Raw genomic sequence first — 237,164 nt, 5'->3', positions numbered from 1 at the left:
AGTATACTTATTACATAATTAAAATATGCTATGGGAATCATAGAATAAGGATTTCGGAATTCAAAATAAGCAACACTATTTCTGATTAAGAGAAAATGCATTAGGCATTCCTTTTCTTCCTGTTACATTAAAAAAAAAAAAAAAAAAAAAAAAAAAAAAATGTCTTAGAAAAACTCATTCTCACCGTCTTTTGCCTAATATGTGACTCAACACAGAGCATTTTGTCGAATTTTTTACCAAAACATTTTGTCGAAGATAATGAAAAATAGTGTGACTTTTGAGGAAGCATCTGCTCTCCTAAGTGACATTAATAAAGAAGATTAATTTATTATTATAAAATTAATGAAAACATTTTACAGATTTAGTTTCAGGATTTCAAAGAAAAATTCACTTAAAGGTTTTATGATTCTTGTTGTATCTCATGCTAGAAAAAAATTAAAGCTCGGAATATCGTATAACCAAAGCACAATAAACTTCTTGTATAACCAAAATTACATCAATTGTTTTATATTGAAACGAGGTTCTTTATCATTATAAAGAAGTCAGTAAATATAATTCTAACATGCTAAAACTCCCAATCATGGTAATTAACCTTGAGTTGTTTCTGAACTAAAGCAATTATTCGCTTATCAGTTCATGATGTTCCTACACACTTAGCTGTTATATTAAGGTTGGAACCCAACAAACTAATTATTTTTAAAGTGAAAAATGACGAGGATTAATATGTGTATATATCACATATACAGCTGTTGCTTAATTTTATTTAAAATCCTTCGATGCTGTATAAATGCATTATTGAGCTGTGGGGATGATAAAAATAACTTATTCTCAACATAGATCTGAAATTTTTAATGGGCAGTGCAAAGCAAGGAGCAAAATATTACGGCCAATTTGAGAAATACTCTCATACTTTGGAAATCAAGATTTAAATATGTAGTCCGATAAAACAGTAGTAAGGATAACATTGAAAATTCAGAAACTGTGTTTAAAATTTTAAAAATATTGCAAGATTAATTTATTATTTTTTTATTAATTTATTATTTTTTTATTAATTTATTATTTAGTTTTGTTCTAAAAATGTATGAACTCTCTCTCTCGTATGGATGAAGAGCACTTTAATTAATAAGAAGACACTACTGTATATAAGAAAAGTAATATAAATCTGCCTGCTCAGAGCTGTTTCATAGTTCCATCATTCATTCCAATATTCTGTATGTAATATATCAAAATATTTGTGTATTCAGTCACGTGACTCACGCAAAAGGCTAACTGGGTATAAACAACTATAATAAACAATTAATGAATGTCAACTTCATTGTTTCTATGTATTGATATTTTAAGAGAAAATAATTTTCTAATACTTGCCATGAAATGAATTAATACCTCTCTCCTCCAGTTAGCAAAAGCATTATTCTCGTTATTATTCTGCTTATGTTATTACATTATGCTTTTAAGTACATATTACAGTTTCTTAAATCATTCAGTCAGTTTTAGCAAATGTGTTGCCTTGAATATCAGTATCCTAATATATCAGCTATGTATATAGCTATGTATGCATACAGGGTAATTCAAACATATAAGTATCTGGCAGAAATGTGAAAGCAGATAAAAAATTAAAACCATCATATTTTATTATGGAATATGTATGCGGATATGGCGAGTTGAGATGGTACAGTGTGCTGTCGAGAGATAGGTAAATGCACTATGCTGGCGTAAATGGTCATTTACCGTGTGACTTTCGATTGGGATGCATTACTACATAAAAGCGGAGATTCCCAACATGCATTTTATCTACAGGGTTGCGGAACAGCTACAGATGCAGAGAACGATACTCGAATATAACCTTTGAGCATCTGCTCCGCTCCTTTCCGCAGCCGCAGAAATGAAATGTATGGCGGCTGCGTTCGTGTATTGATGCATTTAGCTCGAATCCACTCCGTAAATAACGATTTACGCCACCAGAACTCTTTTACTTACAGCTCAGATGCAGGCTGTACCGCTACAATGCGCCATCTCTGCAGACACATTACAGAACCTGATTACTTCGGTTGTTCTAACTGCCTTCATATTTTCTCAAATATTTTTGAATCACTCTGTCTATATCACATATATATCCTTAATTGTGTATGACACTGATACCTTTTACAAATCATCCCTCGCCGTTATCACTCGTGTACCTGTTAATACAAGTTTAGCTATTCATATCTGATACCCTTTCCCCCTGTTCTTCAAACGTGGTTTGGTCGTTTTCTGCCCATAAGATCGTCAGCTATCAGGGTATGTTGGCTGTATGGCTAGATGCTGGTTAGTGGGGTTAAGTAATTGTTTATGCATTTTAGTAGATGATAATTTTGGGATTAATAAAATATAATTTCTTCTTCCATTTTTGCAGGGTGATCCAAAAGTTGGACACGTAAAAATTTTAAAATTTGTGGAAATTCTAAAATTGACTTTAATGACAAATTCTTTCAATGGATGATATTCCTGTACTGTTACATCAAGTAATATATAACTTGAAATTTCAGTTGCGGTTTATGCTGTTAGCTTTTAAAACCATTTATTTGGTACAAACTAGAGATGAGTTTTCTCAAGAAGAACATGCAGCGAAATAAACCAAAAAGTAAAATTATTAAATTTGACTAAATGTAGAGTATTTTAAAAAACCACTGCTGTATTTTCATAGATGAAATGAATACAAAAATGCGAGATTGTTCAGCAAGCATGATGAGGGAAAAGGCCTAACTCAATTTGCTTTCGGCTGTAGCAAATTTTCAGATCCTTTCTTGCGTCTTATTCAGTGATGAAGCTACGGTTGTACGTTACGATTTGTTTAAAACACACAATTCTCACATTTGGAAGCATGATAATTTACAAGAAAGAACACCAGGAAAAATTCTCCGTTATTGTCTGAAGTGGCAAGGTGCACAGCTACTTACTTGGACCGAGAATTCTACTTAGTCTCTTGAGTAGCCACTTTACGGCATTTTTGTGCAAGATAGTTTGCCGAAAATTCTGTAAGGTATTTTTTCACTCCTTTCCGCATACTTCCATAGTGTAATTAGAAGCACGTCTGGCTAGGAATCGGAAGATTTGTTATTCGAATTCTGGCAAGAACATCGCTGATATTTTTTTCAGTTTCTGGGTTCAAAATAATCAAAGATAGCTTAAGTGGCGCATGAATTAAAAACTCCATTTCTTGGTAATTTAAATGAAGGCTGTTAGTAGGATCACTGAAACTACTAAGTTTCTTTGGAGCAGGAAACGGACCTTCCTCAGATACCGATGCAGATACCATCAGGTTTTATAGGAAAAGAAAACGCAAAAGTTCTACTATACTGTCACAGGAATTTGAACTATGGTGTTCCATTTTTCAGCTGGTCGTGGTAACCACTTTTACCGTGAAGCATGAAAAGTGAGATAATTCTTTTACAGAATGAACTGTAAGAAGGAAATCTTCTTCAAGGCTTTTTAGCTGCATTTAAAACTGAATTTTTTTCTCAATACATTACTTCCTGCACTCAATTCATTTAATCCTCAGTTATGAATCCATTTGCCCAGTTCGTGATTTTGTTATTATTAGTATTCGGAAAGAAAGTATAATATGAGTAGATGAACACGTAGAGTTTATTACGCTTTTTGACGCAGTGCAGGCAATAAACCTCGCCGGTGCAGTGATCGATGGAGTAAAGACAAAATACCTTGTTGGGATTCTAGCTCTGGATCTTCAGCTACAAACCAGACGTACTATGAATTGCACCATGAAGACGTCGAGTGAGGAAGGAGAACTTCCTTTAGCTTTTCGGCCGAAAGCTCCCCTACTGGAAATGTCTTTATAACTTGTATAAACTTGTAGTAAATTTCCCGGATCTATCCTCGGGAGATAAGGCGAATATACATATCTATAGATATACAGCCTGTCAGCTAGTTAATATTCGGAGGTCTAGCTGGGAAGGAGAACATGCCGTAAGTTTAGCTTATCCGAGATTCGTTCAAGAAGAGACAATCATGACTGAATTTGTGCAGAAATGGCAGAAGAATGGGACTAAACTACATTGATGAAATAGAGAGTTAAGGGGATATTTGCAAAAGAGTTAAGAACCGACTTAGTATGATATGTAGGCTTTATATTGTACATAACAACGTTTTAGGCAATTCAGTTCAATTACTTGCACTCACGAAAGAAAAAGCTACTTTAACCCTCAGCTGGAGGGGCTGGCATATGGTACAATTTTAGAGGGGCGGCGTATGAAGCCAGGTCATTTTTCGAGCCTCTGCTTCGTGTTTGAAACTATTTAATCTTATACATGGCATTAATAAGGTGGTTCGTCATAGTAAAAATGGTATAAGGAAAAGAATAACAGAAATAAAGCAGTAAAGATGGAAACTACGAATTTTTAATTAATTCAAAAAGTGGAATGCACTGGAAATGTAATTTAAAGTTAAATAGTATTCTGCATTATTTTCTGTATGAAAATTATAAGAACATAAATCAAATTTACAAATTATAAATATTCCGTAAAGAAAAGTTCGATAAGTAATAAATTTCACAAATGAAAAAATTGAAAACCTTTTGCTACTTTAATCCTCTTCTGATTGTCCCTGTTCACTGCAGCAGGGTTTGCAAAGTTGTACTCTCTTGCCCAGATGATTTTTGCAGGTAAACTTAGAACACTCAGAACATTTTATGGTAGTGTAGTTATTCTTCATTCTACCGCACTCAGCGAAGAGTCCTTTGATCTTTTTTACAGGTGGTTCCTCTTCGCTTTCGGCCATCTTGTCCGCTTCTGTTGTTACCAGCCTTCTAATAATAGCTTTGGACTGCGACAGGAGAAATGGCATTTTCAGACGATTCTGAAGATGTGGTTTCATCAATAATGTAGCTAGATTTTTCAAAAAATATCTTCTAAACTTGATGGTTGCATCAGGTTTCGATAAGTTCAAGAGCACTTGCGAATTTATGCCCGCTACGTTTAGTAGTGCAAAAAATATTGCCATTGTCCACCTCTTGGTTTTTCGGGAGACGGTGAAATTACTATAAAGTTGGTCTACGGTATCAACTCCGCCTTTACTTTTGTTATAATCCAGGATTATTTGAGGTTTATTCGTTTCCTGGTCAATTTTGTCATCATCGTGTAAAGTACTGAGCAGTATTACACACTTATTTTTTTTCGTTGCATATGAAACAATTGTCATATCCTTTTGAAAACCAAACAGTGAACTGCCGACTTCTCTCGTTTTTGTTGGCTGAAATTCATTTGGAATTTCCTTTTTATTTTTTTTTAGCGTGACCACAAGTGTTATACCTTTGATAAGAAGATATTGAGCTAGATGGTAGCTTGTATACCAATTATCGGTCGTCAGGTTACGGTTGGAACCTTACCAATTAGCGTTTTGACCGCACCAATTAGCCTTTTGACAATGTCAATACTTGAATTAGAAGCCTCGTAAGGTCCTGGGGGTTGATTGCCACAGTAAATTTCAAGCTTCAATGTATAAAACGTTCGTGAGTCAACAACTGCAAAAATTTTCAGACCGTACTTTGCGGGCTTGTTGGGGATGAATTGAATAAAAGGGCATCTCCTGCGGAAGGGTTCCAACTTCTCGTCGATTGTGAGTTCGTCACCTGGTGTATAAAAGTTTTGACAGTTCTGATTGAAAGATTAAAAAAATTCTATTAGTGCAGCAAGCTTATCAGTTTTTCTTCGCACATACTTGTGCCTTTATCATCGAATCTAATAGTAGCGCACAGGTTTCTAAATCGCTTGAGACCCATGACTCCCTGCAAAATTTCAATTCCAGTACAGCCCATGCTTCCTCCAAATTGAGTTTTGACATCTTTTTGCACCCTAATAAGAATAAAATTCCTAAAAAGGCCAAAATTTCTGCTCTATTAGTATCGTACATGCTTCACTTTGAGATGTTTTCGAGATCATCTGCAGTCCTGTTACATTTGAGATAAATATTTGTATATTGTACGATAGCATTAATCATATTTGTATTTATGATTTTCTGGAAAGCATAAAGCTCATCATTTATATCGTCACAAGTTTTGGCACTTGGGCATATTTTTTGCATCAAATTTTTTCGAGGCGTTCTGCGAATTTGCTCTTGAGGGGAATTTTATTCCACTTAAAAGTTTCCTTTTCTTCTTTCAGAAACTTTCTACCAACTTTCTTCTTTTTGTAAATTGTTTTTACAAAAAAGTCCAAATATTTTAAATCACTCATGTCATTTTGAATATCGCTAAAATCGTCATTTGTTCAGGAAACATCATTTGAGGAAAGAAAATGAGGATGTTTAGAAACATTTCCCTCAATTTCTGAGTCACTTTCATGAACAGAATGTTCGATGACTTCCGATTCATCGACATCAGATGCGTTATCCATATTGTCGGAGTCTTCATCAACCGAGACTTCTTCTAAAATGCGCAAATAATCTTCAGGAGGTACAATATTCTTTCTGTACATACTTGGAGGGGCGGGGTACTGCGTTTGCTTACGCGACATGCTCACAATAACTGCTTTCGGAAGGAAGGCGAAAACCAGACTGACCGGAAATACCAGGTGCATTGCACTCATGGAATGTTTCTAGGAGGGTAGAGGAAGGGAGGAAGCTCAGGAAGAGCTTGTCTAAAAATTACAGCCCAAAAGATGGCATTGGCGTTCTCTGTACGCCGGCTCCTCCATTGCAGGGTTAATATACACATACAGTTATAGAAATTGGATTGCAAGAGCAATAGCGCCAAGCATTAGGACCGCATAGATACGATACTTAATACAATAATAAAATGCAGTGCTACTAATTAATAATATTTAGGTATACTGCAAAAATACAGTGTTAATAATTAATAACTTATAGGGTGTTATTATAGGGACAAGATTATAAAACTTAAGAATCAAAATTGTAAAACCACATTATCGTTAATTAAAACTATTAAAAATATATAAAGCTATTGCAGTATATGCAATAACGAAATGCAGATATCATGATATTTATACAATAATATTTTCAGATAAATACAGTAAAATTCAAAGTATATAATGAACTTACATATTAATATGTTTATGCAAGATACTACTTTGATACAACATCGACAAGAGAAATACATTTATACGGATAGATCATACAATAAAATGATACATTAATGTGCAATATAGAAATGTACGTAGCTTAGCATGTGCATAGCTCCAGCTTCTACGTAAATAAATGTATATATCTGCCAGTTTTGTTTTTGAAAGGGTTTGCAATAGTCTATTAGCTATACTCTTGGCAATGACAGTAAAATTGCTTATGCGACTGAGTGCATATTTGTTTTTGTTGGTGTCCCTGACCCATAGCTGTATCTAGGTTATGGAGGGTCTAATTTCAGTGATAACTTTTAGTATGCGGATAGTGAAGTAAACAGTGAGAAGGATTACCGACTCTAGTGGAGATGCAAAGGTCATTTATTCCTGAGGTCATTTTTTTCTTAAAATACGACGAAGTAGGAAAAATGAGGACCCTGCCCTTCTAGATATTGGGTAAGTTTCAGAAAGCAACTAATTAAATTCTGATCGACTTTAGAATACATGTTGTGGAGTCTTCAGCCTCTAACGCCCTTGTGTCAATAGCTCTGCTATTACATACAGAGATCAATGTCGAGTGCAGCTTTAGAATATTAGGAACGGCACATTCATTGAACTCATGCGTGATTCATTAACTGAGTTCTTCGTTATTTCGTCAGCTGTTTTCATTTAGGTATTGAAGGTCGGTTAAATTACGTAGCGTAGCGCTATGAGTTATTAACTGCTATACAACTATTTCGACCTCAGTGTTTTTAAATATTTATATATAAAATGACATACTTTTGTAGTAGATTTCTATTGAAAAGATAACAGAAATAACAAGAAGTACTCGGATGATACAGTCAGGTAAGTATTAATGACAATTACATAATTCGAAAAGTACAAATGATAACGGAATTAACAAAAGGTATTCGTCAGTCAAATGGTCCAACTCCACTGCCTAACTTATCCCAATGCTTGTCTCCCACCAGTGGCCAAGCATTAAAATCGCTGAATGCTCGCAATTAGACTCGAGTTCAAGTTTCGGTTAATAGGCCTTGTAGAAAGATTTAATGCTGTTTTAAAGGGAATGGTACATCATACCTTCTGTTTATGTGATTATGAAGATGTAAAAGATTTAGGCTAAAGATTTAAGTTTGAAAAGTTAACTGAATGTTACATCTATTAAATGATTAAGATTATTGAATTTGTTTTGTAGTAACATTAATTTAAAATGGTAAGAATTGGTTAATTAAATTCGAAAATTTCATGAATGTTAGCTTTTTATTTTGTTTCAAGAAATGTTTATATATGGATTGACAAGTCATTGAAAGACGCAATCAAATCTTTTAGAGGGGAGGTGTGATGACTTGATGATCACGCATGCGCAGTTTAGCCGAACGGCGTGCAACGCCTCTGTCTCACGTGACTTACATTAGAAGAGAAGAAACGAAAGCAACGCGCTGTGTGCCAGCGTATTGATAAACGTGGTTCTATTTTGGTGTGTTAATTATTTGTTTTGTTCGTGTGTTAATAAAGTATCTGTGCTGTTAAATGCCTGTTATATGAAATGCCCACATTACGTTAACGGCTACGTTACGTGGTAAATATATATCCAGAGCCCACGCAGAAGTATGTATGACAGAGTCTTTTTTTTTTAATATATATAAATGGAATGTATAGTGCAGTTCAAAAAGGCATCCGTTACTTGTTGATGCTTTGGTTGCATATTCCGGCCTACAGCGGGAACTGATTCCGCTCTTACCAGCGCTTATCACGGAATCACACGAGGGGCCTCTCACATAAGGGCTTATCAAATTGGTCCACCATAAAGATGTGTACCTTAAGATAAAATACGGTAAAAATAAGAAAACATTGAGACGCATTGTCTCTGAAATCTCACTGGCGGTAGAGGCTGCGATGACAGAAGACTAGCCAGAAGACTAGCACTAGCATTGTCCTATGAGAGGTGTGGCGGCAGTTCTGTGACTCCTGCTGAGCTACTGAGTTTTTAAGTCCAAAATTTGCGATAAAATTAATAAGAAGTTTACACATGTTGATTTCGTTTCTTGCGTGTTTGCGCTATCTAAGAGAAAGCTTAGATCACAGATCATCATTCCTGTAAAAGGCTTGCGGATTGTTGAGGCCTTTGCCACGTCTATATTTCTTAAGTTCCTAATGGCATAAAGGTGAGGAAAAACTAACCCGAACAAGCTGAAAGTCTTAAAGCACTGGGTGCCGATCTCATAAGAGAAAGAAGTACGACGCCTTTTAAAGGAAACTGGGCCTTTTTATACCAAATTCCATTTCAGATCACATGACACTTTAATGTACAGGATTTTGAGTTCAGATTTCATCGGTTTGTGCACATTAGAACTGCAGGGAGACAAATTTATTGCTGTTATTTTTAGAATGAAAAGGAAGTTAAAGGGTTATTAATTTATTATTTGAAAGCTAGATTTTATATTTTACATATTAGATATTTATATTTTACATCTCCCTGCAGTTCTGATGCGCACATACCGATGAAATCTGAACCCCAAATCCAACATTAAAGTGTCCTGTGACCTGAAATGGAATTCGTATAAAAGCTTAATTGCGTCACAACTGCATAGCGCACCATCAGTAATAATGCCGAAATAAAATTATGTGTGGAATATACTGTTATGTGTGTTCTTCGAATGTCATCTTGCTAACTATGCAGAAAAGTCTTCAAGTTATGATGCAGTCTTCTCCGACCCATACAATAATAACCCTTAGGATAATAACGCAGCCGTAGTTCAATAATAATGCAGTTTTATCGAAGCAATGGATCAGTATTGTCACATATATATAGACATAAGCTCCAAGGAAATCTAATAAAAATATTTTAACAGTAGTTCATGATACTTTAATTTGATCAATCAAATCTCATATTTAATAATCATAATGTTATTCGCAAACCTTTTTAGAGTAGCGAATGTTTTTCTGTTAATATGCTTCTCGCGAATTCACAGCTTCCATGTTCTGGTAAGAAAAAATTTTATGTGTTTCTTCTGCACAGAAAACTATGCAATTCGGTAATTTCTAGAATCTTCAATCTGCGTTTGTTTCCCTGATTTGATTTTTACGTTTTTTATTTTGTCCGTATACACCTCATAAATCTCACGACAAATTTTATTATATTCGATGTTATTAAAGTGTGGAGATACTAAAATATTTTTTGTTTTCTCGTTTAAAATAAAATTAACTTCTTAATAATGCTTATTTGAAAGAAATAATGCGTTGAGGGCATTGCAAAAGATTGCATTGCGAAGATACAATGCAAAATCACAAATCAACTTCTCTGTTTTGCTGTTTTGGAGGCAACTGTATAATTTTCATACTCATAAGAAAATCTTCCGGGACAAAAAATAAATTATTTAAATCCTGAACTATTCCTAAGACTCTTCCTAGAAATTTCTAGCGATGTAATTTACACTGAAAGCTATTGCATTTTAAATAAAATTTGTTATCAGTGCCTTTAAAACTTAAACAATCGAATAACATTTCCTTTAGTGAAAGACTAAAGTATCCAGTTTTTAAGAGTTAATAATACTATCTGTTTTTCACTCTCTATAAAATTTTATGATTAGTTTTAAACGTATCATATAATCTGCTGCACTTGCTTTAATCAAACTTTAAATAAACAAATGATATAAAAACAGCAAGGTCAATTTTATTAACTCTCTGCTTAAGCGTGCTACATCAAAGGATGGATCTCAAAGGCGAATTTGGCGCAAATAAAGTCGTATCCCGCTAAATAATGCGTGCACAGTTGCGCTACAAATTACATTTCTCTTTTTCATATCCATACAAAAATAGATATTTTTCATTTTATAATAATATAATTCACTAAATGTATCTTGTATGAAAATTTGCATCAGTGTAATTTAACTAATTATACACACTTTACACATTTTTTAAAACACCAGTGCTGCTTTTAGTCTTGATCCTCACTTTTGTTTTTCCATCCATTTATAATAATAAATAAATAGATGTTGCCACCAAATCTTATCGCCATGTATTATTTTTAAGAAATAATATAATGATATAAAAATGTGTGGTAAGACTTAATATTCTACCAGATATTCTAAAGAAATTCTATTTTTAATGAATCTGTGATTTTGCTGTTGAATTTTATCTGGCGTACGGAGAAGAAAGTCATGTTCCATAAATAAAGTCAAGAAGATAAAAAAATAGTAAGAAGACAAAAAAGTTGTTTAATTACTAACAAAAACCTATATCATGCATCGGTATGATAAACTGAGAAAAGAGTGAAAAATAGAAAAATGTATTGTAACACTTAACAATTTATCGGAATTTCTAAAAACATGCTGCTCTTATAAAGGTTGTGGTTCTGCTCTTGAATTTTATGTGGGTAAATGCGAAGAAAGCATTGTTTGATAATAAAGAGACAAATTATATTAGAAGTGAATCAAGAGAAATCTAAATTATAAGCTCAACGAGAGCATAAAAATCCTTAAACCCTCTGGTGCAACTCTCAATCTGAATATTTTAAAATGTTCTTTTTCTTTTTTTAATGATTATCCAGTTTATGAAAGTTTTGCAAATTTAGATGTTCTGTACTATAAAATCAAGTAACTGTTAACATGCATGAGAGTAGCACAGAAAACAATAAAGAAATTTTGCCGTTTACCGTAAAGAAGTAATTAATAGTTGGGAGAGGATTTCTAGTTACATATCTTTCTTTTTATATAACTGAAACAAAAGTAAATACTATGGCAAACAAATCTTCAGTATTTAAAGAGCGTAATTCCTTCAAGATTAATATAAAGCTTATCCTTTGCAAGTTATAGCAATGGTACAACAGTTTATAAGGTATTTCTCCCGCCTTCTTAGCATACCTTCGTGATGTAATGGTCAGCAAGCTCGGCGCGTATTCGAGAGGTCCGTGGTTCGAGTCCCGGGAAAGACGTTGCTCATTTTTAGCACACTCGGCGCGTAATCGAGACGTTCTTGGTTGAGTCCCGGGAAAGACACTGCTCATTTTTTTATCTCTTCTGCTTCCAAAAAATACCTAATGTCACCGCAGTGGCGCCTGAACTAAAAAGAGTGGTGGATGAGTATTCTCCACCCCCAGAATTTGGCAACTGGGTCCCTAATCCAAAGTCACCTTTTAAAAGGAGAAGTATACACTGACTACCAATAAGTATTTCGACACCTATGCAAATGACGATATCTGCGGTCCTAAGGTACGTCACGGACTCCGCCGGTATATATCGTGTAGGAAGCAGCATCGGCTTTAGTGCAAGATGCCTCGCAATTCGGCATGCAAGATGCCTCGCAATTCGGAGCTCTCTGATTTCGAGAAAGGTATAATTATCGGGTATCACAAATGTGGCCGATTCTTAAGGGACATATCTAGCGATCTGAAGTACCCAAAATCGACAGTGGCCTATGTGATTAAGAAGTAGAAGGTGAGCGGTGATTGTCGGAATGTGCCCCGAGTCGGCAGACCAACCAAACTGGGAGATAGAGACCGACGAGTGCTGTCCAGAGAAATTCGGAAGAACCGCACCCAACCGATGACCCCCATTCGCGAGGAGTTTCAACAGGCATCTGGGAGTATTGTTTCAATGAATACCATCCGTAAGGAAGCACATCTGCTTGGTTTTCATGGTCGTGCTGCTGCCCATAAGCCTTTGATCACAACCGCGCTGCTCGGTTAATGTGGTGCAAAGCACATCGAAATTGGACCGTAGATCAGTGGAAACGGGTTCTTTGGAGTGACGAATCAAGGTGCACCCTTTACCGTTCGGATGGCAGGGTTTAGTTCTGGCGTCTACCTGGAGAACGTCTCCTGCCAGAATGCATTGTGCCAACAGTCAAGTTCGGCGGAGGTAGAATTATGGTCTGGGGGTGTTTCTCCTGGTACGGGCCGGGACCCTTGGTCCCCATCCATGGTAAGCTCAACTCCGATGCCTACTGCACTATTTTGGATGACAATGTGCTTCCTATGTTGTGGCAGTTTTACGGGTTGGACCCCTGTTACTTTCAGGACGACAATGCCAGTTGTCATGTTTCGACGTTAACCAAGGCTTGGTATGGTGCCAATGGAGTTCATCGAATGGACTGGCCTGCCCAGAGTCCAGACCTGAACCCTATCGAGAACCTCTGGGACGAGTTGCATCGCCGAATTCAGGGATGCACTACCCGTGCAAAATCGGTGAAGGAACTTCTATGTCTTCTCCAAGGCGAGTGGAAGAAAATACCACTAGCTGTCATACAAAGACTTGTGGAAAGTAGGCCCCGGAGGGTTCACGCTGTAATTACCTCTCGTGGAGGCTCTACCAACTATTGATTTTGAATAAAGTTAGTTTTTCTTTTCTATCACAGGTGTCCAAATGCTTATTGGTAGTCAGTGTATAAGCTATTTCTTTCGCCTTCTGAGCATGCCTTCGTGGTGTACTGGTCATCACACTCGGCGCGTATTCGAGAGGTTCGAGTCCCGGCAAGGGCATTGCTCCTTTTTCATATCTTCTGCTTCGAAATAAACTAATGTCTCTACAAGTTCTAAAGGAAAATATTGGCCAAATTTGCACATCCTTTTCAAGCAGCTGTAACCATCACCAGTGCGAAAGCTTGAAATTTCAGTTGTGGTTGAGCAGATCAGATCCATTATCTGTCGTATTAATCCCGTCATAAGAAAGGTCTATGGTATCGCCAAAAAAACTTTCGTTAATCTTCAGGAACTATTCTGTACTAACTCCGAACAAGAAAAAAGGATTCACCTACCAATTATAGGGTCAGTTCTATGCTATGTTTCCTTGGCCCAGACCTCAGCGTTAAACGCAGACTTCCACAAACTTTAAATAGTACAAAATAAGATTCTCAGAAAAATTATAAATGTTCATTACCTGATTAGAAACAGACTGATCTAGGATGACTTGAAAATTGACCCTATAGTGGACAACATTTCTCAACTGAGTTCAGAAATGTGCGCTTAACTTCAACACTGGGCATAAGTGTGATGTGAATGTTTTCAAATGTCTTGGACTACCAAATCATTCCCAAAGATAATTTGCTTAGACAATTTGCTACCTGCAAGCTTAAAGACCACACTTTCGTAACCTAACTTAGATTGCTAATTTTTGCTTTTTTCTTTGCGTGGTACTACTTTTGTCTCTCATCACTTGCCATCTCATTGGTAACCTTGCATTTCACAAAAAGAATGGTCTTCCGCTTTTTTACGTCACTTTCTTTACCGTTCTCGGAGTTTCACCTGCTTACTTTTGAGATATGCCCTCAGAGGATTATCAATCTTATCAATTTTATTTACGTCCTAATTTTGGTCCACATTCAAAATTCGTATCCGTATCCGCAGATCAGATAAGAGCAGAAGCCTAGAAGAGCAGGCAGAACGGGAGCAGCGCCGTAGAGGCCGTGCATTTCTTAAAAGCCGAGGTGTAGTCATAGAACAGCAGAGAGTTCCATTCCATGAGACAGTGGCTTTATTCCAGCAACCTAGCTGACTCTACGAGAGAATGGCTCTATTACAGAGTAAACAAGCGGAATTTAACCAAGAGTAGCTCAAAGTGTAATTTTGAGAGTATCAGGAAGATAGGCATTCTGCTATAAGAGTGCCTGCTAAGTCATGTTCTCGTTTGTTGAACGTTTTATATTGTGTTAAAAGAAAGTTTCCTTGAGTTAATTTTCTGTAAAGTTTATGCGGTGTTTTGAGGGTTTAAAAGCATTGTAAAATCAGCAAATAAAGTTAACATTTTTGGATAGTATTTTTCAATTCAAATTTTGAAATGATCTATAAAATGGAGAACGGAGTAAAAACTTTCGGAACAGATGTGATTTTTGTTTCAATAAAACTTTTCAATACCATTTTGATTTCAAAAGATATACAGATTAAAATTTAAAACATATATCGTATCTTAAAATTTAAAAGCAATTATTTTATAAGGCACATAAAAATAATTAAATGCATTTATTGCAAAAATTAAATTTTTATAACTAATGATATAAATTGAAACTTTTAACTAATTTTTTGATTTAAATTAAATTTACACTTTTACTAGGTTAATTTTTGTATTATACAAGCAATATTGTGCCAAAAAAGTGCGCAAAATATTACATAAATTTAGAAGCTAGAAAACGTTTATTTAGAGGGGAAAAAGCAAAAATTTCCATTAAAACATTACTCAACACTTGTGAATAAATCGTGTTTATTTTTGCTCTGCTTTATTCTATATAGTGCATCAGAAAGTTAAAATTTGTTTTAATTGAAATTTAAAAACTTTGCAGATAAAAAACCATAGTATAAAGGTTTTATAAAATGTTCTATGATTTCGCAAAGCAGTATTTTTATAGCATTCTGTTCTGTAAAAGCTTCGCAAAACTTTTACCGAATTTTATAGAAAAACCATTTCTGTACGGGGTTGTCTTCGAAGTTCTATAGGAAGGTTTTATAATTCTTGGTCTTTTTAATTATAATAAACTGTATCCAAACTTTACGTAGATTGACATCGACTTATGGCTAATACTAAATTGACCACTGAGACTTGAGATTGGCGTAAAAAACCCTTTGTTACAGCTAAAATGGAACCCAACACTTATGGCGAGATAATGTAAAAATAAAAGCCACTTGAAATTTAAATAATATAGAAATCAAGGACTACACGAATCAGTTTAACGCAAAGTTAGCTCACGACACTAACCGGAGTAGATATTCCAATATCGTCCTCAAATAACGCAAAGCCGGGAAATTGAATCAATTAGAACTTGGGAGAAAGGTAGCATGCGCGCATGCAAGCAGAAACACGATGTGTTTTAGAATATAAAAACGTCAGCTTAAATACTTCAGTTTAAGTTGCATTCTAGCGAGGAAAAGGTAGGTAGAAGTGACAATAAAGATCCAAAACATAAAATAACTGGTTAATGAAAAATAATAGTAAACCTTACAATCTACAGAGCTCTGTCAACCTGTATTACTTAAATATTTGTAAGGGAAGTTTTCTTCAGTAAAGTTATTTTTAGAAATAAAACTTTATCTTATCGGAAGCTCCTATATTTACTAAAACCTATAGTTCGAAGTCAGATAATGCCGAGTTTTGAGACCTATGGCCAACGAATAAATAAAATATAAGTCCAAGTATTTAGCAAGTTCATCTTGTCTCAAACATTCACTAGATAAACATAAATTCTCGTTTTCCTAAAAATCTTTGATTTGTTCCCTTATTTAAAAAATTCTGGACTAAGCGACTGAGCTGAAAGGTGGTAAATTCTATAGAAAATTAATAAAAGACTGAAATAGCAAAGAACAACGTAGAGGATATTCCTTTGCAATAATTTAAACATTCTTTTAATCATCAATCATTGGTGTATTATATTGGTACGTTAAGTAAGACACGTCATATAGGCAATTTTTTATTTTTCTCTAAATAATCTTCGTTTACCATATTTAATGAATTAACTAAAAAACCAAAAATCCTTCTATTACAGACAAATCTAAAAGGAGATTTAATTATTTTTCAGCTTTTTTGGTACAGTTAATTATTCTTTAAAGCAAAAATTCGTACTAGAAATACGAACCTTTATTTGAATTGTGAACTATCAACATAAATTTCAGAAACCTCTGGATAGTTATCTTATTTTAGAATTATTGAATTACATAATTTAATACGCCTGCTTCAGTGGAACCTCGATATACGTCCGATTTCAAATAAGTGCAATCTGAAATACGTCTTGCTTGGACGCGCAAATTTGTACTTGGTATACGATAGTTGTTTGGAATACCATTCGAATTCAATAAATCACGACTGCACGGTACTACCCTTTTTTGTCTCTTTTGAAACAACCTTATGACTACCCATGAGCGTCGACCTCGTAGGAAAACTTATTTGGTCAGTACGGCTGTTTCTACTATTCAATAACTGTTTCGGGATTTTTGTGTTTTTTCGTGTCAAATTTTGCAAATTTGTTAACACTGATCAGGAAAATTAATGCTAAGAAGTATCAAGAAATGAAAAAAAATTGTTAGAAACACCATGGAGGTTAAAAAAGAGATTGTTGAAAAATTAGAAGTTGGCGTACATATCTAGGACTTTACCGTTGCATGTCGTATGCTGAGAACGGCAGTATCTACCATTTTGAAAAATCAATAAGCTCTTAAATCAGGTAACATTGCGAAAGGGATGAAATAAATTACCAAACAAAGATCAGAGACATTGAAACATGTTGAGAAATTGCTTTTGATCTGGATAACCAAAAAAGATGCAAGTACAGTATTTCATTTTGGTACAGTGTAGATTTCACCCATTGTATTTGTATATTAGTATTGAAAAAGGCTTCATAATAATCACAATAGGATATTCTTATTTAAGATAGACTAATAGCTCAAAAGGGGCTATTAGTATCGAAATGAGATTTTGGGTTCGTTCTCTATGAACGGTGTATCACGTTTCAAATTGTTATCACAAAATATTATTACCCTGTATTATTTTTCAAGAAATTAAATAATTAGGAATCTATATGCATGTAAATGTGTTCCTCGCATAACGAAAAAACGACGGTACCTAGAATCATCCAATTTTGAATAAAGTAGTCCTCCTTCCGAACAAATTTTGAATTTCGAATCTGCTTTAGTATTTATTTCATATTTTGTAAAATTTTAATGAAGATTTTATTAACAAATTTAACGGTTTGAGAGCGAGCAGTGACAACACTATTCTAAATAAAATATTTTTTTATCTCCAGCAAGTGAGACTACTGAGGGCGGAAAATGTAAGATAAAAATATAAGATTTAAATCTATCAATTTTAATTAGTAAACTCAACTGTATAAAAGCAATGTGTTGACGCGGCTGGAAATAAAGTACTTCTGTTTTCTATCTGTCAGCGTGTTTCCATTCAGTAAAGCCTAAGATAATTTCAAGTTTAATGTGAAAAATTATTGAGTGATAAACTAAATGATTTAAAAACGGTTTAAAAGTAATAAATACAGTTCTTGAGAACATTCTTGTCTACCTTTTAATGAGATTAATTGAAATAAAGCGGTATTAAAATCATCAGAGGTCTAATTAGAAATTTACAATATTTTTGTAAAATTACATTACTAACTCATTGAAAACAAAGTATATTATTCTGTTTTCTTTTTTGTGTTAACGATTTTACGCGGCTGGCTAGAAAAGAAGCTAAAGTTTAGAGAAATGTTACAGCAGATGTAAAAGTGTGTATGACACTCTAATACTCTATCGAGAATTCTAAAAATATTTTGTGCTTTTGCATTTGAATTTTATGTGGTGTAATTTATTTATGAATTGAATTTTATGTTTTTTATATGTATTTTATTTAATTTTCTTTCAGAATTATTTTCCTTTATTTTTCGGTTGATGTACATCCAGTTTGGTATAAGTCAAAGGATCTGAAACTGACTGATGACGTATATCGAGGTACTATTACATTATGTATCCATACAGTGTCCATACCTGTATTAAAGGCAAAACTGCCTGCGCCGAAGAAGAAGATGCTTTGTTTCCGGAACATTTTCTCTCACTTTATAGAGTTATTAGGTTTCTTTTTGAATCAGAACACTTGAAAAATGTGTAATGCCCTCGCCGGGACTCGACACTGGACCTCTCGAATACGTGCAGAAGGTACTACCGTTACACCATGAAGGCATGCTGGAAGGATGCAAAAAATACCTTACAACTTTAAAATCTTCCTCACGTCTTTTCTTCATTATTTACGCTTTTAATTAAAATATTTCAACCTCTTTAAAATCCGTGTTTATAATAACGGTACATTTTATATCAAATTTACTCAGATCATCCCAGTGATGATAGATTGAAAAGGGAGAATAAAATCTTTTCTAGTGGTTTCTTTTATTCTATTTCTGAAATTATTAATTAGTTTTCTATTTAATATCCGAAATTTGTATGGAAATTTTACATAAATATAGGGTTTAGTACAATAAAGACATGTTGTAAGAACACATCAATTAATTACATTTGCAGAAATAATAGGTTCATTAATACGATGAAATTTATGGAACTATATAACAGTACAGGTTGTAGTGCATCATCTTAAGTGACTGGAATAATTAGAAATATATTTGATTATCTTTAGTATTCTGTTTTCTGGAATTAAATTTTGTCTTTGATTCTACTGCTTATTTTCTTGTTTCCAAATTCCAGATTGCAATAATTATTCAACAGTATTTTAAATAATTCTTTTGGATTATTCAGAACAATATTTAAATAATTCTTTTTTTTTAATCAATGTTTCTTTTGGATTATTTTAAATTATTTATAATTGTGTTCTAAATAATTCCTTGGATTTAATTTTTCTTTGAATTATTTTGAATTGTTCTGAACAATTGAATTGAAACAATTCTTTTGAATTATTCAGAGCTATATTTTAAAACTTAATTCTTGAAAAACTTGATAGCAACTATCTGCCTTACTTCATTTACGTTCACCTCGTTTGAAGGTTCATTTATTCATTTGTTAAACAGAAAAGCATTTGTTGCTTTTTTAATGCATATTGCTACACCAAAGTTTCTGGGACTTTTATTGGCACTTTGCCAAAAGATTTATATCCATCCAATAGAAATATGCCCAGGCAGAAAACTTTTCATCTGAGGGAATTCGAAAAGAATTATAACCGATTGATTTGAAAGGTATGCCGTAATTTAGCCACAGTGGTTTTTTAATATAAACAGAATCTTAAAAAAGAATAAATTCAGGTAAAAAATTTCTCTCACTAATCGTCTTCTATTTGATGAAATACTATCGTTTATCCATGTTCATGCTCACGGTTGCTCTTGCAAATATTTTTTGTAGTCTTGAAGTACTGAAAAAATAATAATGAAATATTTGAACATATTCCAAGAACGTAAGTTTCTTGAACGTTTGAAGAATTTACTTAATTCCAAATGCTTTTCATAGAATTTTTACTTGTCACAGAATTGATATGCAAGTAGACTTAGATAATAAATAAAATTCTACTTCTTTTAGGTAGCACAGTATGATACAAACAACCGCAATATGCAATAAGTAACAAATTAGTATAATTCTTACTTTCACCATAGTTTCGAAAACCCAAAAGCTTAGCGTGTTCAAACATCTTTCATCATAACGTTGTGGTGAAATATGTTTTCCTTTAACCTCAGTTTAACATACATATTTAAGAGATTTTTGAAAGATTTAATGACATTTTAAGACTTAAATAAACCGACTTTTTGAAATAAAAATACTCTAATTAGAATACTCTAGTTGCATACTTTTAAAAACGTGTTAAAATATTCTTTGAAGACTATAAATTATAATTAGATGAAAGACATAAACATAAAAGTCACAAACGAATTCCTGATGATTAAAGATCATATTTGTCAACAAACATTAAAACTGACATGTCACAGTTACATGCTTGTGCTCCAAAAGCTTCATTCTCTTTATAAGTACGCGTTGTAGTTTCTATAACTTGGTTCGAAATATGTGAAAAACAAAAGGCAAAATTTACATATTGCGAAATCATTATGATAAGGATTTTTACCGTGAGAAAAACGTAAAATACTTTTCATCTCAAAACGCCTTGATCATCATTCAAACATTCATTCAAATATCATTCAAAATACATTCATCTCACCCCCCCCCCCAGTGTTTTGATGTAGGATATTTCAAAACGTTTTCAATACATTTCCATAAACATTACGTCATAGTTCTATCTTGTTACTTCTAATGTTTTAAATAAAACTACAGTATTTTATTGAAATCTCATATTTTTATGTGATAAGTATATTTTAAAAGAAAACAAAATATTTAAATTTAGTATATATTGAGTCCAAAAAATGAAACAAAATATTTGATGTGATTACTATTTTTAGTTTAATTCTGTTCTCACGTATTCTTTTGTCATTCTTATTCATAAAATGTTTTGTGAGTGTACGAGCAGTTAAGTGTAGCTTAACCAGATTCGGATAAAAAGAAATCTTGCAACAAAAATATTTACTTTCAATATTATTTAATACATTTTCGAGCATTCAAAATATTTAATTAAGATATAGATATTAATTTGATGGAACAAAACATACTGGAGGGTTTTAGCAAAAATTAAACCAATTACATAAGTTTAGATTTTTCTACTCATTTAAGGAGTCGTTCTATTTAAAATTTGAGAACATATTAAGTTGTAAACAGCAAACAGACTGGAGACATATAAAACCAGAAGTATGTCAGTAGAAGTATTAAGTATACGTAGAATTATAAGAATGATACACAGCAGGAGGAAATCAAAGAGGACAGAAGAAGTCAGCAGCCTCAGCAAGTGTTCGAGAGGAGAAGAACAAGATTTCCAGAGGACATAGAGGGCAGCATAGATCTAACAGATCCGAAACCAGAGGAAACAATGAAACAAAAAAGCATTAAAAAAGGAGCCTGACCACCAGCCGAGCAGGAGGATACGTGTCAGCAGAGTAAGCTGGACCTTTGGGCAGAGTTTCTGGAAAATAGAATGACGAATTACAAGAACAAAAACTAGAATCGAGGCTAAACAAAACATAAGTGAAAATTGCTCTATGTATTTAAAGTTAAAAGTACACAATCTTTATTCTATAGTACTTATCTGAATAGTACTTATCTAATTCTACTGTATACCACTATTTCCACCTAAACTTTAGTTTAGGTGCTTAGTTAGGTGTTAGGCTTTAGTTAGGTGCTTTAGTTTAGATATGGTATTTTAGTACCATATCTAATTCTACTGTGTACCACTATCTATTTCCATCTAAACTAAAGTACCATATCTAATTCTATCTATCCTATCCATTCTATAACACTATCTCATTCTACATAACTATAGCACTATCCTATTCTATCTATTCTATAGCACTTATCTAAAAGTGCAAATAACAGATAATCTAAAGGGAAAAAGTGCAAATTATTTTATTATTTATACTTAAAACTATACATTTTACACAGTGCTTATTTTATAGTACGACCTTAAATTGAAAGATACAGTTAGTTTAAACATAATGCAAATTATTTTATTATTTATACTTAAAACTATATATTGTACACACTCTTTATAGTATGACCTTAAATTGAAAGATACAGTTAGTTTAAATATAAGATATACAACTTCTGAATGAATCAGAAGTAAAACAGTTGCTCTTGTATTTGTGATGATAATTTTACACGCAGTAGCTATTTATATTTAAATCGGGCTGTGCGACATCGTTTCTGCATTTAAAGCAACGTAAAGAAAATTACTTTTTTTTTTTTTTTTTTAACATTTTTATAACTTGAAAGACATATTGTATCTCCAAATGAGCGATTATTTTTCATATATGGCAACCTGCTCCACGGTATCCCGAGGCATTCAATTGTCTCTTAGGGCTAATAACCTGATGGCCTGCTTCTACTTTTCAGTAGTAAAGTGTATTTTTCTTTTTCCGATAAATTCTTTTTTCACTTCCTCCAGCCTTTGGCAGTGATCCTCTTTCTGGATCCGGACACTTCCACTTGCTCAGCAGTCAGCAGTAATAATAGAAGCAAAAATGAAATTTAATTTACGCGACCGTAAAAGAAATTACGCGTTTCATTTTATAACTAATTTTTATTTGAGATGACATAAGCAGCAATTTTCAGTGTTTCAATCTGCTCATCATGTGTGTAATGAAATTTATTTATTTGTAATATCATAGATAAATTCCTTTTTTAAGTAGTTTCATATTTAAAACAATATAAAAGCCTAATTTAAGCCCCTTTCTCAAGTTTGATTGACGCATTAATATGAGTATCAAATGCTGAATAATTTATGACGGCTGAGTATAAGAATAAATTAGATATTATTTAATTTTGGCAAATGCTTGAAGTTTATTTGCCTAAACTCGCTATAGTTCGATCGATAAGGATCGATAAAAGGATTGAGGAGTCCAAAGATACTTTCGTAACTCCCTTTAACAAAAAGCTTTCGAAAAGATTTTCAAATTCTTGGTGCTTTATTTTGAAAACACACTAAGGGATATTGGCGGTACTTTCTTGTAATCGTTTTTAATAATTTTTCCTCCAAGAAACTGACATTTTTAAAGAACATTTTAATAGAAATTTTGTGTCGTCTGTTACAGATGAATGCTAACCAATTCCCTCTTAAAGTCCTCCATGAAAGCATCCCTTCCCGAAGGCAGATAGCCTTCGTGTGCCTTACAATACGCAAATAATCTAACCTAAACTAATATTTTCCTCAAAGGATACGATAATTTAATTCAATAACAGATAAATATATTCCTAAAATTTCTGAATTAAAACCTTATCTTTTAAATAAGCGATCATATATCAGTTATCAAAAGATATTTGATCTTTTTTTTTTAGGGTTAGTTCTTCTGAATTAAAACTTTTAAAAGTTAAACGTGTGTATTTTACTAAATATAATTAAATAAATAATTAATATAAAAATAAATAAAATAATAATAAATTAAACATAATTTTAAAAATATTAAAATTTGAAAGAGTTCCGTTTCGCTCCAGAGTTCGCTTAAAGTTTTATATGGTTTATTAGTAGAGATCATCGCTAGAAATAGCCCAAGTGGAATAGTGAAATATTTTATAGGCTATTAGACGAATATATATTTTGACTAATAAGGGAACGTTACATATCATCTGTATATTTAAAAAGGGTAAAAGTATATAATGTAATTCTATAAAAATATTTATTGCTTTCAATTATATATATTCTGAATTAAATGCATTTTTATTTAAATCAGTCAGACTGAAGAGTAAAAAAAATAATATTATTATGATATGCGTCTATTGCTTTTAAATAGTTTAGTTTGTTAATAAATAACAGACAGACTAAATATAAAAGAATGATATCTTATATTTCTCCGAATGGCAACAGACTCGAATAAAAGTGAAAGCACACAAAATCGCGTTTCGAGACTAATAGTCCTTTTAGGTTAATAAATAATTATTATTGCAATTTTATTTCTTAGTTATGATAGATAACATAAATATTTACAAATATATTCTTATTTAGAAACATATTTAGAGATAGAAACATATTTTTTAAACACAATTTTTTCTTTTAAATCTAATTTTCCAAATTATATACATTAATAAAATATTATTTTATATAATTAAATAATGAAGAATCTATATATGTTCCTTGTACTGTAGAAAAACGACGGCACCTAAAAGAGCAATCGAACTTTGAACACATGTAATTCTCCACCCGAACACGAGCACATCGAAGCCCGAATTTAAAAATCCGATTTTTCTTCTTCATGGGCATGACAGCCCAGGGTAGTCCCTGCCCTTCTACAGGTATCTTCGTTTTTGGCAACTGTTTTCCTGTTTTTGTAAGCTATAGAATATTTAGATAATTTTCAGAACAATCGATCTATCTCACGGGGGGGTTGGTCTACCCAGAGGTATCTTTCCCATGGTGCCAGAAAGATTTTCTTGCACCATTGATTTTCATGCATTCTTGCCAGATGACCAGTCCGGTCTCTGTAGTTTGGAGAATTTCGCTACATTAGGTTGTCTATAGATCTTGTATAGCTCTAAATTAAATCTTCTTTGCCACGATTCATTCACACGGACCCCACCAGTATGCCACGCAGTAGCCTTCTCTCAAAATTCCTCAAAGCTTCCTCATCACGTAACGTTAGTGTTTAAGTTGATTTTTTTATTTATTTCATATTTTGTACGAATTTATTGAATTCCTGATTAACAAACTGCTCAGAGATTTAAAATCGAGCAGTGGGAACACTGCTAGAAATAAAATATTTTTAGCGGGTCAGACTCTTGCTGTTCCACAAAGCGTAAGATATTCATCTTTCAATTTTAATCAACAAAAAGCAATATCTTGCCATAGTTGTGATGGCTACCGATCACGCTTTTACTTATCACATGCCAACGTTTTGTCCTTCTGTCATGCGTATGAACTTTATCTTTCATATTTTGTCTGTCAGTAATAGATTAACAAACCAAGTGATTTAAAAGCAATAAACACAGTTCTTAAGAATATTTTTTCGACTTTTCAATCGAATTGATTTAAATAAAAATGAATTTTAAATCACGAGGTCTCTTACTAGAAATATTGAATATTTTTACGGAATTACGCTATCTGGACTGGTTAGAATCCTTATATTTTTTTTTTCCTTTTTCATAATAACTATTGTAAATGGCAGCTATATAGTAAAACTAAAAAAATCATGACTATGCCTTTGTTATACACATCTTCTGCATAGGAATAATTGATTTCTAGGATTAAGGATTTATGATTATCCCACGATTCTATTACTATGGGAAATTAAAAATAAGAAGCGTGGAAAAACTCAACGTACTATCAAGAGAAAATTTTACTTTCCATGTTTACTGTAAACTTTCCATTTCTTTATCTAAAGGACTTCCAGAGAATGAAACTCAACGTATTATCAAGACAAAGTTTTACGTTCCATGTTTACTGTAAACTTTCCATTTCTTTATCTAAATGACTTCCAGAGAATGAAACTTCACCAAGACAAAGCAAAATGTCTTACTTCGAAAAGTACTTCTGCTTTGATAAAATGAAGACCGATACAAGTATTACATATATACTTATTAAACATATTCCTGCTAAGATGCAAGATGTTTCATTTATGGACAATTGTGACTGGCTCTCAAATTGCCTATTGATGCACTTTGGAAAGTAGTGGAAGACGAATAGAAAACCATCCTGAAAACTTTACGAAAAGCGTTTTCTATCATTCGCGGTGCAGATGTATACTCAGAAAAATGACTATCAGATCGACTATTTAAAAGAAAAAGTATGCTTCACATTTTAAACATTAATTAAACAACCCCAAAATCGTACTTAAAACGTGTAAACACAGTCTACATAGCATTAAACGTATTACAGATGCCAAACTTCTAAGAAATGATTTTCATACAGTATCATATAAAGAGTTCGTCTAACCGACTAGGCCATCTTGAAGATATTACTGTCACTTTTTTAAGCCGCATAAAAGCAGAAGATTACCAGCACTACTGTGCAGCTCTTTGTAGTGAGGAAAGCAACCGTTATCAACCGTTATCAAGGCTGCCATGATACCCATCTTAGTCATGGCAAAGAAGTCTTAGTCAGGGCAAAGATTCATCAACATACACGAAGGTGTCGGTGTATTTTTACAGTGCAATCGCTCGATAAGGCACATCAGTGCCCAGACGTTAATAATCAATTGTCCTGGTACCTTTGCGAAGTTACGGATTGCCAGGATACGCATGCGAAAATCTTAATCTTGCCGAATATTTGCCTATTTGCATCAAGGTTATGGAATCTTTGTAAGATTTATGAAACTCTTCGTTTTATGCAAATCCAGCGATTATGAATTTGCGACAAGTTAACGACGATGAAGAAGTTGATATTAATGCGGTTATCATTCGTTTAGCTTTCAATTATTTTAGAATGTTATGAAATCTTTTTCTTTCTGTAAGTGTATGGTTTTTTCCTTACAAGAATTCCACAATTAATGTTTCATCTTTCAGCGTTACAAACGGAACATTTTTGGGAATTCCCGATTTATCCATTCGCCATTGTTTTAGGTTGGTTTATCGGATTATGGCAAAGCACATGACGGCTGTCTGTCTAACGTGAAAGTTGCTTTCGTGGACAACTTTCTACAGGAAACTGGCCTACGTGGAAAACTCAGCAAAAACAGCGAACACGCCCGTTCACCGCAATTTGAACTCGAGTCCAAATACCAGCGTTTAACACTCTGCCGCGGGTAGACCGGTTACGACTAATTATTTTATCGTTACTAATACAATCTCCCATACTGTTGCAAATGTCTGCGCCTTGGTTCGAGTCCTAAATCCCAGTCCAAAGGAGTGAGCTCTCAGTGTCTGTTAACCGCCTTTCTGGACGGCATGAAAGTTATAAATGAAAGTTAGTTTGGTTTAGAGAAAACAAAATAGTTGTTTTAAATAAATAGTTTTGCTGGCAGTTCCTTGACCATTAATCGCCTATCGTTCGACATTTCCTGCTGAATACGAGAATTATTTTCTTACGTTAGTTCTTTCAAATGTCCAACGTCATCCGAGTAACGTTTTGTAATTATTTTTCCATGAGAAACTCATTTTTTTTCTGTAGAATAAAAAGAAGATGAATTAATATACACTAAGAGAATAAAGTGTCATTTTATTTCTTTGGGATTAAGCCTTCTTTAGTGAAAAGTTAAAGCACAAACCGATACTCGACTTTAAATATCAAGAGCAAACTAGCTCACAATTTCATAAAATACGCAATCAGAAAAGCATGCATAAAATTTCACGAGCGAAATTTTCGTTGTTCATTTAGCTTCGGTACTTCGTATTTGCACGAGCAATTCATCGTTAAATGACTGTTTAATTGTCAGGATAATATTTACTCCAAAATCAATGCTAATACTTTAAAATAAGTATGGGGTCAGAATTTTAGTCGTTGTGATCCCATGCTTTGTCCCATGCCTACTTTCCATATTTTAACGAAGTAAACTAATTTTGGATGCGTCATTTGATATTTGGATTCCTTTATTAATGATATGAGTCTGTTTCCTTCTATAAAAATTCATTAACGCACTCGATGTTTTATAATATGTTTAACTTTTATGCTAAGCGCCTATTTTAACAGCGCTTATATAGTGTAACGATAAAGAATTATAGATGTGTTATGTATTAATTGTTCCTTAACTTCAAGTTTTAAATTTTATTTGCTACTTCTTAATTCATGTTTTGTCAGGAATGTCAACATTCTTGTCTCAATACTCTGCATTTTTTTTTTTTTTTTTTTTTTTTTTTTTATCTTGGTGGCTGGACCACTTTGTCTCCTTCAAATTAAGTTATTATCGGAATTGTTTGTTTTCCTTACACTAGGGGACTCCTTAGTTCTTTTCGGCTTAGTTTTGACTATTGGTTATTATTTCTTATTTACGCGTGTTTGCTGAGTTTTTGGTCTATTTCACTTTTGCTTGCACACTTTTGTATTGATTTTGGTGGATAAGTTTTGAACAACTTAAGATCAACTTTGTATTTTCCATTGTAGTTTACTGATTTTATTTTTCGAAGATGACTGTATTTCGTCTTTGGTGTTGCCTTCTTGTATTTTGATATTTGGGTTGTGTTCGCCGTTTCGGTTTTGGTGAAAGTAGTTGTGTAAGCAAGTACACAGCTCGTATTCTTGTGTATTGTTGTCTTGTTTATGTCGGCATGGTCTTACTGTTTGTTTTGAATATTATGTGGGTACAGCGTTTTCTATTGTTTTGAAATTGTGGGTTTTATTTTGTTACCCATGGTTTCTGTTTTAGTGGTATTCCTTGTGGGAGAATATTGGAGTGTTAAGTTAGTTTACTCAAGCTAATGCTTAGAGTGCTTAAACGTTTTGGTGAATGATTCGTTTTGTTGTTAGTCGTACTGTATGATTCTGATTCTCAATAGAAGTGGTAGGTTAATTAACTATGCTTTAACTTAAGTTTAATTGGTAATGTTTTTAGTCACTTTTGGTCAGTTTAAGAGCTGGTATTTTTTCCAAGTAGTTCTTTTTTCTCCAAATTTTCCCGCTGTCGCCACTACGTAGAGTGTAACTTGCAAAATGTGTTTATAAAGTGAGAGACTATTGATTCTTTTCGAAAAAATTTGTTTTCGGAATGGTGGAGGAATTTGTTATGTATTAATTGTTTCTTAATTTCCAGTTTTTAAGTTTTATTTACATCTTAATTCAGTTTTGTCAGTAACTGAAGTTTATTAATTTTTTTTTTTTTTTTTTTTTTTTTTTTTTTTTTTTAGTTTTAGTTAAAGTAATGGTTGAAAGTAAGTTTTTTTGTAAGCTGTAATTTGGTTAACTTAAAATGTAAGTTTAAAAGCTTTTAAAATTTTCTCTTTTTCTTTAGAGTGAGGTTGTTTAACTTTTAATTTTCTTTAAGAACTTAAATTTACTTATTTTTTGTACTAATAGTACTAATAGTTTGTTACACAATTTGGTGTGTTAATTTTAATAAGTTTGGTTTAACGTTTACCCCTCTTTCTGCTAAAGGTTTCGTGAATATATATTTTCTGACTCTGGTGTAAAGTCGATCTAAGTGTTGAAAATGCATAAAGTTTAGAAACGATCACTCATCCTTATTTCAATTGTAAAAATCTTTTTATTCTGTGTGTATTTGATTGATCTGAATTTGTCAAATATTAGTGCTTAATTTACCGTACATAAATTGTTTAATTTTTGATGAAAATTATATTACTAGTTTTATTTTTCGACCAAAATTGTCGTCAAGGAATTCGCTTTTCTCAGAATTTCCTTATCTCAGGCAGAGAGCGCCCCGAATGCCTTTGCCAAGTGATGTACCATATGTACGTCACTATGTAGAATTTTCTGCACCTCTTATCGCCGAGGCATGCTACATGCATTTGTTCTACGTGTAATTATTTATGAGGGTGGAATTTGTGGCCATTAGGTTTCCATCTATGTTACAATCGTACCCCGATGCGAGGATAGTTCTTTACGTCGCATTTCAGTGGACCTGTCGCTTAGCTTTGAGGAGCAGCGTTACAGTTCAAATGATCGTCCGCCAACTTCTGGAAGCCGGCGAAGACCTGTCTTCTGATGAATCTCTGGTTCGCATTGAAGGGGCTGCCAAAATTGGGAAATCCGTTTCATCTTTACTAATCGCCAAGTTCAAGGTCCCCGCCAATGAAAATAAATAAATAAATAAATAAATAAAGCTACGGTAGCGTGGTTCGAGAGCTTCAAAGGAGATGGAGATCGACGTTTGAGACCGCAAGCTGAGAAGGAAGTCCGAATTCTAACGGAGACATATCCTCACTGAAAATGGCCTACGGAAAGATCAAGTTTCGGAAACATCCGGATAGAATTGCTGTCCAGGGTGAAAAAATGGAAGCCTGACATCGTCCCTAGATTTCTATCCTTAGTTGATTTAATTTTTGTTTACCCCTGTTGTTTTTATAGATATGCTGAGTACCGGTAATTACGCGGGAGGGAAGGTGATTCCGCGCAGAAGAATTGTAATCGTTCCTAACTTATAGTGTTGGATGTTTAAAGTTCAAGAAATTATGTGGGGCTCCACGTTGATGAAAATATTTTCAAATTTTAAAGGTATGTTATTTTGTTGTTTCTACAGTACTAAATGTTGACCAGCCGCCATCAATTTACCTAAAAAAAACTATATGTACAACACATTTGACTCTAACAATATTTATTATATGTTATTCTTTTACATACTTGTTTGTTTTATTTTAAATAATTTTAGAGCACTGGACCATTTTTTAACTACTAGAACGGGTTTTTGCAAATTCCATTTCACAGCGCATATATATGTATGTTAGTAAGGAATGCTTAGTTATGTTGACTTGTTATTTTGTTTCACCTTGGTTTTCGGCACTTGACAATTTCATAAATAACTCAAGAATGTTTAATGTTTACATTTTATATAGAACAGATGCTACAAAACAAATTATTAGTTTAACTGCAATATTATAATGATTTAATGCCACGACTGCTTTAATTAACCGGATATCTAGCAACATTAATAAGAGTTTTAGAAAGACGTATATTTTTTTTCTCAATTTATGTTTCTGAATTATATTTAAGTTCATGAACTATTTTAGTGGTTAAATTAGAAGATATGTATTCTTCAAATTTCTTAACTATCTTTAGGAATATGCAAAATGTGTTTAATAATTGAGGAAATTACTATTTAATTTCTATTTTATAATACCGATAGGTAAACAAAAACATCTACTTGTAATAAACTGATTACTGATAAGTTATACCCTACTATAAATATTTATAGAAACCATTTCAAGAACTAAGATCAAATTAAAATATTGCTTTGGAAACCAATTTTCATGTTTTAAAGATTTAAAAACATTCTTAATATCTTATTCTTCTAAATACACTTCGAATTCAACTTTATTTATTTCCATCAAATTTTCGCTTTTCATTCAGAAATCTATCAATACATAATTTTTAACAGATATTTCGAAATTTGTCAGCATTTTGTTTTCAATAAAAATCTTAGAATTAAAAAGTACGTATAAAAATTATGGAGTACTAAAAAATTTAAAAAAACACATTTAATAAATAACAAGAATACATCAGATTACACGAAGAAGGGGAAACAACACATTTACTTTCCCTCAGGTTCTTAGAAACTTCATTCTTTGCCATCTTAAAATGCCTTCGTATTCAAATGAGTGCTTAATCTCAGCTTAAATTCGCAATCAGAAATTTCTTCAATAATTTATGATACAAACTACTTTTATGCTATCATGTACAATTTAATTACATTTTAAACTTTTGATATTGCAAAGTAATTTATGGTTAGATAATATCCTCAGATAATTCTTCGAGAGTATTGATTGCCCGAAACTAATTCATTTATGCGAAATTTCCTGGCTATTTATAAGAATTTAAATTTGCCTTTTTACGTCATTATTTCTTGGAGGCTTTTTGTAGTCCTGTTTTTTCATAAATGCCTCTCCGTTGTTGTTCTATTCCTTCCCATATCCTTTTAATCGTCTAAAGTTACTCAAAGCTTGTAGCAATTGTATAAAGGAAATTAGATCGTTTAAAGATAGACAATCCATTATAAGCTATCCTTAAGAAAACAATGTTACGGTCTGTTTAACGTAGTTTTATGGTTTTCATCACATCGTGTCATCTACGAAAATAATCACTTTGTGCAATATTTTTATCTTCACTAACGGATAGTTGATATTCAATATTTGAGAGCAAGGGAAAGAACCAAAGCTTTACCGTCAGGTCAATAGATTCTGCTCTTCAACTGCAACTTTCCATGAGTTAATCGCTTCTTCAAGCTGCTTACTTCCTTTAGCATCAGTGCTTGAGCAGATCTGTGAGAACCTTGCATTTTCAATGATGCAATGCTGCGTGAAAAAGACCTCAGGCAAAAGCGAAAAAATATTATCATGATTATTTAAAATTTCTGAAAACACTTACGGATTCAAAATAGATGTTCTGAAATTGATCAATAGGCAAGAAATGGTGCCAGTTATTTCCTGCGCATCAAAATTTCATTACAGAACAATAATAAACTGCAAACTTCTAAAGAAATTCAGACAAGATTTCTTTTAAAAGTTGTTCCTGGCTACAGAATTGTTAGTTACGAGGCACTTTCTACTGTCGCTGTAATTTACCGATATATATTGAAATTTTGAGCAATATTGCAATGAAGGAAAGCATTTGCAGGCAATCCTTATGAAATTTCTTCATGACAGACTTCTAGTTTGTTCTTTGCCGTATGCTTTTAACGTAAAGCCTATACCAGTCGTTGGATATTCCGATGCTATGCTTGACGAATACACATAAAATACAAATACAAAATAAGGTTGGCCTTATGTTGTTGCTTATGAAGGTAAACAAGAAAGAGATTAAAAAAAGTACAGAATTAATCATGCTTTGTTTTTCATGCTTAGTTGCTATGCTTAACCTTGCTGTGAAAAGGATTCAAAATTCTTATAGTTCTTTGAGATCAATGTGCGTTTTAATTGTAGCAAATATTATTAATACAAACAATCAAGTATGAAAATATTATATTTAAAATATCTGAGAGTCAGGTAATATAACTACAAACTATCCGAGTACTTAGAATGGATAAATTAAAATGAGATAATTAGCTAAATAAGAGTAATTGGGACTACGGAGAAAACTTGCTGCTATTTACGGTAAACCAACGAGAGAATTACATGCATCGATAATGCAGATAATATAAAAGCATACAAACAGTCATTTGATTTAATAAAAATAATATGCAACAATGCACAGTTATAAATCAGTGCCAGTCAAGTGAAGGATGGCTAAATTATGTGAGCAAAATCTTTAACGTAACTGAAATGAGATTATTGCAGTGTATACTTATTTATTTATAGTACTTATTTATTTATAGTACTTATTTATTTATAGTAAGTATACAAATAAATAAGTCAGAAATAAATTGCGTATGTACACTCTGTTAGTAGTATTTAGGAAACGAAAGTACAAGAATAGTCTATGCTCAAGGACACCTCCCCACGTGCGAAGCAGAATTCACCTAAGGTCGAGTTGTTATTTACTATAGGAGAACTTTTGGAGAAAGTTCCTTACGTCAATAGTTCTTTAATGGTGACTTGGTGACTTGTAACCAGTGAACTCCTTGGTGATTTGTAACCAGAGAAACATATGAATAAAATTAATGCTTAGCGATTTATCTTAAGAAAGGAAGTTCATTAGAATGATAACTTATAGTTCAATATGGAAAGAATAATTTTCCTACCTCAACGCGGAGATATCAGTATTATTATCCGATTGTATCCGCAAATAATACTTAATAATAAATATCTTTAATTTTGGTGCTTAGAGATATAAGAACTTTCGCACACGGCGCTGTACGATCTAATTTCACAAAAACGCTTATAATTTGAGAAGTTGTAAATGCATAGAGAAAAGTTAAGCGAATGTTAAGCAACTTACACTTACAAGATACACATAAACTTAATTAAAAAACCATCTAATTGTATTAAAATACAGTCTTCAAGTTCGAAGCCCAATGACACAGTGTACGTAGCGCGGTGACTTCCGGCAGGGGTCCCATATAGTTGACAGTATGATTTTACCCACTTCCGTCTCAATTTTGATGGAAAGCACCCGAAGGAAGGAGACGAATCTTCGTGTCTCCTACCCTTCTTTTCCCGTAGTATTAACTTCTGGAAAGGACTTTTGACTCGCCGTGTATTTTGAGTGTCCCATGACGCCCGGCAACTTACTTATAAAACTTCATGCTTTCTTCGGGATTTGAGCCCGAGCACAGCAACAAGGAACACTAATTACTATACCGATTAGAGTAGATTAGAAATCTCTAAATGTATTGCCGTACCTGAAATTTGAACCTTTGAATTCAAACTAATCACCAATGATAATTAATGATTTATGTTGCTTTCCTTATCACCGGGAAGCAATTTACCTGCAGTTTAATTGTTCTTTTATAACATGTGAACTGTCTTTTGTATTTAGCTTGCAAGACATTGAGCAATTTTGCTAGATAATATCAGAAATTATACTCTGATCAATATAAGATAATCTTATCAAGTGTTTTTAACCTAGTGCTGTTTTTTTAGATTATATGCTTTTCATAAAGGAAGGCTAAATGGAGTCTTACGATGTTTATTTCGTAAGTGAAAACTTAATGCATCATATAGTTGATATTAGAATAACATAGTAATATAATCTTCTTCAAGGGATAAATGTAAACATAATATTCTGTCGATAAAAAAAAATAAGGAAATATTGTATATTTCAGTAAACACCATTTAAAGGCGCTTTTTGGAGCATTGTGTCTGTATGTCTACAAAATCTATATGTCTATATGTCTCTCTATATGTCTATAACATATTCCTGAATACACAGAAATTTGAAAAACAACGTGCAAACACCATATTTCAAAACCAATTTTTGTTAATGATCACAATTAATGATTTTATCGCATTTGAATCTTTTCTTGTTTTGAGAAACATGTTAACTTCTTTCAAACAATGTTTTTTCCTTTTATTTTTTATCACTGATTTGTTTATTTCTAGTTTAAAGACATTAAACTTAAAAAAGGCTGAATTACCCTTTTTCACATTGTCTTAAAGATGTAAGATGCACTTTGGTTACAACAATTTGAAAAGTGACACGCCGTTTATAGTGAACGAATACAAAATTCCATTTCAAAGACTAATAGCCTTTTTAGAGCTAAAAACCTGAAACAGGTCTTTTGAAACATTTCAAAAATAAGCATGAAGTAGATGTCCACATAAAAATAGTCAAACTTATAGAATTTCAAAGGAATCTAGAATTATGTAAAAATTTGCGTTAGTCTTTAAGCTTCTCTACTAGTCAGACTGACTGCAATTTAACGCCCTAAATTAGTCTACAAAAATGTCAAGACCGATTAGCACATACGCAAAGACACAAATCCTTGAAACTACTTGAAGACAACAATATCGGAAAAAAACATGAATTATGTCTTTCGAAACAATTTAAAAAATAATCATACTGCAGGTGTTCAGATAAAAGTAGTTAGGCAAATATAATTTCATGAACATAATGAAAATTTTAGTTAGTCTTTAATTTTTCACACTAGTACTCTGGAATAGTCAGACTGTCTTCACTTGAGGAATGGTAATTTGTCAAAGTTCACTGCGTATATTCCGAAGTACTATTTTGTCACTTCATTGGAATTCATTCGATCTACGAGTCCAATACTGTGTCAACACAAGACACTGCTGTCTCGAGACTCATGTAATGGTAAGTATCTTCTTCACTTGTATTTGTTGTATCATTGTCTTCCTCTTCTGCTTTTGTGACATTTGAACGACATCAGCATCATTCTAGCTCACTCCAATCGCCAATGAACGTCGCCTGAACGCCTCGATGTCTTCCTGATCGGTATTTTCGAAGAATTTTACATTTTCAATTTTTCGGCGCTGTTGTTGCCTCAATTTCTTCGCAATTAGATAAATATTCCATTTCTAAATTACGAAGACATCATGCTCGAACATGAACATTTTATTTTTACATACTCTTACGCAAAGCATTGAGCGTGCTTTCGTGGGCGCCGCCACGTACGGAGAATCGGATGTTAGTCTTTGATTTGTAACATTTATTTTAAATTCTCTACTTGTCAAATGATTTTGTACATAAATGTCGAGGTAGAGTTTCCTCAGTATATGAATAAAAAAGATTGAAGAACTTACTCCTCAACATTGAGACAATAATTTGTAATATATGTAAAAAATAACTTTAGAAACAATTTTAAAAACAAATATAATGTGAGTGCCGAGAGTATCAATGCGTTCAACCAAATAAATTTTCAAAAGTATCCAGAATTTGAGGAAAATTTAAAGTAGTCTTTAATCTGTAGCTTTAAACTCAACCTCTCTACTTGTCAGCCTATCTTGGACTTAATCGCTTAACATAAGTCATTTAACTGTAAAAGCATCACCAGTACAAGAATAAAAGCACTTGAAGGAATAATTAATGAATATTCATTAATTCTGATATAACTCAGAATTTTAAAATTCCATTTCATATTACTTATAAAGTTTTTTCTTTATTTAGCCATTAAACAAATTCATGAACGCAGTACTTTTGACTCGTATTTCAACTATTTTTCATTACATCTTAAATTAGAAGGCGAAGATAATAAAATGGGCGCGGCATGGGCACACTAGGGCTGATGAATGTTTACGTTTAGAAAGCGTTAAATGTTGCTACATCTTTTATACATTAACTCTACCATTTCAATTTGAAATGCAAATTTATGAAAATATACAGATTTGCTTTGGATATCTCTACCTCTAAAAACTGTTCTGATTGAATATGTAAAAAAGGGCTCAAAACGTTTGAAGTCTGCCATGTTTATTCACAAAGTTTATACGAACTGTTAACACGCAAAAATACTAACTTAATACCTGAACATACTACACAGAATCAAAATGATTATTTTAATTATTCTTTGTTTTGAAGATAAGGAGGGCAATGTTTTTTTAAAACAATTCAAATGGAGTCCTAGTTTTAAGAATTTTATTTCGGCAAACAGATAAGATGCCATTTTTAAATATCTGAAATTGTGAATTTTAAGATTCCAGTAACACAATCAATAGGAGTTAACTTGGATCATAGAATACTTGAGATTTCTAATGTTGTAAGCAAACTAATAAATAAATGTATTAAAAATAATGCACTAATCTCTAGTTTCTTTTAAAGGTAATGCATTTCAGTTTCTTGCCATTAATAAAACGCATCGAATATTAAAAATACCCTGCACTTCTGAAAATCTTAAATTGTTGTATAAAACTTCATACCATGAATTATTACGAAGAAAACGCACCTTTAAAGATTTAATTTTTAGATGCTACACGAGTGTGAGGTACAATGTTGTTAAACCTGCTTGGTCGCAGTCAAAGTTTATTATAAATGTAATGGTTAGGCTAAATCTCTCCCTTTAAGAATTCCAATGATTGAAAAGCGTAGAAAAAGAATAAGAAGTTTATGAAAAAATATGATTTGGGATATGAAACTACTGTCGAATCCCAGTACAACAAACTTCAAGGGTTCTGATTCGCTATATCCCGGGGCTCGCTATACCCGATGTCAAAGGAAAAAGGTGGATGTTACTGCAAAATAGTGTAAAAATCGACTTATGAATCACATAAAAAGAGCGATTTGTAATAATCACATAAAAAGAGCGATCTTACATCTCCCCAAAAAATTCATATTAAGAGTTAATTACCATTATTACCACGTGCAGTTATTCAGTTTATTTTCTTGTTGTATTACTGTTTGACAATACGTTAATAAGTTTACACAACATAAACAAACCGATAAGGGAAAAAATTCCGAGTTCAAACCCTTCAAGGCGTCTCTGCATTTTCTCTGCATTACTCTCAAAATTTACCGAGCGTTACGGGTTTGCATTTCAGTGTGCCCAAAAAATATCATGAATCAGCAATAATTTCTTGATTATAATTCCAAAATGACCCTTTCACATTGCACATGGACTATTTTCTTCTAATATACATCCAACCCGAAATCGGTTTTATCAGGATTTGGTAGAAATTTTTAGGGGTAGCAAATGAGAAAGCCATCCTTTGATATGGGAATTTACGTCAATAACCCTCAGAGGGTTTTAAAACAGACTTCCCAAGCTTAAATAACACCGTAACTGATTACGCATCCTCTTTCACCACATCCGCCTTCCTGCTGGCAGCGCGCCGCTTACCCTGTGTTACCTGTACCCTTCACTATGTGAGACGTAATTATCTATCTAAAATTGTGGAGGAGGTTTAGCACCCATAGTGTTCTACAAATTAAAAAACCGATGTACTAAAACATTCGTCACCCAGAAACAGATGATGTTTAAATACAAAACTGGTCGTGCTTCATTCAAAATTTCATTCGGTCATCCATTACATGGCTGTTTCTAGCCAAGTGCACAGCAGTTTTCTCGGTCATGACTAAAATGTGAATAGGTGCCTTACTAACCAAGCTGCCATCTAATATCTAGTTATTTACAGCAAATTAAATCATCACATTCTTCAAATGAGCTTGGAGAGAGGGAAAAAAATATGGATACGATGGAATAGTTGTAGAAATAAACTATTCATAGTGTTCGGTGTCTGAAAGAGTATTGCTTGGCAGCATTGTTTTACGCCAAGCAGAGTTTGGCTTTAGTGTAACCCTAAAGTTATTTCGTTTTTGCTGTATTAGTATGAATGATTTCTGACTTGATGTAAGAGCATATGGTTGCTCGCTCTTTAGCTAAGTTACATAGGTAACTATAAGCACATGCGTGTGCTAGTATTCAATAATGTTGTTTTTGTTAAAATAAAATTGTTATTGTTAATATTACAGTCCACTTACTGAAGTTAAGTATCATTAAATAAGTTCGAGCTATCTTCGGCAAGAACAGTTTGGTCTCACGTTAGCCGGAGAAGAAAATGGCTACTAATATTGTTTCATTGAATCGCCAACGCGGCGTAGTGAAAACGAAACTCGGAGCTTTGATAAAATTCCTTGATGAGTATAAAATGGAGGAGAATAAACTCAACCATGATGTTATTATGAAGACTAAATTGGATTCTTTGTTGGAATTAAAATCTCGGGTTAAACAACTCATAGTGGAATATACCAATTTGCCAGAGGAAATTGACTTGAAGGATAATCTAAGCATTACACAAGAATTGGAAGAAAGCATCGAAGAGTTCGAAGTAAGATTTAGAATTTTTCTTTCTAATTGTGAAACAAATAATACAGATAAATTTGAAACCAAAACTGTTTCTAAATCAAATTTTAAACTGCCTGATTTACCTCTTCCTCAATTTTATGGTAAATATGAAGATTTTAAAAATTTTAAAGTGCAATTTATGTCTATGATTGGTAATAATAATAATTTAAATGATACTGAGAAACTGTTTTATTTGAAAGCATCACTTAAAGGTGAAGCAAAAATGTTAGAATCATGTCAGGATACATTTGAGTCGCTATTTTCTGCACTTGAAAGCAGATATGAAAACAAAAGAGCAGTAGTTGATGCCTTTATCAATAATTTGTTGAAATTTGAAAAAATAAATGACTCACCTTCTCAGTTGAGATCACTGGTAGATAATGTTAAAAGATGTTTGAGATCTTTAAGTGTATTAGAATTTGATAGAAATAATTTATCTGATGTTTTGATATTAAATATTTTATTGCATAAATTAAATAGAGAATCTAGAAAAGCATTTGAACTAAACGTAAAATCAAATGAAATTCCCAAACTTGATGAATTTTTAGAATTTCTCGAAGAAAGAATTCGCATTCTTGAAGAAATAAACAAAGTTAGTTTTCCTAAGCAGAGCTATGCTACTAAAGTATCAAATCAATTAAGTCGCTCTAGAAATTCAAAATCCTTGGTAACTAAAACAAACCCTTTTCGAAAGTGTATTATGTGTAAAGAACCACACCCAATTTATCATTGTTCGAAATTTAAGAGTATTTCTGTTTCTGAGCGGTATGATTTTCAGTGTAAGGCTAAACTCAATTGTTATGTCTGTAAGAAAGACACACATCATTCGCTGTTACATAAAATTGACGAAAAACAAAATGAATCATCGAAAGAAAATGAATTAACCTTGAACCTTTCGTCAGTGAATGGGAAAGAGGACTGCCCCTCTCCCCCCCACACAACTTTGACGGCAGCTGCAAATAAATCTAAATTTGTGTTAATAAATACAGCAATTGTTTATCTTCGCGATGTTTACGATGAACGAATTCCTTTTAGAGCCGTGCTTGATTCAGCTTCGACTTCTAATTTTTGTACTGTAGGTGTTATGAACTCATTAGGAATAAAAAAAGAACGAGCATTTATTCCAGTTAGTGGAATAGGCAACACTACTTTGAATGTTAAATCGCAAATAAAGACGCGTTTATCGAACTTAGAAAAGGAAAATGAATGGGAAATAGAGTTATTAGTTGTTCCCAAAATAACTGACATGACACCATCGAAATCTATTGATATTTCGAAATTAAATATTCCGAAAGGAATAAAGTTAGCTGATGATGAATTTTTCAAGGCAAAAAAGGTAGATTTATTATTAGGTGCGGAATTATTTTTTGAATTTTTAAAAACAGATAAAATACGTTTAGAAGATAATGAGTTACTTCTTCAAAACAGCTGCTTCGGCTTTTTAGTTTCTGGAAGCATTAGAATTCCAAATGTAAAAAATTATGACTTTAATTATTGTTTTTTGTCAACAGAGATTAATTCGTTAAATAACTTAGTAAAGTCATTCTGGGAAGTTGAAGAAGTAAATGAAACTAAATCTACAGTTAATTCTGAATTAAATTATTGCAACGAACTTTTTAAAAACTCATTTTACCGGCATGCGGATGGAAGATATGTGGTTAAAATGCCGTTCAAGCCAGATATTGGTGAAAACATACAATTAGGGGATTCAAAGGAAATCGCTGAAAAAAGACTGAATCAATTGTGGAAACGTTTGTCAAGTGATTCTGTAATGAAAGAACTTTATGTTTCATTTTTAAGGGAATATGAATCATTAAATCATATGGAGAGGATGGAAGACTATTCTGAAACTGAAGGAGGATATTTTCTTCCTCATCATGGCGTGCTGAAACCTGATAGTAAAACAACAAAGTTACGCGTTGTGTTCGACGCGAGTGCCAAAACTACTAACGGTTGTTCATTGAACGACATATTATGTAGAGGTGGAATGATTCAAGAGGAACTTTTTTCCATCATGATACGGTTTAGAAAGCATATTTATGCATTTACTGCCGATATTGAGAAGATGTTTCGACAAATTGAAATATTGCCATCGCAGACCAAATATCAGAAAATACTTTGGAAGGAAGATGAAGATAAGCCTATAGAACTATACAGACTCAAAACGGTAACTTATGGCACAGCATGCGCTCCATATTTGGCACAAAGGACTCTTCAACAGTTAGCGAAGGATGAAGAAAAGGATTTTCCTGTAGCATCGAAAGTGGTCTTGGAAGATTTCTATGTAGACGACTGTCTTACTGGATCTTCGAATTTGAAGGAATGCATTCAGCTCCAGAAAGATTTGACAGAATTGCTCCAAAGAGGAGGAATGAAGCTACACAAGTGGTGTACTAGTTTTGATTCTCAGAACTCTGATTTACAGAATTTTTCATTTGATCGTAATAGTAATACAACTGTGAAGACGTTAGGTATGTTGTGGAATAATAAGAAGGATACATTGCAATATAAAGTTACTGTTAATGAAAATCCTGATGTTACGAAGAGAGATGTTTTATCTCAAATAGCGAGATTATATGATCCTTTAGGCCTACTCGGTCCTATTATTAGCAAGGCAAAGATATTCATGCAAGCACTTTGGTTGCTTAAGCTAGACTGGGCGGAACAGTTACCACCACATCTTGACAATGAATGGAATGTGCTTATTAAAACTCTTCAGAGTATAGAAAATATACAAGTACCTCGTTGCATTTTAAAAGAGACCTTTTCAATGCTCATTTTACAGGGATTTGCGGATGCCTCCGAGAAGGCATTTGGGGCAGTGATATATCTTCAAAGCATTACAAGCCCTGGTGAATATTGTAGTAAACTTCTTTGTAGCAAATCTCGTGTAGCACCAATCAAGACTATGACTATTCCTAGATTAGAACTATCAGCATGTCTACTCCTGTCCAAACTTATGCAAAAGGTTTTAGAAGCTTTGAAACTCAAAATTGATGACGTTAAGCTCTGGTCACATTCAAGCATTGCTTTAGCCTGGATCAATACATCACCGCATCTTTTGAAAACCTTTGTGAGTAATAGAGTCTCACAAATTCAACAACTTACTTCTAACTATCAGTGGGGACATGTGTCTTCAGAAATGAACCCAGCCGACATCATTTCCAGAGGATCAGATGCTACAACTCTTGGATCTAACAAGCTGTGGTGGAAAGGTCCTGATTTTTTAAACAAGGACAATTTTCAAGATAAAAATGGACTTAGTGATGAGCTTTATTCTTCAGAACTGAAACCAGTTACGACTGCCTTGTTGACTTTAAAAACTGATTCATTCTTTGATGACTTCCTAAAAATAACTAATGATTTCTTGAAACTAATACGAATTCTTAGTTTACTTTTCAGATTTATCTACAACTGTAGGAACACAAGTGAGAAACGAACAGGTAGTATTAGTATAGATGAAATGGAGCTGTCAAGGAATACACTCCTTAAATATGTCCAAGGTAGGTATTTTGCAGAAGAAATTTCTTTGTTGCAGAAAGGTCTACAGATAACATCAAAGAGTAAGTTAAAATATTTTGATCCCTTCTTAGATGAAAAAGGTCTGTTAAGGGTAGGTGGTAGGATAAAGAATTCTAATTTAAGTTATAGTCAAAGACATCCCATTATTTTGCCTGCCAAGAATAAGTTAACTGAACTTATATTTATTTATTTTCATGAAAAGGATTTTCATAATGGTCCACAATCACTATTAAATTCTATTAGACAAATTTATTGGCCCATTAATGGCAGGAATATAGCTAGAAAGATAGTCCAAAGCTGCATAAATTGCTTTAAGGCAAAACCAATAATTTCTCAACAACTAATGGGAGAATTACCTAAAGAGAGAATTAATATTAACTTTACATTTAATTGTTGTGCTATTGATTACTGCGGACCATTTTTGATAAAGTACAAAGGGCAACGCAAGGGTAACTATCATAAGATATATGTTTGTATTTTTGTTTGTATGGTGACAAAAGCAATTCATCTAGAGATTGTCAATGACTTAACCACAGAAGCATTCATTGCTTGTCTGAAGAGGTTCTTTGCCCGACGAGGTAAACCAAAAAAAAATATTTAGTGACAATGCAAAAAACTTTGTTAGTGCAAATACAGAAATAAAAAAATTAATGAGTATTTTTCTAAAGCAGAATGGAACTTTAGCTAATTTTCTAGCCGAGGAAGGTATACAATGGAAGTTTATACCCCCAAGAGCACCAAATTTTAATGGTCTATCTGAAGCAGGAGTAAAATCCTTTAAATTTCATTTTAAACGAACAGTAGGAAATTCAGTATTAACCTACGAAGAATTTTTGACAGTAACAGTTCAAGTAGAGGGAATCTTAAATTCTCGCCCTCTTACACCGTTAACTTCTAATATTGATGATTTAAATGTTTTGACCCCTGGTCATTTCCTTATAGGTCGACGATCAATTCAATAATTGAACCCAATTTAACAGAAGTAGATAATAACAGACTTAGTTTATGGCAAAAAACTACAAAAATGGTACAAAATATATGGAAGAACTGGACTAATAATTACTTGAGCACTTTGATTCAAAGAAATAAATGGATGATTGCTAAACAAAATATTAAAATAGGGGATATGGTAGTGATCAAGGAAGAAAATCTTCCTACCTGTAAATGGTTGTTAGGGAGAATTGTAGATGTGTTTTATGGGAAGAACAACCTTGTGCGAGTTGTCTCTGTCAAAACCAAAAATGGTATTTATAAACGAGCAGTTACTAAAATTGCTGTACTGCCAATTGAGAAATAATGTACGAATTTTTATGTTTATTTGAAGGTTTGAATTGTAATCCATCATATTTGTTCTTTTCACATTGTAATTACTTGTATTATAATTTGTGCATTAATTTACATTGTTTCATTTTGTATTGTATGAACATTTATTACTTTTTTGAATTTTACTTATTGTATTGAAATTAATATTTCAACGCCGGGCGGGATGTTCGGTGTCTGAAAGAGTATTGCTTGGCAGCATTGTTTTACGCCAAGCAGAGTTTGGCTTTAGTGTAACCCTAAAGTTATTTCGTTTTTGCTGTATTAGTATGAATGATTTCTGACTTGATGTAAGAGCATATGGTTGCTCGCTCTTTAGCTAAGTTACATAGGTAACTATAAGCACATGCGTGTGCTAGTATTCAATAATGTTGTTTTTGTTAAAATAAAATTGTTATTGTTAATATTACAGTCCACTTACTGAAGTTAAGTATCATTAAATAAGTTCGAGCTATCTTCGGCAAGAACACATAGAAAGAGCAATCTTGATAAGTACTAGACTGCGCAACTAAAATACACTCTGAAAGATCGTGCACATTAATTCATTTTCATTACGCTGCATTAATATTTGAAGAATGGATTTATTTTCAGTTTAAATATTTACGCTCGTTTTTTTTTTTTTTTTTTTTTTTTTTTTTTTTTTTTTTTTTAAAGCAGAAACACATCTCGATAAATAAGAAATGTGGTAAGGCACAATGATTTTGCAAATGCAAACACTTATTTGAAGAATGTGATGATTATTTTGCTGCAGATAACTAGATATTAAATGGCAGCTTGATTAGAAAAGGCACCTGTTCACTTTTTAGTCATGGCTGAGAGAACTGCTGCGTTGTTGGCTGAAAATAACTGTGTAATGGATGGCCGGTGGAAATTTTGGAAGAAGCAAGACCCGCTTTGTAGTTAAAAAAAAATTATTTCTGGATGACGCTTTTCTTAGTTCATTATCTTTTTAATTCATAGAACACTAAGGGTGGTATACGCTTACCCCCTCCACAATTTTTGTATATGTAATTATATCAAACAGTAGGCAATAACTAGCAGAAGCTAAGCAACACGTTGTCAGCAGGAAAGCTAAGTGGCGAAAGAGAATGCGTAGTTGCGGTACTATTTAAAGCTTGGAAAGTCTTTGTTAATGCTGAACAGCGGTTGGGCAAACGTTTACAGAAATGCGGATGTGCCCGGGAAGCACAGACGCATTGAATGGGTTGTACTTTCATTAAAAATGAGTAATTTAAAGGTATATTGTCAATTGTTTCAATTACGTTTTATTTGGTAATAAATGTTTCTTCATATTTTCTATCTTATATAGAATATGTATTTTACAGATTACTAATTTGAAAAAAATATTAATTATTAACCATTTAAGTTGTGCAAAATGATGCGAAATGTAATAAATAATCAAAAGATAATAAATAAATTTAAAGAAAATTATTATTATTTTTATTGTATTGATTATTACTATATAATTATTATTTTGATTTGGTTTTGCTTCTGTTCCTGTAAGTAAGTTTGCCACTATATTCGATTTTATTTTTGATATATATATATGTAAAATATAAAAAAAAAAAAAATACGATGGCTTTTCTCTTTGCGAACCAGCAACCTTTAATTACTTTTCTGCAATTCAGGATCGTCCCCTAACCCAGTACCTGCTAGAACATTCACGCCTATTACATAACCTCCTCATATAAATGCTGCGTCATAAGTTTTCTACATTTTTCTAGAAGCTACTCTGTTACATAACCATTCATATAAATGCTGAGTCATAAGTTCTCCTAGACAGATGCCTTCTCGCCTTCGTCCTTCTAACGCTTCCGCTATGCTCCTCTTTATTCGTTAGAACGTTATGATGTATTAAAGTTTAAAGTCAGTCGTATCTAATAGTTCAATTACTGAATAAGTTATTTGATTAACTTCATCTGGAAAAAGTCATCTGCTATAAATTAAAATAAAGATATGCTTGCTGTTAAAAGTGAAAAGTCCTGAGTCGTCATTTTTCTCCGTGTTTCAATCACCCCAGCTTCGTTAACCATCTGCCAGAACGTGTAATGGAATAGCTCACCATTCGCCCACGATGTGTTGGAATAACTGAAAACATTACATATATATATATATATATAAAGTGAGAGAGAGAAACAAACGTAAGAAATTTAGAACCAAATCGAATCCAGTAAAATCCAATATTCCAGAAAATAAGTAAAAATTTGTGTTTTAAAATAAAAATTTGTGCGCAAATTTTATTAATAAAATATTATTTATATACCATAAAATAATTTTAAATATCATTTTTAAATATCATATAAAATATCACAAATATATATATATGTGTGTGTGTGTAGGATAAAAAATATGTAAATCAGCTTTATAATTTAATTTAGTAATAGCCTTTTAATTCCTCTTTTTTAATTTGGTTATTTCTCTTTATTCTAAAAATAATAATAACATTTCTGAATTGCGTCATTCCTAGATTAATCTATGCCACAAAGCTTGCGTAACGTTGATGACGTAATTATTGCGGAACCTAAACTCTGAGAACTGAAACTTTTCTAACGTAAACAAAAATTTTCCCCTTTGGTGAGCTGCCATGTTAGATAAATTTTTACTTCGCTTGTATCTCTGTATAAATTCTTCGCTGTGTAATTTTCCTATCGCAATAATACTAAAAATGTTAATGTTCTGAAAATAGGCACGACTGGAGTGCCAAGTGAACTGTAGCTATAAATGTGAATTTAAATAAAAATGAAATTTAATCTACTTAGACTGCCAACTTTCTTATTCATTATGGATCAGCATTTCAGTATCCTGCGCAATCAGAATTCTTCCTCTTCAGTATGCGTCTACTACGTTCTAAGTTGGTTTTGATTGGACTGGTTAATTTGTTGGAGCATGGCTGGCTCGCTGTTCTCCGTTATTGTTTGATGAGTTGCCCCTGTTATGGTCCGGGAGTTTCACCCCTTGCAACTGCAACAACAACATTCTAAGCTGTCAAATATATACGCCATAAACACTGCTACTATGTTTTTTTCTCTGAACTCATGAATAATGAGTGGGGCATAGTGAAACCTGCAGGCTATGTCCTTGATGCCTAATCATAAATATTGTATCATTATAAATATTGTAAAAACTTTGGCTTTCTTTTCCTGCGCAATCAGAATTCTTTCACTTCAGTATGTGTTCTATTACGTTCTAAGCTACCAAATATCTATGCCATCAACATTGCTACTACGTCTCTTTTCTTCCCATGATATAATGTAGAGAACCATCGTCAATCTGTTAAAGCTTACTCCAAGTCATTTTATTACATTATAAGGTATTTCTCTCGCCTTCTTAACATGCCTTCATGGTCTAGAGGTCAGCACGCTCGGCGCATATTCGAGAGATTCATGGTTCAATTACCAGCGAGGGCATCGCTCAATTTTCACATCTCCTGCTTCAGAATAACCTAATGTCTCTACAGTGGCACACGAACTGAAAAAGGCGGTGGATGATTATTCTCTACCACCAGGATTTGACGATTGGGTCCCCTAATCCCCAGTCGCCCTTTAAAAGGGAGTATATAAGGTATTTCTCCTGCCTTCTTAGCATGCCTTCGTGGTGTAGAGGTCAGCACGCTCAGCGCGTATTAGTTTCCGTGGTTCGAGAGTATTAGTTTTCGTAAGTCGTATTCGTTTCCATTGTTTCACGTTTCAAGAGGTCCATGGTTCGAGTCTCGGCTATGGCATTGCTCATTTTTCATGTCTCTTGCTTCGACGTAACCTAAATTCTCTACAATATATATAAATATATAGCAGTTAAATATGCATATTTATATAGTTAATTTTTATGTGCGTATTTGAGTCTTTCTATGCTATCTGATAGGATTCCGATCGAACAAACTATGACTTCGTAATTTAAAACGGTCCTCCGTCTTTGAATCAAGCAATGTTTCAGCTTGCTTTATGTCTGAATTTACGTTAGAGACTGAAACACATCTTCTGAAAGTAACTTGAAAGGTATCGACAACTTCTTTTTTCTTCTCATCAGAGAATCTAAGCACTGTGCCTGTCCCTGCTTTTGAGTTCGCTTGGTCCTTTGTGTTGCTGTTTCCTAGTTCACCTGCTATAAACAGAGATGGGAAATGCCGTGTTACGATTCATCATGCCCTTAATCGTAAATGACGTGTTTATTGAACTTGGCTGTTCCATAACCGTCAAATATCCTACAGCCATCGCGAAAGCGCACCCATGCTATTGCCTCGGATATTTGAACATTTTTATAATGCGAGCGTCTGATTGGCTTCTGATACAGCTATGGAAGTTAAAGTTCTATTACTTCGTCTCAAGTTTTATTCCCAGAGTTTAATCAGGCTTGGTGGGTAAGGTTTTTCTCACGCGCGACTTACATATAGTTCCCAAAATTTGTTCTCCAGAAAGGCATGTATTCCCATAAGCAAAGAGCTCCAGAAAAGGAAATATTGTACCTTAAATTGATTATATTATACCTTCTAAATATAAATATGAAATAATAACATTTGAACAATTTGTAATTTATTTTAGAAAATATAGAATAGAAAAGTACTGGAAAATTTTCAGTGACATTTTGCCACAAAACGTTTTTAGTTACTTAGTTTCAGTCAGTAACAAAGCTGTTAGGTTTCTTACTTTTCATTTAAAAACGATTAATTAACATCCAAAGTGACACTAAAGACAAAATTTTAAAGAAAATAATTTTGCGAATAAATAGTTGGAAAAAACACGAAAACGGAAATTTAAGTATATATAATTGGCAATTCTTTAGTTTTATAACATTCCATTATTATTATTGCTTTCTGGTTATTTATTTAATTTTAGATGGAGCTATTTTCTTTCCTACTCTATTTTCAAGAGAAATAAGTATGCACGGTACCTTCGGAAGTTATAATAATCTTAATATTTATATCCTTAAATTAGTTCAGATTTTCCTGTTAAATTCTTACGATTATGGCATTTATTCATTTACTGTCGTGTTACTGTAGCCTTGCTTTCAGACGTCTTATAATTTGTTTTAGAATTTTTATTAGCGGAGAAATTATCTTTTCATTTCTCATTTCCTATTTATTTTTTAACCTTTATAGGGTAATAGTTAATCGTATCATGCGATACTCAATAAAAAACGAGTGTAATAATAATTATGGAAGTTTCGAGCTTGTAGTAATACATACACAGTATTTAAGTTGTTGTTATTAAAATATGTAGGAAATATTCCATAACTAATGGTTCAAAAATGCTTCATACTTAAACCAATAATTCAGGTTAAGACTGCTACGTATTCCATTTCCTAGGAATTTTATAATCTTTAACTGAGACTTCTATGTAAACTAATAGCTCAGAAACAGTGGCTTCTGCCTTGCAGTATAGTCTTTTTTTTTTTCATGTCTAGCATGATACTATCAAATATTATTTCACTTTATCAGTATAATATTATCATTTCGAGAGGATGAAATGAAAAATTTAGCTAAACTTCATAAATCTAGTAATAAGCCTTTTTGATTTGAATAATATTTGTATGCATCATAAATTAAAATTTAGTGTTACAAAAGTTTCGATTAATTTATCATCATTAAAAATTAGTTAACATGTAAAATCTTTATTAATGCAATTGTCATATTTAAAAAAATAAATATTCGAAAATCTGATTCATAGTACTTTTTGAGTTCATTGGATGGTGCAAAAACTTTGCGTCCATCGGTCATTAGGGCAGTGTAAAATCGGCCAGCAATCAATATTTCCTTGTAGTATGCTGACCACCAGTTCTTCAATAAAAAATATTGTTCCACGTTTTAAAGAAACACTTTGGTTTGAATTTCAGCCATCGAAAGACTGATTTATAATTATTGGATACATTGCGATCCAGTTTTTAGATCAGCGTTGGCAGCAGTCAGATGAATGGTTAGACATGACGTAGCACCAAAAGAATTTCTCTTTGAAGAAAAGTTAATTTACAGATTTCTCTGTTTTTCATTCTGTAGATTGTTATTAGATACTTTCTTGATAGCTGAGCTTTTGGCCAGTTCTGGAGCAGGAGCTGTGCAGTCACCCATTAACAGGCGCATCAGTGCTTCCACTGGACCATCAAACAGAAAGAAACACGCTGCAGATAGGGCATACGACGTCATGATGTGTCCGAAGAAAAAATATGCCTGAAATTTAAATAAACACGCTTTAGAATTTCAAATGTTATAAAAAATAAAATAAATATGTTTTAGAATTGTAAATATTGTCAAAAATTTAAAATAACTATGTTAAAGAATTGTAGACGTTGCCAAAAGATAAAACGAATATGGTTTAGCGTTGTAAATTCTTTCAAAAGTTAATAAGGTATTTCTCCCGCCTTCTTAGCATGCTTTCGTTGTGTAATGATCAGCACGCTCGGTACGTATTCGAGAGGTCTGCGGTTCGCGTCCTGGCGAGGGCATTGTTCATTTTTCATGTCTCCTGCTTTCTAAACTGCAGTGGCGCCCGAACTAAAAAAGCTGGTGGATGATGATTCTCCACCATCAGGATTTGGCGAGAGTATATAAGGTATTTTTCCCGCCTCCTTAGCATGCTTTCGTGGTGTAAGGGTGGGCTCGCCAGGCATATATTTGAGGGGTCCGAGTCCCGGCGAGGGCATTGCTCATTTTTCATGTCTCCTGCTTCGAAATAATTTAATATCTCCAAAGTAAGATAAATATGCTTCTGAATTGTAAATGTTGTCAAAAATTTAAAATAAGTATGCTTTAAAATCGTAAATGTTGTAAAAGACTTTAATCAAATAAATTTCTATATTTTGTTTTCTAATTTCACTAATAACACAATTTACGGATTTAAATAACAGGAAGTTTGAAATTAAATTTAGAAATGATTTCTTGTGGAATATACAGGAATTGATACAAAAATGTATGCAACTTGTTTTGTTGTAAAATAAAATTTTACGCAATGTCTTGAAACTAAAGTTAAAATATACCGAAGTATGATGATAATGATACGATGGAAATCAGTCCGCAAATTGAATCTGCCCTCTCCAGGAAAGAGAGCATTGCTCCGCTGATTCGGACTCCAGTTCCGATGTTCCCGATATCATTGTAAATACGCAAACCATTTCGAAAGAGGAATCGAGAGACTAATTGCTGAAAATCTGGCATTTATATCCGTTTCTTTTAACCTTCTGTAAGCAATTTTTACATATAAATGCTCCTGTTAGCTCTTCAAAGATCTGCTCATTTAAAATCTCCTTAAAGAAGTCAGGCAGTTAATGCCAAGCACTGGTTCTGGTCAGGAAAAAAAGAACTGAACTTTTTTTATAAGTCCTTCTAGTCGTCTAATGTCGATATTATGTAATATTCCCGATGTTCTGAAAATTACATTGCAAATACTACTAGACTTTCAATGCAGGAAGCATGACAATTCAACTGAGTCTTCGCTAGGATTTCAAGCACAGATTTTTCACTTATCAGTCATACTGCTAACCACTGATATCATAACAGCATGCGTGGGGGGGGAGATTATGCTACACTTAAAGGACAACTAGGAAGACGCACGAGAACTTGCCGATCAAATCCAGGAGATGACGAGTTATTACACTTACGTTACGGGAGCATGTACTGAGGGGATGTAATAATATGTTACAAGATATTGTGGTCCACTTAGTAATCTGTTATTAAATATATAATTGGCTTGAATTATTGTGTTTCGATTTCATTATTCTTTCCTTTAAAAAAAGAGGTGAATTTGTGTTAGAATTAGTTCCTGAAAATTACTTAAATACCTCTTTTTAATAGAATTAAAACAAGCAAGCATAAATTAGTTGCCCGTAAAAGTTTCAGGTAATAAAATTTGCAGTTATGTGTGTCGAAGCAAGAAACTTGAAAAATCATCGTTGACCTACCGGCATTAGAACTCGGCTATTCCGATCGATAGTCATAAATGCTACCACTTACACTATGGAAAAAGGCAGTGGGGAATTGGAAATGCCTTACAATCTCCCCTACATCAAAAAGATTGGTGAGGAAGAAGACCCAGTCACCAAATCCAGGTAGAGACAATTTTTTGTCCACGACATTTTTGGTGAGGGAAAAAACCCAGTAGTGCCGACTACATTTCAGTCGAGCGCCGCGTGTAGAGTCTATAAGGCTTTTTCAAACGACACCGGAAATTCAGTTGTACCCTCTGCGTGGTTCAGACTTCAGATCTTCCGTTTGCTAGCCGTATATACTACTAGTTATGCATGCACTTTGAAGTGGGGAAGCTAAAAATACCTTACAAAGTTAATGGCTAATCGCACAAATTTGTTCTGTTTAACTTAGGTTAAATCTAAACATAGAGCCCTTTATGAATCATATTTAACCTCTGAACACCAAAATATATGGATTGTTAGAAACATTTTGAATCCTCTCGAAAACCTTTCAATATGCTGTTGCTTGCAACTTAGCTTATAGGACCTGTTGATTGTTAAAAAGCCGGCTGATTCAGACAGGGAAAAGATGTATGATCGATCCTACTTACCAAAATAATATGATTAGTCTGTAATCTCTCCCGTATATATCCAGTGAGAATATACTGTATGAGAGGGTGTATAAGGTAAACCATATATGTCAGCCGGCTCAGTGGAATGAAAACCTTCCAAGAAAGTATTCTGTTAATAATACCTGAAAGGAAAGAATATCGTCAAATAAATGTGAACTATTTGTGATATTTCATAGGGAAGATTTTGTAAATATACAAAATAATGTTTTAATGCATATCACTGATATAATAAAACAAACGTGAAAACATTGCTTATTCATTTTTCTTATTATGATAAAATTGTAATGTTAAAAGACTGCCAAAGAAAGGAAGAGATTTACTTACCCGTAAGGTTTTTAAGATATATATTTTAGAAATATAAACATACTGATGACGTTTATGCATTCATTTTTAGTTTATGTTTGATTGCTTTTCAGAATGACGTAGAGTTTTAAGGCTCATTGAAATTTTATGCTTTTTTTAGGGGGGGGGGACTAACATACAATTTAAAAATACAAATTCATTTTCATTAATTTTTCAAATGCATTAAAAATTACTTGGTTGTCAGCTCGTATGCGTATAGTATATGAGCTAATAAGCTTTTCAGCTTTATGAGATGGTTGTTTATACTCAAGCTCAATATTGGTTTGTAGTTTATGTTCTTCCTCTATTAATACAGATTTGTCGCTTGTGCATAAACATATACTTGTAGCCCCGCTGACGGAAATAACTTGAACAAAATAACACACGTATAAATATATATTGTGCTCAAGACGACTGCTGGGGGCAGTGCAAACAAATGCTGGACGAAGACGAGAGTGCATGATGGAAGAAGGGTGCATTGCGGGTGTGAAGAACAATTTCAGTTACATATTTACAGAGTTATGGATAGGTAGTTACAAATACTAAAAGTAATAATAAGTAAAATAATACGTAAAAAAAGGCAAAACAGTGGAAACAATACATAAAATAAGGCAAAATACATAGTTCAAGGTTCATAATTCAAGGTTTTCAGTTCAAGGAGATAAATATATACAGGGAATAAGAAAAGCCGAATAAGCTAACTTAAGATAAAATTAGTTCACTACAGGTACAGAGCATACAGGGGCTGTGCTGGTGACGAGGATGGTGGCTGAGAATTACTCCAGCCTGTCTGAGATTTTGCGTGCAATGTTTATGCAATCGCATATGCGTTTCAATGCATTGCGATTTTTTGAAGTAGCTTCGGCCCATGCATGGATGTGGTTTGCTACTGGTTGCCTAAGATGATATTTGGCGGTCTCTCTGCAAGCGAACAGATAGTGGTCCGGATCTCCTACCATCCTGCATGAGCAATGCTCGTTTTCGCGTCGTCTCAAGCGATGCAGGTAAGTCATGAAGGGACCGTGTCCTGTTAGATACTGAGTGAAGTGAGACGAGCCACATTTTAGAAGCCGGCAGACTTTTGGAAAAAATCTGTAAACTCTTCTGCCGGTGGTCTCTGTCTCCCACAGATGTTGCCAACGTTTGAATAATTCTCTCTCGAGCTCAGCTTTTAAGAACGAACCCGGGAGAGGCACGTCAAGTGTGCGAACGTGGGGGTCAGTTACTGCTCTTTTGGCTAATGCATCTGCAATTTCATTACCCAGTATTAAAGTGTGGGCAGGTACCCACTGGAGTTCAGGCTTATAGTATTTAGGTGTTCTTAGTAAGAGTTTTTGTATGGCCCTGACGAGTGGATTTTTACTACATGTGTCTTGGATTGTCTGGAGGCTAGAGGCTGAGTCTGAATATATACTGGAATAGTTATTTTCCAGTGCGTAGACAAGAGCAGCTTTTAATGCAATCAGTTCAGCCTGAACATGAACATATACTGGTTGGACTTGTGTGTTCTTCCTGGAAACCTTCGAAAAAAATCTGAAAGCCCCCCCCCCAAAATAGGAATGATCCATCGCCAAGCATCTCTTAATTATTAAATAAATGAAGAATTTGCATGCATGTACGTTTCTAGCATTGGCCGAAAATAGCGGCAGCTAGACCCACTAAATTTAAAACATATATAGTCCTCCACCCAAACATATGCATTTCTTAGTCAAAATTTTGAAATTCGAATTTTGTTTTATTTATTTCAAATTATGTACGAATTTAATCATATTTTGAATAAAAAATCAGCGATTTAAAGGGAATGTGTTGCCACTCGGCAAAGTGTAAGATAAGATATTTATATTCAAATTTAATTAGAAACCTCGGCGATTTAAAAAAAAAAAAAAAAAAAAAAAAACACGTTGCTACTTGGGAAAACGCAATACATTTGTCTTTCGAGTTTAATCCAACAAATCTACGATTTAAAAGAATTATGTTGCCACTGCCCCAAATAAAATACTTTTATATTCCATGTGGCTGCTATTCCACAAACGAAACAAACTGCTATTCGATAAAATGCAAAATATTTAATTTTTTCCTTACAAATTTATTCTGCTACTGAGCAACAGCCCAAGCGATATAAAAGCAATAAATATATATATATTCATTTCAATTATTATTAATTACTAGTTGAACTTGGGAAATGACATTAGCTGGATTTATTAAAATCATATTATAAACATTACATATGGATTATAATAATTATTTTAGGCAGCTGGGCTTGCAAGCGGCTAGTATTTGATTAAAAATAAAAGTTGTTAAAACTCCTGATTTGTTATTGGATTAAGAAGGTGTTCTTTCGAGGCACATTGTACTTTCGAGGGTCCCCGACATCTATTTCCTTTGTTTTTAAGGGGGGAACGGTATTTTAGGAAATTATAGGATGATTGTAGGAATTATTGGAAATTATAGGGCATCTGACCCAAAATCTGAGTTCAGCCCAAAGTCTTTTTCATGCTTACAGGTTACACTTAATCTGTTAGTTCTACTTTAGTCCTATAATTCTCACGGACGTGAAGCGAGTTATTGCTGTGTCTGAAAAAAATCGCAGTTAAGAAGGTTATAATAACCTTTATATTTAAGCAGAACTAGGAACATAACTGTGAACTCTTGTGATATAATAACCAAAACTCAAATTTAAATTAAACACTGAACAATAGTCAAAGACTACACAAATAAATTCACGGTGGTTATAATTAAAGTTCCACTTTCAAATGGTCATAAAAGGAAAACTACTGGATCAAATGTTATCAAATTTGGTAATCGTTTTGTCGCGAAAACGAAAACAAAGTTCAAAAACTCACCACCAGGGGGAGAAATGGCGCTGTATGCAATAATGTTAAACGACATAAGGGTCGGAATCTAACTTAACCTTCTGTTACACAGGTTTAGCATGTTATATACCCATAAGAAACAATGGCCTAAACACAATTACTATTTAAAAGCGATAAAAGTCGAGTGCGCCATCCGAATAATGGAGACTTTCGTCCGTGAAAACTACAAATTAGCGATTAGAAAATATGAGATCGCAAATTATTCGCAAAAGTGTGCGTATTCCGGAAATCCTTTTCTTACGGATTTCTAATTTGTGATTTTTTAGGCCTGAATTCGGCCCTAGAACATGAAGATTTGGTTTAAAACGTTTTTAATCGTTTCTAAAACGAAGCTGTTTGTAGGGTGAGGCAAAACCGCAATGGCTTACAGGAGGAAGAAGAAAATTATTTACGCAAATAAATTTAAACAATTTGGCGTAATTGAAAGATGCGATACACCGACGTGTCCGGAATATTCATCCTGATATGCTAATAGCTGCTGTTCAGAATGCAGTAATGCGATGATTTAACTTGCTTTCGGAAAATGGTGGACGACACATTGAACATGCTTTGTAACACGTTTCAGAAACGATTAAACGCATTTTAAATCGATGTCTTCAAGTCTTTAACAATATTGCATACAGCACCATTTCCCTCCTAATGGTGAGATTTTGAATTTTTTTTTTTTTTTTTTTTTTTTTTTTTTTTTTTTTTTTCAGAAAATAAATTTCCATGACCTCGTTTATACGATTAAAACGTTTGATAAAATTTGGTCCAGTAGTTTTCCTTTTATGACCATCTTAAAGTGGAACTTTAATTATAACCACCCTGTATTACACTAAAACCTGGCTTAATACTTCTACCAGCGCGTAGGAATCAAGTATCGGCGACGAGAGAACCGCAAAGCCAAGAAATTATAACTGTTAAAGAGGCCAGGAACTAACCACGTAGAGCGCGAATGCCAGAAGCATTCTCTTCCTCAAATCCAAAAATCTCAGCTTAAATACTCACTTCTAATTTGCATTCTGGTGAGGAATATGGAAGAGAGAAGTTATAATAAAGACTCAAATCATAATAGCTGATTAATTAAAATAAAATACCATCCATGCTTAAGTGGTATACAGTTCTTGTAAAAAGCATTTTCATTAATAATAAAATTAAATTAATAATTAAATCACTCCTTAATAAAATTAATTTTTAAATCTTGTTCACTGTTTACATTCAGTTGCGTTAATTTATTTGCCGAGTAAAACTCATGATCGCTGTAAGAACATAATGACTGACTGCATATTGAAAACGAAAATATGTCTTACCTCCATAACCAGCAACACAGATGACAGTTATCCAGGAGAGACCTAGAGCCCAGGCTGTCCTATGGGTGGCAGCATAAGCCAGAGCAGCTGGCGTACTAGGCATATTTCCTTTATTCCAATCCAAGACTCCGTACACAACGGCTGCAGTCACAGATACCGCACTTCCCCAACCGATGATGTGATGATACTATGATAAGAATAAAGGAAAAAAATTATAAAAGGCAACAAGATTCATATCTATTCAATTTTTCCAACTCCCTTTTTAGAGTATTTCCCTTTCCTGGTATGATGAAATAAATTTAAACATGGGCAAGATTAAAATTTATATAAGTAATCTACTGTTTTAAATAATTACCGAAATTATTAGCACCACGCTTTTTTCTACGTCTGCTTTCTAACTTCAGAAAATTGTTTATAAATTTTTGTTCTTTGTTTCCTGTTTCCTAAATAATATTTTCTGAGTTTTTCTTTTTATATGGGAAGTTATCTTTCATTTTTTTTTTTTTTGCAATAAAGAAGGTAGGAAAAAAGGCCATTAACAAAATAAAAATCACTCACAGTTTTCAATTTGATCTCTCTGCATGTATAGAAGAAGTATCCGGTTGCCAAACCTACGCAATAAGGTCCGAGATGACAATAAGGCTTGCTGATGATGACGTGATTCAAGAACTTGCGCTCTCTGAGGGAGGGATAAAATCATAAGAAATTAGAACATTATTATTACGCATTTGGAATAACTGATTTTAATCAGATTCTTATATTTTATCACAGAAATAAATTATGTACTAAAAAAATTTAAGCTCAAGCACATAAATAAAAAAGATCGCTTTTATCGTAAATTCAGCATCAAGGAATAATTTTGTCCCTTATTAAGTAATTTAGAGAATGCGAGTGAGATATATATTTTTTCTTGGATATCCAGTTGTAAAGAATATTTTTGCTCCTCTAAGATCTCATAGGAAGTCAAATAATTAAGCAACTTTGTAACTTCTTTTTGGTATATCACAAAAATTTCCACCAGGAAACCCGATCCTCTTAGTTCCCCCATTTCCTTTAAATGCTAGATACTAGTTTCTCATAATCGCAAAAGATGGCGCCACTATGACTGCGCAAAGCAATGGTCTGTGCACCATATTCTCAGTAGTAAAAGGATATGAGACGAAACTATCTGTTTTTGAATAGTATTTTTGCAATCCCCCCCGGGGGTCGACGTAGAGAACTCTGCGAAGCTACTGGCTAGGATCTGTACCTAGGCAGTCTCGGCCACGGGGGTATAAAATTTATGAACTTGATGGTTCTGAAGGCTCTGGGAAAGGTCACTTATTGGCCGGCCTCGGAGTCTGGCACGTCCTAGCGCGGCGTGGTGCTAGTAACCCGTGGGGTTTTCCCCCGGGGTCGCTGGGTAATGTCCCGCTGCGACGGGCTCGCCCGAGCGACTGGCAGGAGCAATTGACGACCGGTGCTGCCTGGTGACGTATCCAGGTGGTGCGCGACTCTGCTGGAGGGTAATAGTGGAGGTTGAACCTCCACGACGTGCCCGAAGGCAGAGTCGACCTGTAGTGAGATTCAGTTACTCGGAACAGGGAAGCCGAAACCCATAGTATTTTTGCAATACAGAAAGGCATTATCTTTGCATAACATCTTGGCTATTTGTATTTAGTTTCTGCCAAAAATTTACTTTCGAATTACGGTCATAAACATTTTCCTAATCATATTTATGCAAACTGAGATAAAAATTTGAACAATGAGTTTTTAAATGCTAACATTTTCTGAATATCTTACATGTGTTGTGTCCTTGTTGATTTAAGCTCACTATGAAAAGCCGACGGCCTTTGGTGGAACTCTTCTTCATATTCAGATCATTTACTGTTTTGAAACTTACCATTCATTCAATCTGTGCCAAAACTGAATACTACTAGCCATTATTTGCTATCCTATTGTTTCATTTATATACGTAGATTAACCTATTGATGGTCATCAAACAACTCAGCTTGCATTCTATTAAGGCATCGTAGTGGGCGCAAACGAATACAGCTCACATTACAAATTTACGACTGACAGTTATCACTTTCATTTGGAAATAAGGAATTGTTTAATCTCGCAGCCTTCAAAGGGTTAAATATATTTGCGAGACTTATCAATGACTTTGCGTCTAAGTCATAGAAAGTCCATATTTCAATTCTTAGCGTCCAAATGAGGTATGTATTTGGCAGATTTTCTGGTTCTTCTCTATTATTTTCCCGGAGTAGAAATATATGGTTTAACGACTCTGTGATGGATAATCGTAGGTCCTTGTAGTTTTCCTCAAGTGTAAAATAAATACGAAACAGTTTTCCTCGGAAAATCCTCAATGAGTATATTCATCCTTAGGCAGATAGACCTCGGGTGCTTTACTGTAATAAATTAATTAAGCAATCGCATATTTATAAATATTTATTAACCTTCAAATATTAATGGCTTCAAAAGTAGATTGAGTTCATCATTTAAAAAGAAATAAACTCGATGACATAAACAATGAATGAAACATTTCAAATGAGTAAGAATATATTGCTCAGTGTAAGCTTCATTTGCTAACGTTGACAGTTTTGGTAATTGGGTTGACAGTTTGGGTAAATGAAGTATTTACTCTTGTGTGTGTGAAATGAAAACCCCAATTATTTACAAAAGAGTTTATGAAAAACGTGGCTACAGGAAATTTGTTTTAGATGTAAATCCTAGACACATATTTGGGATTAGAAAGTTTCCAAAACATATATATTTTTATTGCAAAGGCACTTATACATTATTGGCCCCCATGCATCAATAATGGATGATACTAGAGCATGAAAAAAATACGAAAATAGAATTATAGAAAACCAAAACAGTAATTAACATCATTATAATAACAATAATTCTATCGAAACTAGAAAATTAGAAAAAAAATATTCGCTGGATATCAACTGCATCAACTTTCTATCCCGCCAGTCTCGACTTTATAGCTTTCCTTACTTCAACGAGGCATTTTAGCAAATGACCTCTGTCCATTTCAAATCTCTGGTTGAGCAATGAGCAAAAGGGACTATCATGCAGTACAGATGTTTAGCTAGACAATCATGTCCGTTCTCGAAAGGGAAAGCCGCAACTGCGATGGATCTGGAAGAGTCCGGGATATTACAAATCGAATCCTTCCACTTCTTCTTATTAATTCTACAAGTAATTTAACATCAGAATTTTTCCTCATAGTATTTTTTACGATTCTTTCCATTGAAGTAAATGGTACTCACTGCTATTTAACTTCAAAATTTCAGTTCCCTTTTTAGCTGGTTTATCAGTCCATATTGTTAATTATTCCAATATGTGCCGGGATCTACTATAATAGAATAATCATCCCTTTTAAGGCTAGAAGGAAAAAAAAAAGAGTTCCTCTACAAGATTCAATAATTTTTTTATTCCGCGACATTATGTGCAGAAATCGCTGAAAGGAAAGGAAATCTGGAAAATAACAATACTTTTGAGTTGGATTGTACTGACAATAATTTGTCGCAACTCTAATTGCCTCCAGTTCTCCATCGGAATTGGTCGGAAATGGACCAAAAGAAGAATAAAATGTAAAATCTCTGAATACGCATCAGCTACAACTTTGCCGAGCATTTTTGATTCATAAGTGTATATGTGAAGCCAGTTATTCTTTCGATATTTGAAGTAAATTGTGTCCATAGTAGCTGCTTTTAGTTCACCATCGATTAATGATGGCTTTGCGATTCAATTCTACATACATCAAATGCCACTCAATTCTAGTAGCTCATCGGAGGATAAGACTAGTAAATTTCAAGAGTTCTTCTGTATCCAGAAAGGAGTTATCTGATTTCAATTTTAAAATTATCTGCAAAAATCCATCCTCTTTCTTCAGTCTTATAGGTCTAGAGATATCATAATTTCTGCACTACTCTGTCAAAAAATGCAGATAATTATATGAATATTTTCAAACAATCTTTCAGTCTCATACGCTTTGGTAAATTTTAAATGACTGTCTCAGCGAAGAATTTCTATTTGATAAAATATTCATTACGGTTTGAAAAATTTAAAATAAATTGTTTTATAGCTTTACGTGTACAATTCTCGAAGAACTGTATCTTTTATAATCTGAGTGTAAAAATCTTCAGTTTTGCTCAGTGAGAAAAACTGAAAAGGGACTGCGATGATCTGATGAATACCGCGCATGCGCACTTTACCCGAACGGCGCGCGTTTTTACCTCTCTCTCAAGTGATACAGAGTCGATATTTTATAAGAAGAAAATATCACAATAAGTTACGTTACGCTGCACGCAAACGGAATATTATGGTACTAAATTTATGTAATTACATCTGTTTATTTTGTTCGTGTAATAATAAAGTATTTGTCCGATATAGACTACGTATGCTTATGTAAATGCAAACATCACGTCAGTCTACGTCAAATTACGACGCTATATCACAGTGACATTATTCTGCAAACGCATTACAGAATATCTCTGTAAACTTAATGTATAACATTACAGAGTATTATACATTTAACTCATTAAAATATATGTCATAAATGTCATACTGACATAAATGAATGTCATAATAAATAAATGTCATAATAATAAATGTCATACTGACATTTTATGAATTGTAATTTTTGATGAGAGACTACGAAAAAGGTTAGATTTAATATTTACAGAACTCTCCCATGTACAGATTTGAGACTTTTTTCATAAAATTCCCCAACTAATTTTAAAAGGAATTTTGTAAATGTAAGTACATTTAATGGAATCAATAATTAAGGGAAACCATGCAATTACGAGAGTTTTGAAAATACAGAGTTTTCCTGAACTTCATATTTTGGATATATCATTCGTATACTCATCTATTGAAAAATTCAAGAATTTTATTCAAGGTTGTCGAGATTATTTGGAGCTTTATTTCGGAACAGGAGACGTGGAAAATGTCCTGTGCCTAGCCAGGAATGGAGCTTTGCCTGAAAAATAAGGTTTCATTGACAAATCTATTTAACATTGAGTAAATGGCTAATTCACTGAATTGGCGAGGCCAAACTAGCAATGGTTCTGGCGACTAATTTTTCTCGCCTGGTGAGAAATCGCCCCAAATGGAAAAACTTCGAGACCTTTCGGCGACATTTTGATTCGGTCCCTGTATAACTGTAAAGGGTTTCTGTAACTGAATAACTATAATTGATCTCTACGTAACTGTAACCATACCAGATTTCCAGAGAAATAGTCAAAAATCTACAAACTCAGAGACCATTCAGAGATATTTTGGTCCGTTCCATGTATAACTCTAGTTGGGCCTGTAACTGAATAACTGTAATATGTAACTGCAACCATATCCGGTCCTTATATGCAGCTTTAATCATATATTTCTTCTAGTAATTTCTAGAAATGGAAAGTACAGAGACTTCTTGGTGGCCGGGTGAAAACTATATAAGGCCGGAGACAGAATCAGTTCTTCAGTTGTTGCTGTAGTTATTAGCTCAGCGGGAGTCTGAGTACTAAGATATCTCCGGATTAGGTAGCTTTCTCTTTAGAAGAGCTTTGCATTGAGTTGTGTTTCACGTTCTTAGCAGTTTGAAATGTAACAACTTGTACTGTGAAGAGCTGTACGAGTACTTTTCTAGAAAGTTTCAAAACTGCAAAGTGTTTCTTATGGAAAAATAAATTTTACCAAGCTATTATCGATTCGAGATTCGATATGGATTCAATCCGTTAGAAACCTTTAGTTATGCAACATGTTTTTTAATTGACAAAGCAACTCAAATCTTCCCATTTATTATATTTTATTCTAATCAATATCTTTACAAAAATTTAATTAATAATAGCCTTCGAATTACTATTATACGTGGGTCTGAAATAAGTGATTTTAGAATAATAATCATTCTAGAAAATGAAATATTATTTTTTTAATAATTTATCGAGTATTGTAATTGTATTTGGAGAAAAATGTTAAAAAATGATAGTAAAATGAAGCATTTTGAGGGTTTGGGGAAACCCTAATATTCTCAAAAGAAATAAATATTAAGCCTTCAAAATATGCGGAAAAGAAAATGTTCATATCATTATAGCTTTAATCATAAAATCAGGACTACGTTATTTTCTTAACAATATCAATAGAAATATTAAAAAAATACTATTCAATTAATCATTTTAAACGCTTAATTTTGCGAAAAAAAAGTATTCTAATATTCTTTCGCATTTGATTTTAATTTGTGGAATCACAAAGTTTCTCACAATATTCGAAACCAGTGACTTGCAATACGTAACACAGACGCGACTAATAACGACGTGGTAATAAGTTGTAGAAAAATATGCAAAGGTTTTGGACCTTGAGACAGGGAAGATTCAAAAGAAAACTGACTGAGAGTTAAACCAAGTACATGAGAAAAAAACACAGAAACCTCCACATCGATAACAGGTTTGGAATAGAATTGCAGCCATGAAACTTATAAAAAATATAAGGAGTTGTGCTGGATATTTACTGTGAGCAGTTTTCATATTACATTAAAAGGTAAAATAGTATTTTATATTACAAACTACTGTAGCTCACAAAATAATGTGTTCTCGTGTGTACAAGCTACACTCTTGATTTTTATCCCTATTTTTTTGAATTCTCGTTTTCAAAATGTACCAAATTCTAATGAAACAAAGCTAGAGTAAATTATAATTAAGCGCACTCTTGATTGTACAAGTCGTATCATTCGCACCTCTAAGTGTATTGCTTTTTTGTGACAAAAGTTTGTCTTATACAAGATAGAATACGGTATCTTTTTAGCCTATTTCAGTAAATATTATTGTTGGGTGAATTTATGAGGCCTCGAAAATATAACATAAAAGTATAATTAAAATTTTGAATTAGTAATCGCTCTTATTAAATAATGAAGTATACGTATGCATGTATGTACGTGTGCCTGTATGCGTGTATGTTTCTCGCATTGTGGGAAATTGCGTCATCTAGAGCAACCAATTCTGAACACACATAGACTTCCACCAAATAAGCGCACCTCGAAACCCAAGTTTGAAATTATTTTAACGTACTTTACTTTTCGGGCGAACTTAACAAAGCTTTGATTAACACTCTTAGTGATTTAAAAGAATGCTCCACAAAGCGTAAGATATTAATTTTCAAGTTTAACCAGAAAACTTAGAGATTTCAAAGAAATGTGTCGCCACTCGACGTAACATAAGAGATGATTTAATCAACAAACCTAACGATTTAAAAGAAATGTGTTTTCCCTGCCGGAATAAGAGATTTATACTGTAGAAACATTAAATTATTTCGAAGCAGGTGAAATGAAAAATGAGCAATGCCTTCGTCGGGACTCGAACCGCGGACCTTTCGAATACGCGTCCAGTATGCTGAACACTACACCACGAAGGTAGGCTAAGAAGGCGGGAGAAATACCTTATATACTTCCCATTTTAAAGGGCGACTGGGGTTTAGGGAACCCTATCGCCAAATACTGTTGGTGGAGAATCATCATCCACCACCTTTTTTAATTCGGGCGCCATTGTAGAGACATTAGGTTATTTCGAAGCAGGTGAGATGGAAAATAAGCAATGTCCTAGCCGGGACTCGAACCACGGAACTCTCGAATACGCGCCGGGCGTGCTGACAACTACATCACGAAGGCATGCAAAGAAGGGGGGAGAAATACCTTATAATACCTATATGCGAGTATTTAGCCATTTGACAAAGAGTAAGATATTTAATTTTTATTTTAAATTGAATCTCTCTGTTATCAATGAACAGAGTAAGCGATTTAAAAGTAATACATATCTTTCATCGTTTCTCTTCTTATTAATTACTATCTGGATTACCTAATTTACATTTGCTGAATCCATTAAAAGCATTATATATATATATATATATATATATATATATATATGCTTTTTTATAATACATATATTAAGCGACTGGATCAAACAAGCACATAAAGTCTATCTACTACTTTGTTCCAATTTTGAATCATTCCAAGTCTGATCTAGAGGGCACCAATGGATGTAATCCGATAACCGCAAACCTCTCGATAGGACAACCGTGTCGACAGATTTTAAAAGCCGCAAACTGGCACAGACACGACTATCACAGCGCCATGCTTTGTGCTGAATTAGATCCCACCAATCTTTGGTAACCACTTTCTGGGACAACTACATAAATTTAAGAAACCAGACTTTTTTCATGGAAAATTTCAGTTTAAAACAAATTTATATCAAAATAATACTCACGAATGCTTTTAATTTTGATAATTGTTATATGTATTTAAAATGATAGGTTAGGAAAGTTCTTAATGGACTGTATTAATAATGCATACGCTAAAGAATTAAACATTTAACTTACTCAGGATCAGGAAAACTTGCGAGCAATGTTGGTGGTACTTTGTAATAATACGTAAGGAGACCTGTCATCACCATGGAAACCATAATCATCACCACATTAAGAGCAATTCCAAGTGCAGGACGCCTATTAAAGGAAACAAATGGCAATTACTTTTACATAAAAAATGTTATTTAAAGAGTTCATTTGAATTCCGGAAGGAAATTGTACGAAACATGGTTTAAAATTTTAATAGAAAATATAAACAACCAACAAATAAGGAACACAAAGACACTTTTAATACATATATCTATGACAGAAGGTAAAAAACTAGTATCTCGCCTACTTGATTAGCTTTTCATAAACGCACCTGAATATATTCCGTTTTAATTTTGCAAGTAGTTTTTCCTTCATTTTTTTCTATCCTAATTAAAATAGATAATTATCCCCCCAATAAAAAAACGAAGTTATTGAAATTTTGAAAAAGAATCTCAAATTACAAGAAACAAAACTAAGCAGCAACTCAAGAATTTCGAAATATCGTTAATGTAAAATATTGGAATAAACATAATCTACTTAGCAAGTTCACCAGCGGAAAAAAGGTAAAAACGCTGAACACCCGTACTTAAATCCGGTTCAAATCTCCGGTAAATAGCTGGCTGCATAGGAATTTCCGGGGTTTTCCTGACGTGTAAAACGAATACAAGCCAATTGCCTTTAAACATTTTGCCCACAGAAGTCCCTTCCTTTAGGCAAATAGCCCTCGTATGTTTTGCTCCAATCCAAATAACTTAGCCCAGTTGCTAGAATACAGAATAATCTCCGACGTAGCGTTGAATGACCCACATGAACCTTGAACTTCATATTACTAGCATTTACTTGCTGGAACACTTGAAAATCTTCGTTTACTCCAGGAACCACAAATCAACCAGGTGATGAAGATTTTTAATCTTCATTTACATCATGAAGATTAATGATTTTCATTACCTGGTAGGCTATTGGCTATTTAAATATGTTATGTAGAAGTGAAGGGGCCACCTAATAAGAATATTTAAATATGGCAAAACAGACATCGGGTAACTGTCTAAGAGGCCGATCTATTAATTGACCATAATTATTAACACCCGTACATTGCGCACGGAGAATGCGGCGATAATTTCTAATACTCTTCTCACTTAAACGAAGAAGGTACGAGACCAAATGCATAACTCCAGATGGTGACGAAATAATGATCAGGAAACTTTCGCTCTGGCTCTCCTGTACCGACTAAAAGGCTTTTCATTGCGGAAAACATTAAAAATTAACTATGTCCTAGTTGTCAATTCGAAACACAAATCTTTCATCTGTAGATGAACATGGTAACCTTACACAAGTAGAGTGCAAAAGCCGATATGAAAATTCCTTACGTTCTTTTTTACTTAAAGAGCGACTGAGAGGGGAAAGAGACGCAGACAGCTAAATCTTGATGTACAGAATTATTTTCAACATATTTTAGTTAAGGAGATACTGTAGTGATTATTAAGCTATTTGGAACACAAAACATGAAATTCCAACCATACCTTCATCGACATCAGAACCACGGATCACTCAGTTGCTAGCTGCATGTGCAAATCGTTTATTTTACTAGAATACGCATTGAAGATTGCATTCTTACATGCTTTGCAAACAAGAAGGATCCTTTAAAACAGATTGTATAAATTAATTCGATGTTCACAGCATATAGAATACTGTATGGTTTTGCCAACAGAGAAAAAAGCAAAATACTTCATCTCTGACATGAATTGATAAATAAATAAGCATTCACTGAGCTTGAGAATAGCAAGTTCAAAGGGCTTTTTCTGGTTTAGCGAATAACTATTTCGTTCTCGTATTAAAGCAAATGATTACGAAACATTTTGTGTTGCCCTCTTCTTTGCTATCTATTTTTCTCAAAAATAATAAAATTATAAATATACAGTCATTTTATTTATCTTTAAAACAATTACTTTCCCTTAACTTCAGTCTTATTAAAGAGTAACTTTAGTTTCTAAATATTCTAATCCAGGTGTTGCTATAATATATAAATAGAACACTGCGCTGGATCTTTCTTTCTCTCTGCTCACATCACACTGTAAACTTATTTTCCTACTTTTTTGCTGTTCTACTTTAAATAATAAAATACATGGGAAAATCTTCGATACTATAAAAGAGACAATTGATTATTTATTTTCCAAAGAAAGTAAAAATGATATTATTCCTGCATCGTTTGAGGTCAACGAGGAAGTAAGTGAAAAGATGTTAGATATTCAAGTTGGGATAAATTTTGCTTGTCAAGATAATTAGAATATATTAATGTGAGAATACTGAATTATTTTCTGCTTGCAAAAAAACGAGTAAAATGATTAAAATAGAAAGCAAAAAGTGGCCTGGTACGAAACAGCGAAGTACACATTGTACCTACAAATAAAAAATTAATCTAGGCTCTGGTTTGAAGCACTAAAAATTGAATCAGGAAATGAACATATAATTGATATATTTCGAAAACATTTAATTACGTTATTTGAATCTGGCAAAGCAAATGAAGGCTACTATAAGGCCAACAGGTACAGTGGGGAAACATGAAAGCAAACCATGCAGCCAGCGCGTTCGTACAGTTCGAACTAGCTCGTTTGTAAAGCCAGTCCATTTGTAAAGTTCGAATTAAGAATACTGAGCGGTCTTACATTGATTCTTCTTTAACATTTGATGCAACATAAAGAATGAAAGTGTTATCAATAGTCTATTTAATAAAGTTGGAGCAGACGTCACTTGAGCTTTTAGAGACTTTCATCTCAGCTTTTAGAGACTTTTCATCTATGACTTTTAAAATTAACTAAGGATTGAGCGCTCTTTTAAATGTCGGATCCTCACGATTAGAGAAAGAGGAGGAGAAAGTGAAGAGGAAGAAGATAAAGGAGGAGGAAAAAGAGGAAAGGAAGAAGAATAAGGAGAAGGATAAGAAAAAGAGGGAAACAAAGAGGGAGAAGGAAAGGAAGAATGAGGAGAAGGAGAATGAAAAGTAGGATAAGGAGAAGGAGTAGATGGAGGAGAAGAGAGAAAACGAAGAAAAGGAGGAAGAAAAGAAGAAGGAGATGAGAGAAACAGTAGAAGAAAGAGGAGAAGGAGCAGATGTACACTCGTAAACTTTTAGGAAAACTAGTTCATATTTGAAAGCGTACTTCTTCAGTCTACAAGTATTATTATGACCGTCTTCATATTCCACATATAGATGAAGTCAATTTACAAGGCATTTGCGGATATTATATCGAAAAATAAAAAGAAGATGAAATGGTACAACTCCTCTTCCCAAAACTGCATATAATTTAATTCAACATTTCATAAAAAGCTGATGCATATACCAAATGACATCCTTGTACGGAATATTAAATTATAAGCATTTTTTCCTGCATTTTTTATAAACTCATTTCCTCAGAAATATATTTCTCATTCAATTAATTCAGTTCTCACTTCGCGGCAAGGCAAAAATACATAAAAACTCATTTTCATTAAAAATTGAAAGATATAGAAAACATAAAACATAACCGTTGAAACAATTGAAAAAACAATTTTTACAAATAAAATTAGTTTCTAGGCAAAAACAAGCAATTTGGTGAGGTGATAAGACTGTGTATAAAACTGAAAGTTTACTTTTGGTCTCACTCGGCCAAAAAAATACTGAAGGTGCAGAAACTGAGTTCACTGTTCTCTTAAGTTTCAAATGTAAATAAATATGGCAGCTATGGAAAAAACGAATTAAGCCTAGTCGCAATTAATCAAATTTTAAATTGTTGCTAATTCTCAAATGTTGCATGCGGATTAGCTATAGTCATAGAAACCTTAACCAGAAGATAAGAACAACATAATGCAATCCTTTTTAAAGCAAAAAATGTACAATTTACCAACATATAAAAATAAAGAAACTAAGCTCACTGAACCGAGTAGCAGAGTATGCAACCAAAAAGGGAGATGCACAGCTATATGTTATAGCAGTTCCATATACAAAATTTCAACATTCTGAGTCTTTTCATTTTTGAGTTATGTAAGATACAGACGCCATGAAAATAATCTCTTCTGAATTCATTTTAAATCAGTTTTATAATTCGTTTGGGAAGAAAAAGGCCTTTATTCTCTCCTTACGTACAGATATCACGCAAAAACATTTTTAATTTGCATTCGATTGCTGTCAAAATGGATATTTTCGTTAAAATATGGTACCCGGAATTTTTCATTATTACAATACTTCTTTTACTTCGTACAAGGAAATAAAAAGCAAAAAAATCACGTTTACATAGTATTTCGAAGATCGCAGTTTTTTTTAGGAATGCTGTGTTTTTGGCCTGATCTCTATTTATATAATAGAGGCCTGATCTCTATAAGACAATAATTATGTTTTGGAGTGTTTTATTTTGTACTGTAAGAAAGTAATAACTTTATAAATAAACATCAAATTGTGGTATTTGGAAGACTTATTAATTATCATTTTTAAAAAACTCTGTTAAGGTAGTTTCCAAGTTTTTCTTTCGGTTTTTGCCATCTGCAGCATCCGGAAATAATAAAATTATTTTTAAAAGAGAAAATTTCGACTAAACATATGTTCATTTTTCATGATTCACAAATTTGTCAGTGGGAATAACTAAAACCTAAAGAATATTTTTCACAGGTTTTGATTCCCTCTTTAAAAAAAGTATTTCTATTATATACATTATATTGTTGTCTTTAAAAACTTTAAGACAAAAATATAATCAACTTTAATATTTTTTCCTTTCTACACATTCAGTAAATTTAAATAAAATTTTAAATAAAGTGTTACTGATTAATTTTAATTAATCAGATTTAAGTCAATATAAAAACATCATAGGAAAATGTAAATAATATCTTTATTGTGTGAACATCGTAAATTAAGGTAACAAAAACCAATAGATCTCATTTTGATGATTACTGTACACAAAAGTTGTATGAATAATAAACTTAATTACAGCATGCGTTAATATTACTGGAACTGTTATCTTAATTATTAAAGGAGATCTGAAAAGATTAAGGGAGCTTATTCCCTTATTTTTTACTAAATATAAATGAATGTCAAATTTTATTTATATAAAAAAATTGTACTGAATTATTAGTTTAATAATGCTATTATAAATCTAATTACTTTCTGTATAGAAAGTAATTTAATCCAATTTTATGGACAAATGTGTTTTATATCGCACATATATAGACATGGTTCGTACGGTTCTTAAGAGTCCTTAAAAGTCCTTAGATTTTTTTGGAATCGATTTTTGGTCCTTAAAAGTCTTTAATTTTGGCCAAAATCAGTAGAAGGTCCTTAATTTTAATCATCTGAAATTTCTCTCTGTTTTTACGACTGCCATTTTGAGTGTGAATTAGCATTTTGGAGGAATATTTTTGGCAATTCCCTGACGTATATGGTTATCTTTTGAATGGGTTCATGGGTTATAATTTGTTTATATTTCTAATATAAATGATGGGATACTCGAGTTTCTAAGCAAGAAGTGAAACATAAGCATTTCGAAATTCATTTTTTCTAATAAAGAGCTCTTAAACAACTTTTCGCTTTTGGATTGTGAATTCTTTTATTAAATGGTTCTAAATTTGACAACATGTCAACATTTTGGCGATTTTAAGATCAGTTTCTATAGAAAATTTTTAATTCCGAGATCTGAGAAATTTTCGGCGATGTTTTTAAAACATCATCACATTGATAAATTTCATTGAAATAATGGTAATGTATTAGAATCATATTTAAAAAATAACATTAAAATAAAACATTTTTATTTTTCGCTGTCATATTATAAAGTTTCATTTTGGCAACTTATTATGCAATATTTTAAATCTGGAAAATAAACAAGGTATATAGCTACAGAGCATAATTTACGAAACAGTTCTTAGTAAAAGCAAAATTAGCTATGTAATTAATTAAAATGCCTTGTTTTTAATTTTTTTCATAGTAAGCGTTTTTCCCATGTAATTGTCTCAGATTATTCAAAATTCTCAGAATTGGCATCAGTTTTCTCTGTAAAATTAATTTTATACTTTTTCCTTCCTTTTTTTTCAAAGTATTTTTGGCTTTTTGCTGTTACAGAATTGGTTGGGATAATTTTTCTTTAGTATTTTTGACATTGCAGCATGGAAAGTTTAGAAGGATTTCAAGGCAAGATTTATAGACCCCCGATTCTAGAAGATTCGAGAAATATGTGACAAAATGAAAAGTGTCTCCATGGTATCAACATATCAACACGTAATGGATGCATTTTACAGAAAGTTTGCGATGAATTTCTTACTTTTTGGAGAACGTCTGGAAGAACAATGGAAACATAATATTTGAATGTTTTACTCCTGATACTAGAATTTTTTTAAACATGTTTATCTTTCCTTTATTTTCTCTGCTTTTCACGAGACAAAAGCATGGAAAATATAAAAATTGCTTCTAATCTTATCACTTGGGCAGGAATTACAGAAAGAGATTTTTTTATTAATAAAGAAATTGAAAACTTACAATTTAAAAGATTCATCTAATATGTCTAAATGCATCGTACACAGAGCTGGTGCTATGCATTTTCCCACCTGATGCAATCTCTGTGTAGCCTAAATTCTGCTGCCTAGTGCCCATCTAAATTCTGCTTCCAATGCCTGCTCTAAATTCTAAAAGTTTTGCCATTTCTAGATTTTGTTGTTCTGTGTGTCACTAAATTCTAAAACTTCTGCCACACCAGCTCTGTAACCGGTCTTTACCATATATATTTCATATTTCTTCTGAATGTTCATATTACTAAAGAAATAAAATTAGCCGCTTTTTCTGTACAATCTAAATGCATTTAGTGTTTTTTAGAATAACAGAAATCCTTAATTAAATCCAAAAATTCTAAAATTAAAAGGAAATACGCTGAAGAAAGAAACCGAATACATAAAGAAAATTATTCTTCAAAGATATGTTCAGTTATTATGTAAATTACCCGATTGTTTATCATTTCAGCCTTTACTATAACTTCCCATTTCTGTTTCCTCATATGATAGAGTTACTGAGCGAGATTAAATTTAAATTAAATTGTATTATCTTTGACCACTAGTCCACATTTTTAGTTAGAATTTGACTGTTCTTGTTTAATTACGTCACCGTGAGCTGTAATTGACTTTGTTAGCATCAGAACATGCCTTTATATTCTAAGTTCTTTGTCTGATATTGTAGTTACTTTCAGATACAGTGATAATTTGCTTCACGTCTATCGGAGGGGGGACTATTTAACTTTTACAAGATCAAGTAAACCCTCATCGGTACATTATGGAGAGGTTGACAAGTTAGAAGATAAAACACACAGAAAACTAGCGAGAAGATTGGTTTGCATATTGAGACAAATTTCTAATTATTGTCAGAAAAGATCGATAATTAAAGAGAAGGAAATCGATATAACTAGCTAAAATGTTTGGGAAGACTTGTTGAGACATTAGGTATTTTTGAAAGCAGGAAAGATTAAGCAATTAAAAACGCTTCGCCAGGAATCGAACCGCGGACCTCTGGAATACCGCTACCAGTGTGCAAACCACTACACCACGAAGAATCGCCAAGAAAGTGGGAAAACTACCTTATATATTCTCCCTTTTAAAGGGCGACTGGGGTTTTTAGGGGATCTAATCGCCAAATCCTTTGTGTGGAGAACCGTCATCTAACACCCATCAAGTAACACCATCAAGTAAAACTTATTCTTTGCATCTACTGAGACTTATAATATATATAAAACAACTTATCACCTCTGGTGCTTTAATGGCTTATTGGAACTTTAAAGTATATTAACTGGGTTACAACCGCTGGAACTCTACACAAAGCTATGACATTAACTGCATTAAGCAGAGCTTGACTAACTTTCAACACTTGCCAACCGTGCCTACATCAGGCCTTTCAAGTTTGTTCCAATCAGCAGGTCTCTCTATAGACAAGCAGCAGAGGGACAACATTCAGTCTTTGTTATGAATCATGCTGATTATGATCTCACTTCTCATTTTAACCTATGCCGTTTGACATAAAATCTCCCTACTATTTGCTAAACCTCTAGACTGACCAAGTATGTGACAAAATGAGACATTAAAAAAAAACAGCATAAAGCTAACTATTAGTAAAACGTAAATGTCACTTAGCTTCTTTTAAATATGTCCAACTATTGTAAGTGTAAAATATTTAATGCTACTTGATAAACTGCATGAAGTTTATTTTATTCTCAAACTTATTAATAATTATGTTAGTTAATTCATGTTCAGTAATAATGCATACTACTTAGGGATCTATTTTATTTTTAGGATGGTATTACAAAACTGAAATTCAGGCATAGAATAATATTTTTAATTAAATTTATTCAGTTCCCATTTGTTCATAGGTCCTTAATTTTTTTTCATTAATGGTCCTTAAAAGTACTTAATTTCCGTATGCAGAAATGTGTACGAACCCTGATAGAAGACCCACACTTATTTATGTAGTGCCAAGAAACCTTTTTCCTTCTGAATTATTAAAAATGCATAAAATAATTTTATTAATTCGTATGTATTTAAAAACTGCTATTCTGTTTCTCATAGGCTGAATATAACCTTTAATTACTCTAAAGCAATTTTTAAATTAAACATCTTGTTACTTTTCCTCCTTTTAGCAATATGATTATTTTATTGTGGAATTTGCTTCCTGTATAACTTTGATTAAATGGTGTATTTTAATTTAAAATTGAATACTTGCTTAATAGCCTGCTATTAGGAAACTTTCAGTTACACATTAGCAATACAAACAGTAAATTTGAATGATAAACTGAAACTAAATCATTTAAAGAGATCTAACTTACTTTATAAGAGCCAACAAGATAAAAAGAGCAATGGCAAAAAGTTGGAAGTCGCATGACAAATACCAAGAATGTTCCAAACACTGAAAAGAAATTATAAGCAAATAATTTATAAATAAAAAACAACTCAAAGAAAGAAGCCTATATAATGCTTTTGCGATTATTATATGAACACATATGGATATTTTTAAAACAATTTTTAAAGTGTTTTTAAAAAGTCCCTATTTTTGATTAATCACTAGATTCACAGAGTTTCACAGTTTTAAAGAGTTTGTTCAGATAATAATTTTAAAGTACATTTTGATAACTAATATTTAGATGCTTTCTCTAAAATCTTTTAAATATCTTGCATTTATGAATGACCTGAGTATTTTTAACATCAGTTTCAGAATGTTCTATGAAATTTTAAATAAACCGATTGAATTTATTTTGTTTATTTTTCTTTGTTACAATTTCTTCATATGCATTTTTTCCTATGCATTTATTAATATGCATTCTTTTATTTGTACTATATGATTTCATGAGCTTATATTTAATTTTAATTGACCTTAATGATTGTTGTAGTTCTCCCCTCTCTTCTAGTTTCAGTCAATAGTTTTCTAAATTTATGGAAGAGATATTTTTTATTTGCAACTTATTTTTATACCGAAATTTAATTTGCAGTTTTTATATTCTTAGTATTATATTAATTAATTAATTACATAACTACATTAATTATGTAACTAGCACTAGGATAATCAGCTTAATTATTAAAGGATATTAGAAAAGATAAAATGTAATTTGCAAGTAAGTCCACTTGGATGGCATATTTATTATTTTATTTGGCATATTTATTATCCATACTTTTCTAAATTTATGGAAGAGATATTTTTTATTTGCAACTTATTTTTATACCGAAATTTAATTTGCAGTTTTTATATTCTTAGTATTATATTAATTAATTAATTACATAACTACATTAATTATGTATGTAACTAGCACTAGGATAATCAGCTTAATTATTAAAGGATATTAGAAAAGATAAAATATAATTTGCAAGTAAGTCCACTTGGATGGCATATTTATTATTTTATTTGGCATATTTATTATCCAAATTTATTATTTTGGGACGTGATATTTTATTTATATGGAAAGGATTTATTTCATTTTTAGAGACAACTGGAATTTAAGATCTCTTTTACACTACACAGTAGCATGCTTACTTATTTTATATCAAGAAAGTTATTTTTTTGGAAGGGATTGTTATAAATACACCAAAAATAATTCTAGAAATTTGTAAGTATAAAAAAAATGCTATGTTTCTAACATGAGTTTGATCACGCTGATATAATTTAGTTTTCAGCAGTTACAGTTCAATAACTAGAAAAATTAGCTAGCTAAAATTAGAAAATAGTAAATTATAATTGTCTAGAACAGACATCGATATTTATTTGGTAAGCTTATTTATTTTGCCCTTTTAAAAAATGCTAACAAAATAATTTTTTTATTTGTAAATATTAACAAGCTGCTGATTTATTAATTTTTCTACATTATTTTTTATTTTACTAGAATACTTATTTCGGAATAGAGTAATTATAGTTAAATGGCTAGAAAGCTGCCTAATTAAGAGCTAGAAAATTATGAATTGTAGCATTTTAGTATTTGTTTTAGAAGTTTAGCATTGCATGCTTTGATATTTATAAAGTTATTGAAACTTTTAAACTGAAAGAAATTTCTGCTACAGGCGGATATGTTTGCAATATCATTTGTATAAATATTATACAGAAATTTTTGTTCTATTTGATTTTGCATTTTTGAATTTAAGCAGAATTAAGAATGGCGAAAAATTTACCTAATTTGAATAATTACAGATTCAACACAAGATTCTCCCTTATCTCTTAATTACATTTAGAATCATATTCAAATCGAAGTTCTTATGTGAAATTTTATTTGCGTTCATATGTTCATATGTTTGCTTTGTTTATATGCTTTATTAATGTTAAGATTCAAAATAAAGAAGTTTAGTAAAGTAACTCAACATATAACTATCTGCTTTGCACAAGCATTGTAATACCTACCCTCTGTACGGGTGTAGTTACGAAGTTATTAATGAAAAGGATGTTAGTCCACCAGTTTTGTTTACAAGATTCCACAACAGGGTCCACTGTTTCATTCCAGAATGGACCGGAACCTAAGTGCGAAAGCAGCAGGGTTGCTCCGATTACCATCATATAAGGAGGTAACACCCTAGTATTTAAAAAAAAAAAAAAAATTAAGTATCAAAAGATATCAGCTTACATTATTGCTCGGAAGTTTATGTAATACACAAAGGCCAATATGTGACAGACTTCATATTAAAATAGAACTGATGAAAAGCCTTAGTACTCTTGCTCTTTCACACAGAACAGTGAACAAAAGAACAGTTGTTCACATATGGTATGGTTACACTAACATCTACTATTTCTTATGCAACTAGAACTCATAAAATTATAATATAGAAGGGACTTTTCTCTGTGAAAAAAAAAAAAAAAAAAAGAGAATAATTCTTTGCAGTGCGCTCTCTGTGCAAAGAATTCTCAACTATGAAAAGAAAGTAATTTTTTGCACAGTATAGCGTTCATTATGTGAGACGCTGTCTCCTATACCTTACTTATAAAAACAATTTCATCGTTCCGGAGCCCGAATAAAAGCACGAAACATTGTAAAACATTTCAGAGAAAAAAAATAAATATAACAATGGACAAGAGTTTACTAATTTATTATTTAAAAAATATTTACACGCATTTTGTATGTACAGTGCAGGGGGGAAAGGTGGACAGTTCTATTCTCCCGTTCTACTTAGGCCGATTGACGAAATTCAAATTGCGTTTTCATGTCTCGAAAGCGCGACTTAGGATGTATATCAGATTTATATATAGCACTGTTCTAATATAGGTTTTTGACACAAAATCAGATATTTTCTGAAATAGCATGCCATTTTTTTCATATTTCGATTCTACTACTCAAATTATGCCTAAATAATAAATTTTGTAAAATGGGGTGCGTAATTTATGGAGAAATTTAAAAATTTATCTTGGTGTAGTTTTTCAGTTTGCGCCAAGAATAATTAACTTGGCAAACATCTTAAATTAATGCAACCTATTTTCCTTTCCTTTTTTTCCATTGTAAACGAGCGGGAAAAAGTCGTCGTTCATTATTTCAAATAATCCTAACAAAGTGCGTAAACCACATTTGGCTGTATTATCGCTTATAACAAATATGCTAAATTAAAAAAATGCACCAATATGTAAATTCACGTATATCCTAGGAAATTTTCAATAAAAAACTCTAATTTTTTGCATGTATACTTAGAAATGCATATGCTTTAAGATGACAGTAAAATTTTTGTAGGTATAATTAAAAATGTTTTTCGAAAAATTTATAAAAATTATTTAAAAATACAAATTTAAAAAATAAATCATAAGAAATGGGTGAATTTTATTTGGAATGAACCTAAATTTTGAATTCTGGAAGAAGGAATCAAGAAAATTTAATAAAAATATGTCAAATTCAATTAACATTGAGGAACTAAATTTTTGACAGCTAATTTTTTAAAAACAACTCGTGCGATTTTTACAAAATTTGGCAGTTTGTCATAATTTGAGTAGTAGAATTGAAATATGGAAAACGAATTAGCATGTCGTTTCAGAAAAAGTCCGATTTTTTTATCAAAATAGCTATATTACAACAATGCCATGTATAAATCTAGTACATATGCTAAGTCGCGCTTTCGAGACATGAAAAACGCAGTTTGAATTTCGTCAATCAGCCCAGTATAAAGGGGGATATAGGAACCGTTCCCCCCTTTTTTGTGCAGTGTAGTACACCGTAGTTTTACTATGTATAGTTTATATACAATGTACAGTTTATTTTATATACTGCTTTTTACCTTTCTGTACAAGTGCATTTGTTTTTCTTTGAAGGTCCAGGTTTTAAGAAATTTTCTAAACTAGTCATTCTGTTTTTTCCGGATGGTTCTTATGTAACCTGTATCATTAACATTGAACAGGTCAAATGAATTGAAGGAGTCTTTACCATTCTCGTAATCTTCGTTTATCGAAATACCACAGCACTCCTCTAACCTGAATCTCTTTCAACTTTTACTTTCAGAGCAAAATTTCTCTTTAAAAAACCTGGAACTAGTCTCCGTTTGAAGAACCTTGGTAGCTGCAGATGGCATAGACCACTTGTGGTCTCCTTCTCTTCACTAAAAGAAACTTCTCGCTGACCTGCTCCATAATTCTCAATCAATAAAGGCTAGCAGTTTTCCCGTAATTCTATTAATTATTTTTGTTTATACCGACTGTATTCACTATAAAGAAAAACTAACGCGTAGTTTGTAATGTGGAACATATTTCTGTCCTTCCACGTGAACATTTGTTATAAAAGGCACCACCGTTGTCAGTATTCCTCCTCTGTTTTCTCTCATATTCACTTTACACATAGAGAAAACTATGAAAACCAACCACGCAGCCATTTTGTTCGTCTGAGATCGAACCCGAGTCAAACATCCAGTAGTCAGCATTCTTAACTACTTGGCCACTAGTGGAGTCCTATATTGTTTGGAAGAATAAAACTTATTCTCTCAAAGTCTAATTAGTCACTAAACTGACAGCATGATATTTAAGAGCATAGGTAATCATACTGAAACTATTGGGATAAAATCATACGAATTAAGCGTGATTACATTATCTATTAACGCCAGAAGTTTATTTCTAAGAGATTCCCTTTTCTTCTTTCCTAAAATTTCGATATCTCGGCAGGACTTCAATTTTGTTTGCTTCAAAATAGAATCATATATTAGATACTTTCATATTCAATTTTTAAGTTTATGTTTATGAATAACGGTGCATAATAAGATTAAGATATTTATATACAAGTTAACTTGATAAAAAAGTAAGATCAGTGAACTGCAGTGCAGTTAAAACTTTGCTCACGAAAGCCTCACTTCACGAACAGTTTTGTTAACGAACAAATTATCTGAACAAAAAACTTCTCAAACAACGAACGATGTCTCAAATTACGGACATTCAAGTCGGGAAGATATGATTTTCAAAGGGGCATTGAGGAAACATCTGACACCAAATTAATATTAAGGTACTTCTTGAAACGTCATTTTAATACTTTCTGTTACGTAACTTTCATTAGCAAAGTTTGGCAGCAAGTGACAGTTCTGCATGGAAGAAAACCAGTCTGGATTGCAGGCAGAATCTTTGAGTAACTAGGACTTTTTTCTTTTCTATGATATCTATTTCATATTAGTGATAGTTAGGACTTTTTTCCTGATCTATGATATTATACCTCAAGACAAAGCCTCAGTCTAGGACAGTGTTTCCTAAACTTTTCTCATCCCGAAACACTTTCAGTTCTAAAATTTTTAAGGAATCTAGAATAAATTTGGCTTACACACACACATACAAATTAAATTTCTAATACGTTATAGACATATATTCCAATTTTTATATCATAACTATAAAAGAAATATTTACAATTTTTAATTTTACAGACATATAAAACTAATAAATGAAATAAATGATATAAAAGAACTAAAACCTTTTCAGTTTTCAGTGACTTTTACCATACACATTTTACATGATATCTATATCTTCGAATGTCAGACTGATCAGTTTTCAATTACTTCGATGTTTATGGACTACAGAGCATTTTAAAGTAAAGCGCAACGTTAGAAACGGATTTCTTCTATCAGAGGCAGAATCAAGTTTATTTCTATATTTACATTTTGTTGCAGCTTAATGTAAAAAAAAAAAAAAAAACTTGTGAAAAGGCTGCCCTCGGACAGATACGTTGCCACAAAAGGAAACAAAATAACAAAGTAATTAGTTTGGATATGTTAGGATATTCTTCAGCTAAACATTCACAAAATTAATTAAATGGTAGTTTTTTAAATCTTAAGTTTAGACAAACCGACAACCTGGTGCTTGGCATAGATTTGGAGAAAGCATGTATTTTGCAGGAAACTCTTCTAGTTCTGTTCGTTTACTCACCTGAATTATTTTGTTCTCTGGATTTCCGTTTCACATTGTTGCTTCTTCATTTTCGGAAGTTAGTTAGGCTTTCTTTTCTGTTGTTTCAAATAATTTGAAGTTTTACTTTGTCCTAGTCTCTCCTTTCTTAATTCTTTAAATGTTCGTTTTAGGCAAGAATTACTTGCCAAATAATTTAATAGTTTGGAAATCATTGCGTTCTATCTGTCAAGTTAGCTGTCGTGAAAGGATTTCAAATTCAAGATATATGAATTATTATTTACTAAGGTACAGTGTACTTTTAACGATTAAAAAGAATACTTTTTTTTAAGTTAGAATTAGTCAGAAATTCGTATTTACTTGCCGACATCAAAAAAGAGATACAATTAAAAAAAAAAGGGGGGGAGAGGAAATCTAAAGAAAACTATTCCTTTTAAAAAACTTTTAAAAAATTATAAAAGGACGCTGAAACACTTATTCTCAGAAGTGACGCTGATACACTTCTACACAGAAGTGACGCTGATACACTCCTTCACAGAACTGATGCTGAAAACATTTCTTCACAGAAGTGACTTTGAAATACTTCTTTATTTCTCAGAAACACTAATAGAAATGTATGCCGCGTGTATTATTTGTGTATAAAGTACTAACCACATGAGGTTTAGGAACGGATTAATACATTTTTCATGATTTTCTGTGGAAACATTGCTTTGGCTTACGAATATTTCGGTCGGCAAACGGCCTTTTTGAACGAATTAAGTTTGCGAACTAACTTTGAGTAAAACTTATCTCAAGGAAAATTCAGTTAAAAGATTCTTACGTTTTTTTAGAGAAATTTACACAAACAAATAATAATAGAATTTCATTAATAGTTTCATAATAGCCACGATAATAAGACTTACCTTATGAGCCTTCGTATAAATAACCGAGGAATACTGTAGTATCCATGTTGGCTTGCACTTTGTAATGTCAAATAGGAGAGTAATACTGCACTGAAAAATGAACAATTCATATAATTTACTTTTTCTAAGCAGAAACCAATGAAATGCTTTTTCTCCTTATGATGTTCAATGAAACTAATTTTCAGAAATTTTATTTAAAACATTCAGTTATTTTCGTTTTAAAAAAACTTGCTTTTATATCAGTTGTTATACGTTGACCATCTTTTTTTCACTTGATAATAATCATTTAAAAAAATATGATGTGTACACCAAATGACTTCCTTGTGCTAAATATTAAATTATATGCATTTTTCTTGCATTTTATTTAAATTTATTGGATTGAATTAAATCTACTTCTTCAATAGCTCATAAACCACAATAGAATAAATTCACTTTGAAATTCACTATCTTTGTTTACCATAGCGACACACTGTAAAACAAAGGTCGCTCTTTAACAGGCAGAGGTTTTGTAAAGTTACAGAAATTAAAATGTTACATGAGAATTTCCTGTAACGTAAACAGTCTGAAATGAATTAGTGTCTATTCTCTATTCGAATTATTCTATATATCTTATTCTATATCTAGAAATGGCATCACTAATTATCTCTCCCGCTGGAAAACATTTCTTCTGATATAGAGAGAGGAGGAGAATTGCGTTTTTTTTTTTTTTTTTTTTTTTTTTTTCTTGAATCATTATGTCTGAATTTTTAGATCATTAAATTTTAAAAATCATAAACGTCAAATAATCTAAAAAAATCAGGCGATTTTCAAAAATTCGTCAAAAAATAAGAAATGTCGTTAAAATTTCCAAGAAACTTTCATTTAAAAGATTTTGTTTGGCTGTACTCGATGTGCAAACAGTAAATTGAGATTTTTAGTTTGTTCAATAAACGCAGATATACCGAAAAATCGTTTCAAAATCAATTAAAAGGATCTAAATCGATTTAAAAAAACTACCTCACAACATTGCATTTCTTCCACAAACAGTATGTGTGCAAAATTTAAAATCGTTAACTTATCAGAAACTAGATCAAAACCTGATGACAAACTTCTGATCATAGAGACAATCACGACGAGTGCAATAAATAAAAGCTTTTAAAATATGCGAAGATCCTTGCAAATAATTTGTCATTCGTGAGGATACTTCTCAGAAGTACGGGATGGTTTTTTTGTGTGCATAAATTTACACCTTCACTATTCTTTATTAACTGCTGTACCCAGAAAAACCAGTTTCAACAATTTGGATATGCCAGGATCATTCATTACCTTTTCTTTCTACATTCACTTTAAGTGGTTACGTACCTTATAAAAAAGAAAGTATCGATGGATACCGTTGAATTCACGATGACCTGGAAAAGAAAGCCTTCGGCAAAGGCACTCGCTTCAGAAAGATTACCTGAAAGAGGTAATAGAGAAAAAAAAATGTTATTTTTTTTATATGAAGGAAAAACTTTCTTTAGAAATGCTTTATAATTTCCTTAAATATAAAGAAAGAAATCTTTTAAATGAATATTAGCTGTTTAAATAATTAAAGTGATAATACTGGACAATTTTCTAAAATAACAAACTTAAATAATTTCGAAAATGTGATCACTTATTTACAATAAAGTTTTAAAAATGAATTTTAGTTAAAAAATTAAGATGTTAATGTCTGGTAGAATTTTAGGAGATGAAAAATGTATAGTTCTAGCAAATTTAAACTAGAACAACAGTACCCGTTAGCAAATTTTAAAAAATAATAATTGTAAAAATTCTAAGCTAGTCAAAAATCCATCTTTGAAACGGTGCAGCTTTGAATGAAATTCTATTAATTTCAAAGGCTAAAAGACATGTGCCCCTCTTCTTCAATTCTTCAGCAGCAACGTATTTTGCAAATGTGGGAAAAGCACATATTTATATTAAATATACAAACATATTTATATTAAAATCATAAAACGTAATAAAGCGAAAACAAACATAGTGCCCTCTGTAGAGGAAAACAGTAATAAAACGTGCAAAGGCTAAGATATGAGAATTTTGATAGTGGTGGAAGGAGCTGGATTAGAATTATTATCATTAACTACAGAAGATCAGTTTTCGTCAATGTGAAAGGCTTCGAGGAAATCCGCTTTAAAAACCAAAAAGGTTACGTGGATAATTTTTTCAAAGCCACAGTCAAAATTTCAGTTAAATGATCAGCTATTATAGCTCTCTGGGATTTGTTTATTTTTGATCGAATAACGGATTTATGTTATTCGATGTAAAATTAAAACACCCTTTTAATTTGGCTTCCAAATCACATTGAAAGTTATTAATAACAGTAATTGCAATGCATTCCTTCGCAAAGTTTTCAAAATGATAAACCCCTGTAATATCTTAGCCTCCTTATCTTTCATTACTGTTTTTCTCGACAGATAGCGCTATATTAATCTCATCTTCTTTCCCCGCATTGATGATCCTACTTTTTTTGTACGCTTGACTGAAATTGCAAGCGAACCCCTTCATAACAAAAAAATATTGCCTTACTTATGCTAGACACGGCGAAAGCATTCGACCGCGTCTGGCATGAGGACATCATTTATAAATTAATCCAAATGAGCCTTGATACAGAAATAATTCCCTAATAATATTTTTACGACCTACAGAAATTTTCCGTAGTCTAAGGAAATTACCGCTTTAACATCAGACCGATCAGGGTAGGTGTTCCTTAGGGATCCATTCTCGGCCCCATTTTATTCCTTTTCTATGCTGCTGATTTTCACATGGATAATGTAAACCAACTCTACTTTCTTGGATACTTCGAGGATAACACGGCCGTTCTCGAAAAATCAACTAATGTTAATCATGCAACCAAAAGGTTCCAGCATCAATTACGCAAAACAGAGGTCTTGTACACATCCTGAAGAATAGCTATAACCGCACAAAACTATTCATTATTAAAAAGAAAAAGCCAAGGTCAAGACTACTCGAAAAGCGTAAATTTTTCAATGAAGTTGTACCTCAAATCAAGAAAACTAAGTGTCTGGGTATTATGTTTAACAAAAAATTAAAATCGAATGATGGTAAAAATAATGTTGAAAATAAAGCAGGCAAAGTTATTAATAGTTTACTTCCCTCAACTGGAAAATACTCAAGTCTGGACCTTTAGTAATAACATCAGTCGTAAAGACAAGTGTTAGTTTATGCCTTGTGTGCATAGACAACTGCCACATAAAATGATCTCCAAAGTTGTCTGTCTCCGCGGAACAGTGTTTGGTACACTAGGTTACCTGAGCGACAAGGCTCTACCCCTTGTAGAACAGTTTGCGAATTGCGAATGGTATGATGAAATAACCTAAAATATATTTGAGGTAATTTGTTTTTTCTAATAAAGTTTTTAAAATGAATAATTAATAATTTAGAATTCCTATTTAAGCCAGAAGTTAGGAAATTCTAATTAAAGTGTTAAGCAATGTCAAATGAAGGCAGGCCAGAAGTCGTCGAGCTGGTGAGCTTGAGGATAAAGGCAAGGTTAGGCGAACACTGGTAATTTGAATCCGATAAGAAAGACATAAAGAACGTAAGACTAACAAGAATGCATAGCAAATACAATAAGAGAATATTAACATAAACAGTAAAGGCATTATAATAAATATTACATAATATATAAATTCAGTTGAGCCATGGGCATGTCCATATTTGCTAGGTCATTGTAGTCATAATTGCAAATCTTAATGACCAAGTTGTTAATTGTTTTCTGCCTTTCATGAAAGCTTTTAGCAAGTTTCTAATAATGTGAGCGTAGTTGCTCCATAGCCAGTTCTTCATAAATTCTATTGTTGCGAATACACCACTCCGCTTTAACTATTTGCCTAAGAACAGAATTTTGGCAAGTCTATAATTTTTTCCTATTACATTCTTTGGTACAGGCCCAAACTGGACTAGCATAACATAGTAATAGACGGAGAACGGACTTATAAATGAGTAACTTGTTGTCAATAGATAAAACACTGTTTCGAGCAATTAAAGGGTCTAGTTTAGATTTACGTTGTGTGGTGTGGTGTATTTAATTATGGCAAAGCACTCTAGGGCTATCTGCCTAAGGGGAAGGATGCCTTCGTGGAGGACTTTCTAAGGGGAACTGGCTCGTATACACGTTACACATGGGGAAAACCACGATAACACCCATGCAGCCAGCCCGTTCGCGGGATTCGAACCTCGGACCGAACTACCAATGTTCAGCGACTTTACCGCTCGACCGCTGATGGGCCCCGTTTAGGTTTACGAATTCGAAACTTTTGGATAATAGATGTAATGTGTGGGGCCCATGTAAGAGCTTTTGTCTCCAAAGATGTAAAGAGGTTAAAATCGCTACATCCGCATCACTACCAATGCCCATTACTATGTCAGAAATCAAAAGGTTCATGGAGATATAACAGGGAGATCGGAAAGTAATGTCGCTTTCTTACATTAAATTCAAACGAATAAATTTGAATTTAATGTTTTTATTTTTAATCAATAATATAATCACCCTTGTTATCAGCAACCTTTGCCATCTAGTATGCCGATTTCAATCCCAGATCGATAAAAATCAATTGGTTTTTGAGTTAAGTATCTCGAGATAGCATTTTGGACATCATCCAAATTTTCAAATTTTTGTCACTAAGAAAATGTTGTAGGGATCGGAATAAATGAAAATCGGTGGGTGCGATATCGGGCGAATATGGTGGGCGAGGCAGTGCCTCCCCCCCAATTCATTATATTTTTCCAGTGTTCGTCTTGTACAGTGCTGTCTTTCATTGTCGTGTTGCAGAATGACGCCTTTTCCGTTGACAATCGCCAGATATTTTTCGATTAAAGATTGGTTCACTAGATCCAATTGTTCACAATTAAGGTCTAATTAACAGTTTTTCCAGGTTTCAGCAATTCAAAATGAACAATTCCGTGAATACTCCATCAAACACCCAGAAGCGCCTTTTCGGGATGTAAACCCCTGCCTTTTGAGTTTTGGATTATCATTTAGGACTTATTTTTTGTCTCCACTAATCAAACGATCAACAAACGGTTCTGTATGGGGCCGTTGAAGCAATACGTTGCATGTGATGGATAGGTTGGCTTTGTTCTTTTCGGACAGATTATGGGGGACTCAAACACCTGCTTTGCTTATTTTTCCATTCTGATTTAAATGTTCTTGGATGGTCGACTAAGGTTGGTTAAGAGTGTTTGACATCGATTTGCTTCCACTTCTGCCCTTAGCATGTTGTTGTCGACATGCGCAGAAACGACATTATTTTCCAGTCCCCCTATTAAATAAGACACTATTTAAACATATCTGAACAAAATAAACACAAAATTTTATGATAATGCACTTGGCTGCGAGCATCTAAACGCTTTGGATCTTTTCAACTATGAAATTCTAAAGAGGTCTTAGACTATCTGCAGCGCACACCTGAGAACATACGATAATTTTACCGCTTAAAATTCTATTAGCTAATTTACCTGCAAGTTTTCGCATTTTAGCACTTTGTAAACAGCACCTGTACATAGCATTCATATTTAATTTTTTTACTATATTTATATTTAAATTTTCGTTTACTATGTTTATTGTTTACGACTATACTATGTATTGCATTGTTGTATTTTGTCACTGAATTATATTTCAAACTCATGATTTAGTGCTCAAGCACGGCGTTTACTAATTTTGTGACTTTGCTTTGCTGCTTCTACGTACTCCAGCCCATTCTAGTCTGATTTACGATGTCTTGATTGTTCTTCGATCCTTCTGGCTCTCTTTCTTTCCCCTTTTCCTTCTTACGGAGATTTCCCTTAAAGGACCATCGAGCATGACAATTTTTTGTGATGTTTCTTAATGACCTTTTTTCCCATCAGCGGCTGAACACTGGTAGTTCGGTTCGGAGTTCGAATGCCAGCGAACGGGCTTGCTGCATGGGCGTTTTCGTGTTTTCCTCATATGTGATGTGGATACTGGCCAGTTTCCCTTAAGACCACTATGGGGCATCCCTCCATCCATGTAGTGCCTGGAGAAGTACGTAATTAATAACAAAATGGCCCTATTTGTTTTCCGCGACCTCATTTAATTTGACTCGACTTGACTCGCCTTTGAGATGCGGAATCTAAAATTTTGAAGTGCTTCTCGCAGATCTGGAATAACATCACTTCTACTACCAACTCTCATTGCCTACTAAATTCGCTTTCGTTTACGCCCATTGGCTGCCAGTCACACTACCACATCATACCGGCTGCCACTTTGATCGTCAAACCTATGAAGCAAGGGCCTCTTTTCTGATTACATTTATGGACATCCCATTAAGTAACACCCTTTGAGGTTTTGTATACTTGGTTACTCTATTCGTGTCTATTTCAAATGCCAGTAATAGCGTCCAAAAATGCACATTGAAACTGGTCTACAAGAAGTATCAAATTATTCCACCTTTTCAAAAATATTTTGATCCTGAAGAAGACACTTATGTCTAATCTCCGTCTAAATTGGTAGAATTTTATCAAATCTGCGTTATTGTGTTGTGTTCTTTTTAAATTTGAATTAGAGTGTTTGAATTAGATCTAAATGCCAACCTGAAACGGAGAAGTAGTAAACACTGTATACAACGTACGGACCGCAATACTAATAATGATTTACCATACATCTGTACATTGCTGTTGAAGTACGTGTGACCAAGCACTAACCATCCCATTCCAAAGAATCTCATTCCATGGAGTGAATTGAGACCATTTTGGGCGCCATCCGTATTCAACAGAAGATTGGCATTCGTGTTGAGTGAGAAAGAAAGGAGGAATTTTGCGACTGCATCTAAAAAAGATGAAAAAAACTGAAAACATCTAAAAAAAAAATCTAAAAACATTTAAACATTGCAATCCTTAAACATTGTTAACATGGTCTTATTATAGGGAAATAGCATATTACATAAAATTATCAAATTAAATCGATATGTCGGTATAAAGTGGTGCAAAAAATCTATAGTATACAAGCAAATTGTACAGTAACTTGAGATGCAAAATTAACCATCGAAATGAATTATTCAATCCTTTTGAAATAATTGTTGAAACCGAAAATAAGATTTAAAATAATTGTTCAATGTTAGAATAGCATTTATTATCTTTGAACTATAATTTGTTAACATAGCCCTTATATTTTTAACAGGTATATCCTTATTACGTTTCAAGAATAGCACAACAATGTGCAGCTAAGGACAGGGTAAGTTCCTTTCAGCAGATTCTCCAGTTTAACACTCCTTACGGAGGCCAATCTTTTTTGGCCAATTATTCTTTTCAATCTTTTTGTGTCAATACTAATTTACGTAACAATTTCTTTGAGGTATAGTAGCCAGATGCTTTAAGATCATTGAATGCTCTTAGTTCGACTCGGTTTGATTCCAGGCTAACGTGTTGGGTGTATGATTGCTTTTGATTATTTAACGTGAATACGAGGCAGTCTCCCTTAGAAAGTTCTCCACGAAGCCATCCATATCCTTGGGCAAATAACCCTTGTATTCTTTGCCGTATTCAAATAACCTAACTCAGAGGCAGCGTTAACGTCTGACAAAGCGACACGTAATGATTCAGCCTTCATGTATCTGATATAAGCACTATCTGAAGAGGCTACACTCATATTATTATATATCATATCGACATTTTCTTCGAGACAGAATCATTATAACTGTTTATTATATTGGATATTTCTGTTGAAGAAAGCAAATATTGATTGAAAGTCTTATGGTTAACCAGTTCAAACTGAGTGTTCTATCGAAAAATGTACTTTAGCCACACTTTCTGAAGAAGAAATTTGGCGAATAGCTTAAGGCAGCCAAAGATCAGCTTCTTGTAGAGAACTCCTCTAGTGTGGAAAGAAATGAAGAGAAATGAAGAAGATTTAATTAATATTGTTTGATGTAAAGGTGCCGCAGCATCTATGCCAAAACAAGTCTGTGAGCGTCTCTCTGTGGCAATATTTGCTCCAGAACGGTAGGGATTTGAATTTCGAGAGAAGTCCCCTCCCCCTCTCCGGGTTCCAAAAGTTCGTGAGAAGCCATTTCCAACATTCTCATATTCGTACGACTTTAATTAGCGGAGATATTAATTAAAAACTCTAAAAACGCTAATTTTCGCCCTCATTTTTTCGAGTGGCAACAGTCTCACACGCTGGAGATAAAAATCTGTTTTATTTAGAGAAGTGTCAAAGATCACTGTTCGCTTTCAAATCGTTGAGTTTGTTAATAAATCATTTCTGAATTTTGCAAATTATGAAATAAAAATAGCATTGCCAAAAATTAAATATATTATTCCCGATTCCAAAACTTCGTGGGAGCTTTACCGACCATTCTCATCTTTGTACAACTTTAATCAACCGAGATATTAATTAAAAACTCTGAACTAATTTTAGCGCTCATTTTCCCGAATGGCAACGCAACATCAACATAATTTAATCCCTTTTAAAGCAAAAAATGCACAATTTACTAACATACGAAAATAAAAAATCAGAGCTCACCGAGTCGGGTGAGAGAGTAGCATTTATATATATATATATGTCTGGTGCTCCCGACTGGAACAAAAAAGGGAGGTATGCAACTACATAGCAATCCTACATAAAAAATTTCAACATTCTACGGCTAATAGTTTTTGAGTTATTGTTGTTGACTAATGCTCACTTCTTCAGCCCAGTTTTTGAGTAATAAAAGATACATACATACGTAAGTACTACGTACATACAGATGTCACGAAAAATTAGCTTTTGAATATATTTTAAATATCTTTTACAATCCTTTTTGGAAAAATAGGTCCTTTATTCTATTTGAAAGTACGGATGTCATGCCAAAAAAATCGTTCACTCATTAATATGGATTCGAGAGCGTCAGAATGGTTATTTTCGTTGGTTTATGATACCCGAAATTTTTGTCGATTACAATACTTCCTTGACTTCGTATAAGGAAGTAAAAATGGCTGTATATTCTTAAAGCGAAAAGGGTTGTAAAAATAAAAGTCGATAATAATTTTAACATAAAACACAAGTACCTGAGAACTGAAACATTGATTGTCCATATTTTACAATTTCGATTGCAGTTAATACACGAAATAATTCCACTTACTACTAAGACATCGACCAACAGCTTTCGTTTTGTGAAAAATTTCTCTCACGGTGTCCACGGAAGTGCCAAATATCACAAATGCAAGAAGAACTCCAACAATGCATCTGAAATTAAACATTTGCATATCAATAAATAGGAAATATTATGAAATTTAGTTTTAGTAATAAATATCTTATTTTAAAAAAACTCTTAGTTACCTTATTTTTCGATTTAAAAGAGTTGTAGCTTTAATTTAGGCATTCGCACATCAGAATTTCAAATATTTTAAGTTAATATTTATATCTTATAAAAGTTGGCTAATGAGAAGTTATCCTAGTTTAGAAATGGTGGTAATTTCAGATCGACAATAATAATCTGCCATTATGTTGCTAGGTAATAATTCAACTAGCCAATAAAGTTTGGTAAAATCATCTGCATACTTTCCATACACTGCGCGAATGTAAATGATGAATTTATACAGGGTGGGGCAGCGCAGTTTGCTTATTTTGAAATTCAATAAAAAAAAAAAAGTAATGCATATATATATTTAATTCTTTGACCAACATCAAGTACAACATGTAAAGTTTATGTTCACACTGTTTTAAAGATAATATCAGGGAAATGGCTTCCATTATTGTCAACACACTGCGTTAATGGAACTCGGAAGTTTCGTTCAACTCTCTCCAGCACATCGACGAGTATGTTGGCGAATGTTGCATTAGCTTATTTAAATTTGGCTCCCTAGAGCGACGGTTGCTTCGAAAATGGTGGGTATAGGCACAATCGAGAAACCGGGCCGTAACATTTTAGCCAGTTTGGTTCATTTAGCATCATGGAGTGGTCGAAGGAGAAGCGGGCGTTTGCTGTTGAGGCACACTTTTGTAACGGTCGCTCAATCATCGCCACAGAACGTCCATTCCGTGCCCATTTCAATATTGCTCCTTTGTTCGTGTTCCTGGTCGGCAATCGATTTCTTTTACGGCAGTAAACAACTTCAGGGAAACTGGTGATGTGAAAAACAGGAAACCTAGACTTCCACGAACAGCAAGGTCACCACAAAACAAAGACATGGTAAGGCTTTCTGTTCTGCGATCTCCTAAGCGGTCTGCTCTGAAACATTTTGCTGCTGTTGGGTTGTCCGCTCGACCTGTGAGGCGAATCCTTCATGAAGAACTGAAATTTCATCCCTATAATTTGACTAGGGTGCAGGAACGTAATCCACATGAATCTATTTCTAGAGGACATTCATGTGAATCACTTCTTGCAATGCCTGACAGCGCGCTTGTTTTCTTCACTGATGGGACACACTTCCATCTTTCGGAATCAGCAAATAAGCAGAATATGGGCTACTGGAGTTCTCATAACCCTCGACAACTTCATCAGCGTCCCCTACATTCAACGTGTAACTGTTTGGCAGGAAATATTGCGAGTTAGAATAATTGGACCACGGTTTTTTGAAGAAAACGAACGGGCCGTTTCGGTGACTTTTGATAGTTATGTACATATGATTTACAAAGATGGATTTCTTATTCGCTATATTAAGTAAAAGGATGTAGGATATATAGGAAGAAAATACATGAACAATGGAGAAAAGAAATTAAGATAGAAGAAAGGAATATTTAACGAAGATTAAATGAAAGGAAGATTAAAGGAAAGAGAAGAAAAGAAGAAAAACGAAAGAGAACTTCTTGAAAAAGAACGAGGGAATAAGTTTCAAACTTATTTTACTAAGGACAAATTTCGACATTTTATAAAGAATTACAAAGATACATTTCATGAAGGACTATAAAGTACTACTTTAGGATTTTTTTTAAATCATACTTTTCCAAATTTTTTAAGAATAACAACAATTACATACCTAATATAACAGCTAATTCCTGGTACTATATTCAAGAATAAATTAGGACTTCTTTAAAATTAGGAATTTGGATTCTGTAAAAAATATGTTAAAAATAGCCATCTTATGGCAATGTAAAAAATCCCATGTGTTAAAAGTATGCTTTGTATAGAATTTATTTGTAAATCAGCCACACAATATGGCAATGTAAAAAACTTTTCAATTATTAATAAATACTAGATAAGGGAAGGACGTGGGCAGAACCAATTAATCGTAATGGTAGAGGGATGGTGCCCACGTCCTCCGTTTCTACTACTACTACTACTACATATGATTGACGAATTTTTTTACCAAAACTCAACGAGATGAATGTGAGAGATATATGGTTCCAGCAGGATGGTGCCACGGCACATACAGCTCGTATGCAGTGACTGTTTTGCGGCGACACTTACCAGGACGTCTCATCTCTTTAAGAGGCGATTTGCACTGGCCAGCACGATCGCCTGATCTAGCCCCCTGTGATTATTTTCAATGGAGCTATCTAAAATCTCTTGTTTTCAACGATCGTCCTAACACACTGACTCACTTGAAATGCAACATTAACGAAACTTCCAAATTCGGCAGTGTGTTGGCAATATTGGACGCAATCTGCCTGATATTATCTTTAAAATAATGCGAACATAAACTTTATATGTTATACTTGGTGCTATTCAAAGAATTAAATACATATATTCATTACTTTTTCTTTTATTGAACTTCAAAATAATCAAATTACTCTGCCCCACCCTGTATATAGCATTTTTGTGGATTAAATTTGAATTCTATGAGCTAGAAACTGAACACTGCATAAAGACTAAAATAGATTTGAAAGTGTTGTACTTGGAATAATTCTTTCTAACGTAATTGGTTAAATAAATTGTTGCATAAAGGGTGCTTTCCATAAACACGCATGCTTTTCAATGAATTGCTTGAAGGTAAATGATGAATTTAGATGAAGCATTTTCGTATTGTTACGAAATGCCCCGCTGCGGTAAGATAGCTTCGCCGCAAAGCGGGTTTAGGCTCGAGTCGTCGTAAGGTATTTAAGGTCATGAGGTCGTACGTTATACAGGTATTTCTTCCGAACTGCAGTCTTATTGGGATGATCCTATACAGTTCTCAAAAGACTGAAGAACGACGTCGTGATAAGGATGTGTAGTTCCTTCAATTCCAAACCTAAGGTCGTTCATTATGACAGATTAGACCCATACCACGGCCATTGTACCTAGTGCTTTTCATTCTAAGGGATATCCGTAATTCTCATAGATTGAATTTTCTAGATAATTTCTGTATATAACTTGTACGTAGTTACTTCTAAATAGTATAACTATTTATCTCTCTTATTTTTGTTTACTTTATTTGTTTGTTCTGTTACCTTTTGAATTTAGCTTCTGACCGAGGATTGTACTGCCCGGGACGTGCAGTCTCGAAAGGGGGCAGCGTTACGAAATGCCCAGCTCAGGTAAGAAAGCTTCCTCCGCAAAGTGGGTTTAGGGTTGCCAGATTTGGATTTCGCGCCAAAATTGGCGATATACCATAGACGTAATAAGAACATTCTAGAATTAATTCTTACTGGTCTTCCCGAGAATGTTCTCGAAGGCAGGTCAAAAGCTATAAACACCCTGCCCGCACGCCGAGTAGCATTTTACCGTGAAGAGTATCTTGACTTCAGTAGTAGTGACCTGAGTTTAGAGATTAATTTGAGACCGATCGACAGAGTTGGGAGCTGTACTTTAGTGCTTTGCCGTGAAGCTATCTTCACCGTTATAGCCTGATAGCCTGAAGGCTGTGTTGCCGATTGCTTCAGGGTGTTTATCGTAGTTTTTCAACCACTGTAACACGTCTTTGGAACCGTTCTGTGTAATACTGAAAAATAAATTGTGTTTTGATTCTTCATCAAGTATTGTCATCAATCATGCCAAAACTACGAACCCGTAGAACCCCACTCCTAGTTATTGTGTTAGCTGTAGAATTCTTTTTTTTTTAACACACCACGTGATTTGAGAAGAATGAGCTGACTGCATGGGGGTTTAATTGATTTTCTTTAGTGCAAAGTTGATTACGAGCTGCATAAAGTGCTCCACAAAATCTAAGAGATGGCTTTCTGGTACTTTGCCATAACCATTTAACCAGTCATCGAACCAATTACCGCTTTTCAGATATATGAATATTTTTTTTTCTCTGACAATGCCTCGTTAATATTAATGACTTAGAAAATGAATGGCTTGAGGGTTTTGCATCGAAAGCTTAAGAATGGCATCCCAGAGAATTCAACAATTAGCACAATAGTTGGCAAGGAACATTTAACCGTGTTCATGGCCCAAACATCTGTAATAAATGCGCATGTTCTATAAATAGCGCCTTTAGACAAATTTGCTCTTTGTTTATACCTGAATTTGGGGATGTGCGAAATCTTCATATTGATAAAAAAATTAGAATATAATGTTCCCACAGACTACGAACAGTTCTGAAACAGATTTTGAGGTGTAATTAGATTTAATAGTTTAACATAGAATTGTATATATAACTATGATGTATAATTTGTTACTTAATGGAATACATCTTTGTTAAAAAAAAGAGGATATATATTCCTTTCAAATGTGTTGTGTTAAAAATATTTATTCGTAAAATGTTCAAAGTTATTGTAATAAATTAAAATACATTATAAATGTATGTGCTAAATATTTAACACAAATGACTGTAAACTAAAGGAATTTTATTGCCACGGGAAAGAGCTTAGATTTGCAAATGATTTGACAAATTACTTAAATGGAAGTAGAATAATACCAGGAAATACTAGGAATTTTGATTTGATGATTTTAATAGCATTTTTTTAAAATTATTGTTATTAATTGTTCGTTTCTCTTTTTAATCTGTGTTGGGTGGGCTGCATTAACTCTGAGGCCGAATATTATTGGCCAGGAGGGTTGCGTATATTACATTCGTATATTACATTACATTCAACACCTGCTAAATAGGCAGTGCAAAATACTGAATATTTAAAATGATAGTAATGTATTAAGAATCAATGTGTTGCTATGATGTTAATAAATTATAGAATAAACTTATAGATGTTTCGAATTTGTGATACTATTTAACTGCATGCCATACTTGAATATATGAAACTATACAAAGAACTAAAATTTAAAGATGTTAAAAGCAAATTTCAGATTCATTTCTGTCTGAAATATAAATATTGCGGAAGGAATATGATTACACATGGAAGTTAAACTCACATTATTGTCACCTGACTTTCATCCAGTTCTAAGTTTTCTTTGACACTACATCTCGGTACTGCAACTTCGATGTCTATATACTTGGCAGCTATTTATAAATATAACAAACCAAATTAATTACAGGTAGTCATGGATTAGTAAGTAAATTAAGAATTGGAATAATAGGCTTTTCTATAATATTTAATTTAGATATAATTCTATATGTAATAAGCCAGAATTAAATTAAGTAAAATTTTAAAAAATTAGATCAATTTTGAAACTAGGCAGCATGTCTGAAACAGACATTTATGAATAAAATTCAGCTTTATCATGACGTGGTTTCAGAAAACACTTAAAATCATAACTCTTATTTCGAGATGTCATTATTTAAAAATGAAAGCTTCCATCTGCTGCTTCAGTAATCCGTATATCAGTTTTAAATGTCTTAACCAGGTTCAAATAAAAACAAATCATCTGACATCATTTTCGTAGTTTTTGGTATGTATCAGGTGGATTCGGGCCAATTCCAATTAAAATTCCTCCTCCAAGACATCCTCGTATGATTTGCTATAGTTAACCTAATTAACTATAGTTATCCGTTCAAAAGTCTTCCACGAAATCATCTCATTTATTTAGATTGAGTGCTGTAGTATGCTTTGCCATAATCGACTAAACAAACAAACCAAAAAGGATTAAGGTACAATAACACGCCGAATAAATATTAATTTAGAAGTCAAACAACAAAAATCAGCCTTATATTTTCAAATTTTTACAGGACCAGTTTCGATGGTTTTACCGAACCATCATTCTCAGCTGCAAAAACGCAAATGTATTGCGCTTTTGGAGATGCGGATGATGGTTCGGTAAGAACCATCGAAACTGGTCCTGTGAAAATTTGAAAATATAAGGCTGATTTTTGTTGTTTGACTTCTAAATTAAACCAAAAATGAATTTTAAAGGCGGAATTATCGTTAAGTATGACACTACTTATAAAATTAATTCAGTTTCGGTTTCATTTTTAAAAATATTGGAAAAACTATTTCAAAAATCTCACACTCATTGGCAACACAAGTGAAGAAAAGGAATAAAACTTTTCTTTGAATTACAAGTTTTCAACGTGCCCATGATCGCAGACGATAGCGCATCGCATACGGGAGATTGGTGACAACAATGACAAACGTAACATCACAGGAGGAGTCTGTATAAATTCACGTTTTCTCGCATCCTTCAATATTGACAAATTTCGTGGATCTGATGTGGAAATCTTATATTTCACGTAACCCCAGAACCGGAAATCCATCGGAGTGAGGTCGGAGATCGCGGTGGCCACGAAGTTGCAAAATTACGTGAGATACTGTGTTTTCAAAGTGCAGTGTCAGCGCTTGTCGAACACATGTGGCAATATGCAGAGGAGCACTATCTTGCGTCCATGCAATGTCATTAACGATGTTTCGATGCTGCAATTCTGGAATTCTGCAACATTGTTTTATATCTTGTGAGAAGACCTTTTCATATCTGTGGAAGGGACCTCTTCGAAGAAGTACGCACCGAGAACAAATGTGATAGCGGTGCCACTCTCACCAGTCACTTAACTTTGTGTAAAGGCCCGGCAGCCACATCATGAGGACTTCTGCCAATGAAAACACTTCTTTGAGTTTACGTTCCCAGTTAAGGATCCTATCCGTCCATAATATCAGCCACCTGCTAACTTCATCATATGTGATGAGGAATGATGAGAAATAATCATGATCTATCCTTTGCAAATGTTTTAAGACTTGTAATGTGTTGCTGTTTGACTTGCTCTAAGACTTCAAATGTTTTTCAGAGTTTTCGGAATACGTGTATCGTTCCAATTCCACTTATGATTTTTTAAAATTTCCTGATCAATTACAGAAGTAAAAAAAAATGGGCTTCGCCATTCGAGAATTTCGAAATATTTCATTGTCACGAATTCTGAATTTTTGCTTTATATGTGCTTTAATACCTTATATTTTCAAAACCCATAATACTTGGCAATTAACAAGGCATCAGTTCCACGCTTATGAAAAATTTGCATTTTGAGATAAATTTGTTTAAACTTACTAACATTATTTACGTCCGAAACTAGACAAAAGCAAATTATTATAAAATTTAATTTTCATATTATATACAAATGATTACAAACATTTTTACTGAACAATTAATTGTACTTTTCTTAATGCAGAATACTATATACGGTATAAAAAATCGAAAATTTCACTTAAGAAAAATATTTTTAAATGCACAAAAGAGGCATATAACAGAAGTATGTTAAAAAATGGACCGACATTTTTATTTCTACCAAATGATCAGCAGAAGTCAGATTAAAAAATAATACACCTTGAGTAAACGCTCACATACCGCTTTGGCTGAATGTTTCTTTCGCGAGCGTCTCTCCAGGGCCGGAGGGTTTTCGCTACTAAGCCCAAATTACGGAGAGATGAACGCGTTGTTTAATGTTCAGTAGAGTATATATGAAATATTAGGTTTATATATTTTTTTATTTACATACTTCGTATACTTTTCTTTTTTGTTTAAATATTTTTATTTTGAACATTAATTTTTCTTTTCAGTATTTACTTCCCTATTAGTGACTTTTGATATTATACAACTGACAACAAAAATTTGCTTAAAATTCATTTTTAGTGTGATAAATTTTAAAGTGAGGATCTATATACAGGAGACAGGAGACCACTGGGTGAGCAGCTGTGCCGCCATGCAGACTTTCAGCTTTATTGCTCATTCAGTGGGACCACGTTTATTTAAAATTTTATATTGCAATAAAAATTTTATTTTGATGTATACATAATTTTTTCATATACTTGACATACACTGACAGAATTTCATATACAAATTAACAGAAATTTTGATCGTACTCACCTAGAATATAGAATGCATAATGTACGTTAATACAAAATTTTGGGTATATACATAAGAAATAATATAGGATTTTGGTGATATTTTCAAATGTAAATAATAGTTCACAGTTGATAAATAGTTCACTATTCCTAAAAGTTTACAGTACATAAGTCTGTTAAAGTTTATTTATCTATTGAAGTTAATAGTTAATTTGAAGTACATCTATTGAAGCTCTGATAAAGTTTATAGTTAGTCTGGGCTAAGTTTCATATTTGTTGACTGAAGTTATGCTAATTATGTCGAAATAATGCTGATGTGGAATTGTGATGCTTTAATTTATGCTCCTTTTAGATTATCACAATTTCCTATGAGATATTCCATTAAATTTTGAAGTTTTTTGCGAAGAGGTTTTCTTCTGAGTAGTTGTTTGAACCTTGGGCATTTTCACTTGTGATTGGACGAAAGTGAAGGTCTTTAGTGATTGCACATTCAAACAGGTAGTGATCTATTGTTCCTGTTGATCCACATATGCAGTTGTCTGTATGATGCAAAACGAAACGAAAAAGATATGAAATGAAGGGTCCTAGAAAATATGTTATTGCATTATTTGTTGTAACTAAATTTCATGTTGGTTTTGGTAGGAACATAAAACGTTTGTCTGCCATCTTGTGACCACATGAGTTTCAGTTGAGAAATTAAGTCTTATTCAAATCTTCATTTTAAAAGCGATATTGGATTTGGTTAAATAGTTTATTGCTGTTGTAGTAACATTTGCAACCTCTTCTATCAAGCTATCTGACATTTCGTTGCCCAATGTTCCTCCGTGGGCACGTTTCCAATGTAGTTCAGGTTTTTGTCCAGTTGGAAAATATGCGAGTAAATATTGTATAGCTTGAACCAAAAGAGAGCGACTATGGCCAGCTATTGCTTGAATACTTGAGGCACTGTCAGAAATTATAACACTGGTTATTGAGAATTGCTCTGAATATGTTATTGCTTCTCTTATAGCCAATAGTTCTGTTTGAAATACTGAATTTTTTATCAATCTGTAAAAATTTGAATTTGAAAATGATCTATGTTTGAATTTACTATCGGATTTTTTGAATATAACTGATTTGGATGTAAGTTTGTATTTTGTTTGAGTTCTTCATATTTTGCTGGATGATAGATATTAGAATTATAGGTACTTTTTTCTCGTAGGCGTGAAACTTTTGTTTTAACGGTTTCTTTCTGTAAAGTCAGAGTTATTGGTGGAATACCTGAAATGATTTGTAGAGGACTGGTAGGTGTTGTTTTATATGCTTTTGTTATTGATAGCAGAAAAAGCCGTTGCATTGAAGTAAGTTGTCGTTTTGCATGCTGATTTAGATCTATGCCCCAAGCAGATGCGCCATGTAGAAGAACCTTTTCTATTATTCTTGAATACCAAATTTTCTGATATTGAGAAGAAATTCTCCAAGTTCTTGCTGCGGTTGTTTTTATTGAGTTTGATAATATTAGAAGTTTATTTTTGATATATTTAATATGTTGATGCCGTGAAAGTCTATTTATCAAGCATAATACCTAGGTAAAGTAATGAATTTACTATTGCTATTCTATCTTGGGCTATTTTGATAATTCTGTTTCGAAGGTTCTTTATCTTGGTGCCCTGTTTTGGTATATAAAAAGCTTTACTCTACAGAATTGATACTTTTAACTGAAATTTATTTGCTTTATTGTTTAAAGATTTGTAGGTATTGTTTGGAGTTTTCTTCTATATCCTTGCTACTATTGCCTTCGGCTATTGGTAGGAAATCATATGCATATATTTGTACGTGCGTATGAGGGATATTGTAAAAATTTTTGAATATTTCATTTGCTGTAAAATTTCCAAATAACTGGACCCAAACAAGATCCTTGTGGGCATCCTCTTGTAATTTTATATAATTTGATTCCACTATTTAATGTATATTGCAGAGATTTGTTATAGAAGTAATCGTTTAATAATAGGAATATTTTATTTGGACAATTAATGAATTTAAGGATTTGTATTGTATCTGTCCAACGTATAGAGTCAAAAGTTGCTTGAATGTCTAACGAGATTATTAAAGAATGTTTATTTTATTTATATCTATTTGTAATATTTGAAGTAATTTCTGGAAAACATGATCTACTAATTTATTAATAATAAAGCTAAACTAATGTGGATGAATGATTTTGTTAATATGCAGGTGATATTGTAGTCTTGATAGTATTAATTTTTCTAGAAGCTTTCTAAAAGCAGGCAGCAGGCATATTGGTCGATATGCCTGCCTACAAACAGGTGACAGGTGACAGCAGGGCCGGACACCCGGACGGCTTACAATGACTACTCGGGTGCTGTCCGGACCCTGCAACTATCTGTAGCTGAAACTTTAAATTGACATAAATATAGTAGTTTACAAATAGACCTGATCGTGTAATCGCACAATGCGTCAATGTACATAATGCAACACAATGCACATAATGCAAGATACTGTAAACTCAAAGATAGACACAATACACCAATACACATAATTGTGACACACTAATACGCTATACACCAGTATTCTATACACTAATATACTATACACCAGTATACTATACAATAATTCACTAATATACTATACACTAAAAGATAGACACAATACACCAGTGCGCATAAATGCGACACACTAGTATACATTGACACTAATACATAAGTACCATGTACACAAAAATACACATAGGTAAGATAATACAATTATTCTATTACACTACTGTAACATACACGTGGATACAATACACCGAGATAGGTAGAAACTTACGCTAAGTTACAATATATAAAAAAGTTAAGTATTGATACACATAGATACTGCGTAAATTCTATATATTTTAAAATACACTTTTGTGTAAATATTAATAATACACAGTACTACTACAGGTGTTACTCTGTATGTTCTTAGATCTTGAAACATGACAACATGATGCTAGAATATATTTATAGACACAATAAACCAATGACACGATGCGTCAATATACATAAATGTTTCACACTAATATACTATACACTAAAAGATAGATACAATACACCAATGCGCATAGATGCGACACACTAATATACTATACACGTATATACTAAACACTAATACACGATACACTAAAATATAGGCACAATACACCAATGCACATTAATGCGACACACTAATATACTTTACACTGATATACATTGACACTGATACGTAAGTACCATGTACACAAAAATACACGTGAATTAGATTATACAACTATTCAATTATACTATTGTAACATACACGTGGATACAATACACTGATAATACGTGAATACAGTACACGCAAATAAGATTAAACAATTATACTATACTACTGTTACATACACGTGAATGCAATACACTGAAATATGCAGGCATATACGCATATGAGAACACTAAATACTACGTGGATTCGACATATTATGAAGTGCACATTAATGTGAATATTTAATACATGCCTACTACAGGGGCTGAGCCTCTTAAAAACTTGACAACATGATATTAGAAATTTATGCTACAATCCTCCCATTTATAATAGCTCATTTGACTTTTTGGAGGATTCCTTGGGGAAGCGTGAACAAACGAAGCATAGCCATTTCAGACATTGTTTCTTTTGTAACCGACAAGTTACATATTATGAGCGGATAATTCATATAATTTGTTAAAAATGTTCGATGCTTTGACATTGCATCACTCAAAACAGAAACTTTTACATACACAAGATATAATTCTCAATTAGAAGCTGGACTGCAAACGCTCTAGCGAAAAAACATTTCCCATAGTATTTATTAATAAATAACACGTGCTCATTTAAAGAGCCGTCAGGAAGCCTGAAAACCAAGAATATATCTTTCTTCTCATGTTTATATAATTAAATTTCAAGTGCATGTGAGCATCTTTGTCTTATTTCGAGTAGAAGATACATGTGGAAAGTCAGATCTACATATATCTGAAATCCTATGAATATAACGCCATTCTGTACAAAAAATATTAGTTTCTAAAGCGTTCCAAAACTCTGACAGGAAAACGTGATTGACGGAGCTGAACGAGACAGCGCTCTGTAAACTGGCATACCAGACGGGAAGTGACAAATACCAGACAGTCGCTAAATCCGGATAGTTCGATTCCACCTCCAGTCGTAGTGTAGTTGGAAGGCGTTTTCGTAATTTTCCCCATGTGTAACATAGATACGAGCCACTTCTCCTTAAAAAGACCTCCAAAGAAGGCATTCCTTTTCTCAATCATAGAATACTAATTTTTCTTAAATTTATTTCATTTATTTTTTACTTCACTTAGAACTTAAACTTATCACCGTCTATTTTAGTTTTTAAAATTTTGATGTATTACTTAATATATGTGACCACATATTTATTTAAAATATACATGAAAAGTGGAATTTTTAATATTAAAATTACTTAAATTGTATGCCAATTTATGTGAAATTTGCTGCTTAAAATATGTGATAAAATAAAAAATGTTAATTTTGTGTTTGCACATAGTTTATTATAAAAATTATGCTAGTATTTTATGTCAGTAAAATACACAACATTAAGGGATACATAGTATTTCTTTTTGTTGTATTTTATTGTATTGTATAAATACGCATGAATAACTGTAACAAATAAAGATAGCATGCTTATTTTGAATGAGTAGTTTTAAAGAAACTTGCCGGTTAGGTGTTTATTTATGCTCTTTGTTTCTTTTTCTTAAATTCATAGATATTTCTTTGTTGAAGTTTTTTTTATTAAATTACGTTTCATGTCATTTCTGAGTAAACCTAAGCTATAGTGAATGGGATTTAGGTCTCTGAAACGTTTAATGCATCTAAAAGCTCCATATTATCAGCAAGTAAATTAGGAGTTAGTGCATTGCAGGTCATGTGTAATAAATTTAGTTTGTGAAGACTGCAGACAAAAATGAGAACGCGTCATCTAAAGGGGCCCCAGAACAGGCGGCATGATATAATGTTGCCAGGCATCTCATTTTTCCGAGACAGTCCCAGTTTTGGATAAAAATATTCACCGTTTTGAAATAATGTTTTCGGAGCAAGTTTTCTACTTTAAAAAGAAGTTTTAGTTCGAAAAACTGTTATCTTTTCGAAAGCTACCATTGTTGGAAACTGCTTTCATCCCGTGTCTGTCAATCCTTCTTCTACCTGAATCTAAAGGAATTAAATCGTTAGTTGCATTTCGTGAAATAGCAAATAACAGTTTCATTTCACCGAACTATTTTTGCAATACATCGATGCTGGCATTGGCAGTGTGACATGTGGTACTGTCTTGCTGGAATTATATGTCCCTCAAATCAACGTACTTCATGTCGGCCACAAAAATTGTTACCATCATTCAGTATAGCTTACCTATCATCGTAGACTACTCTACTTCCTCGATGTAAAAAAAAAAAAAAAAATTATCCGATGTTGCTACTTTGACGTAAACTACATGCAAGGGTTTTCTATACGAATGCAAGGGTTTTCTATACATCTTTCGTGGATTGCCCCAAATTAACACTCTTGAAACGCATGTACTAAACACATACTAACACACACTAAGCACAAATAAAAGTTAGGGACTGTAATAATATTTTAAGCGTACTTGCCATTTCGTTTTAAAATCATTTCATTTATTATTAGAATAATGCTTGTATTTTCATTTGAGACGTGAACAAATATTTTTGGCTAATTCTAAATATCTTTTATGTGAAAATGATTGCCTTCAAGGTATAATTTCCTGAAATTAAAAAATTACCTTTGCATGAAAGACCATGAGGTGGCCATATTTTAAGAATAGTTTTTAGTATCAAAGTTACAATAAACTTAAGGATACTTATTCTTAACGGCACTAACGAGTTTGCGGACTTTCATTTTAAATTCTTCATTACCATAAATGAGTTTTGTTCTAGATAGCTTTCCTTAACAAAATCAAGATACATTAAGAGGAAATGATTTTCATCACAATATGAAGTCTGGTGAAATAGGTTGATTGTTGGGTCAACTGATTATGGAACATAATTTGAAGCTTACGTGCATCAAATGAGATATGCTCTCGTAGAAAGACTAAAATAAGCTTCTATTTTAGGGAAATGCGGAAGGGCGGATGTCCTCCAGCTACGTTCGTTCATCTGCGAAGGAAATAAAGTAGAATAAAGGATGGTCTGAAGCTTAAAAAATATGTAATTACATTTCTTTGTATAATATAATTGTTAAACTTTTGATTGCTTTCGTTTTCAGTTAGCTAAGGATTCAGTAGTTTGGAAAAGTTTCAGCAGAAATGGTTGTTTAAAAACTTTTAATTCCAAAAATCGCTTGTCAGAATTAGATTTTAATATTTATTTAGGAAATTTATCGCTATATAGCAGCTAATTTATTTCCCATTTAGGCAACGAACAGGTCTTTAAAATCTTTAAATGTGAACTATACCCGAGGTGAAAGACTTACTCCCTGGATTTTAATATTGATGTACCGCAAAGCACATTTGAGCTATATATAGAAAGGAAAGTATGACCTACGTGGAGAAACTTTCGTAAAAATAAACAACAAAGTAGTTTTGACAAAATACTTCTCTTATTTTTTTTTTTCAAAAACTTCTTTAAAATTCGAAACCAGAGCCTTTGACTTGGAATTACCCTGGAGGTTGATTAGATTTACGATGTACACGAAAATGTCAGTTTTTAAATGACATACAAAAATAAGTCAATTTTGCTCTCTGTGAATATCAATGAAGAGTTTTTAATGCTGAAGGATCCTGTGTGTGCGTAATGTAAGGCATTAAAATATAGGTCAGTTAAACACAAAATTTAATCTCATAATCTGTTAGTATTGATTGGTTTATAAGTCATCAGCACCAAGCCCAAACCAAGAATCTGCATATTCTTATTTTCATTTATATCCATTTTGATTTCAATTTCCGATACTGTACATTAAGAGGGAACGAAAATTTGCATATTCTGTAAAATGAATACGGTAGAATTTTAGAGCAGATATTATGATTTCGCGTTTTTCTCGAAAGAATGCTTTTTTTTTCTCAAATTTATCATTGTTGCTTAAGGCCAACAAAATATAACATCCAGTTTTATAAAATCATAATACAAGGGGTATTCCAGTAAGAATGATACGATTTTTAAACTAAATGGCAACCATGTTTTAAATGTTATTTCTCTCACTAATTGTGTTGTGTTTAGTATGCTGTGACAATTCATCCTGGCTAAACACACGCTTCTAGAACATTTAGTTATTATTATAATTTTATGAACATTGTAAGGATTCATTTAGTTTCACTAATCAGTTATTTTATGTTAATTTACTTTTCTATCCTTTTGATTTCCCCTTTTCCTGCCGGAAATAAATTTCTAGCTCGCGTGTATTCAAATGAGCTAGAAAGGAGGTGGTATTTAAAGGAAGGTGTTAGAGGATAGAATTAGAGCGCGTATCGCCTGTGTTGCTAATTTCATTCTCTTGAGAGCTGTATTCTGCGGCGTTGCGTTATTCTCGCCATTAGGCTTGTCACTTCGACTTCGTCTCAGCTCCAACTTAAGCGTTTCTCTATGTGTGTAGCCGTTGCTCTAACATTATTACATTTATTAAGTTAAGTCAAATTCATGATTTTTGATCTAAGCCATAAATGCTGGCCCTTTTTAAGCAAGAGTGGTGCCGTCTGTTAAACTTGCACTTGAATTAATAAAAGGATCTTTTACGGGCTTTCTCAGTCTATGTGTTACTTTAAAAGATACGCTTGATAATTCACTTAAGGTTTTAGAAGTTTAAGGTTTTTCGTACATTTGATGCTACCAAAGAACACGAGACTTCATAAAATAAATTTTCTTTTGTGAATACACAACGTGGACATCGCGCGTTCTATCGTTTTTGGCGTGAAAGCAATCCACAAGAGAAGATGATCCGCCCTTGCCTTTGCAAAAGTTCACTACATGGTATGATTTTATGGCATAGTGGCATCACAAGTATTGTAATCGCAAAAAGTTCCGGGTATAGTATTTCAACTGAAATATCTACTTTGATCGTTCCAGAATTCTATTTGAATGATATTTCTGCGTGATGTCTGTACGAATGGACAGAGTAAACGACTCATTTTTTTTTTTTTCAAAATATATCATAAAATGGATTTAAAATGGAATCAAAATGAATTTCTTTGCGACATCTGTATGTATGCATACATGTACCTCTCATAACTCAAAAACGATTAACCGTAAAAAGTTGAAATGTTGCATCTGGGGCTATTAATATATATATAAGAATAAATAGCAAAGTTAAATTAAATTTAAATAATTATTTTGAACTTTATTTCAAAATCATTTTTGATTTTTTACAATCCTTAATAGTTTACAACTCTATTTTCACATAACCGTAACAGTCAGCATTTTTTTAATTTTGTTTTACACATTTTTACAATGCTTCACAGTTAACAACATTTTTGCACACAGAACACATTTTACACTACTTAAGAGTTTAGAGAATAGGTTTTTACAATAGATCTAACAGGTAGCAGCTTAACACTTAACTTTACCTTATATTATCGCCCTCTATTTAGACAATTAGCAGAAACAAACTACTCAATCTCACTTAGTTTAGCAAATGCTGCTCCACTCTTCAAAATACAAATATAGTTTCGTAAGTAAAATTAAAACTTAATATTTACTTGCCTTTTTAGTATTATTTCTGTATTTTTTTTAGATTGTATATAGTTTATTTTAGTTTTACATGCATAATTCGTGTCTGGGAAGTTTTCAAATAGGCAAAGGTTTTTAAATTACTTTGGTTTTCTACTCTTTTTTTACATTGGCAATTTACATTTAATTATTATTTTGATTCTTTGTCAACTTGTTTTTTAAATTTCTCAAATTTCCTTTCGTTAAAAGTTTTTAGTAATTCACTACATTTGATTTAATACTTTTGGTTTTACATTACTATACCCATGCCTATATGAATGACGAACAACGAATTGAGTGTTCACTAATGCAAATTAATGTAGTCTTAGAAATATTTTATAAAACTTTTTAGGATTAATATTTTGGAATATTATATATTAATTTATATATATATATATATATATATATATATATATTAATATATATATATATATATATATATATATATATATATATATTAATATTCTATATAAAATATATTAATTATATTACATATTAATGGATTTAGATGCTTGCACTTTATTTACATATGCTCTCAGAATTTAAATGATATTGTGGATTAGTTCGCAGCAATAATTAATCATAGTGTTCGCGACTAAACGCTAATAAATTTATTTATTAGTATTATACTACTACTAAAAGATTGATAATCGTTCTTGACCAACAACATGAGAAAGATCAATTCGAATTTACTTCTGGTGAAAATCATGGAAACACAATAACTACAGCAACTGAAGATCTCCTGGAGAACGGGAAATTAGACTAAGAAGACATTTCTTAAAGCGAAAATGTATTTAATTAGAATCGGGAAATGGTCGAAGTCATAGGCAAGCAAGTAGCACCTCAGTAAGGTAAGGTAAAGGGACAGCTTATTATGCAGTGATTTCAAGAAAACACTTCGGGACCGTCCTGAAGAAGAAGAAGGCCTCTTTAAAGAATTTTGAAGACACCTTAAACAGCTCCTTGAAACTTGGACTTGTTATAAAATCAAAATACAGATACTGAAGAATGTGAAGAACAGCTGAATTTTCCATCTGCAATGGAAGATAAGGAAAACTCACGCCAAACTGAGCTTACAAATTTGTGAGACTGATCTGCATACATAGTGTATAACAGTTTCATCTTTTTTTTAATTATAAGTTATAAATATTTTTTAATTTAATATTTATAAAATATTTTTATTCAAAAATTAGTAAATTTCTGTATTCTCAAAAATTTTTTACGACGTTACGCGATTTCGTAAGGGGCTCAGGGACGGTTTAAAATTATAGCTGTAGTAATCTATGCGAATGAACATTCCACAAAATGAACATATGTCTGCCAAAATCATCGTTGAAGAAAGCATCACGGAGAAAATAATGCATAGGTAAACTATCATCGTACAAACATCGTGGAAGAAATGAAAGCAAGGAGAAAACATTGCATTGTGAAGGACAGTAAAGCGGTGCAAAACGTTCAACAGTCATAAACATCGTAGTTCAAAATATCGCGAGATAATAAACCAATTACAAATCATTACACGATAACATCGCAGCCATGCATTTTCTGACTATAGAAATTTTAAGTAAATTTTCAATAATGATTTGTTAGCCGAGGAAACAGCAAGTAATATTTCTACCCCTAATATTTCGCATTTTTGTATTAGCCAATAATGTTTTGCTCAAAATTCAAAAAAGGCATAAACATAAGCATTGAAAATTCGGAAATTATTAAAAATTAATGCTACGCATAGCAATGAATAAAATTTTAAACTTATATTGCTAACTAATAAAAGTCATTATTTAAGTAACCACTCTTATAAAACCGTATTAGTAGATTTAAATGAAAAAATAAAGCATAAAGTAAATTAGAAAAGTGAATAGACATAATTCGAAATTCTATTAACTGCTGCATACATAAGGTACTTTCTCCCTCTTTTCCGCAGGCTTTTGTGGTGTAAATGGAAGCATACTCGACGCGTATTCGAGAGGTTCAGGGTTCGAGTCCCGGCGAGGACACTGCACATTTTTCACATTTTTTAACATAAAAAATCTTAATGACTCTACAAGTGGTGCCTCAGCTAGAAGGAAGTGGACGATAATTCATCACTACGAGAATTTGACGACTGGATCCTTTAATCCCCAGGCGTCCTTTAAAAGGGGGGCTATATTCATATAAGGTACTTTCTCCCTCCTTTTCGCATGCCTTCGTAGTGTAATTGTAAGCATACGCGAAGCGTATTCGAGACCAGGCGAGGACACTGAACATTTTTCACGTTTCCTGACATTAAATATCCTAATGTCTCTACACATATAACATCAATTTTTTACTAATTTCCAGATTTTGAATGCTGGAATTGATTTCAGGTCTCGTTCTTCCTTTTCCAGTTAAATCTTACTAGTTAATACAAGTATAGAGGTACAAGTATTATTTAGTTCTGCTTGTGCTCACCTATCTGAAAATTTACTTAAAAGTTTCATAGTCAGAAAGAGCATATTTGCTTTTTTACCACCATATGATGATGTTTCAGTGTTTTATACCACGATATTTTGTACAACGACGTTTTAAAACTACACAGTTTTCGTACTTCTGCATTTTATACCTCGATGTTTCATACCGCGATGTTTTAGAACTGTGATATTTTCTCCTTGCTTTCGTTTCTTTCACGATGTTTTGTATGATGACGTTTTCCCATTATAATGTTTCTTCTGCGACGTTTCCAACCGCGATGTAACCAATGAGGATAATCGGAGAATGGGTTATATCCATTTACTCACTCACCACTATTCAAGTAGTTCGTGCACATTCTCGTCTTAAATTTAAAGCTTTATATTGAATCAAAATATTCGATTTTAAAAATGGTAAATTGCGCTATAATTTTGTTAGCATTTTGTACGTGTGACTTACCAAATTGGGCCATGTTGTTGACATCTTCTTGGGTACATGTTGAGGGTACACAGATATCCATACGGTATGTCAGGAAGTAAAAGGCATGTGCTTGACGTGCGGCTTGGCGGATAACCTACAATTATGAATCTGGACATTAGTTAGCACAACACATTTTTTTTTATCAGTTGATTTTGGTTGTAAAAAAATTTTCCAAACTTAAGAAATGTACAGTGTCGACAAAACCGTTACCCGGCCTTTAATTTCACAACCGATGGTGGTATAAATATACTTCCAATTACAAAACTGTTTCAAAGGATGCACGTATTCCCTTTTTGGCATTTTTAAAATTTAAAAATCTAATTTTGAAATCTAATTTTTTACACCATCTTCCGGTCCTGTTACTTGTAAAATTTTTATACTCGTTGCAAAAAATGAAACACAAATCGTATGACAACCGTACGATAAAAATTGACAGAGATATTCGGTATTAGAATCGAACATCAAATTCAGAGGCCGTATAAGTGAAATGTTTGAATTTTTGCGTAACTAAAACAAAAAGGTTTAGAAAAAACATTTAGGATGTTAAGAGAGTAGGTGTTTATTGCGAAAAATATGCATCACTACATTTCTTTTCTAAAATGAGATCTTATTCACAGAATCCTACAGAATACGTGTTCGAGAAAATACCTGTAGGCTTTTGTATTGACACACACCAACTCGTAATATTTTTTTTATTATTTAAAATTAAAAAATACTTGTATTTTAATGAATATTTGTGATTACCAGATTATAATTCTAAAGTAATAAAACTTCATGAGAATATTAATAATGCAAATTTAAGCTTGGAAAACTTATAATTAACTGTACAAAACTTCTTTCGGGATAAAAAATGTAATAAATTATATATTAAAGACATTAGTAAAGCAGAAAAAACATCTTTGAAAGGCATTTAAGGAGAAGAAATCAAAACTGAATTATCCTAATTTATTTATTAACCAGTCCCTCAACGCAAATTTAAAATAACACGAGGAATGGCAAAGTTAAACATCTCATTCAATTTCGTCACATGGAAGTCAAACGTTTTGTATCGTATTTTTAAAAAGGAGTACAAAATTTTCATAAATATAAATATAAGGATCCAAAAAATTATACTTTTTTATTTTAACTAAAAGTTAATTTTTACTTTCTTATGCGAAGTAAAGGAAGTATTGCAATCGCAAAAAATTTCGGTTATCAGATTTCAGCTGAAATATACATTCTGACCATTCCCGAATACATTTTGACTACTTTTTTGAGTCCAAAACAGATTTTAAATTGAATTAAAAAGTCCTTACTCGGTCCTTATTTTTGCAATCGTTGGTCGTAAAAATATACTCCCAATCACAGAAGTGTTTAAAATGACGAAAATATTCATGTTTGAGTTGTAAGGATCTTAAGTTTTACTAACGTTTATTTTATTTTAAATCTTTACTATCACTTCTTATTTTCTACTTCCGGCCGGAATTAAAAGCGTTAACTTATTTATGCAAAATTTGTCTGGCGAACGCCAAGTACTTAAGTTGTGGCTTTTTGCCAAGCGAGAGAGAGGAAGGAGTTAGTCGAAGCAGGCCGCTTACCTTAGAAGTTTTACTCAGTTGCTAGTTGCCTTCCAGGCCAGAGGTTTAATCCTCGTGATAATTTTAAACGTATTGTAGGGTTAACAGTTCTCTGTACTACATACGGCTTCCTGTTTAATATCCGGCCAATCTTACACGTAGGCCCTTGTTGATTATTCCAAATTTAAGTTAGAGTTTAGTTATATTTTTATATTCTTACGTTCAGACCACAAGTAGTTGGTCTCTGTATTCCGAAGTACGGAAACTATTGTAAAGAGTGAACAATAAAGGGTTTTTTATACCCTTCTTGTGTATCCTGTCTACTTCCCACAGTTATTGAACATAGCTTTAGTAAGCTCTCTGTTCCGAGTCAGGTCCTTGCATGTTCCCAAAGAAAGTAAGACGGAACATTGAACCTGATAGTGGCGCCCAACGAAGAAGAATAACCATGGCCGAGTTTCAAGAAGAACCTGTGCTGCCTGCAGAAGCGGCTCAGAATCCAGAAATGCCAGCTGCCGCCCTGGAAGGATTTGGTTACATCGTCCAGACCATGCGCGCTTCGATGAAACCAGAAGCAACATTTAATGGAAACTCACCGGTAACCAGTTTTTTGGAAAAATTGGATGACCACTTCATGCTCTACCACGTGCACGAATTTCAAAAAGTTACCTTAGCTACCAGCGCTTTGAGGGGCCAAGCGCTTAATTGGTTCAAATGTATAGGCAGAAGTCTCTTGGGTCTCTCAAGCAGGAAGTCCCACATATACTTACGAAAATTTCAAGACTGCCCTACTAAAAGCCTTCCCTGTTGTAAGGGATCGTGCGAAATTAGAAACGGAAATTTTCAGCATGTATCAACAAAGAATCGAAAATCTCTCAAGCTTTATTTTAAGAATAATTCACGTCTTCAAACTCTTGTATGGAAACCGTCCGGATCCTGAGATAATTCAAGTGATTTTGCCGAGGTTACTGCCCCAAGTGCAAGACTTTATTGAATTAAGAAATCCGACTACACTGGAAAAGTTATTTGAGCTAGCAATCCAGTTTGAAAGTAGAAGAACGGCGGACGTCGAAAGAAGACGCCAATATCAACAGCGAAACCAATTTGGTACGCCAAGACTACAGCAAACTCAAGCACACGGCTACGGAAGCAAAGCGAATCAGTGGGCAAGGAAACCCGAGCATTCAAAAACAGCCGGCGAACGTCGACAGTTCAATAGCAACCCAGGAAAAAAGTCTCAAGGCCAGTGGAAAAAGAAGGAAAGCACGGAAATGAAAAATAATTTAAACTAAAACGGATTTCTGCTGACGGGAGGGTGCGGAAATCCGAAGGCCACGAAAAACCCTTTTCCTTCAAGTTAAATACAGTAATGGTGAAAAATTTGACTCTTCCGAAGATTGAAGTGTTGGTGAATAATATCCCTGCCACCGCACTCCTGGATACAGGCGCGCAGTGTTCCTGTGTGGCAGAAGATTTTTTTAGGAAGTATTTTCGGAAATACCGCATATATAATTCGGATAATACGACAGTGTTAGCGGCGCAAGGAGAAAGATGTAAGTGTATAGGTAAATTACCGCTGTATGTCCGTATCAAGGACGTACAAGTAAAGGTTATGCTTTTCATAGTAAAGAATCTGCAAGCACATATTATCTTAGGAATAGATTTTCTTTCAGAGGCACAAGCAACGCTGGATTTTAATGAAGCGTCCCTTAAGCTGACGATGAAACCAGTTCGTGAAGAAAAGGCTGAACCTCCGATGTTAAACCTTGACCACCTGCCTAATGAAGAGCAACGAAGAATCCGACAAGTGGTAAGTGAATTTGCTTCTTTATTTAGTGATATTCCAGGATTTACTCAGGTTACTAACCATAGTATTGACACCGGAGATTCAATGCCAGTTCACCACAAAGCATACCGGTATGATAAGAATAAGGAAAAAATTATAGAATGGCATATTACCGATATGCTACGTAAAAAGATCATAACGCCCATCTCAAGTAGTTATGCTAGCCCGGTGGTTTTATGTAAGAAAAATAATGATTATCCATTGACACATCCAAAAAGGTGGAGATTCGCAATTGACTACCGTAAATTAAACTCCATAACTAAATATCCGGTATATCCGTTACCTATTATTGAAGAAATTCTAAGGAACATAACATCCACCAAATATATGACAACTTTAGACTTAACGACTGGTTATTTTCAAATAGGGTTTAGGCCTGAGGACGTGCCTAAGACTGCTTTTATAACCAAGTCTGGCACTTATGCATTCCTGCGTATGCCGTTTGGCCTTTCAGTGGCACCGGCAACATTTCAGCGATGTATGGATATTGTGTTAAGGCCTGTTCTTGGAAAGTCCACATTTATCTATTTAGACGATATCATTATTACTAGTGATAATCTCGACCAACATGTACAGGATTTAAGACAGGTGTTTTCTTTATTAAATGAGGCCGGTCTAAAAGTTAATGTCGAAAAGTGCAAATTTGCAGCCCCTGAATTAAAATATTTAGATTACAAAATATCTCAGAAAGGAATCGAGACAGACGAATCAAAATAATCGCTGTAAAAAAGTATCCGACTCCAAACACGGCGAAGAAGCTCCGTTCTTTTCTAGGACTTTGTTCATATTATAGGTCCTTTATAAAAGATTTTGCAGCTATTGCAGAACCATTGTTAAAATTAAAAAGGAAAAAGGCAAGATTCTCGTGGACGGCCGAAGCCAATAGTGCTTTCGAAAAATTAAAACAAGCATTAACGCAAGCCCCTGTGTTGAAATTTCCTGAAAAGGATGAGAATTTGGAAATTTCAGCGGATGCTTCGGATTATGCAGTAGGAGCGGTACTTTCGCAAAATCAGCAGCCAGTGGCATTTTTTAGCCGAACTTTAAATCAAACACAAAGAAACTATTCCGCGACCGAGAGAGAGGCACTTGCAGTTCTGTTAGCAGTGCAAAAGTTCCGAGTCTATTTTGGAAAGGCGCCAATAACAGTGTACTCTGATCATGCGGCGGTAACTAGATTGTACTCAGGGAAAAACTTATCCCCAAGGTTAATAAGATGGGCACTCAAGCTACACGAATATAATCTGGTAATCAAGCATACCCCCGGAAAGGAAAATATCGTAGCAGATGCCCTATCCAGAATTAAAATAGATGAAGAAGGTAATACTGTAAAGGTGGCAATGCTCACAGCATGTACAATAAATTCCCGAGAAACTGTAATAACCGAACTGGGTAAGGATCCTGAGTTTGGAAGCATTTATGAGTATTTAAAGGATCCTGAAAATTTTAGCCACCAAGATATTTTGGCGATAAGAAATAGGGCGGCCCATTACGAACTAATAGATGGTCTATTATTTTATACAAAAACTACGAATTCCAACAACGAATTTCGACCTGTTATCCAAGCTAGTCTTAGATTAAATATCCTGCAGGAGTTGCATGACAGCCCTTTAGCTTCTCATGCTGGTATTCGAAAAACTATCCAACGCGTACGCGAGGCAGTCTATTTTCCTGAACTGCAAAAGTTAACAAGGGCGTATGTCCAGTCCTGCCCAACATGTCAAGCAGTTAATTATATTAATTTCCGCCCGGCCGGGTTTCTAAATAGTATTAAATCCGAATTTCCAAATGAAATAATCGGCATCGATTTATTGGGCCCTTTCTCAAAAAGTCAGTTAAATAAAAGTCGCTATCTCCTTGTTATGGTTGATCATTTTAGTAATTGGACCGAAATTGTTCCCTTAAAACGAGCCTCCGCGAAATTAGTTACTGATTCTATTTTAAATAAATATATTTTAAAATACGGGGCGCCCCTAAAAGTTATATCGGATAATGGTCCACAATTTGTAGCTAATGTATTTGAAGACATGTGCCAAAAACTGGGCATACGTCATTTAAAAATGGTCCCGTATCGGCCGCAATCAAATATAGCGGAACGGGTCAATAGAAATATAGTGAAAATTATACGTAGTTATGTTAACAATTTTCATAAAAGCTTGGATAACTATGTCAATGAATTTGCTTTCGCCCTTAGGACCGCAAAACATGATACAACGCACAAAACTCCTGCTGAGTTATTTTTAGGCAGAAAGATTATAACGCCGTTAGATAAATTATTTTATGTGCAACAAAGAGCCCCAGAATTTAAAATGGGTGATATAGAAAAACTAATTAAAGAAGCAAAAAAGAATACTGAAGTAGCACAGAGAAAACTAAAGCTGTATTATGACTTGAAACGACGGGGAGTAACTTATAAAGTAGGGGATGAAGTATTAAAAATTAAGCATTCACTTTCTTCAGCACCAGAAGATAAAACTGCCAAATTTTTTCCACGATTTGAAGGACCATATGTCATAGAAAAAATAACTCACGCTGTAGTAGTGTTAAAAGCCAGGAATGGGGAAACCTGCTCCCCAAACATTGATCAAATCAAACCCTACTATGATCGTAATAAAATGCAAATTTTCAAAGATCTTTTGCAGGATCCAGGACGGCAGACACAGCAGGCACAAGCTCCAGAGGTGGAACAACGACAAGTACAAGGGCAAGCCATTAAGAGGCAGGAGCAAATGAAAAGAAAGTTTCCCCGCGGGAAAAGTGAAAGTAACAAGAAAAAGAAGCCGTTCCACCGTCCAGAAAAGAGAGCTCACAAACACCCCCAGAATGAAGAAGGGAGAAGGACGACGTATGCAAAGAGAGCCAGGAGCAATGACGGCAACTATAACCCGGCTCTAAAACGGTAGATCTACTCATCCGACAGGACTCTCCGCAGCAAATGTCGCCGAACTGCGGAAGGGCCACCAGCGGCGAAGGAAAAGTTACAAGGAAAATGTGAACGGCCAGCAACGAGGTCCAAGCAGGAACGCGAAAGAAGTCTCCCGGTTCCGCCAAGACCAGCTGCCATCAAACGGCCAAGACCACAGGCAGAGGCGAAAAAGAAGGTATTCAAGGGTGACCGAACTGGAGAAAAAAGAAAGCTTCTAGAGGAAGGCTCTGAAGGGCGAGCCCGCACAAGAAGGAGGATAAATCAAACGAGAATCTGTGCTACCTTCCAGGACTGGGCTCAGAAAAGAATGTCCGAATATCACAAAGATAAGTAAAATTTTGTTACTTTGCAAACTTAAGTTAATCTTTCATTCTTACTGTAAGTGGCAGATTTCAAGAAATTTTACCTCATGCGAGGTCTACCTTTATCGCCAAAAAGGCGAGAAATGAGTTGTTACCGATTTTTGTATTATGTTTTTCAATTACTCGCGCGTAAAACTAAAGTTGATGTATAATAGCGTTGTGTAAATACTTAAATATTGTAAAAGTTATTGTATAAATTTTATTTAAAACATTCTGGCAAGAAAAGTTTTAGTCTGAAAGACTTTTTGAAATGTAGTATTTCAATGTAGAAAGAATTGGCACTTGCTTTGAGAAGAATAGAAGTTAACAATGTACTACTAATGTATGTTTTCAAATGCGTAAAATTAACGGCATGTTAATATGTTCTTATATACAATGTGAACTGTTATTTTAAATGTTAAGAAATACCGTGATATGGTAAAAGTGAAAGTAATGTTAAAATTTTTTTTTATTCGTGTGACTGTAAAAAGACTAAATCATGGTGAATATGTGTTAAAGATTGAATGAATGTAGTTAGGCTCTCTGAGGCTACACTTCAGAGTTAGCCACTTTCAGAGTAGTACCTCAGGGTTTAGAGTTGAAGTTAGGGTGTGTTACGAGGTCATGGTATGTTGAAATTTTAACACGTTAGTGTTTTGATTGTAGGAGGAAGTGTTGAACACGTATACATAAACACATTCGTGTTTGGTGTTCTTTTACAACACATGTCAGAGAGCACGGGGAGAGATAATTAAAATAGTCATGAATGAAATAAGAATGTTAAGAGAAATATAAATATGCATGTTACTTGCCATTTCATTGTGTAACATTTCATTACCAGATTTGAATAAAAGCTCCTGTTTAGATGCAGTACAGATGAAAAAATTGCGTGTCCTTGGAGCTGCTATTGTAAAAGCAAATTAATTTTTATAAATTTCTAGTTTCTAGTCAGAAATGTTTATAAAAGATTGGCCTCGCGTTAGATTCTAGAGCTAAAAGTTTTCAACAAGGTCGTTTTAGACCTCAGTTTCAAACTAATTAACTCTGGCGGGAAGTATGTAAGGATCTTAAGTTTTACTAACGTTTATTTTATTTTAAATCTTTACTATCACTTCTTATTTTCTACTTCCGGCCAGAATTATAAGCGTTAACTTATTTATGTAAAATTTGTCTGGCGAACGCCAAGTACTTAAGTTGTGGCTTTTTGCCAAGCGAGAGAGAGGAAAGAGTTAGTCGAAGCAGGCCGCTTACCTTAGAAGTTTTACTCAGTTGCTGGTTGCCTTCCAGGCCAGAGGTTTAATCATCTTGATAATTTTAAACGTATTGTAGTGTTAACAGTTCTCTGTACTACATACGGCTTCCTGTTAATATAAGGCCAATCTTCCACGTTTATTATTTCAAAGTTAGAGTTTAGTTGTATTTTTATATTCTTACGTTTAGACCACAAGTAGTGGGTCTTTGTATTCCGAAGAACGGAAATTATTGTAAAGAGAGAAAAATAAAGGGTTTTGTATACCCTTCTTGTGTATCCTGTCTACTTCCCACAGTTATTGAACATAGGTTTAGTAAGCTCTCTGTTCCGAGTCAGGTCCTTGCATGTTCCCAAAGAAAGTAAGACGGAACATTGAACCTGATAGAGTAATGTCAAATTTTAAAAACAAAAATTAATTTAGACAAATGACATAATCTAACTTTTAATGCAGTATCTCGGTTCCTCCATACGACAAGGTTTGACTCCATACGACAAAAATTAACCCGAATATTTATTTTCAAAATTTGAAATTTTTTATGACATTTTTAACTTGCCTCGAGAGACGGTTAATTAGATTAGAATAATTCGAGGAAATAAATTTAAAATGAAGTGCACTAAAAAGTGTGTATAATTTAATAGGCCGAACAACAGAGTCATATATTGTGCATATTTATTTCAAAATGAAAACATGAATCGCTGAGCCATTTAAAAATTTTTGTAAGTGAAAATATGTGTGTACGACCAATAGTTAGAAATTAGACATTCAAACTTTGGACTTTGAGGTGTCCATATTTGAATGGGGGATTACCCCTAGTCAAAATTCTGTGGCTCTAAGTGCCGTCGATTTTCTACAATGCGAGGAACAAACTACATATATACATACATACAGAATTTTCATTATTTATTAATAGTAAATAGAGAATGTATGTTTTGAATGTCACACTTTAATCAAAAGAATATTTATGTTACTGAAAGCTTTCAGGTGAAATAAGTAGCAAATTATGAAAAGATAATTTCAAACAGACCTAATTGTAATAAAATCTAATGTAATCACCTCCCAATAAATCAGATTAACAGTACAGTTAACGCTTTTGTGTTAATCATGTATGTAGTATAAGTATTAACACGTGACTACTGTGTTTTTTTACTTATATGTATTTTACGCGAAGAATTTTTCACTCTAATAATTAGGGATAATAACTTTTCGATCATTCCGCAGTAAACAAATTTAACCTTTTCTTTTTACTAGCCGCTTGCTGGATCAACCGCCTTAGTTATCATAAAAAAGTAAAAATATATATATACTATATATATATATGCTGATCTTAATGAATGTAGTCAATGTAATTTCATGTGTTCACCTAGAAATTAATAATAAATGATTTGAATTTGCGTTTATGGCTTATAAATAGCTCGGTTTGTTAATTTGTAACAAAATAAATTGGAGTGAAAAATTAAATGTGTTACACAATACACTGCCGCGTGGAAGATACAAATAGTGTAACTCGGGCAATGGAAATACATTTATTTTAAATCACGGAGTTTGTTGACACATTTCTAAAGACAAATACATATCATTTAACCGAGTGGCAACACAGTTCTTTATAATGTCTGTGTTTTCTGATTAAATTTGAAACATAACTATCTTACGTTTTGCAGCGTGACAACAGAAATATTTCATAGAGCTGCGATTTTGATCAAAAGTTCCTTAAATTTCGATAAAATATGAAGCGAATAAAAAATTAAATCGAAATTTAAAATCCGGGCTTTTTGTGTGCATTTGTTCGGATGGGAGACTAAGCGTGTTTAAAATTTGGTAGCTGCTAAGTGCAGCCGTCATACTTTGAATATTTTCATAAGTTGAAAGACAAACTTACAGCCTTTTTTGATTCGCAACACATTCTTTTTTTACATTGCCGAGTTTTTTTATTAAATTTCAAACATAAATGTCTTACCCTGTTCAGACTGACAACATAAGCTTTTAAACATAAGGCTCTATCCCAATGTTTTAGAAAAAGATCTTAGATTCGCATCAAATAGGAAATAAATGAAAAACAAATTCGAAATTCAAAATTCGGTCTTCGAAACGCACACTTTAGAGCCTTCAAAATTGGGGAGGGGGCTATTTTCAACCCTTTTTTTCTACAATGATAGGAACATACATACATACGTGCAGATAGATCTTTCATTATTTAACAGTAGAAATAACAGGATCTGCTTAATCCGCGACCCAGTTAATGCGCCCCCGGATAATCGCGAATTGACTCATGTGAATCCTCTAACTGTGATCACATTTAGCACCGTCTTAATTGCAAAGCATTAAAGATCAGTGACCCATATTAGAAACACGCACGCAAAAAGCAGTATTAACAATTTATATGCATTTTAAGAATAGGTTTATTTGATTAGGTAAATTAACTCATAATTCAAAGAAGAAATAATGCACTGTAAATGTAAAAACAAATATTATTATAAAGAAAGAAACTAAATTAAAATTGCGTGTTCTAAGGCTAGAAAACTAAGTTCATTACAAATATACTTGACTTACTTTTACCAATACTGTTTTTGTGGTTTATTCGATTATAGCGAAGCACTCGAATGTTATCGGCCTGAAAGAAGAAATGTCTTCATGGAAGACTTTCTAAGAAAAATTGGCTCGTGTACATGTTACACGTGAGAAAAGCAAAGAAAACGCCCATACAGTCAGCCCGGGGTTCGAATCCCGAATCGAACTACCAGCGTTTCACGACTTTACCGCTCTGCCACTGGTGGGCTTTATCAGTAAAAAATTTATTTTTAATGTCTGATTTAGCAATGTGCATATATTCTGAAATGTACCATTAAGTTAATGTATTTGTTATAGGAAAAACAACTCTCAAATACTATAACATTATCTGATATCGCTATTGTTATCTCAGGACTTTTTTCCCTTCATGTAAACTCATGTCCATAAATGTCCATAAATTAAGAATAATGCAAAATCAGGCAAAGGAAGAGTTAGAAGCAAAAGAAATTTGACTTATTTGTAAAGCTTATTTATTAAACAAAAGGTAAAGAGCAAAAAAAGATGCTATATGTTTGATATTATTAAAAAATTAGCGATTTTTTCTCCCTGGAGCAAATTACAAAAAAAAAAAAAAAAAAAAAAAAAAAAAAAAAAAAAAACCTTATTTACAAAAAACCAATATTACATGGTTGGTATGATTGTTAATACATTGTATGTCTCCCAGACGATGCAATACAGTCCGTACAACGCCTAGGCATGCTGAGTATCAAACTATCGATCTGATCTTGGGGGATATTACACCACTCAAAAAGCAATGCTCTTCGAAGTTCCGGTAGACACGTAGGAGGAGGCTGAGGGTCTGCAACTCGTCGGCCAAGCATGTCCCACACCTGCTCTACTGGATTCAAGTCCGGTGAGAATGCTGGCCAGTCCATACGGATGATATCCTCCGATTGAAGGCATTCGTTTACGATGTTTGCACGGTGAGGGCGGGCGTTGTCATCCATAAACACAAATTGTGCGCCCATGGCGCCCCGAAACAAACGTACATGTTGTTCCAGAATGACGTCCCGATAGATTTGGCTTGTCATGGTTCCAATTTGAACATGCAAGTCAGTTCTGGAACCCAGAATAATTCCACCCCAAAAGAGCACTCCTGCACCACTGTAACGGTGTCGTTCAATGATGTTTTCTTGGTAGTAAGGGGTACCTGGAGCTCTCCATATGAAAGTCCGGCGAGAATCAGACTGCAAGCTAAACCTGGACTCGTCGAAAAACATCACACAAGCCCACTGTTGCGGTGTCCACAATGTATGCTCTCTACTCCAGGCTAACCGCAAGCGACAGTGAGTTGCAGTAAGTGGAACGCATCTGACAGGTCTACGAGCATATAGACCAATCTGCCCTAAGCGTCTGTACACGCTCTGCCTTGATATTGTCATACCAGTGGCTGAAGAGAGCTGACGAGATAGGTCTGAGGATGTACCCCTCAGACCTATGTTTTGGCATAGACCTATGTTTGGCACCCTATGTTTTGGCAGTAACTTCTAAATACCGGTCTTCATTCGACGTTGAAACTCTGTGGCGACCTGTGCTGTAATTGTGTAAGCTTAATTAGGCATAAACAATTAAAGTTTAATTTAAAAATTCACTCAAAATTTTCAAATGCCTTTAAAAATTCACCTTAAATTGAAAAATTCAATTCATTATGTTCTCATAAATTTAAGTAAAATTAATCAATGAATTTAGATGCTTAGAAATTGCATTATCGAATAAAAGCAAAATAAGCAACTGAGGTTCCATATATTTTTTGCATTTTAGATTTCATAAAGATATACATCTCAAATTTGTGAATGTGCCGTGAAGCATCAGAGTCTCAGGTAAGCTTATAGCTGTCTTTAATCCTCGGAAATTTAGATGCAAAAGTTTTACACCTTCCCTTAAAGTTTTACACCTTTAAGGGAAAAATGCAAGAAAACACAAAAATAAATGCACGTTTAGGCGTAACTTAATTTTGCTAATATTGAAAAATTGAATTATTTTTCAATATTAAAGCAAACCATTATGTCAAGGTTTTATACATATTTACTACACTCATGTTCATAAATTAAGGATAATGCAAAATCAGGCAGAGGAAGAGTTAGAAGCAAAACAAATTTGACTTATTTGTAAAGCTTATTTGTTAAACAAAAGGTAAAGAGCAAAATAAGATGCTATATGTTTGATATTATTAAGGGGACAGTACACCTTTAAAATTTTCAAAAATTCGATTTTTCAATTTTCTGATATTTTTATAGCCCAATCATTTCTGAGTAATTTGGTGCAATTGTTTCTTTCATACGTTCATTAGTTTGCAAGATATTGAAAATAATGTAAATATCGAAGCAGCTGTTTTTCTTACACCAGCAATAATCGTGGCAGCTGCTGTAGTGTTTGTTTATAGTTTTAAAGGGCCTCAGTTTGGATTTCGTGTGCTGAAAGCCAGCAATTGCTATTTTTAAATAAAAATATGCCAGTGGAAGAAGACGAGATGAAACGTTACTTCTACTTTAATTTTGTTTTGATACGTTATCGGTTGCTTATCACGTTGTAGTAGAAAATGAGAGCTAAGTTTAAGAACTGTGATTTCGTTTGAAGTTTGTTGCCTTGTTTATAAGATTTTACCGTGGTTTATTGTGTGTATTTACTATTTATATTAACTAAATAGTACGCTTTAAATACTCTTTACAAGTACTTTATTAATTTAGTTATGAATATGAATTGTGAAACTCCTAAACGTTCTTCTGGCAAGCGTCAGAAGAAGCGAAAGTTTCATGGTAATCGTTTCACAACACCAGACAAGCAAAGCATTTTTGTGAGTGCTTCAGCAAGAAAACTTAATTCTAGTTGTTTTGAAAACGTAACTGCTGATTCTAAATTTAAAGGATATAGAATTTTGGATATCGAAATTTTATTCAGTAATATTTTCAAGTATCTGTGTTGTGTATCAATGTGGATCAGATGCACAAGTGTGCGAAAACAACACTAATGGATTATCTTCAAAATTTTTTCTGCTTTGCGATACTTGTGGTGAACTGACTTCTTTTTATTCTTCGTCTATGATGGGTGACAAGAAAAACATTCCAGAAATTAATGAAAGATTTATGTATGGAATGAGATGTATTAGTCAAGGTCTTGCAGGTATGCGCACATTTTGTGGTGTAATGGACTTACCACCACCTATCCAAAAATCTGCATATTGTAGAAAATTAAGAAAAATGCTGTCGACAACTTCAAAAGTTGCTGAAATGTCTATGTCGTATGCTGCGGAACAAGAAATTGAAGCAACTGGCTGCTCAGACCTCACAGTTAGTGGGGATGGATCATGGAAAACACGCGGCCATTCATCACGCGTGGGATTTGCGAGTGTAATTGGTGCAGAAACTGGTAAAATTTTAGACATTGAGGTACTTTCTTCATACTGTAAAGGCTGTGAATCTTGGAAAGGGCCAAAGTATGGAGCACAATATCTTTTATGGAAAGCAAATCATGAACAAAAATGTATAAAAAATCACGAAGGATCTGCAGGTAAGATGGAAGTTGATGGAATATGTAAAATATTCAATCGTTCCATAGAAAAGCACAGTGTCCAATATGTCAGCTATATTGGGGATGGTGATACGAAAACATTTTCTGAATTGCAGAAAAATCATAACTATGGAAGTGATATTGTGTTGAAAAAAATCGAATGTGTTGGTCATGTACAGAAACGAATGGGTAATAGGTTGCAACAATTAAAAATCAATATGAGAGGAAAACAATTGGCTGATCATAAGCCACTAAGTGGAAAAGGTCGATTAACAGATAAAGTTATAGATCAAATCACAACGTACTATGGTAATGCTATTAGGAGCAACAAGGGATCATGCATGGATATGCGTAAAGCTGTGTGGGCTATATTCTATCATAAACGTTCTACCGATGATGAACCTCTTCACGAATTTTGTCCACAAGGTGAGAATTCATGGTGTGCGTTCCAAAGAGCAAAAGCTGCTGGTTCTGAGAAAGGATTCCAACACAAGAACAGCATGCCAGCTGCAGTGATGGACTGTATAAAACCTATATTTAAAGATCTTTCAGATCCCAAACTTTTGAAACGTTGCCTTGGAGCAAAAACACACAACTCCAATGAATCATTTAATTCCCTTGTGTGGAAACTATGCCCCAAAACAAGCGGATCGAGTAAACTTATCGCACAGCTTGCTGCATATGAAGCAATTCTATCATTCAATGATGGGAGAATAGGTCGACTTGAATGTATAAAAAGAATGGGCTTTCGTGTAGGACAGTATGCAATTGAATCAGCAAAAAAAGCTGATAAAAGTCGAATTTTTGATGCAGAAATTAGTAGTTCAGCTATGAGTTTAGAAAGTCGCAGAGCAAAACGCATGGCAAACTCTGTAAAATTTGAAACTCAGAAAGAAATAGAGGGCATTCTATATGAAGCTGGAAAATTTTAAAGCTGTTTTATATTTTCTTTAATAAATTAAAATATTCTATAATACTTGTGTTATATAGATCTCTATTATATAGACTATGATCAACTTTTAACTATCACTTAAATTTTCTTCTTTTATTTAAGTGAATTTGCAAATTTTGTATTTTTTTAATGAATTTAGCTTTTTTACGAAGATATTTGTGGCACGTAAGTATACATAAGAAGTCATATTTTTGTCATTTTCTGATGTTTCATTCCAAAATTTATTAATACACTGGCAAATAGTCATAGTTACATGTATAAAATGTATTTTTTCATGAAAGTTTAAAATAGATTACTTTATTCATAAATTTATACTTTAATTGCATTTATCTCAAAACGCTGTTTTTACAACTTGCGCGCAGGATATTTCCAAAACTATTTAAGTAACTCTTTTGCAAATTTGTATACACTTAACAACAATTATGATTACCCTTGTGTTCTACTGACATTGATATACATTGTAAATTAACACTTTTATGACCTTCTTAAAAGCAAAAATTATGCAAAATTAATTTTTATATATATATTGTAATATTTAAGAATAAAAATTTTAAAATAATTAATATATAATAGAACAAAATTAGAAACTAAATCTTTTCTTTAATTTAGCATTAAATTTATTACTAAAAAATAAATATAAAATTAAATATCTGGCGCGCAGTGAAAAGTTGAATTTTCGAAAAATGAAAACATAATTTTATTTAAGATAATTTTTAAGTATCTAAATATTAAATTTTCTTCATTAATTATTTTTTTATTTTATTATAAATAATGGATCTACATACTCTGAAAGTTTTATGCATATAACTGGAATAGTTGTTTTTTAAAAAAATGAGAAACATTGGTCAAATTTTGAACATTTTCGGATTGTTAAAGGTGTACTGTCCCCTTAAAAAAATTAGCGATTTTTCTCCCTGGAGCAAGTTTAAAAAAAAAAAAAAAAAAAACTATTTACAAAAAAACCAATATTACATGGTAGGTATGATTGTTAATACATTGTATGTACAGTCTGTACAACCCCTAGGCATACTGAGTATCAAATTATCGATCTGATCTTGGAGGATATTACACCACTCAAAAAGCAATGCTCTCCGAAGTTTCGGTAGACATGTAGGAGGAGGTTGACGGGCTGCAACTCGTCGGGCAAGCATGTCCCACACGTGCTCTACTGGATTCAAGTCCGGGGAGAATGCTGGCCAGTCCATACGGGTGATATTCTCCGATTGAATGCATTCGCTTACGATGTTTGCACGGTGATGACGGGCGTTGTCATCCATAAACCCTAATTGTGCGCCCATGGCGCCCCGAAACAAACGTATATGTTATACCAGAACGACGTACCGATAGATTTGGCTTGTCATGATTCCAATTTGAACATGCAGGTCAGTTCTGGAACACAGAATAATTCCACCCCAAACGAGCACTCCTGCACCACCGTAACGATGTCGTTCAATGATGTTTTCTTGGTGGTAACGGGTACCTGGAGCTCTCCATATGAAAGTCCAGCGAGAATCAGACTGCAAGCTAAACCTGGACTCGTCGGAAAACATCACACAAGCCCACTGTTGCGGTGTCCACAATGCATGCTCTCTACTAAAGGCTAACCGCAGGCGACAGTGAGTTTCAATAAGTGGAACGCATCTGACAGGTCTACGAGCATACAGACCAATCTGCCCTAAGCGTCTGTACACGCTCTGCCTTGAAATTGTGGTACCAGTGGCTGAAGACAGCTGACGAGATAGGTCTGAGGCTGTGCTCCGCCTGTTTCTTTTGGCAGTAACTGCCAAATACCGGTCCTCATTCGGCGTTGTAACTCTGGGGTGACCTGTGCTGTAACTTCCACTCACATTACCATCATCTTGGAATCGTTGCCAAAGCCTGGAGATGACACTTTGGGCAATTCCAAGTTCGTCTGATACTTCCAGCTGGGTACGCCCATATTCCAGACGGCCGATAATTTTACCAAGTAAAAAATCATCCAAATGCGTCCTTTGTGTCATAACTATTCGGTTATTGCACTGAAATGCTTATAAAGCGCCTGCGAACAATTTTACTTCTTTACCTGTATTTCCTTATATATCACTCTCTTAACTCTCGTCATTGTGACGTACCATCGGTGTCATCTGGTTACTTCCTGAAATTTGCATATGATTCTTGAAGATGTGTGTAGTGATTTTACAGGTGATATATTTATTTTAGAGTTGGATTTCCGCGTGACTCCGAATTATCCTTAATTTATGGACATGAGTGTATTTCCCATAGACAATTTTGTTTTACGCGAATGACAGGCGATGGCATTTTTCTTCATCGCTGCGCTGTAAAAAATTTTTTATAACAAGTCGATTTATATTCTGCTAATACATTCCGGATAATCGACAGTTGACTTGCATATGTCTTATGCAAATCCTTTAACTTTGCTGTTTATTTTCCTGTTTATTTGTAATCAGTAAGATACGCGATTATTGCGCGATTAAGACATTGAATACTTATATATTTTGTGCAATAAATAGGAAAAAATATGAAAATTTTTTCAGATTTCTCTGTCAAAGTGACGTAAGAAATGCTGTCACCATAAAAGTTACTGCTCCTTAATTTCTCTGTGATTCGTCAGTTCGCCGTGTGTTTGCGCACTTCTTGATGAACAGCTTACTCAACTTAGAACTCCACTTTATTGACATTCCTCCTCGATTCATATTTTAATGCCTTGGAATCGCTGAGCAAAGAATTTCTGCTGTTCCTTATACTGTGTACGAAACTCTGTGTAACTCATTTAAAGTATGCTTTATAGAATTGTTTTGAATACGATAAAGCTTACGACAGAAGGTCGTTTTTTTATTTATGGAAACGATTTTCTATTAAAAAGTTTTCGTTAATATTCTGAGATAAAGGTTTTTCATTTTCTATATAATCGTCTGCTACTTTTTTATTTTGAATCTTATGCAGTATTAGAGATTCTTTTTGGAAATGGCTTCTAAAATTGATAGACGGTTCGAAGGTTACGTAAATGCACTTGCACTTTGTGAAAAAAAAACATATTCGAATCAACAAATTCTAAACCGGTGTAAAAATCGATGCTTCTGCATTTTTTAAAAAAAGATATTTTTAATTTATTAAGTTTGAAAGGGAAAAGTCACCGGTTATTAGCTGAAAGAAATTTTCTTTTTAAATGGTCGTAAAACCGCATCCTAAGACTGCTCAATATCGGGAAAATATCAAAAATTGAAGTCTTTGATCCTGAAAAGAAATCCGCCAGTTCAAAAATCCATTGCTTCTGAAGTGGAAATGTCTTTTGGCATTGTGAGTAAAACCATCGACAAAGATGGCATTGTGAGTAAAACCATCGACAAAGATCTAAAGAGAAACACGATGTTTAAAAATTAAAGTTCTTTTTGCCAAAGCATACTGAGGGTAATTGAAGAAATTTGTATGAAACCACCTAGTTGCTGAAATACATAAATTTGTGGTAACGCTCGATGAGGCATGATTGCAATTAAATGACTTCAATTAGAAAAATGTCAATTTTTCTTTGCGCACCTGAGGAAAATGACCATAAGAGATGGCTTCGTCAAAGTACAGAAAAATTCCCAGTGGGATTCCTAAGTTACAGGATTTTGTTACAATGGTAAATTTAAATTAAAAATCGCATCATGTCAGGCTAAAATTAATTCACTGTACTACTATTGGCGAGATATTTCAGAACCCATTTTTGAAACTAAAATTCCAATATTATATGGAAATGGCATGAATAACTTAATGAATAAATAATATGTGGACAAAGCCTGTAGTTGCACGTTTCTCAACTACCGCTTATTTCGCAAAGAATCAGAAACAGGTGGTGGTGGTGGTGTATGTAATTATGGCAAAGCACACTAGGGCTATCTGCCTAAGGGCAGGGATGCCTTCGTGGAGGACGTTCTAAGGGAAACTGGCTCGTATACACGTTACACATGGGGAAAACCACGAAAACACAAATGCAGCCAGCCCGTTCGCGGGATTCGGACCGAACTACCAGTGTTCAGCGACTTTGCCGCTCGGCCGCTGGTGGGCCAATCAGAAACAGGAGTGAAACGTATCCCACTTAATGAAATATTTCTAAAATTACCTAATGCCTCTCTTATGCACTGTACTTTCAGTTTATTAAAACGAGCTTTAAACGGCAGTCAAAAACAGCTTTGGAAAACAAACTAAGGAAAATGAGATAAAATTAACATGGCAATGGTAAGAAAGTTTACTGTCATTTGAAGTTCGAGTTAGAGCTATAGCCAGGAATTGTTATCAAACAGTTTCAAATCGTTGCAAGAAATACAACATTAATGCATAAAAATGAATTATCAAAATCATTTCCATAAAGTGAGAACGACTTTGTTCGAGGGATATCCGTTTGAGGAGAAAAATGCTTTCATGAAGGAGTGTCTAAAAAGAAATCGCGTCATACAAGACTTTTCTTAGACAACATTTCAGTTACATAATAGTTAAAAACCCCAAATCTAGATATTTTCATCTCACTCCAGTTGCTAGCAAAGCGAGTTGCTATCAGCTATTTTCGACATTTGCTCTTGTAGAATGAATTTTCTTCAGAAGATGTCCAAAGATACTTCTAGCTCCGTAAATGTAGATAGTTCCGTAAACAGACTACCAGCAAAATCTGGCATGATTGTTTTCACTCTCCCAAGAAAAACAGCTGCAGATTTTTTCTTTTCTAAAATGAAAGGTCTTTGTGCCATGATAGCCATATTTATTGCCAAATTATACAATGTCGCAACAGCATGTTTCAAATGATACTTTCACTTTAAACGAAAGGCAGCTAATGTTCTGAAGTAAATTAAACACAATAATTACGAACTGCAATACAGGAAAAAGGAAAACGGTTATTACCCACTTAAATTGAGGCAGAGAACTGTTTGTCCTTCTGTTGTAGCTTACGCAATGTCAGAAACGGTGTGTACCGCCTGTTGATTAGCTCACCTCGTTAGAGCCATAAACATACATAACAAATGTTTAAAAAAAATGTGGTTAGATAACTGCACCTGAAGCATCAACCTGAACTCAAAAATTCCGCATGTTGTGAAACGTGATACAACTAAACCGGAAGTTTTGGCCAGTATGTTTCTTACAAGGCGTTTATTATTGATAGGAGAGTCGAGAAGAAAGTGAACGGGTTGAATGTGCCAGAGGGTAAAAGTTTATGATACTGAAATTCACAGTGCAACGCTAAATTGAATTCTTTCTCTCTTTTCCTTTCTTTTCTTTCGAAAGGAAAAGAATTGCAAAATAGTTTGTAAACTCTTAGAAGCAAAATAAAAAAACATTGGCTTCAAATCTTGCGAAAGTTAAAATGGGAAAAAATCGGATCTTTTTTGTTATAGGACAACAGTGCCAAACAATCATCCCTGGGAAAATGCCTGTGCCAGCTTGACATTTTTAGTAAGAAAATATATTTTCGATATTGGCTAATTTCGACTGGAAAAAAGTTTTCCAAACATAAAAAATATATTTCTGAGGTTATTTATTTCAATTTTAGAAAAAAAAAACGGAATAGGCTTATTATTATAAAAACATTTTATTTAAAATACTTCAATGTTTACTTTGAAAACAACAATAATGTTATAAGATATAAGAAGAACATATTTAATCTAACGGTGGCAACATTTTCGCATATATCTTTCTATAGAAAATTGTTTGGCGTATGTCGTCCTATAATAAAAATATTTAAATTCTCGCCATAAGTGTGTCGTCGATGTATAAATATAAAAAAAGAAAGCTAGAAATTTTCTAAGCGCAATGTGCCTCATAGGAAACAAAATTGGTAATTAAAATTATTACAGTCTTTATTAGAATCACATTGACTCTTGAAGTAAATATCAGTTAAATTTCTATTAAATCAATACCCCATCGTTAAGTATGAATAGTATTATACTCAATCATATAGTTCTTCAGAAAATTTTGTATAATTATATAAGAATATCTCCTTCTATTGTGTTTTTTAATTGAATTCTGTTTTTGTGTGTGAGATTCGAAATGAAATACGTTGGGCACAAAGGGGAGTTTTTCAGTTTGTTGCCTTCCAAAAATGAGGTCCCTTGTGTTTAAAATTGTGACTTTGCAGGTATAAAAGATTTTTAGTTAGGTAAAAGCGTGCTAGGTTTAAGTAAAGTTTTCAGGTTACTGGAGATGTGAATAGTTTGCAAATATAAACTGAATAAACAGAATTGTATTAAATGTTCAATAAATTAAGAAAGGTATTTTATTTTGCCATAACTGAGTAAACATTCTGTGTCAAAGTATTTAATGATGAGAAAATGTGAAGTTTTTCCCTCACGACACTTATTATATCAAACAAATCAAACAAGTACAGCTAAAATCGTATCAAAATATCTCTTTCTAGCAATTAGATTAAGATTTACTGCATTTGAAACAATTCTTAATTATAGACTCGAATATATACTATAAGCATATTTAAAAAGTAGTTTGGACTTTTCCGTTATAGGACAATAAAATCAAACAATTTTCTGCAGATTTCTGATAATTTTGCTTATTGGCTGCAGTTAAACTAAATGCATATAATCATTAAGTTTGCCGGAGTAAAGTGGGAAAAAATGTGCAGTATTATAGCTGGGACTTGAGTTTCGAATGTTCTGATTGCCATCGAGATATGCTTTCAGTTACACTGCGAAGGCATCCGCTACCCACTTAAAAGAGCGACTGAAAAGGATGGGATCTAATACGAAATTCTGCTGGTGACAAAAAATCGTCTACTATATTTTTATTCGGGCTTTAATTGTAGTGTCATTAGATTTTTATGAAGCAGGAAACATGAAAATATTCACTGCCATCGCCGGACCCTTTCGGTATCTAACCGACCGTGTTTCAAATACACGATGAAAGCACGCCGTAAGGACGGAGAAAATATATTCCAAATGTGCAGCTCTTAGTTTCTTTTAACAGTGTTTCTGTTTTTATAGTATGTCATTCTATTTCGTTCTCTGTTCATTGAAACATCTAACGTAAGAGACATATTTCTTAATTTTAGAATGTGCTTGACCACCATGTAAGTGAATTGACGAACGAAAGCGTGTTTCTTCTCCCTATTGAAATATAAATTACGCCATATGTATTTCTGCAGGCACGTGTTGTTTTATAACGTGAAAGATCCACTGAATTAACAATTTTTTCACTTAAAGAGAGGATTCCTTGCAGGTACTATTCCCTTAAGCACATAGACTTACTATTCCCTTAGGCAGGTACTATTCCCTTAGCAATATTTCTAGAATTATCAGCAATTTAAAAGCTGTTTAAGTGCGGCCAAACCTAATTTTTAAATACCATGGCTTCCTTTGCCATTACCTATACTATTAATTTTCAACTCACACCCGTTTCAGAGTATTTATTTTGTCTTTTTCTTTAATTTAATTCAAGCTAAAAACATTAAAGTATAATTTTATTTGAATTTATTACCTCAAATTAGGCCTACCAGCAGCTTATCTGAGAGACTAAAGCAGCTAAACAGTATAATTTGGTCTCTGATTCGGCGCTGAATATTCTGGATGCGTGGTCTTAGTAATTTCCCTCATGTGTAATATAAATGTAAGGAAGTTTCCTCTAGAAAGTGCACCATGAAGGCTACATCATCTTAAATAGATAGCCTAGGGCTATCTATTGTCATTATTAAATAATTTTCTTAAACTAAAGTAAAAAAAAATCTGATGTGTACACTACATGATTTCCTTGCCCGCAATATTAACTTATACGCATTTTTATTGCATTTCATTTAAACTTATTAGTTTTAATTAAATATACTTGGCCGATGGCTCATAAACCACAAAGAATAAATGCCCTCTTTAAAATTCACTATATTTTTGTTTACCATAGCGACACTCTGGCGCTATGTTCTCTTAACAGCCTTACATTTCATTCATTTTATAACTCCGAATGCACAAAATTTATATCATCTTAAGAATTATCTAATCGTTGCCACATGTTCTATTCAAATACTATAATAAATCTAAAACGATGTATAAAAGAAATTAAATAAATAAATAAAAAGTTTTTCACAGACGATTCAGTATTTCTCATGCAATTAATCATGTTCTCACTTCGTGACAATGCAAAAATACATAAAACACAAAATATATATAAAAAATTACGAAGTAAATCTTACACATTTATTTCCTCGAAAAAAATTCCAGAATGGATAAAGCATGATTTAATTCGCAATAATAAATGATGGTGTAATCTTTGTTGTTGCGAAGCTTAGCTTCTCTAGACTGGCAACAAATCCACTATCCTGCTGTTTCAAATGTAAACAAAAATGGCCGCCATGGTATTTAAAAATTAGGTTTGGCCGCACTTAAACAGCTTTTAAATTGCTGATAATTCTACAAATATTGCTTGCAGATTTCTTAAAAGCATAAAAACCTTCAGCAGAAGATGAGAACAACATAATTCAATCACTTTTAAAGCAAAAATGGCACGATTTACAAACATGTAACAATAAAGAAACTGAGCTCACTGAGCCAAGTAACAGAGTGGATATATATATAATTTATTTACTTATGAAATATTGACTATATTATCTCCTAATATAATATATAATTTGGTCAATATTTTAGTAAATAAATTATTGTTATGTTACTTTGCAGCTATTGTGCAAGTATTAGAAAAACTTTTTTTCGAATTCAATGAATTTTAGATCATTCAATATATATACACATATATTTATATACTTTTGGTGCGGCCGATTGCAACCAAAATACGAAGTGCACATGTACCGGTTATAGCAGTCCTTCATACAGAATTTCAACGTTCTGAGATTACTCGTTTTTGAGTTATGCAAGATACGTACATACATACGTACAGATAGACGCCACGAAAAATTCTCTTCAGAATTCATTTTAAAACAGTTTTATAATTTTTTGGGGGGGGCGGGGGTAGAAGGGCCTTTTATTCTCTGCTTAAGTACAGATGTCACGCAAAAACATCGTTAAATTGTATTCGATAGCAATCAAAATGGATTATTTTCGTTGAAATATGAGGTCTGAAATTTTTCTCGATTACAATACTTTTTTTTTACTTCGAAGGAACAAGGTAGTAAAAATGCTATAAGAAACATATTTAAAGTTTGCGTAATTCCTTCGAACAGGAGTAATATTGTAATTGCGATTAATGTTTTTATTCGGATATGATCATCGAATTGCCGAAGTCCCGCCCGTTTATACACGAAAAAATAGAAAATATTTCGCTAATTGTGATCATTAGTTCGGTTAATAGGATGAAAAGGTTATAGAGTAAGTTTTATAAAACATAAGAAAAGTGGCTATGTGAGGTTGAAATGGATTAAACACATTTGCGGGTGACAAAAAAAAAGGAATACATCATCAAACAGCCTGATTTCGATAATAATCAACTACTTGAAGTTAAGCAAAAAAACTTAACCTTAGCTTGATTAAAATTTCAATAGCTCCATAGATTTTTAAGGATGTCAGATACAGGCCCATATATTCAGGAATAAAGAACAAAGTCTGCAAAATTCCTTCTTTTCGTTGCTCCTGGAAACTATCTACTAGGTTGCTTTTTTTGCCTAATCTTTAGCTTTATAGGTGCTTACGTAATAACCCGTCGACCGTTGGTTGAAATTTTTGTTAATGATCGTCCATCGCCATTCGTTACTGTAGAATCCTAACAATTATCCATAATTGGCGTCAAATAGCATTACTTGGCTGGTCAACGGGATAATATGTTAGTATGATTTTATATTGCGATTCTCCCTTTCAACAAGGATCAGAAGTTCAGCATCGGTCAGATAAGTTCCAGAAACGTTAAAAATAATTCATGAATAAACTTTTGCATTAAAGACATTGTGGACAAATTTTATAAAAACAAATTTTTGCCTTTTTCCTAATTAAAATGTTGCAGCAAATACCTATTATAAAGTGTTTCTAGCTATATTTAGGGCCCACCAGCGGCCGAGCGGTAAAGTCGCTGAACACTGGTAGTTCGGTCCGAGGTTCCAATCCCGCGAACGGGCTGGCTGCATGGGCGTTTTCGTGGTTTTCCCCATGTGTAACGTGTATACGAGCCAGTTTCCCTTAGAAAGTCCTCCACGAAGGCATCCCTCCTCTTAGGCAGATAGCCCTAGTGTGCTTTGCCATAATTAAATACACACTAGCTATATTTATATTAAATTATCTAAATTCCCATATTATTTTGAAAAGCAATTTTTTCCTTCTTCCTTTTATATTATCATTCGGTTAATGTCATCAAAATAATCGTGGATAAGCACGATTACATTAAGTGGCACTTTCAGTAGCATTTTTTCTGATAATGGTATGAGGTTAAACAAAGCTATTGTAAGAACTGGTTTACATAACGAGCTTCTAAAGCGCACAAAAGGAACCATGGAAATCTAAAGAACATGAGATGTGTTACTTTATTAACCTTTATAAATTAAATGCATCACTAATTACCAATTTTGAAACTTTCAAGATTAAGTACACTTCAGGAAGGACAATGGAGAGAATTATATTTTTTCGGATACATCAAAGACCGCAAAAGGGAAAATAACGATAAATATTGAATACTAAACTTCAAATAAAAAAACGTTTAAGGAAAGGATTTAATTTCTAAAATGTTTAACAATTCGATAAATAGAGGTTAAAAGGCGGAAAATTTATAGGAAGTAAAACTTAAAACGAGAAAGCGAGACAGCAATGAAGTAAAGCATGTCTTTTGTTAATTGTATATTTTAAATCGATGACGCTGTTTGTGTTGTTTTCTTTTGGACAAATTCGTACTCTGTGTCGGGATAAACATCTGGATTATGTACTAATATCACTTCGTGAAAATTTAGTTTTCATATGAAAGAAATCATTATTTTCTAAATAAGTGTACAAGATATAACAATTGAATTCCAGAATTTGAAGTTTATTATATTATCTCAAAACACACTACTGCAATCTGCCTAAGGAGATGGATGTCTGGTGAAAGATTTTCTAAGGGAATCTGTACGTATTCAAATTGCCCTGTCAGAAACACTTGAGTGTTCAAGACGAAAACACTTGAGTAATTAGCTTGTACGCTGGAATTTGAAGCCGTGTCAAACGAGGTACAGCTGTTCCGCACGGCCGCTGGCGAACTTTAAACATAAAAATTACATTTAAAAATACAATATGTGGAAATGTGCACTATATATCCTGTATCCTAAAATAATACCATTAACCTTCTTTAAAAGTTAATAGCAAGGAAATTATTGAAAACGAATTTATTGGATATTTTGTTTTGGGAGTTGGAATACCCACGTAAAGTGTACTGTGAACTCGTTTAGAATTTTCTTCTTTTTAATTCTGTTGGTTTGGTTTTGGTTTATTTGATAATGGAAAAGTACTCAGATACAATCTGCCTAAGGGAAAGAATGCCTTAGGGAAGGGCTATCTATAGGAAACTAGCACGTATACACGTTACACATGGGGGGGGGGAAATAACGAAAATCTCCATGCAACCAGCTCTTTCGTTGGAATTTGAACCCAGGAACGAACTACCAGAGTTGAGCAACTTTACCGCTCGCCCGCTGGTGGGCACTAATTCTATTGGTGTCAGGTATCAGTGCATATGAAATAGAAGTCACCACACATTTATAGAACAACGTAAGGGAATTAAAATGTGTTGTTGAAAAACTGACATTATATGTGAGGTGCCAAAAAGACAAAATTTGAAACTCTGCCATCGAAAGCATCATAATTTTTGTGGAAAATTTGAGCGTGAAAGTGTTCTGCGTAGTGTGAAAAAAAGGCGATTTGGCAAGAAGAGAGCAACAACGATTTGTGTAAACTATGTTACAGATCTTCACAAAATAGACGGAAAAGCCTCGGGCATTGGATACAATGTTCTGTATGCTTCCCTTCGCGTTAAAAGTATATCCACTACCAGTAGATCTGTTCTACAACGTTATAGACTACGTATTACTGTAAATGGTGGCCGTTTCAAATATTTATATTTGTAAAGCACCCGTCCCCCACCAAAAAAAATTCATACTTGCTATTTAGGACTTTTTATACTTAATTTAGACGGTGCTGTCACTTTTAAAGGAAGGAATAAAACTCATTTTCTGGAATACTATTGAGTATCTGTTTCACATTCTGTTGGGTATTAGTTACATTAAAAAACTGGTACTAACGAATTCCTGTTGACCATGAAAGTCGGCTGCCATCGAACCATGAAAGTAGACTGTGATCTCGTCAAAGTTACGCCAGTCCGTTCTGCGGAACTGTTAAGGAATTGATTCCTCGTTATTTAACAAACAGTCAGTATTGCACCTGCTTTTTTTAACCTTCGTAAAAAAGCTTTCGTCTATTTCTACTGCTTTGGTAGGCATTTTATGGGAAGCTCTGTTTAGAACGTGAGTGCAAACTTCCCGTAGATAATTGTTTCTGTAGAGGGCAGATCCGAAGTTTTAATCATTTTATCAGAATTCAAGGAAAAGGGTAGTGCGATTACAATTAATTTATCGCTTTGTTAAAAAAATGTGGCTTGTCGAAAACCAATCAGGTTTCATTAATTGAAAACGTAGGTGTGTTGTTACGCCACACTTATCCATATCTGATGCTAAATCGCCCTTCTTAGCGATAGTTTCAAGATCGACAGGATAATACTTAATTAACAGAAAATCTTCATGATAGGTAGCTTTTAATTCTGGAAAAAGTCAGAATTCAAAGATTGTTGCTCAAATAAATAGACAAGATGATGTCACTAGGTAATCGTTTTTTGAAAAACGATTATCTGGGAAATAGGTACAAATTCCATTCAGCCTATTTCCTTCCTTGCTGTCTTTGGCTGCTTGCTTCTAGAGTCACTTTCACATTTTCTCAATCATTTCTATTCCTTTATGGAACTGAAACATGCTTAAATCATAAGTATTTATCGCATTTCTCTGTGTGTGCTCTCGTGGTGTAAGTGGTTAGCACATCTAACTAGCAATTTGTGGTTTGAATCCTGACGAAAATACGGACTATTCCTCTCATTTTATGCCCCTGTAAGTTTAACAAATCTGTGCGTTAATGCCCGTACTAAAAATGTTGTACACTTTAATTTATTCGCTCCTGTATTTGGTTGATCTACACGAAGACGCCTTTAATTGATGGGAACTGTAAGGAATTATCGCATTTTCCTTCGAGAGCTTAAGAGTTATATAAAAGATTAGGATGCTCAGCTAGAAAGTGGAAGATATTTGGCTCAACACCTGAGAAGAAACAATTAATTCTTCATTTTCCTGCTTCGAAAATTATAATGATGTCTACAGACTTCGTCAAACATCTTCACTCTTTATTCCTTAGCAGCTATAATGTTTAAAAGCTCTTTTTCTGTTTTTCAGACAATGTGTCGATACGTTGCTCTAAATTTCAGTCGTTAGATGTTTATTACCTTTAAAGTAACTTAATATCGCTTTGCTTCACCTACTAAAGATTTACACTCTTATTAAATCACATATAAGGTGATTCTAAATTGTTTTTACAAATTAAGAGGGGTAATAGTACTCATCCAGACGAGCAATAATTACCATAGAGCATAGAGTCACATTCCATGTGAGAGGCAGAAAAGAGGAATATGAGAATTCCAACCTGAATTTACAGTAGTGTGGGACAGTGAATGAACCAGACCAAAAGTTGAGCAATTAATTTAGTGAAAAACTGACAGAGAGGGCACATAACAGATAAAACCGAAAACTTGGCATTCTAACGTTAATTCGAGCTGAGACTCTGATGGCAAACACTCAAATGCACATCTTTACTTTGCAAGGTCTCAACCTCGCAAACGTTAGCAACAAGTTAATTATGTAAGCAAGGGCTGAGTATTATCAACTAACTCCAACTTCCGCTATATGCCAAGATTAGAATGAAAAGTCCACGCTGTGTTTAGCCTGTCAGAACTTCGTATCCCATAGAAGGGCGCTTCAAATAGAATGAGCGCAGCATAGTAAGCTCAGGGAGACATGATAGAAGATAGCGAAGGGAAAAAAACTGCTACCTTGGGGATAGCATCAAACCTACCTTGAGTTGGAGTTAGTTGATAATATTCCTTGATTAGATTATTAACTTGTTGCAATCGTTTGCGAGATATAGTTTGGGAACGAAAGACGAGCATTTGAGTGGTTGCCATCAAAGTCTCAGCTCGAATTAACACACGAATGCCACGTTTTCGGTTTTATATGTTGTGTGCACTCTCTGTCAGTTTCTCACTAAACTGATTGCGCAAATTTTGGTGTCGTTCATTCGCTTTCCCAACATTGTTGTAAGTTTACTTTGGAATTCTCATATTCCTCTTTTCTGCCTCTCAGAGCGGAATGCGAACCTATGTTCTATAGTAATCATTGCTCGTCTGGATGAATACTATCACCTCTTTTAATTTGTAAAAACAATTTAGTATCAACCTGTATATTCAAACTTGAATATGCATACGGTTTTCGGATAGTTGCAGCAGAAGTGACTCTACGTGGCCATTTCCGGAATTCAATTGTCCCATTTTATGCATGTTATCTTTCATACATTGGTTAAAAATTTGTTTCTAGTATCTTCGACATCTAAGCAAGTCATCTCTAAAATAAATTGTAGCATATTTTAAACACTAATGCAGTCGTTCTGCGAAAATATTTTAAATATGTGTAACAGTTTGGATATACTTACAAACAACAAACCATTAAGATTAGGTATTTTTAGCCATTTATTTTGGCATATTTTTTTTATATTCCACTGAGGCAAAGCTCCTCCTCAGTGGCCAAGTGGATAAGACCTCCGAACACTGCTAATTCGATACAGGTTCAAACCGCAGTAAAAGGGCTGGCTGCATGGATTTTGTGGTTTTCCTTATGTTTAATATGACCAGAATCGTTTTTTCTTTAGAAAGAAAACAGCGAAAATCTTCTTCCGTTTATGCAGATTGCACTCATGAGCTTTGCCTTAAATAAGTCATCTAATCTAAAGTAATCTACTGTATATGTCATCCAATCATACATAACTAACTTCCCTTTTCCTTTGCGCATTTAAAAGTTTCGATTAACAGCAATCATTTTTCAGCTACTCAAGTATTCAACATTATTCATATTAAATCTAAACATTTCTTTAAAAGTGAAAGCATCGCTAACTAAAAGATATGTATAAATTTGCATGACAGATCAGCTTCACTGTGGAAATCGTCCTACTTTTTAATGGCAAATCCTTAGTTTCCTTTTCCGTTCTGCATTTAAGTGTTTTGATAAAGATGAATAATCATTCTACATTTGAAGTATTATGATCAACTAGTGTTCAGGAAACTGCGTGAAATAATTATCTAATGAATATGCGTAAAACTTAATACCATTATTCACTAAGTGGTATATATTTTATTTTCATTATAAAACAAATACAAGGTGGTCATAAAAAATGTCTTTGGTATATGAACCTCTAGCACTCAACTAGTCGAAATAAAATTTCCGGTATTGTTATTCGAAGGTATGCGTTTGAGATTGTGATGATTTAAAATAATACAGCTCTGCCGGTTAAGGTTACAGTGAAAACATTTCGAAATCTTCTAAGGACAACACCCACTATATTTCTTCGCAAATTGATCAGTGCATCAAAAACCAATAAAGGACCTTGTTACGATGCATTTATGATTCAAATTGCTGATGTGAAACATTAAAAAAAAAGAGCATTCTAAAGGACTAATGACAACACAACAGAGGAGAGGGGGAAAGACTTTATTTGGAATTTTAACTTTTCAACATATTCAATGTTTCATGTCTTGTAACGTTGGAGTTCTGTGGCCACCGACCTCACTACGATGGATATCAGGTTCCTGGGATATCTGAAACTAAGATGTAGTACACATCAATTAAACGAGATTTGTCAGAATTGAAAGGTGTTATAAAACGTGAAGTTGTACAGATTACTTCTGTGATGTTACATTTGTCATTCTTGTCAACAATCTCCTGCATGGAATAGGTTATCTTCTGTGATGATGCACTCGTTGAAAACTTTATAAGGTATTTCTCCCACTTCCCTAGCGTGCCTTCGTGGTGTAACGGTAGCATGCTGGGCCGGTATTCCAGAGGTCCATGGTTCGATCCCGGTTGCTTATTTTTCATCTCTCCGGGTTTCAAAAATACCTAATGTCTCTTCAACTTGTAATTCCTATAAGTTTTTTCTCCTTCTCCTCTATTGTGTTGTCATTGCTCTTTATGATTCTCTCGTTCACGACGGCATTTTTTTGTCATACGTGTATTTTTACAACGCCATTTACGGTTTTCTGAGAACTGATCAATTTGCGCAGGAAAAGTTTGGTGTTTACCACTCGAAAATTTCGAAATTGTTTTATTGTAACCATAACCATGAGAGGTGTATTGTTTTAAGTCATCGCAATCTGGAGTGCATACTGAAATAAAAGTGTCTGAAAACTTTACCTGATTATCTCTTTTACATGCATCAGAAAACTACGTTGTTCCGAAACTTTTAAAGATTCTCAGCTTTACCTCGGATAAAAAAAAGAAATTAACCTTAGATATATATCAAAAGTTCCTAATACTATTTGGAATATAAGCTTAAGGTAATAGCCTACTTTGAACTCTTCTTTTCAATTTATTTAGTTTAAAGTTATCGAAAGGGAGAGCACATTTTAGGTTTTGGCACACTAGATAAAACTTCGAAATATTACCTTAATAAAACACTACTCGTAACGTAATTTGGCATTTTTAGGCTTTGCCTTGTGTTTCTTAGTTCTGGTAGCTGCTTATAGAAAAATAAGATATAATTTATGAGACTTTAGTCTTCAGTGATTTAATTGGTTGGAAAATTTACAAGAATTTTTAACTTACGTTATCGTCACCGTTAGAAAAGTTAGCAAGTACGCTGACTGGTTGGTACATTGTATAATACTGAGGCTTCGGTGGCAGTGGTGGCCTTATCTCCACTGTACAGTACTTTCCTCGGAAGTATTGTTGTCCTGGAATTCGTTTCTTTGAATCGGCCATAGCAACGATATTGACGCATTCATCATAGGCTCCAAATGATGTTACGGTTCCTTGAAGCATTCCAGCAGGGGGTTTCCCAAATGCGTCGATCACTGAAAAATAAATTTCAGATACAAAAGATAGCAAGGTACAATAGCCCGAAAGTCAGATTTGCATAGTTTAACTCTTTCATACCGCTTTCTCCCACGTATGCAGAAGAATATAAGAAAACTCCTGTGGAGATTATTACGAAAAAAATCATCTCCTATTTCAGTTACACATATAGACAACTAGAGAAACACCTACATAATCAGTCTATTCCACTGATAGCAAGTGAGCTAGAGTTACAAATGTTTAGTGAGCATAAGTTTAGTTACATAGTAGCTACAGCTTGCAAAAAAAAATATGATGGAATATGGAGTGCCTTTACTTAGATGGAAGCAAGTCAGGAAATGAACATTAGACAGACAAATATAAGACATGAAAATCCTTCTGAAAATGCGAAACTAAAATTACATACATATATTAATATTATAAAATGAATCTAGTGATAAATTTGATTATATCCTAAACATTTTGCTGATTTACATTCTTTTAACCTTCTGATGTCTTTTTTCTAACAGAGAATTATATTCAAGTTGTATTATGCTCATACATATTTATAAGGTTTAGTGATAAATGAAATAAAAGTAAAATAAGAAATTTCTGCGCTTAAGCTGCAAAGGATTGAATTTAAGAAATTATTAATATTTATTAATTTAAAAAAAGATTATCCTCTCCTAGGAAAAGATTTTATAGGAATGAGAAGTGCTATTAGGCAATCGAGGGTGAGAATGTGCTATTATTTGATATTAATTGCTTAACATATTGCTTTATTATATTGTTATTATTGAAAGATAGTAGCGGTAAGGATCTCAGAAAGGCGCGAAGAACGAAATATATAGTAGGCACTCATTAATTATCCAGTTTGAATGTTTTAAATATGTTAAATACACTGAAGTGCCACTGAATTAGGGATAACAAGTCCATGGCGAATTGTGCCTTGGTAATGGGTGCTACACGACGAGGCATAAATTCAACAAGTTTGCGGAAGCATTCTACGGGAATTGATTGCAAAATATCCATTCACGTAGAATAGATAGAGTTGTCCATAATTCAGGAAGAATCGCTAGTGTTGTGTGTGCGTTTTCACACATTTCTCCAAAACATTCAAAAGGTGCTCAGAACGATTTAAGTCAAGGCTTCTAGGTAGCAAAGAAGACATGACAAATAAGTCAGAGGAATGCTCATCCAACCAGGCAGTACCCAGTCGGGACCTGTGAGAGGTGCAGTTATATTGTTGGAATGCTCAATTTCCGTGTGAATGGCAGGACAACATATAAATGAATGGAGATGATGGTCCAGCAACTCTACGTACCAAATCATATTAAGGAAGTTTGGTACAGGTACCAAAGATCCAAGGTACTGCAAGAGAAAACAGGCTAGACCATGATTGCGCCGCCATGGTCTTGTACATTTCCGACCTGGGATGTAGGATACGTGTCTTCATGAGCCTGACGCTAAATTTTCAGCCTCCTATTAGTGTTACTACGTTGGAATCAAGACTCATCCCTCCATAGTACTCGCTTCCTGTTCTCTAGAGTCTATTTTTAGTGTTGTCTTGCCCAACCCAGTACTCTGGACCTATGGCTGCTGAAGCCTATATGATGAAGCGAGTTTTGCACAATACGCTTACTGACTATATGACTGGCGTCCTGATTCGCATGGGTTGTAATCGAAGCTAACGTTTGGCTTCGCTGGCGATGTACAATACGGCTGATACGTCTCACACCACGTTCGTTCAAGGCTAATTGTCCAGTGCAATTTGCCTGATTGTTGAAATTACAAATTTTGATTAAAAGAAGCGAAGGGAAAAAAGAAGCTTATTTCTATTTTCATGCAAAACTTGAATTGATTTGTAACAAATTATTTTAAATAAATGCCCATTTTTTACATTGATTTGTTACTAATTTTCTTGACTTTATCAGCTGCTTAATACTATACTTCTATACTTTGATTCATATACACTTTTTATTACGTAGTGATGATGATAAATTATCATACACTCACATAAATAGTATGCTCAAATGCCAGCATACTCAAATGAACTCCGATTACCCATGATATGCTATTTTAATCCTTTTTAATAATCAGAACTCGTATTTTCATATCGCAATTCGCTTTTTCAAATTAATTTAAAGTGGGGTGCCTTTTTTGACGTTCAAAATGTCTATAGCTTTCTCTTTTTAGACTAAGCGCCTCTTAACGTTTATCCAGGGCCATTTTGATAACATTAACCGAATGATAACACTAAGCAGTAAGAAAAAGATGTGTTTCAAAATATTTTAAGTTTATCTGATTATAACAAAGCACACTAGGGCTATGTGCCTAAGGGAAAGGATGCCTTCTTGAAGTCTTTCTAAGGGAAACTGGCTCGTACGCACGTTACACATGAGACGCGCATGCAGCCGGCCCGTTTATGGGATTCAAGCCTCGGACTGAGCTACCAGTGTTCAGCGACTTTACCGCTCGGCCGCTGGTGGGCCCTTTAAAATAGCAATGGAGTTTATTGAATTTATTATAAATATAACCAGAAATATATAAATAGATACTTTAATAGCATTTTAACTATAAAAAGGCAAAAATTACTTTATGAACTATTTACAATATCTTTAATACAAAACTTCATGTATGAACTCTTCATAACATTTTTAGAAATTATCGGACAGATGCTAAACTCCTAAACTTAATACCTGGAGAGCATACCTTGTTGAAAGATAACATGCAAATGTAAAATTAAAAGTTAGGCAAAGAAAAGCATCCTTACTAAATGTTTCGGTAGACCTTTTTTTTTTTTCATAGGCCAGAAAAAAACTCTTCAGGTTTTTTTTTTTCCGAGGGAGGCGCTCCTGAAGAATAATATCATATGTCTGACCAAACTCAGAATTTATATAGTTATTTAAAATCTATGCCAAACTAAGTTTTTTTTTATTTTCTTCTTATTATTATTTTTATTTATTTATTTATTTATTTGCTAAATTTTAAATAGCTGTTTAACGTTTAAAATCGAAGCCAGCGACATTTCTCATTTTATAATCTATTTTGATCTAATTTAGCGTCTGTAGTTTAGTTTTAAAATGTATTCTAAAATATTTTAATCATGTGAATTAAGTTATTGATCACAATATGCGAGATGTATTTTACATATTTTCGTATACAAATGGGCGGAACTTGAATAACAGCATCCGAATGATAACATTAACAGCTATCACATTAAACGGTGTCTATTGTGCTTCTGTTATTCTTCAAATTTTGTTCTGTTGCATGGACTACTAGGAACTTAGGAACAACAAACTGAAAAATCATACATACATTTATGAAATGTACAGTAATATTCTCAGTGTTACTATATTAATAGGTAAATGAAAAATCTCCTTGAAGTAATAATATCAATAACATCCCTGTTCAAAATTTGTTTAATGTGCGCAGTACTGCTAAAGTTCTATACATACCGTATATACCCGCGTATAAGTCGACCCCCCCCCACTTCGATATAAAAAAATTCGTAGAAAATAAGAAACCCGCGTATAAGTCGACCCCCCACTTCCGAAATCTATCGAGAAACTTAAAAATTTTTTTAAGTACTACATTTATTCAAAATCATCTGAAAAAAAAAGTAAATATACGATAAAAAGTACCTAGGTAAATAAAGAAAATCAAAATCCTTCAACGTACGATTCATGGTCAGATTCGCCAAATATTTCATAGAACTCTTCTCTCGTCATTGGCTCGTCATCATACATATTTTCAGTCTCGAACTCTATTGTTACAATCACTACTAGAGCCTTCGTCGTCATTTTCACTTTCAAAAACAGTATCATCTTCCGTGCCGTCTAGTTCGTTGCTAATAAAACATTTTTTAAATGATTTTATAATCATTTCAGAGGGTATTTCGTTTCACGCATCTTTAACCCACAGAGCAATTAATGTAGTATCGGGCTTTTTAATGTTGACTTTTTAAAAGTTAAAAGAAATATTCAAAACTGTTCAGTTATTGTGTGGGCTATTTTTTTTTAAATTTTGACGTGTACGCTTGTTAACAAAAGTATTTCATGAATGAACAATAACTATTATAAAGACTTATACGTGCGCAAAAACTATCTGCATTTCTCTTTTCTTGGCGTGTTGGCGAAACTTTTTATTGCTCGATATTGATCGGTTGTTCGGGGGCCGAAAATTCTTTGGTTTAATCGAAACTTACTCTAGTTAAAATATGAAACTCTGTGATTAGTTCGTCACATAATTTAAGTCATGAAATTACTTCAAGTAAGTGACTTATTTAGTCGTCCAATTTGAGTGCGCGAAGAAAACAATGGAATTATATAAAGAAATTTTTTAACTTCCGATTCTTTTAATTTTTTATGGCCCCGCTTATAAGTCGACCCCCCTACTTTGAAGTCTTTTTTTTGTCTAAAATATCTCGACTTATACGCGGGTATATACGGTATATAACTTAATAGTAAAGTCTTGGTGTCCTGTTTATTTATTTCTGCCTGGTCTTGTCCTACTATAGTTCCTTATGACACTATCAGGCCTTTTGTCGTCTACACGGGATGCAAGTATTTTGATTCCATTATGAAGTAACGCATTTCGTTTGATATCCTCTCTACGTTCTTGGAATTGGTGCTATAAGATCTTTATCAGTGATCCCCCCCACTTCGATATAAAAAAATTCGTAGAAAATAAGAAACCCGCGTATAAGTCGACCCCCCCCCCACTTCCGAAATCTATCGAGAAACTTAAAAATTTTTTTAAGTACTACATTTATTCAAAATCATCTGAAAAAAAAAAGTAAATATACGATAAAAAGTACCTTGGTAAATAAAGAAAATCAAAATCCTTCAACGTACGATTCATGGTCAGATTCGCCAAACATTTCATAGAACTCTTCTGTCGTCATAGGCTCGTCATCATACATATTTTCAGTCTCGAACTCTATTGTTACAATCACTACTAGAGCCTTCGTCGTTATTTTCACTTTCAAAAACAGTATCATCTTCCGTGCCGTCTAGTTCGTTGCTAATAAAACATTTTTTAAATGATTTTATAATCATTTCAGAGGGTATTTCGTTTCAAGCATCTTTAACCCACAGAGCAATTAATGTAGTATCGGGCTTTTTAATGTTGACTTTTTAAAAGTTAAAAGAAATATTCAAAACTGTTCAGTTATTGCGTGGGCTATTTTTTTTTTAAATTTTGACGTGTACGCTTGTTAACAAAAGTATTTCATGAATGAACAATAACTATTATAAAGACTTATACGTGCGTAAAAACTATCTGCATTTCTCTTTTCTTGGCGTGTTGGCGAAACTTTTTATTGCTCGATATTGATCGGTTGTTCGGGGGCCGAAAATTCTTTGGTTTAATCGAAACTTACTCTAGTTAAAATATGAAACTCTGTGATTAGTTCGTCACATAATTTAAGTCATGAAATTACTTCAAGTAAGTGACTTATTTAGTCGTCCAATTTGAGTGCGCGAAGAAAACAATGGAATTATATAAAGAAATTTTTTAACTTCCGATTCTTTTAATTTTTTATGGCCCCGCTTATAAGTCGACCCCCCTACTTTGAAGTCTTTTTTTTGTCTAAAATATCTCGACTTATACGCGGGTATATACGGTATATAACTTAATAGTAAAGTCTTGGTGTCCTGTTTATTTATTTCTGCCTGGTCTTGTCCTACTATAGTTCCTTATGACACTATCAGGCCTTTTGTCGTCTACACGGGATGCAAGTATTTTGATTCCATTATGAAGTAACGCATTTCGTTTGATATCCTCTCTACGTTCTTAGAATTGGTGCTATAAGATCTTTATCAGTGAGTTTTTCATACTAAACCAGTGCGTCGATTAATTAATGTAGGTATTTAAATGGAATCTACGCACTCATAATACCATGTATCCTTGCTGACTTCAGAAACGTTTACAGAGGAGTGTTTTTAATATTTTGGTCTAGAGAAATAATTTAACATATAATCAATTGATAATTTTTATGAAAATTTTCAAAATTGTTCCACATAATAAAATTCTGGCATTTTATTTATCATTTAGTAATTTTTTGTACACTTTCCATATTTATGTAAAATATTTTATTTAGCTCTAACCTAATGTGGTACATTTACATAGTGCCCGCCATTTACGTTTTCCTGTGACCAAAATATAGTTGATAGCTAAAAAAATTGAGTTTGCACTTCCGATTTAAAAAACAAAATTATGTTTTTTGATAGTGTTATAACAAATAACCATAACCACTCAGCATTTTCCGAAGTATCAATAGTTATTTAGTGAAATTAGAAAATTGTTGAGTTAGCTGCTGCATTTTAAATTGTCGAATTAGTTGTTATTTATTTCTTTATTTCCTGTGATCAAATAAAAATGTAGGTTATGATTAATATATTATTTTCATAATTTGTGTGTTCTCGATATTTGCTGGAAATCAATGAATGCTTTGTTCCAAATATTTATTAGAAAAAATTAGAGTTATTATGTAGCCCTTGCAGCGAATTATGACAGAAAGTATGACAACCTAATATCATGTTGGTTATGTACCACTTATTTCACAGTTCTTTACGAAATGTGTTTTTAATGGCCTTTTATGATACTTCCGCGAGCACTAGATATTAATATCGAGGTTAAATTACTCGTTATTATACTGGATGTAGATTAAATATTTATCTTGCATAACATAGATTAATAATTATTAAAGCTTTAGAATGCTAAAGGTTTGCACTTAAAAATGATTTTTACAATGATTTTACGGATTCACTTCAAATGCATAATAAGCATTTGAACCAATCATGCAACCAGCCTGTTCCCCTGGCTTCGACACCGGGTAGACACCGGTTGGGGATGATTAAATTCAAATAATGAGCAACCGCATTACTAATAAAAAAAAATCGCTTCATTTTCCATTTAAAATTCTTTCCATACTAAAGCAAAGACGTTAACAGTCCTCCATGCCTGAAACAAAGTATTCGATTAAAATTTAATAGCTTTTATTAATCGTTACCTTAAATGATGGATTATTTATAAGAGAAAAAAGAAGAAATATATCTCCGGTCTATCTAAACTCCAGTTCGCAGCGAATTAAATGCTGTGCCAATAAGGATTTATGAATTTGTCTCGAGATCGAAAATGGTCAGACCACCGACTATGACTTTATGCTAATGTGAACTAATTTCTTTTTCTTCCTTTTGGCTGTAGGGCAACTATACTACGAAAGACAAAATGACTCGTGCCAGCGCACGTGAAAGGAATATACTGAAAATAGTTCCGCACATTCATTTCTAGATTTTGGTACCCGGAATATCATGAACGTTTTTTGCGAATTACAAGTTGATTAAGAAAATAATGCTAAACTTTGATAAGGAAAAATTATTTTATATAAAAAAAATAATTTCTACAGGGGAACTTCTTGTGCTTTAATTAAGTACCGCATTTGTTGAGTGCATTTGTTCACACCTTACATTTTTTTGCTATTTATATAACGTATTCTTTGCCGCAAGGCGGCATACTACCCGAGTATTTTTCATTCTGATTTCACATGATTAGTTGTATTAAACGGGGTTATTTAAATGGGATAGGGAAGATGATTGTTCAAGAACAGCGAGCCAATAAGGCCTTGATTGTTGAATGCAAAATTTTAGTCTTACAACAACCTTTTAAAAACAGAAAGTGCTCAAAGGTTACACGCAAAGTAGATGGCTTGAAGTCACTATAACTTGACGCGTACTGGTAAAATAACAACGGTCAGATCCGCGAATATTTAGTTTATGGATGGATCATGAAAGAATGACCATAGAGCTGTAAATTGTAAGAAAATGGCATTTCGAATAGCATGGCATATCTAATTAGAAAAGATATACGTCAGTAGAAAATTTAAAATTAAGACGAAAAACAGTCGTAAACTGGTGTATATTTTTAAACAGAATTCTAGCGATGTTGAGGTCGATTAAACGTAGAATCCTCTTCTTTAGAAGCATAAAAATCTTTTGCAAACCATAGATAGTTTTGGTTATGATTTAGCATGATAAGATGCTGAAATTAACTACATTTTTGAATCCCCAACATCTTAAGGCAAAGCGATTCCGACGAGGTGATTGTTGAGACAATAAGTTTATCTGTTCTAAAAGATACTAATCGTTTTGCAAATGGCGCCTGAACTAAAAACTTGGTGGACGATTAGGCATCGCCAGTATTTAGCGACCGGGTCCCTTTCCGCCTGCTCGCTCTTTAAGTGCGGGAGAATGTAAGGAATTTTCACTAATCCTCACTAATTGCAGCTATAGACTGTCATATTTAATGTATCCGAGAATTCTGACGCAATGTTGTGTCAACGAGTGTTCTATTACGTTCCATATCGAATTTGACGTATATATTCTGGCGAATTCGTACTATTGTACTATCTGTATCAAAAGCCGTGACGATTTGCTGCACTTTGTGTTTTGTTGCATTTTCGGGTAATTGCAGCTAAGGGTTTCCTTTGCTTTTACAAGGTAAACGACTCTCGTGCAAAAGAGAGTCGTTGTCAACATACGTTGGAACTGTATCTTTGTTCAGCATTTCTGTGTCGTTTCCGTCACTAACATTTGTATCACAGCATGATTATTAAAAGCCGTTTGATTAATCACACGCATACAGTAGTACCGCCATATCCACGGGTAATAAATTACGCACTAAAAGGTATTACCAACATTTAATTAAGTATACTGTATACTACGCTGCGTAACGTATTATATTATAAAATAATGTACTACTAAATATACCGTACACTACGTTCTCTCTGTGACTATCATTTACGCATAAAAATAAAAGTTTCGGAGATTTTAAACTTAAATTTAAAATTTTAAATCTCAGAATTCCCGAATAAAATTCAGAATGTGCTGCATTGTATAATAAATAAAATGCATTACTTTGGATAAAAGATATAAAAACCCTTCATTTTCATGGAATTAGAAATTAGAAAATCTACATATCATATCTACTAGTTATCAAGCTCTAGTAGTAATATTATTATCATTATTATTTTCATTGGAACATTTATTACAATATATAATAACTTAACACCAAAGCCTTGATAACACGACACTAATAAGAATATAAATAATACTGGAAGCAGAGGTTAAGTTGAACTTACGATTGTTAATTTAATCAATTATGAAAACTACTGAGAGTTATCTTACTAAGGACAAGGATGCTTTCACGGATGATTTTCTAAGATAACTGGATAGCATTCCCACTGCATGTTTGTAAAACCACGAAATTACACACGTAGCAAACCCGTTCGCCGGGTAGGAAGACGATGCTAGAAGTGTCTGAGTTCTGTACTTTACTATGTTACACATCGTTAGCACTTAAAAAGTATTAATCTCAGGGTTTTGACTTTTTCGTACCGCCTTACGTAGACCGTCAATACTGAATAAGCCGATACGACGTAACGACTGTATTTAATACTAATGTGCAAAATACTAGTTATAAGCAAACCGAACAAAACACGCTGCTCAAACAATAGCCAGTGTAGTATGAACGTGGACTTTACCCCATTATTTTTGCCATCTATGGCTGAAAATATTGCGGGAGAGCGTGTTACGTTATACACTTTGTGGGCTACGGGCAGTTGCGAAATACCCCACTTTTTCGAAACATATACAATAAAATTTCAAATAATAGTTTTTTCTTGTAAAATCATGAGATCCATTAATTAAATTATTAATTAATTATTCTGTAAGAATACATATCATTCGGTTATTAACCAATTTTAATCAAGGCTGGTTAGTAATTAAGCGTCTAAAATTATTATTGGCTGAATACTTTAAGTAAATTATCTGTGTAATTGACGTTATATAAGAATCATATCACATGAATTAATTTTGAAATGACGCAGTGAAAAGAGATGTAATATAGGAAGTAAATACTTTAGAATAAAAAAGGGAAATATCCAAATTACAGAGTTAATGGACTATTGCAAGTTAAAGTTAGAATTTTATTTGAAATGTGTAAAAGTATGTGTTTAAAGTACTTGAGAGCTTAGGACAGGGATGAGCCAACTCCGGCCCGCCGGAAAGTTCTATCCGGCCCACGAATACAATTTTAGTTTGAAAAATTTAAAGAATTAAAAGAAATTAAAAGAAATATATATTTATACATTATATATCTATCTCTTTTTCTACTTTGTTTAAATATTATTTTTTTCTTCCTTTTTTTCAAAGGACTGATGATCTTTTTGCTTTCTCTATTTTTGTTCTACAAAACATAAATCGACGGAAATAGCAAGCACAGACAGCTCGGTAAAGTGTTAAAAGCGGAAGTTCTTTATTAGTTATAGCTGTAAAATGGCACCAACAAGCTTTATCTCTTTCTCGGGGAGCACACGTATGGGAATCCAATATAGGGAAATTAGACTTCACATGTGGCAGACTGCGTATTTTAAGCTCCAGTCTGCGGCTTTTTCTTTCGGCGCGAGTTCTAATATTGTTGATTGTATATGGAAAGATTATGGACATATAGCATCATTGTGAATAGTGGTGAAATTATTAAAAGTATAGCCTAGCTAACGCTTGTTTGGGTTATTCGTAAAATAATTCAACCTCAAATATCTACTAAAATACGTAAAGTTGATTCAAAGTGCCGTGCTAAAAACTAAAAATTACGAAACAATGTCCGAATATGAAAGAAAACGCAATACCACAAAGTCTTCGTAAACATTTATCAGGCCGACAAAATGTTTCAAGAAAGTAAACAGTATCCAGGAAACAGCTACGTATGCAAGTTACACCGTAGCATAAAATATTGCTAAAAATAACAAAGCTCTCAGTGATGAGGAGTTCGTTGCATGCTCCAAGTTGGTGACGCGTTATGTCTAGACAAGAAAAATAATTTTCAGACTGTAAGCTAATCTCGAAAAACGGTAACTTCTAGAATAGAAGATATCGGTAAAAATTTGACATCACAATTAGAGTCAAAATATAATTAAATTTTGCTCCATTTTACCAGTTTAAATTTTGCTCCATAGGTATGAATGAAAGCACTGATATAAATGACACTGCTCAATTAGTATTAATACATGTGAACAAGTGTTTTCAACTGCGAAGCTTAGAAAGAATTATTTGAGAAGTAGACTGACAGATGAGTATGACAGATGAGTAGAATCAGTACATCCCACTTCGAACCTCAATATAAGGAACTTTTAAAAATGAAATCGCAATTTCATTCATCTCATTAATGTATTTAAATCGTGATACTTGTATATTGTTTTTAAAATTTTAGAAAAATTTATCTTGTCCCGCCAAACTTTTTTTTTTTTTCGATTTTTGGCCCGCGAACGAAAACGTTTGCCCATCCCTGGCTTAGGACATTCTTAAATTACTTGAACGCTTAGATCATGTTCAGCATTCAGTTGTTTCATACCAGCTGAGTTAAAGATTTAAAATTTAGTAAAATGCGAAAAAATGAGATTTAGTTCCCCTGATATGAAGCTAATATCTCAACGCCACCTATATCCAAAAATAATGAAAGTACACCAAAAGCTCAGTGCTCTAGGACTGGACCTATTCCAAGTAATATCTTAGGACCGTAAATGAAAAAGCGGAAAGAGCAATGTCTAGGCTACAGCCCAATAATTGACTCCGAACAACATCAACAATTTCCATAATGCTTCAAAACACCTAACTTACTGAGATGAGACCATGAACTTATTTATGAACTTGAGACTTTGGACTAATAGATCTGAGCTCTGTTCAGTCTTGCCTGTAACAAATATTCTCAACATAACAAGATTCAGTCTCCCAATATATTAGCAAAATCAAATCCCGTACGTTTATCTACTACTTACATAAAAATGCAAAATTTGCAGGGCAACAATTTCCAAAATATCAATTCTACTGTATTTACCTAATCCAATGTTTTAATGAGTTTACTAAACAATTTGTGTTATTTTTGTAACTTTTCGTAATTTTATGTCATTATCCTCTCATGTTTGCATATAACAACTTCGATGTATAACTCCAGAGTTGTAAATTCCAGTTTTTCATACTCTAGCTGGTTAATGTATTGAGGCAATACCTGTTCGCTTTTGTAGAGAAGTTTCTTGTGCCCCATGCACTTTTACTTGTTTACCTAATATGAAAGCTATAAACTAACAATAATCTACTCACAAGTATTTTCATTACTGTGAATTATTTAAAAGTATTTTATTGCATCGATAAAAAGTACGTAGTTAAACAATAATCAAATGAGATTATTAATCTTTTCGCCACTTGGCGGAAGGGGTGTTTCTTAATTTCCCCTTTGAGAACACCTGCATTAAACTACTTTATATGTGGGGAGGTGGAAAATGGACGGTTAAAATTCCTAACTCAGTTTGCTTAAAATGTCTATTATCGTATTATTTAACTGTTTCTTTTGTATGTTTAACACAATCACAATATATAATAAATTTACTTGCTGTGGTTTAACGCAATCTTTGTTGTTGTTTTGTCTATATTACATGGAGCAATGGTTGCCAAAGCCTACTCCAAAGAAAAGTTGGACTTCTATTTTCCACCCCAACTTTGAGAGAGAACACCCCGGGGGGATCCGGGAGGCATATTTCACAAGTGTACATCTGTGTAGCCACCGAGGGAGTGGCTTCTAGGATGGACCAATGAGCATCCAGTAATATTTCTGTCATGTCACATGACCTTTCGCGTGTTTTAAGATTTAAGCAAGATGGTTGAAAATATTCTGCTACGCAATTTTCTGTACGAAATAATTAAACATCGTTGATTGCTTCTGAAACTTTTCATTGCGAAGTTATATCAAATATAGGCAACTATGAAGATTTCACTACCTGGTTGAAATAAATACAAAAACATGTTGGATACTTCTCAAAAATATCGATGCGAAATATTACTTAATAAGTCGTAAATAAGATGAAGAAAGAAATATGTAATAGGCATGCCCCAAATGCAATTTTTTTATAAAACTATGCGTATGAGAAAAATATTTACACCAATTATATATGTAAATAGAAGTCAGTACATTTTATTGCAGTCTATATAAAAAAGATGTTCTATAATAATAACCAATGCAGAATTTTATTCAAAGTGAACTTTACTAATTTGCATTCGTATACATTTAGTGTGTTAAATTTTATATTTAATAACTGCTGACTCTTAAATGCACTGTCTACACAAGAAATACTCATCAAACAGAGTGAATTTATCTTATTCACGACGAATATATTCAATTTATTTACATATAATTTTTAATGTTAGCAATGGATATCATCAGATCATATGTACTCTGAATCTTACACTCTAAAAATCAAAAGAATGCAAGTATTGAAATAAGAAAACACTAGATTCATTGTAACCCTTTCAGTCATTCTCAGCTCAATTAAAAAAATGTAGACTTGGATTATTTTAATCCACATAATATGCCATGAACATCAATCCAAATATTATTGCGGGATAAAAATCGCGAAAGTGAAATGTCAGCGATTAATTAAACTCAGAAAACGAAAGCACTTCAAGATTTCTACTATTACGCCATATATTTATGACTGCGAAACAAATGAAAATTAAAACGTAAACAACATATGCTCACATGCACGAAGATTTAGCGTCACAAAAGAAATAGAAGCTCATTGGTCCGTTTTCGAAACCCCTCCCTCAGTGGCTACGCTGATGTGCACTTGTGAAATACGCATCCGGGAGTCTCCCACCCCTCTTCCCTTCCACCAAACCACACGAGAGGACTTTCGTCTCGCTGCATATTTAGAGTGCCGCCATGCCGCACCGACACTATACATTTACAAACATCCATGTCTTTTCCGGGACCGTAGTAGGTTTCCCTAACCACTATACCGTCTGAGTGACAACGCAATCTTTAACAATAATTAATAATAAAGGATTAACTAAAATTAAATTACAAACAGCTAACAAATACGGAGTAATAAAAATACTTGAGAACATATCATTATTATTATTATTTTGATATCAGAGAAACTAAATCTCATTCCTTGAAATCTTACTATCAAAAGAACTAAAGTCCTTTAATCCTTTAATTTTCCACTCAGAGGAACGAAATCACATTCCTTTATATCTTACTATCTTTTGGCTAATAAGCTGGGATGCAAAAACTGAATACATAAAAATCCTAACCCTCCAAATAATTTAACACTTATCTAAAAGCCACAACGCCAGACTTAAATGTAAAATAAATGGAATGGAATAATAAACAAATGAAAATTAACTAACTAATAGTAGATAGCTTTTAAGGAAGAAATAATGGTTAACTTAAATCCAAAAATAAATTTTTGATAAGATTCTTACTTTGGAAAGCCCAGGGTCTGAGGCGCCGTACTCCTAATAGAAGTTGAAAGAAACTTGTATAACATCCATTACTTAGTTGCATCTCGGAAGAGGCTCTTACTAGTAAGGGCAAGGCTTGCCGAACAACAGCATCCACAGATTCTCTAAAGGATTCTTCAAGATTCACCCATTGTTGGAGCACTTGATGTGAGGGTAATTCAGATTCCTCTTCTTCAACACCATGGACGAGATTCTCTAAACCTGAATAGGAAATAAATCACCGATGAATAGCAGAAAAAATATTTTGAATTAATTTTTATTCTTACAAGGCAATTTTTTAAAAAAGAAAGAAAATCTGAAAGAATTCAGATTTTAAAGTCGTTCCAAAGGATTTATTAAGGCTTTTTTATATGCTCTCGCTGAGGTCGCAGTTTACCAATTTGCTTCTGGATTCACTCTTACTAACACAATTTTTTGTCTTATTAGCTACATTATTATATTTCGCTTTCTTCGCCCTTACGCCACATAAAATTCAACAGTAAAATCATAAATTTCTAAAAGCAGCATATATTTAGATTTCCTGATGCAATGTTTAGTTATAGAATATCTTATCTGAATTAACCAGTTATTATGATTTATGTCTTCACTATAACTTCTCTGTTACTCGCTAGAGCGCAAAGCAGGGTTTTGTGTATTTTATCTAAAAGTTTTGAATCTTCAGAGTGAAGTTTCTGGCAGTCACGTCTTATTGTTAGTATTTTCCGCATTTCTGTGTAAATGTTATAAGTGTTAAAGTTTCGGGACTTAGCATCTCGCTAGCTGATATTTTTAAAATACGCAGCAGTAAAATTCTGAGCCAACTTAAATTAGTCTACTTCTATGTGCAGTTAGTCTATTCTGAGTTCCTAGAGTTCCTATGTTTTGAAATTAACTTTCGTTATGCTAATTTAAATATCCACTAGTAGCGAAAATTTTGCAAAGTTGTGCTATTATATTCAACTTAAAATTAAATAAAAAGGTTATTTTAACATTCTTTACTATTTTGTGAGTTGTTTAAGATGAAGAGATAATTCATTATTAGCGTACTAAGGTTTGCAATATCTACCCTCCACATTCCCATTGCACAGGAAACCCTACAAAGTGTTGGCATACAATTTTTCTACTCAAATTTGTTTTCAGTTCATCATGTCTATGTTCAGTTTTCTTGGTAAGATGATTTTTTATTATTAACATTTTGGACTTTATTTAATAAACATCACTTTCTTTGCACTTGAGCCTTATAAAATTCAACAGCAAAATGACAAAATATATGAAATCCACCTGTTTTTAAAATTCCTGACAGATATTTAAGTGTTGTTGTACATTTATTTTTTACATTCGCGATATTATTTCTTTAAAAATAATACATAACAATAACATTTGATCGCAACATCCTTTTGTTTGTGTTGCCATACATACTTTATATTCGCTGTATTTTTTCCTTGAAACTAATACATGGCGATAACATTTGGTAGCAACATCCTTTCATTTGAAAAGTGATATATACACAAATGTGCTAGGGACAAAAACGTGAGAATCGAGACTAGTAACACCACTTATGTTAATAACAAAAATTAAATAATTAGTATAAAATAATAATTTTTAGTAGAATACGCTACTAAAATGTTAATAGGTAGGTCACTCAATAGGTAGGTCTGTTAATAATTTATAAGCATTAAATTAATAATTGATAAGCAGTTACGATAATTATATGACTACGTCTCCAACGAGTATCCTTTCACTGAACCTCGCACCGAGAAACCTGAGAGATTAGATTAGGTTACTTGAATGTAGTAAAGGTTACGAGGACTATCTGCCTATGGAATAGTACCTTCGTTTTAGACTTTCTAAGGAAACCAACCGTGCAACCATCCCGTTCGCTTCAGTTGGAACTCAGGTTAAATACCAATATTCAGGAAGTCTTAACCACTTTGGTTTTAACCTCTTAGAGAATTCCCTAAGAGTATTCAGATGGTGGCATAGTTTCCCAACTGTCATGTCCAATATTCCTGTCTTAAGGGTTTCTTTAATATCTGCGGAATAATGTTTAAGCTGTAGCCAGTTAGGGAAACTAAAGCTGTGCATGCATGAATGTGCAATGAACTTCTTTCAGATTTGTGGAATAGGATTTAAACCGTAGCCAATCAGGGAATCAGAGGGTCATCTTATTAATTACTATTTTAATCTCCAAGTTGAGCATACATGAATGTGCAGCTGACTCGGTTAAATCGTTGAATGTAATAATCATGAACTTTTCGATTCGAGGAATAGAATTTAAGCTGTAGCAATCAGAAAAGCTGAAGTTGAGCATATATGAATGTGCAGCTGACTCGATGAAATCATTGACTGTCATAGTCAAGAACTTCAAGCCGTAGCTAATCAGGGAAGCTAAAGTTGAGTGTGCATGAATGTGCAGTTGCTTCGATGAAATCATCAGTTCGTGTTTGCTTCGCTGCGATTGATTGGTTCTTATATCAGTGGCATTAAACTGAACATCACAATATTAGACAACATCTATATACAATTTTCTATGATGTAGCAGTGGATGGCTGCCTAGCACGGAAGTTCGTCTTTCGTTTTGGGACCAAAAAGCTATTGTGTAATCAATAAAAGGTTCTGTTAAGGGGCTGGAATTAAAATGTAGTAAACAATTATTAGCTGGAATTGGTTGACTGCGTCTCGTTCTTCCAAATTCAAAATTGTGGAGAATAATATGATAAATTATCGTTTTTCTCTGTGCATATTCTAGTGGAATAGTAACACGTCCAGGTAGCAGTTAAAAGATTCGTAGTTCGAATCACAGCAGTGCTGATTGTTACCCTTTTTTTGCTCTGAGAAACTAAGGCTCTACAAAATAGCAAAATCTCTGCCTATGAAGAAGTAAAAATATCGGGCTGAATGAACGGATGAAATCATTCCTGATTTCAGAAAAAATACAGAGAAATTAATAAAAAACTTAAATGAAGAAATGTAAGAATGATAAAAACCGTAGAAATTTAGGCGTTTAAGGCTTTTTTCATGTAGCAGCTCAAAGAGAATTAATAGAAGCAGATTAGGAGGAGAATGAAATAGAAAAAAATGATATAGCAAAGGTCAGAACACAGAATCTTCTGTCGAATGACGACATGACGACATTTTTTAAATGATTTTATAATCATTTCAGAGAGTATTTCATTCCAAGCATCTTTAACCCACTGAGCAATTAATGTAATATCGGGCTTTTTAATGTTGCCTTCTAGAATTTGAAGTTTATCGTATATAGTAACCTTCTAGAATTTGTTCCGGAAAATCTATCTGCATTTTCCGTTTTTAAAAGTTAAAAGAAATATTCAAAACTGTTCAGTAATTGCGTGGGCTATTTTTTTTTTTTTTTAAATTTTGACGTGTACGCCTGTTAACAAAAGTATTTCATGAATGAACAATAACTATTATAAAGACTTATACGTACGTAAAAACTATTTTCTTTTCTCTTTTCTTGGCGTGTTGGCGAAACATTTTTATTGCTCGATATTGCTCGAGTGTTCGGGGTAAAATTCTTTGGTTTAATCGAAACTTACTCTAGTTAAAGTATGAGAGTTTGTGATTAGTTCGTCACATAATTTAAGTCATGAAATTACTTCAAGTAAGTGACTTATTTGATAAGTCGTCCAATTTCAGCGCGGGAAGAAAACAACTGCATTATATAAAGAAATTTTTTTAATTTCCGATTCTTTTAATTTTTTATGGTCCCGCGTATAAGTCGACCCCCCACTTTGGAGTCTTTCTTTTTTGTCCAAAATATCTCGACTTATACGCGGGTATATACGGTAATTTTATGTTGTGGATGATGTAATCAATGACGTCACCTTACTTAAAAAGTAGTTGGTTTTATTAATATCTATAAATTTAATCTAATGTTTTAAACATTATTTATGGCTGTTAAATATTAAAATAAAATTTAATTTTGCATTTGTTTTAAAAATGATTTTATAATGAACGATTATTTAAATAATTTTAATTCTATGCGTGATGTAATCAGCTCCCTGATTGGTTACTGAATATTTGTGCATTACCGCGCCATTTTAAAATTTTATTATTCATCTCTTCGAATTCCTCGGATTTCAAATGGAATGGATATCTCCGTTTCGAAGACGAATGTTGTTATTGGTAATTACCAAGAATTATTGGTATTGGAATAAAAAAATTGCCCTTTGAGACTTTATTTTGGCCAACCTGTCTTTCCTAATCAAAGATTTGTTTATAAATTGTTAATAGCGTCAGAGGAAATTTTGGAGGAAACCTCGCTAATTGCTTCTTCAATGAAGTGCGAGATATTTGTATAACAGATGAAGATGGTTAAAAGATCCAATTAAATTATGATTTCGATTTTTTTGTGGTACTTATCAATAAACAAGAGGTTAAATTACTCAAAAAAAATGTAAGTACATATTTTTCTTTTATTTTATAATTGTATACTTCAATTTTTGTTAAAAAAATTAATACACTATTTTCAAAAATTGCTGAGATAATTATTGTCACATATGTTTTAATGTTAATTATATTTTATATAACGTATTTTAAAGTATTTGAATTTAATAATATTCTAATTCTTTTAAATGTTGGTAGGATGGTTTTTAATTTGATATTCAATTTCAGTAATATTTTAATCTAATTAAACGTTGGCACAATGTTTTTATAGCGGTGTTTTTATTCTCTTTTTTGCTATATGAAAGTAATAATAGCCTTACTTTAGTACTTTATACTCATAGTAAATGTATTTATTTACACTTGCCTGCATCTTAAAAAACGACATTTTCAACAAAAAAATTAATCCATTACTTTTAACGATATTTATTTATTTATTTATTTATTTATTTATTTATTTATTTATTTTTTTTTTGAAGTTTCGAATACTTTACTATGCGTAAAAACAGCGTTTTTCAAGATGGCTGACGATTGTAAAAATCGCGCCAACAATTGCGCCAACGTAAATCGCCAAAAATCCGTGCAACCGTCTACCAAAGTAGCACCTTATTTTTTCGCACAAAAGCTTTAGAAATTATGCTTAAAAAAACAGTCAATTTTGCGTTTTCAAATTCAAGAAATTTGGTTTTTATGAGAGTAATATTTTATGACATTTAAAGTAGATCATTCTAAATATATATTATTTTTCTAATTTGAGATAATGCTAGCTAAAAATTAACGATGTACTTATTTGTATTTTTTACAGTCTCTATTACAATTTTATGTCATTGATAAAAAAGGTATTTTATTTAAACTATTTTAATATCTGAAATGTAATATTCAACTTTAAACTGCGTTATAATTTTGGCATATTTTAACAAGTCAGGGGTACCTGACTCTTTAAAGAAATCATAAAAGTGAATAGAAGACTTGAAATAGTGAATACAGACATAAAAGTGAATATAGAATGTCATTAATCTTGTACCAATGTTAAGATATTCCAATTTAGAGAGATTTGGATTTACTAATATCCCTCGTAACGTATTTTGATCTCAAGTGACTCATCTTACAGTCCGCTCTATTTAAATAAGCTTTTATTTTCGCTAATCAGCTTTGGGATTAAAATTGCTCAGCTAGTAACGTGACCGCTTTTCTTGAATGTCAGTAACTACTTTTAAAATACTTATTTTAATAAAGTTGTCTATTTAAAGATATGCAACCACAGCTCTGGGAAAAGTACGAAATAGTTATTTTTCAATAATTTGCCTATAGCAGCGTTTCTCAAACTTATTTTAAGGTAGGATCACTTATAAATTAGAATGTTATGCTGACCACCTGACGCCTGTCCTTTTGAAGACAATTATTTCAGCATATGAAAATACAATCACTTAAATTCATAAAATTTTTATTGGTATTAAGTAATTAAATGAAATTTACATTATTTACAATTTACAATGAAATTTACATTAAATTATTTACATAATGAAATTTACATTTATTTAATACTTCAAGGCTAAGTGTTTGGATAAGATTTATCTTATCTAAACTCTTAAGTTATATGATTAAATTATCTTATTAATAATAAGGTGAAATGAAAGGACGGGAAAGGACTTTTTATGTCGGGTAAGGTAAGTGGTTATGTTTCTTATAGTGGGATTCGAGAACAGTCTATATGGATATTTCCGTTCAAATATGATACCCGAAATTAATGAGATGAATAAGCCCATTAATGAGATGAATAAGCCCATTAATGAGATGAATAAGCCCGCTATTTGCTAGTCTATATTTGGTTGTATGCTGGCAAGAAGCAAAGACTAGAGTGAAAAGTCCTTACGTAGGATAACCGGTAATAAATTTCATGAAGTGTCAGTCTTGAAAGAAAAAGTGACAAACGATTCCATATGTAACTTCCAAACTCTGAGACTTTCAGTTATCGTGTGGTGTACACAGTTAATATGAACTCTATTTTTTTTTTATCTTTTTTCGAAATCTAGTAGCAGACCACACACTGACGGTGTAAATATATTTTCCTACAAATAAAAATCAAAGCTATTAATGATTTTCAGTTGACAAACACGTGTTATTAAACAAATAAAGAATTTCAACTTGATATATTCTCTAATAAAGGAAACTGTAAAATTTATTACTCATTACAGTTTTCTTTCTAACTCCGCCCAGATTTATCAAAGAGTCGTTTTTCGTATTAGTACTTTTTACAGAAGTTAATATGTTATGCGTGGAAGCTAATCAAAAGCATAAAGCTTGATCAAAAGTATAAAGCTTGATCAAAAGTATAAAGCTTGATCAAAAGTATAAATCTTGATCAAAAGTATAAAGCTTGATCAAAAGTATAAAGCTTATGTGTAAAAAAAAATGCTTGTGACTACATTAAACAGATGTACATAAAGCAGTAAAATCTCTCTAACAGTCACGCAATTAAACGGCAGTAGGAAAAAGTTCTAAAATTAAATTCGAAACTTAAGCATATCACAGATAAAAAATTCTGATATAGACACTACATGACTTCCTTGCAAGCATATTAAATTATACACAATTTTTGCTGTACTTGATTTAAACTTATTTCCTCGAATTATTATAACTTAATTAACCGATTCTGGAGGTAAGCTGAAAATGACATCCAAAATTGCAAATTCTGAAATTAAACATCCGCTTAATTTTTATCGTACGTGAGTCAAACTTCTTGTATTTTCATTTTTTCACAACAAGTACAAAACTTTTCGAAATATAAGTATTCACCATATTAAGTAGATTTCGTTATTTGTCGAAAATTAAGTTTTTATCCCAAAGGGGCGTTAGCCCAGAAGGGGTATTAATCTCGAAACAGCATTTTGCGCCCAGTCACTAAAATCTTTGAATCACTTTTCAAACTGTTGCTCCCCAAGTATTATTATCACCCTGTATAATATTTAAAGAAATTAAATAATAAAGAATCTGCATGAATGTATGTATGTTTCTCGCTTGTGAAAAAACGACGGTACTTTGAGCCATCAAATTTTGAATAACATAATCTTCTACTCGAATATGGGCACCTGGAAGACCGAATTTCGAATTTTGGATTTGTTTTATTACCTATTTAATATATTGTAAAACTTTAACGAGTTTTTGATTAAAAACTCAAAGATTTCAAAACGAGCAGTGGACACACTGTAAGGAATAAAACACTTTTATCTCCAGCGCCCCACGGGACTGCCTATCGAAAATTCTAAAGATAGGCTGCTTTTAAATATTTATAGCCCAAATGCTCTCAAAAAGTATATGTGTGTGTAAATGAAAAAACGTCCCTTTTTTATAATATAAAATCTTTTTCTTTCTTTCTCTTTTTAAATTTTAATATTGCCAAAATATGATATTTTCATCATTTAAAACACTTCTGTAATTGGAAGTATATGTCTACGACCAACGATTTCAAAAATAAATGCCGGACAAGAGAGTGGGTGTATATATATATATATATATATATATATATATGTATGTATATATTTCTGACTGCAATAAAAAAAGAGAGATGCATAACTAGATGTTCTACAGCTAATCGTTTTTGAGTTATGAGAATTATATAGGTAAGTAAATATGGATTCACTTCAGTAAAACTCCATCTGAACCCATTTTACTATCTGTTTTGGAATAATGAGTCACTTATTCTCTTAAAATGTGCAAAAAATAGTTAAAATGGATATTTCCATCGAAACTCGAAACCCGAAATTTTTCGTGATTACAACACTATTAATTATTGTCACCTATGAACATGATCACAGGAAAGAATAATTTTCGTACAAGGAAATAAGAATATATAATGAGTAAGCAGTCTGGAAATTTAAATGCAGAGAAGATTAATGTTATTTTTCTACCGCCCAATATAACAGGTCGTATTCAACCATTGGGCGAAAGCATTATCTCGGATATTAAAATAAACAACCGATTCCTTTTATATTTCAATCTGTGAACTTCGAAGGTAGTGTCCATAATTTTCAGAGACACACATTGAAAGACACCAGATTTGCTTCGTCTCTTGCTCGGAAAAATGCAAAAAACGTTATTTTACGTTAACATGTTCTTATCATAAACTGTGACCTGTGTTCATGTTCGTAGGTGACGACTCGAGTGACGAAGATTCTATTGGATTCAAAAACGTTTTGCTTCCGTGGCTGACATCTTGGGTTTAGTTACAGAATCGAAGAAAATTAGTATTAGTGTGTATAGTGACATTAGGTTATTTCGAAGCAAGAGAAATGAAAAATAAGCAATGCCCTTGCCGGAACTCGAACCTGGAACTCTCGAATATGCTCCGACTGTGCTACCGTCACACCACGAAGACATGTAGAAAGGAGGAAGAAAATACTTTATATACACCCCCTTTTAAAGGGCGGCTGGTAATTAGGGAACCTAGTTAGCAAATCGTGGTTCTGAAGTATTATCACCCACCACCTTTCAGTTCGGACGCCACTGTAAAGTCATAAAGATTTTTGAAGTAGGAAAGACGAAAAATGAGCAATGCCCTAGCCGGACTACTGACCTCCCGGATTCGCGTCGAGCGTGCTGTCCACTACACCATGAAAGCATGCTAAGAAGGCGGGAGAAATACCTTATAAGTGAAGAGAAGAAGTAGGTTTGGAAGGAGGTACACAATTCATCCTCTTTCACATTCTTGAAATGCTGACGAAATAATCGGACACGTACTGGGAAAGGAGTAATTTAAAAATGTTATTTAATTTGGTTTTTCTGAAATATGAAGTCTTATGTATATACTTTAATTTTAAATAGTCTATATGATTGTCGATATTATTTATTTAATTACAGGCAATAGATATAAAAACATAACCGACAGATTTCGAATGCTGTAGTATCTATAGATAGCATTATAAAACATGAGCAAGTTAAGTTCTAGAACTATATATTCAGTTATCTGGAAAACTGTCTTATTCGGAATTGATAGAGTCACGTTGCTGCCGATTAAAATTGATTCTACTGTGGTATTTCCTTCCCTCAATAACTTGCATTTAACACGAAGTCATATAAAAGCAACTTAAAGTAATAATAGTTTCCAGAAGGAATTGTAATTTAACAAAAACTCCCTTGTTTTCCTCAGAAATATTGGTTATAAGGTTTGAATATTATGCTAGCGTTTACTGCATTCACATCAAATTGAGTAAAAGTTTTTTTTTTTTACTTCTATTCTTTTATTACTGCAATTTAGTTAGAATAAAATAAAACTTTATGAGGGAAAAACTCTTAGTATTTTTAACGAAAGGGGGTGCATATGAGAATATTTAATCTAGCTAGAATATATTTCTTCTTCAGCGCCTTCATGTATCCTGAAAAATTAATAAATCTAGTCATTAAAATATTATTAAGTAATTGCTGACTTTATATTTTTGCGGGTTTCTACGTCAGCACATTTTAATGAAATGAGGAGCAATTCTACAGCAGTGGTTTCCAAACATTTTTGCCGTAGGCAACTTTCTACCAATGCTAGACGATCATCTCCTCCCTCGTTTTTCCGAACTCAACATATACATTTATTTAAATTTATATTATTTTCTATTGTGTTTCATAAATTAAACGGTATAGAAAATATTAAGTTAAACAGTATAGAAAATATTGATGAATACCGAAACTTAAATAAAAGGGTTGTTTAATTCCTAAACTAAAACAGGTACTTAACAGGTCAATAAAAGGCTGATCGCATTACCTTCCCCCCTGAAACTATGAAATTAAGCTGGAAACACGAAAAATCAACTGTGTCGTCGAAGAAGTGGGAACTTCTAGTTCCTAGCTGTAGCCATTGACACGACATCAATACGCTTGGGGAATGCAATAATTCCTTATTGTCTATTTCCAATAAGCAAACAATAATGCAATATTTTTTCTCAAATTATTTTATAAACTACCTAATTTCAAATATTAAATGAGCTAAATAATCGTTTCGGAAAATAATAAATTTAAATAATTGTTTATGAATGCTCCTAAATGAAATCATTAGGAAATAAACAGGTAAAGAACACTATAATTCTACGTAGAGGGCAGTAATATTTAAAAAAAAAAAAAAAAAAAAAAAAAAAATTATTGTTTCCCTCGAGGGGACATTTCATGTATCAAGCCAATCATTAAACTGGTAATTTGTCATTCATCAAAATGTCTCAGATATTAAACAGTTGATATTAAGTTAGGGAAACACAGAAATAAAATATTGGTTCACTGGGTTTAGTAAATAAGAAGTTTAATGATACGTGAAAGAATTAAAAAGCAATCACAATTCCTTGATTCTTCTATTTTCTAGAAGTTGACCTGCTTGGTATAAGCGACTTCTGTTAGGAATGTCTTAATTTTTTCAGAAAAAAAATTATAAAGCGAAATCACGAAACAGACTTGCTTTCACAAATAACAAAATGAAAAGTGAAAGCTCCATCACATAGCTGTGTCATTGTAAAACAGACACACCTACAAATGCTAATGGTTAAATTCTGAAATAAAAATAAAAATTATTATATCAAGAACAAAAAAAAGTGCACTCACCTTCCGATTAACCGGGACGCATATTAACAGGTGCAGGAATTAAACTGTTTTTGTATAAGGGTAATATATTTGTTTATTACGCAATGATGAAAAAATTACAGTACTAATCAACAAAACTTTCTACAGGAAATACTAAAATGAGAAGAAAATGCAATGGACATAGGACAACAATAGTAATAGCAGATGATATCACGATGTTTAGGAACTGTTTTTATGTGCAACCCATTACATAATTTGATTGGACATAATCTGGAATACATAAACATTGTTAAATTATCCGTTAAGAATAAATTTCTAATCTTGAAAGTAAACTATACCTACAGCTATTAATCTTCTATTTCCTACTAATTCCTGTCAAAATAAACAGTAATATAAACAAAAGTATTGTTCCTTCTGTTTTGAAGTGGGCTGTTGTTTGGAATGCTGATTTAATTTACGCGATCAAACGAAATTATTCAAAAAATTAAACAGTTCAATAAAATTCAATTAGAAAAAGGTTTTTTTTATACTAATCTTTTTAAATGCATATGATAATTAATGTACTAAAAGCAGAAAAATAGTTTATCATATAGTTAAATGGGATAATAAATTAAATAATTCTATTTACACTATTCATCTACAATTTTACATCGAGAATCATAAAAGAGTGGGGCGCCCGTTAAAAATAAAAAAAAGAACGTAATGGCTTAAACATTTGACAATAGATATTAAATGAATAGATTTCGTTAATTAGGCACCCCACACTTTTATTATTCGTAACATAAAATAATACATAAATTATATAAATAGAATTATTTAATTTATTAGTTCCATCAAATATACGATAAATAATTGTTCTTCTTTTAGTGCATTAATTACCATATGCATTTTAAATAAAAGCTTATTCTATGAAAACGTCTTATTAATTGTATTTGTTTTTCTCTTTTTAATCTCAATAACATATTAACAATGATGTAACTTTTATTCATTATTAAAAGACAAACAATATATTATAAGAAACTTATAAAATAAAGAACTCATTCAGAGAATGAAAATTCAGTGTTCTGTTACGGAAATTGAAAACAATATTACAAAGAAGATTTTACTTAAATCTAAACTGCAAACAGAATATCGTAAGTGTCCCAAAACGGCAAACCTAGCCATTAAGTGTAGCAAGATAGTAAATTCAAAAGCAATTTTTCAGCGAGTGACGCCTTTTTCTTCCGTCTACTTCAGACTGGAAAATGTTTTTTTGTCATTCTTGTTTTAAAAGAGAGCGAGAAATTTAATTTATAATCTATGAAAGTTTCAAAACGTTATATCCGATAAATATTAAGATGATGAAATTTTAAACGTCAAATATTCTGAAAATTTGAGCAATAGCCAAAAATTCAGAAATTTAGTTAAAGTGTCATACAAGTTACTTTGAAAAGCATTACTGCCGGTTTTTTTTTTCGAAGTACAGACAATAAAATTCCGATATACTCTGTTTGTTAAACGAAGATATGTGCGAAAAGTCTTAAATATTAAATAAAAAATTCTAAACTGAATTTTAAAAAAGTCGCCTGACCAAATCCCATTGTCGTCGACAAACAGCGTGTGCACAAAATTTGAACTAGAAATCTTCCCAGGAAGTTGGTTAAAATCAGTGATAAAGTTCCATTCACAGTGAAGCACCTTGAGTGAATTAAATAAAAGCTCATAAAAATGAAGTTGTTGATAGTACATTTTTTCATTGCAGTAACAAAAATCATAATTAGTGCTAACTTTTCCTTCCTGTGTTTTTAACTGCTGCCTGATTAATCTCTTCCGGCACGCTACCTTTTAAAGTCGGAGTTTTGTAAAAAAAAAAAAAAGAAAAAAAGAAAAGAAAAAAGAAAAAAAGAAAAAAAAAAAAGGTAGACAGTCTAAATAGGCCTAGAGGAGCACACAAGTAAAATTTTCTAAAGATAGCACTTATCGTTTTAATTCTGTAGGTGTGCCCAAAGTGGCACACTGATTCAATAGAGCTTTGAAAAGAGTGCTGAAACGAGCATTGTTGTCAATGAACTGACGATGAGATGAGGAGAAACAAAGAATACAGACTCTCAGTCGTCCTACATTATCGGTGAGCCCGGTCTGGGCACACCTAGGGTTCACCGTTTGATTTTAGGCAAGATTTCAAGGTAAAAATTTAAAACTAATATAGAATAAGGAGATTAGCATACAGCCAAAAAGATAACATAGAAATTTCTTTTCAAACAATTCCTTTTATACCCTAAAAAAATCTGGAAGATTCCTTTGAAAAATGAGGGTCTTAAAAAACTAAACATGTCTAAAATATATGGACTTGTTTGTGTTGAACTGCCATCTAATATAAATAAAGAAGGTTCAGAGTAACCTATAAATCCTTTTTCATTCAATTTTTCTGTGCGTACAGAAGGAAATTTTTGGGTGTGTCTAGACCGGACACACTGTGCCGCAAAGGGTTAACATTGGCTCTCTTTATCCGTATTATCCCCGTTAATCGGGAGTTTACTTGTACGAAATACCCTTATATGCGGTCAGGTCGTAAATTTAGAACCCCTTTTTTCACAGGGGGGCTGAAAACTAGGGAGTAATCTTGCTCGGGGTCTTGGGGGTCGTTTAAACATCTAACTTCTCTACATTCAGTTTTATACAGAGGAAAATACAAATTGAATTCTTCGAATGAATGCAATTTTGTACAATGAAAATGTATTACTTAATGATAAACTGTAAGATAAATAACATCTTTTTTTAAAGTCATAGGTGTAGAAAGATAGATATTTGTTACACGAATGAATTTCTAGTAAATATTGAGTTTTTCATTTCGAATGCTATGTTCCATGTATGCGAAGTAGCTGAGTATGTGAGATAATAGTCATAACCGAATGGCTTTCAACCTTTTCACGGCTAAGGACTGTTTCTCAATTACATTGTGGTCGCTGCTTTTTGGTTAATTTTCTCATGACATATAAACAATAACTATAATGCAGAAAATTCTTAAGAAGGAAGTTAAATAATACTGAAAGATACATTATTGATGCACTTTTGTGTTTTATATGTAGTAGTATTAACTACTACTATAATCCTTAAATGGAATCCTTAAATTATATATATCTATGTATAGGTATATATAAATGGAACCAAATATAGAACAAGGTATAAAATATCTTTATTATACAATGTTCATTACCATACGTATATTTACGTAATATCAATATAAATGGTTAGTTAGGTTTCGTACATATATAATTTATTTTTATATTTTGTATTTTTTGTATTAGATTCAGTATTGTATACGTATCTGAAGTTTAATTTGTTCTCTTTTTGGGTTACGACTTTAAGTGAGAAAGAATTGTTAGGGCCTTCATAGGGATTACATTATATACAATCAATTAGGATCCTACTTTTCCTTTCTTTTAATCATTATATATATTGAAATATTACTTGATAAGTATACGTAAATATAGCAGTTTTTAAGCTACTTATATCTATTGTTTGGTCTGGTTTCTTTGATTATAGCAAAGCATTCGACTGTTATTTGCCTAAGGGTAAGGGTGCCTCGTGGAGAACTTTCGAAGCAAAACTGACTCTTATGCACGTTACACGTGGGGAAAACCTCAAAAACGCCAATACAGCCATCCCCGTCGATCCGGATTCGAACCCCGGATCGACCTGCCAGGTTTTACAGCTCAGCCGCTAGTGAGCTACACACACATCCACACATATACATTAAATAGTATTTACATGTCATTTATAAAGTATAATTGAGTGCAATTTAATCATAAAGAGAAAATATTCTACGGAATTACTTCACTTCGTAGACTTTCTGCTAAGCTTCACCATATTTCTTAAAGAGAATCTCAATGCTAGTTCCATTTCCAAGCTGTTTATGTACCTTATTTTTCATGCTTTGAATTATATTTAGAAAATTATTTCACTTGGTTATAGTTGAAAATGCAGTTTTTTTATTGAAGAATTTAAGGGTAAGAAGAGAGTTATGCCCTTTTCTAATTATTCTTGAAACATTTAAATTTTTTTAAAAAGAAAGCGCACATTAATACGGATCACTGAACTAAAGTGCTCGATACAGGACAGATTAATTAGCTACTAAATTTTGATTTTCATTGAGTAAAAATGAATTTATCTGCATTCTATAAGAAAGTAAATATTCAAAAAATGTTTTTTTTTTCCTATTCTCGCAGTCATAATATTTTTCTTAAATATTCAGCTAATTCATATTCAAATATTCCAATCCATTAGAATTAATAATAAATCTATACAGTAAATAAATAATTAAAATCAATTAAATGGAATTTTAATTGATTTTAATTGCCATTTTCCCTCTGATAAACCCCTCTTTAGAGTTTAATAGCAGTCGATCAGCTTTTGTTGGGGTTCATTTTTCTTTATGGTATGCTTACGTTATATATGTATGTATTATGCATTGCTCATACTCGTCAATTGCAGCTTTTAATATCTTTAGGAAAAAAATCAAAATGAGAATCCAGAAAATGATTCTTAGTGACGCTAAAACTATTATTACTAGGCACTGTCATGCCACAGTGTTTAAAAAAAAATCCCATTGTTTAAAGGTAGATTCTATGCTCATATCCTAGTCTAAAATTAAAAGCTGCGAGTCAAAATTAAGGGGGTTGCTCTTAGAAAGCCTTAAAAGTAGTTATATGAAATGTTAATCAATACTTATAATCTTACGGATTAAACACTTATTCCCTATTTGATCACGTTTATGGCAAACAGATATTCGTCATTCATAAAGAAAAGAAAGGTGAATCAAAATTAGTTTTCAAGCCCTATCGCATACATTAGCAATACTTATTCTCGTAATAACAGATAAGTATGTGTTATTCTCTTCGTAATTTTCAGTACATATATTTATATTTATAATTAAGAAATGAAAGCAGCGTCAAACAGCTGTGAAAATTATATTTTAAAATTATTATTTAGAAATGCGCTTATAATGGTTTTTATATTTACGAAAGATACTTCCCGTTTACTCAGGCTCACTGTATTCAAGTCGATAGGACCAATTGAATGGAAAGATCGATTTGTTAATTCGTTCCCAAGTTTCAAATCAAATGAATGGACTCGCGAATGAAATGGCACATTAAAATACGGTCACTGAACTACAGTGAGCTATGAAAATTTTAACAAAGGTTTCGTACTTTATCTTATGAAAACAAAATATCAGAATTTAATTAAATGTTTCACTTATTAGAAAAATAGAAAATATAAATATTTGTGAATAAAAAGAAATTATCTTTAAAAAAATAAAAGAATTACAAAATATTGCAGAAATTACATAAAATAGCGAATAAACTTATTCGGCACAAGCTCGCTAAATGTAAAACAGATTGTACAGTCAGAAAGCTCGCCTTGTCACACAAATGTACTGTTCATCGGGTTTAAAGGTTATTCAGACTAATGTGCGAAGTTCAGTGAGTAACTTGTATTTTCCTTTGAATGTATAAACTAGGCAAAAAACACTTTTTTAAAAAATATATATCTCCCCTTATGATCCCTGACACAGCCGTGACACAAACTAAGTATATCAGAATTTAATTCTTTGCACCATCGAAGAGAGCAGCGAAATATGTTTCCAAAAAAGCTTGTATGAAAAACGTAATTTATTTATGAATTTTTGTGCATTTGTGAGTACCGATCAATTTTTTAGACAATTTGACTTTATGATTTTACAATTTCAACATCTTAATATGTATCTAATATAAAGCTTTCAAATTTTCACGAATTATATAACAAACGTGTCACTATCTTTTAAACAAGAATGACAAGAAAGTATTAAATGAGCAATTTTCTACATTTTTTTAAAAACGTGTTCTAATATGAAGCAGACAAGAGAAAAAAGACGTTTTGTGTTTCAGTAGCGTTATTTTTCTTTACTATATAATTTTCTTACAGTTTATTGCTTGTGTTTTAATAATAACTAAAACTTTCATCAATGATAGCGTGTAAGTGAGAGTAAAAAACAGAAAATAAAATACAATTAATTAAAAGGGTTTTTATATGTATAATAAGCTTTTTCCAAAAAAAATTATTTTATTTATTTATTTAAAATGGGTATGATAATTAAAGCAATTAAAAGAAAAAATAATTTATCGTATAGTTTGATGGAAATAATAGATTAAATAATCGTATTTACAAAATTTATCAGTTTTCAATCGCGAAAAATAAAAGCTTGAGACGCCTAAATAACGAAATCTATTAATTTAATTTTGCTGTCAAATATATAAGCCGTTATTTGTTTTTAATTTAGCATGTTCTGTCCCCTGTTATTATTATTCGCGTCATATGCATATGCATTCTGTAGTTAGTTATATTATTCCTATTAAATTATATGATCAATTATACTTTTCCCCTTTTACTACATTAATTATTATATCTATTTTAAATAAAAGCTTACTGTATAAAAACACTTGTTTAATTGCATTTTATTTTAGAATCATGCGCCATCGAGGCTACTCCAGCAAACTATCTGGGGCCATAATACAAATAAGCAACAATTAATGTAGAACAGACCAACAGAAAACGTACTTTATAAAGCGCATTATTAATAAGATGTTTGATTAACAAATTGCTTCAAATTGGAGATATATATTCCAATTCAGTTTCAGAAATATATACTTAACAGATTTCAAAATTGTCTATATAAACATCGGAGACTGTGAGACGTTTCACAGGGCTTAGCACTTTTTTTTTCCTTTCTTATTTTTTCTGAAAACAAATTTACTTCAGATAAATGAACATTTGGTGATTATTGAAAGAACATACAACCTTGTTGAAATGTAGCTAGTAGACTAGCTATTAGTTATGATATGTGTCCATATTTTATATGCAACTTTCAAGTACTCCGTGATTATCACGTGTAATTCAGTTGACAAAGTGAACAAGTTCATAGAAAAACTGCTGAAATCTGTATCAATAAGCGCTTTTAATTAAGTCCTTGGTGAGGGTCTAAAGACAAAATCTTCTTTCTTCAGGCCCCCAGAGGTAGAATTTAAGAAAATAGCAAATTGTGTATAAATAATCTTTTCTGTTGCAAATCGCAGAGTATCTCAAGCTACGTTTACTAATATGCAGTTAACAATAAGCATTATTATTATATGTATCTATGTATCATTGTAACTGTGTTTTTAAGTTTTTGGCAACAATATACATTTGATACAATGATGAAATTAGCCAAGCAAGTTCCTTGGAAAAGAGCAAAATAAATTAAAGTATTTCAAGAGATTATTTTATGACAATATATAATTAGACTATAGATAAGATCCATATAGTTCTCATACATTGATGATTATTCTGAATTCTGCATTCTTTCAATTATAGACAAAAAATTGTTTAAGGAACTTTCAGCAAAATCTCTGTAGAGTTACTTTATAAGTATCGCTTTGTAAAACTAAACCCAGTATAATTTTATTTAAACACCACTTTAACTTTCCAAAATATCACGCGAATTACAGCTAGTTCTTTGACTCAGATTTCAAGAGCAATATATAAATAAAACGACAATAAAAAAAAATCTGAAAGGACTCAGATTTTAAAATCGAACCAGAGGACTTCCCAAGATTTTTCTTGCTCTAAGCTTACAGTTTACCAGTCTGCTCTTGGACTCATTACTGCTAACATACAATTTTTTTAACTTTATTATTAAACATCACTTTCTTACAGCTTATGCCACATAAAATTCAAGTGAAAATCAGAATTTTTTAAAAGCAGCGTATGTTTAGAATTTCCGATACAGTGTTAAGTGTAGCCATTATTTTTTCCATTATTTTCTCCGTTCATCAAAATAAAATTCAGATTTTTAACAAGATGACCAACACAGCATTTTTTAGCTTCTTAACTTTATTATTAAACATTACCTTTTTCACGCTTATGCCTCTATACTACTAAGCATGCCAGACATATTTCTTTACACTCGCTATATTTTTCGTTTAAAAATAAAACATGACGATAACACTAGAGGCAGCATCCTTTTATTTGAAAAGTGGTCCAGACACAAAAATGATAGACACCAAAGTTATACGAACATGAACGTGAAGATCCGGACTAATGCCAGCCTTGGTGCTGAAAAAGGAATTAATTTTTTTTTTGTACTAGGGCTTGATAATGCGTACAGTAAAGCATACGAATAAAAACTTAATCACTTCTTGCATCTTAATGCTTCCTTTGTCTTACAAATTGACTGTGCTTTAAAAATGTATAAATCAAATATAGAATTGACATTAACTACAAAGTTTTTACTTTAAGCTCGTACTCTAAATGCAACAATTAGCAAAAGCCAAAAACTTCCAGAAAACCATTATATCTATCCAGTCGGAAGGAATACGAGAGATACAATTGAATTACATTACTATCAATATAAATTTTTATTTTTGCTCATTATTTAATCTTGTTTAATGTGCATTTCTGATTGAGGTAATGTTGTAAGGATCTTAAGTTTTACTAACGTTTATTTTATTTTAAATCTTTACTATCACTTCTTATTTTCTACTTCCGGCCGGAATTAAAAGCGTTAACTTATTTATGCAAAATTTGTCTGGCGAACGCCAAGTACTTAAGTTGTGGCTTTTTGCCAAGCGAGAGAGAGGAAGGAGTTAGTCGAAGCAGGCCGCTTACCTTAGAAGTTTTACTCAGTTGCTAGTTGCCTTCCAGGCCAGAGGTTTAATCCTCGTGATAATTTTAAACGTATTGTAGGGTTAACAGTTCTCTGTACTACATACGGCTTCCTGTTTAATATCCGGCCAATCTTACACGTAGGCCCTTGTTGATTATTCCAAATTTAAGTTAGAGTTTAGTTATATTTTTATATTCTTACGTTCAGACCACAAGTAGTTGGTCTCTGTATTCCGAAGTACGGAAATTATTGTAAAGAGTGAACAATAAAGGGTTTTGTATACCCTTCCTGTGTATCTTGTCTACTTCCCACAGTTATTGAACATAGCTTTAGTAAGCTCCCTGTTCCGAGTCAGGTCATTTAATGTTCCCAAAGCAAGTAAGGAGGAACACTGAACCTGATAGTGGCGCCCGACGAAGAAGAATAACCATGGCCGAGTTTCAAGAAGAACCTGTGCTGCCTGCAGAAGCGGCTCAGAATCCAGAAATGCCAGCTGCAGCCCTGGAAGGATTTGGTTACATCGTCCAGACCATGCGCGCTTCGATGAAACCAGAAGCAACATTTAATGGAAACTCACTTGTAACCAGTTTTTTGGAAAAATTGGATGACCACTTCATGCTCTACCCCGTGCACGAGTTTCAAAAAGTTACCTTAGCTACCAGCGCTTTGAGGGGCCAAGCGCTTAACTGGTTTAAATGTATAGGCAGAAGTCTCTTGGGTCAAGCAGGAAGTCCCACCTATACTTACGAAAATTTCAAGACTGCCCTAGTAAAAGCCTTCCCTGTCGTAAGGGATCGTGCGAAATTAGAAACGGAACTTTTCAGCATATATCAGCAAAGAATCGAAAATCTCTCAAGTTTATTTTAAGAAAAATTCACGTCTTCAAACTCTTGTATGGAAACCGTCCGGATCCTGAGATAATTCAAGTGATTTTGCCGAGGTTACTTCCCCAAGTGCAAGACTTTACTGAATTAAGGAATCCGACTACACTGGAAAAATTATTTGAGCTAGCAACCCAGTTTGAAAGTAGAAGAACGGCGGACATTGAAAGAAGACGCCAATATCAATAACGAAACCAATTTGGTGCGCCAAGACCACAGCAAAGTCAAGCACACGGCTACGGAAGCAAAGCGAATCAGTGGGCAAGGGAACCCGAGCATTCAAAAACAGCCGGCGAACGTCGACAGTTCAATAGCAATCCAGGAAATAAGTCTCAAGGCCAGTGGAAAAAGAAGGAAAGCATGGAAATGAAAAATGATTTAAACTAAAACGGATTTCTGCTGACGGGAGGGTGCGGAAATCCGAAGGCCAAGAAAACCCCTCTTCCTTCAAGTTAAATACAGTAATGGTGAAAAATTTGACTCTTCCGAAGATTGAAGTGTTGGTGAATAATATCCCAGCCACCGCACTCCTGGATACAGGCGCGCAGTGTTCCTGTGTCGCAGAAGATTTTTTTAGGAAGTATTTTCGTAAATATCGCATATATAATTCGGATAATACGACAGTGTTAGCTGCGCAAGGAGAAAGATGTAAGTGCATAGGTAAATTACCGCTGTACATCCGTATCAAGGACGAACAAGTAAAGGTTATGTTTTTCATAGTAAAGAATCTGCAAGCACATATTATCTTAGGAAAAGATTTTCTTTCAGAGGCACAAGCAACGCTGGATTTTAATGAAGCGTCCCTTAAGCTGACGATGAAACCAGTTCGAGAAGAAAAGGCTGAACCGCCGATGTTAAACCTTGACCACCTGCCTAATGAAGAGCAACGAAGAATCTGACAAGTGGTAAGTGAATTTGCTTCTTTATTTAGTGATATTCCAGGATTTACTCAGGTTACTAACCATAGTATTGACACCGGAGATTCAATGCCAGTTCGCCACAAAGCACACCGGTATGATAAGAATAAGGAAAAAATTATAGAATGGCATATCACCGATATGCTACGTAAAAAGATCATAACGCCCATCTCAAGTAGTTATGCTAGCCCGGTGGTTTTATGTAAGAAAAATAATGACTATCCATTGACACATCCAAAAAGGTGGCGATTCGCGATTGACTACCGTAAATTAAACTCCATAATTAAATATCCGGTATATCCGTTACCTATTATTGAAGAAATTCTAAGGAACATAACATCGACCAAATATATGACGACTGGTTATTTTCAAATAGGGGTTAGGCCTGAGGACGTGCCTAAGACTGCTTTTATAACCAAGTCTGGCACTTATGCATTTCTGCGTATGCCGTTTGGCCTTTCAGGGGCACCGGCAACATTTCAGCGATGTATGGACATTGTGTTAAGGCCTGTTCTTGGAAAGTCCACATTTATCTATTTAGACGATATCATTATTACTAGTGATAATCTCGACCAACATGTACAGGATTTAAGACAGGCGTTTTCTTTATTAAATAAGGCCGGTCTAAAAGTTAATGTCGAAAAGTGCAAATTTGCAGCCCCTGAATTAAAATATTTAGGTTACAAAATATCTCAGAAAGGAATTGAGACAGACGAATCAAAAATAATTGCTGTACAAAAGTATCCGACTCCAAACACGGCGAAGAAGCTCTCTTCTTTTCTAGGACTTTGTTCATATTATAGGTCCTTTATAAAAGATTTTGCAGCTATTGCTGAACCATTGTTAAAATTAAAAAGAAAAAAGGCAAGATTCTCGTGGACGGCCGAAGCCAATAGTGCGTTCAAAAAATTAAAGCAAGCATTAACGCAAGCCCCTGTGTTGAAATTTCCTGAAAAGGATGAGAATTTAGAAATTTCAGCGGATGCTTCGGATTATGCAGTAGGAGCGGTACTTTCACAAAATCAGCAGCCCGTGGCATTTCTTAGCCGAACTTTAAATCAAACACAAAGAAACTATTCCGCGACCGAGAGAGAGGCACTTGCAGTTCTGTTAGCAGTGCAAAAGTTCCGAGTCTATTTTGGAAAGGCGCCAATAACAGTGTACTCTGATCATGCGGCGGTAACTAGATTGTACTCAGGGAAAAACTTATCCCCAAGGTTAATAAGATGGGCACTCAAGCTACAAGAATATAATCTGGTAATCAAGCATACCCACGGAAAGGAAAATATCTTAGCAGATGCCCTATCCAGAATTAAAATAGATGAAGAAGGTAATACTGTAAAGGTGGCAATGCTCACAGCATGTACAATAAATTCCCGAGAAACTGTAATAACCGAACTGGGTAAGGATCCTGAGTTTGGAAGCATTTATGAGTATTTAAAGGATCCTGAAAATTTTAGCCACCAAGATATTGTGGCGATAAGAAATAGGGCGGCCCATTACGAACTAATAGATGGTCTATTATTTTATACAAAAACTACGAATTCCAACAACGAATTTCGACCTGTTATCCCAGCTAGTCTTAGATTAAATATCCTGCAGGAGTTGCATGACAGCCCTTTAGCTTCTCATGCTGGTATTCGAAAAACTATCCAACGCGTACGCGAGGCAGTCTATTTTCCTGAACTGCAAAAGTTAACAAGGGCGTATGTCCAGTCCTGCCCAACATGTCAAGCAGTTAATTATATTAATTTCCGCCCGGCCGGGTTTCTAAATAGTATTAAATCCGAATTTCCAAATGAAATAATTGGCATCGATTTATTGGGCCCTTTCCCAAAAGGTCAGTTAAATAAAAGTCGCTATCTCCTTGTTATGGTTGATCATTTTAGTAAGTGGACCGAAATTGTTCCCTTAAAACGAGCCTCCGCGAAATTAGTTACTGATTCTATTTTAAATAAATATATTTTAAAATACGGGGTGCCCCTAAAAGTTATATCGGGTAATGGTCCTCAATTTGTAAGTAATGTATTTGAAGACATGTGCCAAAAACTGGGCATACGTCATTTAAAAATGGTCCCGTATCGGCCGCAATCAAATATAGCGGAACGGGTCAATAGAAATATAGTGAAAATTATCCGTAGTTGTGTTTAAAATTTTCATAAAAGCTGAGATAACTATGTCAATGAATTTGCTTTCGCCCTTAGGACCGCAAAACATGATACAACGGGCAAAACTCCTGCTGAGTTATTTTTAGGCAGAAAGATTATAACGCCGTTAGATAAATTATTTTATGTGCAACAAAGAGCCCCAGAATTTAAAATGGGTGATATAGAAAAATTAATTAAAGAAGCAAAAAAGAATACTGAAGTAGCACAGAGAAAACAGAAGCTTTATTATGACATGAAACGACGGGGAGTAACTTATAAAGTAGGGGATGAAGTGTTAAAAATTAAGCATTCACATTCTTCAGCACCAGAAGATAAAACTGCCAAATGTTTTCCACGATTTGATGTACCATATGTCATAGAAAAAATAACTCACGCTGTAGTGGTGTTAAAAGCCAGAAATGGTGAAACGTGCTCCGCAAACATTGATCAAATAAAACCCTACTATGATCGTAATAAAATGAAAATTTTCAAAGATCTTTTGCAGGATCCGGCACGGCAGACACGGCAGGCACAAGCTCCAGAGGTGGAACAACGTCAAGCACAAGGACAAGCCATTAGGAGGCAGGAGCAATTGAAAAGAAAGTTTCCCCGCTGGAAAATTGGGTAACAAGAAAAAGAAGCCGTTCCACCGTCCAGAAAAGAGAGCTCACGAACACCCCCAAAATGAAGAAGGGAGAAGTACGACGAATGCAAAGAAAGCCAGGAGAAATAACGGCAACTATAACCCGGCTCCCAAACGTAAGATCTACTCATCGGACAGGACTCTCCGCAGCAAATGTCGCCGAACTGCGGAAGGGCCACTAGCGGAGGAGGAAAAGATACAAGGAAAATTTGAACGGCCAGCAACGAGGTCCAAGCAGGAACGCAAAAGAAGTGTCCCGGTTCCGCCAAGACCAGCTGCCATCAAACGGCCAAGACCACAGGCAGAGGCGAAAAAGAAGGTATTCAAGGGTGACCGAACTGGAGGAAAAAGAAATCTTCTAGAGGAAGAAACTGAAGGGCGAGCCCGCACAAGGAGGAGGATAAATCAAACGAGAATCTTCGCTACCTTCCAGGACTGGGCTCAGAAAAGAATGTCCGAATATTACAAAGATAAGTACAATTTTATGTTACTTTGCAAACTTAAGTTAATCTTTCATTCTTACTGCAAGTGGCAGATTTCAAGAAGTTTTACCTCATGTGAGGTCTACCTTTATCGCCAAAAAGGCGAGAAATGAGTTGTTACCGATTTTGGTATTATGTTTTTCAATTACTCGCGCGTAAAACTAAAGTTGATGTATAATAGGAATGTGTAAATACTTAAATATTGCAAAAGTTATTGTATAAATTTTATTTAAAACATTCTGGCAAGAAAGAAGTTTTAGTCTGAAAGACTTTTTGAAATGTAGTATTTCAATGTAGAAGAATTGGCACTTGCTTTGAAAAGAATAGAAGTTAACAATGTACTACTAATGTATGTTTTAAAATGCGTAAAATTAACGGCATGTTTATATGTTCTTATATACAATGTGAACTGTTATTTTAAATGTTAAGAAATACTATGATATGGTAAAAGTGAAAGTAATACAAAAAAAAAAAAAAAATTTAAACTTATTCGTGTGACTGAATAAAGACCAAATTATGGTGAATATGTGTTAAAGGTTGAATGAATGTAGTTAGGCTCTCTGACGCTACACTTCAGAGTTAGCCACTTTCAGAATAGTACCTCAGGGTTTAGAGTTGAAGATAGGGTGTGTTACGAGGTCTTGTCATGTTGAATTTTAACACGTTAGTGTTTTGATTGTAGGAGGCAGTGTTGAACACGTATACATAAACACATTCGTGTTTGGTGTTCTTTTACAACACATGTCAGAGAGCACGGGGAGAGATAATTAAAGTCATGAATGAAATAAGAATGTTAAGAGAAATATAAATATGCATGTTACTTGCCATTTCATTGTGTAACATTTCATTAAACTAGTTTTCCTTCCAGATCTGTGGAAGGAACCAGATTTGAATAAAAGCTCCTGTTTAGATGCAGTACAGATGAAAAATTGGGTGTCCATGGAGCTGCTATTGTAAAAACATTTTTTTTTTTTAATTTCTAGTTTCTAGTGAGAAATGTTTGTAAAAGATTGGCCTCGCGTTAGATTCTAGAGCTAAAAGTTTTCAACAAGGTCGTTTTAGACCTCAGTTTCAAACTAATTAACTCTGGCGGGAAGTATGTAAGGATCTTAAGTTTTACTAACGTTTATTTTATTTTAAATCTTTACTATCACTTCTTATTTTCTACTTCCGGCCGGAATTAAAAGCGTTAACTTATTTATGCAAAATTTGTCTGGCGAACGCCAAGTACTTAAGTTGTGGCTTTTTGCCAAGCGAGAGAGAGGAAGGAGTTAGTCGAAGCAGGCCGCTTACCTTAGAAGTTTTACTCAGTTGCTAGTTGCCTTCCAGGCCAGAGGTTTAATCCTCGTGATAAATTTAAACGTATTGTAGTTATATAACAGTTCTCTTACACAGTTATAACAGTTCTCTGTACTACATACGGCTTCCTGTTAATATCCGGCCAATCTTACACGTAGGCCCTTGTTGATTATTCCAAATTTAAGTTAGAGTTTAGTTATATTTTTATATTCTTACGTTCAGACCACAAGTAGTTGGTCTCTGTATTCCGAAGTACGGAAATTATTGTAAAGAGTGAACAATAAAGGGTTTTGTAAACCCTTCCTGTGTATCTTGTCTACTTCCCACAGTTATTGAACATAGCTTTAGTAAGCTCCCTGTTCCGAGTCAGGTCTGTGCATGTTCCCAAAGAAAGTAAGACGGAACATTGAACCTGATAATGTAAAAGTAGTTCAGGAAATATTTAACAAGAAATAGAGTATTAATTAAAATAAACCTTACAACTTCTTTAAACACTGATATTTCTCGTACTCATTAAACTCTAATTAATGGAAAAGCATTTATCTCTACATGCATCTAAAGCTGACATGACGAAATTAAAATCTAAAATTAAACTTTTATACAAATGCACAATTTTGAATATTAATGTTAAATTTGCGAAATGCTGTCTTAAGACCTTTGGTAGCCTAGATAATCAGACAGCCAGGATTTTTAGCACATTTGTATTCTATTACGTTACGGGAAATAACACTCTATGCCTTATGTAAAATAACTTCATGGATGAGAAGTTCCTCAAAATCATCTTTCAAATGCTGTAAAAAAAGGTTTTATTTCCCATATTACGAAAACAAGATGTTAAAAGACTTCTGGTAAACTTTTGTTTTCGTGGTTTGGTTAAAGAATACTTGAAAGAAACGAATTTCTGTATTGAAATGGAATTTGTGTCGCATAGCAAATCCTTTTGTTTAGGGTTCAAGCATGCAGAACGTTCGTGGATTCAGCAGTTTTGATTTAAACTGAAATGAAAATGATATTAAATAGAATTTGGTGATGAGAAAATAATATATCTTTCAAACTCTGATTGCTAAATATGAAAGCATATGAAATGGAGGGAAATATGCAACGAGTAGTCAATATTTTATTTAACCCACAGAATCGTTTGAAAAGAAAAAAGTAGTTGCATGGAAAAATCACTAAATTTTATTTCAAGCCTCTCAGACGGTATAGTTATTAGGAGAGCCGACTGCGGTACTACAGTGCCCGGGCTCGTATCCCGGAGAAAGCATGGTTATATCTGTTCGTCCCTTCACAGGAGGCAAAGGTGGTCCACCTATTAGGTGCCTCCATAATAAAGTGACCACCGTTTCTGGCCTTAGTAGTGGCCAACGTCTAAAGACGAGGATGATCGCCTTTTGGAAATTCTAAAGATATGCTATTTTTAAATATTTGTCTCTTGATTGATATGTGGCATAAGTTCGAAGAAAGCTGTGATTAATAAAAATAAAACTAAAAAGGGAAATAAATATGTTAGCAGGAGTGAGTCCAAGACCAGAATAATACTTTGCCATGCTCAACCTTAACAAAAGAGTATAAGAAACCTTAACAAATCCTCTGGTGAGCCGTTAAAACCTAAATCCTCTCAGATTTCTTAATTTTCTAGATTCTAAGAAGAAACGTAACAAGAAGATTAGATAGTAGTCTTGGACAAGTTTATTTATCTCCTATGTTTCGTAATCAATCTATATGGACTTCGTAATATCTAGAAATAATTAAGTAAATATCTTGGATGAATGCACTATGAGTCGTGCATTATCTTCACGAATATAACATGGCTATAGAAAATCAGGATACAGTATATACATACAAGATTATCATAAAAACTTCCCAGATATAAGAATCCCTAGCTGCTTATCCACTCAATCATTCAAGATGAAATTTCAGATACTGTTATTTGAAGAAATGAACTCGAAATTGTGATGATTTAAAACGATAGATCTCTCACGGTTAAGGTTACAGTGTAAAAGTTTATGATTTTGCTAACGGCAACACGGATATTTTCCCTGCGCAAATTGATCAGTGCATCGATAAATAATGAACGACTTGAAACGATACACGTATGACTCAAATTACCGACTTAAAACATTTACAAAAAAGAGTCAATGACAACACAAGTGAGGAGAGAGAAAAAAACTTTATTTAGAATTACAAGTTTTCAACTTGTACAACGTTTCAAAACAGTGGCATCTCTCGTAATGTTGCATTTTCGTGGCCACCGCGATCCCCCGACATCACTCAGATAGCATTCTGGTTTTTAGGTTTTTAACTACTTAAATTTAATTAAAATTGCGCTGCTTCTTTAGAAGCATATATTGTATTTTTAAATTATTTGCTTTGTTAAAATTGTAATTAATTTCTTCTTTCCAAAGGTGTTTAAAAGTATGACGTTTAAGAAGCTGTACCTTATAAGCTGGAGCGGTTGTTAGCAGAACGCCTACATACTTCTTCAGTTCTTACATACTTCTACAGAACCTTTAAAGTTTCTGTTTGATGCCTCTGCAATATAGCAGGTTCCTGTAGACCACTGGATCATCCTGGTGTTAAAAAAATACTACTGCCGAGGTTTCTGAGCAGAAAGGAAACGGAATCTATATTGCAAAGCTGATACCTGATTTTTTACGCAGAAGATTAAAGATTATGAAAAATATTTGTAGAGCTACTCTACGTAGAGATTTGGTTAAAGTTTTACATTTTTACAATATATTAAATAACGTTTACCAAATTGATTTTGTAGCATTACCGTGACAAATCCGCTAATCTGTCATACATGATAATCTGGTGTTATTTAAATCCCGAATTTGCCAGATTATCAAACTGCATTACGTTTTTCAAGAAAAATCACGAATTAAATTAAAATAAGTAGCGATAACAGAGCCCAAAAGCGAGTATATTGTTAAAATTCTTAGGGTTAAATTACCCTATAGTCAAAAACGTTTTCTCTGAAAGATAGCCTGTAAATACGCTACAGCGATTATCCGAGTAATTTTATAATCCGGCAGCGAGCCAAATACTCTCGAAGCAAAATTACAGATTATAAAACTATCTTCAACAGATGTAAATGTAAAGAGAGAAATGCATTTGACACACTGAAACTTGAAGGTGTATAATAAATACAGAATGAGAATAATAACTTAAATATTAGCACAAAATAATTCACTTCCGGTGGTCTGAGAAACATTTTTATTTTGTACTGTTTATTATGATCGTTTGTAAACAATACCCGTTAGGCAACTTAAAGCTATTATTCATAATTTTATGTCATTTTGTCATATATTTTAACAAAACCTGAAATGTATCCTACTTTATGCATGTGCATTTATTTTCTTCCTAGTAAAATAAAATAGTTCCGGTTGAAATAGATTCAGTTCTGTAAACAATTTTCTGATTAAGTACCGTGTTTACAAGAATAATAGCATATTATTTAAAAATAAGATGCATGGGACTTTCATAACACTGGATTATAAGTTTGAGTTAACTATTCAGACAGGCGAATACTGATGAAAAAATTTTATTAGTTGAAATTCTTTTAGTTTATTTTACTTATTTTTCTTGTTTAGTTATTTATTTATCCCTCTTTGGAAAAAATTAAGACGCCAGTGCTTCAGGTAAACGATATGCAGCCATTTAACTAGAATCTAATAAAATGGAAAAAAATATGTCCTCTGTTGTTTTACTATTTGTTGTTCATAAATTAATTGCTGTTTAACGTGAACACGTTTAAGTATGGATATTTAGAAATGCATTTTAATCACCTGATGTAAGGTTTATTTTAATTAACGCGTTAGTTTTCTTATGTTAAATCTTTCTTGCGCTGCTACTCTTCTCGCACTCTAACAGAAATAAAAATTAATTGGGTTTAAATAATCTTAAGTATACGACATAAGTAACTTTTATCCGAAGGTCTGTGTCTCTGATACTGTTTGCCATAAAGCTGTGCTGATTATGATTTTGTTTAGACTTGTAGTTACAGAAGAATTCACATAATATAATAACTAGATTCCTAGGATTTAATTTAAAATTTTCTTCGCAAATAATTGAATTGCTATTATAAAAGTATTCTCAGCCCTCAAAAACGGATGTTAAGTTTTGAGCAAATATTTTATTTATTTGTAGCTTATGTTTTTAAGCTTGTCTTAACTGCTTTCTAAGTTAAAGCAGTGGCGTATATAGAAGTTTTGCCGTTCCTCTTTGATGTAAAAATATGTAACTAGAAAAAGTATCAGTATGACGTGTAGGGAAAGAAATTAAAACTCTACTTTTATTTCTACTTTTTATAGAAATTTATGCGTTTAGTTCTACATTCATTTCTATTCCAACATTTTAAAACTATATTATTATTTTGCGTGTCTTTTTGTTTACTGAACAATCAGTGACATTATATATGCCTATTGAATTGCTCCTGCTGTTATGTAAACAGCAGACAGTTCTTATTTTCAAAATGTACATTTGTAGTCCTTAAATACTTCTTGAAGGGCCCTTACTCAGAAAATGATTTGAAAATGAAGCTCACAGCACTTACAACAGTTGAGAAGAAACTTCGTTCTAGTAGTACAATATTTGGAACTTTGTTTTGGAAATTTTGTTTTAGAATAAAGTCCGAAATTCCAAAGGACTGCCCTTCCACGTTTCTATTTCGATTTCCTTGACAATAATGGAAATAAACATTTCTTTCTTTAAGAGAAATTATCTTTTTTAATGTCACCATGATCATAATTTAGTTACTTTTCAAAATTTTGATTCAACAGTTTCGACGGCATAAAAAAGATAAAATAGCTGTTAAATGCGTGCCATTAATCACTTGAGTCAGCTTAAATAGACTAGTTTGTGTATAGTTTCAGACTACGTTACTTGAAATTAAAACTCTCAGTCTCATGTTAACTTTAATATCCGCAAGCAGCGGAAGTTTATATGTAGTAGAAGTACTGCCTTCTCTTTAGTTAGGAGTTCAATAAAAATGTTATTTTAGACATCTTGCGCCTTTGCCATTACTTTCAAAGTCTGAAAAATAGTAATTTTTGTTCCTATGTAAGCAGTACTCTACCCATCTTCTACCATTATACTCAAACATTTTTACCTCATTATCACATTTTGTCTGAAAATAACTAATTAAGAAATATTAAGGCCCCTTTTACTAAAATCTGATACTCTAGGCGAGAACGTAAGACAAAGAGTCATTTAGCCAAGAAGGGGTAAGACAAAAATTGTCTTTTCTCGGTGGTTGGAAGACACTGGCATCAACAGAACGCCAAATTAGACATTTGTGACAAAGAAAATAGCACCTATAATAAATACATCTTGCCATTACAAAAAAGTAAAAGTCAAAATAAAATACATAGCATTGGTACACACGCACAGAAATTTTACAATTTAAAAAGAAATTGCTTAAAGTAAATTTTAAATTTTATTCTTTTTCATTTCTTTTATTTGTTCTTTATTTTTTATTTTTTGTTTTTGTTTTCGTCTGAAAACAAGAAAAATAAATCTCAACACTGATTATTTTCGCATAGCACTATAAAATAGGTTTATAATCACATATAAATGCCTTCGAGATACCCATCGCATTCTAGTACAATGCAAAATTCGAGCATATCTCATATTAGTCAGGGCCTGATTTATACAAACGCTAACATTATAAACGTCCCTAAAATGTGTAATTTTTTAAATAGATTTTTAAATTTCTACGTTTTAAAAATGTAAAATTAGAAGCAAAGAACAAAATTTTTAATGTCATACTTTCGTTTTTTTGTTTTTTTTCCCCCAAAAAATTAGGCAATGAATTTTTGTACTCTCATTAGAGGCGCGTTGTTCAGCAAAACCTCTGTTTGCTGGCTAATACTAACATCTATAGCTTGTCTCTGTTAATATCCAAACACCATGTTTGAAACTTACTAAATTAAGCAAATAAGATAATTTTTTAGAATGCTACGCGCAGTTATGTACATAATTATTAGAAACATGCAATTTATTTTCATTGTAAATATCTTTCGTCTATGCAATTTAATTAATTAAGGCATGCAATGCAAATCAGTAAAAAATTCTTTAGTTCTTCTCTTTTATGCAATATTTTCCAAGATAAAATATACATAAATTAATCGATGGCTTAAAATTTACACTTTTATATTTTGCTGAGTATGTAATAAAATGTAATAAACTCAACCATGGGAACAAAACATGAAAAAAGGTGAAAATATTTTTCATATACAACTTTAAATGAAAAACAGTAAATTTTTACATTATTTCACGAAATGCTTTACGATATTGGCATCGGTGCTATCTAACTCTATTGGAATGAACTGGAGGAGGAGAAGCATTCAAAAGAAGTCTTTCCCTGAGTTTTCAATTTTGTAAATCGGACTCTGTTTATAATACCTTAAATTATAAGTTAAGTAACGCTCGTTTTTCAAGGTCTGGTCATTTGCCCAAAAATCTTTGATTACTAGTTGTAACATAAGTTGTAATGCAAAATTTTCTAGGCTAAATATTCAAACTATTGTCAGTCTCATAATTATTTTAGTACGGAACTTTACCCTAGATTTCCATTACCCCCCTTTCCCACAATTATTGCTGTGTTTTATATCTAAAGGATAGATGTCCCAACTTCATTTAAACTACATTCATTTTAAAATCCCCAAAAGTTACTTCCATATTTACTTCCACTGCTAAATAATATGCATGCAGTATTTATACAGAAGCCCAACTCACGTCTATCTTACTAAGATACTACTATTACTGCTACTAATAAAAAAATTAGTGTTAATAATTAATAGTCTCATACTTTGCCGGTAACATATATAAAAAAGGGAATTTTCAGAAGAGAGTATTGAAATCCAATTGGTTGTGCCAAAAGTCACAAACATTCTTCATGCAGTATTCGATTCTAGATGTTTCGCAAGATTTAGCTAGAAAATCATTGAAGAAAAATAAAAATTAAATATTTTTTCCACAATTGTCATGTCTGTTCGAGGGCATTCAGGTTCCAGATTCCTGCTCTCTGCCATGACTGATATTCTTCTTCAACTTCCGGCAACTGATTTCAGTGGAGGCGGTTGACACAATTAACAGGTCTTTTTCAACCGGTTTCCATTGCATCCGGATAAAGAACTATATATTTTTTTACCAAATGAAAAACTGTTGCCTAATCTGCACCTTAAATCAAGTTTAAAAAGGTATCCATAACAGCACAAAATGTGCTAAAAACCATGAATGAAACAAACAGAAGCATAAAAAGGTGGTGTATCAAATGTGCACTGGAAAAAGCAAATTACACATTGAAACTAGCAGCACTGAAATGAGTGACCTTGGAAGTCACTCTGACGTAATCGTAGCTTCTTCCTTTACGGTCAGTGAACGGCACATTTTTCGTTGTCATATAAATGAAACAAATAAGGTAATCATAAAGTGAGAGTTTCATAGTTATTATAACGAATCATTGTTATTTATAATGCAGTACACTAATGCTTCTGTATAACGCATGATTTTCATTTGTGTCACAAACATTAGCTTTTAAAATTTGGAGTGGACCTTTTCATGGTTTCTAAATTCATAACTTAGCTTACAAGCTCTATATTCAGAAAATAAATTGAATATATAAATTTCAGTATTTATTAGATTTAGTATTTTATAAGATTTCTTTGTGCAGTTATCTTGGTTTAAAATTTTTGTGCTTAATTAGATTAACCTTTTCGCGACGGCGCACCTTTGTTTAAAACGCTCGTGCGGGACGGAAGAGAATCGAAGGCAGTCACCGTACAGGACGGAGGTTTTGCATCGTTAAGCCTAATTTTATAACAAAAATCAGAAAAACAAAAGTTTCGCTTCTAGCATCGTAATTTTTGGTATCATTTTAGATTATTACTTGAGCTCTTATATATGTTAAAATTAGCTCTTAAAACATTTATTTCTTTATTTTACATGGAAATATACTTAAAAAATTGCTTATCTTCCATAATACTTTTCGGAAGAGCTATTCAAATTATTCTAAAGTTTTAATTGATAAAATCCATCAATAAAGTTTAAAATTATTAAAAAGAACACAATAAAGACTATTTACAGTAAGAAATAACAAAATTTAAAATGAAAACGAGCGTGGTAAATTTCGAAGCACAGAGAAGTACCACCTTGTAACTCTTAGAAAAAAGTATCACTTTTTAACTCCTTAGAAAATGAATCAGTACTCTCATTTGCGTTAGTAAATGGTTCACTAACCATACTAGGGTATTCTTCCTCTGATAAATAGCGCCTCTTTCCCGTCATAATAGACTGGAGGTGAGGCTTTCCTAAATAAAAAAAGAAGGAACGGAAATATATCTGAAGGCAATGCAAAACGTAAAAAAACTCCGCACAGTAACCCTAAAAGACCGTACAAAGTAGAGGAAAAAAATATAATAAAAAAGGAATTGGATATAAATCAGATACGAGAATGTTTTCATTAGCACGCAGCGATTTAAAGAGCCGAGCTGCGTTTGTTTACATTACGATTTCACCCCTTCCCAGCCACAGCTGACAAGCAAAATACCAAAAACAGCCAGAATATAAACAATCTGAAGGTCAGAATACTAAAACTACGTTCAGTTTAAATGTAATGGACACAGAGTGCCATCTAGTGGCTATTAAAAATTGTTTCAGCTTAAAATGCATATCTGCACTGCCCGTTCACTTGGCCAGTTCTCCAGGAGTGCACGGGTGAACCGCCCGGGCCTCACATGCGTCCGTACGAAATGCATATATGATTCGCCCGTCGCGAAGAGGTTAAACCTTGAATGAATTTCGATTTATGTAAATATTTTATTTCATTGCAAAACGTTACACAAATAAAATTAAAAAAATGTAAATATAGTTTCATTTTCTACTCGAGTGTATTGAATAAAAGGATGACATACACATGATGATAATGATTAAATAAATAAAGGATTTAAAAAATTTGGTCAGAAACTGAAAGTCATTTATCATTTTATAAGCCATTTATCATTTTATAAGCCATTTATCATGTTATAAGCCATGTTACAAGCCATTTTAATTAATTTATTTGTTAAAAATGGCTTATAATAGTTATTGCAAGCCTTTTATAATAATAGGATACTTAAGTTAAAACTAGTTCTTAGGGCAAAACATATGTTATCTAAGTGTGTAAGTACCTTCATAAAATATTTTATTGAAAAAACTAGATAACCCTTAAATATACAGTGGAAAGTACTACATATTTAGGCCGTTAGCAACGAAGAATTAATCATCAGAACTATTGGATCCCGAATAATCCCAATTGAGCCATAATAGTTAGACTAGAATTGGGACTGCATCTGTGTAAGGATTATGTTAATTTTATTAACAGTTAAATTTTGCGTTAAACTTCCTTTCCGATCGCTTAATTTCAACTTACCACTTCCGGCCAGAACGTAGTTTTAGAATCACGTCTGAATGCTGACGAGGAAGAGCGGTATTTAACCGCGAAGTTCTACTGTTTTAGGAAGAGAGATACCAGATATTCTGGCTAGCACGTGCCCGCCTTTTTAGGCTACTCTCTCGTAAGCTATTATTACGCTCGGTCGTGTTTTAGGCCCTTGATAGCTTCGCAGTCAATTAGCGTTTAGGGGCCAACTCTATTAGAATTTTGATTGCTTCGCCTATATCTCTATAGTTAAGATTAGTTTAGTCTAATTCTTAGCTTCTTAAGTTGAAGCCCGAGGCCTGCTTTATTGTACAACTGCAAGACGGAGTTCTGTTAAATCTTATTTGAATAATAAAGGGTCTTTCAACCCTTTCCAAGTTTAGTCACTGTCTCATGAACTCAAGCGATTATCCGCTTACTAGTTCTTAAGATTATTCTTTTTTAACTGTAACTGAGAATTACACAGTGGGGAATCCTACAACTGAATCAGGTTATAATTGGAATATGGATAAAATGTGGAAGGCTCAGTTTGGAGCTGATGAGAAATTTCACAGTGGTGCACAATGAAACATTTAGGATTCGCTACCAGGCCGGTATTCACCTGGAGAAGCCGGCGATTCATGGTCCGGATTAACGGTACTTGCGTATTACCGCGCCCTCAAACAGTGCGACTCAGCGCCAGTTATGGCTAAGTATCACATAACAACACATTCATAACAACTGCTTTTCGTTTGATTTAACCTCGAATAATTCTCGGTAAGAACTTTTTGTCTTTTATGAATAAGAATATAAATTAGCTGCTATTGATGTATTTTTCTCCTTGCATTTTGAAAGAGAGAAAAATATTAAAATTTCGGACTGGCCCGTCTACAGAACAGCAAGCAATGGATATTTAAAATGGTTTCTGTACATTAAAAAGCGCACAAATTTGTTCAATTTGTTCAATACTATATGATTCAGATTTCTCATGAACATACGCTCTATTTCAGATAATAATCAAGCGAATTAAGCATCCCCCCCAAAAAAAAAGAAAAGAAAAAGGAAAAAAAAGAAAATCTGAGAAGGCTTTATATTTTAATGTTGTACCAAAGGGGTTACTAACTTTTTTTACGCTCGCTGCAAAGCTGAGCATTGCAGTTAAATAATTAGCTCTGAGACTCACATCTAATAACAAATCTTTTTTTTTTTTTTTTCTATTTTTAATTTTGTTTTTAAGCGTCGCTTCTCTGCACTTGCATTTACTTCTTTGCAAAATCACAAAATATTTAAAAACAGCATATCTTTATAATTTTTGATAAAAGTTGCCATACATTTTTGTCATATTCGTTGTATTATTTTTCTAATAAGGCTGGCCGCCTAAAACAGCTATAAAAAACTTGTATTTAATGATTTAATACGTCCAACTACTGTAATTTTATAAACAAATTGAAAATTTCTGATTAGATATCTTATGATTTTAATGCACTCTTATTTAAATCAATCACGTTAAAAAGAAGGAAAATGTTTTTGAGAACTATGTTTTTAAATCGTTAGCTCAGCAACCTTCCAGATTAAATCTGAAAGTTAAATAAATATTTTAGGCTTTATTGAATAGCAACATGCTGGGACGTGGAAAATGAAAGAATTTTATTTCTGGCAGTGGCAACACATTACTTGCAAATCGCCCAGTTTGTTAGTTAAAATTCAAAAATAAGTATCTTACATTTTGACGAATCGCAGGAGTTTGATGTGGAGAATAAATGTTTTATTGCGAGCAGTGTTGTCGATCCTCGTTTTTAAGTCGCGGAGTTCATTAATCATTTTTTTATTATATTTGTACATAAAGTTACTATGACAAAAAGTGATTTCCGACGTTAGTAGCACTTCTGGTGCTAATTATTATTGATTGCTAGAATAGCTCTTTATCCTTATGAAACCATATGCATTGTATTTGTGAAAGAAAGCTACATATCCTGTTTCTTTATTGAGGCATGATCCTAAACACACACTTCGAATTATATATTTTATCTAAAAAATCTGAAAAATTAATGAGAAGAATTTTAGCCCTGGGGTATAGTGATTTTGAAAAAAATTAAATTTTTTATAGGAATTACATACACAAAAAACACACTTAGAAAAACATTTGTTATCTTTTAATGGGTTAGATGCAAAATGTGCTGCATCTTTAAATTGAAATTTAGTTAAGATAATGATCAAATAGTAATTTCTTATAACGAGCTAGTAATAATTAGTAATTAATGCTGTTTTACCAAGTACGGTTTCATTCATCTCCATTTGCTTAATAGTTTCATGATATTTAAAATCATTCAGGGAAATTTTAGAAAGTATTTATTTCTTGTTGAAATTATATACTAACAAATGATCTTAATCAATAAATTAGTTTTTTAACATCTTCGCAAATTATTAGAGACACTAAGGCAGCAAGAATCAGCTTAATTCTCATAAATGTACACAATATAAATCTGGGAATTTATGAAAATTATACGGATTCTTTTTGCCTTAGTATCTTCAATAATCGTTATTCGGCGCACTATTTTAACTCAAGTCTTCGCATGCATTACACATAAGGATAGTGGATATTTCACATATAATTTATATTGATGGTCATTTTCTTAATTAGATATAAAAATGAAACTTCGTATTTTCAGAACCGTTCAGTACTAATTGTGGAAACTCATAAAATATTCTTCCCTATTTAGAAACATTTTTGGTTGAAAGCACATGCCAAGAATCAGATGTAAAATTGCTACTGTAAGTGGAAAGTAAAGTTTAACGCTCTGCTGATGCTACTAAACTAATAGCAAATTATCGCTACGTCTTAATAGATCACAAACACTGAAGAAGTTGTTTTAAAAATTCCTTTTTATGTGGCCCAAATTGAACAAAAAGTCGCAACTTGTGCTACAGACACCGGGAAAAAAAACACTTATGGCTATTTAAATTAAGTATAACAGACAGGTAAATTCAAACACTGATAACGTTGTCTAAGACTAGACATAGAATTAGAAAAAAGCTGACTCAGTAATTTTACCGGCTAAGTTTAAAGCATCGGCTAACGAGAATGTGAAAACCGGAAGAGCAGATGCGATTGCAGATTTCCTTCTCAGATTCAAAACCCTCAACTTATACAACGAAAGCTAAATTTCATAGTGAGGAATATGGAAAGAAAAATTATAGTAAGAATAAAATCATAATAACTGGCTAAAGAACATAAGACACATTACGTAACAATTAAGAAAATAAAGACTCCAGGTTCCCTCATGAGCACCCTGTATATAAATTCGAAACGAAATTCCAAGCAGGTGAATTAAATTAATTTCAAGCTGCCTTATTTGTTGAAATTTGTTGGAAATTTTTGTTAGAACATTTTTTAGACGGATTGGCTTTGCTATAAAAACATTTCGCTTCCTTGGAAAATATTTTTTTATCTACAATTATATTTTTGAAAGTATAAATTATCATCTGCTATTCGACAATGTTGTTTTCAAGCAAAATGGCGTTTTTAAAGAAGCAATCGATGGAAGGCTATAAGAAAATTATTCGTATTTAATTATTAAACAATGCTGTGAAAAATCATGATTTTTCGGTAGCTAAAGCAACAATAGATAATATTTTCAATAAGAAAGGAAAACAAAAACGTCAAAGTTTGGCTTCAAGGAGAAAACTGTTCAAAATACATATCCAAGGAAAAAATGGAATGTTTCGAATATTAGAAAGGTAAGAACTTTAAAGTTAAAAGAAAAATCACCGAAGTCAAAGGACAGTTGCATAAACATTAAAATGCTCAGTGTCAATTGTAAACAACGTGATGAATGCTACGTAATGTTAAAAAACGTAACGTCTTTTTGTTCGACATATTGCCGAAAGCAGGACGCACTCCAAAATTCTATATGCAGAACAATTATTCGGACAGAAACGAAAAAATGTTGTCACAATAAAGTATATTTAAATGACCGCAATAAAAAGAGATCCCTTTATTATCATCAAAGAGAAGAAAAACATTTTAGAACATAGTTCAAAGACTCTAAAGAAAGTTTTTCAAAGGAATTTATGATCGCTGCCTGTTTTTGATATAACGAGAACAAAAATCAAAGATAGAGCAGAAAACTGGTAAGGTCAATTCCACGTATCATCAAGAACATATTTATACCCAATTCTCAAATATGAAATACCTTCTCTTTTCCCACAGTGCCATCAATCAGTGCAACTGCTTAAGACAAAGCAAGCAGCCGCACGTCAAAATCCACTGTTAATTTCCTAGGAAAAATAGATCAAGAAGAGTGTATCAAAGCCATACCCTTCACTCATGTCCCTACTAAATCTCCTGATGTATTATCAACCGTTTTTTGCGCTTTTGGACGTTTTAAAAGCGGATTATCCAGACGTCGACCTACAACCCTTCTTCGACTTTGGAAAGCTGTTTAAGAGGAATGGGATAAAATACCTCTTCCGCTACTAAAAATAGCTTTACTGTCTTGGAAATTATGGTGTAAAAAGATAGTGAAGAATAAGGGTTATGAAATGGAACATTTAAAACACAAAAATTTCATGTAAAATAGTTATTTTTCTGAATACAATGAAAATCGTCTAAACAATGTGCGAACAGCCTTAGTAAATAGTAAAATAAGCTAAAATTCTGGTGCAAAAGTTTATTAATGTTAAATAATCTGGTAAACAAAAATTTAATCTTTCTCAATTGTCTTTTATTCTAATTTTCCTTCAATTTTAGTACTCCTCTAATTAAAAAGCAATCAGTAAAGGGTTCAGAATAGGATTAAGAATCGTAAAATATATCTCATATTTCAAAATAACCGTATAAAATTGCATCTAGATATAGTTTCGTTTCTTTATTTAAACTTAATCTTTAAATAAAGTATAAATATTGATCCATAAGTTGATTAGTTCCAAAACTGAAGGATTGAAACATTGCGCAGTTGAAAATAAAGCGACTTAGGAAAAAATCGTTATTAATTACTATTAATTAATTGATAATGATTAATTAATAATATTATAGATAGAATAAAAATATTATAATATTACAATAATAAATTCGTTCATTTAATTATAGAGCATATAAATACGTTTTTTCTCCTAAGGTAATTTGAAACGATCTCATACTTCATCTTATACGATGGCGTATATCTTTGCGTGTACACATTATCTCACGCTGTACATCTTTACGTGTACGTTTATACATCTTTACGTTTTGGATATAAATATTATAAATTTTATTAACTGGTTTTGAAAATTCATCATGAAAACTCCTGTGGGTTTTTATTAAAAGCATATAAATTATCTTAGATCTTGTGTTTTACAAAATAATAATAACAATAATAATAATAATAATTTTATCTCATACTCCAAAAGAATTTTTTTTCGAAAGATTTATTGTTGATACCTTAGCTGACAAAAAGTGAAAAAATATATTGCAATAATTTGATTCGAAACTAGGAAGACACAATATTACCATTAAAATATTCTAATAAGTTTATAGTATGTGCGAAACTCTTGAAGACCCAGATGATCTTCGCTCACAACGTACACTTGTTTAAATATTTCATGAAGTGGGAATACAAACGTATTTGACAACTTCTTTACAAAAGCAGTATTTAAAAGCGCTAATTAATTTTTTTAAATAAGAAGGAAACATAAGAACAGTTCCAAAAAGAAAGGAAGAAAATCTGAAAATATTCACATTTTAGATTCGCACCATAGGGTTTGTTAAGGTCTTTTATATTCTCGTTTTAACGTTGCAAGTTATTCTACTCTTGGACTTATATTCTGCTCTTGGATTCTCACCTGATATAACGTAAAGCTTTTATTTTTTTAACTTTGTTATTCAGCATCGGTTTCTTTACCCTTACGCCACATGAAATTCAAGAGAAGAATCACAAAATATCTAGAAACAGCATATTCTTAGAATTTCAGATCGAGTATTGGGGGTCGCCATACAATTTTTATATTATCTCTTTGAAAAATCGCTCGAGTGGTCTGCCGCCTAAAAATATTATCATGAAAAGAAAAAAATAGTATAATGATTTTAATGAATCTAACTAATCTCATTTCACAAAAATATATAATATTTCTAATTAAGACATCTCATGGAAGATCTGCTCTTTAGCCCAAAAGGGACATTAGTCCCGAACGGGATATTAGTCTTGAAACGGCATTTTGCGTCCAAACACTTAATGAAAGATTCTTCATGAATGTATATAAGTTTCTCGCATTGTGAAAAACAACGGTACTTAGAACCATCCAATTTTGAATAACGTAGTCCTCCACTCAAACATGTGCACCTAGAAGCCTGAATTTTGAATTTATTTTATTATCTATTTCGTATTTTGAAAACTTTTAACGAATTTCTGATTAACAAACTCAACGATTTCAAAGCGAGCACTGTACGGAAAAAAAAAAACATTTTCATCTCCAGCGCGCGAAATTGTCTATCAGATTCTAAAAATATGCTGTCTTTAATATTTTGTGATTTTGCTCTTGAATCAAATTTTATGTGGCCTAAAAACCAAGAATGTGATATTTAATAAATAAAGTAAACACACAAAACGTAGTAATAAAATATGGCTTTACAAAGAGCTAAAGATTACTAAGATGGCGTTACCAAAAAAATAAAAAACAAAAGTCTTGTGAAGCCAGCTTAGTAAGAAGACTGAAAATTAATATGATAAACTGAGAAAGGACGGAAAAAGACAGAAAATGTATGACAGCACTTAACGCACGCCGCATCGAGAATGGGAAATACTGCTTTTAAAATTTTTTTAGTTTTGCTGTTGAATTATATATGGCTTAAATGCGAAGAAATTGATGCTTAATAATAAAGCTAAAAAGACAAATGAAATGTTATTAGGAGTGCGTGCAACAGCAGACTCGTAGGCTGCGAGCTCAGCAAGTGAGTAAATACCTTAATAAACTCTTTTGGGCGATGTCAAAATCTGAAATCTTTCAGGTTTTTCACAAGCTTTTGTTGTCTTTCAGTCACTTCATTTGCTTTTCAGTAATAGAAAGATTAAATTTAAAAATTAAATACCTTACAATTTAGTGACTGCGAACACTCTGGAGCGTAGTGGCAACACATTGCTTTGAAAAAGCTGAATTTGTGGATTAAAACTAAAAGATAAATATTTTACATTTTGCCAAATGGCAACAATCTAGCGCATTGTAGATAAAAATGTTTTATTTAGGATAGTGTTTCCACTTCCCGGTTTCAAATCACTGACTTCGTTAAACTTAAACTCGCTATTTTGTTTAAAATATGAAATAAATCAAAATCAATATCAAACTCCAAAATTCATGCTTCGAAGTGCTCCTCTTCGAGTGGAAGACTATGTGTATTAAACATTTGGTGGTTTTAAGTGCCATAAGTTTACCGCAATACGAGGAACAGTCATACATACATACATATAGTTTCTTCATTCTCTAATTTTTTGAAAAATAATACATCGGAATAACATTTGGTAGTGGCAATTTAAAAAGTGATTTGAACACAAAAGTGATAGGGACAAAAACTGAGTTTCGATACCAACAGCTCCTCATGTGCTAATAACAGATCTTTCTGATGTCTTCCTTCTGAAAATTTGTTTAACTACCTTTCATCAAGTTTTTGACACCTTTTTTTAAATAAATTTGAAACATGCATTTATGAATAAAACTTTTTCTTGTATTTTATTCTTAAATATTATTCATTATTGCCATATTTATCAGTCATAAAAGGAATAATACAAACACTTACCTCTTGATATCAGCTTATCTTCCTTAACTTCTTTTCCCTTATTGGAATCCCAGTATTGCTTCTGGATGAATGCTCCCATTCTTCTACTGACTTCACTGATATTCGATGCTGCAGCCGAAATTCTTCGAAATTCAATCGGTTGAATTCTGTTTGAGACTTCTGAGCTGCTTTCACCATTCCCTTGGAAAAATCCACTGATTTGACTAGTTTTAACCGTTTCGGAACTTTGCGCTGTAAAAGCATCACTCACAGCGTTTGCTTTTTGTTGCATGCTAGGCATATTTGCTGTAGTAACATCATCACTTCTTAAAGGACTATGATCTGTATTTGGAGTTAAGGACACATTTTCCTTACCCTCCGTGTTGGCAGATGATTTATCTTCACTGGAACCTGGGCTACTTACAGAATCACCTTCAAATAAAAGTTTTCTAAAACTGTCCTTAAAACTGTCCACATTCTTTTTCAGTTTTTTGATATCTTCACCGAAAGCTTTTATAGCTGCTTTCTCCTTTGCAACATCAGAACTGCCATCATTTCCAATCTGGTGTGGAGTTTTGATAGCCTGTTCTAGAGTCCTAATGGTTGATGAGACTTCGGGTTCAAGAAAGGTATCATTAATACGTGTGTTATCAAATACACTATTTTTTTCTTTTGTTGCAGCCTGAGAGTTAGACGCAAGTTGAGCACCATTTCTGACCGTGAGCTCTTCAATAAAATGTTCGGCGTATGAAGATCTTTCACTTATCGGTTCCTGCCCTTCTGAAGTAATGTTATCACTTTTAAATAATTTGTGCGTATAATATGTGACAGAGTCATTCGAAACAGCGTGAATGTCTAAATTTGAATTTATCACATTACTATCTTCTACAATAGAACTGTCTCTACTGGCGAGATTAGTTACGTTTATTGCAGTAGAAGAAGAAGCAGCATTTAAGGTGTCAAACTTTGATGCTTCAGAAACATTGAAACTTGGCACAACTGTAGCAAAAGTGCTAGAGTCCATCGACGGCTTTGATATGTTATCCTCCGGGCCAATTGCCAACACAGGGCTCTGCAGTTGTTGTCCAAATTCTGTTATGGACCTCGTTCCTACACCTTGTGTTTTAAGAGTCACCAACAGAAACATTGCTCCTAAACGGAGAACTATTCTCCTATGAACCAACATATTTAACCAGTTTAATATTTGTCTATAAAATAGCCATGAAATTAAAGTTTAGGGAAAAACTGGTAGCAAACTAAAAAATACAGTCCCATTAGATGTTTCAGATGGCATTAGATGTCTGCGCATTCATTGCTTACTAGAAAAATTCTAAAACTCGCAAAATATTAGCCTCAAAACAATAAGCATTATACATTAAGCAATTTTTTTAAAAAGTGCATATGTAGCGGCTATTCCTAATGGCTAAAATCTGTTAACTTTACAAGCTGTTTCATCCGATTAAGTGCATCCAGTGTATGCAAAGTTCGATAAAGTTTCGAGGGGTCACAAGTTTGGGTAAACGTAATTACTAAAATATTTCTTCTTTGCACATATCTCCTCGTGCGGACATTCCAAGAAGTGATCTGAGTTATGTAAGCACAGGAACTCACTCGAACTTGCTGAGAACACGTGCTGCCAGAGGGAAGCTCCGAATACCAACTGCGAGCACAAACTACAAAAAAGCGTAAACGCGATGCTTTTCCAAAAGGCCTCGGGCCACTAATTCACTTTCGTTAAGATTTAAAAAAAATAAAAATAATCAAAACAAGACGAAAACCAAAAGTAGAACTTTCACCATTTCTTTACCCGCCACTGTTGTTGAACGACCGCCATCCTGACCGCCATTTTCTTCCTCCTAAGCGATAAAACGAATGAGTGCCCGCAGTTCTAGGACGCAAGTTCCACTTCCCGAACACTGGCGGGCGTTTTCATGATTTGCTTGTTCGAAAAAAAAAAAGTGCTAACCCCGAAGCCGTGGCCAGCATACCGATTCTTAATATTTTTTTAATCTCTTTCTTTTTTTGTTTTTCCTCCTTTCCGTTTTATGTATTTAATAAAAGCTCTCTGCACATGTTAAATTCCATGCAACATAACAGATTCTTTTCTTTACACCGTATTGGTATTAACATTCTTAAAAACTAAAACGTATCGAAAAATTCAATCGCTACGTAAATAGAATGCTTTACAAAAATTTACACACTTTTTGAGTCCATATTATACCTACTATATTATGCGTGCTTTTGACGTCTCTTGTTTTTAGTTCAATAACCAAAATTATAAAAGGGCGATATGAGTATACAAATGATGTGTAAATTACATTTCACTCTTTTATTGACGCATTTAGGATTCTGTAAGATGCCAGTACTTACACTGTTAAAACATAACAAATAACATAAACTATTTGTTCAAGTAGAAAACTGTTTATTCTGTTAACTTACCTAACGCACTTTTCCACATGGATAAATTCATCAACACTTCGCAAAACCACGAATCTGAAATTTTTTGTTTATTTTTTTATTTACACTTATTCTATTTGATTTTATTTTTAATTTATTGTATATCTATATTTATATTTTATTTTTATTTTTTATTTATTTATTACTTTTATTTTTTCTCTTTTCAATTATGTAAATATATTTTCTTATTTTTTTAATATTTTGCGCAATCCCAAAGCAGAGAAGAATATTTCCTTTCAGATACCCACAAAACAATTATATGTATAGTATGCCCTAACTCTTAGTCAAAATTTAATAGTTTCATCTTTAAATGCGTCTTTCAAATGCGCGCCTAAAATACACATAAAATTCTTCTGTGTTTCTGTAATATATATACTTACATATATAGAACATAAACTCTTAATTTGTTTTAAAATTAATTATTTGTCTAAAATGTGAAAGAAAAGAGAAAACATAATTTAGAAGAAAAACATTTTGGGTTTGCTATTGTAACTGGAAGCTAAAGACCTGCATATCTTACAAGACGAATAGTAATTCGTAGCTATATATTAAATAACCTTTGTATTTAGTCTTACATTGAACATAAAGGTACAACTTTTGTTTCAGACGATACTTCCACTACTAATGTATATTTAAATCAACATGACAGCAATTAGTTTCAATACTGATAAAGTATTCTCGAATTGCATATTAAGTAGACTAAAATAAGCTGACTCAGAATACTTTAGCAGAGCGTAATTTAACGCATCGGCTGGCGAGATGCTATGGTCGAAATATAACCTTTAAGCAAAGCTGTTAAAAATACTAACTAAAGGCGCTTTTATTACAAGCTCTAATCTAAAGATTAAAACTTTCAGCTTAAATTTAGAATTAGCTTCATTAAAGCTGATTTGCTTTCTGGTGAGTAATTCACAAAGGAGAAGTTACATTTAAAGTTTTAATCATAATAACTATTTAATTCACATAGATAACTTAAAATATACTATTCAACTATATTTTCTGAATTCTTGGAAAAATTAGTGTGAAAGGTTATGTATGCTCTTTTTTAGAATTGAAAAACGAGGGTAAGCATATTGTCGTTAATGATTATGTCAATAAATATTCTGGGGAAAACTAAGCATTCTTTTATATATTTTTTCTTTTATATATTAAAATACATTTCAGTTTCTCTGCAACTGTATTTAGTAATAAGGAGATTCGCGAGGTATCAGAAACAGGGCTAGCACTGAGAATTTTGTCATACGGTACAATCTCTGCGAATATTAATTCTTCTACTCGACGCCTCCTTAAAATTAGATCGCCTTTTAATTCTGTTCGCCAATGCCTTCGTTAAAATAAAAAAAAATCATATTCTTAAATATTACTGCACGTTACCTATCTAAATTCTAAAAATCTTGCAGCTCCTAAATTCCGCTTTCCGGTGCGACCGCACCGGTTCCATTGGCTTTAGCCCGGTACTGAGAAGAGAAAAAAATTGCTCCATGAGCGGAAAACATTGTTGCTTCATGAGCATTTAAACGTATTTTATTCATCGTAGTCACATGCAGATATATAGGTATACAATTTCCTCATAAAGCTAAGTAAAATTTTAAACTTGGAAATTGCTAGAATGCTTTTCATTTTAAGCTCTAGAATGAAGAAAAATAATAATGTTTTAATTTTTGAACTGTACTGTAAAATGTAAAAGAATAATTCCTTGAAATATATAAAAATATTAAATTTATGAAAATATCTCAAATGGGCACAACATGACTTCTTGGTACAGCCTACTAAATTATCAAAAGTTTTGTTGCATTTCATTTAAACTTATTTCCTCGAATTATTATAACTAAATTAAACAATCTATCAAAATAAATTGAAAATAACATAAAAAATTGCAAATTTTGAAATTAAGTATTACGGTCAGTTTTTGTCTTAAAGGAGTTATTAAGGGAGTTTCATAACGATTTGTCTTAAGGGAGTTTTATAACGAGTGTAAAATTTTCCCAAATACACTCATATCCATAAATTAATGATAATTCAGAGTCACGCGGAAATCGAACTCTAAAATAAATATATCACCTGTAAAATCACTACACACATCTTCATGAATCATATGCAAATGGATGATTTTTTACGGGGTAGAATTATCGGCCGTCTTGAATGCGGGCGTATCCAACTGGAAGTATCAGACGAACTTGGAATTGCCCAGAGTGTCATCTCCAGGCTTTGGCAACGATTCCAAGATGATGGTAATGTGAGTAGAAGTTACAACACAGGTCACTCCAGAGTTACAACGCCGAATGAGGACCGGTATTTGGTAGTTACTGCCAATCGAAACAAGCCCAGACCTGTCTCGTCAGCTCTCTTACCCCACTGGTACGACAATTTCAAGACAGACCGTGTACAGACGCTTAGGGCAGATTGGTCTATATGCTCGTAGATCTGTCAGATGCCTTGCACTTACTGCAACTCACTCTTGCCTGCGGTTAGCCTGGAGTAGAGAGCATGCATTGTGGACACCGCAACAGTGGGCTTGCGTGATGTTTTCCGACGAATCCAGGTTTAGCTTGCAGTCTGATTCTAGGCGGACTTTCATATGAAGAGCTCCAGGTACCCGTTACCACCAAGAAAACATCATTGAAAGACACCATTATGGTGGTGCAGGAGTGCTCGTTTGGGGTGGAATTATTCTGGGTTTCAGAACTGACCCGCATGTTCAAATTGGAACCATGACAAGCCAAATCTATCGGGACGTCATTCTGGAACAACATGTACGTTTGTTTCGGGGCGCCATTAGCGCACAATTTGTGTTTATGGATTACGACGCCCGTCCTCACCGTGAAAACATCGTAAGCAAATGCTTTCAATCGGAGGATATCACCCGTATGGTCTGGCCAGCATTCTCACCGGACTTGAATCTAGTAGAGCACGTGTGGGATATACTTGGCCGACGAGTTGCAGCCCGTCAACCTCCTCCTACATGTCTACCGGAACTTCGGAGAACATTGCTTTTTGAGTGGTGTAATATCCCCCAAGATCAGATTGATAATTTGATACTCAGCATGCCTAGGCGTTGCACGGACTGTATTGCATCGTCTGGGAGACATACAATGTATTAACAATCATACGAACCATGTAATATTGGTTTTTTGTAAATAGGTTTTTTTTGTAATTTGCTCCAGGGAGAAAAAATTGCTAATTTTTTTAATAGTATCAAACATATAGCATCTTTTTTTGCTCTTTACCTTTTGTTTAATAAAAAAGCTTTACAAATAAGTCAAATTTGTTTTGCTTCTAACTCTTTCTTTGCCTGATTTTGCATTATCCTTAATTTATGGACATGAGTGTATAAAGATAGGTGTTGGGAGACCGCATTAAAAGTTAAATTTCATTCTTTTTCCAATTTTTTAATTTCGCACTGCCAAAACATGAATATTTTGTGATTTAAAACACGTATGTAACTGGAAGCATATGACTACGACCAATGATTGCGAAAATAAAGGCTGGGTAAGGCCTTCTAAGCCGGTAAGAGGGGTGGGTATGTTTATATTCTTTTGGTATTGACGATTGCAATAAAAAATAATGTCCACACATGGGAGTATATATATATATATATGCTTACTGACATCAAGAAAAAAATTTATTTTGAATGCAGTTTCAATCTTTTTTACAATCCGGTTTGGAATATAGAGTCCTTCATTCTGTTCATGCGCACAGAGGTCAGGCATAAAAATAGTCAAAGTGCATTACGGAACGGTCAAAATGTATATTTCCTATGAAATCTGATTACCAAAATTTTTCGCAATTACAATACTTATTTTACTTTGTAAAAGGAAGTAAAAGTAATCAGTCATTTTGAGTTTATTTACATTTATTCTGCACCGCAGTTCAATGCAGTAGTTCATTGGAGGGTAATCAGTAAAGTTATCTATTAAATATTCCAACATTTTATTAACAGCAGAAATGTATAATTATTTTCAAACAGGCAATAAATCATTTTAAAGAAGAATGCTCAGAGAAAGGAAATTTGCCATTTTATAAAAGCGAATTTTTTATGGCTTCCTTTAAAAGCAATTAATCAACTAATTAAAAATTTCATTATCTAGAGAAATTTTTCTAAATTCCTTTATGTGTTAGGATCATTTTTTCCCTAAAAAGGAATATTAAACCATTAAACAAGTTTTAAATAATTTTTTCTATATATTTAACCTGAAAATTTCCGCGCTTTGAAGTAAGGGCAAGAGAAAATAAATTTTTTGTACAGCAAACACTATAGTTAAAAAAACACTTGATGATAAAGTTGCTTCCTTAGAGGAACAATTATCTCTTAATTATTCACTTTCTCTTTCCTTCTCGGTATATTTTTGGCTCGCTTTTTCTACTTCAGTGAATGGCAATAGATGAATTTTCCAATTGCTGACCTCATGGCTTAAAGAATCGGCTTAACTGGGATTACTGGGAATCTGCAGGCAATCTAGTCGAGGAGCGAACAAGCGATGAAGCCTGAAAAGCAAAGCAGGTGATAAGAGGAATGAGTGTTTTACGTATAAGGCTTGTTAAGTAACGTAATCCTTCGATATGCTTATTCCAGACGTTAGAAAAGATAAAATGATGTGCATGAGGATGAACTTGGTGTTTAATTCGATAATCGATTAAACAATGGGTGGTTGTTGAAAAACTGTTTAATTGACAGTGTTAATCTTTCGGACATTTATATACCTTTTGATTTCACGATATTAACCATTGCCCAATTACAGAGGATATTTACACATTTTTAGAATGATTTCCATAAAGAATTAAAAAAAGCGAATAATTTGAAACAAAACTTTCTAATAGCAGCTTATTATTTGAAATGAAAAATATCGGCTGCTAATTTTAAATTTAACTCTTTTTTTAAAATGTTGTATGTAAACAATCTGTGGACTGAAGGATAATTTTGGGGTTTTCAGAAGAGAAAAATTCGCATTCCATTATTCAAAAACATTGAAAACTGCATGGTATTAAATTTTTTAGTTCAAAATAAACACCATTATTAAACGAAAAGCGAAGAACTGTCAGTGATTATTTCTTCGTGGAAAGAAGACCCTAAACGAATGTTTGAAAAAGGTACGTACTGTTTCTAAAGTTAAATCGTTGATAACAAGAGAAAATCAGCTGACTCAGAAATCAATAGAAAAGTCTGTAACAGCAATAAATAAAATAATAAACCAAGATTTACAACTTAAAAATGCTAAAAAAGTAATGCTGCACTAGCTTTTTCCGAGGAATGAAACTCAACGTAGAACAATTTGTAGAACCGTGTATAAAAACTCTTTAGCAGGAGATAAATGGAAATACATTGTAACTCTCTATGAAGCATGGGTTTATCTAAATGGTTGCAGCACAGAAATGTCTATTTATTATCGAAAACGAAGAGTAAAATGTATAAACCCGGTTCGGTTAATGCAAAGAAAGTTTCAGTAAGGGGTTGTGATAGTCCCAAGATTACCTTACAAAGAAGCGGGAAAGGAAAAAAAAAATAATCGAAATGTACCACTGTATTAGTCATTTAAACAACACTCCAAAAATGGGTGGTCCCCGATTATGCTAAACTAAACTTTTAATACCAAGGAAACGAAAAACATTTCATACGGATTTCTTTAATAAAAACCAGTCTGTGCCTTAATCAGCTAAAAACTGAAAACCTATTAGAAACAAAAATTGAAAAAACGCGAACTTACTGAAATCTTAGCGCTAACCTCTAAACGAAAATTTACTGACGAAAATTCTTCAGACGACCAAACTGTGTTCCATGTAGAATTCAAAGCTGCTTCCGGAGAAGCAAAAAATTCTTGGAAAAAGTATGCGATAAGTTTAAAAGTGTCCAATAGCAGAACGAAGTATTTAAACATGTAGTTCAAAACGTCCTATCCTGTTAAACTTTGTGTGCGGGGATGCCATACATTGGGTGCGGTCTGTAAAAATTAATATCTACGAAAAGGGTGATCGTCCACTTCAAAATGGTGGCGTAAAAAACTTCTAAAAGATGCTGTCTTTTGTAAAATCTTAGAATGCGAAAGCGGTACTGGCTCGAAGTTGAGGAAAAGGAAAAATATATGTTATAAAAGATATAAGCCTTCAAGTAATCGAGGGACAGTAAGTAAAATTCTTTAAAAATAATACAGGGTGCTAATATCTGGTGGGAACAATTTTAAAAGTGATACGCCGTTTATAGGGAACCGACGAAAAACCCATTTTGAAACTAATAGCCCCTTTTGGACGAAACTTTTTTTTTAAATCTGAAAGCTTTTACATTTTACATTACGCCCAAAGAGCCTTTTTTCTGACGTTCTGTGGGTTACCTTTATTTATGAAATATCATGTTCTTCGTACTTAAACCATAAAGTTCTGTTTAACAGCAATATTGCAAAATAATTTTCGTGAGCTGGAGATAAAAAAAAATTTTCTTTTTCTGAACAGTGTTGCCATTGCTCTCTTTGAAATCGCTGAGGTTTGTTAATGAAAAATTCGTTAAAGTTTTACAAAATACGAAATAGATAATAAAAGAAATTTCAAATTTGGGCTTCCAGATGCCCATATTCGGGTGGAAATGTACGTTATTCAAAATTGGATGGCTCTAGGTACCGTTGTTTTATCACAATGCGAGAAACATACATCCATTTATGCACATCCTTCATTATATTAATTTCTTTAAATATAATACAGGGCTCTAATATTTGGTGGCAACAATTTGAGAACTGAACCGACATTTATAATGAATCAGCGGAAAATGCCAAAACGAAATTAATAGTCCTTCAAGGTAAATTGTCCCTTTGGACTAAAAAAAAAAAAACCTGCATTAAAAAATACGAAAATGAAAAGAAAACTACTTCGGGTAGCATCAGTGATAGGAGATAATGTCGTACTACTAATTTATAATTTTGTTTCTTCATTTCTAATAATTTTTATTCTTCCTTTCTTTCCTTTCAATTATATTTTATTTATTTATTATTATTTATTCTTTTTTTATTATTTCTAATGATTCTTATTTATTACGAACTTTTTATTTTGAATTCGGATTCAAGTAACCAGCTGAACTTATTCATCGTTTTAAACTACTTAAAAATACAAGTAAATTATTGATAGGTTTCTCTATTAATTATAATTTGGGTTATTCCTCTTTCCTGTATTTTTTTTACTGCGGACGATTAATTGTGAATTTTGAGATTAAGTGTGCGTATCGTCCCCAATCTCGATCCGGTTAATCGGAGACTTACTGTATCACCAAACGTTTTTCGTATCATTTCGCATTCTTTTTTTACTTTGTAATTTATAAATATTCAATTACAGTTTATCTTTTTATCACTGAATTTTATAAGTTCTTGCCTATAACTGATAAATAGATGATTGTGATTATTATAATAACAAATAAACTGGCGAGGAGTGAAACCGAGAAGATCGACAAACAAATTGCCCTCCTAGAATTCCAAATATTCTGAAGTTTTCTTAAACAATTATTCAGTTTTAACTTTTATCTAATTCCCATTAAATTCTGTAAACTTGTCTACAACTTTTAAACAGTTTACGACTAATACTAGAACAAATAAGATGAAAGGAAGGAAGCGATTTTGTTTCTCAACAGTTGCAAACATGTTGAACTTTTCCCCTTTCATTGCTTAACGCAAGCAATATTAGAAACTTTGTTCAAGAATGTATATTCTTATCTTCCTCCCTTACATCACTGTTATTAAACTTAAACACGAAAGAGCAGTTCAGGAAATTAACCGAGATTCCGTTTGAGCTGTTACGGTTACAGTTAAATCGGAGTTTGCTTCCCAGAAACAGCCCCCTTCCTCTGTCCCTGAGGGCACACGGCCTGTTTCTTACCTGATTTCGCCTCATCTGTCACGACTACGAGATTTAAAATAGCAACGCTTCAAGCAAAAGCAAAGTAAATGTCGTGCGTCTAAAATTGAAATGCTCATGATTGGTGGGAGCATGCAATTATTACAGATTATGTCGTTGTTGTGTAAGCATATTGCACCTGTTTGGTGTTCTTATGTTGCAGAGGATTAAAACTTTCTTCTTTATGATTACATGTGAATTTTAAAAAAAAATTCTCTCTAAAAACATACAACATATATATATACTAGCAGCTTCGCTTCCAGCCTTCGTCTGGCTTTTAAATCTATCGGAAAAATGGCTGAAGGGAACACCAAACGTTAAATTTAAAAACTGCATAGTAGAATTTTATTCTGCAGAAAAATCTTATAAAAGTTATTACGTATAACAAAATTACAATGAAAAAAGCAATATCCCTTAATACAAATATGAATTATCCTAATAAATAAATTAACCAACTTCCCTTTGCAAAATCTTAAGAACTCAAATGGTATAACGGAGGTTAAGAACTTTGTTTCCTAAAAAAATCACTCAAAACTTTTCAATATCTTAAAAACAGTGAAATGAGCAATAAATAACATAAACGAATACGTTGGCGCGGTTTTTATAGTCATCAGCCATCTTGAAAAATGCTGTTTTTACGTATTTTACGCATATAGTAAAGTATTAGAATCTTTAAAAAAATAAATATCGTTAAAAATAATGGATTAATTTTTTGTTGAAAACGTTGTTTTTTAAGATGGCTAGCAAATGTAAATAAATACATTTACTAAGAGTATAAAATGCTAAAATAAGGTTAAATTATTACTTTCACATAATAGAATAAAAATAACACCGCTATAAAAACATTGCGCCAACATTTAATTGGATTAAAATATTATTTAAATTGAATATCGAATTAAAAACATCATACCAACGTTCAAACGAATTAAAATATTACTTAAATACTTAAAAATAAGTTTTATAGGATTTAATTATTTAACATTAAAACATATGTGGCAATAAATATCTCAGGAATTTTTGATTGTATTAATTTTTTAATAAAAGTTGAAGTATACAATTATAAAATAAAAGAAAATTATGTACTTACATTTTTTTAAAGTATTTTACCTTTTTACCTGTCGTATATTGATAAGTACTAAAAAAAGGCTTCTAACGATCTTCATCTGTGATCCACATCCCTCGCACTTCATTGAAGAAGCAATTAGCGAGGTTTTCTCTAAAAATTTAAAATAAATTTCCTCTGACGCTATTAACAATTTATAAATAAATCTTGTATTAGGAAAGCCAGGTTGGCCAAAATAAGGTCTCAAAGAGCAATTTTTTTTTTATTCCGATACCAATTATTCTTGGTAATTACCAATAACAACATTCATCTTCGAAACGGACATATCCATTCCATTTGAAATCTGAGGAATTCGAAGAGATGAATAATAAAGTTTTAAAATGGTACTACACAAATATTCAGTAACCAATCAGGTAGCTGATTACATCACGCATAGAATAAAAATTATTTAAATAATCATTCATAATAAAATCATTTTTAAAACAAATGCAAAATTAAATTGTATTTTAATATTTAACAGCCATAAAAATGTTTAAAACTTTATATTAAATTTATAGATATCAATAAAACCAATTACTTTTTAAGTAAGGGGACGTCATTGATTACATCATCCACAACATAAAATTATATAATAATAAAATATTATAAACAACAAAATTTTTATTTCAAATAAAAATGCAAAATTAAATTGATTTTTAATATTTAGAAGCCATAAATAATATTTAAAACACGGAATTTATGCATAATAAAACGCATTATTTTTTAAATAAAATGACAGCAAAGTATCGGTTACCATAAATAACTTATCCAGCAATGGGTTTACCATAAGTCGTATTACTCGCCAAAAGAAAAATCGCCAAAATCTGTGCAACCGTCTACCAAAGTAGCACCAAAAATTACAATAAAATAAGCTACATCCCTTAATACAGATATTAATTATCCTAATAAAAAAATTAACCAACTTTCCGTTGAAGAAAAAAAAATCATGCAAAACTTTTCAATATCTTACAATGCATGATAATTTGAGAAAATTTAAGCATTTTTGTTGTGATAATAATAATTTTTTGTTCATTTTTCCTCGGACTTGTGCATTCATTTCATAACGAACCCGTACGCACGCAACAATTTTTGGTGTCAGAAGTGGGGTTTTGAATGCCAATCACAAGAGCGATGGAAGAACAGTTAAAACAATTCATGGTAGCCTTTGCTACATTTAAAGAAGAAATGAAAGACTCTGTTAAAGAAGAAATTAGGTCCGTTAAAGAAGAAATGAAGTTGGGCCAGGAATCCGTTAAAGGAGAAATGAAATTGGGCCAGGAATCCGTTAAAGGAGAAATGAAATTGGGCCAGGAATCCGTTAAGGAAGAGATGAAATCTCTTAAAAATGAGATGAAAGCAGGTCAGGACGAAATGAAAAGAGAAATTACCTGCATAATAGAAAATAAATTCGAGGCTATGGAAGGCAGAATAGACGCGGTTGAAACTAAAGTTGGACAAATAGAAGAAAGAGTTTCTTCGGTAAAAGAACAAGTAGAAGAAAGAATTTCTTCTGTAAAAGAACATATAGAAGAGAGAGTTTCTGCCGTCGAACAACAAATTGATGATAGGGTTTCTGCTGCCGTCGCCAAAGAAGTTGACAGCCTAAAGAAGTGCATAGCGACGGTAGGAAACAATTCTGAAGGTTTCAAATTTTTATCGATGCCTGCTCGTTCTGTTCTGAAACTATCTACATATGATGGGAAGACCTCCTGGCAGGTGTATAGGACACAATTTTCTATCGTTGCGGATGCGAATGGATGGGATTCCCAAGCTAAGGCCTGTCATCTCGCCGCTTCTCTGAGAGCAGACGCAGCGGATATCCTGCAGACGCTTCCCGAAAATCAAAGGCTAGATTTCGAAGCTCTATCCGGCGCTTTGGAGCTGCGCTTCGGCGAGAAATGTTTAAAAGACTACAGCAGGCTCCAATTAAAATCCCGTCAACAGAAGCCCACCGAATCAATCCAGGAACTCGCCACGGATGTTGAAAGGCTGTCCCACCTCGCCTTTACGGAGTGTCCGAGAGAAACGAGGGAAATCCTGTCCCTGCAGTATTTCATCGATGGCATCCGGGACCCTGAAATACAGAAAGCACTGCGAATGGCGGATGTTAAAGATCTGAAAAGCGCTCTAGTGTACGCCATGAAATTGGAGGCAGCCCAGCAAGCAACTCTTAGGGATCGCTATCCAATCAGAGCTGTGCGAGTCCACGACCCAGGGGACCAATTGATGGCTCGTTTAGATGATTTATCCAGACAAGTCGATGCTTTGATACGGAGTAGCAGTGAGAACAAAGTGGCTGTAAGATGTTGGAGATGTGGTTCTGAAGGACACCTACGACGGCATTGCAGAACACCCCAGGGCACGAATAATAAAACGGATGAGTTGACAAGACCAGTGAATGCTTTAAGACGGAATAGTGGTGAAACAAAACCGACCCTAAAGTGCTGGAATTGCGGTGTTGAAGGCCACCTACGAAGGAACTGCAGAACTCCTCAGAGCACGGAAAATAAGGCATACGATTTAAACAGACAATTAAATGCCACGGGAAGGAAAAGGACTGACAAGAAACCAAAGTGCTGGAACTGTGGAGCTGAAGGCCACGTACGAAAGAATTGCAGAACACCCCAGGGTACGAAAATTGAGACAATTTCTGAGCAACGACGCAGGAAACAAATTAATGACCATATCAAGGAACGGAGGTTGCCAGATAATGAAAAACCCTGTTTTAAAGCGCTTAAGATCTCTATAGTGAGTGGCAACAATAACGGACTGTCCATAAATGGGAATATCGATGGAGTTCCTTGCAATATGATCATTGACACAGGAGCTAATGTTACCATCATTAGGAAAGATTTAGCTGAACAGTTTAAAGATAAACTTATTTGGACGCCATCCTGTGTTACCCTTCAGACTGCGTCTGGTGACAAGATCGACATAACTGGGAAGTTAAACGTAAACATCACGTTTGGAAGTGCTGCCTACCATCACACGGCATATGTGGCGGATATTACAGATCCATGCATACTCGGATTGGACTTTTTAAGGAAATACAATTTTTCCTTAGATTTCAAAAACAATAAGCTGCTTTCAGCATCTGATGGCATGACTATCCATCCTCAAAAGGGATCCTCGCCTGGAAATGTCGACGCCTTGTCCGAAAGATCGAGCTCGGGAAGCTGCCGAAATCATACCAGGGTCGAAAAGAAACTCAAGACTACCAGCTATTCTCCATCCCAGAAGCTCTTCGGTCAAGACCTTCGTCTGCCTTGAGACCGCCTGTTTAGTCGCCCTACGGATGCGCCTTCATCGCCTGAGGAACACATCCAAGATGCCCAGGCTCGGTTTGAGGGGATGCACCGTTCTGCACGAAAGCGAGTCAACTTGGCGACGGAGAAAATGAAGACCAGATGCGACACAAGAGCTACTAGACAGAGATCCAACAAAGGAGACAAGGTGTGGTTGTGGAACCCAATTCAACGAAAAGGACTGAGTCCTAAATTACAGTCACCTTCGGATGGTCCATATACAGTGCTGAACACGAATGACGTCGTGGTTCGGATCCGTGAGTCTTCGAACTCTTACGACAGGTTAGCTCATTACTATGGCCATAGTACGTAATGTAAATAATTGTAAATAGTATCAGACCATGGTCCTTTTTGTTTATAAATGTGTATTTGATTTGATTTGTATTTAGTATTTGATTTGCATTTAGTATTTGATTTGTATTTAGTATTTGATTTGTATTTAGTATTTGATAGCATTTGATTTGTTTAAGTTAGTTATTGCATTTATTGTTTATATTGTTTGATACTGTAATGTAATGTTTATGCCTCAGTTGCATTTATGCCACAGTTGTAAGTTTAGCTTCCTGTCCAGGGACTGTACTGCCCGGGACGTGCAGTCCTTGGGAAGGGGGCAGTGTTACGAATTTGGTATTTAAAAAGCTAATGTTAGTTCAATTATAAATTAAATGGTTTTATTTCTCGCGCAGTGCAGCGCGTGACGAATATTAAAAGAAAGCTAAGCCGGAAGAATTAAAAATACAAGAGCGCGTGCGTTAAATAAATAAATATCTCTTTTTGATTTCGAGAAAGTGCTGGAAAATTCTAGCGCGTGATTTTAAAATCTTATAAAAGGAGGAAAACATCTCAGTTTGTAGTAGTTGCTTAGTTTGTTGTTGTTTAGAAAACTGCCGTTGTTGATTATAGCGAATTCGCGGATTAGCGTTCTTTAGCTGTTTTGAATTACATTATATTGGATATTTGAGTAGTTAAAAGATAACTACTGTGAGATATTGTAATACTGCATGATAATTTGAGAAAATTTAAGCATTTTTGTTGTGATAATAATAAATTTTTGTTCATTTTTCCTCGGACTTGTGCATTCATTTCATAACGAACCCGTACGCACGCAACAATATATACAGGGTGAATCTGAATAAGAGGGCAAAACTTTATGGGGTGATAGAATGCAGTTATACGAGCAATATTCGTCATACAATGTATAGTCCGAACACAAACGATGAGACGATAAAAGGTAATTCTTCACAGAAACATTTAAAGAATAAACACAAGAATGACAGGAGGTACTTCAGAACATATTTTATTAACAGGAATGTAATGGATGTGCGTGTTCAAAGAAACTGCTCAGAAGATCTTTCGCCAGCTTCAATGCAGGCTTCAACTTGCGCGATAGGGACTAACACACATTTGCGAAGACGCCAGGCATTTTCTGTGTACCATCTGCAACAACGGCGAACCTGATGACTAGATACATATTCGTTTCAAAGAGATATTCGTAGATTAGGCCTTTTTATATGCCGAACAGGGAGAAGTCCAAGCACGAGAGATCCGATGATCGTGGTGGCCAAGCTACGAGGCCACTTCGAACAATCCATCGCCCTGGAAATTTCGTAGTTCGTATAACCTGCCATCGTCTCGGAAATCTACTGTAGAAAATGCCATTGGGTGCGAGGAACGACTCTTTTTATACCATTTACAATACCACCTAGAAGTTCGCCGTTTGCGTTCCGCCCGGACTCAAGAATATTGCTTGTAGAACTACGTTCTATCACCCGTAAAGTTTTGCCCCCTTGTTCATATTCACCCTGTGTAATTATAAGATAATATCTGGGAAGAAAAATTATCATTTTTTCTTTATTCTTTTTATTTTTTTAATACTTGACGAATAAAAATTTTTACATCTAATTTTTCAGAAAATCAAGATTACAATTTTGATAACTTTGGTTGAACTATAATTAATTTGGATGAAGCAATTGTAAAGTAACAGTATTTATTTAACTAACTTATTCCTTCTCGCCTGAAGCTATCAGATGATTTATCGCCCAGTCTATTAAAAGCTCAGAAGAAGGTTTAACAAAAATTTTTTGAATGACAGAAATTCCTAGTAGATGACTGGAGAAAGGTTGTACCAGATGTCTAAACAGCGGTTCAAGCAAAGTTGAAATATTCCGACATAGCGGTGTTTGAGTTCTGATCTGCCACTTTATGGCATCACAAATGGACTCTATTGGGTTACGATCTGCCGCGTTAGGTGAACAGGATATTAACTGGAATTCATCCTTACTCTCCTCGAAACATTCTAACACAATTCGAGCCCTGTGACATGGGGCGTTGTCCTGTGGAAGATTCCATTTACAGTTGGAAAGACAGACGTCATGTAAGGGTGCAACTCATCTGCAAATATGTTCAGTTAGTCCGCAAGTTCTATTCTACCCCAACTACGGGTCCCAGAGCCACCCATGAGAACGTCCCCAAAGCATAATACCGCAACTACGAGCATGTGTATGACTTGCTGTACAAGGCCGAGCAACTGTTCGCCTGGAAGACGGCGTACTCTGACATGACCATCGATATGATGAATGAGAAATCGTGATTCATCCGACCAGGCAACTGTCTTCCACTTATGCGTGGTCCGGTTTCGATGTTCTCGGGCGCACTGTAGGCGTAATAGACAACGACTTTGCTCAACAGAGGCACATGAGTCAGAGCTTAAATTACGCCGGAGTCCAAGAAAACCTGACTACGGTAGTTCTTGGCTTCTAAGGTAAATATTAATTCTAACCTCAGCGCAATGAAACCCTAAAAAAAGGGCTGCAGTACTTCTTTTATGTAAGTGAAACTTTTCAGCAGAAAAATTTTGTTTTAAAAATAAATAGACCTTTAAAATTGATTATAACTTCAGAATTCATGCCTGTCTTGCTCTGGGTAACACAAACTTTGACGGAAGTTAAGGCTTTTAAGGAAAGAAAAGTCCCCATCCGTATGTCAAAGGCTTATTCTACAAGTAGTACAATAAATTTAAGAAAGCGGGTAAAATGTTTTGTTCCTGAAAGTATTAACAGTGATTACCTTGGTTTTCCATGCCCAGTGCTAGTGACCTGTCACAGCAGACTTCTTGCAGACTTGAACTACGTAACCAATTACTGGAAGAAATTGTCATTCATACAGACCTTACATTTGTCCTCATGTTGTCACCGGATCGGATTCGCGGGAATTTTTTTGCTCAGTCGTATTCTTTTCACAGCTAGAATTGCACTGCCCTCCAAAAGTCAAGGAATAGCATGTTTCTTGCTTCTAATTTGAAAATGAAGAAACATAGAAATTAGAAATTTAGAGGACATGTTCACTAAATAGTTCTTTAATGAATGCGACATAGAATATTTATGACAAAAAATTTAAGCAAACATGAATTGCACTCCTGGCAGAGATATCCAGTCTTGTAAAAACAGTATACCACAGTTTTTTGAGGAAACATGTTGTGGTACCATTACAGAAATGAGTTCTAATAAGAAATGTGTCCAACCTAGCTGCAATACATTGGCGGCAGTGACGTTCCATACTGTCAATTAAGTTATCGGTCAGTGAAATATGAAGCAACGGCCAGACACTGAGTAATCCTTGTTCAGGCTCATTAGGAGGAGGACTTAAAGCAGCAACCTGTTTCCCAAGGTAGTTCCAAAGATGTTCTATCGGATACAGGTCTGGAGATTGAACTGGCCATTTCATCCGCTCCATACCATGACACTCAAGATATTCTTTAGCAACCCTAGCCCGGTGCGTTAGTGCATTGTCGTCCATCATAAGAAATTTATGTCCAATAGGGAGCATATGAGCGGACATATTGATCAAGGATCTCATCTCGATATCTCACACCGGTCAAAGCTCCTCCATCGAACACATGCAGGTCAGTCGGCCACCAAGAGAGATCTCAGCCCAAACCGTTATTCCACCACCTCTGCAACTGTGTCTTTCAGCAAAGTGGTATTGATTGTATCTCGTGCGTTGTTCTCTCCAGATACGCTGACAACCTAAATCGCTCTTGAATGTGAACCTGAACTCGTCTGTGAAGAGAACAGACCCCCTATTTTCGACAGGTCCAGGAGACGTGTTTGTGTCCTCGGGTCAAGCGGACACAAATAACTGGTGGTCTTGAATACAGACCTGTATTGTGCAGGCGTCTGGATACTGTAGTACCTGAGATTCTTGTTCCTGTTTCCACTAAATTATCTGTCATGAGCTGAGGCACAGTAATGTTATGCCTCCTTCGTACCGAAAGAGCTAAATAACAGTCTCCTGCAAGTGTTGTAACTCTAGGTCTTCCTGCAACATGTCTTCTAGACAGAGAATCTTCGGATTCAAACTGATTCCATAGTCGGTGGATACGAGAGACATTGAGACGTCTAGCAGCATCTGTTGTGACCATTTCCATTTCCTTACACCCCATTGCCCGCCACCTCAGCGAATCTGGCAAACGATTTCCCCTGGATATTTATAGATTCTCCTGAATAGTGTCAATGAAATTGCTAATAACAATTGATGATTAACACTCCTGAACAAAACTTACATATTTTGCATTTTTTCTTCAACTCCTATATAAAGTATTCATTTCTATAAAATAAAGGTGGTAGCTATTGTTTTTGCATATATTTTCTTAAACTTTGTTACTATCATGCATATAAACTGTGAATTTTAATGTTAGTGACATTTTTGTAATGGTGAGCTTTGAAAAACATGTTCCTTAACTTTTGGAGGGCAGTGTATATTGGCAGGGTGTCGAGTCAGAAAGAGTTGGACTCTTCTCTGTTTTTTTTTTCGAAGCTACAATTTTCCATTAGAATTCCTTTCGTACTCTCATATTGTTTCTACCATTCTCTCTATTTTCATTGATGACTTTCTAATTGTTTTATTTTTTTCCACTGGTGTGCTGGAAAAAGAATAATCCTGCCTCCCCAATTGAAAGAATATAAATTAATATGTTTAGGTTCTAAATTCAGCCGGATGCCGGCTTAGATATTTCTTAGTTTTTGAATGAAATTATAAGTCCAATCAGAGCCCCAAATAAGGCGAGGTTCAATATTTTATATATTTTACTTAATTGTTTATAATTATTTTAATAATTTATTAAATTTTTATTTAAATTTTTATATTTATTGAAGTCTAATTTTAATTTAGTTATTTTTTATTTATTTTCCCTCTTTTTCCTAACGCCTTCCAGAGAGCTTTGCCACTCCTTGATTTTAGAAATTATGCCCTAACACGAGTGGGACGTCTGCTGCGCAGTCCCATATCCAACACTGTCCGCTGAATTGGCGTTTCGAAACACTTGCACTTAGATCTGCATTGTAATGAACTGCCAGCTGAGCCACTAATGCCGAATTTGCTGTACCGACGTCTTTTTTCCTTGATGACGAGTGGACATCCAACACCTTGGCGTATAGTTCTGGTTTCACAGTCATTTTATCCACTTTGTATATGTACTAACAACGGCAGATCGTAAGCAACTTACCAGTCCTGCAGTTTCAGAGATACTCGTTCCGAGTCTTCCGAGTTATAATCTGCCCTCTGTCGAATTCGCTTAGGTCAGCAGCTCTTCCCATCATTCACAAAAATAAGTGCAAGAATGATTCCTTATCTTCTCCAAAGCAGCAGTTAAATAGCATTCCAAATTTAATCACGTGCCCTAAACGCGTTCATTGAATAATATGAGAAAGGTCATAACGTTTTGGCTCATCAGTGTATATATATATATATATTGACATATGTATATATATTGCGATGCAATGTAAAAATTTATGCTATTCTTCAGTGTTGCTTATTATGGAATAACTTCATGTATATTTTGATTCACTAGGTGAAATAACTAGTAACCGCTTTTAAGGTTTAAACTGCGAATTATTCGCTTAAATCATTCCTAATGAATTTTGAATCTATATCATATGCAAATCTAAACTGTATTTTCTAGCACGATCGACTGTTGCTTTATTATCTCTTTAAGCAATATGTTTCATTATATGCTGTTGATATAATAACTTAGCTAAATTACAAGACCGACCTAGTATTGAAATAGCTTGCACAATAATTATAACTATGCACTAATTTTTTTCCTTATTTTTGGGCATATTTTTAGAACAACCTGAAACTTCTCGATGGAAGACAAACTGAGATAATTAAATATATACTTACATACCACTGTATTTTCCAAAATACGGAAGTTGACTCCTAAAATTAAGAAACTCTCTAAACTTAATTCTAAAAGCAGCTGATTTGTACTCATTCCTTCACTCATTTTAGACACGTCCAACAAAAGCGAAACTAAAAGTTAAATAAAATCACTATTTCCTGAAGACTTCAAGGCTGTTGTTCAAGGCTGTTCAAACACATCAATCAGACAACTACCAATGAAAAAACAAAGAACTGTATCTACCCTATTGAAAAGGTCTATGCTATTAAAATGTTATTAAAAGTTAATGCAACTTGTTTAAATTTTCCGTCCTTTAATAATGTTACTTTTACAGTTTTTTATTTCACTGTGCAGAGTTTCACTTTTTTTGATAACATACATTAAATCCAGACTCTGAATGGAATTGAGGGAATTATCCCTATATCTAGAATGCAAAGAAAAACAGAATAAAGATCCTTTTATTAAAAATTCAAATAGTTGACAGAAGGCGCTCCTGATGCTACAAAACCAGCCAGCATTTATGGCGTGAATTCAAAAATAAGGATTCAGATTAAAAAAATTCAGATTTAAACTAAATTTACATCTTAAGTTAGCCAAAGGCTACACAGAAATATTTAACGCTCTAATTGGCTCAAACCTGCACTGGCCTGACAGCTCTAATTGCAAGATTAAAGTAACGCCGTAGATAGAATGCTATCCTAGAATGTCTATTAGTAACGTGGCCTTCAGGCGGAACACCTCCCTTTAAATATTATCTCTTTCTACCTCATTTAAATAAGCCCGAGTTAAAATTTGCATTCTGGTAGAAAAACAGAAAAGGAGTAGTGACACTATAGATTCTGAACATAAAATAACTCTGTTAATTTAAATAAACAAATACCTTACAACTGTATTAAAAATTAAAGCATGCAGAAACAAAAGATCTTTAAAAATTGCTTATAGTATCTGTAAATAATTAACGAATAATCTGCATATATTTACATATTTACGTTTATATGCATACACTTATATTCCTGGATTCTTGGAAAAACGGCGGCACCTAGAGCCACTAACTTTTAAACGCACATAGTTCTTCACCCGAACATGAGCACTTCGAGCCCAAATTTTTAATTTTGAATTCGTTTTTGATTTATTTCATATTCAGACTCGGCAATTTAAAAACGAACACTGGTAACACTGTTCGAAGTAAAGCATTTTTATCTCGAACTCGTCAAACTGTTGCCATTCAGCAAGATATTTATCTTTCACTTTTTATCAAGCAGTGTGGAACACAGCCTGAAATAAATATTGATATAATTTGCCATTGATATTCGTTTTAGGCTTAACACAATTATTTTAAGTTGTTTTATGGTCATGACGTTTGAATAGAACTGTAATTAAACTTGTAAGTCTTTATAAATGAATTTGAAATGATTATTTAAGTCAGAAAATAATTCGCTATCGCATAGAAGTGAATTTTATTTTTCAAAGCAACAAAAATTTCAAGTTTTCATTGATTTTCATTGATAAAAAAATAATTTTTTAATTCCCCAATTTTGTAAATAAAATTTATAAATCTTAAGAGTCAGGGAATGAAAAATATCATTAATCTCACTAGTGACACTTCAGACTGCACAGTATCCATCTGGAATAATTATACATTTTTGTTCAGTTACCCAAACTTGGGATAATTTCGAGAGGCTCAGAAGATCAGCACTCAATTAAAATTTCTGTTACGAAGCGAGTTAGAAAAACTGCTTAGATCTAAAAAAGATTCCCTCTGAATTAGCTCTATGTTTTCCTTTTCAGATGAATGAAAAATTGGAACAGTTATAAGATATTTTGAAGAGTTTCCTGTAGCAAAACATTCTATACATTTTCCTCCTTATCACAGCCCTATTAAATTTTCTGTATATAATTTGTAAAAATACTATTGTAATTCCAAAATACCCATGTTTAATGCCAAAAGCAAACACTTTCATAACAAAACTATATTAATCCGATTTTTAAAATAATGATTGTAGTACAACACATAAACTAGGATAAAACATTTGAGTTTTCTTGTCAGATTCCTCTAATTTATAATTTCGTTATTATAGTTGTTATGAATAGAAACTCTAACAATCTTACATAATGCTGTTCAGTTATTTTTAGTCGTAATTGATGATAAAATATTACACGAATTCAGTAAGTTTTCGAACCTATTTACATTCCATGAAACAGAAAGATTTAGAGAGCTAATTTGTTTTACCGCATTTTTGAGACATTGCCTAATTTTGTTTCCCCTTTTCCTCAAATTTTCATAATAGATTAAATCCTTCTTTATCATTTCTGCACTGTTTGTTTCCTTCTTTTTATAATCTGATTTTACCAAGGGTTCCTCCCTGTTTACTTATATTCTTCCTATTTCCTCTTTGCTGTTGAGATGTTATGCTTTCCCACATTACTTAATTAGAGATGGAAAATACAATGTGTGTGTTTGTTTTGTCTAAGATTTTAAGAAGTGATAAGGAAAAAGAAGATAATCATTAATCTTTCGAAATGAAGGTTTCTTTTATTTCAGCAAAACAGTTTTAATTTCTGTTCACTAATAGTTACTAATAGTCATGCAGTTATAGGCTTAATAGGTAGATAGCGATTATCTTGCAATGTAGGCTTAATCACTCTAATAGTCAGATAGTGAATATCTTGAAATTATAGGCTTAATCACTAATAGTCGAATAATTTGAAGCAACACGTCGAAGAATAGGTGGATTATTATTTGGACAATAAATTTTTTGCTAACTTTAGGCCTAGTTTTTCTGATATGTTTGTTTTTAATTGCTGTTATACTTACTAACCTTTTGTTAATTTTCTCATTCTAAATTATCGAGAATGTAATCTAAATCTGATAATTTCTGATTTTTTTATTATTATTTAAATTTTCACTATAACTGTTAGAATATTTTTGTAATTCCGATGCCAAGTGATTTCTTTTCAAAAACGGGCTACTAATGAAAGAAATCTGATGTGTATATGTGATATAACGCACAAAAACAACATCCAATTAAATGGCAGTCGTGATCTAAAATAACATAATTAAATATATTTTTAGAATTCGGTTTGTTTATGAATGTAAATTAAAACTTAAAAATGTATAATTTTATTTAGTTACACATTATTTATATGTACTGTTTTTTCTGGTATGCATTCCTCTTAAATGTTAATGTCCAGTCAAACCTCTTAATGTACGCTCTGTTTAGAGGATAATATGTATTAATATGCTTACCAGACGTCTCGCTTTGTTTGGGATTGTCTCGGTTTGATGATGTAATTTCGGCCAGTTTTTCATTTTGTTCTGGTTATTTGGTAACATTTTGAAAGTGCTGAATATACCATAAAAGAAATAGTGCACCCTCTGGTAAAAGGGCGATTTGGCGATTAAAATATCTTCTCTGTTGCACTTACTGTTCTAAATAACATTTTGTACCTATATGAAAGTATTTTAACATTGTCTCGATTAACAGTTGGAAAGCTTTTAGATATCGCGGACCACTAAATTCGCAAATTAAAATTTCACAGACCTTTAACATAATTTTCACTTTAGACTGTAGATGTTTTCCTCCAAAATGATGGCAGATGTTATTCTTATATTAAGTTATGTAGAAGCCTTTTTGATGGAGCAGAATCTTTTATTTGGATAAACACCGCTGAGTTAACATGATCCCAAATTGAAGCTTTGCGTGAAAAATAAAAGACTGGAGTTGCGGCAAATAATACAATAAATGTTGTTAAACTTTTTAATAAATTAGTGATTAAAAAAGTATAAATATGACATTTAATTTTCTAAAAGAAGAAAAAGAACATTTCATTGCGCAATCTTATTCAAATAACAGAATACCTTTTCAGCATGCCAAGAACATCGGCCCATTCGATAGAGTATTCTTAATAATGGATATCGTATGGTCTCGAGAAAAAGGTAGGACAGCTGAATTAACCATAAAAGCTTCACCAATCTTCAAAATTAGCAGTGAGCTAAACAGCAGTGAATTTTTCGATCCCATTAAAAATAACAAAAACTTTCTAATGAAAATTCGCACTAGTTATAAATACTAACTTATTTTTAATCATAAGATATTTTGAGTCAATAAAAATTTCTTTTGACTCACTTTTGTTTTTATTAACAACTTCATTTTTCACATTTTTCAATCATAGGTACTTATGCTAGTAGTTTTCATTCTCTGTTGTGAGTATTTTCTGAAAATTGTTCTTGTTTGAGCAAAATTTATTATGGTAAGCCTACATATTATGGACAGTTCCTGAAGACATTCCTTGATAATGGATAAAAGCTCTGATCCCGTGTGTGTTCTATTAACAAAAAGTTCGACTATAAATAGTCGATGGCAATTTTTTTGTGATAATTTTAATATAAAACGTTGCTACAGTAAACAATAAGAATATTTGCATTGCTTTTGGCCATGTTTTCGAATTTTCGTTACTTACTCTTCATCATCCTGCAGATCATTTTCGTCAATTTTCATTACTTACCTCACCCTAATCCTACGGATTTCGCTATTTTTACGGGGTGGGTACAGAAGTAATAATTAAACTACTGCCTCAAGCGTAATCAAATATGATTATGCAGCTAAAAGCATCCTGTGCTAGTATAGCGTATGAAAATTCCTTTCAGTTGAGTTTGAAGAAGTTTATAAAATGGCATGACAAGATAAAAACAGACATTTCTGTAAATAAAACATGTCCTTACGTACGATTTTGGTCTTGTAAGGAGGTGGTCGCTTTATACAAGTAATATTCAATACCGATACTTAATTATGTTCTGTGGAATATTGTCAAATATGACCATCATTTTCATACTGGGTCTAGTAATCCTTTTTATAAATTTTAGAGTTCTAGTACATTTGTCAACAAATTTTAAATTGTGTTATCAAGTTCAATGTTCCGCCTTACTTTCTTTGGGAACATGCACAGACCTGACTCGGAACAGGGAGCTTACTAAAGCTATGTTCAATAAATGTGGGAAGTAGACAAGATACACAGGAAGGGTATACGAAACACTTTATTTTTCACTCTTTACAATAATTTCCGTACTTCGGAATACAGAGACCAACTACTTGTGGTCTGAACGCAAGAATATAAAAATATTTAACTAAACTCTAACTTAACTTTGGAATAATAAACAAGGGCCTACGTGGAAGATTGGCCTTATATTAACAGGAAGCCGTATGTAGTACAGAGAACTGTTAACACTACAATACGTTTAAAAATTATCACGAGGATTAAACCTCTGGCCTGGAAGGCAACCAGCAACTGAGTAAAACTGCTAAGGTAAGCGGCCTGCTTCGACTAACTCCTTCCTCTCTCTCGCTTGGCAAAAAACCACAACTTAAGTACTTGGCGTTCGCCAGACAAATTTGCATAAATAAGTTAAAGCTTTTAATTCTGACCGAAAGTAGAAAATAAGAAGTGATACTAAAGATTTAAAATAAAAATAAACGTTAGTAAAACTTAAGATCCTTACAGTGTTTCTTTTGAGTAGTGAAAAGAATAGCAACACGACAGTGAGATATCTGAATTCATGCCGTAATATTTGGTTAGTTAAATAGGGAAAAGCCCACGAGGGCTGTTTGCCTAAGAGGTGGTGGTGTGGTGTATTTAATTATGGCAAAGCACACTAGGGCTATCTGCCTAAGGGGAGGGATGCCTTCGTGGAGGACTTTCTAAGGGAAACTGGCTCGTATACACGTTACACATGGGGAAAACCACGAAAACGCCCATGCAGCCAGCCCGTTCGCGGGATTCGAACCTCGGACCGAACTACCAGTGTTCAGCGACTTTACCGCTCGGCCGCTGGTGGGCCCGTTTGCCTAAGAGGAGAGATGCCTTTGTGGAGGCCTAACTGGATCGTATTTACGTTATACATCCGAAAAGCAATGAAAACCATTCGTGCAACCAGTCCGTTCGCCTGTGATTAAACCAAGTCGAACTTTCTGTATTTAGCGGTTTGGCAATGGTGGCGCCAGTAAAAAATAGTTTTGAATAATCCGTATCTTTCTTAACTGCACTATAGAAACTTCTCACATTTTATGCTCTTGAAATTCATTCTACTAACAACATTTAATCTATATTTAGATATGAAAGGGCAACGAATACCCCTTTATCATTTAGTTTCATCAGTAAAAGATAATAGAAAAGGGGAAAATTATAATCTTTCTGAAATGAATTTAGATAAGACTGGAATTTCAAAAAGAAGCATAAGATATTTTAAGGTGAAATATTTTTCTGGGCTGAGTTGTATAAGGAAGTTTCCAAATTAATAAATTTCAAAGACTTATAAAGTGTATTCTCCCTTCTTTCTGCATGCCTTCGTTCTGCATGCCTAATGTCAGTTACGGTTGTGTAACAGAAGCAAACTGAGTGCGTATTCGAGAGATCCATGTTTGAGTCTCAGGGAGGGCATTGCTCATGTTTCGTGTATCCTACTTCAAAAATCCTAATGAATCTACAGTGTCGCCCGAACTGAAAAGTGGTTCGATGATGATACTTCACCAGCAAGATTTGCCGGCTGGGTTCCTAATCCCCAGCCGCCCTTTAAAAGGGGTGTATATAAGGTATTTTCTTCCTCCTTTCTGCATGCCTTCGTGGTATAACGATAGCACAATCGGTGCGTAATTGGTGCGTATCAGGTTCTCAAAAAATCCTAGTGGCTTTAAAAACTTTATATTAAATTATATATATTTAGAGATTCTGAATCTTACATTATGCTAATCAGGAAATCGTTTCACTATACCTGAATTATGCTTGAACTCATTCTAGACTTCATGTATAAAGTCATAGACATGCTTAACTAGAAATTCTGCAGACATCTAATATTTAAGCTAAATATTTATATCCATAGAAATGTTTAGCTACGATGAATACTAAAATCTGCGAATCAGACTAATTTCGCGGTATATGATTTCGTATTTAAATTCAAATAATATTATCTACTTTAAATTGTTTTGATGTTGTAGAAGAACGTAGCTATAAAAATAAAGAATGGCAACTTTTGGAAACTATAAAAGCATTCATAAAAGGTCCAAAATTCCTGATTTTTAAAAATTATTCACATTTTTCAAATGAAGGGTGATATAGAATAAAAATGTGTCATAATTTTTCCAACAACATTCGTTAATTCTTTCGAAAGCCATTCGTTCCAATAGCAGATTTTCATAATAAATTAACTCCACTTGAAAAAGGAAAGTTAACGAATTTTATTAAGAGTTAGTTAATATAGCTAAAGCCGCTAAACGTTATTAATAAAAATTTCCAGCGTTTTTCTCCACACAACAAATATTTAAATAAATAACTTATTAAATTACTGAAATGCACATACATTTATGTATAAATACTTGAAACTGTACTTTTGAGTAATTTTTTAACGCACACTCATAAAAACATTACGTACAAGGCCCGTCAGGAAAATGTATGTGTTATCGTTAAAGTATGCAATGCAGTTATTTCATAGAATACCAAGTTATTCCATGAAATAACTGATCGCGTCCGTTAAAGTGTGTAATATGTTAATAATTTGACACTTTAACTAGTTATTCTATGAAATAACTAGGTATTCTATAAATTAACTAATGAGAGACAGGTAAAATAAACAATTTATCTAAAATAAAATAACTAGGTATTCTATAAATAAACTAATGATAGACAATTAAAATGAAAAAGAAGCAATTTATCTAATTTATGCAGCGTATAAATGGTATTTATGGAAAAGTACCATAAAATCATTTGTTACAACAAGGATTACTAAAATGATACTTGGAATTACAAAGAGCATTATTTTTAAAACAAAAACATTTTTTGTTGACACGCTGGATTTTACACGAACATTTTTTAAATCCCTGACCAGTGACTAAACTTTGAGCTGTAGCAACCGACCGGAGCGATATCTCTACATCAGGTACTTCTTCGATTTTAATTAATTTTTGTACGCAGGCACTGAACTGGGATTGGAAATATAATTGTTTATGCGGCCGTTTCTTGTGCCCAATTGGAAAAATCCTTCTTCGGTTATTTTTATGATGATAGCTAAAATAGATTTGGCATCACCTTTTCCTCTGTCAACTTCAGGCACTGGGGTACGGACTGTAAACCCCACAGAGGCTTCACAATGAGATTTATCTGACATTAATTTCATCTTTTTTCGCTTGAATTTTTAAACATTTTTTAGACTTTTATCTTTTTCTTTGAACATTAAGTTCATTAAAATACAATTTGCAGATTTTCTGCTCAACTTCATCTTCTGAAACATAATCTTCCGAACATGATATATGGACAGGCTCCCTACATTTGAAGCAAACTAGTATATCTTCACTGCACTCTTTTAAACAGACAACACATACTTTTGTAATGGGATTATTTAATACTGTTTGTTCAACTACTTTTTCATTATCAGGTTGCGAAGAAACATTCATTGCAGTCACAGTATTTTGTTATTGATCTTCGTCGACCAACGAATTAAGTGCTTCCTTCGAAATTAACTTTTTTTTTCCGCGCTACTTTCCATACTGTTAAACGAAACGTAAATGTACCTTATACTAAAAAGCGAGATCTATGATATAGATTATTTTACACTTTAATGGGCTGCAGATCGTTATTCTATGAAATAACTATGAAATACGAGAGAGTTTTACACTTTAACGGACACGATCAGTTATTTCATGGAATAACTAGGTATTCTATAAAATAACGGATTTCATACTTTAACGGTAACATATGCACACATTATTAGATGGTACCCGCATATTGGTTTTGAAAAAGAAGTACGTGACGTATGAATTGAATGCAATATGTAGGATGGTGCTTGCACAATATATACAACTATCACGATTTTTCTTTAACAAATACTCTTATGACTGCAATAAGAGACGTATGACGTATGATAGTCAATCAAAATGACTTTGGGTGACTTTGAAAGAAGTCCTATAACGCAGAATGTCAGTTACGCTGGAAGTTCTTCTTCAAGAAATTGCAACGGCATGGGTAGCAGTCTTCCCAGACACACTGACCGACGTTTTTTAAACAACGTTCGCATTTGCTGTATGTCTAGCAAATTATTGCCACCACTCTGATACTTTGAGCACTCCAAGTAACCGTACAGGTACAGGTGCAGAAGAATTCCATTAAACATAACCTAACCTATGATATGTATCATTATATTAACTTTCCTATATAAATTTTTGCGCATATGATAAATACTATAGTGACTTCTACTCACTATGAAACTTCTGATGCTTAGTTCTAGAAATCACATTAGGTGAGTTTTGATTTCTTTCTTCTCATATTTTTGGACCTCTGTTAGTTTAAAAGCTGTGAGTTGAGTGAGAGAAATTAGCTCAGCAACTTCGATGCAAGAGAAATGAAATTCGCGAAGTCTGGTTTCTAGACATCTTAATGCACCCTCCACTGGAACATTGGTGAATAATGATTTTACATTAAAAGAAACCATGAGAGAATTTCTAGGAGAAATGTTTTTAACCTTTTTTACAAACTCTATTGAATTTTTATGGAGTAAATGTTATTGTCTAATAGAGTTGAAAATCTAGAAACTAAATATTTAGCTAATGGATACGAGGCAGTACCTAAATTTGATACAATAGGGCGGAAAGGAATACCACTTTTATGAATTTTGGGAAGAGCATATAATCTGGCACAATTCGCAAAAGATGGGATAAGCGAATGTTTTAAGTTGCTTGAAATGATTTGTAAAGATTTGATCACAGTTTTTATTTTTGACAGGTCCGAAGGTGAAGGATCTTTAGGGATCGGATTATATGGTCCTTCGTTTAAGAATTTAGTGACACTAAGAATTTAGTGACACCATCGATGTAAGTGTTCTTATCCATGACGACTATCTGGCCACCTTTGTCGGCCTTTGAAATGATAATATCTGGGTTAGAATGAATTTCGCGCTTTGCAGCTCTTTCTCTCGGAGTGAGATTTGGTTTCAAAGGTTTATTATTGAATTTTACATTATGAGTGATAAGATGGCTAATCATTTCTTTCTGTGAATCTGAAACTTTACTGAACTTGAAAGCTTTTTCGATAGGAGCCAAAATCTTTGGAATCGAGGGTTTACAGGTTTGTGAGAAGTTAAAATTATATTTTAGAATTCTCTCTTGTTCTTTTAATAAACTAACATTAGAAATATTAACTATTGACTGAATGTTTACAATGGGAAGATTTTTTTAACTACTTGAACTGGAAGACTATAAAAGAAGTTTTTCGAATTTAAACTGCAAGAGTGTTTTTATGACGGTTAACTGCATTCTCCGTTCTAGACCAAGACTTTTGTTCAAGGGCAGTGAATTTTGGATATGAACTGGCGAGTTCCAGATGAAGCATATAGAGCTCATGTTCAATTTTGAGCAATTGTTGACGCGTATCCCTTATGATGGACCGAAGTAAGGCAAGCTTGCAGTATAACAGAATTCTTGAAACGCGACTGGAAAGTTTTTGATTAGATTTGATTTGAATGAAATTGGGGATCAATTTTTTACATTTACACTTCAGTAAAAAGTCAAGATGATTCAGGAATTTTTGCCGTTTCAGGCGTAATTTAGTGAAACGATTAACGGATGAAGGCATGATAAACAATGCTGAAAATCAAATTAAATTAACTAACCAATAATAAAGCACGCCCAAAACAGCAGAAAAATCCCACACTGAAACGAATAGAAAACAACCGCTCACACGGTATAGTGGTTAGGGAAGCCTGACTGCGATACCAAAAGGCACGGATTTGAATCCCGGAAAAGGCATGGATGTAAAATTGTCTGTCCCTTCTTAGGAGGTAATGGTGGCCGCCTACTAGGTGCCCCCATAATAAAATGGTCACCGCTTCTGCCTTAGTAATGGTCAAGTATAGTTATAGGTAGTAATAGGCAAGTGCTCGCCGTTTGTTAAAAAAAAAAAAAAAAAAGTGTGCACCCAAAATGCATGAAATCAGACAAGCAAAGCACAATATCCAAATATGCGAAACACAAAAAGAACTTCAAAATTGCAAAAAGTACTTACCGAAACCCATGCAATCACAAAATGGCGGTCACACCCCGTGCAAAAAAGAAAGCGAAAAATAAGCCGTTTTGGGCTCCGAAAAACATACAAACGCAAGACAACGAAAACCACGCGGAAAAAAGAAAGCAAAAAATAAGCCTGTTTGGAGCTTCTATAATTAAGACACAATAACTCTCTCCTCTTGCTGCGCCACTGTTTCAGATATTGATCTCAATTTAAGTAAATAAAGATTGCACCTATCAGAAATTCCAAATGCTGTTTGAATATACAGTATAAAAGTAAAATATTTAAGACCGAATATGTAATTTAAATTATTTATTAAAGCAGGGGCTAAAATTCTTTTAATGACGTGATGCAAAAATTAAATTAATCAATTTTATTCAAAATACTGAAGAAATTGCATCAGTACAACAAGTGCATCTATCACGTTCATTAAAATCGAACTTTCGGGCAATTAAAATCTGTGATTTTGTTTCTGAAAACTTGTTTACATTTACAAAAATAAAAATAATAATAAACATAAATCTAATAGATTTTTTTTCGAAACTTCTACTCATATTCTTAGTATAATTGCTAACTTTTTCTTTATTTACAATCATTTGTACTATGTGGCGTGTTATATATCACAAAGAAAAAAAAATGTAAGGGGGTCGATTAAGAAAATTATCCTTTTAAAAGGGATCGACGCAAGGAAATGGTTACGAATCTCTTATTTAATGCAACAGTACTAATAAGTTTTGTAGACTCCAGCATGCGGAACATAGTCTCTAGACAAAATTCTGATTTAAAATGAGTGGTGGTGCCATCTATTGACCATATTAAAAACTGAAAGAGGTGGAATAAGTGTAATACGCAACGTTTTTCGGAAAAGGTAGCTAGATGATTAAAGGTTCTCCCGCGGCTATTTTTTTCCATGAGAAATCAGTTATAATAAATATGCAACGATTATTTTAATAAAAGTCAAGGAGAGAACTAAAATAAAATAAATGAAATAAAGTCAATAATATAAAAGATCATTCATTTTTAACATGAATATTATTAAAAAGTATGAAGTGATGTTATTGGTTAATTATTCTATCCAATATAATATGTATTTTAAATGATTATTTTTGGGATCTACTGACGAAACTAGGATCTGTTACTTTAATAAATAAGAAATAATAACAAAAGTCGAGGATGAAAAGTAAATGCTGAAGTAGAATCAATATTAATAACTTTTATTAAGTAGTTTTGATGGACTCAGAAGTAAAGTTATTTGAAATGAACTATCGAAGAAGTTACAAATTCTATTCGAAAGTGCTCATTTTGAAGTCACAAGTGCTGTCATATCTATTATTGATCAAATGAGAAACCTTATGCTTAATTAATAGTCCAAGTTGTTCTTGTTCTCTATTTCTTTAAAGTAATAAGTTGTTATAACAAACTATTATTTCAATATAAGGCTTCAAAGTTAATTGCTGAAGTAAGAAGAAACACCGTTTATTCTTGACAATACTTTCAAAAATGTTCATTTTCCTTCTTTAAAATCACCTGGTTTGCCCATCCGCCGTACAAGCGCAGCTTTCGATCCGTTATTGATTTGTCCCTACGCTGGACGCGTAGTCTTATTTCTCTGTTGCTTTTACTGATTTACCTAGAAACCAAGTTACTGTTTTATCTGGATCTTTTCTATTTCTATTATCAAATTAGTCTGATAGATTGCAGTTCATGTCCATTAAATGGTAGTTTGTGAAAGCTACTTTGATCTATTCCGACTGGTTCAAAAGAGCGCTCTCTAGAATTCTAGAATTTTATTTTTAGTTCTGTGTAGAAAGGAGATTTCAGGTAATCTAAAACTACCGTTGAAAGATATCAGTTTGGACACCTGACGTTTAATTGAGTCGAATTGTCCAATCCCACGCCTGGACCTTGCCATGCTCTTCGCTAACCTTATCTGACCGGTACCGATCCTACTGCTTCCTCAGTTGTTTATTTTCTTCTCTCGATCCTACTAACCACTGTTTATTCACCTCTCGTGCCGGATCTTTTTCATCAAATTTCTTGTTAGTGAACGGTGAGTCATAAAATAGAACCGATTATCTTCAGTGAGCGTATGGTTCTTATCCGATCCCATAAAACAATAATATTCTTGGCACACGTGAAATCACTTTACCAATTATCTCACTGTAGAACAGGAAAAAAACGAATCATCATAAACCTCATCCAAGCGTTGTTTTATTCCTTTGAGATCAGGAACTGACTTCTTCAGACAAAAATTTAATCAAGAACGTTACTCAGTTTTGAAAATTTCAGAACAAAGTAGAGTGTATAGATCAAACGCTTTTACAGGCATGCGGGCTATTTGGAAATTTACTGTTTTATTTACTTACAGTTTTACTACAGACAACATTTTAATGTAGTACAATGGAAATAGTTGATATATACATAAATACAATATAAGATATACAATACATACCTTTCCCATCAACTTGAATAACTATTCAAGTTGATGAATACTTAAATACAAGTACAAAAAGAAAAAAACCATTTAGAATCGCAAAAAATGAAAACGTTTGCATACATTCAATAAAGGCTAATTTTGTAATTTATAAAATATTTACACTCTTAAAATTTTTTGTAGATCGTTAATTATAGTTATAATTAAAAAATCGATACAAGAAATTAAAAATTTTAAAGATCATATCCGTAATTTTATATGAAAATTTTCTATGTTGCTTCGTTTTTATGCATGTAAAGGGCCACTTCTGCACATTTTGCACATTGTTCTAGTTTTGACAGATAAGTGCGGAATTATCCTAGTGGGTAGTCAGTTTCATGGTGCAAACGGATGAAAACATTGTCCAATTCTCAGTATTTTCACTTTTAAAATTTACAAATATTTTTTTCGAAGTGCAAGACGTATATAAAAATAAAATAGATGATCAATATTTCTCCATGATGTGGTTTTTCTATTCTGAAACACCAAAACTTACTAAGCCTTAGAAATTCATGCATTTCAATTCTATTTTAAAAGGGAAATAAAATTTTCAATAGTACTGCCATCTGTTGAATCTAAAGACAACTATAATGTGTTTTTAAAAAAACACACTTTTTTTTTGAAGCGATTATTTGGGGAAATACTTATTTTCTATACTTATTTTCACTAACAAAAACTATCAAATTCAATTGTTTATGTATGTGCAATGTGTAACGTGGATACCAGCCAATCTAACTTATAATTCCTCCACGGGTCATCTCTCCGTTTCTAATGGCGGAGCACGTAATAAATAAATGGTTTACAGAGTTCCTAGTGCTTTTTCAAGTGAGGTTATTAAATTTCTGCTCTGTGTATAACTATATTTAAACGAAAAGAACCAAGAGCTTGCTTGGAGGGTTTTTCCCGGTTCTGAGCTTACATTTGGGATTGGTGATGAGTACAAGGCTCCGGCCTTGACCTTGCAATTTCTTTTAAAAGCGTATAAACATTAGGAGCTAAAAATTATGTCACATCCAATTAGAGGAGGGGGAAAGAATTTCAATGTAGATAATACAAGAATTTTAAAAAGTGAAATCTAAACATGTAACCTCAGTAAAACACATAAATTATATAAAATGAATAGGTATTGCTTTGATTCGCACCTTATCGGTCGAATTCGCTTTGGATAAGCAGACCATAAGGGAATTACTTAATATCGGGTTGTCTGCTACGTTAGCCATGAACGACCTGATAAGTAAATTTCTTCTATCAGACATACCGGTGAATATTGAACTCTCTAAACTATTTGATAATCCTAGCTGCACTAATTATATAAATGTGACAAATTTAAGAAAATTTATGATGAAAGGGTCTAGTGATAGTAAGAAGCCTTCAAAGTGAGTGCTAGGCACAATAGCCAGACATAACATTCCGGAATTCGTAAATTCTGGCCAGGCAAAGAATTGCTAGATTCTGTGACAACCCAAAACAGTGCTCTCAGTGTCTGATGTTTGGGCATGGAATGAAAACATGCAAAGGCTAAGTCAGATGCAGCAGGTGTAGTCATAATCATAAAAAAAAGAGGAAGGCCCGCTTACCAAGTGTGGCTTATGCAGTAATTCTCATGAAGCTACCTCAAAGGATTGTCCTAAATACAAACAAGGAAATAAATCTCTTAAATACAGTTCGGACTGTCATGTGCCTATAACAGAAGCCAAGAGATCGTTGCAAACAACGCTCAGTCACCATGTACAACAGCAACAATGGAAGAAATCTTGAAGTGGTAATAACAATAACGTCTGCTCTCCAGGCAACATCTGAAGCCGCATTCAGCAAGCAGAAAGTTGTGAAAGAATATTGTAAGGGAGAGCCCAAAAATATAAGGATATGTTTACAAAAAATTCAGGAAAAGTTTGATAAAAAGCCGAAATGAGTTACCGGATTGTGTCAAAGACAAGCATATTGGAAAATGAGTCTTTGAAATAGATAAAGATGACAACTACAGAATTAGAGCCTATGATAAGTAAGGAAAAGAAACCTTATTCTAAAGAGGAATCCGCAGTACCAGAGGCATGCATTCAAAGTAAGCATGACTGGATAAAACTGAAAACGTAAAGGCTAATTATTTCCTCTGCAGATTTAATTTTCTCAACTACCTCGATGGGACCCATTATTTGCTCTTGGAATTCAAGAAGCATTTCAAATAAGAGAAATTTTACTGCACAAAAGAAATAATTTTATTCTGACATTTTAGTAAAATTTAATTTGACATTTTTTCTAAAACGATGATTTTCGTTCACCAGATAAGACGGTTTTCTGCAAAGACAGATTAGTTCTTACCAAAGTGCTGGCCTAATTATCTCCATTAAGAAGGAATTGGCGGGTTTGACGGTGCAAAGTAGTAACTATGATATATCAAAAGAAGTTGAAGAAAAGAAGTATGGGAATTGACCTCCGTGCACGATTATGGTTAATGTCTATCTTCCAAATGTCCATTTGAAGGCGCAAGATTAGAATGGAGTCTTGGATACACTGCCCGAGAAATTTATAGGTGGCTTCAACTTCCATAACCTGGTTTAAGGGTCGAACGGGCTTTCTACAGGGGTAAAGAACTGCTGTAGTTGTTCAATAACAATAATTTATGCATGCTCAATAATGGTAGCCCACTCATTATAAGTTCGGATGATACGGTGTTCAGCATTGATCTCGCTTTACGTCCATCTGAACTATTATGATACAGTAAACTAGAATGTTACCGCAGAGTTGTTGAATAGACCCAGAAAATGGTCAGCGTGTAGTGGAAAAGGGTGTTTTCGAATAATTATTAATTAACTTGTGAGGTCTCGCAGGATTCTATCTTGTCCCAGTCACTTTCTACCATTTGTATACATGCCATTTATGAATTCATGCCGGCCGATGTTAAATGTTTAAATGTTTTGTGTAGGAAAATAATATTTTTTATTATATATTATTATACTATTGTATTGTATCTCTATTGTATAATATTTCAACTTGCACTCCAAGGTGCTTAGGAAATTGCAACGCGCCTTAATCAAGGCACAAATCTGGGCCAGTGAAATGGAATTTATGCACATCCCGGGAAGAAAAGCAAATTAATTATTTTCAGAGAGAGGAAAAGCAAAGACGTTATATTGGTTGAACTTTATTGGTGTTTTTTAAGTTACACACGCAAAGAGATCAGATCACTCGCACAACAAACTAAGCTTAATTTGTATAATTCAGTATCTGTATGTAATTCAGTAATTGTGTAATTCAGTAAATGTACTTATGCCACGGAACAATTCAGTAGTATGATTATGTATCATGTATGTAATTCTACTAGGAATCAGTATCAGTAATTGTATGTACATGGAGCAATCTAATTGGACGATTACGTATTATGTATGTTTATCTATTATGAATCAGTATGTTTATCTGTCATGTTTATCAATTATCATAGGTATCATGTATGTAAGTAAAGTATGACCTGTCCAGTGTGAACTAACACACGCCATGTCCAAATTATACGCAAAGAAATCAGATTACACGCACAACACACTAAGCCTGATTTGTATAATTCAGTATTTGTAGGTAATTTAGTAATTGTGTTAGACAGTAACTGTATGTATGGCACAAAACAATTCAGGAAAATGATTATGTATCATGTATGTTTTTCTTTTATGAATCAGTATCAGTAATAGTATGTATGGCACGGAGCAATTCGGTGGTACGATTATGTATCATGTATGTTTATCTATTATGAATCAGTATATTTATCTAGTATGTTTATCAATTATCCTTTTTCTCATGTATGTAAGCAAGTACCAATAAAAGATTTTAT

General features: G+C 33.2%; 1 protein-coding gene across 1 annotated transcript; it reads right to left on the bottom strand.

Annotated features, from left to right (window-relative positions):
- Window positions 1–49,251: 49,251 nt before the first annotated feature.
- Window positions 49,252–200,748, bottom strand: LOC118202179 (O-acyltransferase like protein-like). The gene is made up of 16 exons (XM_035374331.2): window positions 198,939–200,748; window positions 155,772–156,011; window positions 141,226–141,473; window positions 109,422–109,536; window positions 94,991–95,078; window positions 89,900–90,003; window positions 87,436–87,606; window positions 82,122–82,215; window positions 80,781–80,870; window positions 75,934–76,102; window positions 73,880–73,959; window positions 65,049–65,171; window positions 57,255–57,375; window positions 56,697–56,883; window positions 52,169–52,311; window positions 49,252–49,824 (listed from the first exon to the last, which is right to left on the bottom strand). Exons 1-16 carry the CDS (start codon window positions 200,101–200,103, stop codon window positions 49,624–49,626), a joined length of 3,339 nt encoding a protein of 1,112 aa, XP_035230222.2. The 5' UTR covers window positions 200,104–200,748; the 3' UTR covers window positions 49,252–49,623.
- Between the last annotated feature and the right edge of the window lie 36,416 nt (window positions 200,749–237,164).

Source organism: Stegodyphus dumicola, chromosome 4 (genome assembly GCF_044657685.1).
Source record: "Stegodyphus dumicola isolate Sdum_Otavi_A_Nest chromosome 4, ASM4465768v1".
Classification (NCBI taxonomy): Eukaryota; Metazoa; Arthropoda; class Arachnida; order Araneae; family Eresidae; genus Stegodyphus; species Stegodyphus dumicola.
Note: the sequence above shows the minus strand (reverse complement) of the source record. Positions and strands in the feature narration are given on the sequence as shown.

Coding starts and splice junctions, on each gene's coding strand:
- LOC118202179 (XM_035374331.2), bottom strand. CDS start 200,103: ATGTTGGTTCATAGGAGAATAGTTCTCCGTTTAGGAGCAATGTTTCTG. Junction 65,172..73,879: donor ATCTTGTTGGCTCTTATAAA/GTAAGTTAGATC, acceptor TTCCTTTAATAG/GCGTCCTGCACTTGGAATTG. Junction 52,312..56,696: donor CTGTGTTGCTGGTTATGGAG/GTAAGACATATT, acceptor CTTTCCTTTCAG/GTATTATTAACAGAATACTT.